This window comes from Pholcus phalangioides, unplaced genomic scaffold (genome assembly GCF_987345545.1).
Source record: "Pholcus phalangioides strain wild (caught in Gottingen) unplaced genomic scaffold, Ppha-v1.0 ptg000039l_1, whole genome shotgun sequence".
Classification (NCBI taxonomy): Eukaryota; Metazoa; Arthropoda; class Arachnida; order Araneae; family Pholcidae; genus Pholcus; species Pholcus phalangioides.
In genome coordinates this window covers 22,673,217-22,920,430 of record NW_028301625.1, presented here as the reverse complement: position 1 = coordinate 22,920,430, position 247,214 = coordinate 22,673,217, and the positions used below count along the sequence as shown (strand labels likewise).

At 35.7% G+C, this 247,214-nt stretch overlaps 4 protein-coding genes and 1 non-coding gene across 10 annotated transcripts; 2 read left to right on the top strand and 3 right to left on the bottom strand.

Annotated features, from left to right (window-relative positions):
• The first annotated feature begins 15,035 nt into the window (after nucleotides 1-15,035).
• Nucleotides 15,036-94,814, top strand: LOC149065720 (uncharacterized). 3 transcript variants are annotated; one of them, XM_089253738.1, is made up of 20 exons: nucleotides 15,036-15,163; nucleotides 16,726-16,777; nucleotides 24,334-24,402; nucleotides 27,487-27,552; nucleotides 29,331-29,377; nucleotides 30,670-30,756; nucleotides 35,678-35,825; nucleotides 36,920-37,084; nucleotides 37,196-37,263; nucleotides 47,823-47,879; nucleotides 51,194-51,352; nucleotides 54,450-55,060; nucleotides 57,400-57,486; nucleotides 57,579-57,806; nucleotides 67,383-67,522; nucleotides 67,679-67,793; nucleotides 75,079-75,156; nucleotides 80,477-80,590; nucleotides 86,701-86,799; nucleotides 94,449-94,814. In XM_089253738.1, the coding sequence occupies exons 2-20, from the start codon at nucleotides 16,748-16,750 to the stop codon at nucleotides 94,454-94,456; spliced, it is 2,376 nt and encodes a 791-aa protein (XP_089109864.1). In that variant the 5' UTR covers nucleotides 15,036-15,163; nucleotides 16,726-16,747; the 3' UTR covers nucleotides 94,457-94,814. The 3 variants fall into 3 exon arrangements, with proteins under 3 accessions (XP_089109864.1, XP_089109863.1, XP_089109865.1); XM_089253737.1 differs by having other exon boundaries at nucleotides 15,044-15,062; XM_089253739.1 differs by lacking the exon at nucleotides 86,701-86,799 and having other exon boundaries at nucleotides 15,044-15,062; nucleotides 94,449-94,585.
• An 11,628-nt stretch (nucleotides 94,815-106,442) lies between these two features.
• LOC149065719 (uncharacterized) lies at nucleotides 106,443-157,550 on the bottom strand. Its single transcript, XM_089253623.1, has 11 exons — nucleotides 157,445-157,550; nucleotides 136,377-136,483; nucleotides 117,814-117,931; nucleotides 116,817-116,870; nucleotides 116,537-116,648; nucleotides 115,682-115,979; nucleotides 114,692-115,470; nucleotides 110,739-110,864; nucleotides 108,974-109,140; nucleotides 108,428-108,526; nucleotides 106,443-106,748 (listed from the first exon to the last, which is right to left on the bottom strand). Exons 1-11 carry the CDS (start codon nucleotides 157,505-157,507, stop codon nucleotides 106,617-106,619), a joined length of 2,055 nt encoding a protein of 684 aa, XP_089109749.1. The 5' UTR covers nucleotides 157,508-157,550; the 3' UTR covers nucleotides 106,443-106,616.
• A 3,429-nt stretch (nucleotides 157,551-160,979) lies between these two features.
• Nucleotides 160,980-179,786, bottom strand: LOC149065718 (glucose dehydrogenase [FAD, quinone]-like). 4 transcript variants are annotated; one of them, XM_089253713.1, is made up of 13 exons: nucleotides 179,646-179,786; nucleotides 173,533-173,660; nucleotides 173,200-173,346; nucleotides 172,813-173,015; nucleotides 172,535-172,724; nucleotides 171,627-171,758; nucleotides 169,971-170,092; nucleotides 169,637-169,804; nucleotides 167,694-167,844; nucleotides 165,564-165,727; nucleotides 163,222-163,399; nucleotides 162,156-162,378; nucleotides 160,980-161,199 (listed from the first exon to the last, which is right to left on the bottom strand). In XM_089253713.1, the coding sequence occupies exons 2-13, from the start codon at nucleotides 173,633-173,635 to the stop codon at nucleotides 161,049-161,051; spliced, it is 1,932 nt and encodes a 643-aa protein (XP_089109839.1). In that variant the 5' UTR covers nucleotides 173,636-173,660; nucleotides 179,646-179,786; the 3' UTR covers nucleotides 160,980-161,048. The 4 variants fall into 4 exon arrangements, with proteins under 4 accessions (XP_089109839.1, XP_089109838.1, XP_089109836.1 ...); XM_089253712.1 differs by having other exon boundaries at nucleotides 173,533-173,687; nucleotides 179,646-179,737; XM_089253710.1 differs by lacking the exon at nucleotides 179,646-179,786 and adding an exon at nucleotides 174,835-175,027 and having other exon boundaries at nucleotides 173,533-173,687.
• A 16,588-nt stretch (nucleotides 179,787-196,374) lies between these two features.
• LOC149065716 (uncharacterized) lies at nucleotides 196,375-246,952 on the bottom strand. The gene is made up of 13 exons (XM_089253694.1): nucleotides 246,565-246,952; nucleotides 224,122-224,397; nucleotides 213,113-213,218; nucleotides 208,083-208,178; nucleotides 204,552-205,471; nucleotides 203,884-204,049; nucleotides 203,564-203,733; nucleotides 203,238-203,402; nucleotides 202,399-202,497; nucleotides 201,819-201,924; nucleotides 199,768-199,920; nucleotides 198,034-198,221; nucleotides 196,375-196,820 (listed from the first exon to the last, which is right to left on the bottom strand). The coding sequence occupies exons 1-13, from the start codon at nucleotides 246,808-246,810 to the stop codon at nucleotides 196,692-196,694; spliced, it is 2,820 nt and encodes a 939-aa protein (XP_089109820.1). The 5' UTR covers nucleotides 246,811-246,952; the 3' UTR covers nucleotides 196,375-196,691.
• On the top strand, nucleotides 235,908-235,979 carry TRNAA-AGC (transfer RNA alanine (anticodon AGC)). Its single transcript has one exon. It is a non-coding gene; the product is annotated as a tRNA-Ala (tRNA).
• Nucleotides 246,953-247,214: the final 262 nt, after the last annotated feature.

Genomic DNA, 247,214 nt, shown 5'->3' with positions numbered 1-247,214 from the left:
CTTCTGATAAAATAAAATGTCAGTAAGCATAATATTCGGTATGGTACTGTTTATATTGAGAATTACTGTCTCACTGAATATTTAAAAAATTTTCAACTCACCTTTTATCCAATTGCAATGCAACAACAAAGACAAAAATGGTAATAAATATTTTATTACACGTTCACACACAACTTCCAAATAAATATGCTGTGTCCGAATAAATATAAAATTGTAAGAAAGCAAGACAAATAAACTGAAACATTGTAAGTTTTTGCAAAAATTATAATAAGGGAGTTTCTGCATTGTTATACTATGGATATTTATCTGATGAAGCTACCCGTAAAAGCGAACTTTTATCTTTCAACACCTTATCATAAAATTTCTCACATTCCATGTTACTGTTTTGCCTAACAATAAGCAGAGCCCGCATTGTATCCACACTGAATCTAGATTTCCCCTTTGACCTCACAATGATAGGAAAAAGTTTTATGTTCTGCCAGTTCAATGCATCTATACTAACTGCAATACTTTCGGTTTCATTCAAGTCCTGCTTCACTTCGTCTAGTATGTATGGTGATAAAACATTCACAATTATGGCTTCCGGATTTTTACGGGCGGAAGAAAATTTGGTCTCATGCAATTTTCTAATTAAATTACATAGACAATCATTTGACAGGAAACTTTGTCCATGGTGAACAGTATGAAAAGCTGTAAGAGCTTCACTCGCTGCTATTTTTTCTTTCATGATATTATCATCTTGTCTATCTACGAAAGAGTTAATGGTTTTAGCAGAAGCTATAGCCTTTTGGGCATTCTTATGCCGCTGGGTCGACACATGTTGATTCAGGGGCGTAGCCAGAAATTTCGTTCGGGGGGGGGACCACTTTCATTTCGTGGGAGGACCAAAGTGACAGAACAATGGATTTGGCCATCTTTTTCCCTTTTTTCGGTCATTTTCTCACATTTCGGGGGGGGGGGACCAGACCCCCAAGTCCCCTCCCCCCTCGCTACGCCCTTGTGTTGATTGATGTCATTTCTTCCTCCATGGGCAACAGAAAAATGAGCAGCACAATGTGTACACATTACTTTGGACAAATCGTTCTGAATGCCATCCAGTTTGATGAAATTAAATTCTTTTTGGAGTGTATCATTGAAGCTGCATATTCTTTTCTTCGACATTTTTGGACAGTTATAACATTACCGGAACTCAAATAGGGTTATTGCATCTAAAAATCCTTTCCCTACGATGTTTTGATGAAGGCAAAGTCAAATAGAGAGCTAAAGAGGACCACCCTCACAGCATAATAAGTAGAAACTCAGAAACAGAACTAAAACAATTTCTGGAACTTCGAACTGGTGCGTTAGTAAGACACTCGAAGTGTTGCCAATACATTTAAAATTCAGAAAAAAATACTGAAAATAATGTCAACTCGTCAATTCCTAGTTACTGAGCTATGAAAATTATCTGTATCAACATTTCTGATGAAAATAACGAATTCAAGTAAACTTCGTTCAAAATACGGGAAAAACCGGGACATTTTTGCAAAAAAATTGGGACGGCCAGAAAAACAGAAAAAACTGGGACTGTCCCGGGAAATACGGGACGTATGGTCACCTTACTAAAACAGCATATATATATATATATATATCACGGACTAAAACAATATATATCATGGAGGTATTATGGGGAATCATGGAGGAAAGAATAACAGGAGGTGACATCAGGCAGGAAAATTGAAGCCGTTGTGGCAACCCTATGGACTGACAAGTAAGCCCAAACAAACCGCTCTTTTCCCTATACTTAACATGTGTTTTGCCGGATCGAATTCTCTTAAAATATTAATATCTAAATAAATTTAAGCACCATGACTGTTTAATGCCTCTTCAGGTAATCTACATGATCCAATAATGGGGAAAGATAAAATTTTATCCTTGTATAAGGGGTTTTTATATTTTTAATTTATTTTTGAAAGGGGAAGATCATTTTTAACTCTCAACTCGTCATAGGTTTTTAGTTCAGTGCCTTCAATTTATTTTAAAAATTTGATGCATCACATTAATGTCTATGGAAATATGATTAATTAAAATAATATGAAGCTCCAATAAAATGCAATTTTCATAATTTTTTCTTTTACTGTTTATTTTGCCTTTTTGTTTCGTTCATCATTATCATAGATCCGGGACATTTCGAAAGTGTTTGAGGCCCGTGGGCGCTCGTCTTAAGCTTTACATGAGGAATTTTGATTTCTGAATCAATTCTGAGATGCTCGAGCACTTTCTGACAGGGTCGTAGCTAGGATTTTTGCCACCCGGGACAAACAGCATTTTGCCACCCCCGTGCCTCAAAGTACTGGAAGTGCTCGAGCGTCCTCCACCACTGTGTATTTATGGTTTTGCTGCCTGTAGACTGTACAAATTTCGCCACCTTTCTTCCGTTCCACTCTCATATTCTTGAATACGTATGATTGAAATATATGCCGCCCATCCGAACCTTCCGCTATGTACAGTAGATGTAGTATTGAGAAAAAAAATATTAAAAATAAAAAAAACTTTTTTTACGAGCCGCGGTAAGTCATCTTTCTGGCCTATAGTATTTAGGAAAATAATCACTTGGGCTGTTTCCCCCCCCCCCCTTCATTTTGTACCTATTACTTTGCTTTTAAAGTGGCATGTGTACGAAAACTTGAAAAAAAAAACCAGTTTCGAATTGAATTTGAAATCTAAAATTGTTGTTGTTGTTCTACCTAGACTGGAAGTATTTCTACAATATTTTAATGTAAACAGCTGAAAGGCATTATATATGCTAATGTTTTGCATATATAATGTTTTTCGCAAAAAAAAAGTCAGATTTTTTCAAACACCACTTGTTCAAGTGTCTTTAAACATAGTGTCACTCTCAGCACTGAGGTATTACATGCTTTGGCATAATTTTTTTTAAATTAAAATGCCGAGAAGGAATTTTAGGGCACAAGATATGGGTAAATTTTGGTTATTTTTGCAAAAGGTTCCATGTTGTTGAAGTTAATATTCGAAAACAAATAACAACTCCAAAATTGTAAAAGCTCTCGTTCAATTGTATAAATATATCCACAGAATTTGAGGAAAAAAAATCGAGTTCCTAAAGTGAATAGTAAATTTTTAAATGATTTTTAAAAACGGGGATGTTTCTCATAGGAAAGCATGGGAAGCCACGGTTTGTTTGGGCTTACTTGGTCCCTTTAATAGATCGATCACTGGCTTCATCTGGCAACCCAGATTCCCCATGCTTTCTCAACGGAGGCGCTGGGCGCGTCACCTCCTGTTATTCATTCCTCCATGATGGGGAATACGACCAAGTACACGAGTGGTTGCAGCTGGACTCAGAGCCTGCATGCGTTTTTTGCGATTTTCATCCTCTCAGGGATTTTCATCCTGGTTTGCGTAAAGTCTCTGAGTTTGTCGGTCCATTAACATAACACCCTGTATGTATACATACATATAGAACATCAAATCTTATTTTAATAAATAACAGTGTTATCCACTTTAAAAACACTTCAAACGGCTCTCAAAAAATTTCCCTTTTGGCACATGGTTTTATCTCCGATATACCGAAATATTTCAAACTGCAAATGTAAACTGTTCACCTGTCGTGTTTGTTACACATCTGAAAAGAAAGTAAGAGAGCAATATAACGATTGCAGAGAAAACACGATTTAACTGGAATTAAGATCAGGATGTGAGTCAATTTCATATGGCTTTGGAATCCAAAATGAAACTAAAATACAAGAAATATTCCCGTTTTACTTTAATTTCTTAAAAGAGAACTAGCTCAAACTTTTTTCAATTTATCGATGTATCGTATAAAAACACTTGCGTCTTACGCTTTATTGAATACAAGTATTACAGAGAAATCCAAATTATTCAAGATTGAATTGTGGTGATTTTTCATAAATTATCATTAAAGAAAACTCTCACAAAATACAAAATGCATGAACCATGAACTTAGAAATGAGTAGCTATATTTGACATTTGCTTACTTTGTATTCGTCAGGAAAGTGGATAATGATAAGGAGCTTTTTTCCGTTTTTCTTGTTGGTAATCCTGCGTTTATAACCGAATGTAGTGTGTTTTGTAATACTGTATACAATTCATATAAATGTTGGTTCCGCCAAGTTCTACATTTGCCCCCCCCCCCACTTTTGGAAAACGCCACATGAGCAGAGCTGCCCTGTTATCTTTATAGGACCAGTTAACGGAATCACGTGACCCCGCCTACCATTCTGTACCATGATTTCTTTATATTCCAATTAGGGACTGCAAACGGATGTTGTTCTGGATCACTGAGCTATAAGGAAATTGGAGTGAGGACTGTGTGAGCCGTCGCCTACGCGACCGCATCACACCCTTTCGGAGCGAAGTAAGCAAAACATTCCCTGAACGTGTTAATGCAATGGGGGCTATTCCAAAAAAATACGAGACTATATACATTCCGTTTTTTCTCACTTTTCGGCCAATAATTATGCATTTTTCATCTTAAAACTTTTTTATAAAAATTATACTTACTTTCGTACAAGAAAAATACCCCCTTTTTTTTAAAGCTTTAGAGAAACTTTTTTATTAAAAAACAACAACATAAATTTCTAACATTGTGTTTTGCATTTTGGTGAAAACTTCCACTTCATAGCAGTGAATATTTCCGTGAATTAACTGCTGAAAAATAACTTACAATGCAAGAAATTAAATAAAAATTAGAGAAAAAAATATTTTTACTATTTTTCTCCAACATTATATACACAGCAATGTACATATACAAGTTTCTCAATAAAAAATTTAAAAACAGGTACATAAGCATAATTTGGAATATTAAAATCACAATTCACAAGAGCACTTATATGTTTGCTATCAAAAACATAATTACTTAGTTTTGCAAACCTTTGTCTAGAATTGTATACAGACAAACTCTGTAAATTTGAAGGGATTTTTTCCCCTCCAACATATGCAATTATTCACAGCACAAGGGCGTAGCGAGGGGGGGACTTGGGGGTCTGGTCCCCCCCCCCCACCCCGAAATGACCGAAAAAATAGAAAAAGATGGCCAAATCTATTGTTCTATCACTTTGGTCCCCCGAACGAAATTTCTGGCTACGCCCCTGTCACAGCATATAAGAAATCACTTAACATTTTCATTTGATTTCTTTTCATCATAACTCTACTACTGTTATGTTTTCTCACATTGCAAGGGTACCAGAAACTAACACCTTTTCCTCTAATTAAGACTTTGCAATATTACATACATAGTTCAACAGTAATTAGCACATTAAGGAAGAAGACCAGGTGTGTGTGTGTGTGCCCAAAATTTTGATAAATGATATTTTTATTTCACAAGTGATATACATTATAATTTAAATGAACTTGGAACTATCCAAAAAAACTTTGCATTAAATTGTCATTTCCACAATTATGAAGTCGAAGCTCAAGTGAGAGCAGAAGTGGCAACATGAAGAAAACATGGCATTGTGTATTCATTAATTGTGGAGTTGACGTGGAAGAACATGTAAGTCACAAAAATCAAATCTTACAGGGCAATGTAGATTTGAACAATTTTATGGAGCATATTTTGTCAGTTTGTCGGTCATGAAAATTCTAACCCAGATAGCAATTAAGCAATTTCTACACGATTTCAAAAAATATTTATGAAGTTTAAAATTCATACGCGAAATTAGTTGTTATTTTGAATTATGCTCCTTAAACAGAAATTGAATGTGGAAATGAAAACTACCTGCGCTTAATTTTACAATTGTAGTATAAAAATCAATGCATCTCTTAATATAAAACCACGTGCACTTACTTATAAAACTGTGAAGTTTATTTCCATCTTCCTTTAATTTTCCTCATCGGTTGGTGCAATTATAGGCAGAACACGATATCACCATTTATGTATGTGCAGATGGACTAATGAAATAATATGAAAACAACTGAAAAAATACTGAAGATGGAAGTTTCCCCCATTGTTTACATGCTGAAATATGTAATGTTTTGCCTATTTCGCTTCGTCACGCCCATTTTGTATTCCTCCGCGTCGGCTCGCGCACACCCTTGCTATTGTATAAGGAGGACGACTGCAGGTTTCACTCCAGTTTCCGTATAGCTCAGTGTTCTGGATTAACCAGCTTCTTCCCATTTCGGTTCCCAAACAAGCTAAAAAAATCGTATTGTAACCGAATTCATCCACACACACATTCAATTTATAGCCACTTAACACTTTTTTATTGGTGTTTACCTCTAGCCTGTTTTCCCAGATGGTTAATATAGACCAAAGACTTTCACCAAAGCCCCGACCGGAGCCAATAAAAGAATCTTTGTTGCAGAAGTTTCTTATTGCCCTGTCTACTCATCCTATAGGACATTTTTCAGGACTAAAAAAGAGGATATTTTTCCCCCTTGTATTCAGAAAACCTAGGGGCCGTTGAAAGAGCCCTCTTTCTTTTTTCCTTCCAGACCACTGTACCAACACCCTCCAAGATAGCCCTCCAAAAAAGATACCTTCTTCCCCCCTCCCCCTCTTAGGGGATGTCGGTTGAACTACGTCTTTTTCCCAACACCTTCAGTAGGCTAATCTGAAATGAGTGCTGTTTGCTTCGCTGGACGCCTACTCCCCCTCCCACCGCTACTTGTGTCAATACTATTCGGGAAGGCGGCGAATAACACTGTAAATACGAAGGTTAGATAACCATATACTTTTTTACTTCAATAGCAGTCTGTGTGAAGAAACAATATGCTTTAATAATTACATATTGTTTAAGATAGGAATGACAAATGGCACTTCCATATGTTTACCAAACGTGAATTAAAAAAAAGTTTTTTTCTGAAAATTTTCCGCCTTGGACTATAGCTCGCTTAGGCCCCTTTCATACGGAGCGGATGTGGGCGAGGGTCCGGATCCGCGTCCCCTTTCACACGAGCACTGAAGACTGATTTTGTTTTCACCACAGAGTTAGAATAATATAGAGAGCGCCGAGAGGTTAGAATGTGAAGAAAAGATCGGAGTCACGTGACTCCGGTCAAAAGGCTGGTCAGGGAATCTCGCTGGCAATGTTTTCCTTATGGCTATTCGTATGACAATCTATACGTGCTGTCTTATTTTTGATTAGAATGGTCAACACTTGCGCAGCTTTTGGATGTTCTGAACGGTTTAGGAAAGGGGGACCAGTATCCTTTCACAAAGGAATACTTTTTTGCTTATTTCCCTTCTTATAAATTAAAAATTGGAATATTAAATTGACGATTCAATGGATTTCTCACGTAGTCTCAGTTTTAACGATTCCATTTTGGATTTAATTCAATTAAATTTCCCAGTTTTGGTAAAATTCAAATGTCATGTGCCATTATTAAATGTTTTAATAGAAAAAACTATCATTTTGGTAAAAAATGATTGAAGTAATGAGTTTTATTAACTTTTAACTGAAATATACGTCTCCGCAAGATTTGGCGAGCTAGTGAGTTTATTCGAGTTTCGCTCAACTTGAAGATAATATGCTTTTCAGAATGAGGAATTTATGGCAAATATTTTATTTAAATAGAATGTAATGAAAACTCACCCTCTAGACCAGTGATTCCCAACGTGGGCGTTAACGTCCCCTTGGGGGCAATGGAATGTTCCAGGGGGGCGGTAGAAGCTACGGGTATAACATAGGATCCTATGGGTTAGATTGCGTTGGGGGCGATGGGACAAAAAAATTCTTAAAGAAGGGGGCGGTGGGACAAAAAAGGTTGAGAAACTATGGTCTAGACAATGGCAGTTTTGCATAAAAATGTATAACTACCTCTAAAAATAGTATTTTTACCTCTCTTCACGCCTGAGATAAAACTATTACAGAAAAGAAATTTTTTTATTCATTAATTTCTGTTTGTTGTATGTGAAATTGCCCTCAAACAAGAAAATAAATAAATTAATTGATTAATTAATTTTCAGTCAATATCTTTCAGTCACTATGTGTACCTCAGATGTTAACTTGAAGAAAGAATCATTCTAAAAACTACTTAATGCCTAAAACAAATGAAGATTCACATATGCATACTTCTGGAGCGAAGAGGTTACATATATGTCACATGTAACATACATTTACGTACTCTAAATTATTACATACATACGGTACACGAAATTTCATTTCTTATAATTTAGAAAAGCACTGACGATGAGGTATTGCAATTTTCTTGAAAAATTCATTTTATTCCTGAAATATTATGTAAGTGTTTGCATTTTTGTGTGATAAGGTTATAAAAGGTTTTTCAGGAATGTTGGAAATGAAAACTTTTGCTTATTATTTAAATATTTCATGACTAAATATGGTATGAGTGTGGCTTTGTTACATTACATAAAATAATATGATGCATTATAATTATATACTCAAAATAAATGTATGATTAGAGTAATTTTAATGTTCTTGGAAGATAATTTTTATGTTTTAATAACCCCTAGTTAAAATAAATTTTCGAAATTAAAAGTGGCAAAGTGAATGAGAAGAGAATATTTAAAAATATAAATGAAACAGGCTGTATATATATAAGAGATAGGTTATATAATAAGATTTAAAAACTCAAAAGTCTTAAATTATTAGGAATTATCCCTTTTGGAAAATAAAAAAAATTCGTTTTTCAATATTTGTTTATATTATATAGAATTGATTTTTTTTTTCAAATCCCACATTCCCTAAATATTTTACAAAAGAATGAATGAAATTCATTGAAGAAATGAAGGAAAGTTTTTATCAACTCGATCGAGTCAAATTTCGTTACAACAACATCCTAGCATTAACACGAAATCACTATGTTCTGCGAAAACGAGCCAAATGTAATAGCGCAGAACCTGTTCTTTCCCCGACAATACTGCTCATCTTTTCTTCAAGTTCGACAAGTTTTATGAATAGCGTGCGCTGTCTATTATATCTTTAGTCTATGGTTTTCACCCAGTGAACGCCATACCGTCGATAGCGCGTTGTTTAATAAAAGTATTTAATTTTTTTATGTTTTATTCACGGTTTTATCTGCGAATCACTCAGCCCAGTGCGCTCTTAGTTTAAAATTTGTGCATTAAAAACTATTTTTTTGCAATTTTTGTAATTATTTTTCTCCCTCACCCCTGATTCAGAGTGCCCATAACCAGTCTACAGCCATTCTCTGGTGGTTTAATCTAGAGCCCATAGAATATGGGTAAAAAGATGCCTTCAGTTCGATCCTTACAAGTAGTCGATGGGAGAAAATATCTAAAAATATTTTTTTTTTCTCTCTCTCTCTCTCTCTCTCTCACACACACACACAAAGACTTTGAAAAAAAAATCTAAGATCTGTCTTTTTGGAAAATGTGAAAGAAAAGTTCCAAAAAAATCCAGTGATGTTCCAAAAAAAAAAAAATCAGAGGATATCAAAGACTTTGCAAGCAGGATAAAGGGGAGGGGCAGAGACTTTCAAAATGTCTGTGCTTAGAAATATTCACATCACAATTCTGTCTTAAGTCCTGATTACACCATAAAAATTTATTGGCTGCTTTTTTCAAGTTTTATAAATTAATTTTCATGAACCTTTTAGAGTGAAATCCCATCCTTAGATTAGTTACTTCTGAAATATAAAATTTAAATTTTTTTTTTATAGTTTATAGACTGAATATCGAGTAAAATATACTTGTAGATATCGGGGTGAGGGGGAGGCACCAAAATTATTCAAGTGCTTACAGACTTCAAACTTCTTAATCCGGCCCTGGGTGAACGTCGTACGTGGATAACGTTGTTTAATAAAAGCATTTTTTTAGTTTAAAAAAGTTTAAAAAAATTAAAAGATTAAAAATTAAAAAAAAAAAAATATTTTAAAATAATTTTAAATATTTAAAAAGAAAAAAATTAAAAATTTTAAATTAAACTTAAAAGTTATTAAAGTATTTAGTCAATTAAAAATATTAGTATATATATATATATATATATATAATGAATTACAGAACGGCTTATAATTTTGGTCCCGTCAGTGGCCGTTGTTGGCAGGTTTTATTGTTAAATTGTAAAGAGTATGGACAAAAGCCAGTTAAAGTTGCTATATCTCCTTAATCTCAGCAGGAAACGGAGATATAGACGTATGTGAGTACATCACATTGATGAACAGGAACGTTCATATGGTGTTTTTAAGGGTATTTATGGCAAATAATTAAAAAAATTCCGAGTGCAAAATTCATCTTTAAAAAGTAGCCAAAGATGCGGACGAATTCGCTCCGCATCCGCGTCGTGTGAATAGCTCCGAATAACCTAATCGTCAAAACTTGTATGTGCGGATGCGGAGCCCGCAATTAGGTTTTGACATATGCGGACGACGTCCGGACCAGCATGAACACTTCGAAGATGCGGGCGAATTTCGGCTCGTCTGAAAGGCTCAATATATACCAATTGTTAAAACTTCTTCCGGACCTGCGTCCGCATCCGTTCCGTGTGAAAGGAGCCTTAGCCCCCCCCCCCCCGTAAATACACTACTGATTCTGATTACAATTAACAACCTTATTGAAACATACGTTACTGGGAACAAGTCGTGCACTCGGCTTCCCACCGCACTCTGCCTGGCCGAAAACATGGATATCTTTCACGGAGTTTATCTGTGAATATACATTTCCTTTTCGACATGATGGGAATTCATCTTGAATGAAAACATAAAAAAAACCATGATTTTTTACCTTAAAATATTTTACGGATAAAATTGTAATATTTCTATGTTTGCTCGTTTTAATAGTTATGAATAGAGCTCGGATTATATGCACTAAAAAGTGGCGAAATATACTCTAAAATTATGCAAATGCGCACTGAAAAATGCCAAAATATACATCAAAAAGAAATCCTCCCGAAAAGGGGTTGAAAATTCCAAAACATGTACCCCAACTGAGAAAATATGCATTTGAAAATTAAATATCCTCAAAGAAGCAAACATGTTTTCAAAATGTATATTTTCAATGTCTCAATGCATACTCATTAAAAAAAAAAAATTCTCATACAAATTATTTCTATGTTTTTATATTTGGAAATTTATAGTTTCTAGTAATGGGTGATTTGGTTACCTTTAGTAGTGATGCCAAGGCTGCAACTACATACTTTTTCAGCCGGGAGAGAACGCATTTTGGCGTCCACATGTAATGTAGAAGAAACAGTTAAAGAGTGCATTCTGCGCCCCCTTCCGTCCAGCACCCAGGGCACTATACCCACCCGCTCATCCCCAACCCCCAGTTGCGGCCCTGAGTGATGCTCACCATAATTTATTATTTCTTTACAGAGCAATTGGTAACATTACATTTAATTAACCTTACATTTTTTTAAAAAAACCTGTGGAAAATTTTAGTACTCGCTCTATCTTAACCCGGATGAAATAAGTAATTTTTTTTAAATCCAGCTTGAGCAACGGATACCATCAAATCTAACAAACGCCTTTAGTAATTCACTAAAAAATCCTCTCTAAATGCTGTTTATCTTTCACGTAAGATACGAACACTTGCCAATTGCTTATTATTCATGTGTATTTTTAAAAGCAATACTCATTCAAAAAATTACAAAAATGTGATTGAACTTTCGTTAAACTTCAAAAATATGCACTTATTCTATAAAGAATAATATAGAATATATAATAATATAATTATAAATAATTATAATAATTATAATTATAATAATTATAATTACAAGTTATATTATAATTATAGAATTCTTCAATTTTATACATTTGTGTGCATTAACACTGAAAAAGGTCAAAATTTGCAAATGCATATGCGCGTATGCATTTGTGTATAATCCGAGCTCTAGTTATGGAAAAAGTTATTCGAACTCACCCGATAAGTTGTCAACAAAAAGAGGAACAAATATCAATGGTGTAGTAGAGCTGCTTGTGAAGTAGACCGTCATAATTAGTATGACCATACGTCCCGTATTTCCCGGGACAATCCCGGTATTTTCAGTTTTTCTGGCCATCCCGACTTTTTGGCGAAAGCCTGGTTTTCCTAGGAGCAGGTTTTTACAGCATTTGCAGCGTGAAAACGATGATTGGTCAAAAAAACTTGAATTTCAGGTTTTTAACCAATAATCATTTTTACGCTGCACACGGCGCAGAAATTCTACTCCTAGGAAAACCCGGCTTTATTCTTTATTGAAGTCAAAGATTGAAATTATTTATCTACTCATAAATTATATTATGATAATAACAGCTATAAATAAGAATATTAATTTCCCACATTTGTCTTGATGAATGTTATTTTTATCGTGAAATTCATTTTAATCAACTGCAATTAGCAGTAATGCTTCATTTCCCGCCATTGTGATTATTCGTAATTTCAGCAATATTTAGCAACTTTGTTCGGTTTTGGCATCACTTTTGGCGATAATTGGCGATGTCCCGTATTTTCCCCTATTTTGAATCCCAATTTCCCGTATTTTTCTCGAGGAAATATGGTCAGTCTAGTCATAATCTACAAAAAGTAATACATCGCTCCTACAGTTGTCAAGATTATTTAATGTTGCCGTTCATTGGTAAATTTTTTTTTTCATTCAGAATGTCCAACAAGCGGAAGGGGGGAGTAGGATGATGATAGCTAAAAAGTCTTGGACTTGAAACGTCTCGACATTTTGACACACATGTCTAGCACAGATATTAGGAGTTGGAGCAAAAAAATAAAAATGATAATAATAATAACGATTTGTCTCCCCTTGCTTTTAATATATTGTGTCCACTGTCTGGTCAGTTTTATTACTTCGCGCCTGGAGCAAGGAGGGGTTTTTCTTTCTATTCCCTCAAAAGTTTTGTTTTAATCTTGTAGGAGAGTTTTTTTTGCCGGGAATCAGCATTGAGTGTTGTTTGCATCCTATTTTCTTTATTTCTCAATGGATAACAGCTACCCCTCCCCCCACTTCAGTACACGGCATCTGCTGTCGGTGTGAAAACAATGGTATTCTTGAAATAGATATTGCGGTTTTCTTCCAGAGCTGTTTTTCCAACTGCCTTTTTCATATTATCCTCGGGCAAGTTGGGCCATGGTTATAATAGCATCTGCCCTGCTTCAAGGGAACTTGGATTCGTCTGAGAATTTCGAGGGCGTTGGTCAGAGCGTGTAAAAATGAGTGGGGAAAAAACACAAATGCAAATACTCTTACCAATGAAGAGATATATGTTTTAGATTGAAAAAAAAACCATTTTGGAAACCTAAAAAGGAGGACAAAAGGACGAATTTTTCGAAACGTAGGAGGATGCTCTGAATGACACCAAAAAGGAGGATGGTTGGTAACCCTATGTCATGGGACAAACTCTTCAGAAGATACTGCCATCTACCTTCCAAAAGATGAGACATATGGATAAACTTTTTGTAGGAACACAAGTTGACGCCTGACATCAATAAACATGTTTTTTTGTGGCAATAAAAATGCTTAATTAACGTTGCGGAATTTCTTCAATGTAATTTATATGGGCCCATAATTAATTTCAAAACATCCTAAACAATATGGATTGATGCAATTGGATAATATAAGACAATACGGAGACATTAATTCTCATTTTCGTGCTTGAGAAGATATAAACAAAAAGCTGAAATTAATGTTATTGCATGGATATCCACTTCAAATGTGGTTCTGGCTCATTATTTATATTCAATTTTCTGGGCTTCGTATTTCTAAGCGAACTCAATATTTCGAAAATCAAAAACTCAATTCAATTTTTAAAATTATTGATGTGGCGGAAAACCCCACTAAATTTCCGCATTTCTATGCTAAAATCGGCAATTTTAACATTGATCTCTGTAGGGGATCGTGTTTGTTTTCACCGAGTCACGTGATGTTGGTAGAATAGATCGGCCGCCCTGCCAAGGCGGAGACCGCTGACGTCATACTCCCTCCAGTAATATAAGCTCGATGATATACTTCCATCTTCATTTAGCAAACCGTGTCGAAAACCTGTTTTGAAACCAAGAATATATTTGAAAAAAAATCTGACTAGAATAATCTCTTTCCCCGATATGATCGCAAATCTTCCACTTTTGGTGAATTTTTGCTAGGGAGACAAAAAATGCGTTTCACTTTGAATTGAAAGGAGAAATAAAGAAAAAGGTTTAAAGGACTCTGATCTGCATATTTCCAGTGATTTATTTTCGTGAAGCGCCCTCTGTCGACAAAAATTTGGCTTAATTCTTTTCGGTATTAAAAAAACCACCTTCGTGAGAATTATTTTTTCGCAAACCACATTCAAAAGCACCAATTTCTTAAATTTTTAAACAATTTACAAATGTCTAGGATACACTGTACTTCTGCTGATTTAGAAACCGAATGTTTGTGATGAAAGCACACATGAAAATAACAAAATACAATAGAAGGCTATGTGTAAATTAAAATATACAAAATCTATTTATAAGTTCAACCCTCTTCAATATCGAACCAACATCCGATCAGCCAATCACACTCCACAAGAGATGCGTCCACGTTACGATCAAAAACGCCCCATAAAAATACTTCAGGGCGAAACATTAGCGATCAGGGCCGTCATTTCAACTTTTTCCGGGGGGGGGGGGGTACTTTTTCCGGGGCAAAGTACAAAATACAAAGCACATGTACTCAATGTATGTATATATATATATATATATATATACCATTTTTAGTGTATTTTCAAAAGCCAGCCACCCCTAAATGACGGGCTTGTTAGCGATGTCCTAACAACTTCAAATCATCCGATGCATTTTTCGCATTCAGTTTCATCTCGATTTCTATTTATTTTTGAAGAAACATGTAATTTTCAATCCGAAACTGAACATATTTCGTCAAAAACTGAAAACTCCATAGTGCAGATCCCACGCATTTACCTGATGCTGTCTACAAGCTACTTATCAATTAAAAAAACATCTAATTTTATGAATCAATTCACATGTTAAAATTTAATTTTGATTGATATTCATTGAAGTCACTAACGACGTATATTTCAGTTCAAAAATAAAACTTGATATTGATGTATAGGTAGAGAAAAATAAATGAAATATTTTCGTCATCCGGGAAACTTACGTGACTGACGGCGCGTGCGCATTCATTCATGAGAATAGTTGATCGAATTGACAGGTGAGCAGTGCAATTTAAGTCTCTGGTCTATGTGTGTCATACAGTTGCGCTATACAACTATTGTATAATATTTTTAATTCAGCTTCTTCGATTCCTCCGAAGTATGTATAAATTGTCAATTTCAGTTTTCATATTTGTTTGATAACATAAAAATTCTTAAATTGTTTTTGTGTTGCATCAACAGGACGTTACCCCTTTCCCTCCCGTCCAGTACAGAGGGTATTGGTCTTTCCGTATTTTAATTCTCAATTATTAAGGATATAAAGGATTATATGTCAAGATATTTTGTTATTGTCGAAAAATAATCCTGTATTATCTTTGTTATATGATAACTTTGTTGATAACATTTGATCCAGCACTATTTTTTTAGGGGTTTTTGATTGCTGACATATGCATGTCCCTTCTGTCAAGTTTTGAAATCGTTAATCTAGAACTTCTTCGATAGGACATCTGTAACCCTCTTCCTTACTTGAAAAAAAACTTGTATGAAATATTGAAGATGTAAGATAATAATGCACATGAGGTGACCATGTATCCAAACTTAATATGCTACTGAAGTGAAGTAGATTAGAATGTTACATTCAGCCTCCAGTGCTTTACAAAATCAATATTGCAGATCAAGATAGTGTATTTTTTCTCCAGTAGGGGAAAAAACAAAGGAATCTACAAACCTTGTTGTATAGAAAATGTAGGGTAGAACTCTGTTACTTTTCTACATAACTGCTATTTCGATTTAGGCATTTATCATACTTTAACATGAATTATTCTATAACCTTCTCAAAGAGCTGATACCAGTGTCAATACAAGACAAAAGAAAAGGAATGTTAACTTTCACAACAAAGCTCGTCCCTCATACTATTATATAGACTAATTAAGTCCTCCAAAAAAGATTTAGGTATTTATCATATTTTAAAATGAGTTGTCCTATACCCTCCTAAAAGAAGCTGATGCCAGTATCAATACAGGACAAAAGAAATGTCTTTTTTCCACAATAATGTTTGCCTTGCACTGGAATACAGACAAAAATCTTCCACAAATTTTATGGGAGCAGTTGAAATGCTTAGTCCAGACTTAGCATTTACTGATTTTTAAGTCTTCAGGCAAAGAGTGGTGAATTTGATCATTATGGTCTAACCATATAAGTATTTTGGTTTTCTTAGCTCCTCATCATTTTGAAATCTAACTTCTCAATTACAGCTCCATTTGTCGAAAGAGACAAAGTCTTGGCTGTATGTTTCAGCTGCTTTCATTTAAACTTAATGAGAAAATCGTGTTTCCATGCTGCAGTGTAGAGGATGAGTGTTATCTCATACAGAAAGGCAATATTTCTCTTTTGTTCTGTTGATATTAAAAGCAAGTTTTGGAGAAAGGCATATAAATGTTGGGCCAAGACTCAATAAGTAATCTCAATCAAAATAACAATAGCATAGAAAAATTAGTTGCACCTGCATTTTGTTTTTCGATTCGTATTCCTACTTCAGTAGAGGTTGGGAAAAAATAAATGAATATTATCAGATTACTACATTAGATATGTCATGTCTTTTTGGTATTAGTCTAATGACAGTTTATTGAATATGAGTAATTTTTATCAGTTTAAATTTCTCATTCTTATTAGTAAATATTAAATTATATCTGAGGTTATCTTTTTTTGTATTTTTGTCAGTTTACAGACATTCAAAAACATTATGGCTCTCAACGAGGATCAGAATTTGGAGGTAATTTTTTGCTTTAAATTTATGTCAAGTTTACATTGATCAAGTAAAAAAAGTTGGTCTGTAATCAGAGGCATACACAGGAAGCAAAAGCGCTAACACGAAAACATTGGGGGAGCTGGAAGTTACTGGTCGTCCTGTATATACGGGACTCAAGTGTGTACACAGGAGACGGAAGGTGCATGGCATTGTTTTTTCATAAATTATTGGGGGGGGGACTCAAATGTGGCTTTAGCCTCTAGGTTCTGGCACCTATGGTGGAATGGCAGAAGTGACCCATTCCTTTATGCCCCGTCTGTTAAGATGATCAAGGTTAAAAATATTTTTAAATATTTTTGTAACAAAACAAACATTTAAAATAATGTTGTATGCTATCTAAATCAATTTCTGATAATTTAAAATATTTTTTGTGGGTTAACTCGCACACCAAACATTCTGGGATAAATTCCTTGTGCCCTTCCAAATGTCTGTCCTACGTATGTCCCTATCTGTAATACATTCCATTGTAAATGCATGGAATTAAACGGGGGGGGGGGGGGGGAGAAACAAACCTGTTCAAGAAATGTGGCAGTAAAGTTTAGCAAAAGTTGTTTTTTGTGGTTTTCCTGTTTAGAGGCATGAAAGCGAGGCAGTCCCCATTAAAAAAAAATCTTCACAGAAAGTAGGCGGACCTTCAACACGATACGTACCTAATCATGAAAACTCAGACATCTGCTACTTTTACGTTCAGTGTGGAAGATGGTGGATGGCAGCATACTTCTAAAACATGAAATATAGTTCTTGCATCACTTACACACTTTACAGCATGCATCAGGGCCAGTGTTTTGTTGACTTTTGCTGACAAGGGGGGGGGGGGTCAAAAATGGCTGAAAATCTGCTTACGTAATACTTGAATCGCCCCTAAGTGTCAATGGCATTAATTATCCCTCATGAATGACTGGTACTGTAAAACAATAATTTATTAATAAGGATTTTCATCTCATTGGTTTCTTAGTTTTTAAATTATACACCAATTTTTTTGCATTATTAATTTTCAATGATTAGTTATTTTTCTGTGATGTTAGTAGTGATTGGCAGCATTGCTTAACTTTGGCATATTTTTTTTCAATAATTTGCAAATTCCTGTATTTAAGACCCAGATTTGCTATATTTTTCTTGAAATATGGTCGGCCTAGTCAAAAGCATCAAGTTGGTGTGAAACATGATTATCTCTACATTACATGAATATAGCAATATGGCCAAACATTTTCACTTTCAATTTGTGTAAGACTTGAGATTTTGTCTTGTCATTAGGACATAAAGTAAAAATACAAGGGCTTATACAACATTTAAGAAAAAAAAATTACTCAGGAAGAAAACTGCCTCTGCAAGGATTCAAACCACCATTCCCTCGTAATCAGGCTAGTGCACTAGGCCAGTGGTTCTCAACCAGGGGCCCATGGCCATATGGCTCCCATGTGGTACTGAAATGTCCTAAGAAAGCCGTGGGTGAAAATTGTGTGGGAAGGTGGGGGGGGGGGGTGCACAAAGTGCTTTTATAAAAATCTGATGTGAAGAAATGAATATTTTAAATGAAATATGGTGGGGAAAAACTGTATCTATATTTTCAGAATCCATCAGAATTTTTTCCCATAGAACACGGCCCCATCTTACTGCATGGGTCTTGTGCACATGATGAAATCCAATACTATCAAGCTGAAGTATGCAAAAAAAAACCCTTTTAGATGAGTACGAGAGGCTCCCAGAAAACCTTTTTGCCCAGACCTATGATTCTGTGACGGGCCAGCGTGGAAACCTTCCTTTCCCTCATAAGAGGGAGGTTCACCGAAATCTTGTCCAGGGGCTTGTGGATCAACTTTGGTAAATTTAGAGTGAATAAAATTTTTATATAGTTTTATAATAAGCAGAAAGTTAAATTCAATAAATAAAAAGGGTCTTCTTTCTGGATGATGAGGGGGAGGAGTTGGGACTAAAAGTCATGGGGCCATGGGTAGAAAAAGGTTGAGAAACACTGCACTACAGAGGCAATGAATATTTTTCTTTCCTCAGAGCTTATTCCCCCCATGCCAGAAATATGAATGTTTTCCAAGTTTTTGAAATTCGCACAATGTTTGAATGATTACTCTATCCATGTCCCTAAAGCAGAATATATTGAAATCTGCAATGTACGTTGCTGAACAATCTGGAGACATAAAAGTGTAGAGAACACTATGATGGAAATTTTCGCCACAGAACATTTCCAGTCAGCCGAGGGCTCATTGCAGAAATAGGTAAAAAATTCTGCTTTGGGGATCTGCTTTAAGCTCTTTTTCAAATTTTCCTGATCCACATTACTGCCACAGTGGAAATCACTAAACCTTCTAGAAATTGCCACCTATTTTCAAAAATATATTTTTTTCAGATTGCGTGAGCTTATAAATGCCCCTCTCCTTAACACAAAATAATAAAAAAAACACACAAAGAACTATAATTTTTTTTTACTTATGCTGTACATATAATCGTATACTACTACTGCAAAAGAAAACAAAAATCTTTCTTCTTTTTTTCTATCAGATTTTTAACTAAAGCTGACTTCGCCCACTGGCAGTTGATTGACAGGGTGGGGAAGGAAAACATGTTATCGGGCAAAGCTCTTTGTATAGAACTAGCTAGGCTTAAGATTGCCAAAATAAGAGTTTTAAGAAGACTTAATATCTTGGGATTGCCTCTGTAAGGGCTAAGGAAGTTGTTTTACTAAAATGTTTTTTAAAATTTCTTGCAATAAGAGGTAGACATTTACATTTTTGGCAAACTTGAATAGCACAATAAATGATTGGACCAGCTGATAAACCCAAAAATTAAAATTTTGCACATTGATTTTTCTGATGTAAGGGGGACAATGGGCAGTCAGAACTGACTCTGCTAGTAGCGTGTTATAAGCTATACTTCTTAATACTACACACATTGCTTCTGTAGCATAGTAGTCTAGTGCAGTAGTTCTCAACCTTTGGAAGCCTGCGACCCGGTTGATCTATTTTTTGTGCTTGAAAAGCCCAGCCATATGCATAGTTAATGTGAAATAAATGGGTAAAAATGAAACAATGAACTCCTCATGGCCTGGTTTCATTGATATGAGGGCCCGGCAGTTGAGAAACACTGATCTAGTGCACTTGCCTAGATTGTGAAAGGGCACGGTAGTTCAATTTCCTTCAGAGGCTGTTAAATTTTTTCCCTAAATTCATCTTTGCATAAGTCAGTTGTCTAAATTCTCGTTAGGATAGTGCAGCGGTTCTCAACCTTTTTTGACTCGCGGAGCCCTTTTGAATAAAAAATTTCTGTTTTTGCTGGTTTTTTTATCACCAATTGCTGATCATCCTGATAACTGGCCAGCATTAAAATTTCAAACAGGTCTTGTTAAAAGTTTTCACAAACACTTTGGTCCCAAGGTTTAATGCGACAAAAAATTATACAAATATATGACAGGTTAAATATATAAAGGCGAGTGTTTGAATGCATTTTATTCAATTTTGGTTTAATCATCAACAACCGTTTCAATCCACTGCTGGATGAAGGTCTCCTCTAAATTTTTCCATTCTGCTGTGTCTGATGCTTTAGCCATCTAGTTGACTCTTGCCTCTTTCCTGATCTCGTCAATCCATCTTGTGTGGGACGCCTTCTTGGATGTTTAACACCATGGGGGTACCAATCTAAAATACTTGTGGTCTATCTGTTGTCCTGTCTTGCAATATGTTCAGCTCATTTCCATTTCAAACGTTTGATTATTTCTATGATATCGTATACCTTTGTGTGGTTCCATATCCAAGTGATTCGTTTTCTGTCTCTCCTTGTGATGCCTAGCATACATTTTTCCATGCTCCTTTGTGTTGTCTGTTTATTTATTAAAATAAATTCTCCATTTATTTTAATTCCTTTTTTATCCCAATCCAGTTTTCTGAATACTACTTCTAAAACAGCAGTAAAGAGTTTTGGTGAGATAGTATCACCTTGTCTGACTCCTTTTCTGAGTTTAACCTTTGCTTTCCCTTTATCTAAATTAATCGTTGCAGTTACTTTGTCATATTTTCTTGATTATATTGATGTAAGTCTTCTCTACCCCAATTATATCTAGAGCTTTAACAACAGCAGATGTGAAGACAGAGTCAAACACTTTCTCAAAAACAATGAAGGCCATAAACAATGATAATTCGTATTCCTTGTCTCTATAAGTTCCCTGATTGTTTGGATGTGATCCATTGTACTGAATCCACTTTGAAATCCTGCCTGTTCTTTTGGTTGAGCTTCGTTCATTTTGGATTCAAGCGTATATCTCAGCACTTTGGTGAGGATTTTATAAATTACTGATAGGAGACTGATTGGTTGATAGTTCCTGATATCCTCTTTTTCGTCCTTTTTGTAAAGAAGAACCATCATTGCGCTATTCCAATCTTCAGGTACATCCGATTTTGTGAGACAATTTGTGAACAAGGCAGCTAGCATACTGGAAAATTCTTCTCCTGCTTCTTTAATAATGTCTATCGAAACCCCATCTTCACCTGGGCATTTCTCTTTTTTCATACATCTTATAGCCTTATAGACTTCCTCTTTCAGCACAGGTGCTACTTGTACAAATTCGGCTCCATTTTCTTTTTTTCCTGCTCCCTTTCCTTTGTTCCAATCCTGTTCATGTTTGTATAGAGTATTATAAAATTCCTCAACCATACTAATGATTTCATTTCCATCTTTTGTGATGGTTCCATCTTTCCTTTTTAGTGCAAAAATTTCCTTTCTCCCTACAGTTTTCATTTTGCTGATTTTAAGCTATTATCTTCCAATGCTTTCTTTACAATATCGCAATTAAACTTCCTGACATCTTCTGTAATCCACTTTTGTACTGTCTTGCGAAGTTCTCCATATTCCACTTTTGATTTAGGGTCATTCTTCTTAATCTGAAATTCTCTCTGGTCTTTCATAAGTTTCTTTGTTTCTTTCTTCACTGGTTTGATTTCTTTTTCTCCAGCGACTTCTTTTTCTACTTCTTTTAGGGTAGTGGTTAAAGTTTTGTTCATCATGGTGACATCTTGTTCATCCTCAGTGGTGTTATATAGTAAATCAGATCAGTTCTTCAGCTCTAACTGGAACTTATATCGATGTTCTTGAAGCTTTACCATATCGATGAGTTTTTCTATTTTTGATAAGTTTCGCTCTTTCCATTCTAGTGTTAAGTCTTATTCGACATCTAACCAGTCTATGATCACTTCCTGTATTGAATTTGTTGAGAACACTGCAGTCTTGGATCATATGCTTCTTACAAGATATACAGAAGACTGGATGTTGTGAAGATATTTATTATTTGAGATGTTAATTTTTTAAGGAAGGAAAAAACTCATCTCTGCCTCTACCGGGAGTCGAACCCGGGTCCCTCGATTGCCGGACGAGTGCTCTGACCACTAAGCTACAGAGGAGATAGAGATTTTCCTTCGCTAGAGCGTATATATGCCGAATGGAACCGTGCAATGGACGGTGAATGGACGGTATGCTTCTTATTAGATAGGATGAAGGCAATCTCACTAGTTGCTCCAGTTGGGCTTCTCCAGGTCCACTTTCTTTGGGGTTTCTTAAGAAATGAATTCATGATGCATAACTGTTCGCGCTCTGCAAATTCGATGAGTCTGTTTCCTCTGTCGTTTAGTACACCATAACCATGACTTCTAACTGAGCTTTCACTATTTTTTCTTCTCTTCAATTCTGGCATTGAAGTCACCCATTACTATTTTGATATGATGGTTTCCTTTACTATGCAGCTTGTTTAGTTCTTCATAAAAGTCTTATACTTCAGAATAGCTTGTTGGTGCATAGACTTGTATAATCTGTATCCGGTACTGCTTGATATTTGCATAACCAGCTTTGCAACTCTATCAGATGTACTATCTAGCTCAACGATGTGATTTTTCCACTTTTTATGAATAAGAAATCCTACTCACTGGTTTTTCCATTCTGTTCCTCTGTAGTAAAGTACATGTCCACTGGCAAGTTCGATTTTCTCCTTTCCTTTTCTTATTTCACAGATGCCTAAGATGTCCTAATTTATTCTTTCCAGTTCTTCCACCTCCTGCAAACAATTTTCTGAAGAAAGAGATACGTGGCCAAAGTCATCATCTCATGGCAACCTAGTCCAACTCAGATTCTTAGCACCCTCTGTCTTCATGTCTTGCTGGTTGCTGCCGTAACCAGGGACACTCAGATTGCTGGGGACTGAAGGCCTTAGTTTATTGACAGAGTTCATATTTCTTTTTAGAGGGTTTTTGGCCATAATTCTCCACGCTGGCCAGTGCGGGTTGGAGGAAGCCCATCCGCATCCGTTCACTACATGTTAAGCATGGCTACTTACAGGCTGCACCACGAGAACATGCAGATTGAACGTTATGCCTCTACTCCTAGTCGATTCCTTCAAGTCCTCATAATGAGGCAATTAAAGGGTCTTCTAGTTAATAAGTAAAGACTATTCAACAACCCTAATACAACAGGTTTTTGTAATATTTTGATCTGAATTTAAATTTGTGATTAAAATTATATTGAACAAAATGAGTAAAAATATTTTGGCTAATAAATATAAAAAAGCGCTTGACAAAACAAATTAAGCTAGGTGTGAATAAAAAGCCAAGTTTTTGAAAAGATGTAGAACCATGCCGTGTGTAGGGTAGGATTTTATACAAATACAAATACAACGCCACAACAGGCAAAATGCCCAACGAGGTGGCTGATAAAAAGATGCCCATAAAAATATGGTTGTCATATGTTTCAAAAATACAGCAACCCAATTAAAAATGCAATTAACACAAATTACAAACAATATATACACATGATAAAATATTATACAATGCCCATAAAGAATACTTATGGTTGTCTTATTCTAAGAATGGATAGCTTCTCGATTTACCCCAACATGTTTATCGTATTTCTTTTTAAACGTGTCAATTGTGTTACAATTTACAACATGGAGGAAAACATGAAAAAAATTGAAATATTTATGGAATAAGTTTATTTTATGTAGTTATAAAAGGCAAACTTCTCCACGAAGTGGCTTAGTTATTATTTGACCATATGCTTTTTTGGTTGTGCATATCCATCACTATTGTTGTTCTGAGTAGGATTAAGCTTAAAAGATGCAAAGTAAATTTTGAATAAGTGGCCTGCTTTGTCTTTATGTCCACTGTGCTATCTTTCTGCAAAATTTATCCTCTGTGAAATTTGTCTTTATATCCATATAGTTAGTGCATTCATAACATGACTAGACATAGAACCTATGTAGGGAAAAATAAAGGAAAATGCTTCCATGTTATAATAACAAAAAAAAATAAAGTGAAGTTATATAAGTAGAAGTAGTTCATTTCTTCTGGGTCAATGTGTTTAAATAGACAATGTTAAATCGCTCAATCCATTAACTTAACAAGATTTTACGTTAACACTTTGTTTCTCATGTTTTAACTATGTGTTCGTATGTATTTTATCTAATTTTTTTTTTCGATTTTAGTTTTTGTGTAATATTTTAATCTTAATTTAAATTTGTGATTTACTCATAGTGTCCATTATGCATGGAGCCATTTGAAGTGGATGATCTAAACTTTTTTCCTTGTACCTGTGGTTATCAGGTGAGTGAATTTATTAAATAAAATTTTCCAAGTATTTTCAGTTTATGTGGTTTTAGTCTGCACATGGTCTGAGAAAATTCCTTGTTGGTTGCAGTAGAGGTGTAGAAGGGGGAGCTGAAAGTTGCCAGTATACATGGACTCATCAAGCCCATATGTAGGAGGAGGGGATACATTGATTGTAATTCATTTATTATTTTGGGAGGTGAAATAGCCTTAGCCCCAGGTTCAAGCACCTAATGGACAGTCCATAGTTATTCTTTACCATTTTTGGAATAGACAACCCATTTAGGGGCCTATATATATTCAAATCATTTCAAAAACAGTTTCAAGCTGTTCCATACCTAAATCCTTTTAGTCTATATTGCTTCATATAATGAGGTAGTTCAGCTTTCTTGTTATATAGAAATTATAAAGTACAAATGAACATGTGGAAATACGTTATGCAGAATTTGTACACTCAACTCTTTACTCAATCATCTACACATTACCGATGAGTAAGTGTATATGAGTGCCGTCACATTTTCTGATTCTGACAAAATAACAGAAAAACTTGAACAATGCTACTGCATTAAATTTTGTGTGAAGGTTTGTGATTCCCGAGTTATAACAATCCACAAGATTCAACAGGTCTCCAGAGACAAAATAATAGGCACTGTGCACCAATAAAAGAGTGACTGCACTTCAGTGGAGAGTGAAGCACTCTCTGCTTTGCCCTCAACATCCAGAAATGAGTCATTGACCAGATATGGACATGATGCAGGATTGTTGAATCGCGATCAGAAAACTTGCAGATGAGGCGAGCATTAGCATTGGATCCGTTTATTGCATTTTGACTAACGATTTGGACTTCAAGAAAATCTCTGCAAAGTTTATGCCAAAGCTGCTAATGATTGATCAGATGCAAACTTCATTTGGAGTTTGCATAGAATATGCTGAAGTACACACCACAGCCATCACCTAGGAGTACTACCAAGAGGTTCTGTGTTGCAAGTGGCAGCTGCATCAAGGTTAATACAGTAGCGTTTAATTTTTCTGTCATTTTGTCAAAAAACGTGAATGCAATGGCACTCACTGACACTTCCTCTCTCATTGGAGGAGTGCCAGAACTGACAGCTTCTGCAGGCAGGAAAAAATTCAAGCATGTGCACTGGGATTGCCTACATATATGTGTCAAACCATGCCTCCGTAGCTTTGTTCGTTTGCACAGGGAAAACTATGATTGGATACTTTTTGAACCAACCTCATACAATGTCTTAATATATAACATTATGACATAACATAATGACAGCTGCTTGGCAGTCGAGTGGTTAGGGAACTAGCTTCTCACTGTGCAGGTCTTGGTTTGAATCCCGGTTCGGGCATGGATGTTTACTAACACTAACAAATTCCCTGGATGGATCATGCTGATCCGTTGGGAATACGTGAGGATCACGTTTATTTAAAAAAAAAAAGTTATGTGAAAGTAGAGAGATTTCACAATAGAACTACAGCAAGTTTCAAACCAACACATTTATTTAGCACATTATTAGCGGAGTTATATTTCAAGTTTCAATTTTTAACTTAACTGATTTCAACATCAGATAGTTCCTAAATCAAACGAATACAGGAGCAGTCTCACCCAATTCAACTGTAGATTATCGATGAATTCAGTTGGACATCTTTATATCCACAATGGCGACAACAACAATCTGACTTCACACACTCAAGAGAGATGAAAGTTCTCAATTAAAGTTCATCTCAGGAACCACGTATGAAGAAATACATTTCCGATCTCAAACGCACCAGTTGAGCACACAGGATCACATCCAATAATTCATCACGATGACAATGAACACCTGGAATATTACGGTTGATCACCTTCTAAGGCTCTTGCATGATTCTAAATTTCTGGAACACCCTGTTGATCATCTGGTACCTTCAGGAGGTACTTTGAGTTGACTATAACATATAGCAAAGTAAAAATAAACTGACTAGGAAAACATGACTTATATCGACCAGCCGGAGTATTAAAACTATGCTTAGCACCAAGGAGTTACACTAACAATTTGTTGTTTTGATCCTATACTAATGTAAGTTATCAACTCATCAGATACATTGAGTCAACTCGAAACAAAGTCGAGAAGAAGAATAAATGCCATGCTTCTGGTTTATCGAGGCCTATTAATAGTAGTTGAGAACAGGTTTGTTCTCGGCGCACTGAAGGAACGTGTTTCCTCCAGCACATACCGGGAAAATTATGACATCAATCTGTTGATTTGCATGTTGCGACACAAAAACAATTATTTCAGGTAGTCTGTATTTTTGGTTGGCAACAGTTTGATAATCATGAAGGAAGCTGGCCAGACTTTACCCACAATATCAGTAAGGCTATTGAGGGTGAGACCAAGACAATGGTTTATACGTAACCAGTGGAAGTCTGCGACCCTCCACTAATGAAACAAGGTATTAAAATACAATCATTTCATTGCAATGAATAATCACATACATTGAACATAAAGAGAATCACAAAAGTCATAAAGTCATACTGACACAACCAGATCTTCACTTGGGGGAAGGACCTAGCGTAGCTAGTTAACTTGGGGGGTATCAGGACATCGGAAATATGTAACGCGAGACCCAAAGGGGCGATATTATATATACATTATCTTTTGTGAATGAGCTCATGGAAGAGAAGGATACGACTTTTGAATTTGAAGTAATATAAAAAGTACTCTCCTGGTGATTATTTGGCAAAATTCAGTTTTACCAAAAGCTCCACCCCTCACGACATCTTTCTTGCTAGTAGTAACCAATTACTGCATGCTAATGCCTCTTGTGTTACTAAGAATGTAAGGATTGTAACTACATATCCCGGGTAACTAGCTTTATTGCAGTAACTTAAACTTCCCTGATGTAATTTTTTTTCCCTGATAGAAAATTGCTTAACTTGTTTTTTTTTTTTATGATTAAAAAGTATATCAAATTCTCAAGAACTTATTGAAAGTAATATATTTGAGCCCATGAATATTTTAACCTTCCATAGACCATTAATTATTAAGGTTAATAATTTCTTCAATCTTAATTTTCCATCATTTTAATAAACAGATATGCAGATTTTGTTGGCATAGAATCAGGACTGATGAAAATGGTCTGTGTCCAGCATGCAGAAAAGTAAGTTTAAATTACATTTTTCTTGTTTTGTCTATCACAAGGTTGAAATACTTCAGTAATTTTATATTTTTGATGGATTCAAAGTTTAAACAACAATCAAATTTTATTTTATAATTTTGTTTTATTTTTAGTAAGTGTAAACACAAAAGTATCTTTTTCCAGGAAACGTTCAGCTTCATAATGTGAAGCTTGAGACAGATTTATTTGTTAATCAAAATATTTGCACTTCCTATTTTTTGTTAATGTACCCCTGAAATTTAACACTGTAATGAAAAGTGCACACGAAAATTAACAAATTGCTTTAAGATTCATTACAGAAGCAATGAAAATTTTGCATTAAAAGAATGAATAGCACAAGCTATGTATTCAAACCAAGAATTTTGATGTCAATGTAGAGCAGACCTCTTCAAAAACAAATTCCAGTAAATTTTAATATTTTTCACTTCGAGTAGCAATGTCTTTTTTTTTCAAATTTATGGTCATTGCAAATTTGTAACTATATAACTAAGTTTTTATAAATTGCCTGATAGATCAATAACTTGGCATTCTAGTTTGAGCAGAGTAACAATTTAGATTCTGGCAAGAATGAAAAAAAAGCTTTGTAGAAAAAAATTTTAAAGGGTTTTCGAACTTATTACATCAATTGGTTATGTATTGCAACACGATTCAATCATATAGACACTGATTGGCTTAATGTTTGTGAGAAAAGGCTTTAATGATTTTTCAAAAAAATTTTCAATATATTTTCTGCAATGCAAAGTGTCCCATAAATTTAGATGGATTTTAAAAAATCAACAAACTGACATACTCTCAGGGTTGCAGTTTACACGCTTAGACTTGTCAGTTAGATTTTTTTATACATACGGAATAGGTAAAAGTAGTACATGCAACTTTACATCCAATGTCATTTTACAAACTTTTTAAAAATTTGTTGGCTGGTCCAATAAAATTCATAAATGTGCCAGATTGGCTTGAGGGCCAGGTTTTGAGCAGCCATGCTTTGTATATACCCACTAATTCGGGTCATGAAAGTTGTTCTGTTGGGGAAGGGTCTGAAACCAATTATTTGTAGATAAGGTGGCTCTATTGTCAGGCTGGACAAATCACAAAAATCTACGTGCCAGAAAAAAATGTTTAGGTATCAGAAAAGGTTCTGCCCAAAGAAAAAGGTCCAAAATAATGGGGCGCAGTAGCCCAGCTTGATAAGATACTCGCCTAAAGTACTAAAGGATGTTTAGAGGTGTTGCGAGTTTGATACCCGATTCGTCCTTGTCAGAAACGTTCTTAACACGGGTACAATATATACACTGACGTGACCACAGAAAAAGATTGCTCTACTGCAGGGAGTCCCACACCGAGGGTTAGCACACCAACCTCTCTGAGTATAAAAAAGGCTGTCACTCAGAATCGACAATAAATTGCAGGTCCCGGTCTAATTAGCCCTTGGTCAGTCAGAAAATGACAGTGATGCAACAAAAATGATCAAATGACCAAAACAATGCCCATTTCAACTTTAAAAGGCCATATTGACCCTTTTTCATGTTGGCTGGTATGCTGATATAAATTCCAAACATTTTTGGCCTGCTCTCAGCCTCAGCCTGCAATTTAAAAACTACACACAGAAAAATGTAGGTGCCAATAATAATTTTGTAATCGCCATGGCTACCTGGTGCTTGGGATTTGTCCAGCCCTGCCCTATTGTATATTTTATTTCACATTAATCAGGTTTAAATATATTTTTGTTGATTGAATTTATATTGAATATATTTTATTTTCAGCAATATCCTGAAGACCCAGCAGATTTCAAACCTCTGTCTGCAGAAGAGTAAGTTGAAAAGTTTAACCTTTTAACAGCCAATGTTCCCAATTGAGAAAAAATATTGGTTTCATTGAAAAAGAACTATTTTTAATTCATGAAAACGTTTTGTAAATGCCATTGTGGTTTCAAACTCAGTTAGAAAACAAATATTTCATTCATTTCACTACCAATTTATTTTTCTAAAATCTTCTATTTTTGAATAAAAAAATAATTTAATTATTTTTTGTTTTCGTTTTTAACGTTTTTATAGACATGAGTTGAGTGGAGAATACATACAAGAACATTTTTTATCCCATGAATTTCTTGGTTGATATCTAAACTAAAAGGGTAAAATAATGAAAATTATTCAATCTGAATTTGGCCTGTAAAAGGTTAATATGGAATAATCCTCCTGTTGTGTATATCATTCTTTTAAAAGATATTAATATATATCCTCTCCCTCGTGCCAGAAGCGCAAATGTGCAATGACCTTGGGAAAAGAAAAATGTGGGGGAAATGTTTGAATGTTTAATTTGCCCATGTTGCTCTATGAAAGTTATTTCCCTAAAATGTTTTGTAACTCGTGTTTCAATAGGGATACACATTTACATTTCAGGGAAAACTTCAGGCAAAATAAGGTATCTGACCAGCTGATAAAAAAAAAAGAAAATTTGTGCTTTTGGCATGCGGGGGACAACATATATTTTTATTCCATTCAAAATAGAAGCAAATAATTTTGGTCCAAGTATAACTGATTTTATATTTTACTGCTTACTAAACATGTAGTGAAGGATTGAAACTACATAATGAACAGAGATGATTTTCTAATACATTTGTATCGCAAATTGTCATATATGAAGGGGAGAGATTTCAGATCTTTGTGAAATTCCTTTTTTGAAATTTCCTGGGAAACATGTTGTATTGTAAATGAGATGAATTTAAAATTATGCATAATTACTGTGATTATCCATAATAACCAAATTATCTCATTGTCGAGGATCAACAATCTTCATGGTTCATAATAACCCAGTGAAGCAACACAAAAACAATCTGGAGTCAGAAAATGAAAGAAGGAAAGTGATTTATGTATATTCAATCTAAAAACAAGTATATGTACACAATGCTTGGGGGGGGGGGAGATATCACTTTCTTGTGCTGCAAAAATAATATATATATATATATAATGCAAAAAATTTCAATTATTACTGCGAATTATATATTTTATATCAAAGTTTTATGTCGCAAAGTTTTGATTTTATGTTCCTTATTTCATGTTTTATTCAGCTTAAATGTATTGATTCATGCTTTTATTGCATTAGACTACAAAAAATCAAAAGTGAGAAGAAGCAGAAAGATAACCAGAGAAAAAAAATGTCTGAATCTAAGAAACATTTAGCCAATGTTCGGTAAGCTGGGTATAAAACTGTTTTAAAATGTGTGGCTTCAGCTGTTCTATCTTATGTAGCAAGCTTATTTACAATTGCTTTTCTTACTCTTATGCAGGTGTACTTTTTGAATTATGGATTGCTTTTCAATTTACCCCAACACGTTTATTGCATTTCTTTTTAAACGTTTCAGTTGTGTTAGAATTTACTATCCTATTAAAGAAATTCCCTGTGACACCACACAACATAGAATTGCCCCTTACCAATCGATACTGGTATCCCCTTGTCAAAGCAGTTGGTGGACAGTGTATTAATAATTCATGGTCCATCCTATCCACCCCGTTGAAAATTTTAAACACTTTGACCGTATCCCAGACACTTGTGTTCTTCCAATTTAAATATATTCAAAAAATAGTCTCTTCATAACTCAAGCCCAGTGTACCAAGAAGGACATGCATAATTCTTCTCTGCACCCCTTCAACCAAGTCTATGTCCCTCTGTAGGTATGACCTCCAAAACCTTACAGCATACTCCAGTCCAGCATGAACTAAACCTCTGAAAAGTGAAAGAATGGCTTTAGGAGAATGCAGACACATTTTTGAAAATGAAACCGAGCATTCTATTTGTTTTTTTGACCACCGCTGAACAATATTCAAAAAACCAAAGCCACTTGTCAATGAGAATTCCCAAATTGGTGACCTTAGTTGCATCGGGGATAGTGACACCATTCAACTCTTAAGAGAACCGTGGGTTGTTTGAACCAGAATGAGCGACCGTGCACTTGTCAATGCTGAAAATCGTGCTCCATTCATTTGCCCATGCTGCAATCCTGCTTTGGTCTGGAGCAACTCCTTATCACTGATTCCTGATTACCCACAATTAGCTTTATGTCATCTGCGAATTTCCTAACAATCCCATTGCTATCCTGATCTTGATAAAAAGTGAAAAAAAGTGCAGGGTCAAGGGCAATCCTTGGGGGACGCTTGTTCAATCAGAGAATTCTCTATTTGCCATAAGCAGTTGTGATCTATCTCTTAACTAAGATTCTATTCAATTCAGCACAAGTTGCCCCCAATATCGTGTAAATGCTTCAGGAATTTACCATGTTGGACCTTATCAAATGCCTTCTGGAAATCAAGATAAACATCTGTATTTTTGCCCTTACCCAAAGCCTTAGTCACATGATCATAGGAGCAAAGGAGGGTGGTTACACATGAATTCTCCTTTCTGAACCAATGCCAATTATCTGACAATACAGTATTCTCGTCTATCCACTTCACAAATTGCTTTTTGATCATTTCCAGAATTTTGGAGAGGGAGATCATCAAACTCACCAGTCGATAATTGGATACATCTCTATTATCCTTTTTTAAATATCGGAACCGCATTAGCAAGCTTCCAATGTCCTGGAACAATATTCTCAGCAACACTACTCCTGAAAATCTGTCGACTGGCCCCAAGAATTCATTAGCACATTCCCTGAGGATCCTAGGATAGATATCATCCGGTCCTGGTGCTTTTCTAGCATATACATTTTTTAGAAGATTTAGGACCTCCACTTCTTCCAAGAATTTTGTTGAGGATTTCATTACCCCATGCAATACCCGTACATTGAATATCATTATCTCCATTAAAAACTGACGTGAAAAGTCATTGAAAGCACTACACGTGTGTACATTGCTCTCTACCCTAGACCCTCCTATCAAAAAGGGGGGGGGGCAACTGTCCCCTTACATCCATTATTGACTTATCTAAAAAATGATTTTGGGTCAAGCCAATGTTACCTGCCAACCTAGATTCAACTTCCTTTCCTTATCACTTTCTTCAACGCTCTTCTTTTATCAGTAAACAATAACAAGTCACCTCATCCACTTTTATACTCCCTGAATGCTCTTTTCTTTTCAAGATAAAGGTTACGCATGATATCCATGACCCATAGGCAGACCTGCCAACTCTCCCGATTTAAGCAGGAGACTCCAGATTTTTCATCCTTCTTCCCGCTCTCCGGATTTTGGCAGAAAATTAGATTTTACGCGAGCTTTCACGTTGTCGTGGCATCAATAATTACCATCGTCGTTAGGGAAAACACCCATAGAGGACAGCCGTAGTCATTTCCATTGAGCAGCCATAAGTAAAAGTCTCTGTGACCGCATTTAAGCAACTGGCAAAGACGCGACTTTGTTTTCGTAGCATTTATCGGCAATCATTTATCAGGGGGAAGCCCTTGGTTGCCGAAATTCCTGTATAATCGTTATTGTATTCCATTAACAGCCGCGCGGTAAACACGTTTTTTCGTCCGCAGCTTTGTAATTTGAATTTTTTTAAATCGTTTCTTCTGATTAAACATCTTCAGAAAGAAAATATAAAACTTTAAGCTATATACAGATAAATATAAAACCTTTAAGAATTCATATACCCAAGATTATCGATCACTGATAGCATCCACGAAAGAAAACACATACTTTATAAACAGTATGTAAATGTGATTTCTTTATTCTGCATGGAAAGACTGGCATGGAATTATATTCTTCTCAGGGGCAATACAGAACCTGCCTTGAGTGGGGGGGGAGAATGTAACTTTTTCTTAATTTATTAAAAAAAAAATTTTTTTTCGAAAATTTTTTTTATGAACATTTTTTTTAATCGAGTCTATGAGTGTCGGGGGAGGGGGGGGGGTACCCCCCTCTGGAGAATCTCCGGATTTCTGGATTTCAAAAGTTGGCACGTCTGCATAGGGAATGCAATGTACAAACACATGTTTTTTTTAACAAAGGGTATGATGTTGTGCAAAGCAGAGGACAGCTTCGTATTAAATTCTTGCCATTGACTTACCATCCTGATTGATTCCAACCGATTTTAAAAAATTCCCATTACATTTCTCTCAAAAGATATAAGTTGGTTCTCTGAAAACAAGGAACCATTTTGTTATTAACCTTACTGGTAGGAAAGTTAGAGAAAACTAACAATACAATGATTATTTTATCGCTTATCCCCCACTGAAACATGTTTAAGATTTTCGGAACTAGTGATAAGTAAATCCAAAATATGACAGTACCCCTAGTGGCTTCTGATACAACAAATCATCGAGCACCAATTTAAGAAAGTCTTTCATATTGATCTCCAGCTGAAAGGTTCTCCCAGTCTATACCTTTGGTAATTGAAATCCCCCATAATGTGACAACCCTCTTATTCTTACACATGTAGGAAATTTCAACATGAAGTTTGGTTATGTAGTTTGGATCCCTGTTTGGTGGATTGCAACAAACTCCTACAATAAGTTTATGATGCTTTTTTGTTTTCAAGCTCAACCCATTTAATTTCAATATCACTTCTGTGGCCTATGGCACTCCCTTCTCTGGCAACCCCTTTCCTATCAGATCTATTTCTTAAAGTATTGTGTCCCAAGATGTGTAAGAAAGATTCATCCGCGTTGTTTGCCCAAGATTTTGTAATGGCTGTAAGATCAGGCCCTCCACAACTATCATAGTTTCTAAAAAAATCATTCTTATTATCCACGCTCCTGGCATTTATTAGAACACATTTTAATTTGACTGATGATTTAGTGCCAATTGAGCAGCCATCCAAATCAGAGGTGGTTAATTCCCTGTTAATACTGTTATCATTAACTAACCCCATTCCCATCTATGTGGTCTGGAAGTAAAAAACCTATAGTAAACCTTCCGCGCCTATTTAGGTGAATCCGATCCCAATGAAGCCACCTATTTGTGAATGTGGAAAGCTCCAAGAACGTGACCCCAAGTGAGGAGCAAATGTCCTTCAGGCTTAAGTTAAAGTGGTGGATCCTACTCCTACACCTCCAGGCATTACTGGAATCACTCGTATCTGAACTTCCCTCCCGAGTGGATAATAGTATGTCCCAGTACTTTCACAGAGACTTGATAATATTTGATCCTGATTTGTTCACACCCACATGATTACCTGCTGAGAGACCTTCATCCTAGTTTACACGGTATTTTGATTTAACAAAAAATACCTAAATTAGCAATTCAGAAAAGGAACTGTTTTTCACTGTTGGAGATTATGATTACACAAGCTACTGTTACGATCTTATGGAGATATTCAAATCTCATTGTAAAGTGCCCCTAATTTAGCTCTAACCCTGCTAAGCGCCAAAAATTTGCAGTTAATAAATCTTCCATATATAGGGATTACACACATTAATTTGTAATTTGATATGCCACTCATTTTAGCGCCAGAAATATGTGAGACAAATGGTGCTGTTACATCAGGGTTGAACTATATAGTTGGACCCATTTATAACAAGCTCTTTTTCAGCAAAAATGCTCATTAAATCTGGTCACTTGCTAAATCTGTATTCAAATAAAAGAAAGATTCTGAAATTAAAATGCAAAAGTTAATTTTTAAACTTAATTTCAGAAATTTCAAAAAGAAAGTCTTCCTTTTGAAATTTTTTCGAGAAGATTTTCTCTCAATTTCATGCAAGTGATAGTGTTAATCCTAACTTCAAGAACAATAAATCAAGGAAGTAAAATACTCTTATCTTTTCTATTTATAGTATATTTATATTCCTATACTGGCAAAAAGGGAAGGGAAAAAGGTATGTTTCAAACAGTGTTTCCCTTTCTATTATCAAAATTTGAACAAAAGCTGACTCAGTCTACTGGCTGTTGATCTGACAGGTTGGGGGCGGGGGACAAAAAACATGCTCAAGAAAAAAACCTGCTTTAGAGATATCTGCTTGTAATTGATAAAATAAGAGGGTTTCAAGAATTAATTGCCAAAATACAAAATATCAAGTTCTGCAAGATATTTCTCAAACGCTGCTGAGAGGGTTATTAAGATCAAGTTTAATGAAATTTTCTAGAGAATTTTTAAGCATAAATATCTATGAAAATAGAGTACATCTATACATGTATTAATTTTTTTCTTTAATGAATCTTTTCTTTGCTTATATTGATAGAGTTGTCCAGAAGAATTTAGTTTTTGTTGTTGGCTTGCCAACACGATTAGCAGATGCTGATGTTTTGAAAAAACATGATTACTTTGGAAAATTTGGCAAGATCCATAAAGTTGTAGTAAATCAAAGCACCTCGTATGCTGGTTCACAGGTTTGTAAATATTTTTCAGTGTGTGCAACCGTTTGTTAATTTGAGAATTGTTTGTGAAGCAATTTAAAAATATTTCAGTGTTTTCAATTGTATTTGATTCCTCAAAGAAGTTTAGTTCTTACACATCTTATATAGATATAGTATTTCAATTACGTTTGAGTCTTAAACAATGAAAGGTGAAATAGAAAGTGAAGGCAATTTCTACACGAGACATTTTTTTTCTACTAGTGAAGAGCACTTTTATAAATATAAGGCCACAACAGGCAAAATGCCCAACGAGCTGGCTGAGAAAAAGATGCCCATAACAAATATAGATGCCATGTTTCTAAAATACAGCAACCCAATTAAAAATTCAATTATAAAAACTAAAAAATATACATATACATGACAAAATATTATACAATGCCCATAAAAAATATTTATGGTTGTCTTATTCTAAGTATGAACACGTCACTTTTTGATAGTCTCTCTGTATGGCAATGCACTCCTGATACTGTTAAAAAAACTCCCACCCTTCCCAAACAGATTTTCAGATTTTCCCCAAAGCCATGTTTGCATTATGGCTGTATACAACAGCAGCAATACAGTTGGTGCACATGCTGTATTGTATGTGCAACAACTACATACAATACAGTATGTGCAATAGCTTGGATTCGAACTGCTTCCACGTACAACTTATATCCGGGGTCTAGCAATTAAAAAAATTTTCAATCCATTTTAATGGTCAACTGATTATCACATCTCTGCCCCCCCCCCTTCATGAAGAAGACTCCATGCGATTTCATTTGCTGGTTACATGGTGAGACAAGTAGTATATAAGGCTTTGATAGAAGTAACCAAAAAGCCATGTTTGAAGCAATGAATAAAATCTTTTTAACAACACCAGAAATGCATTGCCATATAGAGAGACTGTCAAAAGATGAAGTGAATGAGCTTTCTTTATCCGTGGAAATAAGTCTTTTGTGCAGAATTAGATCTTATTTTCTGATTCACCCTTGTACTATGGAGTCTATATTAGTTATAGATTCTTAAGAAAATTATTTTGTTAAATAACTTTCAGAACTTGTTGTAATTTGTGTTCTAATATTTTTAAGGGACCCAGTGCAAGTGCTTATGTAACATACTGCCGACCAGAGGATGCTTTGAGAGCAATCAAGAATGTAAATAATATTCACGTAGATGGACGGACTATAAAAGCATCCTTAGGAACAACAAAATATTGCAGTCATTTTCTTAAAAATCAACAATGCCCTAAAAGTGTGAGAATTTTTTTAAAAATTACATTAACTATTTTTAAAATCTTTTCTATTAAAAAGTTACTCTTGATTGAGAAAAATAATTTATATTCTCTTATTTCTTTCTCTTTATAGGACTGCATGTATTTACATGAACTAGGGGATGAAGCTGCTAGTTTCACAAAAGAAGACATGCAGCAAGGGTACTAATTCAATTTTAGCATATAGCACATATTTTTGAAGGAATATTAATATAATCAACAAATAAGATGAATTCAAAAGTTGTTCATTTTTCAAAATGTTTCTTGGAATATACAATGTGGCGCTTGTGTTGTAATATCTTTTTAAAAACCTAAGTAGCTCACCTGTGATATACATGCCACTAGTGACATGCCATGAAGTCTAGCATGGAATGTTAAAACTTTGGTCAAAAATGTCTATAAAAAAAAGATATTGAATTGTTATATGTGTGGTACACTGATGGAAATTATGATTTTGTCAAATTTTTGATTTGCATCGATCACTTAATTTCAACCAAAAGTAAAGCTGTATATAAAATATAGAATAATAGAAAAGTGAGATTTAGAAAGTAGTGCATGCACCATTTTGGGGTCTTTGAAGTTTCATGGGCTGAAAAAAGTTTGGCCACCTTATTTTTGGTGGCTTATGGCATATACATTAGTTTTTGATTGGGAAAAAAGTTCAAAAAAGACAAATGCAGTAAAAGTTTGTTGTAACGAGAGCTCACAATCACGAGAAAAGTTGTTATAACAGGTTTCGTAATATAAGTAAATTTCAATTTTTTTTCTCTATCAGATAACAAATTGTTACGGTCCTGTTTTATCTGCATTATAGTAGTCTTTTTGACTGTTTGGAATCCCATTCCTTTGCTAATATCAATCAATCTTGATAGATTTTTGGCTCACAACAGATGATTCTCTAGAACATTTTTTGCATAAAATGTGTATTAAAGCAATTAAGTCAACCAACCAAATAATTAATTTCTTTTTTAATTATTTGGTTTTCCTCTTTTAATTATTTCAAGGCTTTAGATTTCTTAACATCTTTCTACCACGTGTAAGGTTTTTATTACTATTTGTTTAGCTGCTTGGAAACAACGTTAATCCCTTTATCTGCATTTTATAAGATCTCTTCATTTTAGAAGCTTAATATTTTGGCAATAACAAGCAGTGATTTTTTTATAAAGCACATTTCTCATTTTCTCACTCTTCCCAGCATGCGAGGTCAGTGCAAGTTGGGGAATCATTATTTTTTTCACATTTTAACTGGTTGAAAGCAATCTTTCCCTTTGTCTAATTGAAGGGTTCTTGACCTGTACTCCCTGCGTATACTTCCAAGGGCTCAGCAGCAACTTCAGGACAATAAAATAAATTTGTAAATTTGATTTAAAAAAAAAGAGGTCTATGGGGCTCATTTAGACATAGAATAAACAGGGTTCTTGCAACTCAGAAAAGAAGCTGAAAACTGCTGGTCTAATTCAAGATAAACTGGTGTTAAAAATCAATCATTTTCCCTTTTGGTCAATTATCTCTGGAACCTTGGGACAAATTTCAATGGAATTAGTTATGCACATAGGTTATTATACAGACAAGATAGGCATACAGCAGTTATTTTATACATTGATGGTCATATATAACATGTATCGGAGCTGGATGGTCTAACATAAAGCTTATGATATTGAGCAAAAATTTGTTTAGAGGGGGTGGGGGTAAGTACATCTCCTGTTACTGTTATAAAGGTCATTCAACATGAATTCATACCAGAAATTCAGCTATTTAGGGGGGTCTCTGTGACAGCTAGTTTCACTCCTTCAGCAATGCTGTTTTCAGCTCCTGGATGGTTCTAGGAGAGGGGGGATGAACTGCAATTGCTCTCCCAAGAACGTCACAGGTAAGCTCAGTTGGGTATAGGTCTGGAGATATGGCTGGCTGCTGTATCTGGTGAATATCTTCTCTTTCCAGAAATTTATCACCCATATCAGCTCTAAGGGGGGCGTGTTGTCCATTAAAATGAAATTGTCAAATATACTATCCTAATACTTGACAGCTCCCCACAGATTCTCTGGTAACGACTTGAAGATTTGTACGCCCTTTCAATATGCCTGCCCAAACCATCAAACTACAGCTGCCTAGAGGATCTGTGTCTGCTGTCAGGTATAGGGATGAAATCTTGGAGCCCTATGTTTGCCTTTTTGGAGTGCAATTGGCTCTGATTTCGTTTTAGGGGATGACAAGGTGCATCCCCATGGAACTAATATGGTCATAAAATTTCTGGAAAGTAGGATTTCCAGTATGAAGTTTTGTGACCTGGAGTATAACAGCAGGAAGGGACCATATCCCTATCAATTTATTTTTTGTTTGATATCATAAGCTCTATGTTGGACCTTTTGCCACTGATGCATCTTATGCATGACCATGCATGCATACCATAAGAGTTGTGCGCCTATTTTGTTTATATTATATCAACTTATGTGTCTAGAAGTTCCAGTGATAATCAACCAAATGTGAAAATTCTTTAAATTTTGAACACCAGTGTAATAAAAGAATATACGTGTAATATATATCGGGTGGGTTAAAAAAAAAAAAGTTTTTATTTTCAAATCGCTCTAGTGCAGTTTCATTGTGCAGCTTTTCGCTCGTTTTGTCAAAACAAAATGACCCAGGCTAATTCATCTCTAGGTCAGGCTATGCATTGAGTTACACCCACACCCTAACCAAACAACCATCCAAAGTTGGTGCGTATGATTTACATTAAATTTCAAAACTAGTTATCAAAATTGACGCATTCAAAATTTGACTTTTGGGAGAAATCAGGCATAACTGATCTTGATATTAGCGTAGATATCAGATGTAAAACTCTAGCTTCATATCTACATACTTTAGTTGAGTTCCTCTATAAGTTTGCTACATCTCTCGACTGTCTGAGTGTGACTTGTCTGATGTGATTAGTGTTGGAATTGATGAATGATATAATATATCACACATCTTGTAGCATTGGGGGGAAGGATACAACAGGCAAGTATTCCAGTAAATTTCAGTTGTAATCGGTAGCTTCAAAGTTTATCTGACGTAGCATGAAGTGTCTAATGGATTTTCCTTTAGAGGTGGATTAACTTGCTTTTAACCCTTTATATCAAACATTGTAAGAAGTAGAACAAGAAGAAAACTATAATGAATTTAAATAAAAGTATAAATGTGTGTGATGACAATAATAGTTATCATGTAAATTATTTGGTAGGTCATTTTAGTTCTAATTAAAAACAAAAAAAAAAACAATGCATTTGAAACAATTAGTTTGTTCGAAAAAATTATCTAACCCGGTACTTTAAAGTACCATCAGGATATAAAGTGTTTCTATATCCAAGCTCTCTTTAATGTGTTCTGTCATCAACGATCATAGTCAACAGTAAATTTTCATTGTGTGTAAAGAATGTATTGTGTTCAATTACTGGATTAACATGAAGTAAGTTGTCAAATACTGCAATGTTTGAACTGCTGGAAAAACATGTTTAGCACGTCACTAAAATACTCACTCTTTTTGTGGAACCACACAAGCATGTATGATTTCAAGATGAGAACTTCGGATTTTCAGGAGGATTTGGCTAACTCATGTAGACCTATAAAACCTTAGTACTCTATTGGCCGCATCTGCACATCTAGAATGTGACCGATGACTATAGGATCTCGAATTAAAAATCTTCTGGACAATGTCCTGACTTGGATATGTCTTGGCTGGTCTTTGCTCTACATCTTTCTGTCTACTTCTGGAATCAATCTACAGATTCATACTCCACCACAGGGAGCTTTCACATCCAGTAAGCAGTTATCTAACGGGTTCAGAAAAAAGTTTTGGCCCTGTGGATGCACCATGTGGTTCTATAGGGATTGGTGGTTCCCGACTTCGAGGCACAAATATGAGCCAATCCCCCTATTAAAAAGTCTCGCCATAGAGAGCAACAGGATTACAATGGTACAAATATTCAATCATTTCACTTCACTCACAATATCAAATGTAGATAGCAGCACTAAAAATTCCCACACAACACTACATACGGCTAAGACTGTCAGGTATACACTAATTCAGACTCTGGAACAGATTTCGGCAACAGGATAAGTCTAGTAGCAGAGTCCTTTTGCTCATTGATTCATTGCACCATGTATATGCTGAGGAATATGACAGGGAGTTCGTTGAAATGGAGTAGATAAACAATCCATGGTAGTGGTCTTCCCACATGTAGTTCACCCATGCTCACTCCGGTCACACTCAGGTAGTCGTGGGATATGCTTAACTTGTTACCGAGGCCTCAACTAAAGTATACGGACATGAAGCGCTAGGGATAGCTATATTAGATCTACGCTGTTATAAAAATCAGTTATGCCTGACTTCTCAAAAAAGTCAGACTTCAAACCTGTACACTTGGGAAAGAAATTAGAAGAAACTAAACCATTGAATCCTAGTCAATTTTGATGCCTAGTTTTGAAATATAATGTAATATACACATGTGCACGCAAACTTTGGATGGTGGTGGTTTGGGTAGGGTGTGGGTGTAACTTGACATGCAGCCCCACCTAGCAATGAATTTGCCAGGGTTCTTTTAACAAAATGGGCAAAAAGCTGCATAATGAAACTTGAAAAAATTTGGTTAATTCCTGTTTTTCAAACATGTTAGCCCCGTTCACATATGCAATAAAACATCCTGGAAAGTTCACGGTAACAGGGATTTTAGCTACAAACCATTCACACGGCATTTAGTTTATGCCGGTAATCCCCCTCCTCTTACCGGAAGTCGTCAATGGTTACGTTTTTGTTGAACAGGAGTGCTTGATTCAAGATGGCTGACAAAGTAGCTTACAGTAGTTTTCGCAGGGCAAAGGATTATGGGAGAGAAGGTCGGCGTCGACCACCATTCCACCCCAAGAAAGATGGGCTTTATTTGATAAGCTTTTCTCCCACATTTTTTTCCTATGAGGGGAAAAAAGTTGCCATGCCGGTAATTATCACCAAAGCGACCCTCAATCTTGCACATGTAAACGGGGCTGTTGTGTGACCAATAAACATTGAAATATTAATGATGATTTAATTTATTTTACTTTATTGAACCATAAAATAAGCATAACAAACTTCTGCGTGTCGATCGTAGAATTTTAAGTAATATTAAAAAAATTAAGAAAAATATTTGATTTTGTCAATTCCCATAAACTTCAAGTCTGATGCGCGACCAGAAGATGTCAACCGATTTAAAAATTTTTAATATTTTTTCTTAGGGGTCATTCAAGTATTATGTCAGCATCCATGGGGGTTTTCGATTTGCTTTTTGATAACAAGGGGGGTGGGGAGTGTTTGAAGGTTGCTTAAATCAGCAACCACCTTTTTTTGAAGATATGAAATATTCTTAATGGCATCCTTAACCGTGGTTTGTGGGCACCTGAACTAACAATCTCCCTATTTATAAGTCTCCTAGTGAGCCACTTTAGTTATCTCTAAATTGTCACAAGTGGAGTTCCTCAGGGAAGTGTCCTTGGCCCCATACTTTTTTCACTTTTTATCGACAAACTCGATCAGGGTATCGATGGAATTACTAGCAAATTCTCAGATGATGTGAAGCTAATGGGGGTAATCGGAAATGAAAGCGATAGGGAGTTGCTCCAGACCAACTTAAACAAGATTGCAGCATGGGCAAATGAATGGAGCATGACGTTTAGCGTAGATAAGTGCATGGTCGCTCATTTTGGTTCGAACAACCCACGGTTCTCTTACGAGTTGAATGGTGTCACTATCCCGGATGCAACTAGAGTCACCGATTTGGGAATTCTCATTGACGAGCGACTTAAGTTTTCTGAACATTGTCAGCGGTTGTCAAAAAAGCGAATAGAATGCTTGGTCTCATTTTCAAAAAGGTCTCTTCGCGTTCTCCTAAAGTCATTCTTCCGCTTTTTCGAGGCTTAGTTCGTCCTGGACTGGAGTATGCTGTAAGGTTTTGGAGACCATACCTACAGAGGGACATAGACTTGGTTGAAGGGGTGCAGAGAAGAGCTACGCGTGTCCTTATTGGCACACAGGGCTTAAGTTATGAAGAAAGACTTCATTTTTTGAATATGTTTACATTGGATGAACGCAGGTGTCGAGGAGATATGATCGAAGTGTTCAAAATTTTCAATGGGATGGATAGGATGAACCATGAACTTTTAGTACACCGCCAGTCGACTGCTTTTACAAGGGGACACCAGTATCGATTGGTGAGGGACAATGCAAGGTTATGGTGTCGCAGGGAATTTTTCTCCAATAGGGTTGTTAATAAATGGAATAGCTTACCCCCGGAGGTAGTAAATTGTAACACAATTGACACGTTTAAAAAGAAATACGATAAACATGTTGGGGTAAATCGAGAAGCTATCCATTCTTAGAATAAGACAACCATAAGTATTCTTTATGGGCATTGTATAATATTTTATCATGTGTATATATTGTTTGTAATTTGTGTTAATTGCATTTTTAATTGGGTTCCTGTATTTTTGAAACATATGACAACCATATTTTTATCAGCCACCTCGTTGGGCATTTTGCCTGTTGTGGCGTTGTATTTGTATTTGTAAATGTTTTTTGGGTCTTTCAAGTGATCTAGAAATGTGTTTGGGCCGCTTAAGTATTCTCAAACTGTGCCACGCATCATTCAAGTGATCCGTAATTATTTTGCGGATCACTCAAGTAATCTGGAAATGTGCCAGGGGGTAACTTGAGTGATGTAGAGCCGCATTGGGGGGTCACTTAAGTGCTCTAAAACTGTGCCAACTGCCACTCAAGGGATTTCTAAATGTGCCAACTGCCACTCAAGGGATTTCTAAATGTGCCACTGATCGCTTGAGTGTTCTGGAACTGTGTTGCGGGTCACTTGATCTGTGAATGTGCCAAATGCCACCTAAATACTCTGGAATTGTGCTATGGGTCACTTAAGCTATCTGTAAATGTGTTTAGTTCATTTTCACAAAATTGGGTTTGAGGTAGCGGACCACATCAGATAACCCTGAGGTCCATAACTTTAGCATTTGTGGCTTAGAGGGGGGAGGGGTCACAATTTTTGATCGTTGGGGGCAAAGGAGCCCTCCTATGTCCCCCTTCTCGTGTGTCTCGGATCCAACCAGTATGTGATAGGAGGTAGGGGGCAAAGATGATGAAATTTTGCTGACGGGGAGGGGGTCAGAACTTTGCTGACTTTTGCTGACAAGGGGAAAGGGGGTCAAAAATAGTTGAAAAATTGCTGATATAATACTTGAAGGGCCCCTTAATAAGAGGAGGCAACTTTTCAGCACTATATCAATTTGAAAGTAACTTAATTTTTTTCGACCAACCATAGTTGATGACCTTTTTCTAAGCTGCACCATAATCACTATTATTTTTAATGCATGCACCACTCTATGAATTTTAACTAGTAGACCACGTTTCATTAAAAAAAATTTTTTTTTTTACGGGATACAAGCATTCTCTGTTCCTGTAAAATATTGTTCGGCTATTCTCTTATTTGAGTTAAATTGTTTTTACTTTTGAGTCATAAATTTAATTGCAATGCAGATTATATACGTCTTACGTATGATTATATTCATCTTACCTGCCCCATGTTGGGCATAGACACCGAAACCTGAAGGACTCGGGTTGCTCTGAGGTCCCCAATAAACTTCGTAAGAGGGCTTGGTCCTCCCCAAAGAATTCATGGATATACAATGTAATTGCATTTTATACAATGCATCTTCCCCCATGTAGACGATCCTGAATCTCGTACACATGCAGAGATGATGGTGTACTCTAGAGTTTACCTGAGGACCCAGGTTATTGGCAAAATCTGGGTCCCTTTAGAAAAAAAATTATATTCCTCCCCATCATTACTACTGGTATCTCTAGGAATTTTTTCCAACATGGGCCAGGTCTTTGATCACCTGTCTAAAAGTCTTCACTGAAACAGCGGCGGGCCATGTTCTGGGTAGGGGGAGGTATCTCTGTTAAATCAAATAATTTATTTCTAAAAACATTCTATACAAAGGCTCATTGAAGGAGAGATTTATTTACCAGCTTATTACTAGGTTTTTACTTTCATTGTGTACTAGTAGAAAAAAGCTTGCAAAGAAGCCCATTAACACTGAGAATTTAACAAATGTAATAAATCTAAAACAAATATACAGGCTATCCCATTTACAACATTCCCATTTAGAATATTTTAGTAAGACTTATTTTCGTGTTCCCAACTCTAAGTAATTCTTATAAGATTTCCCATTTAAATCACTTTTCCAACTTCCAATGTTTTTTATGATGTTTGTTTAATAACGTTTTAAGTGTGGGATTCACTGTAATTGAAAGTTAAGCACACATTTATGTATTTAGTAATAGATCAATCTATAAATTCCTTTCTTACTGATTTTCCATTTCATTATAACCTAAGCTCTTTCAACAATATCTTGCGATTAAATTTAAAGCAAATGAGATTTTCTGACATTTATCTTCTGATTCCTGTATTCATATAAATCTTTGCGAAGCGATTTCCTGGTGGAATGATTTTCTTTTCATTCCCTGATGGTCCACCACTCTGATCTGTCACCATTTAACTGCCACTTATTTTCTCAACTGAATATGGGAGCTTTGTCAGATTGTTGTTGGTGAAACTTAACAGTATGCTTGTGTGTGTGGGCCCAGCATTTGCCATGTTTTATGTTCAGTAGGTGGTGCCACCTCTGCAGGGCTGCAACTACATACTTCTCAACTGCGGCAAGCATGCATTTTGGCGTCCCGTATAATGTAAAAGAAGCAGTTATAAAGGGTGAATTTTTTTTTTGATGCTCCCTCTAGTCCAGAGCCCACGGCACCAGACCCGCCTGCTCCCCCTAGTTGCAACCTTGCATCTATTCTCTGAATTGGTGTAATGCGTGGATTTGAAATTTAATGTATGCATATTTGTGTTGTAGGTCTTTGTAATCGCCGTGGCAACTAGAGTTTGTTTTCAAAGGAATAGCCAATTCAAAATTGGAAAACCTTTAGAAAATAATTTTGAGCCGATTACCACTGCAAAATTGCAACCCGGATTTTCACCAAAGGTGAAATCTGGGGGTATGGGGACCCATGCCCCCCCCAAGAAGATTAAAAATTAAAAATATTTTTGTAAAAAATTAAAATATTGAGAAAAGAAATACATTCTTATACCATCTATTAATTTAAAATTGTTTTTGAGTATTAGTGAAGAATTAGATCCTTGTGTCCCTCAAAGTCTATTCTGCATACACATCCATGATTTTTCTTTCATTTCATATAAAGCATCAAAGATAGTAAAGTGTAAATTTTCCATGAAATAAACATACTAGTACCTTTCATGGAAGAATTGAAATAAAACTGATCACAAGGTTCTGTGTCATGTTTTACTTTTCAACAAGTTTAAACCTGAATACACCTTTTTTAAATCTTGTTATATTGCAATGTAACCTGTTCGGTTTGTTAAGCGAAACTGAAGAAGATTCCATAAGTATTGTTAGATTTGTCTCGACAAGATCTATCATCTCTAACTTATACATACTTTTTGATACATAGAAATGATTTCCTTACGGAAGTGTACTAGAAGACTTATGAGCAGAGCTTGAATGTTGATGACATTTGCAATTTTTGCATTTTTCAGTACTTTTCACATTTTATTTCATTTTTAGGATACTTTTTAACTTTTGAAATTTTTTCAAAATAGTAAGCTTAAAGTATTTAAATACAAAAATTAAATTTTTTTCATCATAGTATTTAGTAAAAGTTCCGAGGGCTGGTCACACTTGACCAAACAATAAGAGGAAGAGTTAAATAGCATTTTTGGGTAATTTTTTATGGTTATTTTTCAAGAGCGACATCCGGGCCTCTGAATTTGGCTAAGCAAAATTTTATTTTTCAACATTTACTGATACCGTTGGCATTTATCTGTGTTTTCTACTTATGGGAAATATAGCATGAAACACAATTTTGTTACGGAAATGTACCATTTATCTGATACCCAAACCAGAAGACATAACATTTGTAAGGTGCTATTGAATTTGTCTTAATGAGATCTGTCTGAAGACCTTAAAAAAGGCTTGTGTGTTTCATATTCTTGATAGAAGGATGGAGATGATTTTAGAGTGAAAAACAAACCAAGTGATTTTGGAGATTCTCCAAAAATCACTTTGGTTTTTCTTTTTATTAGAAACTAGTTGCTAACCTGTGGCTTCGCTCGTGTGAATATGGTAAGCTGATAATTACTCTGCAATGATTCCCCTATATAACATTTGAATGCCTCTTGACCCCCTCGGGGGTTGAATTTTAAGAAGTCCCATCTCAGTGGGTATCTAATAACTTTTGAACCCTCTTATAAATCACTTGGGGGGGGGGGGTGTCAAATTTTGAAAACCCCTTTCTTAGTGACATGAATTAAAACTACTGGCCAAATTTTATATTTATAGCTCCAGTGGTTTTGGCTCCACAATGATGAATCAGTCAGGATAGGTCATTTTATATATATAGATGAATAAAATTGATTTGATATGAGTTTTTAAAGTATTTTATTACATTTTGTTTTGCCAACTTTTCAGAAATGCATCTGGTTTGGCTTGAAAGATAATTTAAAAGACTTATTGATATGTCATAAAACACAGTTCAATATGAGTTGAAGTTTCTGCATTAACATGTGATAGTTTTTATTTGTTCAAAAATATTTGTCTTTTAGTGAAGCAAATGACATTTTTTCCTCTAGAAAACATCAAGATTATGAAAGGAAATTGCAAGATCAAATTTTAGGATGTAACAGTAGGTGAGTTTTTACTGTATGAATTTAATTTCTTTTTTATTCCTTATTCAATAAGCATGAAACTATTGTTACGAGCCAGTCTTTATTTGTTCAAATTCAGTAAGCAGCTGAATATACTTCCTGGATAACAAAATAAGTTTTGATGCATCTTTTATATGGTTGGCAGGTTTTTGGCACATGGCAGTTTCTGACAGTTTAAACCAGTTTCCCAAACTTTATGTTCATCACCCCTTTTTTCAGAGAAATTTTCTCTCTCCTCGCCCCTTAACTCAAGTGAACCCATAGCATCCTATGTTGTACCCGTAGCTTCTATCGCCCACTTCGGGAAACACCGGTTTAAACCATCGCATCAAAAACCTCAAATATCGTGTTTCAATATAAAAATTCCCATTGGAAAATGCACACATTAATTTCATGTAATGTTCAAAGTGACTGTTATACAAAGAATAAATACTTAATATGATTGTTACCATATGATTGATCCACTCTACAGAATTATTTTGGATTGTTTTTCTCTCTTAAAAATATACAATTTGAATAAAGCATGGCATAAACACTGAAGGAAAAACTATGGAATGATTTGATATTCTTCAATTCAAGATTATTCTTGACTTTCCAAAATTTCTTTAACTGCTTTTATATTTGTATAGATATAAACATCTGTTGTACTCTTTTTATAACAGATGGGTGTTTAAAAAGTTCTTTTACACCATATATGTAATACTGATTTGTTTAGCAATCTCAAAATACTAAATTGTAGGGCTAAAATGTCCTTTAATTTAACAGTGCTGATTGTATATGATGCTTAAAAAAACTCATGTAAGTAAGAATAACTAAGTTTGACTGATGTTATATTTACTAGCATTTATAATGCAATGGTTTTTCAATCGAAGCTGTATCTAAACTTGCAAAACAATGCTTTGGGTATATAAAGTCCTGCCAGCTCTCTGCTTTGATTGAAAATACTCTTTAAAAAAACTCTGGATTAAACCTGAGCTAATAAATTTTTAGGTGAAAATAAATTAGTTTAATTAGTGTATTAACAGATGCTGTGCGAGAATTTTTATGTGGAATAAAATTTTGGGCAGATCAGAAAATTTAAAATATCAAAATAGATAATTTTCTCAGTAATTATAATTCAAAATATAAAACACTAGTCTAGATAAAAGTGTGTTTTGTATTATTTCACGTATCTAAAAAAACTATCTGACAACATTGACAATAAGTTTATGACTGTTTTAATACTGAGTTGGTTCCTGAAGTCAAAACCTAAATCTGATGCCCTGTCACACGTATTTTGAATAAACAGCTCTATTTCACTTAGCAAATTTAACACAGGTTTAGATAAATAAATCATGAAATTGTTTTATATGTTCTAGACTCTTATGTTGAAAAATTCAAAAGTGGAAACTATGATTATTATTTTGTTTATCATCATGTTATATACTTATGTTCAAAACATTATCCAAAAGCATTCATTTAGGTTTTTGAAATTTTTTTGATTCAAACCAGTTTTTGACAGCTTAAATCAGTTTTTGACGCCTGTCATGTCACAACCCAACTTTGTATTTACAAAAAGGGGAGTAGTGGTATTAGTCCGAGACCTTGGGAAAAGGTCTCGGACTTGCATGGAATGCCCAGAGGTGGTACAATGTAGTGTCTGTCTTGTTTGTTGCGCGTATATTATGAAGTATAAAAGATCACTGAGGGACAAAAAAATAATTTTGTCATTCTTTGGAAAAAGTATAATGTCCTGTACATATAATCTGTGGGGGCATATAATCCAGATGTGAATTCCGCTATTTTGAGAAAAATATCGTAATATAATCTGTAGCTGCATGTGAAAATGTCATCAGTAATGAAATCTTAAGGAATGAAAAGGGTTGTTTTTGTTGGTTGCATTTCTGTGAGAAAAATGTTTTATTCCCATATATGCATCACCTATAAGTCTTGAAATTAAAAATTTTTTTTTTAAATATTTCCATTCCAACTTCTCAGAAACAACATCCTCAGATAAAATGCAAAGGTATATAATTCACACTAAGAAATTCTCATGTTTTTCATATGCACAATCATGGATTTTTATTATTATTTCCCGCTTCTAATTATATGGAAAAAATATGATGAAAATCATATATGCTAATATAAATAATCAGATACCACTAATAAGTGTCAAAATCAGTCATAAAATTCTTTGAAAGTGATTTTAATTTATGACATATCAATGAGTAAGTTTTAAATTGTGTTCAGTTAATAGTAAAAGCCTGATGAAAATTCATTGTTTTCTTTCAAGCAAAACACTACTTTAGTTGTCATAGTAAATTTTGAAGTTAAAGAAATAGCTTTTTTTTTTTCTCGTGATGGTATTGGTTTAGTAAAAAAATTATCATCCAATGCTGAAGGAGCGGGTCTTCCCTATCCATATTTTCCTTCGAATATATGGAAGAGAAACAATGCTTATTTATCTCAGAGAACAAAAATTTTCCTTTTATTCTTATATTGTCAAAAACAGAACAGATACATCATAATGTATTCCTGATAAGTATGAGTGTATAGTTGCTCCTGGTTGAAAATTGCACTATTTTGAGGCAAGAAGTGTTGCAAGGCATTAACTCTGGAATTTGAATTTTCTTCCTTGTAATCTTTGTCTCCACAAATAACCAGTCTTTCGATGAATCTTGTATTAACTCTGGTTCTTTCCAATCCTTTTATGAAAGAAAATTGTAGGAAACTAAATATCATATGAACATATGGAGGGAAGAAGTTTTTGCTCAAAACGTCACAAAGTTCCAGTGACAAAAACACAGCAGAGAGCAGAGGGCATTTCTACCTGTATTTGAATGAAGCTTGGAGTTGTTATCATGAGTTCAGGAAATCTTCAAAAAAGACACTGCAGCATATTATTAATGCTAGGGGAGGCTGTATGGTGTTTTGGTTACATGGAAATCAATTTGTTGATTGAATTAAGAATAGTTTGAATCAGAATATCTACATTGAACTGCTGGACAGTCAAGTTCTGCTTTCTCCTCCATTTTATAGAAACGTTTTTACAGAAAAAGTCAATAATTTTTCTTTCAACTTTTCAGGACTAGGTGACGCCTTTCCATACTTGTAAATAATTTGACATTTCTGAAAATTTCTTGCTATCCTCAGACTAATTTATATCAAAGTTTTATGCACCAATACCAATTTTCCAATTGTCATAGCAACCTGGCACTTGCCAAGCTCTGATACGGTATTTAAGTTTGTGCTCTTTTTAATAGGGAAAACTAAACCCGCTTTTGTAATTGTATGTATTTACTATGCCATCTTTGTAGGAAACAAAGTTCATCTCCCATACCAGAGAATATCAAAGAATCCTGGTCTTGTACAGCCGTGAATGGAAAGGAACACAGATCTAGAACCAAAGATTCTGTACAAAGTAATAAGTCTGAAAAACCAAGTCGTTCAAAAGCAAAACATGAAAACCAGAGGAGGTAAAATACTGAATTTGATGATGATTCGGAATAACTCAAAACATTCTGCTTTGGAGCAAATGACCAATCAAAACCTGATACTATAAATCACTATGGAATGAATATTTACTATGGGAAAGGCTTTCTATATATACGACCAAGTATTAGCTACAGTACATAGAACTTTTAGGCTATTGGGTTATGGTCTAGGAGGAAATTACTTCCTGATGTTTCACCTGCAACTGTGGTAATAATCTACAGATGTATTACTTGAGGGTCTCTATAACATGCATGATGAGCATCATAAGATGAACCACTAGCCCTCAAACCAGAAAATACAAACTGAAAGCATCCGTAAAAGAAGTGAATTTGCACAGTTAATCATATTATAACCATCTTATTTGCTGCTGAGATTCTTATACCTTTGAATATGCCCACCACAGTTGTGAGCAAAATGTTATATGTATTGAAATATAAAACAAATTTTCACCTTAAATTATTCAGCTCTACGCAAACCATAGTCTAATATACAGGGTAAATGTGACCTGTTCTGCCAAACAAAAGGGAGTGATAGATGAGCCCATGTGAAACATCCTATCAACCCTGTCCTATTTCGAACCGTTTTCGAGTTATAGTGGATAATAATTGATTATGGGGGAGAAAATGTGCCAGATCTGAAAAAATCCAGAATTTGCGAAGTTTCTGAAAGACCTATATGTAAACTAATCACACATTTGGAATGAGAAAAAAAATGCTATAAGATGACACCAGTTTAATTGAAATATCTTGTTTTAATGGTGCACTACAAGTCCTGAAAGATTAGCGAAGTTCGAAATCAAATTGTTGCCAAAATTTTAAATTGCCAATTCAGCAAACACCCTTCTAGCTACAATCGGTCAAATTTTGCCAAAAACTTGTCTATTTCACCAGCTTCCGAAAGAGCTTACAATAAACCATATCGGTTTTCTGGTTCAGGAGAAATTTAGCCTTTTGTTCACAATACATCACTGAAATCAGTGTTTGTCGAAGTAGACATTTTTAATGGATTTTGGTGACAATTTGATTTCTCACTTTGCCAATTTCTCATTGCTTGTACTTACACCTTGTAGGATTTTTTCTGTAAAATCAAATTGTCACCAAAATCTAACTCAATTCTGAATTTTTGTTGAATATCTATTTCAACAAACACTGATTTTCGTGATGTATTGTGAACGAAAGGCTAAATTTCTCTTGAACCAGAGAACTGATATGGTTTATTACAAGCTCTTTTGGAAGCTGGTGGAATGGACAAGTTTTTGGCAAATTTGACCAATTGTAGCTAGAAGGGTGTTTTCAGAATTGGTTTGGCAAAGTTCAAAATCGAATTTCACCAAATGTTTCAGCACTTGCAGCTCATTACACATGTAATCCAGATATTTTGATGAAAATGGTGTCACCTTATAAAATTGTTTTAGCTCTTTCGAAATATGTGCTTAATTTTCATGTAGGTCTTTGAAAAACTGAAATTTGTGAGGTTTTTTTGAGATTTGACTCATTTTTTTTCCATAATTGATTATCCACCATAACTCAAAAACAGTTTGAGATAAGACAGGATTGGTAGGGTGTTTCATGTTTCACTAGGGCTCATTTATCTCCCAATTTTGTTTGGCAGGGCAGAACAGGTCACGTTCACCCTGTATAGTCTGTAACCATAATGTCACTTGATATAATGATAATCCTTTTACAAAGATATTTTTTCTTGGTTCGCAGAGTATCATTATATATAGGTTTCATTGTACAATACTGATGTAATTGACTTCATGAGAGGCTACCATTGATGGGGGAAAATTGTTTATTTTTTCCCAATTTTTGATTTTTTGTATTATACAGGGAAACACACCAACACACACCTGTTTAAAACGGACAGCTCATGAGACAAACCAGTCTTGAATGGAACAGAAAAATATTCTCAATAATTAATACTTTAATTATTAGTGGATAATTAATGCTTCTTCCATCATGGGAAACCTCTTTAAGACATAATTTCTAACGCTGAAACAGGGCATATTTAGTCTATTTTTAGATTTAAAAAATCTAAAACCAAAATAATTTTTTGGGCCAAGTGAAAGTTTTTGTCCTTTGGATGGGAGAAAGTTGAGTGGTACTGAACCCCCTTTTTTGCTACGAAACTTTTGCTTCTTAGAAAAACAATGAATGCTTAATATCTATCTGAACTTTTTCCGGAAGTAAGAAGTTGGGTTTGGGTAGAAGCGTATATTTACTATTCAAAATTTAATAAAAGCCTGTTTAGCATTTCATCTATAATGAAAATGGTGACTTTTGTTAGAAAACACTCCTGTTTCTTAAAAATATATCAAATGTTGACAATTTCCATTTAAACTAGTTTGAGAGAGGAATAGCAAGGGAGACTGAATTATCGTTCACAATTTAACGATACCATGTTTCAGCATTTCATTCAGTGTAGAGATGGTGACCAGCTGCAAGAAACACATCTTGAATTTGAACATAAAAATAGAGGTCATACAGGCAAGAGAAAAGCAAAATTTAAGTGTTAGAGATATAGAATCTTTGACCAACGCTATTGGTTGTTGATCTCATTGTCACTATTTTTAAAAAGATCACAATTTCTCAATCTTTTATTTTTAAATATTTGAAAATTTTCATTTTTGACAAAAGTAAGTGCTATTCAGGAGAAATTTTTTAGATATTGAAGTTTAGCTATTTGCACATTAAATATGAAATTTCAAATGTATAGTAATTTGAAACATCAAACATGAAAAAATTCAAAATAATATGCATGTCTGTTTAATATTCGTTGGCTTATAGTAGTTGGGGTGATCTTTTCAAAATTTTGCAAAATGACAGAAATAAATCACAGCATTGTGTGCACCCCTTTATAAAACAGAAACCTGTCTGGAACAAATAAAAATTATTTCAGTCTCTTGACGTCCCGTTTTATACAGGTTGCACCGTACTAGTTTTATTTTCTCAAAAATACATTAAATTTTTCTTCAGACTAATATAAGATGTAAAAATAAAGTTTTTATTTTGAATGTATTTTTTGACTGTAATTGCCTAAAGTATTGTGTGTGTTCACACTTTTTTTTTATTTTAACAGAAGAGGAAAAAACAGATCCTCAGATTCCAATCACAATGGAAATTCAAATAAAGGATGTAAAGAAGAAAATGGCGCTTCCAAAAAAAATCAAAAACAGTCAAGGCATACCAAAACTTCTATCCAGACACCATTGCAAAGGGTGGAAGAAGCTCCAAAACATCATGCAAATAGAAAAACAATTGATATATCAGAAGCAGATGTGAAGAATTCCCAAACAACTTATGTAGAAATAATGGAAAATCCTGCTCCCAGCCATCAGTCAGCAAGTATAAAAATTTCTCGATGTGGTAGTCCTAGCCTTCCACCTTCACCAGCATCATCAAGTTCGTCTCTGTTTACACCATTTGGCAGTTTGTCGAGTAATTTTCTCTCCTCATCACCTTCACCACCTCCGTGTAATTCTGCACAGACGTTCCAAATAATAGGCTCCTCATCCACTTTACAGGAGTCTAATCCAGCCAGTGCATATTCAAATGCTGATATAGAGCATAGGAAGTCTCCTTGCCAATTTATGGATAGCTTAGAGAGCAGTGATTCTCTTTTTAGTCACTTGAACAATCTTCCTTTATCACAGAATTTAAGGTTTTTTGCTGATCAACAACCGAATGAGGGTATGACTTTTTTGCTAAAAATATTCCATAAGCATTTATCTATTGGCTTATGTACTTTAATGTACGGGAGATAAACCAACTCATGTATGATTTGCATTAAAATGAAGGAAAAATCTGAAGAAACATTGTATTTTTGCATATGCCATCTCTAAATTTTATATTGAGGAATAACAATACAAATCTTGGAATTAAATAAATTCAGATTATGCATGGTTTTCAAATGGAGTTGAAGAGCTTGATAAATATAGAAATATTTATCACATGTATAATTATTAAAAATTTGTTCAATTTACGATAATGAATTTTATTGGTAAATATTACGAGACTGATTATATTTTTTTATCTTCACACTTATTTTGATATAACATACGCCAAACTTAATTTATCACCTTCATTTAAGAATTATGAAATCAGACTGCATTTTCATTATTTTTTAATCATTCAGAGGCCTTTGTTCTACTAAAAGCCAAAAAGCCAAAGTGAATTTTTCACTGAAAATATTTCTGAGTGCAAAACTTCATTGTTCTCCACTTGGGACCATCTTAACACATGGATTCTTATGGCCTAGGGCATAGATTTCTAACTTATGTTTCCTCTCTCTCGTGTAATTGTAGGGTTCCACGTGATAATGTCGCAGAACCCAAAGAGCTTAAAAAGAAAAACTTTATTGTTATTGATGCTTTTAAAGCTGAGCTTATTGGGGATTTTGAGAAAATGGTGTCATTTATGAAAATTCAAACCATTTGGATGATTAAACTATTAAGAAACTAATCCCAGTAGTTTTTCCTCTCCCAACCTCATTGATCACGTACGAAAAATATTTGAACCATGGAAAGCATTGCATAAAGGTATTGCGCTGTAATTTTTTTTCAAATTATTCTCCATGTTAAAAGCAAATTATGTGGAATTTCCCATGCGTATGATTCATCACTATACGCGAGTGAGTACATTGGAAATTTTGAAATTCCGCCCCTCACATAGCACGTAGGTGCTTTTACTGATCAATCAGCACTTATTATTTGTGCCTTTGACCAAAACTTTGTGCCTTGTCTTTTTGATTATATTGTCCTCACTAAAAAAAATGCAATCCTACTATATAGACACAGTGTATAATATGTTTGCATGTTATTATTGAGGATTATATATACAGTAAAACGTTGTTAAGTCGTCATTCCGATTTTAGTCGTCATTTTTCTTCAGACCCTTCCAACTCTCATAGACCACAATGTTATTAAACCCTCGTTTACTCGTCGCTAATTTCAATTAAGTCGCTAATTAATTCACTATGAAAAAGTTTGAGAAAGACAAACAGACTATTTGCATTGCCCCCATTAAAAAAAAAAAAGCTTATTAACAGCATTGCCATATGCTTAAAAGTCACAATAAAATCCTATATACCCAAACGGAACAGTTTAAGTTACGAAAGTTACGCTGGTGAAGTTCATTTGCCGACTAAGGTTTTTGGAACCATGGGGATTGTTCAAGCTAGATCTCATTTCTGCCTGGGTTCCATTGGAGAAACTGGACAAACCGCGAGACACCCAAGCTCTGTTGCAAGAAGCAACGTAAGTACTTTGCCCCCCTGTGGGGGGGGGGACCAGGGCATCTCCAGCAAAACCAAAATTTATTGATATGTCAAAGATTACATATAGTGCAAGGAAATCAAAAATTATGTAAAAATCGAAAAATCAAATTAGTCAAGTTGAAGTCAAAGTGCAACGGGCACGGATAATAAATAATCATAGAAAGCATGGACTCTACTAATTTAGAGCTTGAAATTTAAACAAAATATCTTTGTTGGAAAAAATGAGACATTCTTTCCCAAGTTGTGGTCTTCTGTTTAATTTTCCCCGCCCAGGGCCCCTCCACCAAGTCAAAAGTGTTTGAGATTTCTTTGTAGTTGCATCATGAACTACTGATGAATTCAAACATTAAAATTAAATTTGACGTATATGTAAAATTAATGTGCAATAGAGAGTTCTGTTATGAAGAAAAGCTACTTATTCAAACAGTTGCTCTGTCTATAAATTAAAAATTACTAGTATAAATCAAAGTGTACAGGACATTTCACCATAATAATTTAAGTAATAAGAGATAAAAAAATTGCTATTTTTTTCTTTCAATCTATAAATTTTATTAATGTTATTTTGATTCATACTTTAATAAATGTCATATTGCTTTAAATTTATACAAGTTTCATAACATTGCACATTAAAACTGACGGAACTCCGCTGAAGCCGTCATAATTTTTCTATAACTTGAGGTGACGACTTATCGAGGTTTTACTGTATCTGCAAGCATTGTTTTAAGGTTTGACTATTTGTCCTCATTATTCATAGATCAAATGGGTACTAATGAAAGTGATAGCCAGTGGAATACGGGTTACTCATTTGATTACTCTGCAAAAAATCAAGAAGATGACTTGGGTAAATATAGAATGTTTTCAACTATTAAATTTTTTTTTCAAATTTATAGCATAAAAAAATATGGATTATTATAAGTACATCAATTTTTATAGACTTTGATCCATGGAATGAGTCATCAAAAGGGCTAGCAGATTTGATGGCAAGAGAAGCTAATACAAACTCTTATAAAAATGCTAATATGCCTCCAGGTTTTTCATCCTACAAAACTGTGCCAAACGCTCAGAAGTTATCCGTACCTCCACCAGGCTTCAGAAATCATCAGCATCCATCAATTAATGCTACCTCAAATGTTCTTCATAACAGCTATGGCATCAATTCAGGTATTAAAAATTGATAATTTTCACTAAAAATTAATATTTTTGATTACATAGGTTTTTTTTTTATTGGTATGAATTCTTTTTATGTGATAACCAAATTTTGTATTCTCTTCAAACCTGAGTCAAAACTAACCATTAAAAAAAATTTCTTGATTGATTTATGTTTACTGCATGTCAAAATACTCTTTAAAAAGAAGAAAAAAATTTGCAAATTTTTCTAAAAATTAATTTGGGTCGATATCCTTAAGACTATTTGAGTTAGGTGCCCTTACACATACCTCAAGTGTTAACTTGTAAAAAGAATCATTATAACCATTAAAACTGGAGGTACACATATGTAGACCTCTGGAGCCACAAGAAGATACAGTGATGTGGTGGGGGGTTGATAAGTCGTGAAGTCAAAGATGGAAAGTGTGGGGGGGGGGCTGGGTTCAAACCCCCCACAGAAAAGCTACAAGTTTATGATTGCAGCATGGACTAATGAATGGAGCATGACCTTTAGTGTTGATAAGTGCATGATCACTCATTTTGGTTCCAACAATCCATGTTTCACTTACGAGTTGAATGGTATTACTATCTTCTATGCAACTAGAATCACCAATTTGGGAATTCTCATTGACAAGCAGCTTAGGTTTTCTGAACAGTTCTGTTCAGCTGTGGTCAAAAACGACTAGAACGAACGGTTTCATTTCTGAAAACGTCTCTTCGTGTTCTAAAGTCATTCTTCCGCTTTTCCAAGGCTTAGTTCGTCCTGGACTGGAGTATGCTGTAAGTTTTTAAAGACCATACCTATAGAAAGGCATAGACTTGGTTGAGGGGGTGCGGAGAAGAGCTATGCATGCTCTTGTTGGCACACGAGGCTTGAGCCATGAAAAAGACTTGATTTCTTGAATGTTTATATTGGAGGAACGCAATTGTCGGGGGATGTGATCGAAGTGTTTAAAATTTTCAACTGGATGGATAGGATGGTCTATGAGTTATTAATATGCTGTCAGTCAACTGCTTTGACAAGGAGGCACCAGTATTGTTTGTTAAGGGGCAATTCCAGGTTGTGATGTCGCAGGGAGGTTTTCTGTATTAGTTTTATAGATTGTTAATGAATGGAATTGCTTGCCTTTGGGGTCATCATTCTAACAATTGATAAATTTAAAAAGAAGTGTCATAGACATAATGGGATAATTCTAGAATCTATCCATACTTAGATAAGGCAACCATAATCTTTTTATGGGTGGTATATTACATATTTTTTGGTTATATATGCTTTTATATTGGGTTCCTGTATTTTGGTTATTTGATATCCTCATTTTTATGGGCATTTTTCCTGTTGTGGCCTTAGGATTATCTTTTAAATACAAATTTAAATTTAATTAACCCATAAATTAATTATAATCTACTCCAATTTAAATTGTGTGTGTCTGATGACTGTAAACGCTGATGTTTAATTTTCAGGGATGGTATTGCTGTGCCATTAGCAATTTCCTGCTACATACTGCACCATAACGTTGATTTTCCGAGAAAATTTGGCACTTCTGCGCCAATCAGGGTTCTGTAAAATTTTTCTCTTCAACTTTTGCTTTCGATGACATCATTTGAGTCATGCGGTGACGTCAACCTCGGCATTGCTACTGTAACTTATAGAAAACCTTTGTGTATGTTCCGGTTTTTTGTAGAATTCATCAAGATAACCGGTTCTGTCAAGGTTTTCTGCATTTGGGTGTGAACATAGTGCATCCGTATTTCAGATTCCGAAAACCTGCGTCTTCGATTGATTAAAAAATCAAATTTCAAGCTGAAAAGTTCGGGTTTTTAACCAATCGGAGATGACGTGGGTTTTCAGAATCTGAAATGCAGACGCATTATGCTTGAGGGAGTATGACGTCAGCGGTCTTCGCCTTAGCAGTGATGAAAACATCGTCCGCAACATCATTCGTTGGAAGATCACGTGACTCAGTGAAAGTAATGAAAGAGATAATTTACCATTGATGAAAGAGAATTCCAGAATTAATGAAAGAAAATTTCTAGTTTTAATGAAAGAGATAATAATAATTTTATTTGCTTATGGGGCCAGACCCATGCAAGGATGGCATACAAAAAATAAAATATACAAGTAATAAATTACAAATCATTAGAATAACAGTCGTAGGACATAGAACACACACACACACACACACACACACACACACACATACACTTCAATTTAAAAAATTCAGGAACTTCACAATATCATTAAAAAAATAAAACAGTTTTTCAATTTGATGTTCAGAGAGGTGCGAAATTTTAAAAATTAGGTTTTGTCTGGTTGGATTACGGAAAATACATGATTTTAACAAGACAGCTCTCTGCAAATTAAACAATGGGCATTCAAAAATATGAAATGACTAAAGTTATAGTTACAGCTAGGGCAATTCTCGCCAGGACTAAGTATGACACATCCGCTTGGAACACATAAAAAACCACTATCCATCCTAATCTGAAAAATCAAGCATTCCAGGATATGGGTATATTAAAAAACAGATAATTTTCTGGTGTAATGCTGAAAAATGTTTCATTGTAGTGAGCGTATCTAGTTGATCTCAAAATTGATGAAAGATCGTTCTGAATTGTTAGGTCTATGTATCTCTTGTAACAATGGTAGGGAAATATTTTCTGAGAGTGAGAGTCGAGTGATTAAGGTTGTTTCTTTTGAAAAAACTGATTCAAAGTGATTGAACCCCATTCATCTACCGTGATATCGGCACCAGGGGCTCTTTTTTTCCGAAAGACATTTATAGAACCCCAAAAGTCCTTGCCATTAGAGAAAGATATTTTATCTCTAAATTTTTGGAAAAAAGCAGTTTTTTTAAGTTTACAAATATTATTATAGTATTTTTTAGCCCCAGAAAGAGCCTGAAAGTTCTAGCTCTAGCGGAAATTGCGAGTATCTTTCCGAAGTGCACGCTTAGCCAGGACACAATCTTCGTCAAACCACTTTGCTCTCCGGAAATTGGGCGATCGACTCTTTTTGACAATTAAATCACACTTCGATGCAACGTCATTGAAAATTTTTACCAGATTATCGTACAAGTGATTACTCGTGCTCTCAAGTTCAGACAGATTAATCCAGTCCGAGCTCAGATAAGATTTGAATTGAGGTGCCCTCTCAGGGGCCCAACAATATTTTTTGGAGAACATCTCCGGGAATTGAGGAGCCATAACATTTTCACACTGTAAAAAGTTCACCTGTAATGGGAAATGATCTGATTCAGTCCAATCTAGTACTTTAAAATCATTTTCTGATTGTGCAAATTCCTCTGTTGAGAATACATAATCCATTATGCTTGATCCATTTACGGACGAGTACGTAAATTTGCCTTTTCTATCCCATGAAAATTACCGTTAAAAAGTAGCCAATTATTTTGAATACAGCTATTAATTAAAATTTTTCTGAGTTTGTTAATTTCTCCGTCCAAGCTTTGGCGGCTGTATGGATGATTTCTGGTTGAGCACTAAGATATCTGAGATCCGCAACGTGCGTTAAGATCACCACCCACCAAGAAATTTGAACCCAAATATGAAAGATTTTCACAAAATATCAATGACTCAGGAAGTGAATTATTGTTTGAGCTGTATGGTGGTATATATAGTAAACCTATCACCAACTGGCCACGATTGAGCAAGAGAGGGGTGTTATTTTAACAAATAATTTTAATTTTACAAATATTAAAAATTCATTTTTAAATAAAATCCGAGGGGTTCCTAAATCTTTTTTTATAGCCTTTAAAAGGCCTCTGTAGGGTCGGCCGTATCGCGCCTTCGCACCATCTACCGTACTCATATCGCATGTGTACTAAACATTGTCTATCCGTAGAGGAGTATCCGTTTTGAGGTGAACATTCTTTCCATGTTGTATGGCAGTTCTCATTGCGTCAATGAGATGGTGACGAATCACTCTCGTGTTGAAACAGTAATCCTTGGTGACGGACACTTCCTGAGCACTGTTGGCACCTGGAGATTGGTTTTTCCGCACTTCACAAAATCTTTGAAGAATACGATTTTTATCCTCACGACATGTCAACTTCACAATAAGTGGGATGCAGGTTCCTTGGCCTCCACAAGATGGGAGGGATGTGCAGTGTCAATCAAGACTGATTTGAAATTATTGATCAACAAATCCTTTTCGATATAGTCTCTGAATGCTGCAATACATTGATCGGAAGAACTATTTGATTGAATGTTTAGGCCATGTAAGATTAGATTATTTTTCCGGGAGTAGTTTTCAACAGCATTGAAGCGGTTTTTTAGCTCATAAACTTCAGATTTTAAAACATCCCAATCCTCCCTCAACTTTTGTCTATCTTGAGCAGCAGTGGCGAGTTTTCCGTTTATTTCTAGCAAACATGTTTCAAATCGGTCTACTTTATTACTCATATGGCGGATCGCCGCTCCGTTTTGTTGAACAAGAGATTTTAGTTCGAGCAGCAGTTGAGGAGTGTTGAAATCCACAGTAGCTGCTTGATTTCTGGATTTGGTTGGAGTTTGTGATAATCCTTTAGACACTTATTCTGGAGATCGGATTCAAACTGTGATCGGACCAAGTTTTTTTCGAGGTTTAAAAATTGAGGCCAGTGGTGTTTCGGCTTCCGACAGAGCATCCTCCCCAACACTGTCCGTTAATTTCAACTGTTTTTCTTGCGGGGGCACGGAAAGGGGTCCAGGATTTTGTTCCACACCTGCTCTTATCAATAAGATTTTGACCAGCCAGGTGCTCAAAAAAACCATCCAAAACGTTAGCAGTATGGGGCCCCCTCCATGCAGACGCCGCCAAGTAGTGCTATCGAACTTCAATCTCCAGCATGATGAGAGCAGTGAAGCCTCGTAAATTTGCGTATTCTGGGGCATATCCCGCCCTATGTGTGACATACTTGGAACAAGCTTAACATGATTGGCAAAACAGGTAAAAAAAACAGTAATAAAATCGAATAAAAACTTCGCAAAGATATATCACGGTGCACAAAAAATGTGTGTGCAGCCATGATGGTGCCGGTGTGGCCCTGAAAGAGAAATTTAGTTCCAAAATAAATGAAAGTTATAATTGCAGCATTAATTAAAGATAATTCCGTAATTAATGAAAGGTAATTTCAGCATTAATAAAAGAAATAATTTCAGCATTAATGAAAGAAATAATAATAAAAGAAATAATTTTAGCATTAGTGAAAGAAATAATTAATAAAAGAAATAATTCTAGAATTAGTGAGAAAGAATTCCAGAATTAATGAAAGATAATTCAGCATTGATTCAGAAGTAAGGAGTCCAGATCAGACTCATCTCGACTGCATCAAATCCAGGAAGTCCTCTCAGATGAAAGTGTTTTGATGAAAGCTTTGTTTCTGAAAGAAGCATCAGAACTTTTCAATAGCTTTTTGACATTATTTCAAAAGAGAAGCCTCTCATACACATTTTGTATGATGAGCTAGGAGCTCTTGTTAGAAAAATTATGGCATGTTTCCTGAAATCTGAACATATTCAAAATGTTAGAATTTTGAATTCTGAACTTCAGAATGTAGCTAGAAAGTAGTGAGAACTGAAGGAAAAATGTGGTTGTTGGTGCTGAAATAGAATCCAATCTGCTGAGCTGGGAGATGTTCTCAAGAAAAAATTTCTATTGGGTGCTAGATCGTCAAGCACTTGCTCAAAGTTTTACCTTTTGAGAACACCATGTTTAAAAAATGAAGTGTTTGCATCCCGTTTTCCGACTGGAAAACTCATTATCATGTATTAAGTACATTGTTTCAAAGCTACCGCAAGTTTGTCCTTCAGATACCCCTGTTCTATTGGATGAACGGATTTCTCTGCAGTGTGAAGATATACAGGTGAGTTATCAAAGGTTAGATAAGTATTGGGGATCTATATTTGATCTGGAAAACTTGGATGGAAGTGCAAAGTTCAAAATTTTGCTTTTGCTCCTCAAAGTCTCATTATTTATTATGTGTTGCCCACATGGAAATGCAGGCTGCAAGAGGGGCTTTAGTGTAAACAAACATTTCCTGCAACATAGATCAAATATAACAATCTTACATCAATCTCCTTCAAAGAGTCCTCTTGAGCTGCCACACACTTCTCTAAACAGTTCTGCCACTGTTGGACGCAGTGCTGGAATGTCTCTTTTGAGATGATGGACCATCGCATTCTGCATGATGTCTTCTTGATGTCTTAGACTGGAGTCGTGTTCAGTTTGAAAGAAAGTCTATCACCATGGGCAATTTACTACCAAGTGAATCGTGCCGGAAGTGAGTGTAACTAAGTCTGAGTGCATGTGTAGTGTTTCTGATTTTTCAGTGCTGCCATCTATATTTCAGAAGTGAAGCATAATGCAGACCAGCCAATTTTCCAGATTTAGGACGGAGAATCCAGATTTTTAGCCCTTTTTCCAACTCTCTGGATTTTAGCAAAGAATTAGATTTGGAAAAAATTTTTAGATAGAAATTTTTTAGATTTTCCCTGAGTTTTCACAATGTCATGGCATTAGTGACTACTGTTGCTGTAGGGGAAAACACTGTAGTTTGCGGAACCTACCTACTTGGTTGAAGATGTTGCTTCCATCGAGTAGCCATAAAAAAATGTCTTGGTGATTGCATTTAAGCAAGCTGGCAACAACGTGACTGTTTACTTAGCATTTATCAGAGGATGGTCTTAGTTGACATCCCTATATAACTTATTGTATTCTATTAACAATCATGCGACAAACACAATAACAGATTGATTGTACACCACATGATATGTGATACCACCAGAGCTCTACTTCATCAGCAGCCTTATACAGGGTCTTTAAAATTCACTTTCCACTTTGAAATGGCCATAAAAGGAAAACCACTGGAGAAAATGTTATGAAACTTGGTAATACACTGCTGGCCACCGTAAATGCAACACCCTGAAGGAAGCATGCAAATAATATGAAATTTACAACATGCATTAGCGGAGGTGAGATATGCAAATGATTAGAATTTCAGCGCAGACGCACATCACGCGCGCCTGTGGCGCCACTTCAAAGCGCTATTTAAGACTTGGAGATTTCGACGATTTGAAGTACGGCAATTGTGTTTTTCTTGTGGTTTTTTCAAAAAAAACGATCAATTACGCCTCGTAGAAAACAGCGATCATCTTTTGATCAAGTATCCTAGTTCGACAGAGGAAGGATAGTGGCCTACCGAGATTGTGGATTATCTTTCAGGGAAATCGGTAGTCGTGTTGGACGAAACCAAACAACTGTAATGCGGATATGTGATCGTTGGATGCAGGAGGGTACGACGGACCGACGTGTTCGATCGCATCCACCTCAGTGCACCACTTCACGTGATGACAGGCGTATGGCAGTGACGGATCGCTCAGCCACATCACGAACCATAGCACAGCACATTCAGTCGGTACTGCATCATCCAGTGTCTGCACGTACCATTCGACGCCGTTTACAGCAGAGTGGTCTGTCCGCAAGACGTCCATTGCTTCGTCTACCCTTGACGCAGAACCACAGACGTATTGGATATCACTCTCGCACTCCTCTAGTACGCATTGCCGGTACTTTAAAAAGCCAGCGCTACATCTCCGAGGTGTTGGAGCCAGTTGCCCTTCCTTACCTTCAGGGCTTGCCCACAGCCATATTTCAACAGGATAATGCGCGACCACACGTGGCACGCATTGTCCAAAGGTTCTTCGTCAATCGCCAGATTGAATTGCTTCCCTGGCCAGCTCGCTCTCCGGATCTTTCGCCGATAGAAAACATGCGGTCCATGGTTGCTCAACGATTGACCCAGATTACATCCCCAGCTGCCACACCAGATCAACTTTGGGAACGCGTGGAAGCTGCTTGGTCTGCTGTACCCCAAGAACACATCCAAAGTCTCTTTGAATCAATGCTGAGGCGTGTGGCAGCGGTGATCTCCAACAATGGCGGCTACTCTGGCTACTGATTTTGGCAGGAACCACACTTCACAGAAGTCTATAAATTTAATCATTTGATGTTTGGTCAACATGTTATCTACAAAATAAATATTGTTGCGATATCTCTTGTCTTTCTTGGTGTTGCAATTTGGGTGGCCAGCAGTGTAGTTTACATGTCATGGGATTTAATTTTCCGCAAAAAAAAAAAAATCAAAAACTTGCTGCCAGTGGGGAATGGCACTGTACACAATATTGTTAAATGAAATAACACATGAAGACATCAGTTTAAAATGTGTTTAATCATTTCTAAAATGTGTTATAAAGCATGTTCAATGTGGCATCCAGCATTTTCTGATAGCAAATTAAATCGCATTACTGTGTTCTCAACAGTAGCTCTTAGCAAATAAGGAGGAATGTTAGACATGTCGGTGTATCACGTTTTTCAGTTCCACCAAATTGTTTATATTGCCGCTGTTTATGGTGTTAGGGGCTGGGTTTAGGGCCCTACTCGCGGGAATCTCCAGATTTCTGGATTCCAAAAGTTGGCACATCTCATAATGATAGAATATTTGGTTTCTACATTGTAGGCCTGTTGCTCTCTGTGGCAAGACTTTTTAACAAGCAGATCGACTCACATCCGCACCTCAAAGTTGAGAACCACAGAAAACCAATTTCAGCCAACCACCACTGTGGCAACAGTGTGGGTCGAACACGGGTTTTCACGATGTGAGTCTGTCACTATGACCACTCAACCACATTATGACCACAGCAGTAATGTCTTAGACTGAAATCTGACTCTTTTCAGGTGTATTTTCAGCTTGTGGAACAGCCAGAAGCGTTATGAAGTCATGTAGGGAGAGAGTGACTGCAGTTTCTGCAGGCAGGAAAAAATTCAAGCATGGGCATTAAGATTGCCTACATGCATGCACAAAAATCACCTCCCTAGCTTCATTGGTTTATGCAAGGAAAATTATGGTCGGGTCTTTTTCAGACAAACTTTGTATGTGAATTATTTGGTTCAGGAGATATTCCAAGCTTATTTTAAATGACCGTGCGGTTGAATTATCAATGTTTAGCCTCTGCAATTGCCCCAGTTTCGATCTAGTTAATTTCCACTTAGACATTTATTTTGTCCCCATCAATGGTGGACAGCTAGTGGTTCATGCAGGTTAAAATTGTCCATTTCAAATTTCGTCAAACCACTTTTTAACTCTGCATAAGAATGAAATTTGAATTGAAAGTCCTGAATAATTTATGCTACAGTTTCCAATGCTCATTCTTTTTGCAAACTTCCATAAAAAGTAATAAGTGGAAGTAATTTAATTTTTCATCCTTTAATCATTTAAAATGTTTTCCAAATCTAAAGTCATCTTGTTTTAATATGATCTGGTGTTTAATTGAACAGTATTATTCAGTGTTATTGCTTCTCTTTATCAGTATAAAATTTGTTGATTGAATGAATTAATGTCATGCCATGATGTTTTAACATCTTTTGAAGTCATCAACTTCAAATGTCATCCAAAACCTCTTCAAATTCCAATCAAATATATTTTCCATATAGTGTCTGGCTAACTTTATTTTTTTTTATGATGTATCAAATTCAAAGTAACATGTATCTTGAATTTCATGATACAATCAAATCATGATATTTTTTCAAATTTTCAGCTTACAATAACAGGTTATTCAATGAAAAAAAACAAAGTTCAATGGACACTGTGCCTCATGTGTTTCACCATTCATCTCAAAACACCATTTCAGGCTACTGTAAAGAATTCAATGACTATTCTTCTGATATGAATTCTAGAGTGAGTGAATTAATTATAACAGTCATTCTAAGGCTTAGTTTTGATATGCTAGCTTAAATTCACTCAAACAAGAGTTCTTTGAACATTTTATGATGAATGCAGTGCATTAAAGGCATAAGTAAGACTGAAAATATGCAATAATTATCACCATTTCAGCTGAAAGCGCTCCTCCAAATGAAAGAGCTTGAAGAATATCAAGATACATTCCAAGGAATGTTTCCTAACGTTGCTTGTGGTACTCAAAATTTACAGAAAGGTCATTTGCCAAATGGTAATTTTTTGTTTAAAAGTTAATATACATCAGATTTGAAAGCTCATTTATGTATTCAGATTATTGGTTGATTTATTTTTTTCATGTGGTTTACCTGAATAAATGGTGTCTGGGAGGTGTAAAAGGACAGGGTGAGGTAGAGTTTTTTACTCCCAGACCAGTTAGAAGGAAATGTTGGATGATCAGCAAAAATGATAAGAGTAAAACTAGGAACTTGCAATACTGATTTGTAATGCTAATTGAGAATCCATCCATCATGGAGCAAATTAAAATGTGTTCTAATAAATGCTAGTTTGGGAAATAAAGACTTTGGAAACTATGATTGCTGTGGAGGACCCACATCTTATAGCCATTACTGAAATTTGGGCAAACAATGGGGAGAAATCTTTTTGCAGATATCTGGATAGTATATTTTTTCAGAAATAGGGCAGGTAGCAGGGGGGGGGGGAAGAGGAAGTATTGATATGGTAAATCACGCTTGCATGCTAGAGAGTAGCATACAGATTAGTGACATTAAAATTACATGGATGGAACTTGAAAACAAAAAGCACTGTAATATTGTTGGGGTATGTTATAACGTCCCCCCCCCCCCAAATAGGGATCCTAATTACATTTCCAAACTACATAATGAAATTTCCTTATATGTGTAAGAGGGTTGTAATTTTAAGGGACTTAATCATCTGGTTATTGATTGGGAGGATCTTTTGGCTGGAGATCAATACAAGATTTTCTTAATATAGAGTTCTTGATAATTTTTTGTATCAACAGGTTTCAGAATCTACCTGGGGTACCTCTATTTTGTATTTGATTCTTAGTAATTATGACAATCTTATTAAAAATGTTGTGGTGAGTGGGGGAGAGATTTCCTTCTAGTGATCATTGTGTTAGCTTTGTCTGTAACTTTTGTTTGGGTAAAGCGGATAACAAAAGAATGGTTTCTTGTTTTCGTAAAATCAACTTTGGACTATTAAGAGAAACATTTTATATAGGATACTTTCAAAGACCAGTTAGAATCAGTTGGAGTGCCAATTGTGAGTTTTCAGAGAAACTTCCCTCTGTTTTGAGTGACTTCATACCTTTTGTTTGTAAAAGAATGTTTTGTTCATCACACCCCCACCTCTGGTTCACTGTTATTGCTCTTAATCTTTATCTTGAAAAGAAAAGGGCATTTAGACAATTGGTGAATGGAAGCCTAGATTTAGCTGCATATAGTAATAAAAGAAGAAAGTTGAAAGTGATTATAAAGATAGCAAGAAAGAAGTTGAATGTAGATTAGCAGATAATATTGGTACTGATTCAAAACAATTTTTCAGGTATGTTAATAATGGAGGCAAGATATCTATCGGTCCACTATCCATTGCAGGATCTTGGGTAGACGGCAACAAAAACGTGTAGGGCAGGGGTTTCTAATGTAAAACTTTTCAGAGAACCCTTGATGATAATGAGGCTATTTTACGAAACTCAAATTTTTTGAATATTTATCCAAAAAAGAGTAGTCCCCCTTCTGCCATCTCAACAGTATCGTAGTTCCAGGGCAAAATGAAAAAGGGCTTATGCACCTTTTCTTTTATTTACATATTTGTCATAAATCATTGTGCTAGATGTTATGAAAGCACCTGTGTTAACGAGGTCCCTCTGCCATGCCCAGGTGGGACTTGTGTGAAGGCCTTGGATGTCCCATGAAGTACACATAAATTCTGCAATTCAAGAATCCTCACTTCTAGTGGATAAAAAATTTCCATTAAGACCATCGTTTTTGATACTTGCAATTTTCTGATAATGGCATTCATAAACTTCTGGCTTGGAAATTTGATGTGAAAAAATGTAATGTTACTGTTTATAAATTATTTAGTAGTTTGATTGTTTTTAAACAACACTATCTCGTTAAAAATTCAAAATTAAGAATAGCATTACAAGTATTTAGTAACAAGGAAGTGTGTGTTCTTTAAAGGCTCTCCGGGTTTTGGGATTTTTGAGGGTACCATGGTGTTTGGTAGTGTGGAACACCAAGAAAGCTGTCACAGAACCCCAGTTGGAAACCCATGGTGTAGGGTATTTAATGATTTTTTCTTGTCAGTTTCTAACAAAGAGGGTGATGTGTCAAGTTGGGGTGAACCTTGGATTGATAAAGAACTCAATGAAATTCAAGTTGAAGATGAAGTCGTACAGCTTCTTGAGAATTTATCTGCTAGCAAAGCATGAGGACCGGAAGATATTTACCCCAGGGTCCTTGGGAATCTGCTAATCAACTGTTATTGGCAGTTGCATAGATTTACAGGAGTAGTGTTGCTGAGGGTATTGTCCCGAAGGATTGGAAACTTGCTAATATATTCCCTAACTTTAAAAAGGGTAGTAGGGAAACCATCACCCGGTGAGTTTGGCAAACTCCCTCTCTAAAATACTGGAAATTATTGTTAAAAGGCCACTGGGGTGAAGTGGATGGTGGATAATGTTTTGGTGGAAAATTCGGCATGGGCTCAAGAAGGGCAAGTCATGTGTAACCAACCTCCTTTGCTTCTATAATCTTGTGAGTAGGGCTAAAAATGTCATTATCTTGATTTCCTAAAAGGCATTCAATCGGGTCGAATGTGGTAAACTCTAAGCATTTTTACAAGATATTGGCATTAGGGGGCAACTTGGTTAATTAGATAGAATCATTGTTGCAGGATAGGTTGCAGCAGGTTATGGTCAATGAAGAGCTTTCTGATTGGACAGGTGTCACAAGCAGAGTCCCTCAAGGAAGTGTCCTTGGTCCCATGCTCTTTTCACTTTTTATCGATAAAATCGATCAGGGTATTGATGGGATTGTTATCAAATTTGCAAATGACATTGAATTAATGGGAATCAAAGAAGTAGGCAGTTGGTCCAGACCGACATGAATAGGATTGCAGTATGGGCAAATGAATGGAACAGGACTTTCAGTATAGACAAGTGCATGGTTGCTCATTTTGGTTCAAACATTTTTCACATTTCTCACATTTCATGTAAAAGCTAAATGGTAAAACTATTTCGGAAGCATATATATCTAGAATCACTTATTTGAGAATTCTCTTTGATGAGCAGCTTAGGTATTCTGAACATTGTTCCATGTTGGTCAAAAATAATTCATTCAAACTGAGCACAACTCTGGTCTATTGCCCAGTCAAAAAAGCAAATAGAATGCTCAGCTTGATTCTTAAAAAGGTCTTGCGTTCTAGAGCCATCCTTCCGTTTTTCTCAGGCTATCCAATTTTGGATACCCTATCTTCAGAAGAAGAGCCACTAGAGTACTAATAGGCATGCAAGGCTTGGGTTATGGGAAGAAACATCATTCACTGAGTGTTTCTTTGGAATAACATAGGCGTCATAGAGATATGATTGAAGTATTTAAGATTTTCCATGGAATTGATATGAGTAGTCATGAAATATTTTTACACTGTCATTTAACTGCTTTGTCTTAGGTTCACCAGTTTCAGTTGGTTAGGGATATTTTTAGATTGTTGTGTTGCAGGGAGCTTTTTCCAACAAAGCTTTAAATGAATGGCATAGCTCACCTTCTGGTGTCGTAGATTCTCCCATGATAAAATAAATATGATAAACTGGATGGGGTAATCTCAAGAAGCTATCCATATTTAATGAATGACAACCATATTTTTTTATGGGCAGATAATTTAGTTGTTTACTTTTTCTAGATTAATGATACTGGGTAGCTGTATATAGGCTATGGCAATCATATTATGTGCTTTTTTCCCAGTTATTTCTTTTTGTTGTTTCATTATTTTTTCCAATCACCTTGTTGGGCGATTTGCCTGTTGTGACTTCTGATTTCGTATTTGTATTGAATATTTTGTCTTGGTCAGTTTTGTTTGGGCGTGATAGCTCAGGTCGCTAAGATACTCGCCTAAAGTACCAAAGAATGTTTAGAGGTGTCGAGAGTTCGATACCTGGTTCGTCCTTGTCAGAAAACTTTCCTGACATGGGTACAGCAGAAACGGGGACATGACCACAAAAAATTGCTACTGCAGGGAGTCCCCCATGAAGGGGTTAGCGCACCAACCTTTCTGAATATAAAAACAAAGTCTGCCGTTCGGAATTGGCAATAATTTGTAGGTCCTAGTCTAATTAGTCCTTGTGTGCAGAAAATGACCGTGGTGCGTCAAAAATGATTCATGATCAATTTTGTTTACAAAGCTCTCCCTGCCCTCTTCTTAACCTTTTCAGTTTTGAAATCATATTAACAATAGTTTTGATAACATGATCTGGTTTTAGACAGGTTTGATTCCATTAAAAAAACCTCTGTAAATTTTTGTTCCTAGTGCTTTAATATTACCCATACTTGAAGCATTTGTGACGAAAAATTTTAATGTTAAAAGTAATGTAAATGTTTTATAGTTTTGTAAATATTGTGTAAATTGAAATGTTCAAAACTTTTACGAAAGTGAATAAATCATTTTATATATTTCAGTTAGTTATTGGAGACGGCATTATAAGTGAAATTAAACTAAAATCTCATTATTAAAGTTTTTGTTTTTAATTTAGTTTTTGACCATATTCAAAAATAGATTTTATTAGCATTTAATTTTATTTGTGCAAGTGAAAGTTTGATTTTCATAAATTTAAAATACATTGATGCTAAATCATGTGCTATAATACTTAATTAGAACAAGTGTGCTTGGTTTCATTCTTAAAAAGGTCTTTTCACGTCCTCCTAAAGTGATCTTTTCACTTTTTCCAGGGTTTAGTTCATTCTGTCCTGGATTAAGCATGTTCTCACATGTCATAGCTGCCAAGTCTCCCGAATTTTTCGGGAATCTCCCGAATTTTAGCTTCATCGCTCGACCTCCCGAAAAGTTCTTAAATCTCCCGAATTTTTACGAAAATCACAAAAATCCCTAAAAATTTCCTACTTCATTAAAAAAAAACCCCGCTTATGAAAACAATCCCTAAGGAATTTCTTGTGGGGCATGAAGCAGGGCCGTCTCTGCATGAGGCCTCTTTTTTTCCCTTTCGAAATGATGTCACACGTCGTAAATGGGGAAATCCCCTTTTTAAGGAAGTTTTACAAACCCTCTGATGGTAACAAGAAAGTTCTTTGTCTTATCGTGCAGGGGAATGGCTTAGCAGCCAATAGTCCTGGATAATAATTAAAGATTATAGTGACGCTCATATGGTCAAAATTTCTTTTGTTGGAGTTACGTACGTGCGATATAACAAAGCATGAATACTGATAAGCAAAAATATATTTAATCAATTTTAAAGATACTTATTCTGATGAATTTCCTTTCATCAAACGTTCCAGAAGAGGGCCGACTTTTCCTTTTTGTACAAGTTGTGTTACGGACATAAAGATCGGGCATGGAAAGACTGCCATCATCACTCGTGAAATGAAAAAAAAAATCAAGCAAGTGTCACAAAAAATCGGTGCTCTTCAAAAATTGACGGTTCTTTCCTTCATCTTCCGATGATTTTGGGGTCATTCGCGCAGAATGTTTGTTCACAGCGTTTCTGATTGAACACAATATTTATTTTTACATCATTGAAGTTTTGGCCTCCAATTTCACTTGTTTTTCGCGTAGGAATTTTATTCCCAAGGGTTTAACTTCCATGTGTGTAAAATCCCTATTTTAATTTGACTTCAGTTTTTGAGTAGGGATTTTATTCCCTACGCTCTAACTTTTATGTTTGGAAAATCCCTATTTTAATTGGAAAAATCCCTATTGTATTTATTAGGGAGTGGTCTTAGCATAAAATACGGGTTTGCGCGAAAATCTCCCGAATTTTCATTTTCAAAAGTTGGCAGCTATGACATGTTCTTGTTGGCTCACAGGGCTTAGCTATAGAGACTTACTTCATTTTTCAAATATGTTTACATTGGAAGAGAACATAGGTGTTGGAGAGTGATAACATTGAATCAATCGAGTGCTTTGACAATGGGGCACCTGTATCCATTGGTAAGGGACAACTCTGGGTTGTGGTGTGGCAGGGAATTTTTCTGTAACAGGGTTATGACTAAGGCCGGTATTACACTATAAAAGTTTGATAAAAGTCCTATTATAAAACTTGAAAAATGCAGCCAATAAGGTCAACGGTTACATTTTCCAAAATGTAGTCAATAACCTTATTGGTTAGATTTTTCAAGTTTTATAAAAGGGATTTTATCAAACTTTTATAGTGTAATACTGGCCTAAGTAGAGTAACTTATTCTGGGGTGTCATGAATTCTACCAAAATTGTTTGAAAAGAAATACGATATTCATATTAGAATAAATCGAGAAGCTATCTATACCACATCTGTAAAAATCATGATTTTTATGGGCAGTGTATTATATTTTTACATAATTTTTAGTTTTTTTAATGATAATTGCTATTATTTTGGGTGGTGGTATTTTAGATATACAGGGTGTTTTTTTTAGAAAAGAATCACCCAATTTGAAATGTGTATATTATGAAAAATATTGAAAACTTAAGATTAATTCTATATTACATGACTAATCAAAGTTTTTTACAAACCAAATTAGAAGTGCTCAATATGCCCACCTTGCGATGCATGGTATATGTCTATATGGTAGTCCCAAATTTGTCCCAAACTTTTACGAGCATGTTTGCATCCACTGCGAGTGGATTTCTGTGGACTGCGTGCAAAACTCACTTCATTTGACATGCAGGGACAGCCAAAGGATTTCCCTTTCCACAGACAACCTGTGTCTTTGATATGTTTATACCATCGCCCAATGCGTTCGAGCAGTAGAAAGTTCAACACCAGGGTATTGTCGACAAAAAGCGTGATGAACAGTTGTTACAGACTCGCACTTCTCGAAGCTCAGAACACAAAACAATTTCTGTTGTGCAGTTGCCATCTTGCTAATCACTGAAGTGGCGGCTGAAGGAAGAGCGTCACCGCTACCTGTGGGCAACTGCGTGAAACTCAAGATTTTCCTCTTTCTACCTATGCATTATTTGATCAAAATGGATTAAAAGCTGAATATTTATTTTTTTAAATCAGATGATTCTTTTTGAAACACCCTGTATTTGACATCCATATATTTTACGGGTATCTTTTTCAGTTACCTTTTGGGCATTTTGCCTGTTTTGGTTATTGCATCTATATTACCTATAATGATGAAATTATCAAAATTCATATTATAATCTATTCCAATTGAGATTATGTACTTTCAAGTTCGTTAAAAGAAGAGAGAAACACTAGTAATTCACTGTGGAATCATTGAATAAAATGTTTCCATTAAATATTCAGTCTGTGTGGCATAAAATTTTTTCTATATGTGTAAACATTTATTTATTTATAACAGGCTCTTTGTGGAACTCTCCAGAAGAAGTATCCTGGCTCAATAATGATAACATCCTTAATTCAACACAAATTTCAGAAGGTAAATTTTGAAATCTATGCTGCAATTAAAATAATTATTTGAAGTACAATCAGATGCAGTTGTACTATCAAATGCAAAAAAGTGCTCGATGATGCTGATTTAAAGTTTTTGGGTGCATATTTGAGTATTTTTTAAATACTCTTTTTTGTAAGTTAAAGACTAATGTTTCAAGTCCACTTATAAAATTGAGCAATTAAAGTGTTCATTGAAAGCAAGCACATGATTATACAGAGTGAATCCAACCTATTCTCAAGCGAGAGGGGGTGATAGACGAGCCTAAGTGGATCATCATCCCACTAACCCTGTCCTATTACAAACTGTTTTTGAGTTATAGTGGATAATTGATTATGGGGGAAAAAGTGTGAAAAAAATCTGGATTTGTTAAGTTTCTGAGAGACCTACACACAAACCAAGCACGTATTTGGAAAAGCGCAGAAAAAATCCTACAAGGTCACTCTAATTTCCTTGAAATATTCTGGATTTAACGGCGAGCTACAAGCGCTGAAAGATAGGCAAAGTTCATAATCAAATTGTTGCCAAAATTTTTGATTGCCAATTCCGCAAACACCCTTCTAGCTACATTCGGTCAAATTTGCTAAAAACTTGACCATTCCAATAGCTTTCAAAAGAATCTAGAATAAACCAAATTGGTTATCTAGTTCAGGAGAAATTTAGTCGTTTGTTCACAATACATAGCTGAAATCTGTTTGTCAAAGCAATTTTAGTAGGTTTTGGTGATAATTCGATTGTATACTTGTAGACAGAGGTAGTCACCTTATAGGATTTTTTGTACAAAACTTGTTGCCAAAATCTGTAACCACCAATTCAGAATTTTTGTTGAATATCTACTTTTACAAATACTGATTTCAGTGATGTATTGTGAACAAAAGGCTAAATTTCTATTGAAATCACTTTTTATCGTCAAGCCTAAATGCATCATATAATGAGCCTAACTTCATATTCAAGAGGTTTTCTCGAGATGACTACATGTCTTGGATCTGACGATACTGCATGAATGAACTTTGCATTATTCGATATCGGCCTCTTACAAGGTTAGTGAAAAACTAGTGACGCCTCAGCATGACACCATCCTAGTTGAGGAGCGCAAATATTGGGTCCCTATATGTAAAATTCAGCAAAAAGATCTGGGATCGGACCCGTCATTTGGGGTGGTTGTGGCCGTCCCCCTGGCTTTTGCAAATACATTAAATTGAACAGGAGAAAACTTCTCCCTCATCACCAGAGCATCACAAACAACGGCACGTTTCAAAATACCACCCGTGAGGCTTTTGGGTAATAGGTCAGTCTTGGACTTTTCAGACCTGGGCATTAGTCTTTCGGAAGGAAAGGCTTTCACATTATCACATAATGAGGAATCGATCTCGTTTCCAAGAATTACTACAGACACAACACTATCATCTACTGATCTCGATACTCTGCATATGAACATAATCGGATGGTGAGGGAAAAAAGTCCTTCAAACTCTGAGTCTCTCAACATCAGAAATAGCCGTGCATAGGGAGATACTCATTTGTAAAATGATCCTGCCCTCACTCACAGCAGAGTACCTCTAATAATCTACTTAACCCAATACCTGCTATTAATGGTGGTGACGATGGTGACCATCCCGTTCCGCACTGGACAGGGGAGAAAAATCTACTAAGTCTTTGTGAAAAGGAATGATTTGGTTTCTAAGTGCACCACTAACGAGTCTGCTTGTATAAATAAGCAATCTCAAATCTGGAACTGATACAGTTGCGACATGTGAACACTAGAAACATTCAAAGTTATTGAGTGTAGTCCCCCTTACATCGGTTCTCATATGCAAATGCTACATCAAGATCTATCAAGGAGAAGGATTGCAAGGGCTCCAATACCCACGACGGAAGGACATCACATTTTTTAGATGCCACAACAAGCAAACAAGCGACATCTAGTGATAAAGTAACGTATAGTGAAGAAACAGCCAAACGCAAGTCCATGCAGTGAACGAAGTAACTCTTGGTTCCCTAGTCGTGGTGATGAATATACTGTCGTAGAATAATTGAGCCACAAACAAGTGACATTTAATGAATGAAGTAGTATACAATAACAAATCATTCATTAGGTTGAATGATACTCTCACCAGTAGTCGAAGGTCATTATCCAACAAACCTCAAAGCGAGAGTCACCGTGTTAGTAGAACTATGGCAAAAACCAAGCCATCAAAGAATCATTGATATTGTTATGATAGCGTAGACAAGGACAATGGCCTTAACTATCCCATAGTAAAGTCCCTGTCACCATAACCAAGAATATGTGAATTGTATCATGAATAACATTGCAATGCACACTGACTACGACCTATACAATAACATTAATGATCCTGCTTGCCTAAGTCATCACCAAGTTGAATATAATGGGCATCAATATCACTCAAATCTTGATCGAGCTAAGGCAGCAAGCTACCTACTCAAAGTAACAGCAAATGATCAAAATGTAGATGTTATGATACAAGAACCATGGGTTTGGTGCACGAAGCATGCCTATGAGCTAAAGGGTCTTCCAACAAGTTGGCCATGGTGGTTATCACATAATAGCAAAACGCAGCAGTTAGGAATAGCTGTATTTCCATGGGGCTTTGCTGGAAACCAAAGTAAATTCATTGGCAATCCAATTATATGTAGATGGAGAAGATCTTGTTCTGATGGGCTCATACTCATCCCCTTACAAGAACTTATATGAGGTCACATACAAGAAATGGAGGATATAATCATGAACTCGAAGCATAGAATTATTATATCTTCTGAATGGAACGGTCATAATAGCCTATAGGGTGATAACAATGAAAGAGATCAGATGATTCTAGATCTCATTCTGGCGAAGAATTTAATGTTGCTGAATGGCGATAATAAGGCACCCACATATGGCCACAGGGTGCTATGGATGGCCATACTTAACCCTGACTAACTCCCCAGTGTTGGCTTAAAATATAGAGTGGTGCGTAGGGAAGTAGATGAGAGTAGCCATTCTTATATCCATATGTCTATAAAAACGACAACTCTGACTATGACAAGAAATTATCTCGCCACTCAAAGAAGGCCCCAGAACTTTACAAGATATCTTAGAAATTTCATTTCAGCCCAAATAGCTAATATGAGAAGTTATATTTCACAAGACCTGGAGAAAGCAACGGATTCTGCATAACTGGGTGGTGGTTGAATGTTACTAGTTATTAGACAATAATCCATAACATTTATCACTTCTATAATATTGGCGTTTTACATACATTAAAATTAAAGTATGGAGGGAACAGACTGCCAATAACAATTTTATATTTTTCTATAGAACTCAAATTTCAACTGACACTTTAGAAAAAAAATAATCAGTGATATTCATCAAACTAACTTCATTAGGTAATCACATATATTCGCTCACAAGATTAATAAATTTTTCTATAGTTTCCAAACTTGCCAACTTAATTTGGGAGTTATGCATTGTTGCCTGTAAAAGTTATGAAATTCATCAAACTTCCAAGGCTATCGGCAATTATACATAATTACCAATTTATCACTTCTCCACAACTTGTATGAAGTGAGCCAAAGCTTTGCATTGTGGCTTTGTATTAATGAACTCTTATTCTGTTTAGTTTTTAACTGCTTGTTTTTTTTTTTTTTAAATCTAGTTTTAATATTTTTCAATTAAATTCAGAATCATTTGAAATTTAAAAAAAAAACTATGTAGAATCCTTTCAGTAAATTAACAATGGTGAGTTTTAGCATTTCTACACTCATATCCATAAATTAAGGATAATTCAGAATCACACGGAAATCTAAATCTAAAGTAAAAATTTCACCTGTAGAATTATCACACACATCTGCAAGAATGATATGCAAATTTCAGGAAGACACCAGATGATGCCGATAGTACGTCACAATGACGAGAGTGTAAGAGGGTGGCAAAGGAAGGAATGGTGGCAAAGAAGTGAAATTGTTCACAAGAGTTCTGTAAGGCGCTCAGTGCCATAAGCGAATAGTTATGACACAGAGGACGCATGTGGATGATTTGTTACGTGGTAGAATTATCGGCCGCCTGGAATGTGGGCGTACTCAGATGGAAATATCCGAGGAACTTGGAATTGCCCAAAGTGTCATCTCTAGGCTTTGGCAACGATTCCAAGATAACGGAAATGTCAGTAGACGTTACAGTACAGATCGCCCCCGAGTTACAACGCCGAATGAAGACCGGTATTTGGCAGTAACTGCCAAAAAAAGCAGACGGAGCACAGCATCCAACCTGTCTCATCAGCTATCTGCAGCCACGGGTACCACAGTTTCAAGGCAAACCGTGTACAGACGTTTGGGAGATATTGGTCTATATGCTCGCAGGCCTGTCAGATGGGTTCCGCTCACGGCAATTCACTGTCGGCAGCGATTAGCCTAGAGTAGAGAACATGCAATGTGGACATAGTCACAGTGGGCTTGTGTGATGTTTTTCGATGAGTCCAGGTTTAGCTTGCAGTCTGATTCACGTCGGACTTCATATGGAGAACGCCATGTACCCGTAACGGTGTACCAAGACAACATCATTGAACGACACCGTTACGGTGGTGCAGCATTGCTCGTTTGGGGTGGAATTATACTGGGTTCCAGAACAGATCTGCATGTTCAAACCGGAACCATGAAAGCCCAAATTTATCGGGGCATCATTCTGGAACAACATGTACGTTTGTTTAGGGGTGCCATGGGCGCAGAATTTGTGTTTATGGATGACAACGCCCGTCCTCACCGAGCAAACATCGTAAACGAATGCCTTTCATCTAAGAATATAACCCGTGTGGAATGGCCAGCATTGTCACCTGACTTGAATCTGATAGAGCATGTGTGGGACATGCTTGGCTGACGAGTTTCAGCCCGTCAACCACCTCCTATATGTATACCGGAACTTCGGAGAGCATTGCTTGCTGAGTGGAGTGATCTTCCCCAAGATCAGATCGATAATTTGATACTCAGCATGCCTAGGCGTTGTACGGACTGTATTTCATCGCATGGGAGACACACAATGTATTAACCATCATACCAACCATGTAATAGTAAGTTTTTGTAAAGGAGATACTTTTTACAATTGCTCCATGGAACAAAAATCATAGTTTTTATGAATGGTATCATACATACACCATCGTTTTTGTTCTTTATCTTTTGTTTAATAAATGGGCTTTATGAATAAGTAACGTTTGTTTTGTTTCTGAACCTTTATTTGCCAGAGCTGGCATTATCCTTAATTTATGGACATGAGTGTATTTATATTATTAGGGTCTATATTTCAAGTGTTTTCTTTATAGGCCAAAAAAATAATACACAGTTTATGATGAAAGCATTACAGCAACTCAAGATCGAAGAAAGTCTAAACGCATTCAATGGTCATTCATTGTATTCGTCGCCATTTACTTTGAGAGGTAATACTTATTAATTTACATCTGATAAAACGCGAGTATTAATTACTGATATAATGTTTATATTTGAATTTGATTTCATTTTGCTATGAAAATGTTTCATTGTAAAAGAGAAATAGTTTGAATGGGGGAAAAGACCAAATTTTATGAAATTCACGGGCTAATATGTGGAAATAGTTGAAAATTTTTCTATGCTTTGCAGGTGCATGTGTTTCATCCATGTTTTTTATCTACCTGACTGAATGTTTTCATAACGCTTTGGTTTTGTATTTATGTAATATTTTGTAAAATCAGTTTTGCTGTTACTTCTTTATCTAGTAATTTTAATATTAATCAATAACATTTACTGATATAGAAAGATCATAAATTTTTAGTAAGGGATACTTGACAGTTGAGGAATCAGCAAACCAACACTGGATAACATTTTAGGAGTGGACAGCTCTGCTATGCCTTTCAGAATGTCTTCTGAAAGTAGACATTCTGAAAACTGTAGAGCCTCGTCTAATTTGTTTATTTTGCATAAAAGAGTGGTGATAAAAAAATGAACATACATAGGATCTTTTAGAAATAAATAACGTTTTGGGTGAGATGATATACACAGGCAAACACATAACGTCAGTAAACCTAAAATACAAAGAGAACAACAGCTAGATGCATTTCGGAACTACATCAAGTTTCTTCTTCAGTGCCAAGAAAATAAAAAGATAGAAAAAAAAGCCAAATATACTCCATATAGGGGAAGTCATTCACTGTTCAAGACAGAGTCTAAATATAAAAAAGAAAGTGGTGGGATTTTATCATAGAGCAGATTATTCCTCCTTTAATAATTACATAAACAGCTAAATCAATTTTGTTATTTGAAAGAATGTTACTTGCTTTTTCAGTTTTCAATCACAGCTTAAATGCAGAGCGATTCTAAATTCATGGGACAAACTTCAAGAAGTGATAAGACATCTAAACACACACAAGTATTTCTGATCATAGAATGTGTCTTTGAATCACAATAGCAAAGGCGATGGAGGGTTTTTAATAAGTACACAACAGTACTTAAGTCAAAAAAAAATATATATAAATATCTTTCTCAGCCATCTCGTTGGGCATTTTGTCTGTTGTGACATTGTATTTATATATATTTTTTTATTTGCTGTGATACGTTGTATCAATCATTGACTGGTGCAGGGGGTTCCCTATGTGGTAGGCTTCCTCATGGTGCAACCTAGGTAATGCATAATTTATTTCCAGTCACAGAGCTCCCACTTTCCCTACTTTTTTTTTTTTACCAAATTTTATCAACAGAATTAGTTTAATTGAGAAACATGGGCGGAGATACGTGGGAGGGGGAGTCCCCCCCTAGCATCAAAGCAGGAGCCTACTGATCTAATGTATATGCATATATATGAATTGACATCATGCCCCCCCCCCCCAGACTTTTACGTCTATCTTTGCCTATGTTAAGGAAGGAATCATTGATATATTGCCAAATAATACAAATGTAGTAGATGGCAATTAATTTTACCAAAGCAGAAATGGTATTGTTTTTCAAGTTATTTGTGGCGGGGGGGGGGGTGTATGTGGACTATTTCATTTATTTTTCTTTTGCTTAGGTTGAAGGTTTAATAACTTCTGTCTGGATGGAAAAAATAATTTTGTGTTTACTATTTCACAGTCTTGGACTATTCATTGTACAGAAACATTCATCATTCAAAATTATGGTGTATATTTTGTGTATGTGTATGGTGAAAGAACAGTTTGTGCATAACAAAACCTTTGGATGCAACCCAATAGCATTCAATTGTCTTCTGTATTTTTAGGGCATACAGAGGCATAAACAATATTTACAATGCTCAGCAAAGAGCTAGAAATGAAAGTGCTTGATTTGTCAAAAACGATGACACTGGCATTGAACAGTAAAATGCAAATCTTATACAATAAATTACATTAAAAATAACTATCAAAACATTAATAATAACAAATCCCTTTTAAGAAAAGATGGACATTGCAGTAAAACCATTCGATTCACCTTCACTTATTTTCATCAAACCTTTTAATTTACAAATTTTGCACCGTTTTTATAGACATAGATATAAGAATGGCTACTCTGTCATCTACTCCCCTATGCACCACTCTATATTTTGTGCCAATACTGGGGAGTTAGTCAGGGTTAAGTCTGGCCATCCATAGCACCCTGTGGCCATATGTGGGTGTCTTATTATCGCCATTCAGCAACATTAAATTCTTCGCCAGAATGAGATCTAGAATCATCTGACGACCTTTCACTGTTATCATAACCCTATAGGCTATTATGAAAGTTCCATTCAGAAGATATAATAATTCTATGTTTCGAGTTCATGATTATATTCTTCATTTCTTGTATGTGGCCTCATATAAGTTCTTGTAAGGGGATGAGTATGAGCCCATCAGAACAAGATCTTCTCCATCCACATGTAATTGGATTGCCACTGAATTTTTACTTCGGTTTCCAGCAAAGCCCCATCGAAAGTGGTCTCGAAAGAGCATCATTCTTAAACTTACATGTCTTCATAATTTCATAATTTGCTGTGCATTGTCGAAGAAAATTGACAGACTGGACTGTGAAAGACTCCAAAAAAGAATGATATATATATATACACACACACACACACACACACACACACACACATTATGGAAATTTCATTTTTGTTGAAACTCTAACGAACTACAGCTAACTTTTGTCAAAATATGTATATTGGAGAAGAGACAGAGAAGAATTATCTGTGGTTGCTAGTATTTTAGCCAAAAATTGTTTTTGTGACCAAGTCATTTCTGTCATTTTGCTTTGGCTCGAGTCAATCTTACAGGATACTGAAATAGAGCTATGAATTTTTTGTTAAATTTAAAAAAAAATTTGAGGGATTTTTTATGTTGTCTAAAGGGGGTACCCCAACTGTCCTACTTTTACGTACTTTTTAAAATTTTTTGAGTGGAAGCCCTGCAAGTCATTACACCGCTTGTCGCAGCAAGGATCTATAGAGAGAGACAATCACCATTCTCAAGAGCTGAATAACATAGAGAAAAATTTGCTGTATCCCATATTTTGTGGAGCAATCAAACAAACCTATGCAATAAATTGCCTCCCATATTTCTCTGGATCAGTGCCTGGGTTATCATTCATTGGTGCAGCATGAGCTTGATGATCCACGCATGAATAAAAACAAACTTTAGTTTAAAAAAATGTTTGGTTTATATATTGGTGCACCTGCACCTTTTTGAATTGGTTTGGTTTTTATTGGTGTGAAGACCATCGCCAAACAGTATAAGGGGTACAGACTTGTGGTAAATTTTTTTACTCAGGTTGTACCATGAGGAAGCTTACCACATTATAACCTCCTGCACCCTCAAATGATTGATAGTACATATCGTGGCAAATATGTTGGAAATATGGATATTTTTTAAGGGAAATATGGTTGTGCACTCCCTAAAAACTATTTTTTACCATGTTTGCTATATTGCAATGTATTCAAGTGCATATTCTGACCAAAAATGCTTGTTTAGGTGTCTTGTACAGGGTGATTTAGAAAAGATGGGGAAAACTTTGAGATGATAGTACATACCAATACAAACAATTTTCATCAAAGAATGCATGGTCTAACATTAAATGCAAACGCACTAGTGTGTTTCGAAACAGCCGCTCCGCAAACGTTAAAACAGCATTCCTGTTGAAATTTATCAGGAGAAAAAGAATACCATGCATGCAAAAGTAACCTGGGGAAGAAGAAACCATATGCAAATCTGCATCACAGTGAATAAAGGGTGTGGATGCCAGCCCTGTGAAGTTATTCCAGCGTACAACCGTTCTAACAGTTATAATGTACAGGATAGTGGCGCACTTTAGTAATACTGAAAAAGCAGACGTGCATTTCATTTATGGAGCTGCAAATGGAAGTACCACAGAGGCAGCACGAATGTATGGGGAGCATTTTCCTCACAGGCGGTTGCCCAATCCAAAAACATTTGCGCACTTGCATCGCCAGCTATGCGAAACAGGATCCTTTCTTGGTCTGATGCAGGTCGTACAAGTACTGGCAGAACAGCAGGTGTGGAAGACAAGATTTTGGAAATGGTTGCAGATCAGCCAACTACAAGCGCACGAGCTGTGGGCTGTAGCCTTGGTTTGCCACAATCCATGACATGGTGGGTGCTGAAGGTTGAGAGGTTGCACCCATACCATTTTCAATGTGTCCAAGCATTGAATGAAGAAAATTATGCTTGTTGTGTAGACTTCGTCCGCTGGCTCCTACAGCAGAGTGCAGCACGCCCAGATTTTGTGGCAACTGTTTTTTCTTGCACTTTTGTACAAGATGTACATTTAATAGCCACAATAAACATGTCTGGGTGTCTGTAAATCCACATGCGCATCAGAGACTCTTATCCATCAATGTTTGGGCAGGAATCATCGGCGACCACCTAATAGGACCCTCTGTTGCAACACCTTGATGAGGGCAAATACCGGATGTTTCTCCAAGAGGTGCTGCCAGACCTGCTCTAGGATGTTCCCCGGCAGCGTATGTGGTTCCAGCATGATGGAGCTCTAGCCCATTTGGTGAGAGGTACGCACTACCTGGTCATCACTTTTCCAAACCAATGGATCGGGTGAGGCGGTCCTGTAGCTTGGCCACTACGATCGCCCGATCTGTCGTGTCCAGATTTATTTTTGTGGGGGACAGCTGAAAAGTCTGGTGTACGAGACTCCTCTTGCCTGTGAAAGAGGACCTAATCGCAAGACTTTTGGCTGCTGCTGGGGAGGTTTGCGATATGACTGGAATATTTCAGAGCATTTGCCAATCCCTTCTTTTGCCGCTGTTCTTGCATCACCGTTGGCAGTCACTTTTGAGCAATTATTGTAAATTATTCCTTAAAAATTTTTTAAACATATGTTATACTTGTGTTTTCTCATCTTATCCTTGGTTTTACTATGTTTCGCCCTGTAGCACATTTGCATTTCATTTTAGACCATGCATTCTTTGATGAAAATTGTTTGTTTTTGTGTGTACTACCACCTCTTAAAGTTTTCCTTCCTTTTTTCTGAATCGCCCTGTGTTACCCCTGCAAGTTGGCCCCATGAATTAAAAATCGCCCTGTATAGTTTTTATATTAAATAATCATGACTAAATTGATTGTTTAACAATCAATGTTTGATGAAGCAGAGCTTTAATCATGTCTTAGGCTGGCATTACACTATACAAGTTTCATAAAAGTTCTGTTATAAAACTTGAAAAATGCAAGCAAATAGGCTTATGGGTTTTTTTCAAGTTTTCTAAATGATCTTTTATCAAACTTTTATAGTGTAATTCTGGCCTTACTGGCTATCGTATGATAAAAGGAAGTTTCACATGCAAAAAGCTTAAAGCTTTTGCATAAAAAATTTAATTTGTTCAGATAAAATATGAAGGAAAAATCTTGTTTTATTTTTATTTCTTTTCCATTTCCCTATTATGAAATGTTTAGTTTTCAACTATTAACCCTTCAAGTGTGTCGGTTCAGAGATTTAAATGCTGAAGCCTGATTCGTGATAATTTAAATTAAAAAATCAAACTTTATGTATCTCTGCTGAAAATAATTTATATCTTTTACAATTTTAATTCTAAAATTGTAAAAAAAATTGTTATAGTAAAATGTCTAGTCTATGCAATAAAAATTTTACCGAGATCTGCACAGAGGGGTTAAAAGAAAGTTATGTACGGCACAAAACTTCCTTATGAAATTTTCGTTGTTTTTAATCAGTGATAACTCTTCCCCCCTTTAACAAAAAATGTTGACATGCAATGGAAAACATGGTAAGTGCCATTAAACATTTATTCACCTTATTGCTGATTCAAACCAAAAATAGAGTTAGATCGTATGTGGTCCTGGTATTTGCTTCAAGTCTGAAGCTTGCATGAATGAAATGGCTAATTTAATTTGAAATATTTATGTATGTAGATGTCTGAAATAAAAAATATTTTTCAGTTATTTATTCATATTACTTCAACAGGTTTAGATGTTGCACGAGCCATTTATTTTTATTTTTTAACCCCACTTTTAACTATACATGCTTCAAATGAAAGGTTAATTGCATGAATTATTTTGTTGCGTAGGCCAATGGCCACCGGCATCTCAGTGTCCTCCTCCTGGTTTTGTTGCACCCTCTAGGTCCCCAGCCAGCACCCCTTTTCCACACATGCCACTTAATCAGAGTGAGTTATATATATTTTCTTTTGTTTTTTTTTCTCATGTGATTGCATGCTTATAATAATTTAGTATTTTGTAACATGCCGATACTATTTTTTTTTAATCCCTGTTGTACTTTGGTTATATGGATTTGGTGTAGAATTATTTTTGATAAAGATAAATTCCATATAAAAAGTAATCTTTTTGATATTCATATTGATAGTCTGTTATCTGTTTTTATAAGAGAAAACTGATTTTCTCTGATAATCACTTCTTAGACTTATAGATTTCAGAGACTTTTGATTCTCTGCTAATAAATTTGTTGTATTTTTGTTATGCTGCTTCAAGATCTAAAAGAATACTTTCATCAGCTGTTAGTAGTGTATTTTACCCAACAGAAAAAACCCCTATAATATTTTTTACCTAAAAATATATTTTTGCCAGTGTTTTTGTTCTTCAAAAGTTTGAGATGAAAAAAATTATCTATTAAATGTTGGTGAATTGCATAATCGACGCTTGTTATAACAATTGCACATTATTGCGACCATTTAAATTTAACGACCAATACAATAAGTCAATGTTTTCCTATTCATCCCCTGTTATTTATATACTATTGCTTGGCCGAGGCCTATACGAAAGGATACGGTGAAGTTTGACAGTCGATTGATGTTACAAAGGAAATCAGAAATTGTTGTACAATCAATAATGTTTGACAGGAGGTTGTTCCAGTTGGTTATTGTTCAAAAATCATGAAACTAAATTTAAAACAAACTGTGGATGCAAAGATGGGTTTCAATTTTTGTGAATGGTTAATTCTTTTTGAAAAGTATGAAGCTGGAGTATGAACTGGAAGTGTCAATATTAAAATGGCAATCAAGGAGTGAAAAGCTGTTGCATATTGAGTTGGCGCTTGAGTTCAGTGACGGAGGCTGAGGATGACCAACAATTAAGAATGAAGTGGGCAGGTTTATTTTCAATAGATTTTAATTTTTTTATGTTTGAGAAAGTATGGGGATCCCAGATTTCACAGGCATATGAGAGTACAGGAAGGATGTAGGTTTGGAAGCGATGTCTGAGGTGACGGATGGAGTTTTTGAGGTTCCAACGATTAAAAAACAAGTTATTGGAGACACTTATGAAAGATGTAATCAACATGAAGATTCCAACGGAGGTCGGCAGAAATAATTACACCCAGATATTTATAATTAGAAACTTCTGTGATTAAGGAGTTATTGATAGTGTAAGAAGAATCGAGGGGAAGTCTTTCATGAGCAATTTTCATAAAAACTGTTTTTGAAGAATTAAGGGGGTAATTGCCAGGATGAGCACCATTCCGATACAATGTTGGGGATATTTTGGAGAGATGCTTGGTTGGATTCGTTGTTCACTGTTTGGTAGATGATGCAATCATTTGCAAAGAGTCTGATATGGCAATTGATGGAGTTGGGAAGATCGTTTATATAAATTAAAAATAATGGCACGAGGACTGAACCCTGGGGCGTGCCAGACTTGGAGAAATGGGGAGTTCTGGCCCCTGAAGGAGACAAACTGACTGTGGTTGGTAAGGAAGGCTTCCACCCATTTAAGCAGTTTAACACATAGGCCAAGGTTTTGGAGTTTGAGTAGAAATTTATTGTGGGGCACCCTGTCAAAAGCTTTAGAGAAATCCAAGAAAATTATATCAGTTTGGACATTTTGTCGATACTGCTTGATAAATCATGTATGAAAAGAGCTAATTGGGTAGTTATAAAGATGATTGAAAGCCATGTTGATTTGAGAAAAGAAGTTTATTGAATCAAGGTGTGAGCAGATTTCCTTGGCAAACATGTGCTCAAAAAGCTTGCAGCAAATAAAAGTGATAGCGACTGGTCTGAAATTAAGGGGATTTGGAAGAGATCCTGATTTATGAATTATCTTATTAATTTTCCAGTCAGAGGGCAAGTTAGACGAGTTTAATGAAACATTGAAGATAATTAAAAGGTAATTAGAAATTTCATCACAAAATTGGAGAATGATTTGGAATCCCATGGGGGGGGGGGGGGGACGGCAGTGGATTGGATTTTTCATCCAATATAACAACCTGCAAAGATCACTCAATCCAATACATATGAACTCAGTTCTGTCATGCTCCTATTACTGGAAATAAACAAAATCAGTCCTAAGTAAGTTTGACATTGACCTTTCACATGGGAGCATTTGGTATCTATGTGCAAGCATGCAATTATATATACTGGGTGTGTAGGTAACAGGGCATTTTACTGGTGAACCATTGGTCGTACAGGCATACATACTTCCAATTAGAAAAAGTTTCCAAATAACATGTAGTACTCAGATATGTTGTTCATGTTGCAAAGGGTTGTATAGTTTTTAAAATAAAGAAATTAACTTTTTATACTGTCCCTGTGTGCCCAAAAAACCAGTTAGAAAGTTGTTGCCCTGTCTCTCCTGATGCCAACCAAGTGATATTCACCATAAAAATTCACCGAAAGATAGAGGAAAGTTGTGGAAAAAACATTTGAATACCGAAAAACCATTTTACCCACAATTAATGCTGTTTTTTCCTAACTTTTCTCCATTCTTTTTTAAATTTTAATATCTTGCTGAATATTGCACTTGAAAACATGGAATTATTTTTGTTGATATCAGGGGAGACAGGGCCACAACTTTCTAATTGGATCTTAGGAAACACTTGGATGGTATAAAATGATCTGACCAACCAGATATGTTTATCTCAAGTGAAAGTATATTCTTATGATAAAATTCATTTAAGCTTATATTAAACTGTTTTTACAAAAAAATATTTATCTATTGATTCTTTGAATTCTAGTGCATATCGCTTCATTTTACTTTGCTCCAGTATCCTCAAATGCTGCAGCATTTTTCTAATATACAGGGTGGGCAAAAAGTCTGTAGGAACTTTAACAATGCATAAAAACCAGAAAAATAACCAAAATAAACTGTTTCAGGCAGGCCGTAGCCAGAAATTTCGTTCGGGGAGGGGGCAAAGTGATAGAACAAGAGATTTGGCCATCTTTTTCCGGTCATTTTCTCACATTTCGAGGGGGGGACCAGACCCATAAGTCCCCCCCCCCCCTTTCGCAGCGGCCTTGTTTGCAGGGTTCGCATTGCTAGATCACCAGAAAATTTTTAAGAAAGGAAAAAAATAACAAAAACAGCCTATAGGTGGTGCTGATTTACACAAGTCAAAGAAAATATACGCAGGGCTCCCACTCGTCCTACTTTTCCTACTTTTTGGTAAAATGTCCTACTTTCTCGGTTTTGTCGTACTTTCTAGTTTTTGTCCTACTTTTTTACCAAATCCTATCGACAAAATTTGTGTAATTGATTTTAATTGAGCAGGAAATCATTGATATATTGCCAAATATTACAAATACTGAAGAATTAAATTAATGATTCTGCCAAAGCAGAAATTTTATCATTTTTAAGGTTATTTGGGGGGGGGGGAGGTGTGTATGTGGACCATTTGGTTGATTAATTTTTCATTTGCTTAGTTTGAGTGTTCAACAAGTCATTTTTCCCATCCAGACAGAATTTTTTAATAATTTTGTATTTATTACTTCGTGGTCTTGGACAGTAACTAACATTCAAAATTATGGTGCAAATAGGTGAAACAACAGTTTGCATTACAAATCACTTGGATACATAGGTCTATTCTAGGTTTGGTGATTCTGGTGCTACCCAATAGCATTCAGTTGTCTTCTGTATTTTTAAGGCATGAAGAGGCATAAACAATATTTACAATGCTCAGCAAAGAGCTAGAAATGGAAGTTCTTCATTTGTCAAAAATGATTACACTGGCATCGAACAGTAAAATGCGAACAAATCCCTTTAAAAAAGGATGGAGAATGCAGAAACCTATCTGGTTCACCTTGTCTTATTTACATCGGATCTTGTAATTCACACATTTTGCTCTGTGCTTTTGAAAGTGGTCTTGAAGAAGTGTCATTCTTAAAAAACGTACTTCTTCAAAACAAAATTTGCTGTGCATTGTTGAGCACAAATTGCAGAGTTCACAAACTCTGCACTTTGGAAGACTCCAAAAAAAGAATGTAATATATATGAGGAGAGACAGCAACGAAAATTATCTGTGGTTGCTAGTACACTGTTTTGGCCAAAAATTAGTTTTGTAACCAAGTCATTTATCATTTTGCTTTGGCTTGAGTCAATCTTATAGGATAACTGAAATAGTGCTATAAAAAAAAAAGGTAATTCAAAATTAATTTTTTTTTAATTTGAATTTTTTTTAGGGATCTTTTTCCATTATGTTATGATTACGTTGTCTAAGGGGGTTACCCTCCCCCATCCTACTTTTTATTTCTGCATTTTCCTACTTTTTCCTCATTTTTTGAGTGGGAGCCCTGTATACGCAAATAACGAACAGAATGTCTCCAAATCATTTATTACAGTAGTATGTGTTCCACATGACCACCACCATAGGGATAAGAACTTCAACAAACAACTTGACAAATTTACAACGGTCAACTGGTTGTGGATTACGAGCACAAGTCCTTATAACCTCATTTGCATATTTCCACCAAAGTCGCTCATACCAGCACCACCTATCATCTTTTTTTATTTTTTCCTGTCTTGAAAAAAATCCTGTGACCTAGCGATGCTATCCGTGCAAACCGTTTCTTATTTTGGTTATTTTTCCAGTTTTTATGAATTTTAAGTTTCTATGGACTTTTTGCCCACCCTGTACAATATTTTTCTAAATAAATACGTTAAAATTGCTGTTGATGTATTTAGAAAATTTTGTGAAATATTCTTAATTGATGTATTTTCAACACAATATCCCAATATCAAAACCCAAATACAAAGGGCAGCAAGGGGGATTAGTTAAATGGGGAAAAAATCCTGTTTTAGAGCAATTGGAAAAAAATGCACGATTTAACATTTTGAAACCTGTTATATTAGAAAAAAAAGTTTACCCATTCCACTGAGCAGGACATATGGCCATTGTACTTACAACCAGAATTGTTTTGGATATAGTTATCAATCAGTTATTATCAGAAACCCAGAGTCCTGATGTGATTGCATAAAGTGAAGTGAAAATTTATTGATCTGCTCATATGTGCCAATCAGGGTTAGCAATACAAAGATATGAGTAAAAAACAAATAACAAAATAACTTCCGTAAAGTGAATAAATGTTACATATAGAGGGAAAAAAAAACAAATGCATGTAATATAACTTGAAGAGGAAACAGAGAAAAGAAAAACACTTGGGTAAATAAATACAGGTAACGAATTTAAGGCAAGGCACATGAGGCTTTCAAATTTTAGGATATACAGTAGCCACCGCTTATAAGAATCAACCACTTATAAGAATCAAATTGGCAAAACGAAAACCAAATGCTGTTCTAACACACGAAAATCATTGGTTATAAGAATCAGATTTCCACTTATGAGAAAAAAAATTCCCCTACTGATAAGCGGGTCTATCTACAGCAGTGTTTTTCCAAAAGTGGGCAATAGAAAGGTGCAAGGGATGTTAGAAGCTACGGGTATAATATAGGATACTATGGGTTGGCTTGAGTTGAGGACGATATATTCTGAAGACGGGAGGGCAATGGAACAAAAAGTTTGGGAAACTATGATCTACAGTTATAAGTACTCGAATGATAGTCATGCCCCCCCCCCATATCCTAGAGCAGAGCCCCTAGGGGTTGGAATCTTTGGTGTATCCCCGGACCCACTTTTCAAAGGCCCTCTATAGTTAATTCATAGCATGAAAAAAAGTGATGAGAATCATTCTGGGTCCCAAGGCTGTCAGACCAGACAAGACCCAGGCTCTGTCCCTTCAGGGATGTAAGCCCTTTATCCATGTGGATTGGGTCATGCTGGGGAGAGGGTCTCAGGACTGGAGCCCTTCCTGTCAGCCCCACTCTTATGGGGGCCATGACAGTAGTAGTTACTGTGTAACATTTCATTCAGTCTACATTGACAGCGAATAATCTCTAAGGACGAAGGCACAGACATGAAGAAAACATTGAAGGGGCTGAAATTTGCTTGTCTTCCCATATATACGGGACTCAAGCGTGTACGCAAGAGGAGAAGGTACATTGCATTGTTTTTTCAGAAATTATTGGGGGGGGGGGCGCCTCAAATGGCCTCGGCCCTTAGGTTCCGGTGCCTATGTGATATGCTATAGATTTAAAATTTTAGGAATTAAAATATTCTTTAAATTAATATTTTTGGGTTTTTGCACATTAAAAACATAATAATCTCACCTGAAGGCCCCCCCCCCTGCATACTCCAGTGGTAACTGAAGAGTAAGAGCAAAAATTTCCAGATATAAGAATCAACCGCTTATAAGAATCATGTTTTGTTCAGCCATTTTGATTCTTATAAATGGCGGCTACTGTACATTAAGATGCATGATCTTTGATACCTTTTCGGTGAAGTAAGAGAGGAAGAAGCATGTGAATTTTTGGAAGGGTTCTTAAGAAAAAGGGCAAAGTTGTTCCTTAAGCATAATGTGGGTATGAATTTTGAGTTATTTGTGCCTCTGGGGAAGAAAAAAGTAGCATTCAAGGAAAATGTGCAAGAGGTCATTTCTGCAGTTACTGGAGTTGCAAAAGGAGCATGTGGGATATCTGGTGAGAATCTGAACAAATCTCCACTATTGCAATGCAAAATAGATTGGTATATACATAGTCTGGCTATATTTTGTCTGACTAGGAGTGGAATGTTGTACCAAATATACAGTTGGGTTAGGATACTGAAATCAAAGTTATGTATACAAGTATTTTTAGAAGAGGAAGTTACACGAGTAATGTCATGCTCTATGTGATTGATGAAAGTTAGTTTTAGAGAATTAGTCACAGAAAGTGTGAGATGGAGACTGGTGAAAGATGTCAGGTCAGTCTAATTGATTAAAGGTTGATTTGATAATTTAGGCCAACCAGTGTTTGACCAGTTTTCTGGGTTATTTTGCTTTACAGAGTTGTAAGGAACATTTTTGGTAGAGGCAATTTTCGTCCAACTTAAGTTTTATCCAGTATAAAATTTATTGTTTAAATATGAAAACTGAAACTGAATGAGCCAGGTTCTAGCTGAATTGTGTAATTCAGGCAATATCTGCTGATGTTGAAAATGCTCAAACCAGTTTTCTGAAAAAGTTTTTGATGTATTTTGGAGTAAGGGAAGGCTCAGATGGTAAATGCGTAGCAGAATACGGATTAAATTAAACTATTGAATAGATTGAAGGCCCATGAGAACAGACTGGTTTTCAGACTTTTGTGTGATCACATTAAGCGGTATGTACTGTATTAGTAAATTTCATATCCGATGATCATTTCACTGTTCATGAGTGTCGTTTTTTTTAAGAACAAAAAAGGGAGTTTCAGTACCTGATTGAAAACAGTGTCTGCAGAGTCAGTTGTTTATTATTTGTTTTAAATGACACTCCACAGATGCTCACTCATTCCAACTACATTTTTTTGTTTAGTACAGAAGCTTTTTGAAAACACTAATGTGTACCCAAGTAAAAGTATTGAACATAACATTGTTTATTAACATTATTTGCTCGAAATTTTTTTCTCTACTTCTGGCCTTCACGCAACAGTATTGTGATCTGAGCACACCTACATAAGTTTTTATAAAAAAAGATTGATAAAAAATTAATTTTTTCTATTATGTTTTTCTTTTTAGAAATTTAGTTACAGTCAAGGTCTGACCTTTGTGTCATGGTCCAACCCCGGTCATGGAAAATGATGGAAATATCTTTGCAGAATTTGCTTCATTTAGTTCTAGTTTTTACAGATATGGCTTATATAAATAATATATAAATTATATATACATATATATACACGCATATATATAATATACACATATGATATACACATATACATGCAAAATATTAGCAAATCAGACTCGATACCTTAACTTTTGGATGGGATATAATTTTGCCTTACAGTTGTTTTCACAATTGATGTAATGCAATTTCCTTGTGAAGGAAAATGTATTTGAATGTGATATAGTAACTGTAATAAAATTGAATGATAGCATTTATTTTCATCTGTTTTTTGATTTACATCTTGTTTGCGTTGTTTTTGATGAGTCTGAGGTATAAAGATTTGGTTCTTGTTACTAATTACACAGACCTTTAAATTTCAAGTTATGTAATTTTTTTTTAAAATCTCAACTGTTGCACTGATATTTTTGACCATTTTTTTTCAAAATATCCATTTCCCTCTCTCGTGAGGATTTTTCAAAATTTTTTTATTACAGTCAACTGTAGGTATTCGTGGATTTCATATTTGTAGTTTTTGTATTTATGGTCTTTTTCCCAATGTTTTGTGGAAAGCACCATTGCAGGGTATTTCTCGTATTGGAACAAAATATAAATTGTATTAACTATAAAGTTTTTAAAAACCGTTTTCCATTACTTCTGAAAATGTTTCTGAAAGACTGCAAGAAAAATTTGAAATATTGAACTATGGTTAGCTTGATTGCTGTGGTCGCCCGTTATTACTGCATCAATTAATCTACAGTCAGACATGGCCCCCACATGCCGAAAAATTTTGTGCACCTCCCTTGAGAAAAGATTATGGTGTAGTTTTTCAGTAAAAAAAAAAAAAAAAAAATCCCTTTCGAGAAGAAAAAAAATGTTGAGTGCTCCCCCCCCCCCCTCATGAGAAAATCCTGCATACGATACGGCATTTGTATATGTAGCAAAACATCGCTACAACACGATAATCAATAATAAATACATCTACAATAATATTTTTTTCAAATCTTGTTTGGAATTGCCTGGCTTAATGTTAAACTCTCAGTGCAACGACATCATCTACTATGATAAACGCCTCTATTACCCGATATTTTTAGGAGAATTTTGAAATCGCTACAACAATATTTTTTATATTTTGTTCAAAATCGTTTTGAATTTAATTTTAACTTCGCCACTTGTTCTCGTTCTTCTGAAGGCGTCTGATAACATCAATATTTTGCACTAAATGATCACCGAAAGCTAAAGTTATTTGTATTGCTGCACTCTGCGTACGACACAAAAGCGCTATGCGGTAAACTTCTTTACAGGGACAATACACATCTAAGTAAATTTTATAAATAAACTAAATCAATTATAATTTTTTGTAACGAATAAATACATAAAAGCGTATTTTCCGATAATATTAACAATGCCGATGTAGAAAAAATGACAATAGCATAAATTTAATCACACGTGAGGATAATGTTACCTCTTTAATCCCTCTACCACAATATTTTTTTTTGGTCCGTAGAATAATGTTATATCGAGGTTTCACTGTCTATTTAAATTAAATAATAAAATATAATTGTGTGTGTGTGATAAATATTATCACATTTCGAGATATGATTGTGATTTGTATATAATTTTACGCAATACAATAGAGCTCCCCTATGTGCCAGTTAAAAGAACGAATTGGTTAGGGGATATGGTTTTCCCATAGAAACTTGTGATTGCCATAGGCGTATTGCCATTTTCACGAGGGTGGGGGGTTACGTTCTTTTTTCCTGCAATAATTTTATAATTTTCCCTATAATCTCGGCTCTGGGGGGGGGGGGGTTAGAACCCTAAACCTCCTTTGCATATGCCAATGGTGATCGTGATCCATGGTCGGCAGGGCCGCAAGGACAAGCAGGTGTCTTGCCCAGGACCAGAAGAGTGCGGAAAATTCACCTTTTATAGCCTCTTCTTCAAAATTACAGGGGGAGGGGGGAATGTCAAAATATGTGCTTACCTCAGCTGATCAGGCATTCAGTTGCAGCCCTGATGGCTAGGATTCAATGTCAAAGTCTCTCGATTAGCGATAATACCTCTATTATGGTATTTTTATTCGTCCGCAGAATATCGTTATACTGAGATTTCACTGCAGTTTTATCATGCATAATACTAGCTACAATACCCGGCGCTGCCCTTGTTTTCTTCATTTATTGGGAGGATTGGAAAAGTGACAAACCATTACAAAGGAATAAATATATAATACTGGCAGGATTAAAGAAGTGACAAGCCATTGTAAAGGCACGTGTAAAATGCATTACTAGGGAACCACAGTAATCAAAGTAAACATTCCGAAAGTGATTGTTGAGGCCCTGAAACCGTTGTTGCCCGGCGATTTTTCGTCCATTTCGGGTATCTGCCCTTCTCTGACGAACTTTTGAAGTAGCCTATCGTTCAATCCAGGCCCTGTTTGGTATATATCTAAATTTTGGCGACAATCAATCTAAAATTGTGGATTTGTATAGAGAACATACACACAGACAGAAAATCAATTGCATATAGATATATATGCACAGTATCAAATTTTTTCTCTCAGATAAGATATCCACCGCATCTCTGTAGTTTCGTTGTTCATCAAGCAAGCAAGTATACTACACCAAATGAAACTACTGTAGAATCTCTACACATGACTTACCAGTTTGAAACGTGTTTTACACAAAACAAAATTTCTATCCAAACGTTTAACTTCAATTTAGAACATCAAAGATTATTCCTATAACTCACAGGTTCTGAAACTGTGCGCCTCCAACCTTTGTCATGGTGTGAGGTTTTCGAAAATATTCTTTGTTAAACAGCTCTGGAGAGCCGGTGGAGCTCGCGGATAAGCATTGAATAGGGGGAAGGGCACCTCAGGTGGAAAAAGTTTGAGACGCCCTGCTCTAACGTGAAGTTATTCCATGCAATGATTTTTTTGATAAAACGAAGCGATTCCGTTATGCCGGGCGATTCACTACAGGCATGCAAAAAGAATAAATAAATTTAGTGAATTAAAGAGTTAAAGTAATAATGCTGAAAACAATTTTCATTGGCCTTGGTTGAAGTACCGGCCTGAAAAATTGTGTGTGTGTGAACTGAAATATTGCAAATATTTATGATCACTTCATCTATTCAACTGAGCAACTTGACAATTCTGTTACAGTCGTTTATACGACGTTCAAGAGGCCGAGTCAAAACGTTTTATGTATAAGTCGAAGTGAATATAACAGCCTTTTTAAAAAATTATCCCCCCTCATACATATAAAATGTTATAAAATTTTATGTGTTTAGTTGCATTCCAATTCTGTTCTAAAAAAATATTTCATACTTGAGAGGAAATTAAATCACATTTCAAATCATTTAAAGAAATAAAATTTGGCACAACATTACCTTTGGGACACGACATTGAGTACAAAATTGCAACAAAATCTTCTCGACTTGCAAAAATTTCCCCATCTTGGACTTCTTTTTTTGGCAGTAGATGATTTTCAATCAGGAGCTTGCTCTTTGGGTGTTTCTCTACTTTATAATCGTTTCAAAAAGTTGAAACGAACATATTCAACTGGTTTGCAAGCAGGGCCGTTATTTCAACTTTTTCCAGGGGGGAAAACACATATACTCAATGTAAGTATATATATATTTGTATATATATACCATTTTTAGTGTATTTTCAAAATCCGGGGCCCCCCCCCCTCCTAAATGACGGGCCTGTTTGCAAGATGAACTTTCGTTATCAATTTAAAATTCTTGTTGAATTCTTCCAAAATTTCCATTTTTTTTAGAGAGAGCGTTTTTTGTTTTTCCGACATTACGAACGACGAATTTGACACAGTCAGCAAGCAGTGCCGTCTGAACGCATGGACCCACCTGAGCACGGCCCGGGGGCCTCAAGAGAAGAGGGGGGGGGCCTCACAAAAATGGGAAGTAATTGAAATTTTCGAGAATTCTCTAGGTTGGACCTCAGAAAAATCAATTGGCCCGGAGGCCCATGATGTTCTTAAGACAGCCCTGTCAGCAAGCAAAGCACCACATCGAAAGAAAATTCTACAGGAAGTGATCGAAAGAACTTGCTGTGCATGTGTACCTATTTTCAGCAGACCTGTACCCCCCAAATGCTTACAGTAGACTTTCTCACCCTCTCGGGATAACGTTGAAAACATAGGGAGAAAAAAATTTCTGAGAGGTCATATGGCCGTCAAAACAATTGAAACCCATTTCTTCGGGACTCTCCACATCTGCGTATTCTCAGAAAGAGGCAATAAACAAATCACCTAAGTCCACTCTGAATGGTCATCAGCCATCTCACTGGAAATTTTCGTACAATATAAGTCAGCAATCACCCTAAAATTTATGTCTTTTGCGGTGACAATGTGCTAGAACTGTTGCAGCAACGCTTTTTCACTGCATACAAAAATTTTGCGCGCATTTGATGGATATAAATTACGCTTTTCTTTTTTCAAAAGTTTCCGAGTTTTAGTCGATGTGAAAATGTCGAATAATTGAGGTTTTACGTTAAATAAATGAATGAAATATTTTAACATTAAAATGTATTTGTTGTATTGTTGTTTAAAATGTATTGTTACCAATTGCTACCCAAGTTAAACGTCGTATAAACATGAAAGTTGTATAACTGAGTGACGTATGAACGAGGTTACTCTGTAATTTGTAGATATGCCCTATTAAAAATAATCGTTTTTAAACTTTATGAAACACAATTCAACAAACATCGCAACTGGCCTCGATGCAGGGCCAAACTCTTCTGACATAGATTTATTATAGTTAACTCTTAATGCTCAAAATAAAAATTTAACAAAAATTCAAATTTTTAGTTTTGCTTACCGTTCTTTTGGGCTAGAACCGTAGGATTCATCCACGTGGGAAAGAAATTAATCCTTTATGTACGCAATCTCATTCAACTATTTTACTAAAAGATTTCGAACAACTGTATTTTTGCAGACGCGAACCGTAAATATTTTTCTGTTCAACAATATCGTCTGTGAATAGAAGTTTTGAGGGGAGATGTGTCCCCTCAAGACAGTACAGCGAATAAAAAAGGCCGATGCGGAATGTAGTTTTTTTTTTTTTCAGAAACAAGGAAAAAAACCCCTTGATTTGTTCGGAGGGGGAGGGGATTCTTAGAGGGGACGTAAGAGAAATCACGTGATTCAGTACACACGTCATTACAGCCATTCCGTGCAATATTTTTTGCGGGAAAACGCTTTAAACGAGAAATCTCGATGAGTATCAGTAATAAGAGTTGGCACCAGAGAGTCGCAGGACCCAAGGAGGAAAAAGTAATGCGGTATCCACTGCATACAAAAGCTTGCAGCAAAGCTGTCTCAGTATCGTAACCCGCCCACGAGTGTGGGCCTGGACCATTCTTGTCATTTTTTGTCTTTTTTTCCACACTATTAGTTCACTATAGAGGGGGTCCGCTGAAGAGCGCAGCTTACGGGCCCCTGTTCCAAGTTGTTGGGGGGGGGGGGGGTTCATGTGCTTTATCGGCACCCAGAGGCAATTTCACTGTGGAATACGACGTCTGTTTACTCCAATTTTCATTCTATCGAGACATTATGGCCTTCTACGAACTAAAACAGCAGGGGTTGTGCGGTAGTCCTGTAGGTCCCTACACACGCTCGACGACTGGATAAGGATTATTCTAGTGGCTATAGCCCTGAGGACACACAAAATGCTGGTGTTCTTGACGTCTCAGTAGCCATGACCATCACAATGTCTTTTCTTCCTTCCTAGGAGAACGACTGCCATGACAGAGCCGGGGGGGGGGGGCCCTTGTACAATGTTCTTTTCTTCGTTTCCGGGGGGGGGGGCGTTTTTTTCGTTTACTTCTACATGTGTATAGTTAAAAAAAATTTCAATGAGATCTAAGGTACGTAGTTCAAGATATCCGTCCATACGAGTACAAATTGATATGATTGATATTAAAGAGTCCTGTCTATTTTCCTATGGGACATATCTGAAAGAAAAAAAAATCAAAAAGATCTTTCCACGGGCCCCCCTGACTCCCGGGCCCCAGGGCTGAAGCCCTGTCAGCCTCCCCCCCCCCATGTGGGGGCCATGCAGTCAGATGTATTGAGAAAAAAACTGAAAATTCGGTCAACCTATGCTGCACCTGCTGGAGTAAAAACTTTATATAAAGATCCATGTGTCTTGCATGTAGGGAATGTTATTTTTCTATGGTTGTGATAAAAAAGGTATGCAAGTTTTTTTTATTGCATATAATAATAAATCATTTATAACTCCTCAAATCTGCAAGCATTGAAGGGGAAAGAATAAGTCACATCTCCCAGTATTTTTTGTGAAATAGAAAAGCTTGGACTACGAAAACGCTTTTCCTTGGATTGATTCAAACAATGTTTCATTCTGGAAGTCTGAAGGCACCTCTATAGTAAAGATATGCTACTCAAATTTCTTTGGATACTGGATAACACCTCTGAATATTATTCAGTGTTGAAGTTCCCTTAGCATCTCATAACCCGACATCTAGCATTCAGCTCGATAAGGGGCTACGCATTATTTAGGGCTTGCCTACACAATATTCAATGATGATAGTGCAGGTGATCGGAGAACATGCAAATGCAGGAAACATCTTGAAGTCGTATGAATTTCATCAGCATTGGGTTTGTTGCTGGAGCCGTAGAAACTATAAAGATGGAAATAATCATCTTGTGTTGGAAGAATTTCCGGCCACGATGTGTGCCAGAGAACTCATCCTATTCTATAGAACCAGCCGAAGAGATTATGAAAGACATTATCACATTAGCAAGGAAAGTGAATGAAAAAGGATTCAATGTTGTGGATATAGAAGAAATTGGAATAAATTGGCAGAGTAATTGATTGGACTGCTCCTGGAACTGAAGCGGTACCGTATAATGATCAAGATTAAGAAATGAGAAAATAGTTCATTATGAGCAACATAGCGCAAGGGCTTCATAAGTTTAAATCGGTAACAGATTTTTTCCAAGACACAGCCCATCAGTGATCTAGAGCTCACTGAAGTGTTGAGGCTGATATGGGTACCCGTATGGTTATGCTTGTGTGAATCCAGGGCTTGAACAAGCATGCATTACAAAATTCACTCGAGCCGCTTGTACAATCACGATGCTTGCGCAAAATTATCATAGACACTCTAGTGAGCAAAGAAATTCTAGTGAGCGTTTTGTGCTGTCTGATTTTTTATTGGAAACTTGTTTGACTTTAGAAAAGTTGACATTACTGTCTGAGATGGAGTGTATTGAGTCTTTTTGAAAATCAATATGCGTCTGTTGCAAAGATAATTATTTTTCAAGAACTAAAAATCTAGTAAATGATTAAAAGATTGTTAGGGTTATGTCGCTGATGTAGAACAGTGACCTCCAAAAGCACCCTCTTCAAAACCTTTTATCGCTGCCCGTTGTAGATCACTTTTTAAATGATACCATCTATTCATCTTTTAACACTTATCTATTCGATTTTATTTTTGCAAAAGCGCAACGAGGAAGTGAAAAACCAGTTTTAACGAAGTCATTTATACATCAAATTTATTGCTCCGAGAAAATCTACATAATTTTTTTGCTGCGTGATAGTTTCCGTTCATGTTCGCCTGTAATGTATGCAAATATATTGTGGCTTTTCGTTTTTTTTGTCTCCTCGTGTGACGAATTTTCCGTTTTTAACTTTTAAGTAGTGGTGGTATATTACTTATAAATGTTGAGCGAAATGTCTGCACAATACAGCAAAATCAATTTAACCCCCAGCTGCGGGAAACATTCACAAAACTGCTGAGTGAAAAAATTTTCCTTTTTTTTCAAGTTGTGAAAGATGTTACTCAAACTTATACGTTGCAAATACAATGAAATTTCGACTAACGAAGATAATTCGTTCCGGAATCACATTCGTAAGCCAAGGTATCGCTGTGCAGGACACACTGAGACGGAATCAAATAGTCCTTTTATTGATTAATTTTTGTGTGTGTGTGCATCTTTATAAAAGGGAAACCTGTATAAAATGGAATATTATTTCAGTCTCGATCGACGTTCCGTTTCATTTTTTCATTGTATAATACAATCGAAGAATCTGGGTTCAAACCAGGGCCGCATTGACCATTAAGCAAAATAAGCACGTGCTTAGGACATCAGGAGAAAAGGAGCACCACCAAAAGTTATCTATTTTATTTTTTTTATTGTAAATATTTTCCAGCCTCCGACAGATAATCCTAGAATTTTCGATTGATCAAAAGGATGGCACAAATGCAATAAAGTTAATAATATTGCAAACTCGAGATCACGTAAATGCTGGGTTTTTAGACTGAGATTTTGTGCAATTTCTATTTCTATATAGTTAGCTTGGGCTTTTTTAACAGCATGATAAAGCCCTTTGACAAACTGATTCTTCTGAGTCAGTGCCGTCTTAACTCATGGGCCCACCCGGACCTCACAAAAGTGAGTACCTGTTCAAATTTTCGAGAATTCGCCAAGTAGGGCCTCAGAACAAAGCTGCATTAAGAGTGCAGCTAAGTAAGAACTTACAAGTGGCTTCGCCTCAGAAAAATCACTTGGCCCGGAGGCCCATGATGCTCTTAAGACGGCCCTGTTCTGAGCTCCCCCTATCAGCTAAAAATACCGGCCTACCAATTTGCATACTAACTGCCGTAAATTGTAAGCAGATCTAATTGTCACGAGGTCCTCTGATTGTGTCAACACCACATTAGAAATAATATCTGGTGTTGGTTGTGTCCAGGTGAAACCCACGCATTAAGACTAAGCCAAGTTCTACAGAATAAGGGCATGAACTTGAAAATACGCAAATCTATAAGTTATTAGCGGATAAACTGCCTGGTTGCAGGGGTGTTATCGTTAATTATTAGTACCTGTGCGAGACAGTTTCGTCTCCCCAATGCCGAATAAGCCTTATCAGTAAAATAACCCCGAAAATTCGCTGCTGTATTCTCAACTAGATGAAATGCGTCGAAAATTCCCGTCTGGCAGTCCAGCGCGGCGGTTAGGGAGCTAGCCTTTGATTGTGCAGGATTGTGCTTTGATTGTGTCTAGGTTCGGGCACGGATGTCTACTAAAACAAATTCTCTGGATGGATCTCTTAGGAGTGCGTGAGGATTACGTTTAAAGTAAATCATGGTTTTCTCTGCAAATCATTCAGTCGATATAGTTATAAATTTTTCAGAAAAGTATTTTTCAATTTTTTTTTGAGTCTGCATAGGCTGCACTGCTTAGAGATACCGTTTTGTGGTTCAATATATAATTCCTACGATATAAAGCCGCCTTATTCGATCCACCGTAGAAGTAAAAGAAATGCTAACAGATTATAACTCTAAAATGTATCAGAACATGTACCCAATGATTGTGGTTCACCAAATATTAGGTACCCGTGAGCAGAGGCGGATTTCCGATTTTGCCACCCTTCTCTTTTTTCTAGTCTAATTTTCTTGACCACTCATTCCTCTAATTCGCTGCCCTTTGCTATGATCCGCTTGCCCTACCCCCGTAAATATATCTGTCCGAGTCCTCCTTTTGGTCACTCACATGCTTGCATACTCTTTTGGTTACTCCCATGCTTGCATACTCTTTTGGTTACTCCCATGCTTGCATACTCTTTTGGTTACTCCCATGCTTGCATACTCTTTTGGTTACTCCCATGCTGACCCATTCTCTAGGTCACTCTTTTTGGTCATTCACATTCTTGCACACGCTCTAGGTCGCTCTTTCTGTCATTCACATGCTTGCACCACGCTCTAGATCACTTTAGCTCCCTCACATGCTTGCACCACGCTCTAGATCACTTTAGCTCACTCACATGCTTGCACCACGCTCTAGATCACTTTAGCTCACTCACATGCTTGCATTAAAAGTAAGCGAAGTTCTACAGAATAAGGACCGATATTCGGGCACTCTAAAGCTGGCATCCCACTATGACTGGGTCCTGACGCAGGGCCAGATAACAGATGAAAAGTCTTTGTTGGACATAAACCGCAAAATGCTATCGGCAACCGCAGCCGGCGTCAAGAAAAGCCGTACTTTTTGGGAAATTTCAAAGACGCTTGGTGGGGGAGAAAAACCTCCCGTTCCATCATTATTCTATGGCCTTTGTATTCAAAGCCCTAAATTATTGTTAATTGCTATTGTCATTGTTTACAATGACATTTACATGACTCAATAATTTACAATCACCCCATGTAGTACAAGCAAACCTGTAAGAAAATAGAGAAATGATTTAAAAAAACTAGAAAATGTATGAGTACGCCATCTATACGTCATTTTCTCATTCGTGTGCATGTTATTTGGACTGTGTTTTCTTCTTTCGACTCACGTCGCTGTCTGGCACGATAGTCAGTACTAGTGCTCGCTCCACATGGAAGAAGCTTTTCGACCACACACCTTGCTTCGTTGAAAGTTGTTCTGTACTCTTCTCTGTTTTGAGCCGCTATCAGTTTTTCCCGCCCATCGGAGCAGCATAGTGCTGCGGGCATTCGCCGATGCCAGTTGTGAAACAGTACCCCCGACGACACTTCGAGTCGATGTCTATGCCTGTTACATGGGTATTCTCTGATACCCGCGATCTGTGACTGTGTGACTGTTACTGTACTTGGTTTTCTGATTGAATAAATGCATTTCGACCCAAGGTTCCATCGCAAAAGTTATTTGTCTTGACGTGCACGATCTGCCCTACAAGTTTGTTGGTGGAGTTCCGGACCACCCTGTTTAGTTGAAGTACTAGCGATAAATCTTTGAAACCGGTATTGTTATAAACAAAGAGGGAAAAAAAGATGAGTGGGGAAGATTTTAATTTTTTTCCTCCCCATTTACAGTACAGAATGAATATTATTTTTTTACTCGTTGAACCGTTGCGAGGGAGAAACGAAACCCTATTCCCGTTCTTAGGGTTACCAATGAAGTGTCTCGATGAGAGGAAGCTGGAATGTGTTTCTTCCATTTATTATAGGCGTAGATATTTCGCCCTGGTACGGGAAGAAGTTTAGTAGACGACGGCTTCTTACAGTTCGCAATTTATTCACTAAGATAAATGTTGTTAAAGCCTAGGGTAACCATGACCCCTCACAAGGGTGGAGCTGGCAGGGTTCCAGCCTTGGGGCCCGGGACGAATCTCATAATTTTTTGTTTTTTCACGCTATAAATTAAGTATAGAGGGGCCGCGTGAAAATTCTGGCCTGGGGGCCCTGCTCCAAGATGTGGGGGCGATGATGTCACCCTTATTTTAACCATATTTTTGGCCGTCCCAACGCATTTTGGTGAAAATAAATTAGTTGATCCTTCAAGTGGTTTTAGAAATCTCACTGACCGCGTTATAACTGGCACAGTGGAAATAACCAGCCCTTTGTAAAATATCATATTTTTTCAAAAAGACTTAATTTTGTTGGAGCAAGATTTGAACTTAAATAGTTTGTCTCTTTATTCCCCGTTCATCTGGAATTTTATGATGACGGTTAGCGTATTGTCCGTATTTTTGATTCTAATTCCGAACTTTTCACGATGGCCAAAATATGGCCACTCGATAAGTCTACATTCTTCAATGAATAATAACTTTCTCATGGATGCTAAACGATTGACAGCTTTGAGCAATTAAAATTCATATTCTGAACATAAAATGAATTAAAGCCGGGAATACACTATAAAAGTTTGATAAAAGTTATTTTATAAACTTAAAAAAATGCAGCCAATAAGACAATCGGTTGCATTTGCACGAATGTAACGAGTACGATTATTGGCTGAATTTTTCGAATTCTATAAAAGAACTTTTATAGTGTAATCCCGGCCTATATAAGAAATGAAAGCATTCGTTGAAAAATGGTGATCAGAACAGAAGTAACTTAGTTGGAATGGTTGTGTTCGGTTTCATAAAAGCGAATATGACAATTGGAAGGGTAAAATTTGCTTTATTGTAGTTGTATGATGGAGCAGTAGGTAACACAAATTGAGAGAATGCAAAACATATTTTCGAAAGAGAGTAGACAAATTGAACTGAAATTCGCGCAATTATAATTTTTCTCGTCTCCACACACTCGGTACTTATTTTCATATTCATACATTCGTTATTGACGGATAAAAATTCTATCAGACAGCACTTATGAAAAAAGACTGTGGTCGAGGAAATGACGTTTGTTTTCTGGTGAGAGTCACTTGAGTTTTCTTCTGCAGCAAATCTTTGCGTAGTCTCTTAACTTCTGATTCTGCTTGACTTCTGAGCTATTCAAGTGGAAAACACGAATAACAGGAAATTACGATCAGAAAAAGTATGGTATTCCTTCGTTAATACATTTTTTGAGGTTATTATTTGTTGGTATTTCTCGCAATATTTTACGTAATTTTGACTATTCCAATTTTTTTTAAATAAAAATTTCACGTTTTTCACGAATTTTCAACAAAACCAACTTGAATTTTTATTCTTTATTGAAATCAAAGATTAAAATTATCATCCTAACTTTTAATTATATTATGATAATCACGGCTATAAATAGGAATATTCATCTCATATTTGTCACGTTTTTAAACGTTTCATTTCGTAGAATTCATTTTAATCCACTGCAATTAATGTACGTAGTAACTGTTTGCAGTAGTGCTTTCATGCGGTAATACGCGTTTTTGGCCCCACTTATCCTGTTTTTTCCCTTCAACTTTTCTCCGTTTTTTGAATTCAAATACCTCAGCGAATATTTCACTTGGAAACGTGGAATTTTTTTTGTTGGCCTCAGGGAATACAGAGCAACAACCTTCTAATTCGGGTTTTGAGCACAGGGTGTCCGTACTAAAAGTTTTTTTAATTTTAATATATATTTACTGTATACAACTCCTTGCAATATGAATGACTTATTTGAGGTCCACACGTTATTTGAATACTTTTTCTAATTGGAAGTATGGCTCTAAGATCAGCGGTTCGCCAGTAATTTACGGTGTGGTGTTAGCTATGCACCCTGTGTAATACTATAACAACGGTAATTTTCATTACTTTTTTAATGAAAATTTACTGTTTTATCTTGGATGCATCATCGCGAGCAAGTTGGAACTGACAAGAATTAATTCTTGAACACTATAAACTGTGGTCTATCTTCCAGAAATTGCAGGGATTTTATTTCTTTGTTTAAAAACTATCAAATTAGTGCTAACATTCTTTAGAATGACTATAGGCGGAGACAGACTTGAAAGGCTGGGGAGGGGCACGAAAATGATAATGTCAATTTATATGTATGAATAACATACCATGTATGCTTAACAGTAGATCAGTCGGTCCCGTCATCGACACTGCGAGGGGGGATGCCACCTGTTCTCCTCACCTCCCCCCACAATGAGAATGACTAGACAGGATACATGACCAAACTGGTATTTCAAAATTTGTCTAAGGCCGGTATTACACTATAAAAGTTTGATAAAAGTACTATTATAAAACTTGAAAAATGCAGCCAATAAGGTCAACGGTTGCATTTTCTAGAATGTAACCAATAACCTTATTGGTTAGATTTTTCAAGTTTTATAAAATTGATTTTATCAAACTTTTATAGTGTAATACCGGCCTAAAACCGATTTTATATGTAGAATGCCTTCTTTACAGAAAAGATTTGTTTTGATTTTACGAAGAATTGCCAGGTTAATTTGTTACACAAACATGAACTTTGAGGTATGAGTAAATATATCAAACATCGTGCAATAATTCAAATGAACAACTAACTATACACTACTGTGACGTGATGTGGTCCCACGTCATATTAATAAAATGGTGAATTCTGAATCCTGGGAATTCAGAATCCTGACGGTGGAATTCCCACGTCACAGAATTTCCACGAATCAGTATTCATCATATCACTGATTTGACGAGGGGTCACGTCAAAGTAATGTGTAGCGGCATTAACTCATTGCCGAATGCATCTTACTTTTGTTTCGGCATTAAGACGAACAGTAACAGATTGAAGTCTCCGCCGCAAATCCTCGACTTCTTGCAGTAGTCTCATGATCATTATCTCGTGACTTGTCTAAGAAAGATAACAAATATATCTTCAAACCTGTTTATGGAGCTTAAGGAAGATTGATTACTATCAAATTAATAATAATCCAATATCGATAAATTGATGTCTAATTTAATGTAAACAGGCAATATTCCTGCTTCAAGCAGCAGTACGAAATAAACAACAATACCCGATAGAATGACTCGCAATTTCACATGTTTACTCACAACAGATGACACCAACTAAGGATTTTCCAGATTATTCTTGTACAAATAATTGTAAATCCCATGCTCAAAGCATTACGAAAGAAGAGTGTTAATGCATAAACTAAAGTTTATGATATTCCTTCCAGAATCGTGGCGTATTTCTCCACTACGAAATCTCTGCGGTAATGTTTATTTCTTGGGAAGTGAGAATTGTGAATGAGCTGGAATGCATTAAAAAAATATATACTTACTTTACAATAAAACTTACTTTTTTAGATGGTTTGTGAAGTTTAGAATCCGTTTCGGTTAAAGGTACGTTCACAAGCATTTCTCGCACCAGTCTCTCAAGTTCTTGCCTTAGCTTCGAGCAATGGTCTTCTAATCTGGGTGTGAGTTTTTTTACTTCCAAATATCTTTTACGATACTCCTCTCTTGCTGTAAGTAAATGTACGACAACTGATTATTATTTTTCATTTCGTTAATGTTACCATATACCGACTTGGCTGTGAATGTATAACTCGAAAAACGATCATTTCAATGTAATGAGCAGAGTCCGGAAGTTCAGGTAAAATGCCATAAATGCCTTTCTTTGCCTATTTTCAGACTTTTTTTTTTTTTGGTAAAAATGCCTTTTTTGAAGTTTTCCTGCCATAAATGCCTATTTTAAAGTCAAGTGGTTACGACGGCATTTGCCGTCGCTACCATACGTAATGGTGGTGCCTATGACGGCATTTGCCGTCGCGCAGACTTTTTTCGGTCTTTTTCACATAATGACATGACGAAATAATTTGTTATACATGTGCTGCCATCTGTACAGCCATCCTTCTACTTTATTATCTCACTAGATGGAGTTGAACAATTATATTTCAAGGTCTGAGATTATTATTACTAAATATCTTTGTCATGTTTTGCAAAGCTGCATTCCCATCGCTTTTTTAAAAAAGGGAAAAAGCGCGCGCATCTTCAAAAAAAAGTGGGCACTGCGGGTAACGCTCAGAGAAATTAATTTGATTAGTGAATTTCAGAGGCGAAACTTCGATATTTTCAGCATTGAGAACAAAAGAATAATTGCTGTTTTTAAAGTTTTCAGCTCTTGAGTGTTGCCATGCATTAACTTTGATTTGACCGGAGGGTGTTCGACGTGAACTATTTTGATTCAGATAAACGTAGCCAATTTTAGAAAAGCAGAGAAAAATTAGAAATTTGTTTTCTCCACATGCTTCACATAACATGTCTCGCTCAGACATTGGACTGCATTGTATATGTATAGCTGACCTATGACTGCCCCCCGTGGTCATCGGTTGAGGTGACGTCTCACACAAGGCGGGGTAGGAGCAGACAGGGCTCTGGGGGCCCCATGTTGTTTTAACATTATTTTTTACATCGTAAATGCATTGCAAGCAACCATGGCTGTTTATTTTACATACATATTTAGTATTCGATTAAATTGACCAGAGTCGCTCTCACTGGTGCGAGACAGATGCGACCGCACAGGGCTCCGCGCTTGAAGAAGTCCCGCATACGTGATAATACTGTATATATATAAAAAAGAAAAAGTTAATTTCTTTTTACAAAAATAGAACAAGATAGCCTTGTTTCAACTATAGAAATTATAATGATTATTCCAAACAATACAACAAATAAACAAAAATTATTCGAAACTCGAGGGAGCCCCACAGATAATTTTCTCTATGGGCTCTGCGTCTAGTAATGGTGGCCTTGGAATTGACCTCTAATCCTGAGGGTCCACTAACATTTTATTTTGGGTTTGAAATCAATTTAATTTGGATAATAATGCAGTTATTATAAACTACATTTAAAACAGTAGACGGGTTGAGCGCAATCAATTTTGCAGCTAGTTTCTGGATTCCTAATATATATAGCATAGTTTTAGCTATATTTTCTTGCTTCCATAAATTATAAATGGCTTTTTAGTGCCTATTTTAGGCATTTTTTCCTGCCTATTTCGACCATTTTTAATGCCTAAACTTCTGGGCTCTAGTAATGAGTAAGGATACAAGATCTAAACATACCTCTATCCCCAGTGGAGTCATTTCTTCTTTGAAGATCTCGGACCTTTTGCATCAAGGCATCCCTTTTCAACTCCCGTAATCTTCTTTCAGAATGAAGCTGTTCTTTCAGTAAAAGCAGCTTCTCACCTATGGATGTTATACAATAAACGCATTTCCATATAGAGTAAGCAATAATTGAACATAAATTTTTATTTTAAGAATCATATGGAATAACTTTCATATATATGATCAGGCGTGGATTCAGGGAGGGCGATTGCCCTGCCCAAAAGCAAAAGTAATGTGGAAAATAAACGTTCTGTTCCCTAACATGAACGCGATGCATGGTCACCGCTCCAATTATAATCGCATTCCGAAGGGAGCCGTGAATGTGAAAAGTTTTAACCTTTCACGGCACAGTAGAAATTACTAAACCTCCTGTAAAATCTCATATCTTTTTAATGAAATAAGCTTTCATCCAATTTTAAGCAGGTGCAAAGTAAGGGGGGTATAGGAAAAAAGTGTTTCATTCATAAATCAATTTTACAAAATACTTGGGTTTGTCGCAATGCTAAAATAAGAGGTCTTTAAGGAGACAATATATCTCGTCAATGCCGCTGCAAGGGTTAAAAGAAAAGGGGGAGGGGAAAAGAAAAAACAGGATATCTCCATTAACATGAGATAAGCATCGTACCAAAATATCTTTTCTAAGACAACAGTTTAGCCTTTCAAGCCGATTTCGGACGGCAATACCCTGCATCTGCGTCCATCCATGCTTGATCTGGGAATGAAATCCTCATATGCAAGAATTACAGAAAACTGGATGTGTTGTGAAGATATTTATTTTTTGAGATGTTGATTTTTTTAAGGAAGGAAAAAAGAACTCATCTCCGCCTCTATTGGGAGTCGAACCCGGGCCCCTCGTTTGCCGGACCAAAGCTCTCGCCACTAAGCTACGGATTTAACAGGCTCCCCTCCATTGGAGCGTGCAATGGACAATGACAGTTGGCTCAGTCGACGCTGGAGGGGGCGCATTGTCCCACCCCCCGTGTCTGCCCATGCCGTGCTATCGTACAAGACAAAACGGGGAATTTCAGTGAAGTTCTATTACGATATTGTGGTGGATATGCAAATGAAGATTATTCCGTCATCACAGCTTGTGCGATGATTTGTATCGTGTGATGCACATGCGTCAAGTGTCTGATCGTGTTATTAGCTTAGTCTGATCGTGTGTTTGAGTTTTAAACCTCGAAGTTGTATGATAGCGCAGACCGTTGTTAATCCGGCTAAAAACGGTGACACATTTTATGTGGGACCGTACAAATTGGTGACCCGGACGTGTTCTGACAGCACCAACATCAAGGACAAGTGATTTTCGTCAACATTCGGTCTGATTGCCAATTTTTCGCTCAGGTTCCCATGGCCACCTCGCTGAGGAAGGCGATCCTGAGGCGGATATGCAAATGAAGATTATTCCGTCATCACAGCTTGTGCGGTGATTTGTGTCGTGTGATGCGCATGCGTCAAGTGTTCTTTAAAATAGTTGATTTTTGTTATGTTATCCCACATACTGTTCTGTTTTATTGTTCATCAATAGTTTGTTCCGGCTGGTCCGTGATATTTTAGTTAAATGTTAAATTAAAGAGATGAATTAAGTTACTTCAATCGATTAGTCTGATCGTGTGTTTGAGTTTTAAACCTCGAGTTTTATGATAGCAGACCGTTGTTGATCCGGCTAAAAACGGTGACACATTTTCTGTGGAACCGTACAATATAATGAGCACTTGCTGGATTCAAAGGTTTAATCGCTTTATCTCATATAGGCTAGTTGGAAGGAATACATTCTAGCTTTATTTTTGTTGGTTATCATAGAGTGATATTATTTGTTGAGAAAAAAAAACTTTTGTCTTTTATATATCAGTATAATTGTTTTTCCCCTTCTCTCACGAACAGAAAGAGATTAGAGAAAAAATATGAAAGTTGTAGTTGTGTGATGTGTGAAGGACGTTAGCGCCGGTAATAAACGATAACAAACAATACCATTCATCTCCCCCTATTTCCTGAATGCAAATAAAGGTACCAGCATGGCCCCACTAGGGTGGGGTTGACAGGGCTCTAGCCCCTGGGGCCCAGAACAATTCTCATATTTTTTTGCTTTTCACTCTATAAATTAACTACAGAAGGGCCCGTGAAAAATCTGACCGGGAGCCTGCAAAAGATCCCAGCCTAGGGGCCCTGCTTCAGGATGTGGAGGCCATGGATACCAGTTCTGAAGATTTATTACTGGGTCCTCATCTTCTGAATTTGTTATCGAAAATCCATCGGTCCAGAAGAAGTTGAAACTTATATAGGGTGTTCTGTTAATGGACATCAAGAGGAACAAAAATTGCAATAGAACATGGTGTCTCAAACCACGTTGAGAGGGTGAAAATCGCGAAAAACGCATGCGGGTTTCGACGTCACGCTGGAACGACAAAAAGTACAATAATAACTACAAAAATATGTATTTGATTAGTTATTACAAGTGTTGTTGGAAGTGGCGGCCGCTGACGTCATTGCACAGTCTACAACTACGTAAAAACGATTCCTGGACGCGCTCGAAGATACCAGGCATGCTTTTGATGTCTGCCGCAGCGACGACAATCCGCGCTGAGATCTTCCGGTGTGTCCACAGGCGCCGCATAAACGAGGGATTTAAGGTGACCCCCATAGGAAAAAGTCACACGGATTGAGATCCGGCGAACGTGGAGGATACTCATTGAAACAGACAACTAACTGCTACACGTTCTTACTACCGCAATAGCCCTAATTTACGTCGTACGCAGTGCGTGATCCTACCCCAGCGCATGCGTTTCGTGGTGCTGCTTACGTCAGATATGGTGAGCGAACCCACGAACACATTCAGCGATCAACTGACATCCACCTTTCGTCTCCTCTGGACTAAGAACCTGCATGCGTTTTTCGTGATTTTCACATTCTACACGTGGTTGCGACACCATGTTCCATTGCAATTTTTGTTCCTCTTGATGCCTACTAACAACCCTATGAGTTTGTCGGTCCATTAACAGAACACCCTGTATGTTTAAACTTATATGCTTTATTTTGCATAAGTGCTAAAATAAGTTAAAATTTAAACATTATCTACGCATTTTTGGAATATACTTTTTTTTTCAATTACGTATAGACTATTTTTCCCGCATTTTTGAAATTCGTGCTTATAGAACTTTTTTGATTACATTAGAAACATTACTTTCATTTAAAGGAAACAGTTATTTTTCCGGATACTACGCCGAGGTGAACTCGGAAAGAAAAGTCACCACGTCTCCACCGAGAGGGCCTGGGTTCGAGTCCCGGCGGAGACGTGGTGACTTTTCTTTCCGAGTTCACCTCAGCGTAGTATCCGGAAAAATAACTGTTTCCTTGATATCTCGATGTGAGAAAAAGCCATCTATTTCTAATTACTTTCATTTGTTCAAAAAAATAATATCAAGCGCCTGAAATTCAAGTTACGCATATGAATTAGACACATGAATGAGTTAAGTTAGGCATGTATGTATATTCTGTGTAATTATTAAAATTGCACCGAGACTACGATAAAAGTGAGACTGGATATCTCAGTTGACTTTTAACTTCTTGTGTTGCCTTAAAATGTTTATTTTAACATGATAAAGAGCAGAGCAGCGGCTGAAACACGCGCCTACAAGAAATGCTCAAAAATTTATAGTAGGCCTAATTGTTTTTCCTTAATTTGTTACAGCATCCTAAATTATGATAATAAAAATACTTCAGATTAAGTCCAATCGGGACCTTTGGTTGAGTCTATACTGTTCTCATAACCAATAAATGAAACAGTATGCAAATTATTCGAATATCAAATAGTTTGTTCAGTTCAAAACTGAGTTTCAAAATTATAGAAAACCAGTTTAAAAGTTTTGATAAACGTTTTTTTAAGAAAGAAAAGTGTTAAATTTTCTTACTCTCTGGATCGGTCATTACTCTGAAATAAGTTCTTGGCATTGGCGTTCCTGCTCGATCCGGTTTTGTTGTTATCGAATCATTTGAATTTTGATCTTCGTTTTGTTCTTCTTCTGAAGCGATTAGTTCTCCACTATGGAATCCTTCATCGTAATGATCTCTGGTTCCACCTTTAAGTGCTTCACCTTCACCTTGCAAAAGTTTTATAGGATCAACGATTACATTTTCGTCATTTACTTCTCCATCCATAATATCAAGAGCAAGTTTGGAATCTTCGGTACTTGCTGGAGAATTAGCATTTGTCGAACCGCCGTTCCCATCGTTTCTGACAGAGATTTGTGATTCCGATGTCTCCGATATATTGGGTTTTTCTGCTGTTATGTTAGCATTTTTATCGTCTGACTCGTGGTTGTCATGTTCATTATTTCGCTCACATTCAACGACATCAGCGTGTAGCTCATTTGTATTGGTAGCATCGATGTCGTCATTGGAGTTTTGGTTTTTGTCAGTAGTGATGGTGTTGATGAGATCTACACATTTTTCTTCACTTTCCTCTGGAAGACCATCTACTTTGCTAGTCAATTGTGGGACAATTATTTGCATCTCTTCGGTCTTAGACGAAACACCTTGAGGCTTTGGTGGTGGACTATTAATTTCCGATGCTCTTGATATTTGAATTTCCAATGACTGTTGTTGATTGACTCGCTCCTCTTCTGGCATATCTCTTGCAATTTCAACTATACCCTCTTGATTGTTGTCTTTTGGTGTCAGCATTGGAATTCTGGATTGAAAAAAAATTCTTAATTAACATTTAGTTTTGAAATCATAATATTCTGTTCCGATACATAAATATTCTGTTCTATATTTACTTGGCGGCTACATCATAGATAAAACTTGATGATCATATCCCTGTCATAAAGACTGAGAGATGGTATTAGAGTTGAGAGCTATAAGAAAAAATTACGAAAAAACAAAGAAATGTCAATTCTCACCGTTGCTTGAACAAACTTGCTGGGAATCTTTCTTTGACCCGTGGTGTAGGTGGTCTCATTTTAATGGCGTTACAGCTATTTGTTAAGTGTTTTGTTGTCCGTCGAGGAGATATTTTGTGCAAAGATATGCGTCTAGTAGTAGACGTATTTCTTCCCGTTTGGACCATGGGGATTGTTGTTCTGTGCTCTATTCGGTCCCAACTTTTTGATCGTTTGTCCTCACTAATTGGTTCTGATTCCAGGCTAGCTGGCAAATCACCGCTCTGTGTTGACACTTCGACGGTTATTGGTGTTCGTTCTGCAGGGAAAATATTTTGTACGCATTTTGTGTACATGACATAATATAATAAAAATGTCAAAATTTTTCTTCAGTTTGTGTAAATCTATAGACTTTTTAACATGTGCAAAAGGTAAGTGCCAACAAGGAAGGTGATCTTTTCGGTTGTTCTTAGTGCGTAAGGATTCGGAAATTTATTCAAAAACAAAAGCTGCATCATTTGAATAGCATTAGTAGAAAATTCATTTAGCCAAACGGTAATGAATGTCGTCTTTATTGCCGATATGACATATTTTTCATTATTTATTATTATTATTATTATTATTACTATGTTATATACAGAAAAATCAGTTATCTCATTGGAAGTAAGCAATAAATAAATCACATTTTTCGTTCTTAAGTATTGTTGATTGAACGTAATATGTGTATTAATGTGACTGAGAAAACTTTATGCTTGTTACGCTATCAGATAGAGCTCAACCGTCGGCTTATATTTTTCCTTCAAATTTACAAACCATGTCCCAGGCATATCTTAAAACGATGTCTATTATTTCTCAATGAAAATATTGATTATTCACCTTCATTACCAATGCTGGAACTAATCCTTACTAACGGAAGATCTGAACCCAATGACGCACTTCTTAAAGGTACGTACTCTCCCAGTTTTACGTAAAGTTCTGGTTCTTCAGCCTGAGAAGATGATGAATTGTTGTTATCATTCCGATACACACAAACATGCAATTGAGAGAAAAAATAGGAAATTAGAGTGACTAAAGTACTTTTTAGAGGTATTTATGTTACTTTAGAAAAATATAGCACAAATAAGAACAAAAGAAAAAAAAACCAACAGTTTCTTACGTATGGTGGAAGAAAACTTTTCACTTTAAGCTCTTGTTCTTGTCTCGTCCTCACCTGATGTACAAGAACAGAGCTTGCTTAACATATCTCATTAAAAAATGTTTATAAAAACTTCAACGATTAGTATTCACATACTTATTAATACGTAGTTATAACACCTCTTTTATATGTAAATAAATATCAGAAAGTGGTGATCTAATTTCATTACATATTTTAATGTTACAATCCAACCAGAAAAATCGGAATGCAAAATTTAATGTTCACTAACGCTGTCACGAAATTATACTCCATTTTCTCGATGATTTTTTTTAACTTTCTATACTCGTATACATATGTTTTGTCATATTCGTATATTTATTTCTAAAGCTACACGCATATACCCAGATAACCATGACACATTAGCAGAATTACAAAACACGACTCATGAATGACAGTCTGGGCAGTTTCTATGCGTCAGATGCAGTATATACTGCCGGAAGCCATAATGCAGACTGCCGAAACTATTTTTTTCTCTTCTAAACTGTATTCTTTTTCCCTTCCATAACAACCAAATTTCTTATATCCGAAGATTAGTAATTGAAATGAACGCGCTGTCTTACGATCATTTTCAATAATGTTATTATCTATTAATGGAATTATATATTTTTTTAACTGCATATGGGGGGGGGGTTAGAGTGGTGTAAGTCGATTAATCCTCATTTTGAGAAAAAAGGTTTACTACAATTGTTGCCATAGGTTCCCATGTTAAAATTTTGTAATTTCACAATGTAGACGCAAAGTATAGAAGCTGAGACTTAGTTAATTTTTTTCTTTCAACAGTTCAGCACTTTTATATTGCATTTCTGGACTTGAGATTGTATTCTGGATCAGAATTGCTGAAAACGTCCCTTATAAAACTCTGACTTTAACCTCCCATGTATCGAATATTAGAGAATGATAATCTTATACTATTAGATGTTGTTTTATGCTTTTAAATAATATTTTTGAGAGTGATTACCTGTGTAAAATTTCGACCAACGCTTCTGAGGAAGACAAAAACATCTGGAGCGTTTTCATTCCCAAGTTGTTCTTGTATCTCAAGCCTTAACTGAGATAATGTAATGGAGGGTAAGATTCTGTTGAATGTAAAGTAAAAATTAGTGGTTTTATATAAAATGAACGAAATTGATATTAATCAATTTGATTTCGAGAGAGGTTTCTGGTACAATTTTTTATTATTTTTCTTCGTTTTCCAGAAAATCCCTTTTAAATCGATTGATTTTGGTGTTTTATATTTAAAAACAATATGACCTGATGAAAATATATACTGAAAATGAATGTCAGTGATTTATCTGGAAAGGATTTCACCAAAAAATTCATGCCAAGCGCGTCAGTGGGAAATTTCAGAAATATTTGACTTTTTAAATTTCGTCTAAAAGAAGTCATGCTAACAGAATTTAAAAAAATGAATTAAATAATCAAAAGTGCTCAAATTATTGTCAATTAAATGTATAATATTTTTTAAATTAATTGGAAGAGATTTTACTACATAAAAAAGTATTCAATATTAAAGTACATTTTAATCATTTTTTGTAAACGTAACCATAGATCCTCAAAGACAGTAATTAAAGAAAATACTATACGTGAATGGTAATGATTATTTCACCGAACTAAATTTAACTTCATAATGTGCAAGACGTGGCATAAGTTACAAAGTATATTTCGTGAAATAAAATGCTCTGGATGTTGTAGAAAATTCCGTATATGACGTTCAGAGTGGTTTTCAGAGTTACATAATCACCAGCCACAAGACCAGACGTTCCTGTCACAACAAATTATTTTTTAATGTCCGCTGGAGTGGAAAATATCTAAAAAATTCATAACGCGGAACTGATTCTTAATTCAGCACGTTCGGTTGTCGGAATCACATGTGTTGCATAGATGGACGGACGTATATGCTTGATACTAAAAGTCGGTCACATCGATAACGACGCATTCCACCGATACAATCATGGTTCTGAATATTTCACAAACTGTTAAGGTGCAACAACGGAATTCGATTTGATCAAAGCGGAAGCAATTTCTAATTGACATTTGGGCAAACACAGCTGTGATTACTGCTTTGAATCCCTGAAATAGTATTGTTTATAAACATACTATTTGTTCAAAGGAAGTTTTTTTGGCCAGTATTACACTATAAAAGTTTTATGAAAGTTCTTTTATAAAACAGGAAAAATGCAACCATTACGCTTATTAGTTTTTTCAAGTTTTGTAAAAGATCTTTATCAAACTTTTATAATGTAATCCCAGCTTAAAGCTTGATTTTAACAAGGAAAAAAAAAGTTAAAATTTTAACAGTAAAAGCACCTTAATGATTAGCTGCAGTTGATCTTCGAAAGATATGGAACAAAATTTTCATTTAAAAGAAAATTATTAATTTTGTTACCTTGTAAATTAATTTTAACGTGTATAAGGAACTCCCTGACTTTTTGGCTTTGAAATTTGGAAAAAAGTTTTCATCAAAGATATTTTATTTTAAGATACACAAGGAAAATTTTTTTTATTCATCATAGAAACCATTAAATTCCTCATCACTCTCATCTGATACATCACAATCAGCTACGTCAATTAATTATGTTATTAATTAAGTTATAAAGATTTGAGTTTCGAGGAATTGAGCAGTTTGTTAATTCTATAATACTATCCACCCCTTCCCCAATTTTTGACAAAAAGTGATGGGTTCCTTATTCACGTTAAAAAATTTTAACTACGATTTATTTCACTTAGAAGCCTCACGACTTCGAAATACATATTATAGCGGTACCCCGTGCGTCCGCACGGATCAGCCACTGGCTTCAACCACCCCTGACTTAATTTAACGAATCAACTGGAATTTTTTATACGATAATGTTTTGATAAAAAGAATTAAAGAATTATGCGAAATTCGTAGTATTTAAAAGTAATAGAAAAGTATATGAAAAAACAGCTCATAAGTTTCCTAAATTATCAGAACTTTCTAGCACCTAACCAATATAGGTTTCGAAAAAATAAAAATACAGAAATAGCTATTTTAGAACCAAGTAACTATTTAAATACCGAATTTAACCATAATAGATATTCAATAACAGTTTTTCTCGATTTAAAAAGAGCTTTTGACTATGTGGATCTAAGGATACTAACAGAGAAATTGTCATCAGTTGGTATATATAAGAGGTAATACATTAAACTAGTTTAAAACATATTACTTTAATAGAAAACAAGAAGTTAAATTAGATAAAGAAATCTGTACATTCCTAAAAGTTAAAAAAGGTGTCCCCCCAGGGATCTGTCCTTGGGCCGATATTGTTTCTTATTTACATAAATGACATATTCAAACTAAATATAAATGGTAAATTAATCTCGTTCGCAGACGACACAATACTGTATGTTGAAGATACCGAAATTGCAAATTTACTAAAAAAAGTCGAAGAGGATCTATACAAAATCAACACCTGACTGAAGAAAAGTAAACTTAAATCTACAATAAATCAAATATATTTGCTTAAAAACAAGAAATAAAAATAATTTAACTAACATAAAAGTCAAAATCCACGATCACTGCCTATGTCAAAATATTGCACAATGTAATTGCCATGAAATTGAAAGAGTTCATGAGTACAACTACCTAGGAATAATAATGTAATATGACCTAAAATGGAACTCACAATGTGAAAAAATAATAAAAAAATTAAGAACATATGCCGCAATTTTATATAGATTAAAAAACACAATCGACAATAACTTTCTCAAAAATTTATTTTATGCTTGGATATACTCAATAGTAACACATGGAATCACTGCTTGTGGAGGTGTATCAAACAAATATCCAAAAACTAGATAATATATATAATAAAATAAAATCGCAAATAGCAAACATATTACAGCAAACAATTATATAGCAATGTCACAAACTAACTATAAGACAAAACTATATATTTATATATTAATAAAATTTTCATTCTTAAACAATAAATGGTTAGAAACGAAACAAAATAGAACCTCATCTAGATTGAATAACTTATATCAAGTGCCTAAAACAAATAAAACGCTATATTCCAAAAGAGTTATGGATATACTGCCCCGAAAATAATGGACCAATACCATGCAACTAATCACACAAATATAATAACATAAGATCCAATCACAATATATTTTTATTCTCAATAAACAATTGTCTAGAAATCATACTACAACAATAATGGATCATAAAACAACACAATTAAACTAATTCATTCTAAAAACATAAATATAACCATTCCTGTAATCAACTTAAAAATACATGTGAATACGCATTGTACGTGGATTCTGTGTTCGTCAACTGACTAATATGTGTTTATATTTAAATATATATATATATATATATATATGTATATTTTCTTTGTTCAGTTAAAAAATATCTAAAAATATATATATGACTTTATAAAATATTAACCAATTAGTACTGTAACAAGGCTGTTGCATAATTCAGTTAACTCTTTAATTTAACTTATATTGACCCACTGGATGGGCTATCAGTCCCTTAGGGTCACAGAGTGTCTGTGTCATCGTAATGTTACTTTTTGTGGAGTTGTATTGTTTTGTGTTTTTCTGAATTTGTATGTTATATGTGTTGATTCAATCCAATAAAAAATAAAAAAAAAATAAAAAATTGTAACTCCTTGAATTTCAAACTTAAACTAAATTGGTGAAATGAAAATAGAAAGAGATTTTTTAATGAGCAGAAGAAAAAAACGCGGCAGAAAATGTTATTCTTATAATGACACGAATAGAGAAATGAGAAACTTCCTTAAATGAACTCTATCTGCCTAAAAAAACTACCGATTTTGCGCGCATGTACATTGAGTTTTGCCAACATGCTTATAAAATCTTCAACACCAACAAAAATCTTTTCAACCTACTCAAACAGAAACCTATACTACTCAGGGTGACTTCTATATCGAGCCAAGTTACAATAAGAACCATAAAAACAGCACTATACGTATACCGCACGTTAACGAGTATCATATCTTTTAACGTGGTCAAAAAACCTCAAAAGTTATGCTTTAGTAGATATATAATTGAAAATATTATTTAAGCATTGATTTATTTCAAATTTAGAACACATATTTTCGATTGTATTTACTATACTATGCAAGCATACTGTTTTGTATGATAGGTTCTGCTGTCCCGCCATTACAGGCATATGGCAAGGTGGGTCAGGCGCAGCTATCATAATTACACAGCGATATAAACAAACAACACTCCCGACAAGACACTGAGTTTTAAAAGAAGTTAACAACAAAAACATATAAAACTTCAAAGTGAAGATACAAAAATGAAGTAAATTGACAAATAAAAACACAAAAACATTAAGACTTAAAAATTTAAAGTAAAAACTGCTAAACATAAAATTAAAAGCAAAATGAAAGATATATAAAATATGAAAATTTTAAACCACAAGAACGTTAAGACTTGAAAATCGAAATAAACAGCTTCTCAAAACACAAAACTTTAAAAAACACAAAATTTAGAACAGAATATGAAATTGGGACGGTTCGAAGGATGTGAATTTTGAACATACACAACATGCATATACCCTACTAGTTGTTAACCGCGGCTTCGCCGCCTGAATTTGGTAATCAGAAAATTCTTCCTTGGGACCCCTTAGGGCCGTATTCACCGACATATGGTTTAAATTGTAGTCACAATTTTTGGATAAGAGATCAACATAGGTAAGTTAAAAACCTGAATTTAACCAATCCGTGTCGATTTCTTATCAAAAAATTGTGACTATAGTTTAAACCATGTCGGTGAATGTCGCCCTTAGGGAGTGAATTTTGAGAAATCCCTTCTTAGCGAGTCTTTGCATCATAAAATGAAGACACTGACCAAATTTCAAATTTATAGTTTCAGCGGTTTTCACTCGGCATGAGTTCTCTACATAGCATTTCAAACCCTTATGACCCCCCTTAATTAAGGGGCGAATTTTGAAAAATCTTCTTAGAGGGAGTCTTTGTGTCATGAAATAAAACTACTGACCAAATTTCATAAATATAGCTTCAGTGGTTTTTTCTCGGCGTGATTTCTCTGTATAACTTTTGAACTCCCTTATGACTCCCTTACACAGGTCGAATTACAAAAAGTCCTTTCTTAGTGGGTCTTCATAAAATAAAAATACTGACCGAATTTCATATTTATCACTCTTGTGGTTTCAGCTCGGCGATGATGAATTAGTCAGTCAAGACGTGTCATTATATATATATATATATATACACATATATGATGTACTACACACACACAAGCACACACAGTCAAAAACACATTGATCGATCACATTCTAGCTAATGTCACACTATTGCGAAACCCTGAAACTCGGAGAGTTCGGATCTCCAGTTTTGCATATCTTTAATGCTTATTTTTTGCAAAATTTCAAACATTAGGAAAAAAATGTATTCTAATATGAAGATTATGCATTAAAATACCTTGCGCGCATGACAAAATAGCACATTACATTAATGGAAGTGAAAAAAAAAAATTGACTCAAAATGAAAACAAACCTGTTGATTTCATCAAATGAAGCAAAGAATTAAAATTTTGACTTCATCTTATTTTAAATCAAATTTTAAAATTGAAAATTAAAAAAAATATTTTATAAATCAAATATTCATAAATGGATCTCAAATGTTTTTTTTGCCTTGTTTGATTGAACTAAACAGTTTATTTTATTAAGAATTAATTTTTATTCAATTACACATTGATGCCATGCTATATTATCATGCACGGAAAGTGTAGTAAAGCCAGGTTTTCCTAGAAGCAGGTTTCTACAGCGCGTGCAGCGTGAAAACTCTGATTGGTAAAAAACCTGAATTTCAAGTTTTTAACCAATCAGCGTTTTTACGCTGCACACGGCGCAGAAATTCAACTCCTAGGAAGACCCGGCTTTAACGATACATTATTTTTTCTCAATGTTTGAAAATCCCCAAAAAAATAAAACTGGGAGGTGTGTAAAAGATTGTGTGGTGTGTACTGACATATACATATATCACAACAAATACAATCGAAAGTATGTGTAGCAAGTTTGAAATAAATCAAATCAATGGTTAAATAATATTTTTAATGATATTTCTACCAGACCGCATAGTTTTTGAGGCCTTTTGACCACGTTGAAAGAAATTAGACCCCTAAAGGAATCAAAATTGCGAAATAATAGAAAAGATTAAATGCATGCGAATCCTGAAAAGATTTATACAAACAAAAGAAAATAACAATGCTAGTTTTTTTTTAAACAATACAGTGAAACCTCGATATAACGCTACTCTGCAGACAAAGAAAAAATATCGTTGTAGAGGGATTATCATTATATCGAGAGGCAGCAGTTTAACATTAGAGTACAGACATTTCCGAACCAGAGTTGAAAAAAATATCGTTGTAGACGGATATTCATCGTTGTAGCGAGGTTTAACTGTATTTCGATTCAGTATGAAAACCGGCAACAAACTACACATGCAAATACAAAATTAGAAACCACAACAGGCAAATTTCCCAACAAAGTGGCTGGAAAAAGAAGAAAATGAAAATAAACATATAAAAATAAATAGTACTAGAAAAATTATGGTTGTCCATAGGCCTAAATACAGCTACCTAAAAATAATAAGCCGGAAAAAGTAAGTAAACAACTAAAATATCTGCCCATAGGAATAATATATGGTTGTCATTCTTTAAATATATATATATAGATAGCTTCTCTCTATTACTCTCGGCCCATCTTATCATATTTCCTCTTGAAGGTGTCTATTGTGGGGAATTTACGACATCAGAAGATAAGCTATTCTATGTATTAACCCTGTTGGAGAAAAACTCCCTGCGACACAACAACCTGGAATTATCCCTAATTAATCGAAACTGGCGTCCCCGAGTCGAAACATTTGAATCCTTGAAGATCTTAAATACTTGAATCATATCTCCACGACGCCTACGTTTTCCAAAGAAAACATATTCAATAAATCTCAAATCTCTCTTCATAGCTCAATTCATGCACGACCGCCAGTGCTCTAGTGGTTCTTCTTTGCAGCCCTTCAACCAAGTCTATATCCTTCTAAAGATGGGGTGAAATCCCTAATATACAAATTAAATTAAGCCATATGTCCATATATACAGGGTGTCCTGTAAGTGCTAATGCGGCCTTTATCTCACCAACCGGCCGTCGTAGAGGTATGATTCCAATTTAAAAATGCTCAAAAGACGTTTAAAAATTACCCTGCACCAGTTTTGAGAGTGAAAATACAGTGTGTCACAAAATAAAAAAAATCTGAATTTTTATACCGTGCCCTTGTCCTCTAACCACCAGTTGCAAAGTTGTTGCCCTCTGAGGCCAACAGTAAAAATTCCATGCTTCTAAGCCCAATATTTACTGAGATACTTGAGCTCAAAAATTGGAAAGAACAATAACAACTAACGGACAACGCTCCTTTCCCTCACTTATGCTAGCCTTTCCCAACTCTTCTCCGATTTTTAAATTCGATTATTTCAGCGAATATTGCAGTTAAAACAGGATCTATTTGTTGGGCGCAGAAAAGACAAGGCAACAACTTTCTAATTGGAAGTTAGAGAGCAGTATTTAGATTTAAATTAGATTAAATTTAGATTCTTCATTTTGTGACACACTGTGTTTTCACTCCCAAAAGTGGTACGGGGTAATTTTTGAACGCCTTTTGTTTTCAAATTGAAACCACACCGCTACGACGGACGGTTGATGAGATAAAGGCCGCATTAGCAGTTACAGGACACCCTGTACGTAACCGTATGCAATATTTGCATCATCAGTTTCATTCCGTTCGAAATAAGAAATACAGAAAATTGGTTACATCACCATCAGTCAACTTTTCATGTGACCGTTCAGTTTTAGGCGATTAAGGGGGTATCACGACCGCTGAAGTTCCAAAATGCGATTTTTTTAAATATGACTTTAAAAAATATTTCATTCAATTAATTACCAATCTAGTGCAAAAAAATTTTCATGTGAATCGGTTTATTGGTTCTTTCACAATAAAAGAAAGAAGTAATGTGTGTGTGTGGATCACAGTGTGTGTAAAAGTATTCAAGAAACAAACTTAAAGCGTGTTTTTCTCGGATCAAATTTCTGAAGTTTCCGTAAGATTATAAAAAAACTACTGCTACAGAAATTCCGAAATTGTGTAGGAATGTTTATTTGGCATAAGTTAGTAAAATGAACCTCCGATTTAGCAATTTGATCAATGGAAAGTATTTTCAAAAATTATATGAAGGGTGTCCTGTAAGTGCTGGCACGGCGTTTATCTCATCAACCGTCCATCGTAGAGGTATGATTACAATTTAAAAAATGCTCAAAAGGCATTCAGAAATTACCCTGTACCAGTTTTGAGAGTGAAAATACAGTGTGTAACAAAATTTAAAAAAAAAAAACGTGAATTTTTATACGGTCCCCTGCGCTCTAACTTCCAGTTAGAAAGTTGTTGCCCCGTTTCTCCCGATGCAAAAGAAAAAAAAAATCCATGTTTTTAAGTGCAATATTCACATAGATATTCGAATTAGAAAAGAGGAAATTTGGGAAAGAACAGCGTTAAATGCGAGAAAACAGTTTCACCCGCATTTAACGCTTTTAAATCAGAATCATACCTCTAACGACGGACGGTTGATGAAATGAAGACCATAATCCACTTACAGGACACCTTGTATCGAAATCCAGATTTTTGAAATTCATCTTTTTTTTCTCAAACTTTTAATATTCATAAATTTCTTTCGAGGTTCATTTTATATTAATGCATGTCGTATAAATATTCTTACAAAACTTCAGAAATTTTGGTGCAGTTGTCTTTTTTTAATCTTGCGAATACGGGCTGGAAAAACTGACAAGACTTTCGGATGAACACCAAAACTGCAATCTGGGAAAATCACGTTTAAAGTGGTTTTTCTTGTATATGTTACGGCGAATGTGATAAATCGTTATTATACATAATAAACGGTTATCATGCATACTTACCAATCGTCTTGGTAAGTTTGATAAATATTGAAAACATTATCGCTTTTATCTTCAATTATGCATAATACCCAAGTGTAATTTGTGAATTTCATAAATATGAAAAAAATTCCAAATGAGTCTAGTATGTGTGAAGAATATAATCGTACCCCAATGTAAGGATAAATTTTGCGATCGTACCCAGATATAATGACACAATACATGTACGAGTATGAATTATGGTATACCATATATATATATACTACGATTTATCATGTTTACCAACGATGCGACGCTTGGGTATTATGCATAATTGCCGGTAAAAGTGATTAATTTAGGGAAATTTTTTTATCACACCAAAATGCTTAGTAAGTATGCATAATAACTGGTTATTTATGTTGAATTACCGCATTTATCATACATTTACCGTATTATACACATTTACGCTGAAACTCATTTTTCTTTTCGATTTCAAAAGAAAAAAATTGATGGATTGATACGAAATTTTTTGCATTTGATTTCCGTCAAAAAGGAATATTTTTCAAAGTAATTTCTAAAAAAAATCGAATTCGGGGGGGGGGGGGCCTCGTGACACCCCGTAACATTTTTTCTACGTAATGTGTTTGCATTTAATTAACTTTATTTCATATTTTAGAATTTTGTGTTGAATCCGAATCTCTTCCGGTTCCAATTACCATGGATTATCACGATTTTAGCTGCATACACATTATCCTTCTTTTTTTGTCTATAATAGTTATCATCGTAATGATTTCTTTTACCATCAAAAATTCATTGATATACATTATGTTTTTATGTCATGCAAAATAGTGGCTTGAGCTTTTTACTTATTCACCTTTGATTCCGTCTGGGAATATATACAGTATATTGCAATGTTTCTAATGTAGACAAAGCAACCGTGACGAAATAGGAGGGAACCTCGTTATTATAGAGAATGTAGGCCAGAAAAGTGATTCCGCCATATAATATCTATGCACGAGGGATAAATCTTTGGCCTCCATCACCCCGTACAGAATACCTAATGTAGCAGTCTGGTTGCCAGTTTTTTTTTTGTCTTTACTCCACCTAATTATCTACAGTCTGTTTCACTGAGTAATTGTGGTAATTACGTACCATCGCGTATCGGCAATTATTAATAGTATTCAGAATATTATGGAAGAGAAAAATACTTTTATTTCCTATTCTCGGTAACATTTACGCAATTCACTTAGAGAACGATTTGGTTCTCCAGACAATAGAAATATATGAAAGATATAATTTTTTCTCGCATATATATATATATTGTATATTTCAATGTAATGCTACTCAATTTTCTATCTCGTTGTGAGCATTTTATTATAGAAAATTCGTACAAAAAAGTAACGTTAATGTACAGTAAGCTTCATTTATTTAGTCCATTTGATTATTTTAATGGATTAGCGCATATGAATCTGAATTACTTTATTGATAGTAAGAAATGATTTTACATGCAAAAATGTTTTTTAATACTTTTTTCATAATTTTTCCAAAGATCCATATCTTATTTTTTTCTCCAAATAAAATAAAAAGATGATTACACTATCACACTTAAAGTTCACAGTTCTAACAAATTTATTTGGATTAAATCTGTTATAGGTTGTAATATACCGATAAGAGGCAGTCTGACTCATTTCATGATCAGAATTGAACTTCATTTTTCATCACAATTAAGCTTGATTTTTTATATCAGCTTAATTTTTTTTATATCGGAATTAAGCGTAATTTTTTTTTTCATATCAGAATTAAGCTTCATTTTCATCAGAATTAAGATTAATTTTTCCATCAGAATCAAGCTCCATTTACTGAGGCCATTTGGTTATTTTAATGGATTAGAATATGAATCTGAATTAATTTATTGATATTAAGAAATATAGTTATCTCCTAAATGTTTTTTAATATGTTTTTCCTAAAAAATCCTAAAAATCTATATTAGATAAGATATAAAGGTTGCTTCATATTTTTCTTCAAAGAAAACGAAAGTATAATTTTTTACCGGATGACTTTTATTGAAAGTTCACAATCCTAAAAATGTTATTTGGATTAAACCTATTATATAGGTGAAATTAGGGCTCGGATTTTTATGCCCCTAAGATGAAACCATGCTTCAAAAATATACTTTCGTTTTGTTCGAAGAAAAAGACGGTAAACCCACCGTATCAGAGCCTCCTAGATATATTGTATGGTATGTAAGAGGCTTCGACCATATGATATACCATGGCTCTACGAGTTACAAGTACCTCAACTCGTGATTAATCCAAATTACGAGCAAATTTTTTTTTCTAAAATTGCTCCACACTGTGACAAATATTCAATTTGAATCAGGAAAGCTGGGGCGTTTCGAACAAGTGAAAATCAACAGCGAATGTTTGCCATACCGAGTTTGCTGCAAAAAAAAAAAGAGGCAGTTCCATTTTTATGAATTTTTACTTTAAAAAAAAACTAAAATTTCAATTGTAAAGTTAAAGCCGCTGTGGTGGTCGAGTGGTTATAGTGCCGGACTCGTGATGCGAGGATCCGGGTTCGAACCCCACAGTGGTGGTCGGCTGAAGTTGGTTTTCTGTGGTTCCCAACTTCAAGGCGCAAATGCGAGCCGATCCCCCCGTTAAAAAGTCTCGCCACAGAGAGCAACAGTCCTACAACGATAAATAATTCAATCATAACACTTCACTCACTGTTAGAAAAACTGGGGGCAGATGACAGTACTACACATAACAAGCATTACACAGAAACAAACTTTACGTCAGGTTGCACTACACGTACACGCACGTTCCCGCATGTACCGATTCGTTGGGGGTTCCGCGGGGGGAGGAGGGGGGGTGTGATGTAGCAGTAGTAGGTAGGGCCTCCAAAAAATGGCTCGGGGATCCATGATGTTCATAAGTCAGCCACCTCGTTGGGCAATTTGCCTGTTGTGGCGTTGTATTTGTATTGTATTGTATTTGTATTGTAAGTCAACATTTTTTTGCAGCTATTGTATAACGTTTCCACACGATTTCGCTGTATTAGCACGGCACCCTTCCTTCCGTACTGCTTTGATATCTCTTTCAGATGTGGAATGGGGTGTGTCCTGTCCTTCAATGCTCAATGTATTAGCATGGAAAAATATCACCTGTGAGCTATACAGCCGATTTCGGAATTTTTTAGCTACCTTCTTTTTCCTCCAAATTTATGATTAATCACTTTCGTGGGGAATTATTTTGCATAAAAACTCATATAATACTGTTTCAGAATTATATTTTTAAACTAGAAACGCAAATGTGGGGTGAATTTCACCTAATCTGCCAAACGAAAGGAAGCGATAGACGAGCTCCAGTGGAACATAAAACTCCTTAGCAAATCTGTTGTATCTCTTACCGTTTTCGACTTATGGTGGATGGAAGGAAAATTCGCCAAATTTGAAGAAAAAAAACCAAAATATTTGTAAAGTTCTAAATGAGCTACAAGCAAACTATGCATATATTTGGAAAGAACAGAAAAAATCTTATAAGGTGACATAATTTTTATCAGAATGTCTGGATTTAATGGCGAGCTACAAGCGCTGAAAGATTGGCGGAGTGCAAAATTATCACCAAAATATGTAACCCCAAATTCTGCAAACACACCCTTCTAGCTATAATCAGTGAAAAGATTGTCCATTCCATTAGCTTTCGAAAGAACCTACAATAAACTATATCGGTGTTCTAGTTGAGAAGAAATTTAGCTTTTGTTTGCTATACATTACTGAAATCGGCGTTCGTCGAAGTAGACGTTCGGAATTGGGGATTACAGGTTTTGTCAATAATTTGATTTTGCAGGAAAAATCCCATAAGGTGACACCAATTCCATGAGAATATCTGGATTTAAAGGCGAGATACAAGCGCTGGGAGATTGGGATATCTGAAATCGCTAATTCCGAATGTCTATTTCGACGAACGCCGATTTCAGTGATGTATTTCAAGCAAAAAATCTAAATTTCTTCTGAACTAGAACACCGATATAGTTTACTGTAGGCTCTTTCGAAAGATAGTGGAATTAAAATTTTTTTAATAAGTTTGACTGATTATAGCTAGAAGCGAAGGGTGTTTGCAGAATTTACGGTTACAGATTTTGGTGAGAATGCGATTTTGCACTTCGCCAATCTCACCATTAAATCCAGATATCCTAATGGAAATAATCCCACCTTATAGGATTTTTTTCTGTTCCTTTCAGATATGTGCATAGTTTGCGTGTACGTCATTAAGAACTTCTCAAATTTACTTTTTTCAGAGATTTGACACATTTTCCTTCTATCCACCATAACTCGAAAATGGTAAGAGATAGGACAGCTTTGCCATGGTGTTTTATGTTCCACTTGAACTCATCTATCACACTCCCTTTCGTCTGACAGATTAGGTGAGAGAGAGAAAAGTTTACCTTGTGTAACTCAAATCACACCTAGAAACGGAGCCACTTTTTTCTTAGTAAACCGTTCAACTGGTTTTTATACATACTAGTATCAATATTCTGGGTCTTGGACGAATTTGAGAAATTGCTATTATTTTAAATGAAGGTTTGGTTTGAGTTATGATACGAATAATTTTTGGGACCGAATTAGACTCGTAACTTGAAGTATCACTTTATTTTAGATTTCAACAATTTTCAAATGAGAAACGTACGTTAATGAAAGTGCAAATAAATATCAAATCTTGACCAGTACTTACGTGTAAATCTGTAATTCAAAAACGAGCTGGTTCATAAGTATACAGATAATAATTCAAACTATTAATTTTTAATACGAGACCAGAGAAAATGTAAAGTTTCAAGGAAATTTATTATAATGAAATTTTTTCGTACTAATAGTCAAGCATTCTTCACAAACTTTCTTGGCATAAAATGCGTGGAGAAATGAAGACTTACAAGATGGATATGTCCTCAACATCCACTCAATTCTGTGACACTAACCTAAACAAATACTCTGAATCCGTAGAAACCCTTTCGTTATCAATCAAAATACAATATTTTTTGCCTCTTTTTCTAGAAAGTTTCTTCGACATAAATATTTCGTCTATCTTTTTTTCGTGGTGACTTTCTTTTTTTTCAGTGAGCGTCTCGTTCTTAAATTATGCACGAAGTCATTACTATTATTATTATTATTTTGTCTTATATCCTTTCTCGGTAAATTAAGTTTCGCCGCGAAAAAAAAAAAATCAATATAACAAACTTCCGATTTCTGTTATCGTTGTCGTCCACGCGAACCGATTAAATGCACTAGGTTGGTCGTCATAGCGATATATATATATTTTTTCCGATGTTGTGCGTAATACACATGATGAATGATACAGCATTGATGTGATGCACTGTGAAGGTTGCAGTAAGGAATGATGAAGAAAACAACATCAGTTCATCAAGATCAGTTTGATCTTTTCTTTTTCCAATAAATATTTCATTTACCTCTGGTTCGATACGTTAATTGCGTGTATAATATGCACATGTGCATTCTGAATAATAATTTACTCGTGTATCGTTTGTTGTGTGACGCTCTCCTGTATAGTTAATTTCATGTTATAGCGATAGTTGAATAAAGCGGGCAAACTATAGTTATAGAATCGAAACCGAAACTTCGTTTTATCTTAAGTTTTTCCAATTATCAGAGATCAATGTGCAATTTCCGTATAAGGCATGCTTCAATACTTCGATTGAATTATAAGCCCTTTATGACTATGAAACGTGCTTCATATTATTATTTATATTAATTATTTACAGTGAAACCTCGATATGACGATATTCTGCGGACCAAGAAGAAATGTCGTTGTAGTGGGATTACCGTTATGTATAGAGAGGCAACATTATCCTTACGTCTGATCAAATTTATGCTGTTGTTGTCATTATAAATACTACCAGAAGATGGGCTTTTATGTATTTATTCGCCACGAAAAAAATGTAATTGATTAGTTTATTAATAAAATTCACTTAGATGCATTGCCCCTGTAAAGAAGTTTGCCGCATTGCACTTTTGTGTCTTACACAGAAAGTAGCAACACAAATAACTTCCTTAGCACTGTCGGTGATCCTATGGTGCTAAATATCGATATTATTAGACACTTTCAGAAGAACGAAAACAAGTGACGAAGTTAAAATTAAATTCAAAAAGATTTTGAGCACAATATAAAAAAAATATCGTAATAGCAGTTGTAAAAAAATCTCCTTAAAAATATCGTTATAGAACGATTTATCGTAATAAAGGATATCCTTGTATCGAGAGGTGTTTAGCATTAGACTTGGCAATTCCAAACAAGGTTTGAAAAATATAGTTGTAGAGGTTATTTACGTTATATCGAGTACCATTGTAGCGAGGTTTCACTGTATTTATTTCAATATTTATTATTTATTGGAATTATAGCTATTAATTATTATTTAAATGGTATTCTAAAGTTATTTTAATGACTATTATTTATAATTATTGTGTAATGGCTTACATCTAGGGCAGGGTTTTTCAAACGGTGTGCCACGAAAAATTTCACCTAGCAAAGAACGTATTCTGCAAAAGCGATAAGCTCAGATATCTAATAAACTTTTATATCAGCAGTTTTAATTTTCTTTCAATTAAGAATAAATTTTTATAACCTTTCAATTACTGTAGCATTTTTTTTCGTCAGTGCTAACCCTCTACGGTCACACGTATATTTGAATATACCTGTCCAGTTCACTTATTTGTTTCTCAACCTTTTTGGTATTTTAGAAAATAAATCTTTTAGTGTCATTCCAATACAAAATATGGCTGTAAATTATTACTTTTTTATTTAGAAAGAATTGATTCCTTGTTGGTGTAATTTCTTGAGGGCTGCTGATTTTACGTGTTCAGGGATTTATAAAATCGCGCAAAGTTGAGGGGATTGAAAATTCAAGGTGAAACTATTCAACGTTGCTAAGCAAGATTTTATGTGTTTATAAATAACATTGAAAAATCAAGGCCAACTGTATATTTTACCCTTATAGAGTAGAACTTGGTTAATTCGAATTCGGGATAGTTCGAACTTTTATGAACTCCCCCTTGAGTTTTCTATCTAATTTAATGTTGAAACTTCTTCTTTTATTCGAACTTTTTCCGAATTTTTTGGATAATTCGAAGTTGAAGGAAAAGAAATCTTAATTTTAGTATGAGCGAATTTAGTTTGGAAAAATTCTACAAGAAGCCAGACTTTGCTTTTTTCGATCAAGTTGTAAAACAACAAATGTTTTGACTAATACATGTTAGAAAATTCTGTTTTACTCTACTTTTTTTAAAATGTAATTTAATGCCCATTTTAACATTGTTCAGTGCATCTAAGATCAATTATTATAAATTATAAATTAAAATTTGATAAATAGTTTCATAACTGATGATAAAATTTTAATAACTGATAATTATTATCCTATGTGAATGTTGATGATTGAGATGCAATTTGCAGTCATTTTACAAATCCAGGATAGATTAATTGGATAATTAATTTTTTTCCAGTGACTCTGGACTTCAGATTAAACAAGTTCGACTGTAATTAACCATTTTAGCTAACTAAAAAAATTACTGTAATTAATCAAATTGCTGTGCTGATATATGTACTGCTTTAATTAAAAATATGCCAACAGCACCCGTTTACATCCATATTTTCTGAAAAATATTGTTTTCCATACGTTTTTGTTATTTATAGCATAAGAAATATAAGTAAACGTCATTTAAGAAGCTTATTTTCAAAGAAAAAATTTCCACTTTTTTCCAAAATGCACTTTTCAACGGTTTATGAATGTTTGGGATAAGAGCTCTGTCAGAGATTATGCAACAGGGATTATTCAAACAGGAATATTTTTGATAGAAATTACAATGTAAAGTTGGTCATTTCTATCAAAAGGGAACATATCTACCTTCTTCATGCACGTCAGTATTTTTTCTCTCGATAACAGACACAAATGGGACAGAAAATTTTGTCCGCTAACAAGGAATGTAAACGAGGATAGTAAAATATAGAGCCCGGATTATATGCACTAAAAAAGTGGCAAAATATGCTCTAAAAATATGCAAATATGCGCTTAAAAATGCAAGAATATGCACTTAAAAATGCAAGAATATGCACTTAAAAATGCAAGAATATGCACTTAAAAATGCAAAAATAAGCACTTAAAAATGCAAAAATAAGCATTTAAAATACAAAATGTGCACTTAAAATACCAAAATGTGCACTGGGAATCGAAAATTATGCAATTACCATTCCAGGATAGAAATCTCTAAAAGTAAAAATTTCCGAAATGCGTACAAAAAATGAGAAAATATGAATTTAAAAAGTCACACTCCAAAAAAAAAGCAGATGTAGTTTTAAAATGCATCTTTTCTATTTCTTAGTGCATATGTATTCATTTACAAAAAAAATACCCCCTCATATATATATATATATATATATATATATATATATATATATATATGAGGGGGTATTTTTTTTGTAAATACCCCCGAAGGGTATTATATAGTAAGGGTTTTATATATATATATATATATATATATATATATATATATATATATATATATATATATATATATATATATATATATACACCGCATATGCAAATAACTTCTACATATTTTTTCAGGCATTTTTCAGTTTGCTGTAGTTGCTCGATAACGAAAATACCAGTAAAAAAAGAATTTCGACACTATTTCTAAAACATTCAACACTGACATATCTCTAGAAATACAATAAAACGGTTAATATTCCTAAAATACTTTATAAATATGTATTAATTCACTAAATTTCACCTGCGGGGAAAAAACCGATGTTATGAAAATATTGTGAACAATATTTATTTGAAAAATTATTTAAAAAAATTGAGTGAGTTTAAATAAACCGTCAAAAATATGCACTTATCCTAAAAATTCTTTGATTTTATGAATTTATATGCATTAATGCTAAAAAAAGGCCAAAATATGCAAATACATATGCACATATGCATTTCCATATAATCCGGGCTCTAGTAATATATATTGAGTGTCGTAATTCAAAATTGTGCCCGTCAGTGGAGGTGTCTACTAACGGGAGTGACCGTTATGGGAGGTTCCACTGTAGAATGATCGTGCTTCTTATGTTAATGACGTGAGGGCAGTAAGGGTACCTTCCTGGGCTAGGCAAAAACTTCCGGAATCGACAGGTGACGTAGAAATTTCCCATTTTTCAGACTTGACCAGTTCAAATTTAAATCAAAAGGTAACATTTCCATTAATTTTCTTTCAAAACGTGGTTAACTCGCTTGAATATTGATCAAGAAAAATTTAGTATTTAAATATTTTTCTTTCTACCATTCCTACCATGCTACCTGTTGGGCTATTTTCTACTTTTGTAATGCAAATAATTTTTAAGTCTACTGTAAATTCAGGAAAAGTGGAAATGTTTCCTTTTGAAAATAAGCTCCTCATTTAATCTTTGATTTCTTCCAAAAAATGTGTGAAAGGTCGCATTTTTTTTTCTTTCGGAACTGATACGGTTTTACTGACGTGAAACGTTGTCATAGCGGTATCAGAAAACTAAGAAAAAGTTTTATACAATCATTACCTGACGAAACCCGACGAAATTGCTTGATCGATAACGTCTTTTTTGGCTAGTTTTCTCCTTTCGATCCAACTATCTGATGGCACTACATAAATATGTAAGTCAACTAGCTGTGATAAGAAAAAGAAAATGCGTCGAATCAAGTTCTAGAAACATATATAACTCAAATACAAACATATCAAAAGCAAATTAAGTAGGTTTTAGCTCGATACGGAAGTTTGTATAGAATACAATCATTTCACCCTCTGGATAGAATTGTGTTATCTTAACCCATTTTTGACCGATCTCCCAAATTTCCCAATTTTTATTTTCTGTATATGATTACTGGTTACTTAAATAACATATTTGAGAAGTATAAAAAATTAGACATTATAATTCAGTATATTTGTTTTTCAATTAATGCAACTTTTCAATTAACATAAATTTATTTACTTAATTTAATTAAAATAATTATTAATTATGATTAAGGAAAACCTACAATGTACAATGTGACAAACAAAAATTGTAAAAAACGTTTTTTCTATTTTTAAAAATATGTTTTCTGTTCATGGTCATGGGGAAAAAAATTCCAGATCGAAAATCAGGATAAAATTTTCATTTTTGTGAAAAGGCTCATAAAAGTAAATTTCTTTGTAAACAAGTTTTAAAAGATACTGTAAAACTCTGTCTCTCTCATTAGACCTTATAATTATTGAAAATGCCTGTTTGTTTCATACGAACATACGAAAAATTAGTTGCATTTTTTTTTTTAAATAAAGTGAGTTGCGCAAACGCAACGTCAGTCAGTACTGTTTTTTACAAGTCAAATTTTAAAGGAATCAAGTGGTAATTTTAGAACGAAGACTCTCTCAAACTTTTCACGTTTGTATGAATAAAATTTCAAATATTTTGCGGCACCACTGATTTATCTGGAACATAAGTGGCATCATAATTTGTCCCGACACACAGGACAAGAATCAAACAGATTAAGAACCTAATACACTACTTTTAATGGTGATTTGCTACTAAAAATGTCTCGTGGACTTATGTATATAATCAGAGGCGTACGCGGGGGGGGGGGAGTGCTCAGGGGCCCTTGCGAGGGCCGTAGTGTGCGTTATCGGGGTCGGGGGCAGACTTTCCCTTGGGGCTCCTCTTGAAATGTTATTATTATGCAAAACGAACGTAAACTTTTGTGGGGGGGGGGGGGGCCCATTCGGCTCGGTGCCCAGGGGCAGTGCCCCGGTTGCCACAGCCTTGTTACGGCCCTGGACCTTGCTCCCAAGCCGACCAAAAATTAGAAAAAAAATGTAAATGAATTTTGGTGAAAAAATTTAAATATATATCAAAAGAAACACCCTTTACATCAGTGTTTCCCAAAGTGGGAAATATCGCCCCTTGGTGGGCAATTGAATGTTCCGGGGGCGATAGAAGCTACGGGTATAACATAGGGTCCTATGGGTTCACTTGAGTTGGGGGGGGCGATGAGAAAAAAATGTCCGATGAAGGGGGAGATGGAACAAAAAGTTTGGGAAACTATTTAACTAACTTTATATGCTATAAATTAATAGCGTATAAAGTTTTATTTTGTTAATTTAAATGCTTTTTGAAGGGTAGTAACTCAAAATTTCTTAGGAAGAAAATTTTTGTGCCCCTCCAAGCCTTTTGTGCACCTCTCCAAAGGTTGATCCCACATACGCCTTGTATATTATATTCCGATCTCTCGTCATCTAACTTAAAGTGCTGCGGAACACCGAACGGGAGCCCTTGCTCTAGATCAGGGGGCTTCAATCTTTTAAACAGAGCGGGCCAAATTAAAATTGTCCACGCGAAGTCAGTGGGCCACCAACCCATACAGAGGTATTCATAATTACAAGAACTATCTAGATTTACAAGGGCTTCTCTCGTAATTTGTACTGACATCTTAATAGAAGGACCAATCGGGCCCGAGTTTAACCGAGGAAGAAATAATTGAGGACAGAAATAATTTAAATTATTTATTTTATTAATTATTAGTTTCGATTAGTTCTGAAACCAGTCTAAATGATTCCATGATTATTTATTTTAATAATTTTGAAATTATTTAATTCTCAACACAATTAATCTCAATTTGTATATCTTGAAATAATTTCTTTCAATAATTATGAAAAATTATTCTTTTATTAATTATGAAATAATTTCTATCACAAATTACGAAATTATTTTTCATCGTTTTATAAGCTTTTTTTTCATAAATTCTGAAATTAAATATTATTTCTTTCATTAATTATAGAATTAACCATTTTTCAATGTTTTCAACCATTTTCTGAAAACGATCGGCAGGCCACGACAAAAAACCTCCGAGGGCCATGCGTTGAAGACCCCTGCTCTTAACTAAAGGCCTAAAATGAAATGATGTTGAAGGAGACCACACAATGATATATTTTATTATTTACCCAATAGAAAAAAATTGAAATGTGAATCAACTTTTTGATTGCTGTTGAGTGGAAAATTGCGAAAAATACGTAATATCCAACTTTCAAAATTGTTTTCCTAATAAAACAAAGGAAAATATATTGTGTTTTCTGTACATAAATAAAACACACATAATTTAGCGACTACATTGTAAAGTGTTTATAAAAGAATACTTTGTTCTACGAGTATGAACTGGATATGATACTCATAGTCGCCATTCGATCCTTCATACTATTGTTTCATTTTTATGGTGCGTATAGGACGAAAATTCGATGGTTTAATTGATCATTTTTGTCACACCACGATCATTTTCCTCACACGAGGGCTAATTTAGACTGAGACCTGCAATTTATTTCCAATTCCGAACGGCAGGCATGTTTTTTATACTCATCGAGGGGTTGGTGTTCTAACCCCTCGATGGGGGGACTCCCTGCGGTCATGTCGTAATTTTTTTTTTGTACCCCTGTGTCAGGATATTTTTCTGACAAGGACGAACCGGGTATCGAACTCCCGACACCTCTAAACATCCTTTGGTACTTTAGGTGAGCATCTTATCGACCTGGTCTACCGCGCCCCTTCGATGGTTTATTTTATAATTCCAGCAAAATGTGAAAAACTCTTAGCAAAATGAGTAAAATTTTGCGGTGATATGGTTGAACCTACCAAAAATTAGAATTCTAATTTATATATATACGGGATTGAAAAATTTTCAGATAGTAAAATTTGCTCCAGTATTACGCAGTAGAACTTGGTTAATTCGAATTTTGGATAATTTGAAATTTTACGAACTCCCCTTGAGTTTTCTATCTAATTTAATGTTAAAATTTCTTGTTTAATTTAAACTTTTTTTGAATTTTCTGCATAATTCGAAGTTGAAGGGGAAGAAAATCATGATTTTTGTACGAGCAAAATTAGTTTTGAAAAATTTTACAAGAAGCCAGACTGCTTTTCCCAATCAAGTTGTTGAACAACAAATTTTTTGACTAATAAAAGTTAGAAAATTCTGCTTTAGTCAATATTTTTTTGATAACTTAATGCCGATTTTAACATTATTCATCGAGACTTTGTATCACTTCATACCAATTATATTTTTCATCCTATAGGGATCAAGGTGTACCATTGAAAATTTGAATCTTTTAGTTGTAATTAAGAGTATGGAAAGTAGCTGATAGTTCAGATTGTAATAATAAGCAAAATTTGGGGAACAGTTTCATTACGGATGATTATGAACTGTTTCTGTAAATAAAGCTTCGAACATGGTTAATAAATTCTACAAGTGATGCTGATTCCAGAAAAGTGGAATAAATGCAGCAGCTAAGATCAGTTATACCGTACACAGGGTGCATTGGTAACAGAGCGTGTGACATTTTTCTGGTGAACCGTTGATCCTAGAGGCATACGTTCAATTAGAAAAAGTATCCAAATAACGTGTAATACTCAGATATGTCATTCATGTTGCTAGGGGTTGTTAGTTGTTAAAATAAAAAAAATAACTTTTTATACGCACACCCTGTGCTCAAAAACCCAATTAGAAAATTGTTGCCCCTGTCTCTCCTGATGCCAACTAAAAAAATTGCACGTTTCTAAGTGCAGTATTAATTGCTGTTTTTTCCCAACTTTCCTCCGTTTTTCGAATTCGAATAACTCAGTGAATATTGAAATATAAAATAAAAAAAAAACGAAACAAGAGATATTACTATATCGTACTAAATTTATCCTCTGTGGCAGAAATTACAAAAAACAGTGGAAATTGTAAATTCTGTTGTTAATAAAAAAAACTCAGAAATATTTGTTTTTCCAACAAATAGAGATATTCGTAGCCTTGTAGATGATTTCAATCTTTTTTTTTATATAAATGTTTGTAGTTACCACAATATACTACCACAATGGCTCCCGAACAACAATATATACCCAATCAATATAATTCTGTGGCTATAATTCCCGTTGGCGAATGTACAGTTAAACGAATGATATTTGGTTTGAACAACAATAAAGCAGTTGGATAATAACGGAATTTCCGCCAAAATACTTAAAATTGTTTGCAAATATCATGCTCGTTTTATTACATATATTATCAATAGCTCTCTTACAGAAGGTGTTTTTATAAAGAAACTTAAAAAAATGCTCTTGTTATCCCTGTTTATAAAAGTGGAAACAAAAATGAATTAAATAATTATCGCCAGCACTTTTTGGACTCAGTACGGCTTTTTACGAAATTAGAAATACGGAAATGTCTATTTTAAAACTAATGGAAAACATATGCATAAAAATATAAACGAAGGTAATAAAATAAGCAGTGAATATTGCACTTAGAATTTAGTGGACTTTGTTTTTTTTCGTTGGCCTCAAGAAAAACAGGGAAACAATCTTCTAATTGGGTTTTTGGTCACAGTGTGTGCGTATAGAAAGTTAATTTTTTTATTTTAATAACTACAATTGCAACATGAATGACATACATACAGGGTATCCTGTAAGTGCGAAGCCTTTATCTCATCGTAGAGGTATAATTTAAATTTAAAAATTATTCAAAAGGCGTCCAAAATTTGACTTTGAACTTCGAATTAATCAAGTTTGACTGTAACAAAAGAAATGTACTTCGACATAATTGAATGAAAGTGTGAGTTATTGGTGATTGAAATTTGTGATTTTTATCACTTTCGATGTTCCGGGATATTTTGGAACTTGGTTATTTTAAGAAGTAAAATGTGCGGGAAAATAGTCAAGAATTTCAATCACTTTTTTTAGGGGTCATTCAATTATTACGTCAGCATCGATAGAGGAGGGGGAAGAAGGGGGTTTCGGGTTTGCTGACTTTTGATGACAAGGGGTGAGGGGGGGGGTTTGAGTGATACTTACGTCATCAACCAACCTTTATAAAAATATGTAATATTCTTAATGGCATCTTACTCGGTGTTTCAAGAACGAGAAAATCTGAACCAACATTCACCCTATTGATAAGCCCTCTATATATATAGAATAACTTTAGTGATCTCTAAATATTCCGCGGATCATTCAAGTGATCTGTAAATGTGTCGCGGGTCACTTAAGTGATCTGTGAATGGGCCTACTTGAGTGATCTGAAAATGTGCCACGGGCTGCTTACGCTCTCTGGAATTGTGCCACGGGTCACTTGACCGATCTGTAAATGCGTTTATAGTTCTGTAAATCGTTTAGTTCATTTTCGAAAAATTAGGTTTGAGGTGGCAGGTCACACATCAGATAACCCTGAGGGCCACATTTTTGGCCCGCGAGCCATGCGCTCAGCATGTATGGCTTAGAGCAGTGGTTCTCAACCTTTGGAAGCCCGCAGCCCGGTTGATTTCCTTTATGTGAGGGGAAGGCCCGGTCATACGCATGCCTAATAGGGTAGGAATGGGTAAAAATGAATCGGCTAACTATTCACGGCCCGGTACCGGGCCGTGACCCAGCGGTTGATAAACACTAGCTTGGAGGGTGTCTTGCAATTAGGTCTTTCAAGAGAAATTTTGGGTTCTTTCTACCTCACAGCCTTCAAATAGCATTGAAATGAACAGAAATTGATGATAATAAAATATACACTGAAAAGCCAAAGAAACTGGTAAACCTGCCTAATATCGTGTAGGGCCCCCGCGAGCACGCAGAAGTGCCGCAACACGACATGGCATGGACTCGACTAATGTCTGAAGTATTGCTGGAGGTAATTGACACTATGAATCCTGCAGGGCTGTCCATAAATCCGTAGGAGTAAGAGGGGGGGTGGAGATCTCTTCTGAACAGCACGTTGCAAGGCATCCCAGACATGTTCAATAATGTTCATGTCTGGGGATTTTGGTGGCCAGCGGAAGTGTCTAATGTCAGAAGAGTGTTCCTGGAGTCACTTTGTAGCAATTCTGGACGTGTGGGGTGACGCATTGTCCTGCTGAAATTGTCCAAGTCCGTCGGAATGCACAATGGACATGAATGGGTGCAGGTGATCAGACAGGATGCTTACGTACCTGTCACCTGTCAGAGTCGTATCTAGACGTATCAGGGGTCCCATATCACGCCAACTGCACACGCCCCATACCATCACAGAGCCTCCACCAGCTTGAACAGTCCCCTGTTGACATGTAGGGTCCATGGATTCATGAGGTTGTCTCCATACCCGTACACGTCCATCAGCTCGAATCAATTGGAACCGAGACTCGTCAGGAAATGTTTGGTTCAACTATCATAGGAAAGTTTTGTTGTTTTTGCTGATCATTTTTCATAGTTTACTTGAATTTTAAAATGAACTTTAGAATTTATCAGACATTTTTGTTAAGGGGCCGTTCAAGTATTACGTCAGCAAATTTTTAGCCATTTACGACCCCCTCGCCTTATCGACAAAATTTCGTCAGCTCCGCCCCCTACATCCTAACGCATATTATTGGTGGAATCAGAGATGTACGTGGGGGTGGGGGCATGGGGGGGAGCTCGTGTCCCCCCCCCATCAGATTTACAGATCGCTCAAGTGACCCGTGGCACGATTCCAAAGCATTTAAGCTGCCCGTGGCACCTTTTCAGATCACTCAAGTAGGCCTCAAAGATCACTTAAGATCACCTGCGACACAGTTACAGAACACTTAAACGATCCGTGGCACATTTAAAAATCCCTTGAGTGGCATGTGGCACAGTTTTAGAGCATTTAAGTGGTCCCCAGTGTGGTTCCACACTACTCATGTTACATTCCCAGATTACTCAAGTGATCCGCGGCATAATTACGGATCACTTGATTGATACGTGGCACAGTTCCAGAGCACTTAAGCGAACCGGACACATTTCGAGATCACTTGGATCCAGGAAACATTTAGAGATCACCAAAGTGACTCTGTAAGGGACTTATTAATAGGTGAATGGTAGTTCAGATGCCCACAAACTAGCGAAAGGTTTTTCCTTGTTTTTGGCGCATCAAGTAAGATACCATTAAGAATATTTCAAATTTTTATAAAGGGTGGTTGATGACGTAAGCATCGTCCAAACATCCTCCCCCCTTGATCTCGTCTGCTAAAAAAAAAAAAAAAAATGTTTGAGCAGTGACGTCACGCAGTTGCTCCGAGACCACGCCCACCGAACAAAGACGGCAAGTGCGACTTCAAAGGGGCGAGAGACAGCTCTTACTACAGTTATACAGGGTGTCCTGTAAGTGCTGATGCGGCCTTTATCTCATCAACCGTCCGTCGCAGAGGTACAGTTTCAATTTGAAAAATGATCAAAAGGCGGTCAAAAATTACCCTGTATCAGTTTTGAGAGTGAAAATACAGTGTGTAAAAAAATAAAAAAAACGGTCCTCTCTCTCTCTCTCTCTCTCCCCGTCTTCTAATTTCCGAGAGAGTTGTTGCTCTGTGTCTTCCGAGCCCAAAAATAAAATCCCCATGTCTTTTTAACTGCAATATTCATAGAGATGTTTGAATTCAAATATCGGAGAAATATCGGAGGGGAAAGGACAGTACATAAATGAGGGAAAGGAGCGTTGTGCGTGTCCGTTAGTTTTTGCTGTTCTTTTATAACTTCATAACTTTTCTCTAATTTTTGAATTCAAATATTTTAGCGAATACTGCACTTAGAAACATAGAATTTTTTCTGTTGGTCTCAGGAGATACAGGACAACAACTTCCTAATTGGAAGTTAGACGACAAGGGGACTGTATAAAGATTTAGATTTCTTATTTTGTGACACACTGTGTTTTTATGTGTCACTATCCTTTTTAAAATTGGAATCATACATACGACGGATGGTTAATGAGATAAAGGCCGCATTAACACTTACAAGACACCGTGCATAGCCCGTGGTATATGCAAGCACGATTTCTTAGCCACTATGTAGTTGATCAAATATATTGAGAAAATCAATTATAGTAATGCGGTCTTCTAATCGATTGCATATTAGTTTGTAAGAGTAAACAACGTCTGGAGATTTCCTATACTGGATGTTTTCTTTTTCAAAACTCTTTCTGTGTTAATAGGTATGTATTTCTGATTTTATACTAGTTCATCAGTTAGTTGCCATGGTAAGAGAAACTTTGGAAAGTACCGAAAGAGAAATGATCGTGTCATATTAAAATTTCATGAGTGTAGATGATGGGTCAAAGCATGCGTCAGCCAAACATTTTTTCTCCTTATTCGATGCAGTTGAGTTGCGAAGAGTACGGGCACCACAATCCTTCCGAGCGGAACAACATGGATTTTATAATGTTGCCATTAAAAAGCTATTCCAGAACCGTCAGCGCATCCCCTAATTATATTGCAGGATGCCTAACAGATATTTTAGACCGAAAAAAAGTGTTTTCGGGGGAAAATCTTTAGCTTATGTCGAAATTTTATTTAGTGGAGTTGATTCTGTCTCATCGCATTTCAAAAATAAAAAATTCCCATAAATTCCAAGACAGGATCATTTTGCGCCTCCCCTCACCCCAGTAGGTTCCTATAATTCTTATGCTAAACGACTACTCATAATAAAGTAAAATGCTGGTATACACAGGGTGTTAAGTCATAATCTTATACCGTGAAACCTCGATATAACGAGACTCCGTGGACCAAGAAAAAATATATTGTTGTAGAAGGATCATCGTTATATTCAGAGGCAATATTAAAATCACGCGCTACGAAATTTGTGTTATTGTTGACATCTTTTCTGGGGGCGGGGGGGGGGGGGCATGGAGGACTCGTGTCCCCCCCACCAGACGATCAAAAATTCATTTTTTAATGGAAAAATATTTAAAAACAAATTAGAATTTCGGAGAGAAAATACCTTCATATGTTATTATAATCAATTTCTGTTAACTTCAATGCTATTTGAAGGCTAAGAACACGAAATTGTTTCTTGAAGAAATTCATTGCGACCCACCCTCTAAGCCACAAATGCCAAACTCATGGCCCACTGGCCAAATGTGGCCCTCGGGGATATCTGATGTGGTCCGACACCTCAAACCTAATTTTGGTGAAAATGAACTAAGCGGCACATTTACAGATCGCTTAAGTGATTCGTGGCGCAATTCCAGAGTATTTAAGTGGCCCGTGACTCATGTTCAGATCACTCAAGTAGGCCTGTGGCATGTTCACGGATCACTTAAGTGACTCGCGACACTGTTCTAGAACACTTAAGTTATCTATGGCACATTTAGAGATCTCTTTTGTAGAATGTGGCATAGTTTTGGAGCACTTAAGCGGCCCCCAGTATAGTTCTACACCACTCAAGTTACCCGCGGGACATTCCCAGATTATTTAAGTGATCAACGGCATTGTTAGATCGTTTGAGTGACGCGCGACACAGTTTCACAGCACTTTAAGCGCCCCGCTGCATATTTCTAGAACACTTGAGGTGTCCGGACACAAATCAACCGGGCCGCGCATGGCTCGCGAGCCAAATGTGGCCCTCAGGGTTATCTGATGTGACCCGCCACCTCAAACCTCATTTTGCGAAAATGAACTAAACGATTTGCAGAACTAAACGCATTTACAGATCGCTCAAGTAGGCCCATTCACAGATCACTTAAGTGACTCGTGACACATTTACAGACATTTGAGTGATCCGCGGCAAAGTTTCAGAAGGCTTACGACACATTTCCAGAACACTTGAAGTATCCGCGGAACATTTAGAGATCACTGAAGTTATTGTATAGAACACTTATCAATAGGAAGAATGTTAGTTCAGGTGCCCACAAACTAGTGAAAGGTTCTTCTCGATTTTGGTACACCCAGTAAGATGCCATTAAGAATATCTAATATTTTTATAAAGGGTGGTTGATGACGTAAGCATTATTCAACCTTCCTTCCCATCAAAAGTCAGCAAACCCGAAACCCACTCATCGATGCTGACGTAATACTTGAATGATCCCTAAGAAGCAGAACGAAATTAGCCGAATTCACACTAGACTTTCCTTAATCGTAAGGGGTTGTTATAACAATGAATTGCCGTTGTTTCTTTATGCGGTCGTATGTCGAGGTAGACACGATATAGGACCGCAAAGGGTTCAGTATTTATCCACTACGAAAATTGTATCTGATTAAATGATCAATATAAAATTTAGTTGGATGCATTGTCCCTGTAAAGTTGTTTATCGCATTGCACTTTTATTTGTCATACACAGAAAGTGGCAACATTAACAACTTCATTAACACTTTTCGGTCATCAGGTGGTGCAAAATACCGATTTTACAAGACACCATCGTAAGAACGAAAACAAGCAATGAAGTTTATATTGAATTCAATGCGATCTTGAGCGAAATATAGAAAACATCGTTGTGTAGCGCTTGCAAAATCTCTTAAAAAATATCGTTATAGAGAGAGAATTATCGTAGTAAAGGATACCGTTCTACCGAGAGGAGTATAACATTAGACTATACGCAATTCCAAACAAGGTCTGAAAAAATATCGTTGTAGAGGGATTAATTGTTGTTGCGAGGTTTCACTGTGTACACCCTTATATAAGAATGTTTACATCTTAACTTTTAAACCGTTGGTAATAGAAACACACTTTCATCTAGAAAAAGTATCCAAATAACGTGCCTATTTTAGGTACGTCTTTTCTTCTACTAGGGGTTATATAAAAAAAAATTAATATTCTATACCGTCCCCATATCTTCTAACATCTAGTTAAAAAGCTGATGCCCTGTCAAGCCGAATGAAGCTCAAACGAAAAAAAACATACATGTATCTAAGTGCACTATTTGGCGATATATATTGATGCTGATTGAATGCTAAGAAAACATCTCGGAGTTCGAAAAAATGTAATAAACCACAAAATAATGTTCCGGATTTTCCCCCTATTTTCAGTGATTCTTGAACTCAAATACGTCGACTAATATTGGACTAGAAAATATGGATTTTTTGTTCGTTAGGCTCAGTAGAGACAGGACAAAAACTAATTCAATTAAATATTGTTTCAGTAAATATAATACGGCTGTTTTTGCATTTTCCCATTTCTTCATTATTTTTGCATTGTTTTTGTATTTTTGCACTGTTTTTGTATTTTTGCACTGTTTTTGTATTTTTGCACTGTTTTTGTATTTTTGCACTGTTTTTGTATTTTTGCACTGTTTTTGTATTTTTGCACTGTTTTTGTATTTTTGTATTTATTCACTGTTTTTTTTTAAATTTTTTGTGCTATAATATTTTGTATATATGAAATTCTATGTGCGTACATTTAATTGTGTTTAATAAAGTTTTCTCTGACACGATCTCGCCCCTTGCCAGGGCAATGATTAAAATTGGCTAAAGCCGATAGCCCTAGGCCTTTCGGTTTGAAAGAAAGAAAGTATATATATGTGCCCCTCATTGGCGTACGCAAGGGGGGGGGTTTGGGTTCTAACCCCCCTCCCCACCTCAAGCCGAGATTATAGTGTTATTTTACAGGAAAAAACGTAACTCCCCCCCCACCCCTTAAGAGGGAATAAAATTGAAAATCCCCGTACGCAGAAAAATCGCCTATGTGGCCCCTAATAGAATAATTGACGTATCTAACATGGGCACGTTATACGGATACTTTTTCCAGTTGAAAGTATGTTTCTATTACCAACGGGTCAAAATATAAAAGGTGTATGACAGGGTGTCCTGTAAGTGCTAATGTGGCTGGCCTTTATCTCATCAACCGTCCGTCACAGATGTATAGTTTCAATTCAAAAATTCTCACAAGGCGCTCAAACATTACCCTGTAGCAGTTTTGAGAGTGAAAATACAGTGTGTAAAAAATAAAAAAAAACCTACATTGTTATACGGTCCCCCTGTCCTCTAACTTCCAATTAAAAAGGTGTTGTCCTGTCTCTCCTGGGGCCACCAAAAAAATATTCGCGTTTGCTCGTCCAATATTCGCTGAGATATTCGAATTCAAAAACAGGAGAAAATTTGGAAAGGACATCATAAAAGAGGGAAAGGAGCGTTGTCCGTTAGTTTTTTTGCTGTTCTTTCATAACTTTTCTCCGATTTGTGAATTCGAATATCTTAGTGAATATTGCACTTAGAAACTTTGAATTTTTTTTGTTGGCCTCCGAAGATATAAAAACTTGGTATAAAGTTAGATTTTTTATTTTGTGACACCCTGTATTTTCACTCTGAAAACTGGTACATGGTAGTTTTTGAACGCCTTTTGAGCATTTTTTAAATTGGAATCATACCTCACTACAGACAGTTGATGAGATAAAGGCCGCATTAGCACTTACAGGACACCCTATATATACACCCTCTTCACACCCTTTGTATAAGATAATGCACATATATTATAAATATAAAAATTAAGTTTCTTGTGAATAATTATGAGTAATTAAACTTGAAAATTAAAAAGTTAATAAATATTAGTTAAAAGTTAATAAAATATAGTTACACGAAATATAAAAAAAAGAATTAAGCGTATTTTTCAAAGATTTCTAATTAATATCCGCTTTTTAATTTAATTCTAAATGATGAAAGGCAGCACTATTTACCTAAGTGTTGTCGATAAACGATGAAAATGACGCAGCACAACAATTTTCATTACTTTCATATTAATTTCAAATTCGACATTTTCAGAAATTAAACAAAAAACAAAAAAATCTGTATAGTTTTGAATTATGAAAAATAAACAGAAGAATTACAAAGAGAAAACAACAAATTTCTTCAAAAAAATTAATCTTTTTGAAATTTTGAAATTTTTTTCTTTATAAAAAATTGTAACGCTAAAAAAAGTTGATGCACGGGTTGAATTAACGCTCCATCGCACGTAATGAAAAAATTATTTTCATCTTGGTAACACGAACTTGATGCAGAGCCACCATTGCGGGTGTGCGAAAGGTCCGGTCGCACCGCGTTTTGTGAGTTCTACACGTTACGGTAAAAATAATTTCTTTCATAAATTCTGAATTTCTATCAGCTCTGGGATTCTGCATTTCCATCTAAAAACAAATAACTTTGGAATTATTTCCTAAATTCTAATAAATTCTGAATTTTCACCATTTCTGAAATTCTGAACTTTCATCAATTTTGGAATTCTGAATTTTTTCATTAATCCTGGAATCGTCAATTTTCATCAGTTCTGGAATTCTGAGTTATTTAAGTTATTCAAATCATTTCTTTCATTTATTCTGAATTTTCATGGAACGCTGGAGTTATTTTTTTCATTCTTTCATTTTCTGAATTTTTGATTCCCCTCCCCACAGAATATATAAAATCGGCGCTATAAGGAGCAAAATTATTAAGATGCCTCTGGTCTTACAATTATTTTCGCTCCGAGTCTGGTAAGGGCGGCTCTGACTTGATGGGTTCTTATTAAATTCTATTAAAAACTAGCTTGGAGAAAACTGATTAAATCTCACCTTTACGCATCATATAAAAGCTGCGATTAGGATCATATATCGTGCATTTCCAATCATTTGTATCTTAAAGTCACTCACCAAAGTCTCACACGAAGTACAAACTAGAAAAGACTTCACGAAGTCGAATTGTGACTACGTATATCAAAAAGAACTGAACCGATATACTGTAGTTTTTTTCATATGACAAAATTAATGACTTCTCGCATGTTTGTGTCGTGAAATGTATTCACCTCACCAAGTCCAGTATTCGTGAGTGGCTAGTTGCAGACAGGTGACGAGGCCCATCAATTACCTGGCCAATAGAAAATTGCATTATCCCTTCTCGTTCCGGTAGCCGCATTATTTTAATTAGTGAAAATTCATCGAAAATCAATTACGTTCTACGAGCATGATACAGCCGATAATAAAAATCCAGAAAATAAAAAAGGTGAAAAATGGCGTACCGGTGGGCGATGTAGAAGGGGTACTCAATATTTTTGAATCGTGCTTTCCAGTAAACAATTACTTCAAATGAATTTTTAACGTTGAGATTTATACAGGGTGCGAAGTCTTGTCCTTTAGGAAACTGCGAGCAACTTTATTGTTTTTAAAATACAAATATACAAATACAACGCCACAACAGGCAAAATGCCCAACGAGGTGGCTGAGTCGCGGGCCACAAAAAAGATCTGTAAGGCTCCCCCAATGGTAGAGCCGGCAGGGCTCCAGCCCAGGGGCCCGAGACACAAATCTTATTTTTTTTACAGTATAACTTCGCTGTAGAAGAGAGGAGGGAGGCCCGCGAAAGATCTCAAACTAGGGGTGACTCCGGGATGTGAGGACACACATAATAGCATATATGCTATTATGTGTGTGTAAGAAAAACGTTCTGTAAGGATCTGTATATATATATATACATACACACACACTGAGACATAAAATTTAAATTTCATACGGTCCCCGTATTCTATGACTTCCAATTAGAAAGTTGTTGCCCTGTTTCTTCTGAGCACAACAAAAAAAATCCATGTTTTCAAGTGCAACATCAGCCGAGATTTTCGAGTTCAAAGGTCGCTGAAAATCAGGGAAAGAACAGCATATATTGAAGGACGAACTCGTGATAAAATTCGAAACATTTTTTTGCAGTTGCAGTTTATTGAAACTTTTTTAAATTCTGAGATGCCTCTTAACTTTCAATCTGCAATATCTCAGCGAACATTGAAAACACTTGAGGACTTCGAAGCACTTGAAAACATGGATTTTTTTTTTGGGCTCAGTAGAAACAAAATAACAACATTCTAGTTGGAAGTTAGAGCACAAGGAGACCGTATAAAAATTACATTTTGTATCCCAGTACATCAGAGGTATTCAATATTTTTCTAGTAGCGAGCACTGCCTATAAACATCACCAAAAGAAAAGCACCCCTTAAGGCCAATTTGGCATACGAAGATTTCAATTCTTGAATGCATTTTGTGCAAGGTGTTTAATTGGAACGTTGATCAAGTGCTCGCGAGCACGAAATCAGACATGAGCATCGAGCACTCTGGATGCTTCTGCAAGCACTGTGGTATATACGAGCAACGGGTTGAAGATGTCTGCAGTACATACACGATCCCTAGTTAAATAAATGACATATCTAAAAATTGGCACATTATTTGGGTACTTTTTCTAATCACCAAGGATTCAAAATATAATGGATGTACAAGGATATGGCTTTACACCCTATATATTTGAATTCAAAAATCACTGAAAATGATAAGAACATCATATATTAATCCTTTAAATATCACATCACAGCAAAAATCCCTAAATCCCCTGTGAAAAAAAAAAAAAGCGTCATCTTCTTTTTAATGAAATAGGCTTTCTTAGATTTTCAGCTGGTGCACATTAAGGGTTATAGGGAAAAATGTTCCATTGAGAAATCAACTTTACAAAAAATTTGAGGTTGTCTATGCTAAAATAATTTATTGAAATTTTTCTAAATTTTGAGATGTTCTAATCAAATTTCAATGAGCGATATCTCGGCAAATATTCCACCGAGAAACATAGAATTTTTTGTTATGCTCATTAGAGACAAAGCAACAACTTTCTAATTGAAAGTTAGAAGACAGGAGCGGTCCGTGTAAAAACTTAATTCTATATTTCGGTACGTATACGGCCCCTAGTAAAATAAATTACGTATCTAAAATATGGACATGTTATTTGGACACTTAATTAAAGGTATGGTTCTAAAGCCAACGGTTCAAAACATGAAGGACGTACATAAGGACTTAATTTTACACCCTTTACAGCAGAGGTTTTCAACCTTTTTCCAGTCGCGAGCACTGGCTGTACCCACCATCAAAAGAAGAGCACCCCTTACGGCAAGTTCAACATAAGAATGCATGAAAAAAGATGACGATTTCAATCCTTGAATGCAACGCCTCCAAGGTGTTTAATTGGAACGTTGATCAAGTGCTCGCGCGAGCACGAAATCGGACACGAGCATCGAGCACTCTGGGTATTTCAGGGAGCACTGTGGTGCTCGCGAGCAACAGGTTGAAGATGCCTGCTTTATTACAGGCATCCCTCGCTCCACGCGATTAATTGGTTCTGAAAATAATCGAGCTAATACGCAATCGTGCAAAGGGAAATGAATTTAATATGGGTAAAGGACGAGGGATCTTCAGAAAGATAAAATAAACTCAACTTCCAGCAACAAAATAATTATTTTAATGAATTGATTATTCAAACTTTTAAATTAAAATCTCGTGAATTTAAGCTGTATGAGTGAATTTAATTATACTTTTTATTTCTGTCTTCAGTACTTCTGATTGATTCTAGTTTGAGTGTGGATGTTTTCTTTCCTAAAAGAGAGTGGTTTAATAACTAACTGATAACTTTTTTTAATGAAGCAGTTTTTAGATTCAGGTGACACACAAGCAGCGCACTCTTCATCTCTTCATGAAAATTTCAGCACCAAGAGAATTGCCAGAGAATTCTGAATATCTGTCGCAAATTCGAAAATTCTAGTTTTATTAGGGTCTTTTTATTTAAAATTCTGATAGCATCGTAAATGTTATCAAAAGGTGTTGATTAGTGAGATTTGTTGAATTGGGGGGGGGGGGGTGAGGAATTTGAGGGTTTACTCCACACATTCGTCTCATCTAAATCATGAAATTCAATGGATTTTTTCATTTTAACTACATCATATCTTCAATTTGCAAGCCCTTTTTCAGAATTAACATAAAAAAATCGAGGCTTAATTTCGCAGATTAATTTTTTCTGAAATTAACTTTTCAAAATGGCGTTACAGCAAAATCGCATTAAGTGTGACCGTGTGAAGCGAGGGATACCTGTATACATTATTTGATGCAACAAATTCGGAATAACGCTAAAGTGAAGATATTAATACTAGTCAATTATTTAAAATTATTGACAAAAAGTTTAATCATTTAAATTTTTTTATATTTTTCTCGTATTTTTATTCTCTCAAAATAGACATTGTCATTGGAATCTATAAAATAGGGTAAGAAAGTTATAAGATATGAGTATCTCAACAAAATACGCCCTTGCATCGTCCGTAATGAACTGTCATGGTTAACGAACGTTGAACTCGATTATTTTGTTGATCACAAGTCACGTCTGAGCTAGAAGTCACGTTTCCATATTCGACTTCGTCCTTCCGTTAAGAGTCAACCGTGTGTGACATTCTACCCACAGTAAATCTATACCACTAGAAGCCAAAGAATTTCGTTGACCCACATGCGTCACCAATGTTTCGGAAGTGTTGCACTTGCCCACTGAGCCGATTCCAGACCATAACCCTTTGCTTCTTTTTTTGTCTAATGACATAAATGTTCTTCATTTTCCCGCCGAAAATAATTAATATTCAGAACTTTCATGAATTATAATTCTAATCTTAACATAGTTACCAATTTGAATAAATACTATGTTAATATTGCAAGAATTTTATTCAAATATAACACAGGCACATTTAAACCTTTATCTACTGACGGTACTTTAAAGTACCACCAAATTTTTAACCCCCGCAACATCCTTAACATCCGCTGTTGGTATTTTCAAGTATAAAAGCTGTATAACCACTTTACGATTATCAGATGACAGCACAAATGCGGGACAACTAGTTTTTTAAAAATGTTAATTAATGAAATTCAGATGTTTTGCTCCGGTAAAAACGCTGTGCCCTGCTCTTACAGAATGATCCCTAACAAATGTACAGGGTGATTATAAATACACTGTCAGTACTCAGACGTATGTAGCGCCCTTTCTGATAGAGGTATTTTGATGAAATTCGGTGTGTATAGGATGTATGGACCATGGGGAAAAGAAAGATTTAATAAAAATAGTTCAATTTTTGACCACCAGATGGAAAATGGAGCTTTCTATAGCATTTATCTTTTCTCCATGGTCCAAATGACGAATATATCAATTTTCAATGAAATACGTCCGCCACAACGGGTGCTACGTAGGTCGGAATAGTGTCAATAATTAAGCTGAGTAGTGTCAGTTGAATTATACTGACTTTCTGACCTATGTAGCACCCGTTGTGGAAGAAGCATTTCATTGAAACTTGGTATATACGTTATTTGAATCATGGGAAAAGATAACTGTGTGATAAAAGCACCACTTTTTCACCTGGTGGTCAAACATTGAACTACCATTTTTTATTGAATCCTTCTTTTCTCCCATGGTCCATATGCCCTATATACCAAGTTTCATCAAAATACCTCCATCAGATTGGGCGCTATATACGTCTGAGTAGTGTCAGTTTATTTATAATCACCCTGTATAAAACAAATTATGGATTCCTTTGTGGTGAAATAAGTAAATATTCATTGTTGTGTACTAGTCAACATATTTGAATTGGTATTTTTTATTTTTATTATAAGCGTGTACTGCTCAGACGAAACTTTCAAGCAACAGGTTAATTAAATCATTGTGAATAATTTAAATTAATAATCAAATAATTTTTAGGCCTTAATTAGAACTGAAATAACCTACCAAAAAATTTACATGATAATTATTTCATTTTTTCATAAAGTAGTAGATAAAGGGTTATCAACCACCTGCTTATACCTGTTCATTGAGGCAGAGCTGCGGGCCATGATCTGGTTAGAAGGAGGAGGATAAAAGGTTTAAGGATAAAGTATTTCATGCAAAGTCAAAGTGATTTGACATAAGGAAATCATTGTTGGTCGAGTCAGTTTGTAGCCAGTGCCGTCTTAAAGCATGGGTTCACCCGGGTACGTCCAAGGAGGCACGCACAGATGCACAAGAAGGCCTCATTATTATCAAATCTGTCGCTTTAATTTTTGTAAAGTATGTAAACTAGCAGACTGGTAAGCACTTGGAGAAAATTGTGAGAAATGAAACTATGGAAAAAATTTTACTTAATATATGTAGGGTAGTCATACATCATTGTCCAATAGCTGATTCCTAAACTGTTACTCTAAAAGCCGGGCCCAGTCCTGCTGCGATACATGATGCCACACTGCACAAAAACCGGTTTTTGACGACAAAATTACTCAAGCCACCTCTCAAAAACCGGTTTTCGAGCGGCTCGGAGTGGCGTAGCGCTGCAGGTGTGGAACCAACTTTTAGAGATAACTTCTCATTGCTAACAACGTTAAAAATAATGTCCCTCACAATCATAGCCGCTTTTCAAGTCGAAAAAAATATTTTTGATAAAATATTAAACTTAGCTTTCTATATGGTCCCTGGGTCATATAAGTCATATCCAGTAAAAAATGTCCATGTACTGCCATGTTGAACCAAAAAAATTGAATAAAAAATCATTCTCTTACGAAAAGAAATACAAACTAACCATATTTAAATTTTGGGAATTTTACTCATATCCCTTATAAAAACACTCATCATTCCATTCAAGCTTTAAGGGACTGTGTCTGATAATCAATATAATTTTTGTTGAGAATTCATTGCATGTCATAATATTGGAAGTTGTTAGGGTGCTTCTGATTAATCAAGTTGGCCAAACTTCTTTGTCTACGAAATAATTTTATGTGTATGCATCCCCCCAATTTCTTATTGAAAAAAGATGCTTCAACTAAGCTATTCTGTAAAGCTATTGCGTAGTTTAGGACTCAGCTATCGGGCAATGATAAGAGTGGACACCCTGTGTATTGCTTTAAATGAGGGATCTATAACCCGGGATCTCTCTCTCTCTCTCTCTCTCTCTCTTGGGAGCCTTCATGAGTACGTGATCTCTTGAATGAGATGGTAATTTACACACTATTTTTGTAGTATTTACTGAGTTTTATTCTGTAAAGAGATCCATGGCCTTAATTTATTGGTACAAGGCATCCGTGGCCTCTATTTAATTGAAACAAGGGGTCTGTGGAACCACAGGTGGAGATAGACTTGGAAGTCTGGGGGAGGGGGGTACGGTCATTATTACTGGGGGGCACGATGATGATGATGTCATGTGTGGAACGCAATACGTTAAAAACCACTTTAAACTAATACAGCACTAATATGTAACAAAGTTCACATAAGTTATGAGGAAAAAAAAACCAATCAACTTTTGAACAATTTGTGATAAAGCTTAGCTTATTCGGTAAAGCTAACAAACAGCATGAATAATGAAAATAGTCTCGGCTAAATATTTCGATAAAACTATAATTTAAGAGTTAAAAATATTTTTCAAGAAACTTAACAGGTTCTCATTTTTCGAACACACTGTACAGAACCAACCCTGCAGACAATAGTCACTACGTCAATATGTATCAGGAGTTGTAAATACATTTATTATGTCGTTATGTATACCAATTTTCGAATCATTATCTTCAAATAATATCTAAAATTATGTTCGATATTAGTTTCGATTTCTATGCATATCAAAGATAACACTTACTTGTCCATAGATGGAGAAATCACCTTATCCGAAATTTTGATTACAAAAAGTTTCAACAAAAAAAACAAAATTTATATATATAAAATCAATATTATCGATACTTACGCATACTAAATGACAAACGATCACCAATTCTAAAAAAATTATTTTAAAAAATTACTCATTATATGTGTATTTTTTTAATATTGCCGTCAAAAAAACTCACCTTTATATAGTATCAAAAATATTTTAACATAATAATTATATATTTTAGCTTTTTGTTTATTATTCGATTTAATGTTAATAAATAAATCTCAAAACATAAATTTGAAATTAATTTATAGTATTTTAGAATTCATAATATTATCACCAGAAAAAATAGCTGATATCAAATTTACCTAAATATTTATGGATAGTTTCAAGGCTTAGAAATTTTCTGTTGTAAAATTATTATTTCAGGTAAAAACTCTAGTTTTTCATTTTTGTATACAAAATAGACCATTGATAGAATGGGAATGACGTACCTCCTGCGTGGATGGACGGCTAGCATTCTCGGGATCATCGGCAAAAGTTTGCTCTTCGTTCATGATGATGCGTACATGTGTATGTGTGCGGTATGCGATGTGTCCACTTCTGACAGCTGACCTCCATGTCCAGCAGAGGCGTGCGATTAGCGCCGCCTCTCGGATGATCCCAGCGCGCCCATTCATACGCCAAATATCACTAAAAATATCCGGCGAAATGAATTCGCTATCGGTATTTTTTTCTCGCTTTGCTCTAATAGAGTCGTTAATAGTGAATTCTTTTCTCTAACCACCAGAGACCATTTGTATATGCGGTCGAATTAATTAACTGCGGGAACTAGTGAAACCTTTCAATTTAGTTTCTATCTCTCCCTGTCTATATTAGTTGAAAAAGCGTATGTGTTGGTGACTGAAAGAATTGATGCAAGTGAAAGTATAACTATAATTAATACGGAATTAGTGAATAGAGAAGATTAGTGTTATTGATTGACAATTATAATTGCCTTAAATAAATGAGACATATTTAAATAAGGCACATTATAAACGCACGTTTTTGCTTCGTTCGTTGAATATACAGTATTTCTTAAAGGTATACGTATTATTTTCATAAGCTTTTGTGTATGGGTGGATCAAATGAAAACGGAACACGAGCCACAGAATGAAATGACATAAAAGAAAGACATTTTTCTGGATATTATGCCGAGGTGAATTCGGAAAGAAAAGTCTACTGGTCTCCGTAAAGAGGGGGGGGGGGGCAACTGAGACTCTACTTCAGCGCGTCACGCTACAGTGCGTAAATAATGAAGGATTGGTCGTATCTCCGGCGGTTTACACGGATAGCGCGTTTGCCCTGTTTGCAACAAGACTGGGTTCGATTCCTGGCGGAGACCAGTAGCCTTGTGTTCATGGCTCAGTAAGGCAATGAATTTTTGAATTTTTGAAGGCAATGAAGCAAAATGAATTTTTGAAGGCAATGAAGCAAAATGAATTTTTAGGCTACCCAATTTAAGATATCTAATCTTGAAATACAAATAAGGGAAAAATGTTCATGGAGACGTAGACATTTTGTACATTATTCCTTTATTTTCCGCTTGAGATTAAGTTATGCACTAGATAAGATTCGCATTTCCTATAAAGATTTTCGACGTATTTAAAACTTTAAAAATATTTATTGATATTGAATACACTCCATACGAACACTGAACTGCCTTGTGACTGTGACGCCATAGTCATGTCACGTGGTCATCTTTCGGTATCAGAATCTACTATAGTTGAACTTGTGTAATGATTCACTTCTATTTTTTTAAAAATTCAAAAATTTCATTTTTTTTCACATGAATTCAAAATTTTATTATTTCTCAAATGTTAAATTATAATTGAAAATTTGTAAGAGGATTCGATATGGGTTTTCCCGTGTTTGTGAACTATTGGAAATTTTGTTATTGAAAGTATTTCTAAAAAATTCCCCGAAATAAAATAGACTAGAAGCCCTGTCTTAACGGACACCCACCCCTCAGTTGCAGTCACCCCCTTTTTTACGGCCAAATAATAATTTCCCCTTGTATAATAAACCTATGCTTTTCAAACTCTTGATTAACGGTCACCCCTCTCTTTTACGGACGAATTTTTTTGCCCTACCGGTGTCCGCAAAAAAGAGGTTTTACTGTATTGTGTTAACCTTTGAATGTTCAATTTTTTTTTAAGCTGATAATGTTTTTCATAGATGATGACACGTATAGAAAGCCTGAAAAATCATTGCAAAAATCTATACGGCCTCTTTAAGGTCGTATAGAGCCTCAAAAATCGCCCATAAAATAAATGTATTGAAGTAATTATTACATTCATATAAACTGCAGAGCCAAAAAAACTGGTGAAGGCATGCGTATGCAAATAAAGAGATATGGAACCAATCAGAGTATGGCGCTGCGGTCGGCAACGCCTATATAACACAACAAGTGTCTGGCATAGTTGTTAGATCGGTTACTGCTGCTACAATGGCAGGTTATCGAGATTTAAGTGAGTTTGAACGTGGTGTTATAGTCGGCGCACGAGAGATGGGACATAGCATCTCCGAGGTAGCGATGGAATTTGGATTTTCACGTACGACCATTTCACGAGTGTACCGTGAATATCGGAAATCCGGTAAAAAATTAAATCTACGACATCGCTGCGGCCGGAAAAAGATCATGCAAGAACGGGACCAACGACGACTGACGAGAATCATTAAACGTGACAGACGTGCAACCCTTCCGCAAATTGCCGCACATTTCAATGCTGGGCCATCAACAAGTGTCAGCGCGCGAACCATTCAACGAAACATCATCGATATGGGCTTTCGGAGCCGAAGGCCCACTCGTGTACCCTTGATGACTGCACGACACAAAGCTTTACGCCTCGCTTGGGCCCGACAACACCGACATTGGACTGTTGAGGACTGGAAACACGTTGCCTGGTCTGACGAGTCTCGGTTCCATGCTTCGAGCTGATGGACGTGTACGGGTATGGAGACAATCTCATGAATCCATGGACCCTACATGTCAACAGGGGACTGTTCAAGCTGGTGGAGGCTCTGTGATGGTATGGGGCGTGTGCAGTTGGCGTGATATGGGACCCCTTATACGTCTAGATACGACTCTGACAGGTGACAGGTACGTAAGCATCCTGTCTGATCACCTGCACCCATTCATGTCCATTGTGCATTCCGACGGACTTGGACAATGTCAGCAGGACAATGAGACACCCCACACGTACAGAATTGCTACAAAGTGGCTCCAGGAACACTCTTCGGACTTTAGACACTTCCGCTGGCCACCAAAATCCCCAGACATGAACATTATTGAACATATCTGGGATGCCTTGCAACGTGCTGTTCGGAAGAGATCTCCACCCCCTCTTACTCCTACGGATTTATGGACAGCCCTGCAGGATTCATGGTGTAAATTACCTCCAGCACTACTTCAGACATTAGTCGAGTCCATGCCACGTCGTGTTGCGGCACTTCTGTGGGCTCGCGGGGCCCTACACGATATTAGGCAGGTTTACCAGTTCTTTTGGCTCTTCAGTGTATATTATATATATATATATATAACTATCTTCTCTGTGATTCAAACTATAGCAAGAAGAAAAGGTCGGGTTGCAAACTTCAAGGTAAAAAAAATTATGCAAACAAAATATTTTTTAACAAATTAGCGGAATCGCAGCCACACATGCTCTGCGACAAAGAGTTGTTTTCTTTAATTGGGACATCTAACAGGCAATTCAAAATATAAAATGGAAAAAGAATATGATCTAAGCTTATGTGCAAAGTCGATTCTGAATTTTTGTCTTCAAACTGGTTGTAGTAATGAACGTCTAAAGAACCCTTTGCATATATGCAAAGCTACGCATTTGAGGGTCAATTTGTTACAATGCATGATCCCAATTATAAAAGTCTGACACATTTGCTTAACGAGTTTCTAAAACAGATATGATTTTCGTTATTATTCGCAATGTTTTGAATCACACAACGCATTGCAGCACACAAACACAGAGCACATGCCTGACTGTACACTTTTAATGATTTTGGCAATTTATATGTATTCGTTCAATATTTTTACAGATTAAGTTATGATTGTTCGCTGACACACTGGATCGTTTCCTTTATCATGTCAGCAGCTTTCTCGCCAATCATATAAGTAGGTGCAGCAGTGTTTCCATTTGTGACAGAAGGCATGATTGAGGCATCTACTACTCTAAGACCTTTGATTCCAAGTACCCTAAAATGAACAGATATCTGTTAAAAAAACCATCATGTCAAGATATTAATTACTGTGAAATCTCGCTAAAACGATACTTGATCTTGATATGAGGCCCTCTACAACGATATTTTTTCAAATCTTGTTTGTGTGTGGAGTCGCCTATAGTCCAATGTTGAACTCCTTCCCCTCCACATCCAACACGGTATTTTTCATTACTATAAACCTCTCTATAACGATATTTTTTGAGGTTTTGTAACTACTACACAACGATATTTTTTATCGAAAAATATCCTTCAATATATTTTTAAATTCTCGTGACATATTTTAGTTCTTTCGAGGACGTCTAATAATATCGGTATTTGGTGCCACTTGATCACCGAAAGTGTGATCACTACATCCTAACGCATATTCAGATCAGAGACGTACGTGAAGGGGAGGCATAGGGAGGCTCTGGCCCCCCCCCCCACCCGTCAGATGATCAAAAATTTATTTTTTTGATGCAAAATGAGATGCAAATTGAGAATGCTGCTGCTTTTTTTTGACGTAAATGCTTCATACTTTTTATTTTAAAAATATTATTTGAATTTTCTTTAATTAATAAAGAAACAAACAATATTTGTTGGATCGTGTTGGGACGTCGCGAGCCACCAATAGTTCCTTCGGGGGCCACGAGTTTGACATCCCTGCTTTAGACCGATATAATCATTCTTCAGACCATGTTTTGAAATTTTTTAGGCATAACCTCCTTCGATTGTTGAGTCAGCACAGTTTATGTGCTGAGTATTTTTTCGTGGGATACCCTGTATAGTGAATAGTATATAATGTGAAGTATGGAAATTTAACTCTCATTTGATTGAAAATGTTTATTTTGCACGAATTTTCCGTATATTAGCTATATAATAACCGTATTTTGGCGGAAGGGCTATGCTAATTCATGCTTTTCTGTATAAGAAATAACAATAAGTATTACTTACCTCAATTCAGGATCCACAACAGCCGTGGGGTCATCGGGGCTGCCCATTTTAGCTGTACCAGATTGGTGTGATAACGTGATTATGAAAGTTTTTACGTAGCAAGTAAGATATGCATCTTCATCTCCTACGAATTTTTCACAGCCTGGTATTACACTAGTGACGGGTTTTGTCCCAATTTGCTGCATCGGTTCCGTAGAAGCTAGCCTGTTACAGTTTTTTACTCCTGTATGAAATAACAAGTGGTTTCTCTGATGTAAAATTAAATACTTTAATTACAAGAAGAAATAACATATGATTCGATAAAACAAGAATTTTCAGTAATTATTCGGGCCAAAAAAGCGTATTTTCACGAGCATACGTTTTTTAAATCATCTGGCGATACTAGGTGCATTCGAAAAAGTTGCATAATGAAATAATTTCAACGTTCATATTTAAGGAAGTATTTGCAATATATCAGTGTTTTCTATGTCTGCAAAGAGAGAGAGAGAGAGAGATCTCGTTTAGACAAATCCAATTATACTACTCTGGTCCTAATACCTCTTCTGGTCTGGGCACCAGACTCACTGCCCACTTTGGTAACGAAATTGTTTTACGCTACATCTCGAGAGGTTCGCAACGCAAACAGAAGATAATGGTGTCATCTGATAGGCATTTTTTAAAACGAATACAATGATATACTCTACTCTGGTTTTAACACCTCTAAATACGTCGTCTGGTCTGGGCACCAGACACGCGGCCCGCATTCGTAACGAAATTGTTTTACACTATATCTCGAGAAGTTCGCAACGCAAACAGACAGCATTGGTATCGTCTGTTAGCTATTCTAAGGACAAATCCGATGATACCAATTTCATTATGTAAGTACCTACCACGCGAAGGTGGTCCCAAAGAACATATTCACGTCAAAACTCGCGGCCGTGTCTACGACAAAGCCTACCCCAATTTTTCTAGGATAAAAGTTTAATCAATCGAATAGTTATGAATTTTTATTTTTATTACACGTAGAAAATTGTTTTAAATTCGGACTATTATTGAATCACAGGGAGGAATAAGAGAAATATCTCACCGTCAACGATATCCCTGACATCTTGAGGATCGGCTAAGTAGTTGGGATCAATAATCGGATGTTCGTGAGGATCCGTTGACTGGAGAGTTATAGTACCTCTGCTTTTCGGATGCAAGATTTGAGAAACACACCAGAGCATTGGAGAATTTTCGTATGGCTTGAACACCGCTTTATAAAGCTATGCAAAAATTGTTTTAAATCAGATCACACAGGCACTTTAAATAGGGAGCAAAATCAAAGTTCTCATACACTATTTAAAACACACATCCTCAACCCATGTCCCGCGGGCCAAATAGGGCCTTCGAAATCATCTGATGTGGTCCACGACCTCAAACCTAATATTATAAGAATTAACTAACCGGCTCAGTTCCAGCGCACTTAAGTCTCCCACGGCGCATTTCCAAATCATTTCAGTCAGTGTTTTCCACCCTGTGGTCCGCGGACCCTCAGGCCGACCGTGAGCACCTTATAAGGGGTCCGCGGGATCAGTTTCTTTTACTACCACTGCATGAATAACACATTTAGTGATGTTAAATCATAATTTATAATTAAAATGTTTTATGATATTTTTATTATAAAAAACACTGAAATTTGTATTTTATGGGGAAGGGAGTGCGTTGTCTAAATTTGCATCAATACGGGGGGGGGGGGGGGTCCGTATCATCAAAATGTTGGAGAAACTTGTTTACTTCCCAAGTTTTCAGATTTAAAGCAGTAATATACTTCTTTGAGCACTTTGATTCATATTTCCCTTTGAAAAAAATTGATAAAGCAATATACAAGGTGCATAGATAGCAGAGCATTTAGCATTTTACTGGCACACCGGTGATCCTAGAGGCATACTTCCAATTAGAAGAAGTATCCAAATAGCGTATATAGTACTCAGATATGTCATTCATGTTGCAAGGGGTTGAATAGTTATTAAAACAAAAACAAAAAAATTAAAAAACCTAATTAAAAAGTTGTTGCCCTATCTCTCCTGATGCCAACAAAAAAGCTCTGCATTCCTAAGTGGAATATTCGCTGACATAATCGAAACTCGAAAAACAGAGGAAAGGAAAAAAGCATTAAATGGTATTATCCGCATTTAATGTTGTATATAATAGTAACAGATATCTGCAACACAGACGTGTGTGTGTCTCAAAAAGTTCCTTATCTGAAAAAAAAACTCAATTTTGAGAAAACAGCGGTGGTGGTCGAGTGGTTATAGTGACGGACTCGCGATGCGAGGATCCGGGTTCGAACCCCACAGTGGTGGTCGGCTGAAGTTGGTTTTCTGTGGTTCCCAGCTTCAAGGCGCAAATGCGAGCCGATCTCCCCGTTAAAAAGTCTCGCCACAGAGAGCAACAGTCCTACAACGATAAATCATTCAATCATAGCACTTCACTCATTGTTTGAAAAAAGCTGGTGGCAGATGGCAGCACTACACATAACAAGCATTACAGAGAAACAAAAAAAACGTCACGTCAGGTTTCACTACACGTACACGCACATTCCCGCATGTACCGATTCGTTGGGGGTTCCGTGGGGTGCATGTGTGGTATAGCAGTAGTAGATAGGGCCTCCAAAAAATGGCTCGGGGATCCATGATGTTCTTAAGTCAGCCACCTCGTTAGGCAGTTTGCCTGTTGTGGCGTTGTATTTGTAATTGTAAACATTAGCATATATATAATGCTATATATAATGCCTGCCAGCAGTTTATATTGAAATATATATTTTAAAAATACTTCTACTGCACACAGGTAGAGCAAAAACTTGAACACAGTTAAGCGCAGAAAATTTTATATTATTTGAAAGTTGAAAAATTCGAAAATGTGTTTTTAGAAAATTTGCGTGCCCTTAAATGAATAAAAAAAAGTGTTCTGATTAAAACTGATTTTCTTCTGACCAATAACACTGCTACGATTTATTTCCATTTCCCAGAAGTGTCCATTTTTCCAGAAAATGTGGTTTAAAAAAAAATAGAAAATATCCCAATGTTAATAGAAAAAGCCGGAACTAAATTTGGGTGAAGAGAAAACATCCAAGAACTCGATTGAGAGGGGAAAAAATTTTAGGCCGAAGTATCCGGATTAGACGTGTCCGGATTTAAGAGAATAGAACTATACACATTGCTTGAATATTTTTTCTAATTGGTGTATGTTTCCTAAAAGTGTTTCTACGACCAAAACGGTTTACAAGATAAACGGTTTATGAGGACTTTAACTCATAAAACATAAACAAAAAATATAGTGTATAATCTATAAATTTAAAAATGATATAGGTGCCATAATCATTGCATTCAACTACAAATAAACAATGAATCAAATCTGAATGAATTCTATGATAAAAATCACAATTACCGAAGGTAAGACGTTCGTTTGTTCTCGTGCGATGAAAGGAACTCCTTCAATAAAATAAATCTCATGGTCAGGATAATCACTATCCCGTTCTTCTTCTGCTGTGCCGTTTTGATCATTTTTCAGGAAAGCAATTGCGTTAATTCCTTCGGCTGATGCTAGAGGACCTATAAGCGTTTATATGTTATGGCAAATGTGATAAATCGGTTATTGTATATATACGCATAATTACATATATCGGTTATTGTATATATACGCATAATTACATATATCGGTTATTATATATACGCGGGATAAATTTTCAAACGAATCATTCAAACCAAATTTTGTAAACATGAAATAAGCGGCACATTTATAAATCACTTGTTGTTACAGATTACCGTGACCCGTCGGACAGTTCCACATTACTCAAGTGGCCCGCAGAACATTTCCAGATTACTTAAGTGGCCCGCGGAACATTTCCAGATGACTTAAGTGGCCCGTGGCACATTTACTAATCACTTAATTGACCTGCGGTGCAGTTCCACATCACTCAAGTGGCCCGCGCCTCGTTTTCAGACCATTGAAGTGGCCCGCACTCTTCTAAAGGTTGGGGACCTTCGATGTATAATAACAGAATTTATCACATTTACCGTAATATATATATATATATAACAGTTCATTCAATAGTTTGAAATCTCATTAATGACACAGAGAGAGTATAGGAAAAACAACGTGTGAGCCAAATTCATAATGAAAACAACTTAATAAATTAATTTGGATTTCTCGATTATCTCCTGCCACCTTTCACCATGTTTAAACTTTTTAGCAAAAAAACTCACAAACATTTTTTTCAATACATATTCTGAAAAATAAAATTACACTGAAGAGCCAAAAAAACGGATACACCTGCCTAATATCGTGTAGGGCCCCCGCGAGCCCGCAGAAGTGCCGCAACACGACGTGGCATGGACTTGACTAATGTCTGAAGTAGTGCTGGAGGTAATTTACACCATGAATCCTGCAGGGCTGTCCATAAATTCGTAGGAGTAAGAGGGGGTGGAGATCTCTTCCAAACAGCACGTTGCAAGGCATCCCAGATATGTTTAATAATGTTCATGTCTGGGGATTTTGGTGGCCAGCGGAAGTGTCTAAAGTCAGAAGAGTGTTCCTGGAGCCACTTTGTAGCAATTCTGGACGTGTGGGGTGTCTCATTGTCCTGCTGACATTGTCCAAGTCCGTCGGAATGCACAATGGACATGAATGGGTGCAGGTGATCAGACAGGATGCTTACGTACCTGTCACCTGTCAGAGTCGTATCTAGACGTATAAGGGGTCCCATATCACGCCAACTGCACACGCCCCATACCATCACAGAGCCTCCACCAGCTTGAACAGTCCCCTGTTGACATGTAGGGTCCATGGATTCATGAGATTGTCTCCATACCCGTACACGTCCATCAGTTCGAAGCAATTGGAACCGAGACTCGTCAGACCAGGCAACGTGTTTCCAGTCCTCAACAGTCCAATGTCGGTGTTGTCGGGCCCAAGCGAGGCGTAAAGCTTTGTGTCGTGCAGTCATCAAGGGTACACGAGTGGGCCTTCGGCTCCGAAAGACCATATCGATGATGTTTCGTTGAATGGTTCGCGCGCTGACACTTGTTGATGGCCCAGCATTGAAATGTGCGGCAATTTGCGGAAGGGTTGCACGTCTGTCACGTTTAATGATTCTCGTCAGTCCCGTTCTTGCATGATCTTTTTCCGGCCGCAGCGATGTCGTAGATTTAATTTTTTACCGGATTCCCGATATTCACGGTACACTCGTGAAATGGTCGTACGTGAAAATCCAAATTCCATCGCTACCTCGGAGATGCTATGTCCCATCTCTCGTGCGCCGACTATAACACCACGTTCAAACTCACTTAAATCTCGATAACCTGCCATTATAGCAGCAGTAACCGATCTAACAACTATGCCAGACACTTGTTGTGTTATATAGGCGTTGCCGACCGCATGCCTGGACCAGTTTTTTTGGCTCTCCAGTTTATATTTCAGATGATGGAATTTTAGTTTTTTGGAGGAAATTAAAGTTATTTAAAATTTCTAATTTATTAATTTATATATTTCTAAAAAAATCTAAATATTCATGCTTACCTGATTTGCTCACTAAGTATCTGCCGATATTTATAGGATTCATAATTTTAAACTGAAATTGTTGAATCATCTTTGACAGCTCGTATACTATGACTGTCGCACAATGATCTTGTAAGTTTTGTCCAACTGGTAAATCTTTTATCACGGGTATCTAGAAACATAATAGTATTAAATACATACTTCTTAAATGATATTGAAGAAATATCATGGACTAGCAGTTCGCTCGCGTGGATTTTGTAATCTGAAAATTCCCCCTTAGGTGTTGAATTTTGAAAAATCCCTTTTTAGTTAGTCCATGAAATAAAACTACTGACTAAATTTCCTATTTACAGCTCTTCAGAGTTTCACCATATAAACCTTTGAACCCTCTTATGATCCCTTTAGGGGTTGAATTTCGAAATTAGTGAGTTTGATATTAGTGAGTCTCTACATTATACACGCTGGTTATAAATAAACTGATACTACTCAGACATATATAGCGCCCATTCTGATATAGGTATTTTGATGAAACTTGGTATGTATGGACCATGGGGAAAAAATGATTCAATAAAAAAATAGTTCAATTTTTGACCACCAGGTGAAAATGTGGTGCTTTTTTATCGCAATTATTATCATTATCTCATTGTCCAAATAACGTACATACCAAGTTTCAATGAAATGCGTCCACCACAACGGACGGTGTAATTAAGCTGAGTTGGGTCAGTTTAATTATTCAACCCCTAAGGGGGGACCCTTAGTGAATTTTGAAAAATCCCTTCTTAGTGTGTCTCCACATTACCAAATAAAAATACTGACCAAATTTCATATTTACAGCTTCAGCGGTTTTGATTCAGCAATGATTAGTCAGTGAACAAGGCAGAACATGTTATTTTATATGTATCATATATTTACATGCTATTTTAAATATTATTTATAGTTTTAGGGGTCATGCCGTATTTCATGCAAATTGATTGCTGAATCAATAATTATATAATCCAGAGTTTTACATAGATTATTACATGGAACAGTCGACTTAAACTTATGATATCGATTGGTTACACTTTGTTTTTTATTTAGTTATCGTGGAGTGATTCTCTTCCACTAACTATGGGAATTTCAGTAAACGTCCATTATAACGAGAGTTTACAATGAAGAGGAAAATTGTAGTTATAATAGACTTCTCGTTATAAGCGAATTTCAATTTTTTGCTCTTTCAGGTTATAATATTGGTGAAAATTGCTGCTTTATCTTTATTATATATACAACGTTGTAAATCGTCTTTTAGATAATTTCATATTACTATTAACAAATGAACAGAAGTCATGAACTCTAGACATGGAATTGATTTTTGGTCTCACAGCAATTTATTCCCCCACTACATTTTTGCATAAAATTTCGTGTTAAAGCGATTCAGTCGACTAATCGAACAATTAAAGTTATCAATTATCATATACCACTCTGGTCACTTTCATTTCTTTATGAACTCGTTAAATTTTTCTGCTAATAAGGACAGTTTTTTAGCACAATTTCTCCGGTCATTCGGAAACGACTTTAACTGCAAATCCTGGTCTCGTGGTCTCTTACTCACTGGAAGAGAGACAAAAGTCGAACAAGATCATCACATAATCAAGTAGGGAAGCCCAAAAATTGGAAGAAAGGGTTACAAAATTTGACTTTCCTGTGTTCATTCTTTGTTAAAAGTACTTCAGAGTGAATTTTTACGACAAGCATGTGCCATGTGATAAGCGTCATCATGTTTAATTCTTGAAGAGAGAGAAGGAAAAACTGGTGGGGTTTTTTTTGGGAAGGGGGATTTTGACGTTATATCGAATGGTTCCTAATTTTCAATTCACTATAACTGAATCTTTCACATTAGTTATTCGACAATCACTAGCAAATCACTCGTCATAGCGAGATTCTCGTTATAAGGCGTACTCGTTGTATCGGACTCTTACTGTACTCACTTGTAAGCTTTCGAGGTGATCTCTGGGGCCTATTCCGGACAGCATAAGTATTTGTGGGGTGTTGACAGCTCCAGCAGATAAGATTACTTCTTGCCTAGCCTTCACCTGATGCTTTTTTCCTTTAAATTCAAATTCAACTCCAGTGGCAATGTCATCCTGGATCAAAATCTGGAAAGGATGAAAACAATGAATTCCGGGTGCATTAAATGACGAGAAGGAAAGAAATTCTTGACTTTTCTGGACAATTAAGTTTGTTCACCATCATGAAACTATATATATAATCTTTGGTAAAAATTAAATAACATATTTAGCCTATTTCTTTTGTATGCATTACTTTGGTGACAAAAGCCTCAGCAACAATATCAAAATTCGATCGACTTTCTGCAGGCACTAAATAAGCTTTCGCTGCGCTACACCTCCGACCATTTCTCATGGTCGCTTGATGGATGTAAAAGCCTAGAAAGGTAGAAATTAGAGTAATTAGTGTTAGGAGATTACTTAAAAACTTAGACAGTTATATCTTATCAACCTATCAATTTTAATTACATTTGGTTCTAAATAATGGTCTATCCATTTTTTTCTATTCTTTTTATTTACTAGTTTGAGATATTATGTAACATTACATACAGGGTCGTGCCTGGTGCGAGAACAGTTTTTTGCGGCCCTCTCTAATACTTTATCTCTATGCATGCGGTGTCTCCCCACGAGAGATACGATAGGGATTACGCCCAGAAATTAACTTATTTTTGCTGTATACATTCAACGAAAATCAATTTATGGGGCGCACTAAAAGTCGGAATTTGGGTCCGTCAAAGAACCTTTCCGAGGAGGCTACAAAACGCAGGGACATATTAGCACATGGGCATAGGCTCATTGGGTGATTCAGATAGATAGAAAGCCTCATGTTAACGAGAAATGCAAAACAAAATAATGTTTACTGTATGAAAAAATATTTTGAATTGGGGTGGCTGGGACCTCAAGTCTTATAGAAAGACGTGCTAAGAGAATCTCTTTTCCGAGGGCTCGTGGTGCTGTTGACACCACGTCCCCCCCCCCACACACACATCTGAAAGGCTGACAGGGTTCTGGGGGGGGGAGGGCTTAGGTATTGGTCTCATATTTTTTCAATATTTAGAACTATAAATTTTCTTGAAAATCAATAGAAGGAGTCAGGTAAAAATTTTAGCCTGTGGGGTTCTGTCAAAAATTAAGGCCCCATTCAGAGATAATGTTATGCCACAGATTCACTTTTATAGGCCTATGTGTGTGTCTTAATAAATTAACATATTTCTCATCAATAGATCAGTAGGACTTCAAGATCTGGCTTTTTAAATCAGTTCTAGTTTAATGTAATACGTAATCAATATAATAAAATACACTTTTACCAACCTTAACATTTTGCGGCCCGGTGCGATCGAACCCTTCGCACCTGCCTAGGTTCGACCCTGATTACATAGTTCGTGAAAACTAAACTAAAATCAACCTATGCTGAATCGATCAAAGAATGATTTTCTATACTGTCTAATTTAAAGGCTGAATGTACTAAGTTTTTTGAAAAATTATAATTCTCCAACATTAAAATTTTAATTAAAGCTGCAATACTGTATATAGTCTTCGCTCCAGAAGTACATATATGTGTGTGTTCATTTTCATAAGTTTTAATATATAATATATAACATATTTTAAATAGTTTTATACGATGATTCGTATCATTCGATGATTCGACTCAAATTGTTCTAGTAAAGATATCGGCCAAAATTAATTGATTAATTAATTAATTAATTTTTCTTTTTAAAGGGCATTTTGACATACAACAAACACAAATCAATCAAAAAAAAATTTTAACAGTGTTTTTGGCTCAGGTTTGAAACGGATATGAGAAAAAGAGAATGAAATCTCTTTAATTTAATGAACATCAAGTGAAGTATTTTCAATATAGTTGCTCTGAGATGCCAAACATTTAACCTTAATCACTCAAGGACTCAAATACCTGTTTGATTTTTCCCGTTAATATCACTTATTTCTATGCTCAGTTTTTCAGCAGATTGTATTAGCGCCTTCTGAATATTGGGCGAATAACGAGTAGTCTCCACTGTTAAGGGGCCTTCAAAACCATGAAAATCTACAGAAATATGAGGAGAAAACACATTTTAAAATGAAGGAAGATACATCAATCATGGAGAAACAATAATAGATTTTTTTAACATATAAAATGGAGTAAAAAAATAATAAATTCGGATTTCAATGTTAATAATTCTATCTTTCATTGGGAATCAAGTTTTCTTACTACTCGAGATTAAAAACAGATACATTGAATGTGAAAATAGTAGCTGAATAGTGCGGTTAATGCACAATTTAGGGAAGATTTATGTTATAGTACTTCGGTTGCAGATTCTAGATGTCTTTGTTCAGCCATCTAGAATCGACTCTAAACAATCGGTCTCGATCTAATAGTCCCAACCAGTCAAAGATAACCGTAATATTGCAGTCACTGCCATTGTTACAGTCAACTGACGTAAGCCAAAATGTGTGTAGATTAACAGTCATTTCAACAATATTTAATAGCATTTTTTTTATTTCAGCCATTTCGTTTGACAATATGCTTGCTGTGGCTTTTGTATTTGTATATTTGTTTTTTTACATTTCGTATCATTTGACATCGTCACCAGATACCAAATTCTGAAGGATTCTATTTCATTCAATTTTTTTTTTTTTTTTTTTGTCGTATCATGCTCATTTTTTGCATGCGAAAGCAATTTAGAACGGGGTTTACAATTTCAAATCTGATTTCACACAGATTGTGCTAACCTCTCGGCTGACAGGTAAATATTACATAGTTGAAATTAAAGGGGTGAAAAGTGAATAAAATAATTTAACACAAGTAAAATTCATTTCTACCTTCTTCCACCAATTCGGGATTCTTATTTTCTTCCGATTTTTTGAAATAAGGCAAAACTTCTTCGTAGCTCCAGCCAGTCGCTCCACCTTCTGCCCAATCATCGAAATCCTTCTTGTTTCCTCTAACGTAAAGCATAGCATTCCATATACTTGTGCCACCTACGGCTTTTCCGGCTGGGAAAGGAACTTGCTATTTTGAAAAATAAGAAAGCAAAACTAGATTAATTTGCAGGGAATTATTTAAATAAGACTTTTATAGTGTGTAAAAACCTGCTAACTTTGTTTCGTAAACCAGCTGCTGTATGCTTCTGAGGTACAGTCAAGTATTTCCAATCAATTTCTGAGCCAAAAAATACCCTTGCCACTCCGGGTATTTCAGTAAACACTGATGGTACTTTTCCAGCTTCCAGAAGTAGAACTTTAACGCATGGAATTTCGGATAAACGTGCTGCAACCGTGGAACCACCGGGACCAGAGCCAACTGTAAAAATACGTGATTTACTTTTTACATTTTATAGTATTTTCTAATTTTTTTGATAAAAAGTTTTCGCTATTTTGTATCGCAATTTTTTTTTCACTATTGATTTTATGAAATAATATGTCGTATGTCAAAAGTTTTTCCCCAGTAAATTTCCCGATATTATTGAAAAATATTATTCACTTACTGACTATGTAATCATATTCGGAGAGAAAATTGTTTGTCGTTACAGGGGCGTGTTGCTCACTGATCAGTGACCAGAACAGTCGTGATCCAGGTTTCAAAATTCTGGATTTCAACACGTTGCCTATAGGTCCTAAAAGTCGTCTAGACGCTGCAACAAAGCAATTATCAGATATAGTAATATTTTTTTTTATTCACCAAATCCTAAAAGTGGAGCATGATACAATAGTTTTATATGATAAAATAACAGTTATATCCATTATATTATCAACATAATCCACACTACATAATATCTAATATTCCCATTTTAATTTCGCAAATAAATTAATTCACTTACGCGATGCATCGTCTTCGACCGAAAAATCATCATTTATTTGAGAACTTCGGCATACGTTGACGGTGGCGATAATGATACAGATAATGAGAAACTGTAATTTCATTTCGGCTATGTATAAATTAATCGTGCTGATAGGAAAAAAATCCACTTGATTACTAGATAAAAGACATACAAAGATTACTTTGATTCAAAATTCACTTTTTTCTGCTTTTCCCTTTATCATAAATCCTAGAAAACGTATATATTTGTTAAAATATGGTTCATCCCCACAAAAAAGTATTGAAATTTAAAAAAACACATGTAAAATGGTGCTGTTTTAGCATACTTTTAATTGAAACAATACATCAACACAGCAATTTAGTTAATTAGAGTGGATTTTTCAATAATCTGCAATGGTCAAAATGCCATAATAAGATTAAAATAGTTTTCCTTTATTTTACTGTCGTTTATAACCAGATAAAATTCCCTCGATTAGGTACGATTTTATAAATTTCTGAACACGTAAAACTTCAGCAGCTATCAAAAAATGACACCGACAGGGAATCTCAAAACACTCTCTAGATAAATAAGTAATATACTTATATAACCGTATTTTGAGCTGAAATGAGAAACTGAAGGACGTACTTTCTAAAATACCACAAAAAAAATAAATTGAGAATTGGTGTGATGGACTTTTTTGGACCATGTGTTTACCATGCACATTAAAATATACACAAGACCATAGAGGGTTAAATAGTGTACTGTTTAAGTTATTCTAGCAGATTTTCACTACATCAAGGGTGACCATAAAAAAAATGTCACGTTATTTTGTAACAATATATGGTCACCCTAAGTATATCTCATTATTGTATTGTCAAAATATTTAAATTAATTCCAGAACTTACACAGATACATATCCAAAATAATAATGACATCACCTTTAAATGATGGTATGGCAATCCCAGGAAGTAAAAGAGAAACCTGTGTGTTACTTATTTCAGACTAAAACAATTTTAGTTTGACCCTGTACTTATTGAATGTGATAGAAAAATGTGGTTTCTGAACAGGTTCGATAAACGAAAACTAGATTGTTACCAAAAAACCCAGGCTCTCCCTCACAAAAAACTACATTTATTCCATACGAAGGAAATGCGACTTTCTGCAATAATTCATTTTCCATGGTTCTTACATTTTTGTGTATTTATCATAATTTAATTACCGTAATTTACTTATACTTTATGTTATAATGTCATCATTCTGTATCACAAATTTGCATTATAAGTCCATATTACAGAGAATTATTAATTAGTGTACTGTACATACCTATAGATATATCATCAACTTCGTTTGTGCAGCCTTTCAACAATGGATGATAAAAAAGAAGAGAAACCGTGCGTTTTATTCTATTCTGTTCACGGTTTGAAGTGCATGCAACTTTTTTTTCCCCCATTCACAAAAAACGAAGCTATTGCAATATGGGAGAGAAACCTCGTGTATAAAGTGTTCTGTACGTGTTGAAAACTGATCGGTTAAAATTCACTTTCGAAAAATATTCATTGCGAAAGTTCGAGGATGACATTGATACTTGATTGTGTTGGTGCTGATCGGGTTACACGAATAAATGGGGTTGAAACTAAATATTTCTTTTCCTTATTCGTCGAAGAAAAAGAAAAATAGCAATAATAATAATGCAAGATATGAAGCTGAATAAATAGCATTTTAGCCTCAAGTGTAGTTTTGTTTGAATTTAACCATTGAGTGGAGTTGAACGAACTGATATTGGACCAACGGGTTTAAAGAGAAAAGTTGCTTTTTGTTTTTCTCTCTATTTCTATTTATAAATAAACTATTTATGACGAAAAATAATTATTGTTTACTCATTGTTCCTATTAAGAATTTCTGTTCATTTGCGTAACAGTCCGAGAGTTGAAGATACTTTTCATCTAGGAAGAAAACATTTTCATCTAATCGACAATTTCGTGTGCCGATATCAACCCGTATCCAAAAGTTAACCATAGCGATAACCTAAGTAGATATACAGGGTGTTCTGTAAGTTCTAATTCTCGGCCTTTATGTCATTAATCATTCGTCATAGAGGTATGGTTCCAATTTAAAAAAATGCTCGAAATGTGTGATCAGAAATCACCTAGTACCAGTTTTGAGAGTGAAAATACAGTGCGTCATAAAATATAAAAATCTAAATTTTTTACAAGGTCTTCTGTCTTCTAACTTCTAGTTAGAAAGTTGTTTCTCTGTCTCTTCTGAGCACAACAAAAAATTCCACGTTTTCAAGTGCAATAGTCTCGCTGAGATATTTGAATTCAAAGTCGGAGAAAAGTTCGGAAAGAACAGCATAAATGATTAAAGAATCATTGTCCACGTTAATTTATGCTGTTCTTTTCAAACTTTTCTCCGATTTTTTCAGTTCACCATTTTTCAACGCGTTATCAGAATTGACGTAGATGTGGTAAGCGTGTATAATAAGGCTCCCAAATTTTTTCTAGTTTTAGCCGTTTTTAAAAATCAATAAAAAACTAACAAATTGTCTTATGTTTAGACTGGTTTAACACGGTAACTTCTCTGACACTGTGTGTGTTATCTATATCAATCTTTCTATGGCTTCTGTTTGTTAAATATGGAAGGAATTTCCCATATAGAAATATCGAAGTATTTTTGGTCTGCACATGAAATTCTTAGAAATTAATTACCTTTTGGTGAGACAATATATTAGGGAAAAACACCAACTTAAATCATGGGTGGAGATACCGGGGGGGGGGGTTGAAAAGGGGATATTGCCCCCCCCCCCCCCCAGACTTTTCAAATCTATCCGCCTATGACTTAAATATACCCAAAATGGAAGAAATGTACCCAAATGGCTTCCGTTTTGGGTATATTTACGTTGGTGTTTTTCCCTAATATATTGTTTTTTATTTCGGGCAGAGCAACTGGAATAGAGACAAAAATTGTCACGGCAAGAGTTTCGCACGTTTCTAGATATTTTCCTATTCTTCCGAAAAACTGTTTTGGCCCAGATGTCTTTCCATCAATCTTCTTGAAAAGATGACGAAGCGGCAGTTCATTGGTATGTAATAAGCATGCAAACCAATGCAATCTATTACAACAAAGACTTCAACATATCTAACTGCGCCATTTTTGTTCTCATTGTTGACATTTGTTCCATCACACCCAACAGCAACTAATTTGGAAAGCGCAATCCCTTTCCCCCGTGTCGTCTTCCCAATGAAGTTGGCGATGATGCTTCGTATATCTGCACTAGACCTAGCTGGTTCTGTTCATATAAGATGGGTATCTTCAACCCGTTCGTCGTGAGCACCACGGTGCTCTCTGAAGCACCCAGAGTGTTCGATGCTTATGTCTGATTTCGTGCTCACAAGCACTTGATCAACGTTCCAATTAAACACCTTGTACAAATTGCATTCAAGAATTGAAACCATCCTAATTTTTCATGCATTCCTGTGTCAAACATTCTGTAAGGGTGCTCTTCTTTTGATGATGGGTACAGGCAGAGCTCGTGACTGGAAAGAGGTTGAGGATCTCTGGTATAGTACATGCGACTCCGGATTAGGTTCTGGCAAGACAATATGCTCTTCTACAGTTGCAGTTTAGTAACATCAATGTAGTTGAATAAATATTGATTCATAATAAAGGAAACTGTTCAGTTCATGAAAGATTTGAGTCCATCCATAAATACTTGGGTCATAGTAATATTTTTTTAAATTTTAAAATTTAAAGTTCAATTTTAAATAAGATACTCACTGAGTTAGTATTGAGTCAATAAAATATCAATTTTCTTCGTCATTTTATAAACTTATCATTATTTTGAGTCAATTTTTATTCAATTACATTGATGTCACACCATTTTATCATGCACGTAAGGTTAAAAATGGAATTTTTTGAAAATTTGCGAAAAATTAAGTGCTAGTGATAAGTAAAATTTCGCACTGGCATAGGTTTGCATATACAACCAAAAATATGTGTAATAAATTTGAAATAAATCAATGGTTCAATAATATTTTTAATGATATTTCCACTAGAGCATAGTTTTCACTATGTTGAAAAATAGGGACCCCCTCCCCATAGTAAATATCCACTTGAGGTGTGAAACCTCAAGAGATGGCATTATTTCGGGCTAAAATTTGCAGACAATTTATTCTAGTCAGTTTGAAACCGTGTTTCATGACTCTGGCAATATAAAAAAAATTAAAAAATGGTTTTCGTACATGGACATTCAGACCTAACTCAGGCCACAAATACTGACAATGCAACCAGATGGCAATTTATCCGAAAATGCGTGTGTGTGCGTGATGTCACTCTCCGCTATTCATACGAAGGTTTCGACAGCTGGCCGATGCGAAGGTGAACTCAGGAAAAAAAAATTCAACCGCGTGTGGGGAATCGAACTCACGTCCTCTCACTTGCCGGGTGAGCGTGATGGACTAATAACTAGCGCCCAACGGGTGCCGTGGTAAGGTACTCGTCTTCCACCGTGAAGGGTTCGAATCCTGGGAAGCACATCCGAAACAAGTTCTTTGCCTACCGAGTTTAGAGCGACCACCGATAGATGGCACTTTCATTTTCCACCCAAATTCACTTGTTGGAAATTGCCGTATGGCGATATAAGACTGGAATTGGTGTGCGGTAAAGTAGACTATACTACACTGCAAAGGCAAAGAACCGCTTTTCCTTACAGTTCATGTGCGCTGAACTGGACTGTATATGGACAGTCAGATCCAACTCAGGCCAGAGCTCACAATTGTTGTCACTGCCACCAGATGGCGACTTATCCGAAGATGATGTCACTCCTTGCCATTCACACGGAGGTTCGAAAGTATTCTGCATAAACATAGGAAGCTTAATGTGTGTTTCAGGTTTAAATAATTTTAAGAACGTTTATTTCAATTTCCATATAAATTCAGGTGTCCCATTTTTTGATTAGCTATTTAAAAAAATTCATTTTTTTTTTTTGTGTGTGCAATATTTTTGTCAAATTTCCATTTTTTTCCGGTTTTCTCCAATATAAACGTGGTATTCCGTGCAATGGTTTCATTCTATTCTATCAGCAGAATTCAATCCAGAAATCGAACCATCTAAAATAAAATTCAAAAAATGTAGATGGAAACAGTTGTATCTTAACTGCTGAACCAACGGGCCACGGGTCAAACACGCCCGATCCGAGAATTTATTATGAATTTATTTGTTACAGATACGAGTTCTAAAGCCCCAACCAGATCCGCCTTTGGGGGGGGGGGGTGGTAGGTGCTGTCGCAACGGGCCCCACCATCTGCGGTAATAATAATTTTTTTCATAAATTTTGAATTTTCATCAATTCAGCTATTCTGAGCTTTCATCAACTCCGGAATTCTGAATTTTCATCAATTCTAAAAGTATTTCTTTCATTTATTTCACTTTTTAATTAATTCTGGAATTATTTTTTCTTTTATTCTGAAAATTTTCACCAATTCTGTAATTATTTCTTTCATTTTTTCCGGAATTTCATCGGTGTTGGAATTATTTCTTGCAGTTATTCTGAATTTTCATGACTCATTTTCTGAAAATTTTCGATTCCCCTCTCACACAGAAGGGAAAAACGGGGAGGAGACCCCGTTATTATTTTCGCACTGGGCCCCGCGCCTGGTAAAGGTGGCGTTGGCTACAACAGTCTAATTGTCCAACAAAATGGCTGGAAAAATTTAAAAAACAGCAAAAAATTAAGAACGACAAGATAAAATATGAATTCAATAAATAAAAAAACTTTGGAAAAAAAGACCTCAGTATTTCATTTTGTTATTAGTAAATCGATTTTGTCGTTAAATAACTTTTAACGATAAACTTTTAACTTTTACCGTTATAAGGGCGGGATTACACTATAAAAGTTTGATGAAAGATCTTTTACAAAACTTGAAACAACAACCAATAAGCGTATCGGTTACATTCGCTCGAATGTAAAGCTTATTATTGTTGCATCACTGGTTGCATTTTTCAAGTTTTATCAAAGAGCTTTTTGCAAAAATTTTATAGTGTAATGCCGGCCTTACGACACTTTTTTACAGTTGAAAAGAGGCTCAAAAATGTAAAAATATGGCCATGAAAAAATAATTAAGTTATTCACTTACTAAGTTCCAATATATATTTTATATTTATATGACGCACTTTATTCCGTTCAGCTGCTCCTGTATATAATAGTTTCACAGTGAAATGTTTCGAGTCATCAAAGATATTGAAACAATGCGACTTGACACCGTATTATATACACGTTCATGTAGTCATACTGGGAAAAATAATCTTCCGTTTCGTTGCAACATGATAATTTCGTAACCCATTGAACACGTGTTCGACGCTTACATTGCGTTTTATTTATTCATAGATGTAAAAATCAAATATTTGAAAAGCATCTGTGCCCGATTATAAATATCATGCAATCTTTCTTAAATCGACCAAGTAGATTCAATTGGTGTTTTCAAACATTACGGTAATGTAGAATACAATCAGAGAGAAGGGCAAGAAAAACAAAACTTGAAAATTATGATCATTTGTTTCATGTTAAGTTACGATGAACAAATTATTCGTAGCCGAAATATACGTATAGACATATATAAATTACATGCACGTATCATTATCATTCTATAATTTGACCTTTGACGATTCTTACGAGTCAACCTTACGAAATTCGGATTGACAGTGGGAAGTCTTTAAGGGAAATAGCGGAAATCCGAGATATATTATGCATGTTACTATCAAAGCACGAAATTCGCCGATTCGCGGACCGGCCAGTTCGCGAACTGGCCAATTTCGATGTAAATTGACTCCGCCAATGTCCGAATTTGGGGCTTTGCTCAGCCATATCGCGAAGTGTCTGGAGATCCCTGGCCAAACAAGATAACAAGACCTGATTCGGGGTCATCGCCAAGTTGGCGTATTTTTCGTGATAATTATGACCACGTTGGCTATGGCAAACCATCAAACTGCAGTCACGATGCGTTAATAATTTTTTTCTTCATAATGTGACAGAAAAAAACTACGTCTATATTTTATTATTTTAATAGTTTTCTCTCTCTTTTTTTTTCTTCTCGTCACATTAATCTAATCCAATACAGCTACGGTATATCGCTATGTATCACACGTTGGCGATAAAAAAAAAAAGAATTTAGCACCTACTGGACCGTCTTACATCAGAGCACATCGAACTTTGGCCAGGGAACTCCGGCCATTTCGCGAATTGGCCAGCCAAGGAACGAATCATTTACGAAATCGGACTTTTGCCAAAACTCTAGGCCAATTCGTGACATGGCTGGCCACTTCCAAATTGGCTGCACTTTGGGCTTTGGCAGTAATATATACATAACCAGGTTAATTTACCGGCGTCCCTTGCTTTATGCGATCAATTTTTAAACAAATTAATACATATAAATAAGTCTCGTCAATTTTTCGGTTATATGAATAAATACCTTTTTTAGGCCGGGATTACGCTATAAAAGTTTTAGAAAAGTTCTTTTATAAATTTTGAAAAATTCAACCAGTAAGATTATCGGTTGCATTTGCTCGAATATAACCTATGAGCTTTATTTGTTGTATTTTTCAAGTTTTATAAAAGGGATTTTATCAAGCTTTTATAGTGTAATCCCTGCCTTAGGCCGCGATTACACTATAAAAGTTTTCTAAAAGTTCGTTTATAAAACTTGAAAAATGCAACCAATAGGCTGATCAGTTAAGTTCGCTCGAATGTAGCGGATGTGTTTATTGGTTACATTTTTCAAGTTTTATGAAAGAATTTTTATCAAAGTTTTATATTGTAATACCAGCCTTGCATCCTTATATTTCATATTCATTCTAGTGAGTGTGGATATTTCCTTTCCTGAAGAGCCTGATATGATTAGGGATAAATTTTTTAATGAAAGCAGTCGGGATTCAGCTGACAAGCAGCATTCTTCGTCTCTTTGTGAAAACTTTAAGAGCAAAGCTAGAGAAATCTGAATCTCTCAAAAATATGACAATTCTAGATCCACATTAAGATAGGTTTTTTTTCGATTAAAATACTGGTGGCATTGTCGATATGCTGCCAAAAGATACTCATTAGTTAGATCTGGTGAGAGGGATTTGAGCGTTTCTTCCATGTTTGTTTCAACAAATGCATTCATGTTCTGCATCAACCAATAAAACGGATTTTTTTCATTTTAATTAAGTCATACTTCTCATTTGCAAGAGCATTTTAAGGACTAAAATCAAACTACAGACTGAATCTCTTGCGAGTCGCAATTTCTAAAATTAAAATATTCCAAAATCGCGTAAAGTGAAAACGCATAAAGCGAGGGATGCCTGTATTTGTTCACGGCAGTGTGTTTGTCAGTTTTTTACGACCTCCCCTGCCATTTGACCACCAATCATATCCTCTTACCCCAAGGACCATATACGTACCCGGTTCGTATGAGCGTACACCGATCGCTCAGTGTGACATACTTTGGGAACTCCTGATATACAGGGGGTTTTCACGAAATATCCGAAAGGAATAAAAATTCTACGATTGATTCTAAAATTAAAACAAAAATATAAATACAGTAATAGTAAAAATAAAGAGGGATACACACAGGCACCCCCCCCCCCCGCCCCGCTCACTTTACACAATTAATTGGTTTCGCAAAATAATCCAGTAAAGTGAGTTGAATTTAACATAGGTAAGATAGGAATAGAGAATTTTCTTCAGAAAGATAAAAATAAACCCCCACAAACTTTCCCAGCAGCAACATAATTGTTTTTAAATGAAGTTTAGCTACGTGAATGAATTTAATTAATATACTTTTTATTTCTCTAATCATCGATCATTTTTATCTCACCATGGTCATTTTCTGCACACGATCTAAAGGACTAATTATACCGGCACCTATAATTTATTGTCGGTTCTGAACGGCAGCCATTTTTATACTCACGGAGAGGTTGTTGCGCTAACCACTCCCTGTTGGACTCCGTGCGGCAGCAATCTTTTTCTGTGGTCATGTCACCGTTCCTGTTGTACCTCCGCGTCAGGAAAGTTTCTGGGAAGGACGAACCGGGTATCGAACTCGCGTCACCTCTGAGCATCTTTTGGTAATTCGGGCGAGTATCGATCTGGGCCACCGGCCCCTTTTTCACTTCCATCTTCACTAGTTCTGATTAATTTTAGTGAGCCTGGATGGTTTTTTTTTTCTTTCCTGAGAAGATCCTGGTATTATAGGCTGATAAAACTATTTTTAATGAAACAGCCGAGATTCTACTGAAGCAGCTTTTTCGTCCCTTTAATGAAAACTTCGGTAGCAAGAGAAATGTCAGAGAGAATTCTGAATTCCAAGTAGGAAAAAATTCTAATTTCATTAGGATCTTTTTATTTGGTTAAAATTCTGATATCATTTGTTACCAAGTGATGTCGATTGATGTCGTTTTGCGATCCGGTGAGTTGGATTTGAGCGTTCATCCCACATTTGTGTCATCTAAATCATGAAATCCAAAGGATTTTGTCATTTCAACTTTGCCATATCTTTAACTTGCAAGCCCATTCCCAAGATTAGCATCAAACTCCAGGCCAAATTTTGCGAGTTACGATTTCTAAAATCAACTTTTCAAAATCGCGTAGAGTGAGACCACTCGAATCGAGGGATACTTGCATTCAATTGTGATAGTGGTACTTCGGCAAAATGATAAATACGAGGAAATATAAGAATAAGAAATTTTATACTGCCAATTATTATGAAATTTGGTCCTCTCTATATTGTACTGGGAAAAATTAACCCTAAACATTTAAATAAAAATTTACCGAGATGTGTGTTGTGATTGAAATCTTCAACTTTTGCTATTTTTGCGTCTTTTTTGAAGTCGAGCGTTTTTTAGACAGACAATTTTTTGGCACGTTATCACTGGCAGAATTCGAAAATTTCGCAGCGATTTTTCATTCAAATGTTATGGATAATTTTCTTTCGGTATAAATGGGAATCTTTGAAATCGTCATTTAGTGGCATTGTGGGCTTTGGCCCGAGTTAGGTCAGACTGTCCGTTCATGGTCCCTTTCAGTGCACACGTATTCTAAGGCGGGAGTTGCGCTGTCTTAGTAGCGTACTGCTTTAACGCTCTCCTCTGGTACGTGAGAGGTTGTGAGTTCGATTCCCTGTAGAGAAGTTGAATTTTTTTTTTTTCCTGAATTTATCTTCGCGTCAGCCAGCTGTTACCTTCGTAATATAGAAAAGCGCAAATTTTGCTTACCGACATTTGTTTTTTTTTATCGGAGAGGCCGTATTTTAAATTATTACAGGGTGCATAGCTAACAGCACGCACCGAAAGTTATTGGCTAACTTTTGATCCTAGAGGCATATTTTCAATTAGAAAAAGTATCCAAATAACGCGTAAACCTCAGATACGTCATTTACATTGAACGGGGTTGTATAGTTGAAATAAAAAAATTGACTTTTTTCATACGGACAGTCTGGACACAAAATCCCAATTAGAAAGTTGTTTTCCTGTCTTTTCCGAGGCCAACAAAAAAATTCCACCTATCAAAGTGCAATATTCGCTGAGATATTGATGTATGTAATTCAAAAACGGAGAAAAGTTGGGGGGGGGGGGAGAACAGCATAAATACGGGTTTTACCAACTTTTCTTCAATTTTTTATTTAAATATCTCAGTGAATATTGCACTTGGAAAGTAATTCTTTTTTAGCCTTAGGAGAGGAAGGGCAACAGACTGGCCGTATAAAAAGTCTTTTTTTTTATTTTGATAATTAAACAACCCCTTGCTATATGAATGACATATCTGAGTACTACACGTTATTTGGATACTTTTGTTTATTGGAAGTATGCCTCTCTAGGATCAACGAGTCGCCAGCAATTTTCGATGCGTGCTGTTAGCTCTATGCAACTGTATACCTCAAATAATATTTTACAAAAATGCCACTATTACAGATGGAAAATTTTAATATTTTCCTGATATTTTTGCATATTTTATTTTAAGAATCAAATATAAAATGTCCATTTCTATTAAATGCACTCAGTGCCGTCTTAACGCATAGGCCCGACGGCCTCATATGCAAAGGAGTCATCATGATAATGAGACCTGCTTAAGATTTTCGAGTTTAAGGACTAATTAATAAGCAAGCATTTATAGTCAGAAAATGATCTTCAGGAAAATCAGTTTGCCCGGGGGGGCCCATGATGTTCTTAAGACGGCCTTAAATGCATTATCAGACACCCTGAATATCGATACTGCTGTAGAATCGAGCTGCCGTATCCGAAAATTTGGTATCGGCATTATGCAGTTACACGTTATCTGGAAAATACTGTGCACGCGCACGGTTTCAAGCAACCTAATTCAATAGTGTAAACGCATAATATTCTCAAATGATGTTCAATATGCTGGGTCACGCAAATCAACATTGCTTGAACAATACATTCCAGCTTAAATAATGAATAATGTAGCATTTATAAAACATAAATGGCAAACGTACATTTTCAAAGTTGGTATGCATTTCATTAGGTAATGTTGTGTGTGTGTGTGTGTGTGTGTGTGTGTGTGTGTGTGATTCACGAGACCCAATAACTTGAGTAGGTTTTGACATTGGAAACAGTAGACAGGGGGTGTTTCACTGAAAGTTTCCGAAGGAAAGATTAATTAATATGAAAAATTAACACCAAAACTAGAAGAATTTTGCCTTGATTGTGTGACTGCAGAAAAATGATTAGTATGGGATATGTAAAAATGGAAATTTTATGCGGCTCTGAAATTAGCAAAGTTTGTGCCTCTCTTATTATACCGAAAGACATTTACCCCATAAATTGGCCGCAGAATATTTTGTCACACAGGGATAGAAAATGTCAAAGCCCGGCATCAGCCAAATTTCATCCGAAAAACAAATGACAAATCATAGGGGCTGATGATTTTTTTTTTTCGGAATTTCATTCAGAAAACTGCAAAGAGGTGCAGAAATTCAAAGAAAGGACAAACGGCCGGCTGAGGAAGAAGCATTATATTCATAAATATAGCAAGGGATAGAAATTTATAACACAAACGGGAAGCAGGCCAAAAATTCAAAGGCTAGGCGGGAAAGTCTGAAAAGTGCAGGTGATTAGGGCATAAACAGGGTCGCAACTAGATACAAAAACTGACCTGGTCGTCCGGGGTAAGTATACATTTTGTCACCCCCTTCTCGTAATTTGGAATGCGAGAAATTTTGAATTGATAAAAAGTAAACTTATCACCCTTCCTGGTCCAGCGTCCATGGCACCAGAACTCTATGCCCTCCCTAAGGTGTGGCTCTGAGCATAAATCTAGAAAAAAGGTCGAGAAGACGGTTAAAATTTCTTCAGAAATAAGCAACGGGAAGAAACAGAAATTCATAAATAGGGTAAGTGAACATAGGGAGACAGGTCTTAAAAAAGAAGGGGGGGGGGGAAAGCCAGAAATTTGGAAACTTTTAGAAAAGAAGATTCAGAGGAACAGTAATGTAGACATATAATAAGGAGGGCAAAAGTTCAGAAACAGTGTTTGGGGAGGGGGCAAAATCCAAGGAAAGGGGGCCATGAGGCAGAAATTCAGAGAGGAGCATAAAAGGCAGAAATTCAGTGGCGTGAAGGCCGTGGGTGCTCGAAAAATTACATTATTCTGTACCATCGGTCTAAGCACCCTCAGAATTCATTCAAAAATCAAAATTTAAAAAGTGATAAGTGAAGATAAGATAATTTCATTTAATAAGTTAAAACACAGATTCACAAAACATTTTGGGTCTAAGCTAGCAAATAATTTGTCATATAAAGCTCAAGCCCAGCACCCACGATTGCATAACACTTCCGACGCCTATGCAGCAGAGGCGGATTCAACGGCGGGTGCATCGGTAGCGCACCTTGGGCCTCGATTTCTGAAGGGACGCGAAAAACCCCAACTTTACACTTTTTTGTAATTTAAGGGGCTTAATATTTCCTTCTTTGCGCCCGGGGCCTCAACTAACATTAATCATTACCAGCTATAGTCTACTATAGCTGGTGTTGCATTAATCCACTTCTGTTCTGCAGAAATTCATAAAAAAGGACAACGGGAAAAGCGCAGAAATTCAGATACAGGGTGAGGTGAGCTAGAAATTCATAAAATCTCAGAATTTAGTAAAAGTGATGGTAAAAAATTCACTTAAAGGGCAGGGGGGGGGGCAGAAATTCAGAGAAAGAGCAAAGGAGGACCCATTTGTTCTATTAGGTCCGGGACCCCTCTATTCTTAATTTATATTGCACCAATGAAATACACAAAACACAAAAAAATAGATTCATTATGGTCCATCCATATGGGAGGAGCCTCATGAATAAAATATTCGCTGGTACTATGCTCAACTAATCTGAGGCGTCAGAGCCAGGTGTGTTGTGGATGGGAAATTATATGGAACAATTGACAATAAATGTTAATCAAGTTTTCATCATTCTCCCATCGTTTCGGTATCAAACAATACTATATTAGGAAAGAAAACAGCTGAATAGAACAAACGATTTCTTCAGACGATTTCAAAAACTAATTATTCATGCAATCGTTTTTCATCGAAATCAATAGCAGGTGAGCGATTGTTTTCGCGTAGACACCCTGTCTCTCTTCTACTTACGAAACGAAGGTAATTTCCGAGTTACGAAGCGAATACGTATTTTGAGCTCTTTTGGTGCTTTGGATCCTAGATTGACCTCTGCTCGAAGGAATTCAAACTGGCTTGCCACTTGGAAAGAAAACATTCAAATAGGACTCCTCTTCGACTCCAAAGTTCCTTTGTAAAATTATTAATAGATGACCAAGATGATGATTATTTCCTCAACATCGCAACACATATTTTTACTTATAGCCGGAAAAACTATGTTTGAAGTATGTGTGTGAGAGTAGAAAATTTTTTTTAATTTTGTACACAGTATGAAATGATCATTGGTCATTTTTGTCGCACCACGGTCATTTTCTGCACACGAGGGCTAATTAGACCGGGATGTACAATTTATTGCCGATTCCGAACGGCAGGCTTGTTTTTTATACTCATCGACGGGTTGGTGCGCTACGCCCTCGATGGGGGACTTCCTGTGGTAGCAATTTTTTCCTTCGATCATATGTCTCTCTCGCCATTTTTTTGTTCTTCTGTGTCAGGAAATTTTTCTGACAAGGACGAACCGGGTATCGAACTCGAGACACTTCTAAACATCCTTTTGTACTTTAGGCGGGCATCTTATCAATCTGGGCTACCGCGCCTCTGAGAATGAGGTAAACTGATCTGTTTCTTCAGATTATGCGTAATTTGCAACTGATCACCATATATTCGGATCTATACTAAAGTGTGTGCATACACTTTTCAAAAGATGCGTTAGGGGCGTTCAAGTATTATTGTAAGCAGAATTTTGGCCATTTTTGATCCTCTTCCTCCCTTGTCAGCAAAATTAAGCAAAGCTCTGACCACCCCACCCCCCCCCCCGTGAAGAAAATCAGTAAGCTGGGTAAAGTGGTTCTCAAAGTGGGCAATGGAATGGTCCAGGGGGCGATAGAAGCTACGGATTTAACATAGGATCCTATGGGTTCACTTGAGTTGGGGGCGATTGAGAGAAAAAAATTTCTGATGATGAAGGATATGGAACAAAAAGTTTGGAAAACTATGGCCTAGACTGTTGCTGGTCTCAACGGAGAAGACCTTGGCTGCCGCTTAGAAGAGTACGTCGTGTGGGAGGGGTGAGATAAAAATTAAATTAAATTTAAAAATTTAAGTTTCAAATATTATTTTTGAAAATTGAATTTTCTGGATGTTAATGACGAACTGATATTTGGAAAGAAAAGTGATTTGCCTCGTCCGGGAATCGGACCCGGGTCCCCTTGCATACCGGGCAAGTGCGCTAACCAATACACCAGAGACACACTTTTCAATTCCTTTTAACACGCATTAGTAGCGTGAAGCGCTGAGTTTATATCAGTTTCAACATTAACATCAAGAAAATTCAATTTCTCAGTATATTTCAGGTCGAAAAAATACCATCTCTTCATTATTTTTTAAAGTTGAAATATTAAAGAAAAGGTGTTTTTTTGTGAGTTTTAAAATTTTTTAAATTAATTTATGTTTATTTAAAATGTCCTTTGAAAGCTAGTAACTCAAGATATTTCTGGAAAATAGATACCCTGTGCCTCTCAAAGATACGTTCTGCATAAGCCCTCTTTTCTTCTCCCGTTGATTGAAAACACCCTGGGTGAATAGACCTGTTGAGTACTGCTCTACTAAGGCGAGCATTTCTATGCATGCACGATTAGGGTTTTCGGTCTTTCCCATCCGTTACCGGTACATTTTTACGATATCCTGTTCCCGAAATCCTGAGAAAAACTCTCGGGAAATTTGGGAAAATTGCTATTGTAACACAGTAATACTTACAATAGAATATAAAAAATTTCCAAAATAATTTATGGGAAATATTTACTGAAAATTTAATCTTTTTCTAGCATTGCTTGGGAAAGAAATAGAGGAAAGAAAAAATATGGGACTTCCAGTTTTTTTCCGATCCTAAACTGTACCAGCCAACCCGTAAACTACAAATCGTAATATTGAAATGTTCAGAAAACTATACAAAGAACTTAGATCGAAGAAAAAAATTGGTTCCTTTCTATGGGAACTAATTTTATGAGCATGTTTTTGGGGAAGTAGAACCACGACAAATGAACACAAGAGATAGGATCTGAAAAAAAGTTGCGTTCAAAGTTGCGGAGAGAGAACCTGCCACAGGACGGGAACACCACCCCTCATCAAGAAGAATCCCGAAATATCTCGTCAAACTGGAACTGCTTTATTTCAGCCACCACGAAATAACCTCGTCTTCTGAAAACACGTTGATGTTGTTTTTACACAAACCATGTTTTCCTTTCCCCCCCCCCCCACTCCAATCAATGAACTGCCGGTAGGGGGAGTAAACTCAGGTTGGATAAGAGAAAGAGTGAGAAAAATATAGAGAAAGAAATATACGTGTGTATATATAATACAAAAGATTTTTTTCCAAAAAAAAAGTATTTTTCTTCCCAGAAAGCCACACACGTCATGGTAGGTGTTTTTGTATCGTAGTGAGAAAAATAAAAGCGATAGGTGGAATCAATTTTCTTGTTGAAGGGAGAGTAGTTACCGTATCAGCTTGCAATCGGGAAAAAAATTCTTCATGAAAATAGGTGGCAGTTTGTGAAGGTTTCAATCTTAAATGTGGCAGTTATAATGCAGATTAGGAAAATTTCAAAAACCGCTTAAAGGGATAATGGTCATAAAAATCCCCCACTGTCAAAATAATTTATCAAGGCTTGGGATTGCTTAAAAAGAAGTGTCAACGCCTTTGAGGAGAAGCTAACTAAGTGGTCCAGGAGTGAATATGATGGAAGATGAAAATTGTCTTGGGAAAGATTCGAAAAAAACAAATCCGGGGAAAAATTCTCTAATTCTTATTTGGTGCTACTGTATAAAATGCCCACCTCGTTAGGCATTTTGCCTGTTGTGACGTTGTTTTTTGTATTTGTATTATTTTCATCAGTAGTAATTAAGAGGGATGTGTAAGCATCCCTCTCATGATCAACATTACTTTATTTTGATCAGCACGATTTTAGTGAAGTATAGGCAAGATGAATTCAAGCTATAGAAAAGGTAAAGAAAAGTATTTTTTTCCTCTGCTCAGTCGAAATTGAAAGTGATTTCTTGGTGTTCTTAATTAATAATAAATAAAGGGTAATATATGGGGTAAAAGAAAAATATAGATTTGTAAGTGTTTTTTCGGAGCCTGTCCAAACTGCAATAAAGTTTACGACGTGATGTCAGGGCCGCAACCATGGAAAATGAAATATTTTAACATTAAAAAGCATAGAGAGTATATACTGTACAGGATGGACAAAAAGTCCGTAGATACTTTAAAAATGAATAAAAACCGGAAAAAACCAAGATAAAAAACGCTTTGCAGGGTTACTATCGCTAGGTCACGGGAATTTTTTTTAAGACCGGAAAAATTCAAAAAACAGCCGATAGGTGGAGCTGGTACGAGAGAGTTCAGTGGAAATATGCAAATGAGACGGTTATAAAAACTTACGTTCCTAATCCACAGCCAGCTCACTGTTATGTGAAACTGCTGCACTCTACCGTTGCTGAATTTCTGACTCGCCTGCAATGTGTTATCCCCTGTGGTGTGGAATGCATACTGCTGTAATCAAAGCCGCTTGAAAGGTTGCAGCAGCTTTGGCTGTAATAAACGATTTGGAGGCATTCTGTTCGTTATTTGCGTATCTTCTCTTTGTCTTCTGTACGTCAGCGCCACCTATCGGCTGTTTTTCATCTATTTCTGACGTTACCAAGATTGCGCACGTAAGCGTTCCTCTTTTCTGTTTCCGAATGTGGTGACCATAAGGTCAATTGTCTAGTTTGGCCGTGATCCGTCGTCAGGAAAAAAAAATGGTGCTGAGTGCGAAGGAGATAAAGCTTTGTTGCTGAAGTTGTTTTACTTGAACCAGGAATCAGTAACCATTGCCTTGCGTAAATTCAGAGTTCAGAAGAATGTGAGGACTGGAAAAGGGCCTTTAACAGCGACAGGCCTCATAAAGCTTGTTTAGCGGTTTGAGGAAACTGGAACGCTGGAGGATCGTGTAAAAGTCGGACGAAGCCGCGTGTTGCGGCCGAAATGGAAGCGTTAACGTCCGAATAAGCTGCAGAGACCAGCAGTGCTCATGAAGCTGCCAGACGCTTGGGCTTACCACCATCCCCGATACGCAATATTCTTTGTGGAATCCTTGATCTATACCCATACAGATTTCAGTCGTGCCATGAACTTTTACCAGCGGATACCGTACAGAGGGAAGCATTTGCGAGGTGGGGGCTTTCTCCAAAATCGAACAGAATCCCACCTGGGTCTTTAATATCTTAGAAGCTCATTTTTCACTTCATGGTGACGTTAATACCCATAACTGTCGCATCTGGGCGACGTCTAATCCCCGTGAGTACATTGCATTCCCCAAAAGTGATAGTGCGGTGTGAGTTCATAGGTTCGTTCATCATAGCACCCTTCTTCTTTGAAACGCAATGCCCAGTAAATGCATGGAAAACGGCTACGGTGAATGCTCAGCGTTATTTAACGCTTCTGCACGAGAAGGTCGTGCCATGTTTGCGTGAAAGAGATGCGCTTTCTACCGTCACGTTTATGCAAGATGGAGCAACTAGTCACGCTGCTACTCCGGTCAAGACATTTTTGATACAGACATTCGGGGAAGACAAAATCATTAGCAGGAGTTGCAGGTTCCCATGGCCTCCTCGGTCTCCAGATTTGGCACCGGCAGACTTCTGTTTATGGGGATATTTGAAATCCCGGGTGTATCTATCCGGTCCATCCAATCGGTCGGAACTGAAAGATGCGACCCGCCGAGAGGTGTCATGTATACATCCGGAACTGCTGCACTCTGCCGTTGCTGGATTTGCGACTCGCCTGCAATGTGTTATTTCCTGTGGAACACATACTGCTGTAATAAACGATGTGGAGGCTTTTTGTTCGTTATTTGCGTATCTTTTCTTTGACTTGTGTACGTCAGCGCCACCTATCGGCTGTTTTTTCAGGTTTTTTCGGTCTTAAAAAAAATTATCGTGATCTAGCGATGCTAACCCTGCAAAACCGTTTTTTATTTCGGTTATTTTTCCGGTTTTTATGAAATTTTAAAGTTTCTACGAACTTTTTCTCCACCCTGTATATATAATCGAGGCGAACATAAATGTCGTATAAATGAAGAAAGTCTTACAAACGGGGTTTAGTAAATAAGTGATATCGGGAATTCTCGGGAAATATGATTTCCCGTTTCCGGTGGCTTCAAAATGTCCGGAATTTGGAAACTCTATGCACGATCATACGAGTAAGTTATTAACATTTCAATTTTTGATACTACAACTGATTAAATACACCGCATTTTTAGCTTATGTTTTCAACTTTGAGCATTGCTCAGGAAAGTGCTCAGCAATGATATACTTTAATTTACAGATTTTTGCGAATAGTGGTGATTCATAAATACCGTAAAAATATTTCTATCACTGATTTGAGGCTACGGCAATGAAAACAGGCACTTTACAAGTGACAACTGTTTTATAATCAACATTTAATGGATTTTTTTTCCATTATCATTTTACTAATCAGCAAAAAAGAATCAATTAGAAGAAACTTTTTTTCTCCCCTCTGTAATTCAAAGCGGTAACTGGGATTTTTGTACTTGTTGTACAATTTTTTGTACAATTCGATTTGCTTCGATTGTGATTTGGATAAAATTATTTCCTATTTTCATAATTACAATCTTAATTGCTTACATATGGTCATCATTCAAGCCCCTTTGTCATCAAAAGTAAGTAAAGGCAAACTCCCCCTCTCCCATTGCTACTTACGTAATACTTGAGAATGACCCTTCAAATTATTTTTCAGTTGAAAAATTGGTTACGAAATCTCCCTATAGTAGCTCTAGGTCAGTGGTCAACTTATTTCGAAGGTTACACCTGGATCCGCTTCTGTTTACCGTCGTAGCTAGGAATATTTTCGGGGAAGGGAGGGGGTTAGGATGGTAAGCTTCGTCCACACGACTTACATGATACAAGAATAGGCGAAGGCAAGTATTCAGGTGGGCTTGAAAATGAATCTGCAAAAGACTAAAGTTGTGTTCAACTACTCTGCTTTGAAGAGGACAATTTTGCTCAACAACACAGAGATAGAAGAAGTAGAAAGCTATGTATACCTGGGACAAGAAATTACCATGGACAACGGAATCATATTAATGAAATAAACCGAAGGATCAGGATTAGATGGAGCACTTTTGGAAAAAACTGTGTAATTCTGAAGAGTCACATGCCATTATGCCTGTAAAGAAAAGTTTTTACCAGTGTGTGCTACCAGCACTGACTTATGAAGCTGAAACATGGACACCCACAAGCAAGACAATAAAAAGGCTACAGACAACACAAAGGAGCATGAAAAGATGTATGCTAGGCATCACAAGGAGAGACAGAAAACGAATCATTTGGATAAGGAACCACACAAAGGTATATGATATCATGGAAAGAATTAAACGTTTGAAATGGAAATGGGTTGGACATATTGCAAGAAGACAGGACAACAGATGGACCACAAGTATTTTAGATTGGTACCCGAGTGGTGTGAAACGTTCGAGAAGGCGTCCCCAAGATGGACTGACGAGATCAGGAAAGTGGCAGGAGTCAACTGGATGGCTAAAGCATCAGACAGCAGAGTGGAAAAATTTAGAGGAGACCTTCATCCCTTCATCCAACAGTGGATTGAAAAGTTGTTGTTGATGATGATAAATTGATCTTTGCTGCTACATTATTACACTGTTCTAGAATGATCATCACTGCAGAATTTATTGACCATATTCAAACCTGATTTATGGAAACACTTCATGATCATCCGTTATGAAACTTTCTTTTGCTACCAAAGAAATATACTTTCACTAACGTATCTGAACTTTCCGATACTTCCATACTCTTAATGATGGCAAAAAGATACAAAAAGATTCAGATTTTGAATGTTGCACCTTGACCTATAGGTTGAAAAGCGTAATCGGTGTTAAGTGGTACACATTCTCGATGCACTCCGGCTGAACAATATTCAAATGGGCATGAAATTATCAAAAAAGTGTAGAGAAAAACAGAATTTTCAAAACTTTTGTCTTTAACACTAGAACCGCGGAGTGGGTCGATTTGACCCAAATCAAACGTCGTTTTCATTTATCTCGAAAACTTAAGCGCAGATGGTAAAAAAATTTCGTGACTTTTCATGCTGTCATGATGAATATTTCAATTCATAAAAATTGTGTTCTCTTCACATTCTGTATTCCAGAGCTATAAGCACTTATACCTAGAACCGCGGTTTGGGACATTTTGACCCAACGTACTATTCTATAGGAAAAAAGGGGTGTAGAATTTTCTCGGAAGTGGTTACCCCGTTCTAAAATGTATTTATAAAGAAGATAGTGAACAATAAAGGTGTTTCAAGGTCAAGGCCATTTTATTTATTGTCCAAGGAGATTATCTTTTTTTTTTTTTTTCAATGAAGGAACGGCAAGTACAGCTAAATATTTTTTTCTTTGTAAACTTGATGAATACCTGGTATTCTGACGTGACTCACAAGAAAGGTTTTGGGAAAGTAAAAATTAACCCAACTCTAGAAGAAACGTGTAGCTGAAATTTCTGTACGCAAACGATGCCATAGAAAGGGAATAGAATTCTGGCTTGCAGTTGAGGTAAGCACAAAATACATTTTGAATTGATTTCCAAACTTAGGGAAGGATCAGCGTTCAACGAATCTCTGTTTCAGAGCGACTACTGATCAAGCCGTTTGAGAACAAGGACAGAAATGTCACTACACTGAAGCTGGCTGAAATGCTAAAAGTAAAAAAAAAAACGAGCTTAGTAGGGACGGAGAGACGAAATCGAAGAGAACTACCTGACACAATAAACAAGGACGTAGTGGTGGGGGGACCCCCCCCCCCCCACACCCGAAATGTGAGAAAATGACCGAAAAAAGGGAAAAAGATGGCCAAATCTATTGTTCTATGACTGGTCTTTCCCCCCCCCCCGAAATGAAAGTGGTCCCCCCGAACGAAATTTCTGGCTACTCCCCTAACAATAAAGATAGTGAAACTAGTTGCATGAAACATCACTACTGGAACACAATGATGTCATAATGAAAATTGATCAAGGAAAAAAGAAAAATACGTTTTATAGTCAGCACGCTTCTGACAGTCGATATCGACAGTAGTAGCCCTGAAAAGCTTCCCCAAAAACTATTTCACACTGAAATTCAACTGCTCATCATAAATTCCATTTATCGGTAAGAAATCGATATTTATTTTGACAGAATCATATTATAGACTCACATACAGACTTTCTAATACATTTACATCTTTGTCATATTATGGAATTACTGGAAAAATGTTTTTGTATTGAACGGTGTACCGGGTACACAATCTTATTTTTACTGAATTAGTTTTTTAGCTAATTTTGAAGAATATTTCATATTAACAAACAAATATATTTTTCCGTTATTGAGTCCACAGTTAAACAATGTTGAATAAGAGTAGGGAAAAACCGAAGAAAACTGAAAATGAATTCCTGTTTTCGCTACGAAACACTGTTTCTTCACAGTTTGGGTCAATTTGACCCAGTCCGCGGTTCTAGGCAAAGCGCTCTTCAAGCGCTTTGGTTCTAGGTATACCGAAAGTGCCGCGGTTCTAGTGGTAAAGATTTGTTTTTTAACAACCTAGTCAAGAAAAGCAAAATCTGACTTGTAGAATTTTTCAAACTAAGTTTGCCATTGCAAAAATCATGATTTTCTACCTCCAACTTTGCATTATCCAAAAAATTTGAAAAAAAATCAAATTAAATAAGAAATTTTTTAACATTAAATTAGAAAGCAAATTCAAGAGAAGTTTTTAAGAGTCGAATTAACCAGGTTCTACTGAAGTAGGTAGTAGCTATCCATACTTTTAATAATGCAACCAAAGTATTCTTTATGGGCATTGTATAATATTTTATCATGTGTATATATTGTTTGTAATTGCATTTTTTTATTGGGTTGCTGTATTTTTGAAACATGACATCCATATTTGTTATGGGCATCTTTTTATCAGCCAGCTCATTGGGCATTTTGACTGTTGTGGCGTTGTATTTGTATAGGTACTTCACAAAATTTTTTAACTTTGTATAGAGAAAAATCATGAGTTCATCACACTCCTGTGATGAAGTTTAAGTACATGAAAGTATTAAATGTTAGAAAGGAATAAAAAATTAGACATTAACATCAATAAAACAATTTGTACTGACAATAACACAAATGAAGAAAAGTAAAACAACACATCATTTATTCACTTTGACTACAAATTTTTTTTGTATGATGAATTTCATGTACAATGTTCAAGGAACTCCAATTTTTAGTAGTTTTTTGATATGTGAATCACCCTTGATTCCAACAAGTATGGTCATGAGTCATTCCATATGGCAAGTGAATATAAAGTACATACAAGATAATTATAAAAACTCTTTATTTACTACAGGTGAAGACTGGCAAACATATAAGTATCACAGCTTACTGCACTCATGGTGCAATTAATAACAACCAAATTTTACAAATCTGGAAGTTTTCAACCCTCAGGTTTGTCAAATGTAAAAACTGTGTTCATACACAGATATTATGACCATTATAGCTAGTCCAGCCAAGATACCAATATTCTTTACAATAAGCATCTTCACTGGACTTCCTTTGTTTCCTTCTTTCAAGTCTGGAAGCTAAAAGTTATTTTAAAAAACGTTTATTTCGGAATTAAAAAATATACATTGATGAAAAATATTCAAATTTTTTCAATGGGCATCTCATATATTGACTTATTGAACTATGTTTAGCTCTTTTACAGCAAAATCCCAAAATTTACTTAACATGAAAATTTGGGAAAAGGTAGAAATTTCATTAAGATAGAGTAATCTTATGTGTGTGCATTAGAGTCTTTCCTCTAAGTTACCCACCAAGCAAGTTGGTTTATTAATATTATTCATTATTTGCTTCAATGATTTTATTCAATTTAGTGTTCTTAAAAAGGAGAATATGGAATGCAAAAATATCAAATGAATTCAATGTTCAAATTTCACTCAAAAATTAGTTAGTGAGGGAGTTTTAGTAGTTCAATATGTAAAGAAAATGAAATAAAAACTTGGGAGTAGTTTAAGAAAATACATTTTTTTTTTAAAAATGGATCATTTGTATTAATAACTTTTTGTTTCTCAAAAAGGATGAATTTGGTCTCTACATAATTGGTAACCATTGCTAAAGTTATATTTACAGTAAATTAATTTTTATGATGTAATTTTGATGTAAATGGTTTTATTTTTGTTTAATTGCAATATTATTTTAATTTTTTACCAATTAATTTCAATAATATATATATAAACATGCCAACAGTACATCCTGCTTATAACATGCCATGTAGAAAGTTTTCCTGCTTAGTACGACTTATTTTCATGATCCGAACTCTTACTTATATACTCATTGAGATTTCCCATTTAAAACATATTACCACTTTCAATGTTTTCCCATGACAATTTTAACCAATTATAATCAAACGTTATAAGCGGGATCAACTGTATCAATTTTTCTACAATATGTAGCATAGAACATTAAAGCAAACTGAAGCATATTTTTTTTCTCAAACCATAAAAAAATTGCTAAAGACTGACTTTTGACCAATATTCTGCAAGAGGGTTATTTTATACGCAAGAGCTAATTAAACTGGGACCTTTAATTCTAAGGCCAATTTTGAATGGCTACTTCTGAACTAATTTTGAAGGCATGTCTGGAAGCTAAAAGTACATTCAGCAGCTGATGTGCAATGGCAGACTGAAGATTCAGCTAGTTATATAATCAATATAGTATTCTACATCTGAATGTGTTCCACAAATGGCCAGAAACGAATTAATAGAAAAATAATGATAATTTTTGAATATTTACCATTTCTGTCATAGCTACATAAAGAAATATCCCAGCAGTCACACCCATTATCCATGTTCTTGCCTCTTCATCAACTCCTAATTGTATGCCAATGTATAGGCCAATAAAACATGTGAGTCCACTCAAGAAATTTAACCACAGAGCTTTTGAAAAAGACAGTCCAGTTGATAATAGAACAACAAAGTCACCTAAAGGAAAATATTTTCATTTTGCAAAACAGATATGTAACTATATTTTCAGATTAATATGAATTGTTATGGCTAAATTTTTAGCAGCATGTACAGAAAAATTAAGTGAAATTTAGTGTTTTCAAATTTTAGATTATTTTTTTATATAATTAAGCAATGCAATAGGATTTTTATGTTGTTGAATTATAATTTACTCTACCGCTTACTGTTTATCACTGCCTTACTTTCCAAAGATAGAAATCAGAAATTTTTTCAAATTTTCCATATTTACATGAAAAAGAAAAATACATGGTTATTAAAAATAATCTATAATTTCCCATATTTTTAAAAATAACAATTTCAAATATTTCTGTCATTTTCTTTTTCCCCTTTAGTTCACAAGTGCTCAAATTTATATTTCTGTTTGATCAAGTCATAAAAAATTACTGTACAAGATTGTGTTTTATTTTTTAAAACTTTGAGATAGTAAAAAAATAATTTTATTCAATTTTTTTCTACTACTACTATTTAATCATATATGCACTTCATACATATTCCACTTCTGAATTTCTAACGAATTGGCACATGCCAGAATGTGTGTTCTGAATGGATGTGTGGCCCTAACGTATCTATGTTGTAGAGTTGCACTTGTTTTGTGTTCATGCTGCCATCTGTCTTTCATTTTCTGAAGTAAAGATGGAAATGCTTGAATTTTCAGATAGACTTTTTAAATGGGAGACCGGCTCGCATTCACATTTCGAAGCTGGAAAACCGCAGAAAACCAACTTCAGCCAAACACCACTGTGCCGTCAATGGGGTTTGGACCTGGATCCTCAGGACGAGAGTCCAGCATGATGCCCATACACTTGCACAGCTGCAATTTTTTTATACTGCAAAATACCATAATATAGATATTTTTTTTAATAGTATAACTATGACAATATGGATGTTATTGATGTTACTGCAGGTATATCAAGTTTTATCATTGAGAATTCATATTATAAGATTGGGACCCAGAAACCAATCTCTAAGTTAATACTTATCAGTAAAACAACTAAAAAAAATTTCAGAAGAAAATTTGAATAGATTTTGTGATTTTTTTATGCTTCCAGTGCATATTTGCAGAGCTTACATATTTACATCACTTCATTCTATGCTCTTGTACAGAGTTATAAGTATGCTTTCTGTAATTCTTTCCTACAATTCATCACTACAGTTTCTAGCTAGTAATCATTTTTATTTTATAAGCATAATCAGCCTTATGCTGCTCTTCACTGTTTAGGTTCAAAGTTGAAAATACTTATAATGACTCATTATAAAAATATGTATATGTGTTTATATATTAATCCTTTACAGGCAAGCATCAAGGTGGACTGGACACTTTTGATTCAAGTTGTTTTTAATAATAATCAAAGGTCTGGAATGGTAAACCGGTGCAACAACAAACAAGCCATAAGAGAAAGACTTGTTAGAATGCTTTTGGAAAACCTTTGGACTGCAAAGGGTCAAGATGTATATTCTACATTATTATTAAACTATAAACATATAAATAAATGATTATATTCACCAAATTCATGAGGCAATTCATGACAGAATACTGCAATGGAAGTTGAAACACCACTTCTGACTCCCGAACTGAAAGCTGCTCCGATTGCTAAGCCATCACTAAAATTGTGTATAGAATCTCCCAATGTAATCAATAAAGCTACAGTTGATAATCCTAATTCAAATAAATTTTAATATGCATTAGTACATAATCATATGCACATAAATCTTTAGAAACACACAAAAATCACTATAAATCACTATAAACAATCAAGATATAAAGTGAGAGAGTGAAAAAGCATAAAAATAGAGTTTCTAAGGATGGTGGTGGTCCATACAAATTTTTGAAAAACATTCCACCATGAGGTAATATAAAACAGGTTAATGGCTCTTTTTATTTGTTTATGTAATTCAATATTTAGAAAACAATGGAGTTAAAGTATCAACTCATATATGCAACTTCAGACAGCTAATATATTTGAAGTTCAATCTAGTCACATAAATAATTCTTTTGTTTGAGTCATCCTTTTATATTTAGTCTTAAACAAAGATGTCTAAATAAAAGTCAATAAAGTCTAAATAAACAAAGATGTGTAAAGCAACTTGTAAAAGTAATATACAGTAGGTAACCTAAGTAAAAAAATTTAATATTTACTGGAAAAATTAATATGTATTACAATATAAAAGAAAAGGCACCAGAGTAACATATGTGTTGCATAAACATAGGTGGAGATAGACTTGAAAGTCTGAGGGGGCATGATGATGATAATTCATATATACATTAGATCAGTCGATCCCACCTTTGACGCTGGGGCCATTGTCCCCCCCCCCCCCATCTCCGCCCATGTGCATAAATATCATTCATTCAGCCATTGGCTGTATTATTATGAATTGTATATTATTATTGTATTATTATGAATTTGTGCAGGATTACAAGTATTTACCTATTCATGATAATGTTCCACAAATGCCTACAACACTCTCTAAGTTCTAAATTACGGTGAGTCAATATACTCATACCTATTGTATCACTTTGAAATTTTGTCTCATTTAATGAGTTATTGATGCATGATGAAGCTCAGAGATTGGTTTACTTGAATACACTGTGTCTGGATGAATATTTTGAATGCACATTGTAAGTTAAAATTTTAACTTGATGCAGAAATAGTTTCAAGGTTCCTGTACAATGGATCATGAATGTCTTAATTTACCTAGGTATCCATAAAATAACTGGTGTAAGTGTAAACACAATTAAAATCTTATAAGGTTCGTGTGGACCAATTGCTGTATGCATGGGCTCACCTAAGGGCTTCATGATGATATTTGTAATTATGATTTTTGAGAGTATGTATGTGAATTCATAGGCATGCACTCAGTGCCGTCTTAAGGCATGGCCCGGGGGCCTCAAGAGAAAAGGGGCCTCACAAAAATGAGATCTGGTTGAGATTTTCGAGAATTTGCCTGGTAGGGCTTCAGAAAAATCATTTGGCCCGGGGGCCCATGATTATCTTAAGACAGCCCTGCATGCGCTTTCAGCTATATAAGTAGGGGAACCCCTGGTATTGTTAAGACAGCTCTGCCAATAGATATTAAATGAAACATCATTACTGAGAGAATGTAATATATTTTTACAATCTATATGCACAAATACATAAGGCAAAGTTTTAAGGAACAGCTAAATCTATTATTTTTGTTTACATGACATGTGTTACAAATGAACAGGGCCGTGACAAGATGCTTAGTCACCCAAACCAAGTGCGCATTTTGATGCCCCCTTGTAATGTTGAAGGAGAGGTTGAAGAGAAATTTGTACCTTCTTGGGTCTAGCGCCCGGGGCATGAGACCCGCCTGCTCCCGCTAGTTGCGGCCCTACAAATGAATACAAATGGATTGAGTGATACACACGCTGTTAATTTGGGTTGCAGTCTGAATACATTATTTTTTATAGCTGTAAAAACTTTAAGTAGGATTATAAAATCCTATCAAAGATAAAAGTTGTAAAACAATTTAAAAATAATTTACATTTATTATCCATTTGAAAACCAACCGCAATTGATAAAAAGTATAATTTACCACATAATGTTGGTGCTGAGAGCAAATTATGATGTTTTTCATGAGATATTTCATTTTCAGCAATTTCTGTATCAAGTGATGTTGATGATTGCCCAGTTTGTGTGGCCTAGAAAAGAGATATAAAGCAGAATATATATTATAACTATGAGTACAACATTTTTTCAAGCTTCCTCCATACAAATATGAATTTTTTTTTTAACTTAGGCCTGAAATATACCGTTTGAAAAAAAAAATTTCGAATAAATATTTTTCTAATTGAGTCAATGTGAATGACAAGAGTTTTGTATGATTTTTTGTACTACATCCAGTTAAATTTCAATTCTCAAAAACTATATCTTAAAATGACAGAATTTCTGACCAAAATTTATTGGCTACTTTTCTTAAGACATTGTGTTTGTAACATTTGTTGCAAGTGAAAAATGAATAATGTTTTGCATTCTTGACTTCTCCTAAAAATCTGATCATGTTTGATCAGATATCTTTTCATTTTCAGAACAATTAGTGCCAAGCTGACACTAATTGTGTTTTATGGCATAATTCATACTATAAAACAAAATTAAATTATCTATCAGTAACTCACCAATGCAACACTTGAATCAGATTTTACTTTTACAGAAACTAAGGTAAGCTCTTTAGACAAGGCTTCTGGAATGTGAGTATGTCCATGTCCTCCTGCTCCCTACAAATGTTTTTATTAAAAGCATGCAAACAATATAGAATTTTCTAAATAAGAAACAAATTCCACCCGTTCACTGTATATACAGTAGAGAATCTCTGCATAATGAATTTGTACATGTAACAAATACTGGAACAAGCAAATTTTTCTCATTTTACTCTGTATTGAAAATTGTTTCTCTGCAACAAATTTTCTATATAATAAATTTCTTGATGGATGGAAATGACTTTTATGTGAGGACTTAATTGTACTATGATGTATGACACTTGTAACACTTATAATCGTGCATCTAAATGAATATATTTGACAAAAATTGATGAAAGATTATTATAATATGATAATAAAAATTTAATCAAAATGAAAAATCAACTTTTATTTTACATAAAAATGAAAAATAAATCATACTTCTACATCTTGTATCAACCTATATAGTGCACCAAGAAATAATTTTTTAATTTTTAATAATTCTACTTTTAAAGATATTTTTGTATTATATGGACATATAGAAAAATGCTCATGTTTGCTTTCACATAAGTTTTAGGGAAACTTGATTTCTCATGAAATATTGTACATGTATAAACCCTCTATTTACATTTCAATCTATATTTTAAAACTTACTATTTTTTCCAATACTGCAACTGAGATTAAGTTTTTTCAAAGGTATAAAGAGTATTATAAGTGTATAAAGATTGTATACCCTTACAAAGTCTAAATTGCATATAAATTTATCAATAATAACTTACAGGTGAGTGCTTATTCTTTGAGAAGGCACATACACAAGCTTGAAAGAGGTAGAGCAAGTATATCGCCAAAAATATTGCAAGTTGCTTCAACAAGGTAGGATCTTGCAGTCCATCATTATGATCATGAGAATGATCATCATCACCATGAGAATGCATGCCCAATGCCTACAAAAGACAAAATAAATGTAAAAAATTCTAGTTTAAATATAATGAAAAGTAAACCTGCTTTCATTATTAATTTCTTTTAATGAGGCCACTCAGTGACATGTTTTGGACTGCAATAGCTCGATAGATAAAAAAATTGCAGACAGTTTAAAATAAATTACCTGAGGTATGAGATGCAGTAAAGCATCTCCTGCCAATGTGCTGAATGCTAAACCTATGCAGCCTGCCATGATATAGTAATATATTTGCTTCGCTAGAATAGGTAGGAGAACAACACCAGCTAAGGAGGTCAAGCTGATGATAAGAACAGCCAGAGTGCTATAGCCATATACTAAAGTTCAAAAAGAGAGGAATAATATTACAATCAAATGAATAATGCACAAGACTTTAACAACATGTGAAGACACTACGTGTGTAACACATGCTATCAAAAACTTTTTAGATGGAATATGCAACTTTTAAATATTGGTTTCCAACTCACATTCCAACATTGTAGGTTCATCACGTTTCTTCGTAACATGTTTATTACAAACACCACTGATTTTTTGTTGTACAAGTGCAGGACAAATTTCAAAAAACTCTAATCTTGTAATTGAGCTACTAGCAGAATGGCCAAATGATTCCAAGAGCTCCTCTACACTAAGACACTAAAAGATCAAATTTTGAAGTTATGTGAATGTTTTCATGGCATGAACAGAATTAATGAGTGTCTAGTTATATAATATTTTTAGCTTTCATACTTAAACCATATCTTACATTATTATTATTTAATTTTTCACTCACAGAATCTTAAAATATATTGTTTGTAATTGATATTTATTTTTTTAATGGATAAATTTTTAAGTTGCATAATTAGAAGAAGAAAATGTACTGTTTGTTATATAGGTATTTTTTAGTTGAATGAAATCATTTTTATTTAAAAAAAAAGGTTATGTTGATTTTGATATTTTTCTTACATAGAATAAGAGTACTTTGGAGTTGAAACACTTTCAACAATTTTATAGTGTTGATGTACATTCAGCGCTAAACAGTATGAAAATTACATGTTTTTTTTTAAGAATAAAGGTTCTAAATGAAAGGACCTAATATAATATGTGGTCATCTAAAATAAGGACGATAAAAACAGTTTTACTTTAACAAAAATATTACCTTTTCTGCTAAGCTGGGTGGATGGTCCATAAAAGAGTAATGTTCCCGTGCTTCTACATCATTCGGTCCATTATTGATCCTATTCAACAATTTATGATTGCTGTTTTCACTGAATGGAATAGAATTTTGCCTCTGTGAATTATCATCTTGATGGAAGAATTCACTTCTCAAAGCAGATGCTACTGAAACACCACTATGAATCACAACAGAACTATTTTCTGCTGAGGAATTTTTGGAAAACTTATCTGTTGCAACAGAATCATCTTCATTTTCTCTGTACGTTGAATGTTTTGATATAGGGTTTAATGTAACAACATCATTAAAAATCAAGACTTTCACTGTTTCAGAATTTATTTCAGGTTCAACAGTAGTTGAAATAAAAGTTATGTTACTAGACTCTGTATTATAGTCATGAGAAATGTAACCATTGGCATGATTTTTATCATTACGCTCAGGATGATAATCCAAAGTTCCACTGTGAATATGTTTTTCTGCTGAACTTTCTAAATTAGAATCAGTTTCATGTTCAACTAGCCTCTCTGAAAAAATGTCTCTATCTGTATTTTCGTGGCTATGATTATCATGTGTATTTCCATGGCTATGATTATCATGTGTATTTCCATGGCTATGATTATCATGTGTATTTCCATGGCTATGATTATCATGTGTATTTCCATGGCTATGATTTTCATGTTTATTTCCATGTTCATGAATATCATATAATTTTGTTAAATTCTCATTGTCTTGATGAGAATGGGGATGATCAGTATTTGGTTTCCTCATTTGCTCACATTCTAAAATGTCTTTTTCATGTGAATGATCATGATGTTCATGATTATGACCATTTTCATTACTATGATCATGCACATGATTATGGCTGTTTTTATCTTTGTAAAGATCTTCTTTGATGTGCTTCAAGCCTGCGTAAAATAAAGCCAAATGGAACAAGATCAAAATTAGGTGAATATATACCAATATAGTTGTGAATAACATAGATATAAGAGTAAGCTGTTTGGTTTTTGAAAGCTATAAATTCCATAAACTTAGTGAACATAAGGTATGCAGCTATAGATATGCTGCAAGGAAGCATGAAAAAGCCTCATAATTTTTGTATTTCCCTCATGCATCTGCCACAAACTACACTCAGTTTTAGTTAAAAAGAGTGCTTCACGGAAATACTGCTTGTGCATTACTAAAAGAATTATTTTTCTAGATATATATTTTTTATATTTTTCATGTTAAAATGATTATACCATAGAAATCTAATTAAAAAATGCAGTGAAACAAAATATTAAAATAACGAAAGATATGCATAAAAGTACCAAACCGCTTCCTAAGATAGAGGTTATCACTTGGGACACAAATAAAATGGTCTATATGATTGAAATTTTATTTAAAATTAAATTATAAGGTGAACTAACATATTCAAGAGATACACGCATTACCCCACTTCAGAAGATCAACAAAATATGGACTCTTGCTCATATCATGAAGAGCAGCAGGGAAATTTCTTACACCCTGTGAGAGGGACACTGAGCTATAAGGAAAGGCATACGATGCAGAAATTCTACTCCTAGGAAAACCCAGCTTTAGGGCAACACCTTCTAGAGCAGTGTTTCTCAACCGCCGGGCCGTGACATCAATCGTACCGGGCCGCGAGAATATATTCATTACCCTATCATTCCTCAAAGCATTTCCACAGTAATAACTAATTGGTTTATTTCACCACTATGGAAAATATTATTCGAATTTTTCAGTTTAAAAATTATACAAGGGTAAAGATGAGAAACCTTCCTATAGTTTCCTGGACATAAGCTTTCAGCTGCAACCGTAAACTATAGGAATTTGGAGGATCCCCCCCCCCCTATCGCACTGAAAATCACTCGTTTTGTTGCAAGGCCCTGAGGAAGGGAAACGTGTCTCTGGTCCCCGCCATATTTTTAATTGTATTTTTTTTCTTTCCGCAATTTTTGAGTATCCGTCGTCATGAAACCCGAACAATATACAGAAAGGGAAAAAATTGTTTTCCCATACTCTCCTACTGCTTCAGGGCTCTCTGTTGACAACCAGATGACTGCTATTTGCATGCTCACTATTTGCCATTATGGGAACCACAGAAAATGTCCTGAAGACAATAATGCCATGAGAAAACTCAGTATCTGTAGAATTCCTTGGAGATTGGAAGAACATTAACTTCAAAGGGGAATAATTATAAGTTATTGGGAATTTCCGGGCAATAAAAAAACCCACCTTCGACCATTGGACTCGCTATTTATGACCAGTCAGTAAAGCACCTGCATGTATACCGAAAATATTGTGTTTTGAATCGGTCATCAAGGTGCACATAACAGTGACGTATTTTTCATTTTTGTCCAAATGATAAATTTTTGAAATTTATTAAGTTACACAATTTAACATAAGCCTCTATCATGAATATACCGAAACGAGTGTTTTGTCCAAAATTGAACAATTTTCTGCTTTTCAGCTGACTTTTATGGTGAGTTTTTTTTTAATATCATTACCTTGTTTCTAGCTAAGATTAAATACAAAATTTGATTGTATTTTACACTAAATTATTAAAAAAGTGCTAATTAATAAGTGTTGCGTCGATGTGAGCACAAATAAATCTAATTGCCCACTGTGAATGACAACTTCGTATTTTGAAAGCTTCGTATCTCGCAAACTATGTGAAATTATTCTATTAAATTGAATATTAAGACGTTTCGATTGATTTGCGATCAATTGCATTTTCTAATGAGGCAGAGGCGCCAAAATGACAAAACATTGAGGGGACTGAAAGTTTCTATTTGTCCCGTATATACGGGCTCAAGCCCTTATGCAGGGAGTGGTGCGTTGCATTGTATGCTCATTAATTATTGGGGCTCAGCCCCTCGTAAAATTTATTAGGGGCTCTCAAACAGCCTCAGTACCCAGGTTCCAGCGCCTATGCAATGAGAATGTTTACTGCAGTTGCTTATGAAACGCTTCATTTATGTGTTTTGACTTCTGTACGTTATTAATACAGTACCAAAAGGAGAAAAAAAAATTTACATCAGCCCGTAAGATAATGGATTCAATTAATTAAAATAATTTTAATTAATTAAAATGGTTTAAATTTATTAATCAGTTAATTAAAATAGCTTAAAATAGATTAATTAAAATAGCTTAAAATAGATTAATTAAAATAGATTAATTAAAATAGCTTAAAATAGATTAATTAAAATGACTTAGATAAATAAATTAATTAATCGAATAAAGGTGTTTTAAATAAATAATCAAATAATTAGCTCATAATTAAAAGGTAATTGGTTGTTTATCAATTATTATCTTATGAACGAGTAAACTATTCCAGACCAGGTCGTACTCATAGAAATTTGATTCACCGGGCCGCGGTTCCAAAAAGGTTGAGTACCACTGTTATGCAAGGTCTATAATGGTTTAAAGTTCTAGAAATGGTATTGTGTGTATCAAACAACTTTGATGGAATTAATCAAATAGAAAAGAAAATGGCTAGTTATGATACACATTTACCTTCCAGATCAATTACTGATGAGCATGCTGTTCCATATGAATGAAATATGTCATCGATGAAGTGAGAAACAGATTCGGAAACATCTATGCAGTGCCCTATAATAATAATAACAAACACATTACACAATTATATAAAACAATAATTGCTTCATCAAGTAATCAAGTCAATGTGCTAATAATCTTGTTTTTTTATGAGTTTGGTATGAACATGAACAATGGCGAGAAGCAACATGATGCGTAGAATGATAAAATATAATCCTGTACACAAATGGTGTTTCTGCATATGACACCAAATGAACGTATTTCATTAACATCATTCAGCCAGTTCTGAGTAGAACCCCAATGCAATATTCCCGCAAAATAACAACTGCAAATGCACAACCTAGGGCGACTCCGCACGTTCTTAAAGCAGTGCAGTCAGGAGCGAATTCAGAGGGGGATGATGGGGCTATCGCTCCTCCCAAGAGCCGAATAATATGGAGGGTCTGATATCTTATGCGCTGAACCAGGAAGGGCGCCCAGTTTACTTTTTATTTATTCAAAACTACATATGAGAAGAGTACACCAATATGAATACTCACCCCGGGCGATCGAATCAGTTTTTGTTTCCAGTTGTGCCCTGATCCCAAGAGCTGGTTAAAGATGGTTTGTCCAGTAAAATACGGGACTGTCCTACAAATTTATGCAATTAATCGTCTTCCGACGCATCTCCCTGTTCCGTGAAAATCGTTCTGCCCCGTAAAATACGGGATGATCCTGCCAACCTCACAATTTATCGCCCCTCCCAAAAAATTGCCCTAAATCCAGGCCCGTAACTAGGCTGGGGCAACCGGGCCAATGCCCCAGGACCCCGAGCAGAATTGGAGGACCCACGAAGTAAAAAGAGTGCAATTATTTTGCTTATTTCTTGGAAATTTTGAGTTCTCTGCAAGAGAGACTTCCAAAACGAATCATTGAAAAAATGAGGTTGTAGGGGGCAATCCTCTCCTTTTCTGAGCATAACCCTTTCCAGGGGCGCCAGGGAAAAGTCAGACCCGGGTCCCCGAGAAGCGTGCTACGGCCCTGCCTGAATCTGCGCCTGAGTACAACAACTTCCTTAGAAAGCACATCTCTTATCACAGTAGTTCTCGAACTTTCACCACCTGCGCCCCTGACGTGAGGCGGCTACATCCTACTCTGACGTTACGTGGGATCAGGTCAACGTCGTGGACCCACAAGCAGGACAAAGTCGTCTTAACAGCATCATAGACCCTCGGACAAAGTGATTTCTCTGGGGGCCCCCTACCTGGCTAGAAATACACGCTACCCAATTCACCTACTTACTATTGAAAATAAGACTAATAATATATATATATATATATACATATAATAAAAATATAGATACAAATATATAAAATTATAGATCTAATTTTCATGAGACCCTTTCTGCACTTGGGACCCCAGGCCGTGAGTGGGCGTGCCCATGCGCAAAGAAGGCACTGGGGCAGGTGAGGGTCGGATGCCCTGGGCGCTGGAGCAGGAAGGGTGCCAAGTTTACACTTTATTCATTCAAAATTACGAGAAGGGTACGCCAAAATGAATGCTTTGGATGACCAAATCAGTTTTTGTCTAAGTGTGGGCAATTCCCAAGAGGAAAATGTTGGTTTATCCCGTAAAATACGTGATGATCTAATGAACTTATAAAATTAATCGCCCTCTTGACGCATCTCCCTGAATCCACGCCTGGGGCCACACACGCAATTCACTACCATTTCACCTCCGAAGAAGTGGCTGTGTCGGAATTTTAATTATTATCGAACCTAACCGTGCATTTATGGACAGGGTGTCCCATAAATTCGCAAATAAAAATTCATAAAAATTAAAGGAATCGGTATATTTGGATGCGGTTTTGCCAAAGTTATTCTCACTAAGGGGGATTTTTTCGGTGCAGGAAAAGAAAAAATGGTAAAAATTTTTGTCGATAGAAGGCGCTTCACGAAAGTAAATCACTGGAAATACGCAAATCAGAGTCCTAGAAAATGCCGGGTGTACGATTTCTGATGCTCATTTCGGAATTTTTCTGTTACTGGTTTGGATTGTGAAGTTGGCATTGGTGAATAAAGCGAAATTGGTGAAGTTGTTTTGCCTCAGCCACGAATCACCGGCTGAAGCTTCACGAACAATTGGGACACAGAAGAGATTGAAGAAAGGCTCAGGTGCAGAATTCTGTGGTTTGCTTTCGTGCAGTCATCATCTATCGACAAAAGTTATTAGCTAAATGTACCAAAAAAAAAAATCCTCCTTCGTGAGGACAGTTTTTTGCAAACCACATTCAAATATACTAATTCCTTCAATTTTTATGAAGTTTTAAACTACAATAGACTCTCGATAATCCGGCCCGTCCAGTAATCCGTCGTTTTTTAGGCGGTTTTTCTTCGAGCGTAGAAGACAAAACATGTTACTGGATGTCTTTGCGCAGAAGTTTATACTGTATCATTTAAATAGGCTTTTTCAATTGACTTCCAGTAATCCGGCGTACCCTGGTCTGATATGTGCCGGATTTGCGAGAGTGTACTGTATTTACCATTGGTGGAGTGTGGCCCCCGCAACCGGGAGGCCCGCAAAAGAACCCAGCCCAGGGGCCCTGCTCCAGGATATAGGGGCCATGTGGCGGAGATACGTATAGTGTCAATAACGGAGCCGACTGATCAAATGTTTTTGCATATATATGAATTGAATAACTCCCTCTCCTTCCATGCGTATATCTAGGGTTACCAACCGTTCTCTTTTAGGAGGAATTACTTTTCATTTTTTCTGGGGAAATTATTCTTTTCTCCACTTTGAAACATATATTTCTTCATTATAAAGAGTGTCCCAAAATTCACGCAAGAAGTAATTTTGATAGAAAACACAGGTTCATAATTAAAAATTGTAAATTTTCTATTGATTCATAAAGTATACAGTATAGGGTATGTATGAAGCATATCGGGTAAATGGCCTCCACGGCTTTGCTGGCACATACGTAATCTTTTGTTGAAATTTTCCATGACCGTTTTGCATAAATGTGGCTGAATTTCGTTGATACAGCGCTCAATTTCCTTTTTCAAGGCGTGGGTGGTCGTGGGATGTTGACCCCCCCCCCCAAAAAAAAAGAATTGATATTCCCTGGACACTACCGCACAAATGGCGCAAAATTCAAATCTTGCGTGAATTTTGGGAAACTCAAGCGTTTTTGTTTTTTTTCATTCACAAATAGCCGTCGAAGTTTCTGAATTTTTTCTGTTTCTACTTTTTTTAGTGGTTCTGTTTTAGTTGGGAAAAATTATTGTATTGTGGCAGTGATGGTAACCTCTTCCAGCAAAATTTCCCTTTTGACTAGGGTGACCATACGTCCCGTTCCCGGGACAGTCCCGGTATTTTCTGTCTTTTTGGTCGTCCCGAAATTTTGGAAAAAGTGTCCCGGTTTTTCTCGTATTTTACACGCAGCCTACTTGAATTTTTATTCTTTATTGAAGTCAAAGATTGATATTATTTTTCAACTTATAAATAATTTTATGATAATTACAACTATATATGAGAATAATAATCTCCCACATTCACCATGGTGAACGTTTTTTTTCCATGGAATACATTTGTAATGCATCATTTCCCGCCATTGTGATTTTTAGTGATTTCAACAATATTTGGCAACTTTGTCTGGTTTTGGCGTCGTTTATGGCAATAATTGGCGATGTCCCGTATTTTCCCGTATTTGGAATCCCGTTGTCCCGTATTTCTCTCGAAAAAATATGGTCAGCCTACTTTTGACTAGATTTTTCTCACGCATTCCGAAAATAGTGCGGCCATGTAGCGGGAAAAATACGTAATCAAGTATTTTACAATAGAAAAGTATTGCCAAAAGCCCTGCATAATTATTATTGTATTAGAAAAAGTATTTTGCATTGCATTATAATTTTTATTTTTTTCAAAAAATTCTTTTGTTTGATGAACTCGCAAAATTTCCCACAAATGCTACGAAATATCCCCACTTGGGCAAAGTTTGTCCAATTTTTCCCATGAACATGTGGAATTTCCCATGAGTTACCATCACTGTATTGTGGCCGGTTTTATTGGTTGGAATAGTGGCGCCATCTATTGCGGAAATCGAGATAAGTGACGTCACGAATGATACGTGCGCAGACGTTCTCCTTTCTCAGCCTTCGGATGTGGTATCGAATTTATGGGGCACTGTATATTTAAATTTCGCGCATCTTTTTGTTCTGGTGCTGCCATCTATTTTTGAAAAACCAAACTTCAAATATTGATCACAGATTCTTCCTCGACTTGAAAAGCTTAGCTTTTTCGCAAATAGTAGTTCTCGAGGTATGCCAAATTTCTCGAGTGCCAGCAAATGATATTTTGATTATTAAAACTTTTTTTGACCCTGATTTGACCTTTCCCCTTCAGTTGGCGCCCTAAAAAATCATCCCCTTTCGATTGGCGCTTTCTGGGGCCACAGGATTCAAGATCCGGCCGGTTTGTAAAAACGTCAAAGAAAATAATCGTAGCTAGATACACGGTCCAGCCCCTGTAAGAGGAAAGCGCGTCAGGAACCCGGCGAGAACAAACGTAAAACATGCTCATGAAAAGCCCGTCAGGGCGCCAGCTCCTTGAGAAAACGGAGCACCCTTTTTAAAAAAGTCTGCACAAAACGCAATGGCTATACGCAAACAACGCTAGCAGATGGCGGTACTAAATGAAGGGGGTATGCGTTGCTACTACAGCAACGACTGGAACCCCGTAGCACCACTCATGGTATTGGTATTGGTAAGATCCGGCCGTTAGCTAGTGGTTTATTTTAGGATATTTCCGTGGTTTTTTTTTTTGTTTTAGTAGTCTTTAGCTACAATAACAGAAATTTAAGTTCATTATAAAATATTTTTCAAACGATATGTTCTAAATCTAATTTTCGCTTGTGAGGGTGCATTGTAATACGAAAAAATGAATAAATGATTGACATCTCTCTGACTAAATTTCTTAAATAATTACGGTACTTGTGAAATCACACTCACCCAACATGACATGGCGCATAACGTTGGCAATAGTATTGTCATGCACTAACACTAAATCAGATGAAAAATTTCTTGATTCCATGAGAACACTTTTGGCACTGAAACACTGGAACACAACAAATAAGAAAAAATAAGAATGACTATGAAGTCGCAACAGAAGGATTCGTTTATATATGAAAAATAAAAGATAAAACTTATGTCCAATCTTGTGAATGACACTACGTCGTATACAGTGTCTTGCAAGTGAAAATGCGGCCTTTATCTCATCAACCGTCCGTCGTAGAGGTATAGTTTCAGTTGCAAAAATGCTCAAAAGGCGTTCAAAAATTACCCTGCACCAGTATTGAGAGCGAAAATACAGTGTGATAAAAAGTCTAAATTTTATAGGGTGTTTTCTTATCGTTGTCCAATGGATATTTCTTGAACCGTTGGTTTTGGAGACAACTTTCAACTGGATATTTAAATTTCGCGCAAATGATATCGCCCATTATCTTCAATGCCGTTCAAAAAAAAAATTATCAATAAAAAAAGTTACAAAATTTAAATTTTTGTATGGTCCCCGATCCTCTAATTTTCAATTAGAAAGTTGTTGCCCTGTCTCTCTCGAGGCTAACAAAAACAAATTCCATGTTTCTAAGTGCAGTCACACTAATTCACTAATAATATATTTGAATTCACAAATCGAAGAAAATTTGGGAAAGAACAGCAAGAGCTAACGAACAACGCTCCTTTCCCGCAATTTATGCTGTCTTTTCCGAACTTTCCTCCAATTTTTGAATTCGAATATCTCAGTTAATATTCCACTTACAAACTCGGAATTTATTTTGTTGGCCTCGGGAGAGACAGGGCAACAATGTTTTAAATGGAAGTTAAACAACAGAGGGACCGTACGAAAATTTATATTTTTTTTATTTTGTTACACACTGTATTTTCACTCTCAAAACTGATACAGGGTAATTTCGATCGATTATTTCCGATCTTCGAGACAACGTGCTAGTCTCAAGATACGTACAGTATTTTGTAGTCTTTCGTACTTCTGAGTAAATTCAAGCTCATTTTTTTTGTGGCAAAGACTACCACATAGTAGGTAAGAATAATGATATTCCTAATAGATGGCACATAATTTATTCTAATACTCAGGGGCGGCTTAACCAAGTGTGCAAGGGGTGCGGTACACTCAGGCTGCAGCGTAGGCTTTTGTTCATACACATAAATTTTTAAAATTTTGAACAATAAAAACTCACAAGACACCAGCGTTATTATTCTTCTGAGCCATATTTCGACAACGAAGATACTGAGGAAAATTGAGGGGACAGACGGGGGTTGGGGCTGTAATACCTGAAACAGCAATGGACTATCACAAGGGGCCTGAGTGCATTTTGGAGATGGGCGGACATATGGAGGGGGGGGGGGAATTACTACACCCGCTCCCCAGCGTCAGAGGTGGAGTGGCCTGATCTAATATATACGCGCACATATATGAAATGACATCATCATCATGCCTCCCCAGCAATCATCATCGTACACCCCCCCCCCAGAGTTTCAAGTCTACGATTTTGGAGCCCTCCTCTCGCCCAGTAATTTCTCAAGAGCGGTCAAATAAAGGCAAAGAGAGAATTCGGGTTCTTGCTTGTCCAGGACTCAGAGTACCAGAACCCCCTTTCACTCCCCCTAGTTTCTGCCATGAGAACTTCAGAGTAAGTATTTTGGCGTTAACAAGGTTCAACTCTGAGTGGGGGATTCGAGATTAATTCAAAAATTCAACCCCAAAAAAAAGTGGGGGGGGGGGGGGAAGGAAAATCTGATTGCTTAGGAGTTAGGATATGTAGTGTGGAAAAAGTTATCAGGACAATTTGAAGAATAATGAAATGATTCAGTAGAATTTTGAACTTCCATAGCTGGTTAAGCGAATTTTGTTGGGTAAACATTGATGTGTGGCTTTGGACGGATAAAATATTTTGTTTCTGAGTCCTCTGGGCTAAAGCCCATTTCGCCTCCCATCAGCGTCGTCTTTTGGGGCGGAACATCGAGGCTGTGCACCCGTTCAGCATGACAGCTCGAGCCGCCCCTGCCAATACTTATAATACGGATTGTATACAGAAGTGGATATATGGATTTGCCGCTTTTGGGCTACTCAAATTTTTCTGCCCTTCTCCCTCTCTAATTTGATAATTTTATGTTATTGACCACTAATTACTAAACTTTGCAGCCCCTCTGAACTTTCCAGCCGGGACTATAGCCCGCTCACCCCCTGTAAATACGCCTCTGATTGTGTACGGTTAGTGAAGTCCTAGTCGAGAACTACACCTACAGTGAAACTTTCTGTTAAGTGCAAAGTGAAGTCCTTTAACCTTCCAATCGTTGATCATGGAAATACACTTGCAATTTAGACCAAAACACACTCATGTCAAGCCTGGCCCAATAGTCATTCGTAAATATTTGCTTCCAATATTTGCCTTCCCCTGATGCAACAGCGGCATAGTCTGGCTACACGCTGGTTCAGCGTAGTCCAATAGTCATTCGCAAATATTTGCTTCCAGAACACCCTCCAAGGAAATAAGACGGTAACGCGTGTTGTGATTATTGGTGTTCTTCCACCAATGTGTGACCAGATGGATTGGAAGATCGGGTTGGAAGCTGGAATGTACTCAACCAGCCTTCCAATACCTTCTAGCCTCCAACATTAGCACCCGAGTGGCGCGGTGGTAAGATGCTCGTCTTCCACTATAAAGGTTACCGTCAAGGTCCTCGGGTTCGAATCAGCACCTCCTAGAGATAGAAGGCCACTAATTGCCCATGACCAACCTTCGAAAGTATTGGGCCAGTCTTGACTGTAATCAAATATAACCTGTAGACGTCAGATGTGTAATTTATAATTTATTTTGCAAGTGGCATTTGTCTGCAAGGGTTAGCGCTCTTAGGGTTCGTTCGCTATTGGTTAGCGCACTTGCCCGGTATGCAAGGGGACCTGGGTTCGATTCCCGGAGGAGACAAATCACTTTTCTTTCCAAATATCAGTTTCGGCATAACATCCAGAAAATTCAATTTCTCAGTGATAGAGGGTGTTTTTTTTAAAGAGTGCAGAGAACAGCACTTCACCAAAAGCAAATATATCCTATTTTTCTGATGGATTTGCTGCAATAAGTGCAATTAACCATTCGAGGTGTGCAGGGTATTGTAATGTGGTAGGTCTTGTCATGGCGCAACCTCAGTAACGCAACTTATACCACAAGTCACTATACCGGTTGATCATTGGTTGGCGCAGCATGACTTTGATGGTCCTTGCACGAATAAAAAACAAACTCCAATCCAATCCGAAGGTGTATATGCACCCTCGAACGGTTGATAGCTCATATTGCAACAAATTCGTCATGAAGATATGTTTGTTTTTGCTGAAGTGCTGCTGTGCACTCTCTAAAAACATCCTTTACCACCTTTGCTATTGCGATTCGACCACACATTCTATGATCAAATAATGCTCTTGTTTAGTTGTTCTAATATCCTCATCTTAATCTTTGTCCCATAAATTTAGAATCATCCCGTATATATGAATAATAGAAAAATACAGCTATATAAAGTTGTATACTCATATAACAAGAGAAGTCAACAGTTAAAAACCTTATAGAACTAATAAACCAACACCTTGTTAAGGCGTCGTCTCGCGGTGATGTCTTGGGCAGTTATCACTAGAAGCATTGAGTTAGTTTCGCCTATTCAACCTTGATCTACAAAGCGGCTGTTCATCCGCTGATCATTTCTCTTTTGTAGTTCAAGGATCATCCATCCACTGTTATATCAAGAATACAAGAAAAAGTCCTTTATTTATTTTTATTTCCCTTTTGTAACGAGAGAGTCGAAAAACCACTTTCACTGTTACGGACGAATCTATTAAAATTAGGAATAATATGGCATCTCTGGGCAGACAGCTTGAATCTGTGTCAGAAATGGGTCACAGACCTTTCACTAGATCCTTCACACTTTCACTTTCTACATTCGCGAAAAACCTTCGATTTTTTTTTCTTCACGTTCAATTCCTTGGTATGATACCCATATAATTTCAAGGCTGATTGTTAAATTTGGTTATAAGCGCAAACTGATTATCGTTAAGCTTCTGTTGAAATAGTCATTAACGTAATTCCGAAACAGAGCAATTTGCGGCTTGTCAGTTACACGTGCTATTCTAACATATCGTGTGATGCAGGAAAGCTCTTTAAAAATCGGAAGGTTGAATGGGCTTGAAATGTGATCGATCAGGGTCGCAACTGAGGGGGGGGGGGGAGCAGGAAGGTCGGGTGCCTCGGGTGCAGGACCAGAGGGCCGCAAATTTCATCCTTAAACTTTCTCTTCAACATTACGGGGGGGGGGGCAAAAATGCGTGCTTGCCTCGGATGACCAAGCATCTAGTTGCGGCCTTTAAAAGATGTTATTATTCAACGATTTTGATACAGTAATGAATCCTTTTTAAGAAATAAATGTGAATATATATACCAGGCTAATTTTAAGTAGAAATATATGCTAAAATTTGTTAATATCTTCCAATTTTAAGTTCGTTTTTGGTGAATTTCTTGTAACTATGTAAAGTAAGGAAAACTTTGAAAATGTTCCATGTCAATATTAACGATACAAGAAATCTCTTCTAAAAACACATTAATTGATCTCATCAGTGTTCTTGGGGACTCGTTTTCATTCCAATTTATCTATCGTAATTCCAATCAATATACGTGCAAAATTTTGTTGGTATGCCTTGATTTCTTGACGGAAATTTCCAATTTTTTCGACGAAGTTTACTTGTGAATGCATTGACTTTATCAGCTGCTGTGATTTTTATATTTCTTCAATGTATTTACCAGCTCTACTTACGCAATGCACCATTGCCATAACTTTGAAAGATGCCGAACATCAGTGGCAGCATCTTTTTCGTAGATGCTTCTAAAAGAGCGCTATAATGTTTATATGAGTAGCATTCTAGTGAAAAGATACTGCTCTTTTGATGAGTACTCGAACTGGTGAGAGAAAAAAATCACAGTTACACTCATGAACGAGTATAAGAGGGGTATTCAAGTACTTCCCACTTCCAACCTTTTTTTTAGTCACACACTGGAGCAGAAAAGTAATAACAGGTATTGCCATGCAGGAAAACGGACTTATTATCCGATATTACAGGGTTTCATTGTCACATGCTTCTCGAAAACCTTCACAGCATTCCTTAAAGTTTCCGCCATTTACTATTTCAACTTTAATCCAAGCACACTGCTTTTTTTCTCCCCTAAACATCCCTTAGAGCAGTGAAATTTCACACTACCAAATTACATCTTTGTAATCATCTATTCCAGTGGTTTCAACCCTGTGATACGAGTAGATTCATTAGTACGTGGCGGGATATTCAGAGGTACGCGAAAAATAATCGAATGGCAGAAAATAACGGACATCTCCCATAACGGGCACTCCCCTTTAGTGGACACCTCCCGTTAACGGACACTTTGTGAATTATGTCAATGGACTCCAATGTGTTTTACTACCTATTAACGGCTCTGTTGATGGACAAAATTTTGGGTCGAAAGACTGTCCGTTATCGAGAGGCTCTACTGTATAACTTTTCTCCAAACATGCAGAGAATCGCGGCACCCTCTGATGTTCCAACGCGTCGCGGCACCAGTTTTATCTCTTTTCAGCCTATTAATGATCATTTGTATCACATCCTAACTACAAATATAAATACAGTATTTAATTTTTTGACGATTAGCCTACTTTGGCAGTTTAAACAACAATTGGAAATGTCCCGCATTTTCTTACATCTGACTATCCCAATGTCTCGTATTTATCACGATAAAACATAATCTTGGAAATGCAGTACCACGTATGCGTTGGATATAGTTCAGTGTGAGGGAAACTAAATTTTTATGAAATCCAAAAATAGCGATACACGCATGCACAGAAAAGACAGGTTACTCCGTCTAATTCAGAGGTGAAAGACCAGACAGCAACTCAAGATGAGGAATAATCAGTTATGAAATAAAGGCCGCTTCTTCCAAATGCGGAAGTACATTCGGTTGCCAAGAAACCGGACATACATTACAAGACTAGGGTAATACTTCGTTCCTATATCGATCACGTTCCAACATTGCTTTCCATTAACTAAGTTAATGGAAAGAATAGCGGAAAAGATTTTTTTTTCTTTCACCTCCAAAGATAAATTCATTTTCATCGGTTGCTTCAAAAGCAGTTAAATTAAATTCAATGCAATTACGATTGTCTAATTGATTGTGTACCTTAACCCGTTATTTAGCAGTGTAAAAGGAATTTTATATTTTGAGCTTGTTTTGGCATTGATGCTTCTAAGCAATTCCTAAACATTTGATCTTTACATGTGAGCTGTTTATGAAGTTTCTGTAATTGCCGGCAGAACGTGGGTGTGGCTCAAAGCTACACACGTCTCTATTTCTTGACAAGCAAAGCAGGAACGATTTTTGACCCGTGCATTTTGGAGAGAAATACCATATGTAGGTGAGAGATACAATCTTCAACAATGTCAAAAAAGTAAGTTGGCAAACAATAAATGACATTTTTATACTACTCAAATCTACGTAAATCATATAAATACAGCGTGTTCCCTAAAGTGCAACAACCTATTTTTTTTTTAACGTCGACAATATATTTCTCTTTTGTCATCTAACAGCATTCAGGGTATCTCATTTGCTTAATGTAGCCCAGGGATGGAACTAGAGGGTTGCAGTGGTGGCAACTGCTCCGGGCGGAAAAATTTAAAGGTGGCAGTTTTAGGTGGAAACAAAGAACACCGTTATAGAATTATCGAATTTTAAAGGGCAGTAAAATAATGTTTGCCCCGGGCGGCTGAATCATGTTTGTCCCCAGGCGGAAAAATCCTAGTTACGGCCTTGATATAGCCCCCTCAAAAATTTTCTCTTGAGGATATTTAAATGCTTGCCAATTAAAGGATGAATAAATGTAAACTGAAATGCGGATAGTTCAACGGGGTTAATTCAAAGAAACGAGTCATATATATGTGTGTGAGAACAAATTCACACAATGGTTGTAATATATTCTTCTTATTATACCAGTTAACAATGAACGAACATTTCTTACTGTTAGTAAACAGTAATTTCTTCTTAAGATTGAATTCTGGATGCGGCCTCATTTTTCAGCTTTGTATTATATTTTTTACATTATGACACGTGATGATTTATGTGTGTAAAAGTTTTGAATGAAGATTCTAATGAGTGTTTTCATTATCATAAATCCATCATCTTATTTCTTTTTAAATTTGATCATACAGACATGTTGCTTAGGGGAAAAAATGCATATTTCGGACAAAAGAATATTATTCCATCCAACTTGAGTCAACGTCGACTAGGCGTGACCCATAAGTTTGACAGACGCTTCAAGGCATGTTCGTCGTAGCATGAACTTGAAGGAGGTCCTCGAACTTTTTACAAGTCACACGTGCAAGCAATAATTAACTTATTTTTGCATATCCTTTATATTCTTCCGTTATCACGATTGGTGTTTATGCGCAATAATTTTCAAAATTCGAACTTGACAACGAGCCAGCGATTCATCGACACATTCGATTAAGTTTTCTGCACATAATTTCTATGCAACAACACTCGCCACTCTATCAGGAAGGTCATCACCAATTTTTAGTACGTTGCAATTGAAATGCATACTTGCACAAAAACTGTGGTCAGTGTGGCCTTGCTCGCAATTGACGTTTCAATTCATCATTGACGATTAATGGAATTGGGATTCAGACTGCGCAGGCAAGACCAATTCCTTAACATCATTATTATCAAACCAGCCGTGATGCGTGGACAGGAACTATATCGGGACGGAATAAAAATGAGCTCTCACTATTAGTTACCATAATGTGGGAAGCAGTATATAATCATATAAAATGTCAAAATAAGCCTCGGTGTCCACAGTACCCTAAAAAAGAATCAACGGGACAAGCTGAAGACCGAGAAAGAGCACCCATATCATTACGTCTCCATCACTAAACTATCTGAAGTTAAATGCAGTCTTGTAAACACCATTCTTCTTCATTCATAAAACCTTCACTCGCCAATCGAACAACCAAATGAAGCGTGATTCGTCGAGTCATAGCAGGGCTCTCGCATTCTGGAACAAACCTCTTGGCCACGATTTCGTCGGAGCCTCTATATTGATTTAAAATAAATTTAGTGTATAAATTTATTTATTATTTATTAATAATAAAAAAAATTAAACTCTGCTTAAGCCCAGATGGAAACAACCTCTTGTGGGAACAATACTCAAAGCTGTATTAAGAAATTAAGCTTTGACAATGCTCCACACACAAGCTCCGTTTACATGGAAAGGGGTCATTCAACTATTACGTCAACATTGGTGGGGGGAAGGGAGGTTTCGGGTTTGACGACTTTTGATGGGGGGGGGGGTTGACTGATGCTTACGTCATGAAAAACCCTTTATAAAAATATGAAATATTCTTAATGGCCTCTTACTCGGTGTGCCAAAAACGAGAAAAACCTTTCCCTAGTTTTTGAGCACCTGAACTATCATCAGAGTGGTGTAGAACTGCACTGCGGGCCGTTTAAATGCTCTAGAACTGTGCCACATGTAGCTTAAAGGATCTCTAAATGTGCCACAGACCGCTTAAGTGTTTTAGAATAGTGCTGCGGGTCATTCAAGTGATCTGTGAATGTGCCACAGGCCTACTTAAGTGATCTGAAAATATGTCACGGGCCGCTTAAATGCTATGGAGTTGTGCCACAGGCCACTTAAGCAATCTGTAAATTTAAATTTTTACAAAATTAGGTTTGAGGTGGTGGGCCACATCAGATAACTCTGTTGGCCATATTTGGCCCGCGGGCCATGGGTTTTGCACATATAGCTTAGAGGATGGGTTGCAATGAATTTCTTAAAGAGGAATTTTGAGTTCTTAGCCTTCAAATAGCATTGAAGTTAACAGAAATTCATTAATATAAAATATAAAGGTATTTTCTTCAGAAAATTTAATTTTTGTAAATATCTTTTGCGTCAAAAAAAAATAAATGTTACATCATGGGGGGGGGGGGGGGCGGCATAGGAGGATCGTGTTTCCCCCCCCCCCCCTTACGTTTCTGATCCCAATATGCGTTAAGAGGTAGACAGCAGAGCTGACGAAATTTTGCAGACGGGGGAGGGACACAAAAATGGCTAAAAATCTTTTGAAGTAATACTTGAACGGATCCAAAATGAAAAATGCAGTTTTCTTCACTCCGCAATAAGGGAAAAATCGCAAAGGATTATGGGAAAGATATATGCACCACCAAAATCGACGTAGAAGAGGATGTAAACATTTCCTCCTCTTTCCCTACGAGGGAAAAAAGTTGTCGAGCGGGTGGCAAAACTCACAATGCTACCGCAATATTGAACATGTAAACGGGCTAGAGTTGACGACAACATCGTCAAGTTGTTATATAATTTCACAGAATAATCACATTACCAAATAATAAGCTATTTGTAAGTGGTCTTTACGCGGCTAATCGGCCATGAAAATCAATGGTTCAAAGCTCATGACGAATGGTCATCTTACTGACGTCACTGCACCCGAAGGCATCTCGCTCATTATGGTTGTTTACAGCAGATTCCACGCAGTTTTTCTTTTCAAACCTTTTCACCACTCTCTCTACGAACCCTATGAGTCAAAGGTCTTGGTTGAGCAGTCGTAGAGAGTGCCCTACTCTCTTTCATTTAATTATGGCATCACTGACGGTCGAGCGAGGTACGTGTAACAATGCCGAAAATATTTTCCACAACGGTGACATCCAATAATTCTTATTCTCGCTCAGTTTTCCTCCTATTTTACGTTGCACACACTCTAATGATGGCAGTACATGTGTTTACATCCTTTCACACTATTTTAAATTGGTTCCGTGGCGCATGGGAATGATGTTCCTTATTTTCAATATGTAGGTGTCCGGAAACATTCGACCATATAAATTATATACAGACGAGGAATTCGGGAAGTTCAGCTGTTCAAATAATGATACAACGGTGAAAAAAATCGTAATGATTTTGTCTTGAAACCTGAAAGGAAGAGTGAAGAGATGCAACAGTTTCAATAACACGTGTCAAGTTGAAAGAAAAACGAATGCAGCCGCAAATATGACCCAAATTCGAACGGAATACCTGTTTCTATTATTAGCTCGAAACACGGGCTCTTTTTACCATTTCTGACCTATAGTTTGAGATGATATTTACACGCTTATACAGAAGATGATCCTCAACGTGACATAGATTCGAATACAACTCGTTTTCTCATACTACCCACTCATCGCGTCTATTCTTGCTAATGTCTATAAATTCAGTTTCCCTGAACAAAATAATTTATACTCGCGAATACAAGTCATATAGGCATATTGTTTCGTTATCTTGCCCGGCTTCTTGGTTTTTTGTTCTACTGACCATTCTAATTTCGACGATATTGCATCGGTAATTTCTGAATTCAATTTTTATAGAGAAAAAAATGATAACGCAACCGTAATAAAAGGGGGGGAAAAAAGCAAAAGGGATTTTTTTTCATGATTGCTGGTATAATGATAACTATCACCAGTGATGACCGTGATAACCACCCGTGTAATGACCCTTTTAAAATCGTGACCAACAGCTCTACTTTTTCTGTTGGTTGTAAATATAATAACGTGTGGTATTGTTAAACCTTTTACAAGTATGGATACATGCTCCACGCTTTCATTCGTCTTTTGTGATGTCTTAGTATAATTATTCCAAAAATGTTTTAAAATAATTTATCGTCGACTTTATTTTGATTCCCTGTAGAGAGTGATGACCTAACTGCACATAATATGCATAAAATGACCATTATGCGACAAAAACAAATGGCTTTACTTCGTTTTCGGTTATGATTGGACACGTAAATTGCAGATGCGATGTTTTTTTTCATTTTCCAAACTATTAAATCCTACATAACTCGACGACGCAACAAATGAATACAAAAGTACAATGTCACTTACCTCTTCAGTTGGAACTGGCTCAAGAACGTGCTTCAACTCCCGAAAAATATATTGCAAGGAATGCATCGCACCTTCCGGTTGCTGTAAGAGTTGCAGTAATTCATCACGGCAAACAAGATAGTTACGACACCCTGGTGGTTGTATGGCACAAAACGTCGGAAAATACAAAATATGATGAAGAAGTACCGTACTGATATCCAAAATATCTATATCTGTTATATAATTTCGATCGCTCGGTATTCCCAGTACTTCCATGATGCGCTCAGTTTTCAGACACTATGGGGTGTAAAAATTATATCGCAATCAATAATACATTTTAATATGTATTGGATTATTATTAATAGAAGCACAGTTTCCTTCACAATTATGATATATTTTTAATTAGCTAAGAAGTATGATAGAGAGAGAATATAAATTATATAATTATACCTTCCAACAAGATTGTTGCATTTCTATGTTTTTACTTTTTTTTTCCAAAAACAAAATAAGATAATAGGAAGATTGCAGAGAAAGAAAAAGTCAATATCATTTGATGTTGTTATGATTCCTCTTGTGTTTTCCATTTGGGCTGAGTTCGTTTACCAACGTTGAAAGTGAATTTAAAAGTTTAATTCTTATTCAACGAATCAAGTTTATTTGCTCATTTTTGTTTTACTACAGCCATAAAACGCGATCAGAATATTAAACATGCTTATCGCAATCCTTGTTTAGCGTTCCGATTCGATAAACATAAAGAGGCTGTAAACATCTGCAAAAAATAATAATAATAAGTTTGATAATATTCATATACATAAATCCGGAGATATACTGCTTGCATAACTGTTGGCTATTCCTCAATCCATCCGTCCTTTCGACCGTGGGGACTATCGCTGAATTTTCCGATTATAATTATAACCATCCTTATCAGATTTTTGCTTACATGTATAAATATCTCCAACGTGAAATTCAATTTCTATCTGAGTATGAAGTGTAGAAGAATGGATTCTCTTAAAATCGTGACACTTTTTATAATGATTTTCCTGTTTTTTTTCCTAGCATCTCCAAGCAATCTAGTGATAGTGTTGATGAAAGAGTAGACTATAGCAAACACTTCACATTCAAATAACCACTAATCAATCAAGTCTACGAACAAATGATGGGCTGGCCGACATAATAAGAAATATAATTGAAAAAAGTGTGTACTATATTCAATTCCATTCAAGCTCCACCAACTTCAATTTAACATTGTTATCCATTATTCTTAGAATCTTATAAACTCTAAATCTTGAATATGATTTGAATCTTGTGATTCATGATGGTAATATATCAAATCAAGAAGATGGAATAATTATATTTCATAGGATTATCACTAACAACATCCGTAAGTAAAATTATACAAATACAAAGGCCACAATAGGCAAAATACCCAACGAGGTGGCTGAAAAAAAAAGGTGCCCATAAAAACAAATATGGATATCAAATACAGCTAAATAACTAAAATACAGCAACCTAAAATGATAGCAATTATCACGAGAAAACAAATACATACTAAAATAAAACTAATACAAATGACTATAAAGAAAAAAATTAAATTACACTTAACTCGTGGTTCATAAAATCTATTCCTAAAAATTAAAAACCTCAATTATATCCCTCCCCGGCTGTAAACATCCACAAAAATCGTTCTTTTCCAGTGTAAACATATTCAGAAAATCAAGTCTCTCTTCATAGCTCAAGACTTGTGTGGCAACAAGAGCGCGCGTGGCTCTTCTCTGCACTCCCTCAACCAAGTCTATGTCCCTCTATAGGTATGGTCTCCAAAACCTTATGTCATATTCCAGTCCAGGACGAAGTAAGCCCCTGAAAAATGGAAGAATCACTCAAAAATAGGGCCGCGCTTACCAGACGCGGGGCCCGGTGCGAAAATAATAGCGGGGCCAGAGGTGTCTTGACAATTTCGCGGAGGCTCCCTTATACATATATGTAAGACATACATTCTAAAAGAAACACTGAATTTAAAACCAAATGTGTTAAAAAATTCAAAATGAAAACATTTCAAAAGCCAGAGTATAGCACCCATGACAGCTGTATACACATAACTAGAAATTATAAAATTAGAAGAGAATGAAAAAAATGAAAAAATACATAAAATGAAAAATGCAATAAATGAAAAAATTCAATAAATGAAAAAATGCAATAAATGGAAAAATGAGGAGGTCGTTCTCAAGGGGAAACCCCGCACATTGTCCCACGAAGCAAAAATGTTTCTGATGATGGTAAGCCAAAGAAAGGCATAGAATTACCATCAGTTCCCTCGACATTTTTGCGAAAACAAGCTTTGGAAGTTCAAAAAAGCAAATGTGAGAGAATACAAAAATTGAAAAAAACTAGAAAGACACGAAAAATTCATTAATAGCACAATATTAAATGGAAACCCACACAAAAGTGTGTTCAAAAAATTGGTAAAAATTTACCAACTTTTTTGTCAATTTCACCCCGAATTTTATACATTGGGAGAATATTCTGTGGGAGAGGGGAATCGAAAATTTAGAAAATAAAAATTATGAAAATTCGGAATAAATGCAAGAAATCCCAGCACCAATGAAAATTCAGAATAAATGCAGAAAATAATTCTAGCACGATAAATAATTTCAGAAACTGATGGAAATTCACAATAAATGCAAGAAATAATTCTAGTGGCCATCAAAATTCAGAATAAATGCAAGAAACAATTCTAGTGGCCATCAAAATTCAGAATAAATGCAAGAAACAATTCCAGCGTCCATTAAAATTCAGAATAAATGCGAGAAATAATTCCAGCACCATAAATAATTCCAGAAACTGATGGAAATTCACATTAAATGAAAGAAATAATTCCAAAAGATGAAAACTCAGAATAAATGAAAGAAACAATTCCAGAAATTGATGAAAATTCAGAATTCCAGAAATTGATGAAAATTCAGAATTCCAAAAATTGATGAAAATTCAGAATTCCAAAAATTGATGAAAATTCAGAATTCCAAAAATTGATGAAAATTCAGAATTCCAAAAATTGATGAAAATTCAGAATTCCAAAAATTGATGAAAATTCAGAATTCCAAAAATTGATGAAAATTCAGAATTCCAAAAATTGATGAAAATTCAGAATTCCAAAAATTGATGAAAATTCAGAATTCCAAAAATTGATGAAAATTCAGAATTCCAAAAATTGATGAAAATTCAGAATTCCAAAAATTGATGAAAATTCAGAATTCCAAAAATAATGAAAATGCGGAAAATTCAGAATTCCAAAAATAATGAAAATGCAGAAAATTCCAGAATTATTTCTTTCTAGATGAAACTCCAGAAATTCCAGAATTTCTGAAAGGAATTATATTATTACTGCAAGTGTGGTCCCTCCCAAAACACGGAACCCAGTGCGACAGCACCTGCCGCACTCCCCCTAATAAGGGCGGCTCTGCTTTAAAAGAAAACAAAGACACCTTTTTCAGAATGAAAAACCGAGCATTCTATTCGTGTTTTTTTTTTTACCATCGGGAATAATATTCAGAAAATCAGTGATGAATATTTATGAAGAAAACTTTAATTATACACACAAGGTGAGATTGATTCAACATGTGCCTCCTAGAAACGTCAAAGAAAATTCCTATTGTCTCTGCAAGCACACTTGTGAAAACCAACTGATTAAAAGAGAAATATATTCAAAATGGAGTATCAATTATATCGTCTGCTCACCGAATGCAAACGGTACGGACAGAGGCCAATGTCCTTGGAACATCGATATTGGCGTCAAGCCAAATATAACAAAAAAATTGCGCTCTTTCGTGACTACTAACGATATTTTTACTTGCAGATGCATCTTATACGAAGAAAAACCGCGAAGAAAACAGTATGGAAAATAATTATAATAATAAGCAAAAGCAGAGTATTCATTCACGATGATCATGATTATACACCCAAAACAATCTTATGTTTGGTAAAAATTACTCATCAAACACGGGGCATTTTTGGTTTTGCCGCCCCTCATCCACTCTAGTCAAATTTTTTGACCACTCATTCCTCAAATTCGCCTCCCTGTGCTATACCCGCTTGGTCTTCCCCCCCCCTACTCCTGCAAGTACACCTGTGTCTCTAATTCATTCTTTTTATCACTCGCATACTCACATACTCTCTAAGTCACTCTTTTAGTCACTCACATGCTTGCACACTGTTTTGGTCACTCACATGCTTGCACACTGTTTTGGTCACTTACATGCTTATGCTTGCACGCTGTTTTGGTCACTCACACACTTGCACATTCCCGGGCCACTTTTTTTTCGCGCGCTGACATGGTTTCTTGCTTTATAGGCCATTCTTTTGATCATTTACACGTTTATGCTCTATGTCGATTTTTTTGGTCATTCACATGCTTGCACACGCTCTAGGTCACTCACTGACCCGGTCCCTCACTCTGTAAGCCACCATTTTGTTCACTCACATGCTTGCTCACTCTACAAGTCACTCTTTTCCTCACTCACGTGCTTGCAAACTCTCTACGTCACATTTTCGGTCCCTCACTGACCTAGTCTCTTACTGTCTCGGTAGAGGAGGATTTATTTAGGGTCATAAAAATACACAAATTTAGCTGCCCTCCCATTCTACTAAATTTTTTGGCTACTCATTCCTCAAATTTTCAGCCCCTCTAAACTTGTCGCCCTGGGCTATAGCCCGCGGAGCCCCCTGTAAATACGCTACTGACCAAACATATTACTCACAGATTTCTGATATTCACACACGAGTCAAGTGTTTTTTGGTTTCTTCCCCTCGATTTTCAGTCAATGCCATTTAAATATTGAAAAATATTTCACAATCAATAATCTTTAAAATTTGACAATACAACATGGGGGAAAAAATAACATTCATGAATATCCTTTCCCTTTTGATAAAGAATAAAAATCTCCGCTTACTCGGGCGTAGAATAAATTACATAATAGGGTGCAACTATTATTATTCACAAAATTATGTTATAAAATATGCATTACAAAGTGTACAATGAATGGGTTTTAGTAGATACATATATTGTAGATGGAAAAAGAGATTTTGATGATGATTAACTATGCATGCGTAAATTGTAATAGCTACGCACAGTTTATCATAATAATAATGTTGATTGCTTTTTGATAACCTATATAATTCTCATTTCCGTGGCCCGTATCCTTCTTTATCGACGATATAATCACAAGAATTCATCATCAATGAGCAGTAGAACAATACCCTGTATCACATAAAATCTGGTCATTCTTTGAAAAAAAAAGAAATGCCATTCATGATCATTCATAATAATAATCTCAGAACGACCAGAGTTGTACGTTTACGGTTTAGATCAGAAATCAAAATGTCGTTTTGCAATATCATTGTTATACAGTAGGCGCTGGCTGCTTATGTGAATCACGGGTAATATTATAATTCAGGTATTGTTATCACTTTCGTTAAGTACAGAACTGACCAATATCATAAAATGTGAAATAATTCGTTATCATCAGGAGAGATTTTGCTATATCAATTTTTTTTTCGTCGAAAGTTTTTTTTCATTTTTGCACATTCTGAAACCAAGGTTGAACCAGACTCATTTTTCCCCCTCGTAAGTTATCGTTATCAATCTGCAAGACTATTTTAGGAGCTCCCTTATATTGAAAAAAATTTTCGTATTCAGTTCACAATGTCCTAATCGGGCCGTAATAGCCGCTATGATCTATATACCTGAAGCGCTGCTTTTTCAATGGCTCCCGGTCGAGTGAAGAAATAGTGAAGGAACGTTTAAAGCGCGCGGTGTTTCTCAAAGTGTGCGTTGCGGCTCCTAGGGGCGTCCCCAACCTTTCTCAGGGACGTCGCGGCGATATGGTGATACTGTATTGATTTATGTGCTATTTATGCTTTAAAGGGGTGTTTTTATAACTGAAAATATCTACTAAATTATTCTGGGGAGTCACAGATGCACCATGAATTTGCCAAGGGAGCTGCGAGTGACAAAAGTTTGAGAACCACTCTGGTATAACGTAAAAAACCCCGTTACTTTCTTCAGTTCGTGGTCAGTTTGTTTCGACTGACCATATTCATAGTTCCTCAGCCGGGAGATTTTCACAAGGGAATTTATGTGGAAAGTACATTATAAAGAGTACCGTATATCGTAATACAGATTATACAGCTCCATTCCAACTCCTCACAATTTCTGAACATAAAAAAAAACTTTTAGCTTGGGGTATTATGTTTTAGAGCAATTGAGAAAAAATGCACGATTCATCATTTTGAAACATGTTATGTGGGAAAGAAAAATTAAGTTGTTCCGTTCGACAAAATGGGACATATGGTCATCGCACTTACAACCGGGATTTCCTTTTTTTGTATATCAATCGGTTTTTGTTATCAGAAACCCCGAGTCCTGATCTGATCGCATTAACCAGCGTGCACTGTGTAACAAAACAAACCGATTGACACAAAATCTCTCATGCAATGTCGTTATAATCAATTGTCAATTTATGACCAAATCAATAACTTAGTTGAAATAACGGAGTTTCGTGAATGAAAATACGACGACTTCTAGATTTCTTGCAAAAGTTTCTTTGGCATTGCGAAAAGTGAAGACGACGTACAAATAAAATACCAAAAAGGAAAATAACGATAATGATAAAAGTTTGGATCATGGCGTGTTTTCTGCGTGCCTTGATGAGCCTCTACAGAACAAAAAGTAAAAATAAAAACCTTGAACGGCATAGAAATAGCCTCATAAGGACTATGAAATGGCTAAAGTCACGAAAATCGCTTATATTATATAGACATATCATTCAGGTGTAGGTAGTAACTCTTAAACGAACTTCCGGAAATAATATATTTTTCGTTTTATAAAAAAGATAGTGAGTACAGTAATGCCCGACTTACACTAACCCGAGTTGCGCGATTTACTGTGAAAAATGCACATTCATGAAATTCAATCATAATCATTGGACTATTGCTGAAATAGAAGAGATTATTATAAGTGATAATTATATGAAAAAAATTGTTTTATTCTATCAGAGCGTGAGAGATATGTAATGAAACTGCCCTGATTTTTAGGAGGCTACAGTATGTAAAGATGGTATTATGATTATTATAATATAATCACATGATTATTATTAATTATGGTATTAATAGATAGTTGCGGTTTATTAAGAAATGGAATTCTAAGGCTTATATGGTATCTGCCATTTTTACAAAGCAGGTTACAATTTCATACGTGAAGTCCAACGCTAATCTGAAGTATAATTTGTTTAAGGGAGTTGGTGCACGATCTTGTACTCTCATGCTTTCCTATGGGAAAAATCTCCTTCGTTTAAAGAACATTTAAAAATTTTCTATTCAATTTAGACACTCAATTTTTTTTCTCAAATACTGTGGATATTTTTACACAATTTACCGAAACCATTTAGGATTTTGACTATTTGTTATTTTTTTCTCGAATTTTAACTTCAACAACATGCAGTTTTTCAAAAATCACTGAAATTTAGTTCTACTCATTGTGCCATAAAATTTCTCTAAATCATTTAATAACAAACTCTCTCGTTAAAGCATGTAACACCTTAATGTTGAGAGTCGCACAAAGTTTCAAGACATGTCTGCAAGCATTTTATATCAAACTATGTTAAAAAATACTCCTTGTGCAGGTAGAACAAAAACTCGAACACAGTTAGGCGAAGAAAATTTTATAATACTGTATTTGAAAATTGAAAAATTCGAGACAGAAAATAAGTTTTTTAGAAAATTTGAGTGCACCAACCCCCTTAATGTGATGCTCGTTGATGAGACAATGCACCTGGTCTTTCAATTAATTTCCACTCACGGCTGAAATTTGTTTCCTTGCCTCAAAACACAAGCAGCTCGTTTCTTTCGATGGGCCAAGATGTTACAATGTTTATCGAAACATTTAAAACATTTAACACACGACTTTCATTAGCACAGATTCAAATGGAATACGCCCTTTTTACCAGACGCAGATGGCAGTAACAACGCAAGTTAGATTTTATGAAGCTATAGAAGAGTACCATAGCAAGTCCGGGATTACTCTATAAAAGTTTTGTAAAAGTTCATTTATAAAACCTGAAAAATGCAACCAATAAGCGCATCGGTTACATTTGAGCGAATGTAAACAAAAGGGTTATTGGGGTTTTTTTTTCAAGTTTCGTAAAAGATCTTTTTATCAAATTTTTATAGCGTAATAACGGCCCAAGAAACAAAAAGACGGGTGTTCTTTCAAAAAATTGGTCCCCAATTAACTAATATTTATATCTATTTCTATGGAAAACTGCTCCCACACTTACGCGGTTGTCGTCGATCACACCTATCGCGTAAGTTCGGGGTATTATCGTACGTATACAAGCATTCAATTTCTATCATCAACAAAAATGTTTTTTTTTAACCGTGATCCATGTTTGGTTCAAAGAGCACATATTGATTATCATACTCATTCACACCATTTTTCAAAGATGTTAAAAAAAAAAAAGACTTGAAAAACCCGATTGTAGTGAAAAGGAGGACGAGTTATCTTTGAAAAAAGTAAAGAAAATTGTCTCGACCTTTTCTTGTCCTTAAAGCCATCAACGCAAATTAACGTCGCATCTATTTAAGTGCGGTCACCACCTTGATGAGCCCTATAGATAGTCCATTTGTTATTTTACCCCGTTTTTTTTATTCAACAATTCTAATAAGTTGAAGGCAAACAACATTTCTTGGTAACGTGCCAAGTGATTTCTTCAACTTTAATTGCGGGGGAATAAAAAAAACTGAAGATTATAATTCACTAATTTTTTTGAAGGTTTTAGATTATAAAGTATCAAAATAAGGAAAGATATTGCGTATAATTTATTTATTAATTGATTAAACGAGCGAGAAAGAGGTTGATGTGTATTTACTAGGGCTGGTCAGATTAATCAATCAATTGTTAATCGCAGTTAACAATTCTAGTTGAGTTAATCGAGTCGAACAATCCGATTAAAATTCGATTAATATTTGCGTAAAAAGTTTTTCATTTAACTCTTTCGCGTTTAACCTTTTATAGTAGTCTCGATAATCCGAGCTGAATGGGACCGAGGCCATTTCGAATTATCGAAAGAAATCTAATTATCCGAAAAACAATAAAAAATGCTTCAAATGTTGGTTTTACTTTAAAATAAAAAGACAAGCAAAGCAGTATTATAAGCATACTTACTGTATTTTTATTCTTGAATAAGATATACAGTAGATCAGTGGTTCTCAAACTTTTATCGCTCCTGCGGCTCCCTTGTCCAATTCATGGTTCGTGTGCGGCTCCCCAGAATAGTTTAGAAGATATATTTTCACTTAGAAAATAACCACTTCGAAGCACAAATAGACACGCAAATCAATAGCTACACGCCCCTGACAAAAATTGGTGACTCCCCGGGAGCCGTGACGCACACTCTGAGAAACACTACAGTAGAGTCTCGAAAATCCGAGCAACGAAAGTTTGAGTTTCCTCATAATCCGAGGCCCTGAAAATTTTCGAATTTCTTTCTTGAGACCCTCTGTCTCTCTCTTTCCCCCCCCCCCCCCCGCCAAGAGCTAAACTTTATTTTCCCCCGGGACGAATACGTAGTACGTATTGTACAGTTCGAAAGGGACTAGGCATAATGCAGTGGTTCTCATGGTTCTCAAACTTTTGTCACTTGCGGCTCCCTTGCCTATTCATGGTCCGTCTGTGGCTCCCCATTATAGTTTAGTAGATATTTTCAGTTATAAAAACACCCCTTTAAAGCATAAATAGCACATAAATCAATACAGTATCACCATATCGCCGCGACGTCCCTGACAAAGGTTTACGACGACCCTAGGAGCCGCGAAGCACACTTTGAGAAACACTGCTATAATGGGTATAACTGGTGTAATAAATTATATTTAACTCCCTTGAATAGACGTAGACCATATTAACTATCATGGGTCGCTGAGAAAGACAAGCAAGTTTGACCGTTTTCTTCGTAATGGTGGATAGTGGTATTGTCCCCTAATTTTAAAACGTTTAAAAAGAACTACGATAAACATATTGGGATAAATCGAAAAGTTATCCATATTTAAATGAGACAACCTTAATTTTTTTCAAGGGGCTGTATATTTATATTTTATCATAATTATTGGTTTTTTATTGCTCTTATTGTGTTGCTATGTTTTCGATATAGTTTAGATATGTATCCGACATCCATATTTTTCATGAGCATTTTTTTTCAGCCATTTCGTTGGGCATTTTTCTGTTGTGAACTTGTGTTTGTAATTGTTTGAGTAAAATCATTGGAAAGGCAGTTGTGAAAGCTATCAGTGTCTCAGCGTTGTTCACCATCAATCCAAGCCCCAACTCTTCTCAATCACTTTCTCATCTTCGCGCCCTTTTCATATTCTTCATTTTTTTCAACATATCGTATGGAATCGTAAAATCTCTACTCTGTGCTGTTTGTAATCTCCGTGAGATACATGATACAGAATTACTTCAAAAAATACAAGTTTAAGAAAGTTTGTTTCTGTTCCAATTGTTTTAATGCCGCTGTGGTGGTCGAGTGGTTATAGTGACGGACTCGCGATGCGAGGATCCGGGTTCGAACCCCACAGTGGTGGTCGGCTGAAGTTGGTTTTCTGTGGTTCCCAACTTCAAGGCGCAAATGCGAGCCGATCTCCCCGTTAAAAAGTCTCGCCACAGAGAGCAACAGTCCTACAACGATAAATCATTCAATCATAACACTTCACTCATAGTTAGAAAAACTGGTGGCAGATGGCAGCACTACACATAACAAGCATTACAGAGAAACAAATCTTCACGTCAGGTTTCACTACACGTACACGCACATTCCCGCATGTACCGATTCGTTGAGAGTTCCGCGGGGTGGGGGGGGGGGTATATGTGTGGTGTAGCAGTAGTAGGTAGGGCTCGGGGATCCATGATGTTCTTAAGTCAGCCACCTCGTTGGGCAATTTGCCTGTTGTGGCGTTGTATTTGTATTTGATATAATGGCAATAAATGGATTTGTACCACTTCATAATAGAAGTTTGAATGATGGTTAGGCGTTGCTGCTAACAACAGAAGCACCATTTTGAAACAAAAAAAATTGACTGTTTCTTCAAGTGAAAAAAATTCTCATCCATATCTTATTAAAGAATAAAAATACACAGTAAATATGCTAATACTGCTTTTTTCTTTTGGCTTGTTTTTTTTTTAAGTAAAACCAACATTTTAAGTATTTTTTAACTGTTTTTCGGATAATTCGTTTTTTGACAATCCGAGGTGGCCTCGGTCCCATCTCCACCTCCGAGACTACTGTAAATGCCATACGATGTGTTTCAAAAAATTAATAATGTGAAAAGGGCGCAAAGATATGAGAGTGATTGAGAAGAGTTTGGGATGGGATTGATGGTGAATGACACTGAGACACTGATAACTTTCAACTGATTCCAATGATTTTATGCAAGCAATTAGGAGACAACGCCATTGTCCACCATTATGAAGAAAACGGACAAACTTACTACTCTTTCTAAGCACCCCCCCCCCACCCAAAGTAAAAATGGTCTACGTACATTCAAGGTAATATAATATTTTATTACACCAGTTACCCATTATAGTGCTGAGGGCTGCCTAGTCCCTTTCAAACTGAAATCACTGTACAATACGTACGTGCATATATGCATATGGCCATCTGGTTGGCCTTTGTCATTCACGAGGTATTAGTTGATTGTTAACGCTCTCCATGTACGGTGCCTTTCAACATATATATACGCTCCAAGGTTGAAATATTCTATCTGCTTCCATAGCTTAGATGGTAGAGCACTCGTCCAGCAAGCGAGAGACCGGGGTTCGAGTCCCCGTGGGGACAGTGGTGAATTTTCTTCCTTGTAATCTTCATCTCTACAAATAACCAGTCTTTCGATGAACCTAATACGTACGTGTTCCTTACTGTATAGTATTCTGTAGTAGTGAACTACTAAACATTCGATTTTAACATGTGAGCTGTACATGAAATCTCTGCAGAATGGCTCAAAGGTATACCTGTCTACTCTTTCTTGACAAGACAAAAAGCAAGAACGATTTTTGAACCTTGCATTTTGAAGGAAATACTATGCGGGAGCTGTGCATTCTTCAACAATGATAGAAAAGCCAGTTGGTGAATAATAAATGATATTTTTAAACTATTAAAATCTACGTAAATCATATAAATACAGTGTGTTCCCCGAAGTGCAACATCCTATATTTTTTTAAACATTGATCATTTTTTTCTGTCATATTCAGGAGATACCTCATTTGCTTAATAACCCCTCTAAATTTTTCTTTTCTGGATATTTCTATACTTGCCAATCAAAGGGTTAACGAAAATGATTAGATGTTTAAAATTATGTACTTGCATATACTGGATATAAATTTTGGATAAGTGACCATATTTAAAATTATTCGAATAAATATTTTGATCTAATTTTTCGGCATGAGGAAAATACAAGTCGATTCAACGAAAACTGATGATTTCAGTTTCAAATTGAGTTTGATGGGGGTTTTAGAAGACAATACCAAGTTATATTGTCTTCACTCTTGAACAGTTTTTCGTATTCTTGGAAGCATCAACTCCTCTCCTCATAAGTACCATTTGGCAGAAGTTTCAAGGGAAAACAAACAACAGTATGATCGAAAGCTGTTTCGAAATCAGTGAGTAACCTAAAATAACGATTAGAAAAAACAGCAAGAACCAAGTGAAGAAATTCCAGGTTTTGACAAAACATGTTTAGCATTTGAATTGCTTCAGGTAGCCTTAATTTCTTAATATACTCTTATAATTGTTTGCATCTACTGAATAGGTGTGTGATAAATGAAAAATATATATACATTTTTATAGCATCAATTAATGTTATATGGTTAAGAAAAATATTCTATTAAAATGTCGATTCATTGATTAACCAGTTAAAAATTTTAATCGATTCCCAGCCCTAATATTTATCTACTTATAATTCAGCATAAATTAAGCAAATTATTATTATTATTATTTTAGTAAATTAATCTCTTATTAGCGAATTACGAGCGAAATCTCGCGATATCGGAGAATGTCGAATCCAAGCGTTGTTTTTTTTAATAATAATATTATTATAATTATTCTTCGCTCTTAAAAACCAATGTTGCATGGGACGGAACTTCGCAACTTTCGATATTATCGCTATAGGTCGGTCACGGTCGCTTTAATATTGAGAAAAGAAAGTGTTTTGATTGAAAAAAAGAACACTCTCACTTTAAATCCTAGTAGAAAAGAGTGTTTGGATTAACAACAGCATACACATACAAAAAATGAGAATAAAAGCGTGTTTTTTGGAATATAACTATCAAATATCGAATCAATTTGAAATATTTCTTTCACGCACGTCATTTCTTTCCTATTCAGAATCAGAAAAATTTACACGTTCCGGTGTACATCGTCAAAAGATCGAAATTGAGATCTAACTTTTTTTAACAAATTGACAATTGATTATTTTATGTGATAAGAATTTTTCTTTACGCAATGATTGATTGATTGATTTCCTGGTTTTGTGTTTCTTTAAAGAAAAATGAAATCCGAAGTTACTACATCCTAGAAACGTGCAACAACATGCGAAATGCATAATAGTATAATAGAAATCTTCTATCTGCATTCGGAAGCTTCCGAGAAAAACAAATTTGCGCAACATAATTCCCACAAATGAATTGTCACCATTGTTTTACAGTGACATGAGAATCTCTTCGCTTCAAGGAATCTATTATCTTCATTATATAACCCTGGGTGGTCTATCAGGTTCATGTTTTATTTACTCGTTTTCTCAGTGGATTGTGAAACTGTATTTGAACAATTCGGTCTGGTGGAAAAATTCGGAATTCAACATACTCAATAAAACCAAAAACGACGTTGTTTGTTCGTCGTTAAACAACGACGTCGACAGATTTGTGAATCCAATAATAAAACTCAAAAATCGATTGAGTCCACCTTTTAACACGGTCGGGAAGCCTCAAAAACTATGGTCTAGCAGAAATATCATTAAAAATATTATTTAACTATTGATTTATTTCAAATTTAGGGCACATATTTTTGATTGCTTATGGTATGCTATATCACAACACAATAATTCAAATATCGTCAATAATTATTTTTTCGCAAATTTTGAAGCATTGTGAAAAATAATAATAATAACTCTTCGCACGCATGATAAAACAGCATGACATCAATGAAATTGAATAGAAATTGATGCTAAGTAAAGTAAATTGTTAGTTCTTCAAATGAAACAAACTATTTAAGATACATTTACGAATATTGATATAAAAATATTTGAAACTTTTCTAAAAAATTTGAACTTTAAGTTTAGTTTTATATAAGATTGTTTTAATGAAAAAGTTCGATAATTCGCCTCATTTGATCACTGAATTTCTTTACTTTGAATTAATTTTTATTTAATTCACTACATTGATGTCACGTTATTTTATCATGCGCACGAAGTGTTAACACGAATGTTTTGAAAATTTGAAAAAAGAAATTAAGTATAAGAGATATGTAACAATCGAAAATATGCGTATGAAATTTTAAAATATCAATTGTTAAATAATATTTTTAGTGATATTCCTATTAAAGAGCAGACTTTCTCAACCTTTATAAAGTCCAGGACCAATAAAATATCCGAAGCAATTCACAACGAACCACGTGTGTGTCCCGCACTACGGGATATTTCAATATTTTCAGTTGTTTCGAATTGTTTTGTAATTTGTCGTTTTTCCAACGATGCTTATTTAAATTTGTAATGTTGACTAAAATCGTGAATAAAAAGAGTTTTCATAATTTTTTTATGATAATTATGGCTATATATGCAACTATTCATTTTACGTATTTGTTAGGATCAACGTTTTTTCTCTTCAATTTTTCAGCGATTTTTAACTGCAATTAGGGATTTTTCTGACTTATGGAAACATTTCTGATGACAACTGGTGACGTTTCGCATTTTACCGTATTTAAGAATCCCAGTTCCCCTTATTTTTCTCAATGAAATATGGCCATCTAGTCATTTGAATGGTTTTTTTTTCGTCAAATACATTTTTGTTTACTGCGATTTGTAGCAGCCCTTTATTTCCATACCTTCATACATTTTTGCAGTAATTAGAAAATTTGTCATAAATCACACCTTTTGGCTACAATTAGTGATATCCATATCTAGAATCGCAATTTCCCGTATTTTCTTTAATGAAGTATGGTGAACCTAAGTATGAAGGTACAATGTTTATTTGAACTCATAAGGATATTAGCAATATAAATTATAACAATTGAATAATTTTTCAATCAGTTAGAATCGAGTTATCAAGTCTGCCTGCGGACCACCTATGCCATCGTCGCGGACCATAGGTTGAGAAACGCTGTACTACAGTGTAGTTTATGCTTTTTTTGACCATGTTAAAGGGTATGAGACCCCTTAAAAACTAAAAATGATCTTCAACATCATGAGTTTCGTTCTCAAAAGTCGGATCAATTTAAATAAAATGACTATAGATGAAAGAGAAAATACGCGGAAATTTACGAGAAAATTAACATTTAATGCAGGGCTTGATAAATCCAAGGTGCAGTGCAACAACTTTTTAATTGGGTTTTTGGGCACACGTTGAGGGTACAAAAAATTATTTGTTTTATTTTTAAATAAATATACAAAAACCCCTTGCAACATGAAAATGACATATCTGAAAAACTACACGTCATTTGGATACTTTTTTTAATTGGTAGTATGCCTCTAGGATCAACGGTTCACCAATAAAATTACATATGCCCTGTTACTTATGCAACCTGTATATACCATTTTTTATGTATCATTACTGAATTGAAGTCTGAGGACAGCACAAAATTATCGAAAATTATGTCAGCGTGTCTGCTAGCATGGAAAGGTCCCATAAACTTTCTTTGATATATTTGAAATCCTTTGCCAGTCCTCTAAAAGTTAATAACTACACTATTTTGGACTGATTTTGTTGGGAAAAATATGCTTGGCGTCTATGAAATTTTGCTGGTGCCTAAATTTTTTTTCGATTTGTTAAGACCTGATCTAATGCAATAATCGTAAGGTTGTGAGTCTAGAAATTCCCATATTACTTCAATTTTTGAATTCTAAATGGTTTGGGCTTTCCAATACGTATCCAACAAGGTACATGCACTCAACAGTTGAGTTCATGGTCATCAACGCAAGGATGAGCTCATGCATATCTGCATATCTGTAGGTAATAAATTGTAACTTAACCTTGGTTTCGAAGACTTTTTTCGTGAAAGAGTGAATCCAGATGTTCAAATAGTTTTCCTATCTGCAGTTATATAATACTAAAATTATCATTATTGCGCAAGTTAAATTTTTTATCACACTCTCACCATGCATACTGATTACGTTTTTATTGCTGAATATTTTCATTTAAGCCAAAAACGTTTCCGGGTAGTACAAATTTGTACGATCTCTATAAATGGCTATGCCAAGAGCTTCTCTTTGCGGAATATATATATAGACAACGGCAAATCTCGTTCGATATTCTTCGTTTTGCAGATAAAAAAAATGTTCCATTATATTGGAAGCAGGGTTGGTAAAAAAACCAAAAAACCGGGTTTTTTTGGTTTAAACCAGGTTTTTTTGGTTTAAACCGGTTTTTTGTTTTAAATAGTATTATTATTAAAAACAATGAAATTTCTGAAAAATCATTCAAACTTCCAATAATTAACAAAAATAAAATGTTTATTAATGTAATTAACACTATTCCCATGCTAATTAATCAATAAATATTTATTACATTTTAACAAAAACCAACTTTTGCCATTTAATTATTTTTTGCTTAACTCAATGGATTACTGTGTGTTTGAAAACTCTTTTAATGTTATTATTAATCATATAATATATAAGGGGTGATCAAATGAAAAGGTACGAAACGACACGGTGGGTACAAATGTAGACTTTATTCAAAATATACACCATAGGCCTGAGCACAACGATCCCACTGATGAACAAGGCGCAGGATTCCTTGTTCCCAGAATTCCTGTGGCCGTGACGAGACCCAGTCCTTCACAGCGTCCTTGAGTACGTCGTCCGAGTTGAAGCGCTTCCCTTTCAGGTGTTTCTTCAGTGGACCAAACACATGGAAATCGCAGGGCGACATGTCCGGACTGTAGGGCGGATGATCCAACGGCTCCCACTTGAACTTGGCCACATGTGTGTGACTTTGGAGACGTGTGGACACGCGTTATCATGGAGCAGAACCACACCCTTCGTGAGCAGCCCCAGTCTTTTGTTCTTGATGGACCTGCGTAGGCGTCGGAGTGTCTCGCAGTACACATCGGAGTTAATGGTTTTGCTGTGCTTGAGGAATTCCACAAGTAGCGGACCTTGAACGACGAAAAAGACGGTGAGCAACACCTTGCCTGCTGAGGGCACGGCTTTGAACTTTTTAGGGGGAGGTGACGACGCATGCTTCCACTGCATGCTGTCCCGCTTTGTCTCTGGCTCGTAGTGATGGCACCAGGTCTCATCACCTGTGACGATCCGCTCCATGAAAGCGGGGTCTTCCTGATACCGAAACAGATGCTGCAGTGCTAGCCCCATACGCAGTTCCTTTTGCTGGTCGGTGAGCTGCTTCGGAACCCAAGCGGCACACACCTTCCGATATCGCAACCTGTCGTGAACACGGTTCCATAGCTGACATCCACCTTCACCGCCAATATTCGCAATGTGACACGCCGATCACTTCTCACTAGGTCGTCCACCTTGTCGATGAGATCGCTCGTGATGACAGTGTTTGCCTGGCCTGGTCTCGGGTCATCACCCACACTCTCACGGCCTGCACGAAAACGGGCACTCCATTTTCTGACAGACTTGTCAGAGACACATTTCTCCCCGTGAACTGTCACCATCCGGCGATGAATAGCTGCCGGTTTCTCACCTTCCGCTGTCAGAAATCGAATAACACCTCGCTGCTCCTCAATCGTCGAATTTTGCAACACAAACGCCATCTTGTCCTCATACGGACTACCGCATCATTTGGACGAGGCTTTTGATAAGAGCCTCTGCTCTCTCTCCTGCACATGCGGGCGCCTGCGCATGCTCCGATCCCAGTCAGAGACTCCAATCGCATCCCGAGATGTCTCACTACGTTCTCCCATGGCGGAATATGCAATATTTAACTGTTACGTTTTTACGTCGTTTCGTACCTTTTCATTTGATCACCCCTTGTATAAAGGTTTTTCTCCAGTTACTTTCAGTATACTTAATTACGAAGCTATTTTGCAAAAAGTAATAAAAATTAGGTGAATATAATGCATTTAATGAAGCATAAATAATGCAGATTAATTAGCAATGATTTACGATATACAGGGTGATTATAACTAAGGTTCTGATTTCAAAACACTGTAAAAAAAGAGTGATTGTTAGAATGACTTGAAAATTGTCATGAATATTCCTGAAAAAATTCAATTTTATTTGATAAAGGGGAAAAAATACTTGAAAATGTAAAATTAATGACATCATCCAACATGTGGGAAATTTGCTTGCAGAATGGAAACGATAGCCAGTCATGGCAAAATTATAACTTAATTATAGCATTGCACGACTCCATAATTCACGGAAGCATCACAAAAAAGAAAATGCAATAATTGAACAAATAACTACGACTTACTCAAAAAATTTTAAATATGTTGTCCTCCGCGTGTTCTGACTATGAGGTTGAAAGCACAAAAATTCTTGTTCAACAACAGAATCGGAGTATGCCATGGTCATAATGTGGATGTGCTTGCAATTCAGCTTTATTAAACCAAACGCGCCCCCTTTCCCCCGTTCATATTCCTGAGGAATGAGGAACTTCTAACATATAGGGAATGTGCTGGAGATTGCAATTCACCAAAGTTTGCAATCTGACCACTGTTTATAACATTTTGAGGTACCCCCACAGCCAGAAGTTGCAAGGGTTAAGGTGCATCCTGTCAAAATAAGTCTTCAGCAGCTGCTTTGCTGCTATTGCAATGTGCATCTTGATAGAAGTTCTATCCACACACTGATGCTGTGGATGTGCCGAAATGATGTGGTTGCACAAAATAGATTATACTGCTGGCCAAGTAAAGCATCATCTACTTGCACATTTTGCACTTTTTTCCTTTGCGAAAGAAACGTCCACTGCTTCAGGAGTATCCATGCAAATTTTCAAGTCATTCCGATCAGTACTTATTGTATAGTTTTGGAATCAAAACTTAAATTATAATCACCCTGTATATAGCTGATTATTTTTCATAAATCTGTTACTACTACACAGTAGAACCTTGATTAACTGGGCTTAACAGTGTGTGTGTGAAAGTATAAAAAAAACAACTATTGAATATTAAGACTGGGAGATATACAGTAGGAGATGTGCTACTTCTTATGGGAAAAGAAATGTATGTGAGGTAATGTAACAACTAGTTCACTAGTGTTTGTCCTTTAAGGACAGCTGGTGTCTTTATTGGATTATAGGACCACCTGCCCCTAGCATGATGGTGTCACTACTGTAGCTGCTTCTTTGTGAAGGGGAAAAGAAACCATGTGAGATAATACACCACTACATTTAGATGTGTGATGCAATCCTTATTCATGAATTTGCGTAAGATAGAGAGAGCGTCAGAATGTAGCCAAAGGTTAGAAAATGTTGTAGGAATGAGAAATTTTGGCTTTTATATATAACTTTAAATGACTAAGATACTTCATATGAAAAATATATATATATTCTGGCCACTTTTATGAGACTTTTTGAAAAAAACTATTTATAAAATCTTATGTCATTTAAAGATATACCATCAGAATGTACCCCAAGGATATAAAATGTGGTAAAAATGAAACATTTTGGCTAATAATGAACAAATGTGATATTTTTCAAGGAAAAAAAATGATATTTAGGCAACTTTTATCTGATTTTTTGAAAAAAACCAAAGTGGTTTTTTTAAAAAAACCAGTTGGTTAAAACCAAGGTTTAAACCATGGTTTAAACCAACGTGGTTTAAACCAAACAACCCTGATTGGAAGTTAAATATTTCTTAATCTTCTCTAAAATGACACTCATTTTCTTTGAATGAAAATGCCACAAATGACGTGAACGAGTACATTAAGGTCAAGAATAGGATATGCATCATGTAATGAAATCAAAAGCACGCTCTCGCATCATTCAAAATACTGACAATGCCGATTGTTGCTCCCTTTTTTTTCCCTTTTTTTTTTAAGAAATAAAATTACATCCGTATTTTATTTATAGTTTCTCCTCAATGGTATAGGATTTTCTTACTGACGTCGCTGAAACAAGATTCGAAGAAAGACAGCTGTTAAAATATGGATTTTGCGTTATGCCAAGAAGCAAGTAAATTCCTTGGAAAAATACATATTCATATACTGCATAAAAAAGAGGTAGAATAAAATAGCATAACCACACACATAGACATCATGTATTAATTTTATAAATACTCTTGTTCTGATGTTGGCTACAGAAAATAATGAGCGGCACCCAAGGGAGAGGGCGGTAGCCGACCATCAAACAATCAATGCACTCATTTTGCCACCTGAAACGAAGAGTGTTAATCTTCTTCTTTTACGTCAGATCTATTTTAAGAATCCATCAACCTGAATTTATTAGAATGGCGAGCAAAATCAATCAATTGCATTCTTACGTTACGAAATGGGTATACATAATCAGTTAAAATTCATGTTATCCATGTAAACAAACGAATGAAAAGGGTTGCGAAACATGCATTTATTTCGATTGATTAAATTAGCAAAAGGAATACAGTATTTAGATTCAACTGAAGACTATCGTTTATTACCAGGGCTAGGGTTAGGCATTTTGCGGCATTTTTACAATATCTGTTTAAATGGTCCCAACGGGAAAAAAGCTAACAGGGTACTAGCCAACACCCCTGAAGAAGAGGGGTGTTGGTCTATCCCAGCGATCTTCAAGATTTCTTGTGTCGCGGGCATTGCATACGCTTATCACCAAACGAAGAACACCCCCTTACGGCAACGTAGACATACGTATGCCTGAAAATCTGCATCATTGTAATTCTTGAATGAAATTTTTACAGGATGTTTGATTGGTTTGAATGGTGCTCGTGAGTGACATGTTGAAGATGACTGGTCTAGCCCACATAGGAGTAGTTCCAACAATCTTTTTCGTTCATCAACCCCCAGCTCAGAAATCTTTTTCCTCATCGCCCTCTTCTTGAGCGATCCCATAGGATCCTATATTGTATCGGTAACTATTACCGCCCCCCCCCCTCCGACACATTCCATCGCTCCTGGGGGATGATATTGCCTAATTTGAGAAACACCGGTCTAGACTAAAGGCTCAAAGTTTTTTTTTTGTTTTACCGCCTACGAACAAGATTTGACAAATCAATAAGAAAAAATTAGACACCAGCAAAAATTTATAGTCTCCGAAAAAATTTTTCCCGACAAAATCGATCTAAATTATTGATTCTTTGGCTTGTCCGGGGCTTAAGGACCCCTTTCCATGCTAGCAGATACGTTGGCATAACTTCCGATGATTTTGTGCTGCTATCCTCAGACTTCTATTCAGTTATCTTACATAAAAAAATCGGGCATCATTATCAATTTCTTAGTCGCCATTGCGTTCTGGTACCTGGGATATGTCAAACCTAGCTATAAATTTACAAATAAATGAATATATGGAGCCCGGTAAAAATCTTAGCTTTTGAAGGGCTGTTAAAAGTCTTTTGCTCACCGGGTCCTTGCCTGTCTGTGTGTCTATTAAAAAGGCGAAACACACATATTTTTCACATTACACGTCTATAAGTTTAGGCTACTTATTTAATAAGCACTTATAGTCAAAATGAAATATGTTATAGATGTATTTTAGTCCCCTTTTACACCCCTTAATATTTTCGGCTCGCTACGGCTGAACCACTACTAACCGGCGAAGTTCGACCCTAATTATCAAAAGTGTTTTTGACATATAGGTATTTGACTTGAACTTCATATAGGAGATTTTGGTTTCTGAATAAATCCTGGAGTTCTCATGCTAACAATATTGTGGGCACTGCATCCCGGCTCCGACGCTACAGTATGTCGAGATATGTTCTTTGGATGATCATATATTTTACTACAGTAAAACCTCGATATAACATAACACTGCGGACCAAAAAAAAGTTGCTGGTAAAAAAATTAAAATACAGAAGTTAAATTTCTGAAGTTTTAGGTCAAGTTTTCGGTCTTCTAATGAGAAATGTTTCTCTAATTCCTTAATTGAGAAGTTTCGAAAAAGATGTCTTATAATTTATTACCACAAAAATATTTCTAAATTCAAAGTTCTGAGATTTACACTTGAAATACAAATTCTAGCATGAATTTTTACCTTTTCAATAATTTTATATATAATTTTATGTCAGAATTGTTAAGTAGATAAAAAAATGTTCTTACTGTGACACAATCTTCTTTTTTAAGTCCATAGACGTCGCAATTAATCCGGCTGGTCAGTTGATTGACCATACTACCGATGAGATCCGTCATGTTGATGCTGTCATTTCTTCCGGCATAGTCAAAGATGCTATTCGTCACAGTTGTCACTGATGAGCCACTGCAGGACACGTGCGATGGCAACAAAAAGATGATGACAACAACAATGCCGGCAGCAGCAGTCACGCTACTGCGAGAAATTGATTTCATCTCTGAAACTGACTGATTCCAGAGATAGAGTTGACTGAGAACTCTCTTACTATAACAATAACAGAGGGCTTCACTTCCTATAACGTGTGCGTTTGTAGCTCGTGAAGCGGCTTCTCTGTTGTAGCTCGTTGCCCGCGCGCCAATTTTTCCATGTGCCCAACCATATGATTAAGGTAACACGCATGCGCACCACCAATCCGTGACGTCATTTGCGATCTCCGAAGGGGGAAAAAAAGAACATCAACGAGAGTGAAAGTTGGAAATTCTTAGAAGAAATGGAAAAATAAATTATTTTTTGAAAAATAAATAGAAAACTCTCTGTGTTTACATCGTTTCTACCTACTCGTGTTTTCAAGATATTGGAATATTTTGTTACGTATTTAGATTCTGCTCTTCAATAAACA

Bases quoted from the DNA above. Each gene is read 5' to 3' on its own strand.
- LOC149065720 (XM_089253738.1), top strand. From the start codon at position 16,748: ATGGCTCTCAACGAGGATCAGAATTTGGAG. The intron at 51,353-54,449 runs GTAAAATACTGA...TTATTTTAACAG, and splicing joins AAACATGAAAACCAGAGGAG to AAGAGGAAAAAACAGATCCT. The intron at 57,487-57,578 runs GTAAATATAGAA...CAATTTTTATAG, and splicing joins AAATCAAGAAGATGACTTGG to ACTTTGATCCATGGAATGAG.
- LOC149065719 (XM_089253623.1), bottom strand. From the start codon at position 157,507: ATGAACGAAGAGCAAACTTTTGCCGATGATCCCGAGAATGCTAGCCGT. The intron at 116,649-116,816 runs GTAAGAAACTGT...TCATCTTCTCAG, and splicing joins AAAGTTTTCTTCCACCATAC to GCTGAAGAACCAGAACTTTA. The intron at 115,471-115,681 runs GTGAGAATTGAC...TTTTCAATCCAG, and splicing joins GCAAGTTTGTTCAAGCAACG to AATTCCAATGCTGACACCAA.
- LOC149065718 (XM_089253713.1), bottom strand. From the start codon at position 173,635: ATGAAATTACAGTTTCTCATTATCTGTATCATTATCGCCACCGTCAAC. The intron at 173,016-173,199 runs GTAAGTGAATAA...GTATTTTTACAG, and splicing joins CGAATATGATTACATAGTCA to TTGGCTCTGGTCCCGGTGGT. The intron at 165,728-167,693 runs GTAAGCATGAAT...AAACGCTTATAG, and splicing joins ATACTTAGTGAGCAAATCAG to GTCCTCTAGCATCAGCCGAA.
- LOC149065716 (XM_089253694.1), bottom strand. From the start codon at position 246,810: ATGAAATCAATTTCTCGCAGTAGCGTGACTGCTGCTGCCGGCATTGTT. The intron at 203,734-203,883 runs GTGAGTTGGAAA...TTTGAACTTTAG, and splicing joins TGAACCTACAATGTTGGAAT to TATATGGCTATAGCACTCTG. The intron at 199,921-201,818 runs GTAAATTATACT...TATTTGAATTAG, and splicing joins CTCAGCACCAACATTATGTG to GATTATCAACTGTAGCTTTA.